General features: G+C 38.1%; 8 protein-coding genes, 1 long non-coding RNA gene and 1 pseudogene across 13 annotated transcripts; 9 read left to right on the top strand and 1 right to left on the bottom strand.

Moving 5' to 3' along the window:
- The first annotated feature begins 7,218 nt into the window (after positions 1-7,218).
- LOC149812675 (uridine kinase-like protein 4) lies at positions 7,219-26,296 on the top strand. Its single transcript, XM_089992509.1, has 15 exons — positions 7,219-7,424; positions 8,612-8,781; positions 9,666-9,757; positions 10,829-10,898; positions 11,343-11,455; positions 12,086-12,182; positions 12,653-12,732; positions 19,163-19,357; positions 19,510-19,593; positions 19,681-19,741; positions 23,069-23,129; positions 23,778-23,871; positions 23,953-24,025; positions 25,663-25,745; positions 25,906-26,296. The coding sequence occupies exons 2-15, from the start codon at positions 8,628-8,630 to the stop codon at positions 26,083-26,085; spliced, it is 1,437 nt and encodes a 478-aa protein (XP_089848635.1). The 5' UTR covers positions 7,219-7,424; positions 8,612-8,627; the 3' UTR covers positions 26,086-26,296.
- Positions 26,297-27,804: 1,508 nt separating this feature from the next.
- LOC149812674 (fructose-bisphosphate aldolase, cytoplasmic isozyme 1-like) lies at positions 27,805-30,135 on the bottom strand. Its single transcript, XM_089991612.1, has 2 exons — positions 30,019-30,135; positions 27,805-29,065 (listed from the first exon to the last, which is right to left on the bottom strand). The coding sequence occupies exons 1-2, from the start codon at positions 30,044-30,046 to the stop codon at positions 28,017-28,019; spliced, it is 1,077 nt and encodes a 358-aa protein (XP_089847738.1). The 5' UTR covers positions 30,047-30,135; the 3' UTR covers positions 27,805-28,016.
- Positions 30,136-45,222: 15,087 nt separating this feature from the next.
- Positions 45,223-47,917, top strand: LOC149812673 (disease resistance protein RPM1-like). The gene is made up of 4 exons (XM_089992273.1): positions 45,223-45,307; positions 45,556-45,970; positions 46,116-47,201; positions 47,377-47,917. Exons 1-4 carry the CDS (start codon positions 45,223-45,225, stop codon positions 47,915-47,917), a joined length of 2,127 nt encoding a protein of 708 aa, XP_089848399.1.
- Positions 47,918-63,619: 15,702 nt separating this feature from the next.
- LOC149812672 (disease resistance protein RPM1-like) lies at positions 63,620-63,967 on the top strand. The gene has a single exon (XM_089992272.1). It carries the CDS (start codon positions 63,620-63,622, stop codon positions 63,965-63,967), a length of 348 nt encoding a protein of 115 aa, XP_089848398.1.
- Positions 63,968-64,223: 256 nt separating this feature from the next.
- On the top strand, positions 64,224-65,282 carry LOC149812671 (disease resistance protein RPM1-like). The gene has a single exon (XM_089992271.1). The coding sequence runs from the start codon at positions 64,224-64,226 to the stop codon at positions 65,280-65,282; it is 1,059 nt and encodes a 352-aa protein (XP_089848397.1).
- A 23,262-nt stretch (positions 65,283-88,544) lies between these two features.
- LOC149812666 (uncharacterized) lies at positions 88,545-282,915 on the top strand. The gene is made up of 2 exons (XR_016428289.1): positions 88,545-88,682; positions 282,710-282,915. It is a non-coding gene; the product is annotated as an uncharacterized LOC149812666 (long non-coding RNA).
- Positions 109,571-113,539, top strand: LOC149812670 (disease resistance protein RPM1-like). Its single transcript, XM_089991643.1, has 2 exons — positions 109,571-110,673; positions 110,720-113,539. The coding sequence occupies exons 1-2, from the start codon at positions 109,609-109,611 to the stop codon at positions 112,388-112,390; spliced, it is 2,736 nt and encodes a 911-aa protein (XP_089847769.1). The 5' UTR covers positions 109,571-109,608; the 3' UTR covers positions 112,391-113,539.
- On the top strand, positions 133,320-136,552 carry LOC149812669 (disease resistance protein RPM1-like; annotated as a pseudogene). Its single transcript, XR_016428288.1, has 2 exons — positions 133,320-136,123; positions 136,240-136,552. The product of XR_016428288.1 is annotated as a disease resistance protein RPM1-like (transcript).
- Positions 213,236-216,560, top strand: LOC149812668 (disease resistance protein RPM1-like). Its single transcript, XM_089991736.1, has 2 exons — positions 213,236-216,134; positions 216,348-216,560. The coding sequence occupies exon 1, from the start codon at positions 213,360-213,362 to the stop codon at positions 216,078-216,080; it is 2,721 nt and encodes a 906-aa protein (XP_089847862.1). The 5' UTR covers positions 213,236-213,359; the 3' UTR covers positions 216,081-216,134; positions 216,348-216,560.
- Positions 257,618-277,886, top strand: LOC149812667 (disease resistance protein RPM1-like). 4 transcript variants are annotated; one of them, XM_089991734.1, is made up of 3 exons: positions 257,618-260,519; positions 261,486-261,679; positions 277,668-277,886. In XM_089991734.1, the coding sequence occupies exon 1, from the start codon at positions 257,698-257,700 to the stop codon at positions 260,461-260,463; it is 2,766 nt and encodes a 921-aa protein (XP_089847860.1). In that variant the 5' UTR covers positions 257,618-257,697; the 3' UTR covers positions 260,464-260,519; positions 261,486-261,679; positions 277,668-277,886. The 4 variants fall into 4 exon arrangements, with proteins under 4 accessions (XP_089847860.1, XP_089847861.1, XP_089847859.1 ...); XM_089991735.1 differs by lacking the exon at positions 277,668-277,886 and adding an exon at positions 261,877-262,654; XM_089991733.1 differs by lacking the exon at positions 277,668-277,886 and adding an exon at positions 261,877-262,654 and having other exon boundaries at positions 261,486-261,683.
- Positions 282,916-288,358: the final 5,443 nt, after the last annotated feature.

Below are 288,358 nucleotides of genomic sequence, written 5' to 3'. Positions count from 1 at the left end.
AGAGAGAGTTTATCCGTTTTAACGGTAGCCTAATTGCTGAGGACTTTCGAGTTTTTGAAAAAAATTACAAATTTCCATGTAAATAACACTTTCTTTTTTTGAAAATCTGTGTACAAATGACCAATCAAATTTATAATGACATTCTCAAAACACATGACAAGAACGTCAATTCAAAAAAGTAAAAAAAACATCTAATTTTTTGCACCCATTACCCTTGCTTCTGCTTTTATAATATTTAGGATTAAAGCCAAATTCTTAGCATTATGCTTAATAAATCTAAGTTCTTAGTGCAATTTATTTATTTGTAATTAAACTTGAACCTCATGCATGATTTCTTCTACTGATTGATTCATTGCAATATTTCCTTGGCACGACGAGTAATAGTTAGAAGGTAAACATGGCAAGTAGTATATACTATATAATTAGCATAGGATTGTCAAATGTTTAAATGCTACTTATATAAAATAAATGTCCTAACAAATTTACCAGCTTGGAACTTTTCTTCCTATATATGATCTTTATGTTCTGGGTTTTGAAAAATATTGCAGGGCAACATGGTGGTCTTGTTCTGGTTTAATATGCAACTGTTTTTCTTGTTTGGCTAAGTAGAGTTGGTAAATAAGCCTAACGAACCAATCAGAGGGTGTTCAAGCTCATCTCATTCTTGTGGTGTGCTGAGCTGAGTGCAAGTTAAATGAGTTGAGATTGAGTTGGCTAATTTACAAAAGAACTATATTTTTCAAAATTGAAAAAATATAATTTTAACTCTAAACCTATTAAATGAAGCTCAAACTAGATCATTTACAAAATAAATACATTGTTTCGTAGCTTTAAGCAATAGGATTTGAACGCTAAACTTATTACTTGTAAGTCAAACACGTCGGACCATCTATATTCTATGATATAAAATATATGTATTATTACTTAACAGCCACACCGAATATTCTGTTAATTTTTGGCTTGTGGAGCCTATTTCATGAGTTTTTTTTTTTAATTTATAATCTGAAGAAACTGCACCTGATACGAAGACCTGGTTGCGCTGGCTCATGAGCCAGCTATACCTACGGTCATCGTGCCAGCAGTATAAAACTCCAAGGGTAGGACCCCTGCCCCCGAGGCCTATGCTTGCGCAGAAGGGCAGCATCCATGAGAATCGAACCTTGACTGCTCATCTAGCAGTCAATGCCCCAACCCCACTACGCCAACCCCCCTTGGGGCTATTTCATGAGTTGAAATAGCTTTTTACAAGTCAAACATAAGTTGAGCCACGAACTGCTCATTCCACCTCCCAGCGCTATTGCTAACTAGACCAAGGGATGCTCTCGACCAATCCACTGGTATAATGGTATTGTTCCTTTATCAGTCCAGCTATATCTCTAGCTATTACTAAAATAACGACTGACATGATTTCTGGTTGACTTCACATTATATGCCGCATCGCTGCACAGTGGCTATGCAGCGACCCGCCTAGCAATCATCCATTTAGGGATAGCAGTGGATAGGGGGAAACGGAGCTCCGCCTCACCCTGTTTGGATCGGGAATGGAGGATATGAAATGGGGAATGAAGGTTAAAATCAAAACCCACGTGAGGATGGAGGAGGGGATGAACTTACTCTTGCCCTTGCCCCACCCCATCCTTGATCTCTGTTAAAGAAATTATTATTATACTCTTATACATATTGAAAAATCATATATATATATATATATATATATATATATATATATATATATTCTTAACCTCAACCTAACATAAAACCCTTTCTCGAATCTCTTCTCTTTTCTTCCTCTCCTTCCTCAAACGAGCCGCGCGAGTTTTCATTTCTCTCCTCTCCTTCCTCTAATGACAGAAGGCAGTAGCGGCGGAAGATCAAAGAAATGGGTTCCCATCCTGCCTCACTCTGTTTGGACTGAGGATGTAGGACATGAACCGAAGATGAAGGTTAAAATCTAAACCCCTGTGGGGATGAAGGTAGGGATAAAGGGCAAAATTTTAAAAATGTGCAGGGGTGGAGACCTTGTCCCTTGGCTCTGCCCCGATCCACTGTCATCCCTACATCCATCTAGGCATTTCTCGAAGATGTGGTGCATTGTCCATCTCGAAAAATGATGAGATGGATGGTTAGCAATAGTGGAGTTGCATCCTAAACATGCATGCCGCTGCATAAAGAATGGCTTCTTCTATTTTTAACAATTTTGGCAAAACATATCGTTTCAGCATCACATGGCTAATTGATATGCATGAATTGTTGGATTTTGAATCCATCAAAAAACTAAATAGAGCGTTAATCTTGTTCAAGCTAAATCATTGAAAAGAACATAAACCAAATCTTGATGTGAAAGCGTACTTGAATCCATTGATGCTTCGGTAAATCTGTGATGGGTATGATTTTCTAAAACATTTATACGTGGCCTTGCCTTTCTCTAAACCTAATGAGAGAGGAATTGTTTTCTCTTGATGTTGATAGTGAGCATAAAGAAAAAGCCACTATATAAGGTTTGGAGATCATCACCTAATTGTAACTACCTTAGGGTCTATTTTCAATTAAGCTCATCATAAAATTAAAAATTGACATATAAGGGCATAAGAGGTCTCTTGGCATAATAAGACTATACCAAATGGGATATCACATGGCTCAACCATATTAGATCACATACTATGGGCCTAAACATTAGACAATACATAACGTGTCATTGTACACATGTAGGCTCACACGATTTTTTCCAACAATATCTCACTTGAGGCATACATGTTACCTTATAATCACATATTATATTCTTATGAGCTCAAAAATATTGTCTTATCAATTGATATATCTACCAATTTGATTCATTGATTATGTCAACATAGAACCAAAGTGGTATTCATTACAAATAACGTAATTGGACCTATCAATGATCATGTATATTAATATAACCAAATGACATGGATCAAGTATGGATGTGAAACATGAAAATTACATGTAATGTGATTCAAACATGCCTATTTCCAATAGGTCCTTTCTAAAACTTTAGTGAGATCACAACATATGAGTATAAAATAAAACTGAAACTTTAACTTTATACTGAAGTGATAAAATAAACTTTATTATATCATAGAATGTCCAAATAGAAACTCCCACTAAACCTATATATCATAAAATAATAAAACACCCATTCGAACAATATGCTCGTAAAAGACCTTGGGTGGCAAACCTTTGGTAAGCAAATCCACAATCATGAAGTTTGGATGATTGTGGATTTGCTTAAGATAAGGTACTAGTGCAGCTTGGATGAGCTCATCTCCAGTCCATAGGCATTAAACTAACAATTATTATCTACAAATTTAATCATATGATCGATGTCATGAGCTCACCCAAAACATACATGGGGACACCAAGTTAGTAAAATCATAATATAATATGAAAAAACTATGGTAACAAATATTATCAATAATAGTTAAATGACTTAGAGAAGTCAGCATCCATACCTCAGCTAAACAGGGAAGCACGTTTAATTACATCAAGCAGAACCAACTTGGCCTGTCATCACTTGCCCTTCAGTTTCATTATTCTAAACTCCAAGAAGTCTAATATCCGGGAATAAAGTGTGCAGTTTGGAATCATGCCAGTTTATAGATCTCAGGTTTGGTTCACAGACAGACGAAAATGACAATGCACCTCACCCAACTCCTACCTAGAATAAGAAAGGTACATTCTGACTCTTAGGGTGCGTTTGATTACATTGGATCTTTGAGAAAAACCAAGCTTTTATGGTTCGAGGCAATGTTGTCAGTATCGTATCAGCCATGTATCGGTTGGCCAACGATTCAGGTGAATTAGGCAATTACCATAAGTGAATCGTTCTGAATTGGCCAAGAAATAATTAAAAAATATTATGTGTCAATCACACATGTCAAAGCTATTAAAATAATATAAAAAATTATTTTTAAGTATTTTTTATATTGATTGAAAATAGCCTATTCAAGGGTAAAGCGTATCAATTTTCTGCTGATATGTAGGACCGATACACACTGATAATGACAACATTGGTTGGAGTCATGGGGTCTACGGCTTGATCCAACTCCCATGCAAACAAAGATCCTCGGATCTCTAGTTAAAAGATCTCAGATATTAAATATGAGGTAATCAAACGCACCCCTAAGGCCAATGTAGCTTCAAATGGGCAATGAGTTCATTGGGAATTGAAGTCGCGTTGAAAAACACATCCAAACACAGACTTTAACTCTGCTACATTTTTTCCAAGCTAAAACTAAGGATACAATTGTACCTTTGCTTGAACAAGTCAGGATCAGGTGCAATATGATTGCACAAAAATTTGTGCATTAAGCACCCGATCACCCTCCATGAGGTCTTGGGTCCCACACCTGACGGGCCCTGTACCCAAGATGGAGGGTGATTAGGTGCTTAATGCACAAATATTTGTGCAATCATTACAATAATGTCGTACTTGTCAGTATTCGAGTCGGCCTGGTTGCTCATGTCACTAGGGACACGGCCAAAATGGCGTCGCCTTGTGACACAGGAACCAAGCTAATAATTATTTGGGTGGGTCTTGGTGAACTCTCATGGATCGAATATCCTACCCGTTGACAGCTCTAGACTGAGCAGACAACTGCAAACAGGGATGCCAATGAATCAGATTTTCTGATATCTGACCTAATCCAGCTCTCGAATTTGGTAAGTTAAAACCATATCTGATTATAATCAGATGCAGATATCGTTTTGAATGGGTATCTGAACCCACTTACATGTTAAAAAAAATGGATTTGGTATGAGCTTTTCACCATCCAAGTTTGAATCCGAATCCAAATCCATTTAGCCAATATGCAATGAGTGGTGTTTGGTCATATTGGATCCTAATCTGAATTCATTTAGCCAGTATGCAATTAATTGTATTGGTCACATCCGATCCGAATCCCAACCGTATACATCCTTAACTGCAAACAAGGCCTACTTTTTTGCTCCAGTCGGGTCCAATGGAGCAGGTTAGACAAACCAACTCTTGGTGGGACCCAGAGTTAATGGGGAAGCATGTCCCACACACAACATAGTTAGTGGGGAACGTTGGTGGGACCCAGAGTTGGTGGGGTTATGTGTGAGCCAGCTAGCGATGACACGGCACGACAAGATGCCTACTGGCAAATTTGGACGGTGATGATCAAGCGGAATCCAAGATCCGAATACCCACAGAGCGTCGTACGGCATTGCATATTTCAGGTGCTAGAAAGGGTCAGATTGGATCCGAATGCGACTCTCTTGGTACTAGGGGTACAAACGAGTCGGATTATGGCCGGATCCTTTCAGATCCAAATCTAAAATGCAAACAGTATATCTGAATCTGAATCCTAATTTGGATCTGAATAAGATCCGAAGATGTTAGATTGAATCCGGATCCAAAATACATGCTGTAATACTGGATTTGGAAAAAAAATTGAACAAAACATGATATTTAAATGTAAAAGATACTTTCGGGTCAGATTTTGATTCGGATCAACTACTCTAGATCCAAATTAAAATGCTGATCTGAATCCGACCTGAAACTGAAAGTGGTCCAATTGAATCTGATCCGAATCCATGTTTAGATTTTACTTAAAGGATCTATATCCAGAAAAACATGTCAGACTCAGATCGGATAACCGGGTTCGGGTTTTGCAGGGTCACGAAAATAGAAACCCAAACTCGGACTTGCATAATTTTAAAAAATTATTTTTATTAAAATACTCAGGTTGGATGAAATCGGGTACCCAACAAAAATTATGACCCAAACCCGGCCCGCATATTGTTAACGCCATGGTGACATGAGATGAATCCGGTTTGAAAGCCACAAGAAGCATCCCTTGCCACGATGTTGAAGTTGATTGTACACCCATTGAGCAGTAGGGTACTTAAAGGTGAAAAGATCAGGTGCAATATGTTTGCACAATTTTTTGTGCATTAAGCACCTGATCACCCTCCATCTTGAAAACAGGGCTGTCAGCTGTGGGGCCCAAGGCCTGATGAAGGGTGATCAGGTGCTTATTGCACAAATTTTGTGCCATGTGATTGCACTGGATCGGACTCTACTTCAATGGCTTTACTAACTAAAGGCCTGCCAATATATAAGAGGTTTTCTGATTAGGGATGGCAGTGCCCCGGGGGACAACGGGGCTTGCCCCGTTTGGATTGAGGATGAAGGGCATGAAACGGGAATCGAGGCAGAGATGAAGGTTAAAATCTATTCCCGTGCGGGTATGGACTTAAGCTTTTCCCTGCCCACCCAGTCTCATCCCGTCCTTATCCCAATCTTCGCCTAGCTCTGCCCTGCCCCGTCCCCAATCCTTTTAAGGGATGACTATAGACTAAGGGGAAACGCGGCCCTGCCCCACCTTGCCCCTGTTTGGACCCGGGATGGAGGACATGAAACAAAGATGGAGGCGGGGGTGGAGGTTGAAATCCATCCCCGTACGGGGATGGATGCAGGGATGAAAGTTTGGACTTTGAAACGAGGCAGGAGTGGAGACCTTGTCCCTGGCCTTGCCCCGGTCCACTGCCATCCCTATTTCTCTGGCCTGGATCCATATAATTTCAGAAGATTATTACTTAAAATACATATAAAACATTAGGCTCGTGTACCAGGCAAAAAAGTTAGGTGTGGGTAGAGTACTTGGCAAAAATCATAACCCAAACCCCGCTCATATAATGCATAATTCAGGTTCGGGATCGACCCGAATATTATTTTGGTCAACACTTTTTATGCCCATACACAAGAATTCAGGTTGGGTCAGGTACCTGATACAAACCCAACCCATTGACAGCCCATATCTGATTAATAATTGGACTCGTACTAGGTATCGAGTTTTTCAACCGAATCTGAGTTTGAGTCTCAATAAGATCTGAATCCGACTAAGATTTGAATCCAAATACACATAAATATCGGGTTTTAAAATGCTCGGGTTCATAATTGGTTTTAGATTATGACCATCCTACTCCAGATCCGATGGGGTCAGACTCGGTAATACCCAGATCCGCCCCGAATCGAACCCGTTTACATCCTACTCGGAAGTTGGAACCGGGATCCAATCTCCGGTGCATACTTGGATCCTAAGACTATTAAGTTGGATCCAGATCCATATTGGCAGTTGCGGAGTGTCTGCAGCCCTAAGGCTGCCATTGTTGTGCGTTTTCCACGGCAAGAGGAGTGGCATTCCCAATAAATTTCCGAAGAACGTGGTCGTTTCTGGATGCCATGGTTGATGCAGAGTCGCTACGCTATAGAGCCCCCGAGAAGCGAGAACAACGGTTGGAGCAGAGCGCCCTTCTTCTTCTTCTTCTTCTTCTTCTCTTCTCTTCCTCTTCTTCGACGGTCGTGAACTATTGAGATCTCGCATATCACGAAAAGAAGGAAATAGATCGAGCGAGAACGGGACGTTAGTCTCGTTTCGGAGGTGCGAGTTCTCGATCACCCGCATTTCCGTTCTTCTGTTATCTAGTTTTTCAGTTTTTCCTTTTTTTTTCGCTCTTCGTTGCGTCGGTTTGAAAATCTCGTTCTGGTTTGCGTTTCCGGCAGATTCAGATTGAACGCATTGGTCTAACTTTTGTGTTCTGAAGAGCGATTTTGTTTCTCGGAGCAAAATCTCTCTCTGTTGTGTGAGCGATGAAGTGTCAGTTTGATCCTTTATGAATTCATTGGGGGCTGTGGGTATTTGAATGCGCCCACTTATCCAGAAATCTGGGACACCCACTTATCCAGAAATCTGGGAGTAGTGGGGATATTTTAGTTTTTGCTCTTTGATGCGTTATTTTTTGTTTTTCCTTTGAACATCTTGTTATAAGTTGTATGTGCAACAGATTCAGATTGGTTCGCATTGATGGATTTTTTTTTTCCGTAATAGAGAAACGTTTCTTTTTTCCTTTCGAAACAGACTCTCTGTCTCTCTCTCCGAAACATGATGCGCCCACTTATCCAGAAATCTGGGAGAAGTTGATATTTTCCGGGTTGTATGTGGAACAGATTCAGACTGAACGCATTGATTGAAATTTTATGTTCTAGAGAGCCTGTTGAATGAATCATGCGGTACTTTTTAGATTCTTTCCGGTTTATTTGGCATTGAATGGGTATTTGAGTGCGCCCACTTGATCAGAAATCTAGGATAATTTGGAATGTTACATTGTGCTCCTTAGCACGAATCATTGCTACATTTCCCTGATATTTTTGAAGGTTGGTGCAATCAAACGTCCTCTAAAAGAATTGGCTTTTCTCTACCATTTTGAAGCATTTTTATCAGTTTGATCATGGCCTTGTTGTGAAACCGGTCTCAGTTTCTTCATTTGATTCCTTGGTCTATTCATCTGGGCAGAGTACTGATTCTCCAAATTCAGTTTGATTGCAACACCCAACTACACAATTGAACGGTTTTGGCAATAGTTGAACTTGAAGTTTACCTGTTGTTTGTGTGTTTGGGTATCATCGAGAAGCTCAGTCTTCTTCAATTTGTTGAGCTTATTGGTGCTGGTATTGGCAAAATTGCTATTCTGTAACCATGGACCTTAGGCTGGCAAAGAGAATTTTATATGTTTTCTGAAAAGCCGATTGCCATCTCACTTTGTTGATTCTATAATATTTTTGTTGTAGTTTTCTGTTGGTTTTCATGGGGCCTAAGGATGCTGTGCACCTTCTTGAGAAATCAGCAGGAGCTCATTACTCAGGGCTCCATTTAGATGGCATGAACGGATCAAATTCAGAGGCAGAGCGACCAACAACTTCCAAAACTGAGAGTGTGCATAAGCAACCATTTATAATTGGTAAGTTCTTGGTGGATATGCTTTTGGCATTAAAGATGGGTTACACTGAGCATAAAAAACAGAAGATGGCATAAGGTAGAATTAACAAAATATATTGATATGTAGACTTGGGGAGGACTCAAATGTTACACTATACTGTAAAATGTAGTTAACATTTAAGCAACCAAAAAGAGGTAAGCTGCAATCTGATTTTGTGAATCTCTGAGATATCTCAATTGTGGTAATTTTGTTCTCTTAACTTTCACTATCAGATGCAAACTAATTGAGTTTGTTTAGGATGTCTTTGACATATGAATGAAAACTCAATGGATGCAAGTGAACCAACAGAATAATAGTAAATAAAGTGCTGGACGTTAGTTAAAACGATATTAAAAAAGAAAATCTAAATATTTGAAACATATGAATGCACCAATACATTCTCGTATTTTTTCACATTTGATAATGTAGAAATATTGGAAATATCACTTATCCTAACAAACATTCAGTTTGAATTCAGGCTATTTCATCATGAGAATATCAAGAAATGCATGAAAATATACACTAGATTGATTCATGGGGCTTCCTGGGGCCTCATAATTCTCTTTGGTGGAAGAATTAAGATCTGTAGAGTGAAACCAAAACTTTTCTCTAGAATCGGTTTGATTATATTTTGATATTATCATTGCCATTATGTTGCTTTTCTTTTATGCTTTCCCATAAAATATGAAACATGCATGCCCCGTAGCTAACTGTAGTCCCTATCATCAAGTTAAACTTCTAGTTTAAGGCCTTTGATATGCCAGCCATTGCTTACTTTTTACATTGCATAGCATGCTATAACATGAGTATTTTTCATATGAGTTTCCTAAACAAATTATATGTAAGGGCTTGTTCACTGAATGCAGGAGTAGCTGGTGGTACAGCATCTGGGAAGACCACTGTGTGTGAAATGATTTTTGAACTGCTTCGAGATCATCGTGTTGTTCTCATCAGCCAAGTAATTTTTCTTTCTCAGTGGTTATATACTGTAACATATTTTAACTAACCTTCCAAAGTGGAAATCTGCTGCAGAAACAAGAAATATTATTACCAGGTTCGTGTCTTTTTTATTTCTTTGTGCCTCGATCATAACCATCTTTAGTAGCACTCTTAGATATTCTTGGCCTTAACTTGCTGATGGATTTTGACCTTCTCATACATTTATTGTTAAAACAAGAGGAAAATGAAGAGAATTACAAGGTTGGGCCTCTTGGCTACCTTTTAAATTGTCCAGAGACAGGGCCTGGATATTGTAGCATCTTAGGAAGAACAAAAATTACATGCGAGTCATAAGTGCAGGGCACTGTTGTTTGTTTCAAGTGTCACATCCTTGTGTCGTTGCTGTTATGTGAATAAGAGACATGCATATGTATGTGTAATTCTGTATATTTATTTATTTGTTTTTATATGTGCATGTCAGATCATGGGCTCCATCTTCAGTTTGGGCAATTAATTGTATGTTAGAATCAATCTGGTATTAACCAGTGCAGGTTTTCTCTTTTTTGATAAAATAGTGAACATTTGGACCAATTAAATAAGTTTGGAAGAAATTCCTTGCTTATCCTAAGCAGCTTCATACATTGAAATGCTTATTCCAAAGTGTGTAATGAATAATTACAGGCATATTTTCTCATAATAGAGCAAGCACAGTTGAAATTGATTCACTACTTCTTTTGCAATGCTGAATGATATATGAATAGTGAAGACTTGCATGAAAGTGCTAGATGTACTAGTGGATCACTAAGGAAGAATGTGTCCACATACCTAGTGTTGAATTCTAGACATGGAGTCTGATGCTGAACTCACGTGTCTAGGACCAGGTAACATAGGGGAATGACACGAATAATGAAGATTTACATGAAGTGCTAGTCATACTAGTGGAGTACTAAAGGAGAATGCTCCTTCTATGAACGTGTTTTGGTTGCCTTCACTTCAAATTTCAAAATTTCAAAAGTTATGCCTACAAATCCGCTTTGTGTTATTTTTATTATTTGATTCCAACTCCTAAATATGAGAACTTTCATTGCAGGATTCTTTTTATCATCCTCTGACAGAAGAGGATCTAGAGCGAGCTCATGAGTATAATTTTGATCACCCTGGTGAATATTTTTTTCTTTTCATGTACCAGTTATAGTTCATTTACTGGACTGTGTCTATACCATCTGTAAGCTTTTACTTTTGGCATTCATAGGTTTATTGTTTCCCATCGGATCCTGTCAAAAATGTGTTCCCTCACCAAAATGACAAATTACGGTTTTGATAGCACTAGTTGAGGAAGATGCTCAACTGGATGCAAAATTTACCAGGTTGGAATTAAATCCATATGTCTAAAAAGAACAATGTACTGTCAAGCAATGTTCAGTTCATGCGGCTTTTTGCGTTGCATTCATTGGGACATTGAGAAAATCAGTTAGAAAGGTGGAAATTGCTTATCATGTGATAAAGTTGACTTAAGAGTGGAAGCAAAGCTTCTTTGGCTTGTGTCAACTTTTTCTTCAATTCAATTCATCATGATCTTTTGTTTTGTTTTGTTTTTTTATCAGATGCCTTTGACACTGAAAAGCTACTTTCTTGCATGGAGAAATTGAAACGTGGACAGTCAGTTGATATTCCGAACTATGATTTTAGGAAAAACTCTGCAGGACCGACTCGCAAGGTACCATTGAACTGCTTATGGAGTGGTCAGATTGGCAAAATGTTGTTTCTTTCTAACCAATAACAAGCGGCATTGTTCATCGCAATCAGGATGTGTTAAAGTTAACTTTTGAGATATACTCTAATGAAGGGCTTGCATGTTCTTAAATCGCTAGGATATCTTTGTGACTGTCAACTTCAAGAACATGCTTCTTGTTTGTTTCTTTTATTGCTCCATATATGGAGCTTGCTATTGCCTGCTTCTGTTCTCCTTCTCAATTATATTGGTGATCATGACGATCAACAAATTCCATAAGCTGCTTGTGCTATGATTGCTTTGTTTTGTCTACTTTATTCTTGTAACTTGTAGCCTATTAGACTCTAAATGTCAGCTACTTTTATGCTAGATAGATAGTATGCATTTTCTAATGCATGCATCACTTCCTTTTTTTCCCTTTTAGATGGCTTATCATTATTTCTTTTAATTTAAATTAGTCTGTTTTATTGGTAAATGTTTTTTATTGGGTCTTAGAAGACTGTTGACATGAGTATCTAAACAGAATGTTGTCAAATTATGATAACTATGAGCTGATGAACTTCATCTAAAATTCTCACCCATGATTATTTGTGAACTTGATGAATTTTGCTACAGGTCAATGTTGCAGATGTGATAATTTTAGAAGGCATACTACTCTTGCATGATCCTCAAGTCCGAGACTTGATGAACATGAAGATCTTTGTTGATACAGGTTTTCCTTCATCTATTCTTCTCTGACTACATGCAATTTTTGTCTATTTTGGATTTCTTAGTTCCTGCTCAAGGATATGTTGTGTAGATTTTTCTGCCAAGTCATTAGGTATTGTTATGTTTAGGTTGTTTTATTGTAGTCAGCTATCTCATTGTGAGTATTGTGACAAATAATTCCTTAGTTGATTATTCATTTGTCTTTCAAATAATAAAACAAATAGCGACCAGTGACTGTTGAAAGTACTTCTTCCTGTATTTTCTCGGCGTCCTTTCATTTATCATGCGCTTCCACAAATCTGAGCCACTAGAAGAAGGCTTAGATTTCTGAATGTGATTCAGTGGAATTCTTTAATTTTTTCCTCCTCTTTTTAGTGAGAGAACTGTAAAAATTTAAAATAGTATGAAGCTTTCAAGCTCTTTTGCTTTTTAGTATAGAACATGTGGGGAAGTTAACAATAATTTCCAGTGCAGATGCTGATATACGGTTGGCAAGAAGAATAAGACGTGACACTGTTGAGAAAGGGAGAGATGTTAGAATGGTGCTTGATCAGGTTAGCAGATTTTTCAAACCTCTTTGAAAATTTTAGTGGCACTTCTCCAGTATTTTCTGTATCGCTTTTTAATATAGATAAGCCAGATGCTTGTGCATAAAAATGTCCAGGTGCTTGGATGTAACTTATACTATGCAAGAAGAAATGGAGCAACTTGCTTGTGTATTTCCTGAATTCATTTTTCATTAAGTTCAAACAATTGTCTGCCGTTAATCTGAAATGATGGTTGACTTTCATTCTATGTATTGCTACTAGAATATGGATCCGCTATATTATACTATTTAAGACCTTGATATCTATTAACAATTCTCAAATAATTCTTCGTGATAGAGGATTTCTGTTAGTTATTTTTTGTATTTCATAAATTCCACTTGTAAGTTGAATGATAATGATGTTCCCATGTGCTTTTCAACAAATTATCTGATTCTAACTAATATTTTGGACACTTGCTAAGCCAGTCTTTAGTTTCCTTGTGGACTTCTCTGTTTCTCTTAAACAAATTTTCTTTTCATGCCACTGTTTCCACTTTTGTTTTCTGGCTGTAAGCTTTTTATATGAATTGATGGATGTGTTTTTCCAACATCCATGGATCTCCCTAGTTCATCTATCATATTTAGCATAAACCCCTGAAGTGGCTTATTCCTTGTGTTTAAATTCTATTTTCTGCTCATTTTCATCCTTTAAGTGTAAATAGTTTGAGTTTTAGTTCAAAAAAGGTTCCTAGCATAGTGGTTGAATGTTATAACTGGACCTGTAGAGTTGAACCATCTTAGACAAGGGGTCTCAGGATCAAAGCCAGTATCATATATCCTTTAACATGATGATTTTTCACGAGTTATCTTTGTAAAAGTATCTCCAACAAGATACTAAGATCAAGACCTTAATATTCTTGATAATAAGCTCAGCACACATGCACAATAAGAACACTTTAGAAACACTTGTGCACAAAAGCACAACTCACAAAATCTCATAAATGCACAACGGCATAAAAAATATTAGAATCACTTTATTGCGCACTTGGGCTTTGACTCAAAGCCATGAGAATACAAGAGGGGAAAGCCCCTATTTATAAGGAAGCAAAGGAGCAACATAGGGGGCTCCCAAGAGAGTCGTTGGGAGCCCCCAACGGTCACATATGTGACCGTTGGAGGCTCCCCAATGACTCTTTGGGGAGCCTCCCTATGTGGCATAAAAAACGAAAATACAAAAAGAAAAAAGAAAAAAGAAAAAATAGAAGGGGAAATAAAAGGTTACAAGCATATTCCAAAATGGAATATGTGCAAAACAGGAATTTACAGAAATACCCTTTTAGGGTGGATAAGAATATATATATATATATATATATATACATAGTATATATGTATATGTATCTCTATATAAATATGAATATATATATATATATATATATATATATATATATATGATATTACAAATATTGATACATAATTTAACATCCCCCCTCAAACTTAGGGCACGATGATCGAGAGTTTGCCAAGAAGAAAGTTGAATCTTGGTGCACATAAGGCTTTGGTGAAAAAATCTGCCAACTGATATTTTGAAGTAACATAAGGTAGATCAATGACTCCTTTCAAGTAGGCTTCACGAACATAGTGACAGTCCATTTCAATGTGCTTAGTCCGCTCATGGAAAGTATGATTTTTGGCAATGTAAATTGCACTCTTGTTATCACAACATAGCTTAGTGGGCCCTTCAATAGTGATCCCCATGTCTTCAAGCAGTTGATGAATCCATACAATTTTCATGGTAGTAGTTGCCATGACACGATATTCAGTTTCAGTCGAAGATAGAGAAACTTTTTGTTGCTTTTTACATCTCCATGAGATTAAAGAGTCACCTAAGAATACACAAAAACCAGTGGTAGAGTGACGGTTATTTGGGTCACCTCCCCAATCAGAGTCAGTATAAGCAATTAATTTTAACTCAGAAGAGGATGACAGAAAAACTCCCTTATTTAGAGTACCCTTTGAATATCTTACGACTCGTAAGATGGCACTCATGTGAATAGAAGTTGGTGCATGCTGAAACTGACTTGCCGTATGCACTTCATGTGAGATATCTGGTCTGGTAATACTCAGGTACATCAACGATCCTACAAGCTGTCTATAGGGAGTAGGACCGGAGAGAAGAAAACCATCATCAATCTTCATTTTAGCTCCTACTATAGCAGAAGTTTCACAAACCTTATCATTCGTAATACCTGACCTGTCAATAATCTCAGATGCAAGCTTAGTTTGGGACAAAAAATACCCTCTATGAAAGTATGCTACTTCAATTCCCAAAAAATAAGTTAAAAATCCCAAGTCAGACATTTCAAACCTATCCTTTAAAATGGATTTTATGTTTTTAATCCCTTTAGAATCGTTTTCGGTTATAAGCATGTCATCCACATATAGAAGTAAAATAACAATCTCTGCATTAGACTTTCTAACAAACAAAGCAGTATCAGTAAAACAGGATGAGAAACCATTTTCTTACATTACGGAGTTAAATCTATCATACCAAGCCTTGGGGGCTTGTTTCAAACCATAAAGTGCTTTGCGAAGGCGAAGCACTTTTCCTTTAGGAGACTCCATTCCAGGAGCAGCATCCATATACACTTCTTCATTTAGATCTCCGTTTAAAAAAGCATTCTTAATATCCATTTGATAAATGTTTCACTTGTTGATTGAGGCAACGGTTATAAGACATCGGACGGTGACCATTCGAGCTACCGGGGCAAAGGTTTCTTCATAATCAATCTCATATTCTTGACTATATCCTTTTGCAACTAAACGAGCCTTGTATCTCTCGAGGGAACCATCACTTTTAGTCTTAACCTTAAACACCCATCTATACCCTATTGTTTTCTTATCTTTAGGAAGATCTTGAAATTCCCATGTCTTGGCTCTCCTTAGAGCTTCAAGTTCATTATCCATAGCGACTATCCATTCAGGACATTTTCGTGCTTCCTCGAAGTTTCTAGGTTCTACGTAAGAGTGAATGACGCTTAGACATGCTCTATATTTAGGTGAAAAAGACTCATATGAGATGAACCTAGAAGGGCTTTTCTATGTCTTTCGGTCCTACGAAGGTTTTCCTAACTTGGAGGGATAGTCCCACTAGCATCATCATATCTTTCGAGGGCACTTTTGAAAGTATTTCTATCTCTATAAGTGTAGGTTATGGGATCTCTATGCGGTTCCTCATTGACATGTTGATGAAACGAAGGGGGCACAAGACTAGTTTCATTATTACTTGAGTCATTCTGATTCAACTCATCATTGCTAGTTTCATCATCTTCAGTTAACAGATCAAACAAAAAAGAATAGTCTACATTCTCGTCATTAGGTTCAAATTTTTGGAAACCACTAAGATTTTCCAAAAAGCTTATATTTATGGAAACATATAGTTTATCATTTTTAATATCATAACAACGAAAACCCTTTTGAGTTTTAGAATAACCAAGAAAGGCACAAGGAATGGCCTTGGGGGAGAGTTTGTCATTTTTATCAGTAAGGACAAAACATTTACATCAAAAAACCCTTAACCTGCTATAATCAGGTTCTTTTTCGTACAGTTTTTCAAATGGTGAAACCTTGTTCAAATTTTTTGATGGGAGTCCATTTATGAGATAGACCGATGTAAGGGCTGCCTCAACCCAGAGTCTTTTCGGAATATTCTGTGAAATGAGCAAGGTTCGTGTGGTTTCAATGATATGCTTATGTTTTCGTTCAGCCAATCCATTTTGTTGTGGGGTTTTAGGACAAGATTTTTGATGGAGAATACCATGATTTTCAAGATAACTTTTGAATTCAATGGAAAGATATTCGCCACCGGAGTCGGTTCTAAGAATTTTTAAACTTCCATTGAATTGATTTAAAATCATCATATGAAATGTTTTAAAAATTGAAAAAACTTCATGTTTATGTTTAAGAAAATATATCCAACTCAATCTAGTGAAATCGTCCACAAAGATAACATAGTATGAGAAACCTTCTTTAGATATCACCGGAGCCGGACCCCACACATCGGAGTGAACAATTTCAAAAGGTTTTGTTGTAAACATAGATCTCTGAGTAAAAGGAAGACTTTTCATTTTTTCAAGAATACATTCATTACAAACAAAATTTTCATTACAAAGATGCTTTACAAAAGGCAAATAAGAGATTTTAACAATGTTGGGATGACCCAATCTCTTATGCCATACATGAATATCTTTGTTTTGAGCAACATTGCAAAATTGGTTCTTGGGAATTTTGAGAAAATCAACATAGTAGAGGTCTCCTATCCTAGAGCCTTCCCCAATCAACTTCCCGGGCTGGAGATCCTGTATCCAACATTTATTAGAAGAGAATTTTATATCTCAACCATAGTCCGAGAGTTGAGAAATCGAGGGTAAATTTAAGTTTATTTTTGGTATAAGACGAATTTTTGGAATAAAGAAGTCTTGTTTTTCAAAACTGCCCATTCCTTTAATTTCAAGTGGTGTTCCATCTGCCGTTGAGACAAAAGATGGAAGAGAATTTTTAGAAAAATCGGAAAGAAAACAGAGTCATGTGAAACGATGCACCAGAATCTAGGAGCCAAGAGGTCTTACCGAGAGATGAGGAGGATGGCATAACGGCTTCGGAAATGCCTCCTTTGAGAAGAGGTTGAAGAGCATCTACAATTTGTTGAAGGGAAAGAGACCCATTTGATGAAGAAGGTCGTTCCTCTTGTTGGGACACCATAGCCGCGGCAAGAATTTTCTTCCATTTGGGGCAAATGGGTTTGATATGCCCGGGTTCTTTACAAAAATGACAAGTTAATTTGCTATAGTTTCTTTTGCCATATCGATCATTTCTTCATTGACCTTGATTTTCGAAATGAGGAGGTTTGTAGGCCTTCATATTATTCTCGGGTCTTGACAATGCATTAACCGCTTCATAATCATTTTTAGGTGTAGCAAGGATGCTAAGATTATTCTTACTAATCTCCATACGGGTTTCCTCACCACTTAGCTTAGTGATTACATCTTCAATAGAGGGAGATGTGAAGGCGGATAGAAGAGATGACCGAATTTGCTCAAATTCGGGTCTAAGTCCATTTAGAAAATTGAAAAAACGATCTTCCTCTAGTTGTTTGTGTCTTAACTCAATTGCTTCTCCTCTCCATTTTGGTTCGAGCATAACAAGCTCGTCCCAAATAGATGAAAGTTCGGCAAAATATTCCCGAATAGACAAATCGTTTTGTTAAAGGGTCAATGTCTTCTTTTGGAGGTAATACTTGTGAGATAAGTCCCTTGAAGTATACATTTTTTCAAGGTACAACCAAGCTTTGGAGGCCTTCTTGAACTTAATGATGTTGGCGTTGATCTTGGTTTCTACGGATGAAAAAATCCAAGACAAGATCTTGAAGTTCTTCATCTCCCATTTATCATGCTTTTTTGAATAATCTTTTAGGGCTTTTTGTCTATATTCACCTTCAAGAATCTTAATATCCCCTTTTTCTATGATTGTAAGTTTGGGTTCGGGTTCCGGTATTGAACCTTGAATGTACCCCCAAAGGCCTTTCCCTTTGATATGGGCTTCCATATTGCCGGCCCAAACATGATAGTTCGAACCACTAAGTTTAAAACCAAGGGAGAAGTGGGAGTCTTTTTCACCCATTAGAGAGGATGGAAGATAGAAAATAATACGTACCTTGAATGATTTTCAAATCTTTCTTGACAAAAGATACTTCTAAAATATTGCTCGAAAGAGATGATCCACTTCAAACTTCAATAGCTTGAAGGCACGATTTTCGAGGCACTTCAAAGATGAGGAGATGCACGATCCTCCTTCTTCAACGAGGCTCTGATACCATGTAAAAGTATCTCCAACAAGATACTAAGATCAAGACCTTAATATTCTTGATAATAAACTCGGCATACATGCACTATAAGAAAACTTTAGAACACTTGTGCACAAAAGCACAACTCACAAAATCTCACAAATGCACAACTGCATAAAAAATATTAGAATCACTTTATTGAGCACTTGGGCTTTGACTCAAAGCCATGAGAATACAAGAGGGGAAAGCCCCTATTTATAAGGAAGCAAAGGAGCAACATAGGGGGCTCCCAAGAGAGTCGTTGGGAGCCCCCAACGGTCACATATGTGACCGTTGGAGGCTCCCCAACGACTCTTTGGGGAGCCTCCCTATGTGGCACAAAAAACGAAAATACAAAAAGAAAAAAAGGAAAAAGAAAAAAGAAAAAATAGAAGGGGAAATAAAAGGTTACAAGCATATTCCAAAATGGAATATGCGCAAAACAGAAATTTACAGAAATACCCTTTTCGGGTGGATAAGAATATATATATATATGAGATTACAAATATCGATACATAATTTAACAATCTTGTTATTTGTCACCGGTATTTTATTCACGACCTTCTTCTAACCATTGCAGTACTCAAAATACGTGAAGCCTGCTTTTGATGACTTCATACTGCCATCAAAGAAGTATGCAGATATTATCATACCTCGTGGAGGTGATAACCATGTTGCAGTCGATCTGATTGTGCAACATATCCATACAAAACTTGGACAGCATGATCTATGCAAAATATATCCAAATCTCTATGTTATCCATTCAACTTTTCAGGTACGTCTTATATGTGCTGGATGTTTAGTTTTTGATCTGCCCAAACCCTATCTTAAGTAAAACACTTGAAAAGAAACCTGATTTATTTGTTGATCTTTTTCTTTCAAGTTCTACAATTTTTATTTCTGGTTGTAACTTAAAATTTCTTCCAGATTCGTGGTATGCATACTCTAATACGTGATGCACAGACAACGAAGCATGACTTTGTATTTTATTCTGACCGTTTAATTCGTTTGGTTAGTATCATTTTGCTCTAAGCAGTAAAAGTGTCTTTCTTTTTGCAAATAATGGTTCAAGATTCTACCTCTGCATGTCATGCACAGGTTGTTGAGCATGGACTGGGCCACCTTCCATTTACTGAAAAACAGGTGATCACTCCAACAGGTAAGGTGCAATGTGATCAATTTGCTTAGAATTAGATTTTTCTTGTTCATGATGAGTTTGTAGAGACTCATTGATGTGTGCATGTCTGCTTGACGTTGGTATCTTCTTCCACATGTTCAATGTCAAGGGGAAGTACAACCAAACAATTTTAGAAAGGGTAGCACTTATTTTCTTTTCTGTTTCTTGTATTTCACAATTCATGAGGTTGCCATAACAAGGTCATCATGGCAACTGTTTAAGATATTTGCTGTTGTTAATGACTTAATTCCATAAGAAAGTACTCATTTAACTAGCATTAGTAATACTGATACATGCTATTTTCCAGGTTCTAAAAGTTTTCCTGTTATGTCAGGTTTAGAGAAAGTATTGGCTTATGTAGATTCTCAACTTCAGAGTACTTTTTCTTAGAAATCTTTCGGGGAATTATATGGGTTAGGTCAAAGAATGAAAAAATCATAAAAGAACCTTGTATAACTGCATCATTAATTTCACTCACCATCTCAAATTTTACATACTGACAAGAAGCTTGGGATGGAGTGGGAGATACTGGTGGATTGACAAATACATTGTGCTTTCCTTGAAGACCCATGGGCAAGTACAAAGATCATCAGGAGCTATTCTCTAGGGCCTCCTAGTTGATCAGATAAACATAAGTACTAAGCAACTGTAGCATTGCCCTCTTTCAGTCCGGTCATTGAGTTTGTCAAAGTACTCCACAACTATGACATTTTCCTCTCTTTCATTGCAAACGTTCTCCTTAGAGTTGCATTTAGCAGGGCATTGAAACTTGACTAAATGGAATTTGTAGATGAAGCTTGAGCCACTTTTGCATTTCACAAGATAATTTGCATAAGTCCATGGCCATCATCTATGTCACATGGGTGCGGGTGCGGCAAAAAAAAAAAAATTATATATATATATATATATATATATAATTTATAAGTTTTAACAGTTAACAACATTAACACTAATGAAATAAAAAACAATTATCATCTTCTGCATAAGACTCATCCAATTTAGAGGACATATATGGAGATTTATCTGTATTAGTTCACTTACTGTTGATCCCAATAATCTATCAATAGCATTTTTTCCTATTCTTTTACTCTCTATAATAGCCATATGTTCTTTTTGAGGTGGAATACAAACTGTGCCTTTGCAGTTCCATGCTTTCGACTTCTGTGCGACCACAAAAAGTGAACCATTTTCACAGCTTCTGCATTGTCTGTATCTCTATCCATTGACTGTGAGTTTGAGCGGGAAAAGGAATTTGTTCATTAGGGTGGAACTAAGAAAGGATGATGTTGATTTTCGTAGGCAGCCACTTGAGGTGATGGAATCTATATGTTTATCTAAAACATAACTTGTCATTAACAGGTTAATCATTTACAGATTACAAGAAACCTATGTTTTACAGAATAATTAACGTTATAATGTTTTAATAACGGCTCACGCTTTCATTGACAGCTTTACAGAATATCAGAAACCTATTCATAATGGCCATTTTCTGGCACACATATAGGGACCAATGTTCACATAACAGTTCCAAAAAATAGCAGAAACCAACAAGAAGATAACCTGGGTACAGGTGCCTTTGCGGGTGTAGGTTTTCAGGTAAGGGTACAGCGATTGAGAGTGAGAGAGAGAGCGACTGAGAGTGAGAGAAGAGAGATTGAGAGTGATGGAGAGCTCGTGAGACTGTGAGAGAGAGCGAGTGAGAGTGGGAGAGAGAGACGTACCTGATAAGTGAGGAGGAGCGGCTGGAAGGAGTCGGAGAACGTCGGCGTTGGCGTCGGAGGCGATGTCGGCGTCAGCTTCAGGAGGGAGGCTGGGGAGGAGGATTAGGGCAAAAGTATTTTGCCCTAATCCTCCTCCTCTCAAGCAATAAAACATCGAGTTTTTTCTTTTTTTTTAGTTTTAAATTTGGACAAAAATGACCCTGGGTGCGTTGACTGCACCCAGGGTCCATTGACCCACACGCGCACCTGCGTCGAAGCGGGTGCGGCACCCAGTTAGCCGAATCCCTGTGACTTAGGCCATCATCCATCCAAGTAGCAGCTAACTGCAGCAGCCCATCATCATGTTCTGCATTTGGAACCAGAATTATCTCTTTGTTCATTGTCACCACTTTTTATTTAAATTGGGGTCATTGCTTGAGTTCAACCAAGGTGAAATCTAACCCATGGATAAGGTGCTCCATTTTGACTCTTTTATAAGGTGGTTTAAAGAGTGAAGCTCCACTGTTCCATGTAAAGTATAGTAAAGAGGAAAATAGGATACAGCTAGGCTCTATGGAATATATATATATATATATATATATATATATATATATATATATATATATTTGGGCACTTCTATGGTGGTACTGTACCACCATAGCTTATGGAGGTACATATTTGATTTACATAGATCTAACCTCCAAAAGCAAAATCTGACTGTTGGATCATGTTTAGCAGATTCTATTTATTATTTTCATGTGTTAAAGTTGACTCAAATATGATGTTTTATACCATTTTTAAACCACCCTTATTTTCATGAATTGTGAGCCATTTATTTTCACCTTCTCAAAAATAAAATCTTATGGTGTATTAAACATGATAAAACCTTCTAACATAGTAAATAAACCATGCTGAACACATCTGTATGGTTAGATTTACCATTTGGTGGCCTGATCTATGCAAACAAGAGTGTAGCACCATATGGTATCATGGTACAGAACCACCATATATATATAAACACATGAGTTTGCACGCGAACCCATGCCCTAACTATGTGACATAGCTAGGGAGAACATAGCTGACGGAAGAAAGGGTAATTATAAGTAAAGAAAGAAAGGTAAATATATAGTAATGCATAAAGAGAAGATGACATGAGGAAGGAAGATGGACTGAATATGCAGAAAGAAATGGGGGAAAAGGAAACAAGTAGTAGGACTACTGGATAATGATTACTACTGTTACTGCTGGGCAGAGATATGGTTTCCTCCTGGCATTCCTGCCACTTGAGTTATGGTTTCTCTAGTCCTAAAAAGAAAAAAAGAGAATTTATTTTCTCGAACCTGTGACTTTGTTCATAACTTGTATATTTCAAGATGGTATCCATGGAATTGCTTGGTTTTGGAATCTTAATATTGAAGCAATACGTGCTGTAGATTCCTAATGCAATCAGATTCAGCGTCGGCATCCAACGGACATTTCTTTTTTCTTGATTTGCTACAGTATTATTTGACTGGATTGCTGTAACATAGAGCTACTGGTCATTTTACACTTATGACTATAAGTTTCAGGAGTGGATTCATAAAAGTATCCATCATTTCACTCAATGCAGGTTCAGTGTACACCGGTGTGGATTTCTGTAAAAGGCTTTGTGGGGTCTCAGTTATTAGAAGGTACTTTTAAATATTTGTGTTAATTTGACTGTTATTTTTCATTGGAGTAAGCATTTATGCTGGCAGTTCTATTTGCAGTCATAAATTCATACCCCCTCTTTTCTGCATCGGTTCAACTTCAAAAACATTTCTAGGTTTAATATAGTTCTTTTAGTGCTTAGTATTTGACCTCAGAAGCAATCGAATATGACCTATGTGATCTATCGGTGACTCGTTCTTAGGCATTGATTAAGTACAAAATCAGTTCATAGCATTCTGTATCACGAAGTTGTCAACCATAATATCAACATTATCTCATGACCAGTTCATAGCATTGTCACGTATATTGGTGATACTTTGAAATATCACGATATTATTACAATATGATGAAAAGTGATTAAATAGGTAAAATACTATGATGCTTTCAAAATAATGAAAATATCATGATATTTTTATTTCTTTTTACTTTTTTAATCAATTTTCATATTTTAAACATGAATTTTCTTCTTTCTTTTTATTTTTGCCAAAGGTTAATTAGCTGAACCTATGTCACATGGACATGACAAAAGGGACATATTACATGCCATTCTTGCTCATAATGTTGGGATATTCCTTTGGGTGAGATCTCTTTAACAAACCTCAATGACATGCTCGTGAAATTTATGTCAGCGGAGAGAGCATGGAGAATGCACTGCGAGCATGCTGCAAGGGAATTAAAATTGGAAAGATACTAATCCACAGGGAAGGAGATAATGGTCAGCAGGTTTGTGTTAGGCACTATGGTTTATCTTGACTGTAGATCTAGTATTCAATCTGTTTTCTGATACTTGGTTTGTTCATGCAGTTAATTTATGAGAAATTACCACAAGACATCTCAAATCGGCATGTTCTGCTGTTAGATCCAATCCTTGGCACAGGTCTCAGTTTTTTTTTCTTTTAGTTTTATATGGCTGTGATGTGTTAACTATTGCTAAAATTTATAAAATATACAAGAAATTGGCAGAAGACATCTCACAAATAGGGCTGGGAAACAAGCTTAGCTGCTTGTGGATCAGCTCATGTTCAGCTTGTTCGAACTTGTAAAACAGGCTCGGCAAGCTGAATATGAACAATAGGTGCTTGGCTCCACTCGACTCGTATAAGCTCGTTAGAAAATATCTTGTAGATATATTTTACATGTATTTTTCTTGTAATCCTATTTCATCCAGCTCTAAAACAATATATTTTTCTACAAACAAGCCAGCTCGAACTCGCCTCTTTTAACTCAGGCTCATTATGAGCTTGAACTTGGCTCATTTAATTCGGGCTCATTATGAGCTCAAACTTGGCTTGGCTTGCCACAAGAATGAGCCAAGCCTGAACACATCAAGCTTGGTTCATTCAGCTTGTTTACGAGCCCTACTCATAACTACATGTTTTATTGCTGAATACAATTCATGGTGTATGTTTGAGTTTTTAGATTGTTCAAAGCATGAATTGCTCTAAATTATACTTTTTGGAGAGAGAGAGAGAGAGAGAGAGAGAGAGAGAGAGAGAGTATGGAACATGACATGGATATGCTTGGTATGTAGGACTTTGTTGATCTTAAAAGTGCAAATCAGTGGTAGTCAGTTCCAAATCATTATGATTGGAACATTAAGGGTTCGTTTGATTACCTCGGAGTAGAGATCTTCAGATCTCTAATTCTAGGTTCTCTAGTCCACCCCCCCACCCCCCTCAGACTTAAAAACCTCGGTTTGGGGGCGGGGGGCGGGGGTTGGCGTAAAACAGGGATCTCAAAACCGAGGTTTGAGATTCTCCATTTATAAATAGTTTGGATCAAGGCATGGGCCCCATGCCTCGATCCACTAAACCTCGGTTCTCAGAGATCCAAGGTAATCAAATGCACCCTAAGGGCCTGTTTGTTTCACTCTCATGAAATGAGAAAAGGCCGAGCTAGCATGAAAGCTCAGTCCTTTCTCACCTTGGAATGAAACAAACAGCAGCATGGAGAGATAGGAATGAGATGAGCTGCCACGCTGAATTGGCAACTTTTCCTTTCCCCTCACACTTTTCATGGCATTTTCAGTCACACCTCGCCTATGAAAACATTCTCATCCCACCATCTATGCAGGCAACTGTGTGGGCCCCAAGCATGGGAAAAGTGCCCTCTCCATTCCCACCTTATGGAAAATGAAATAAACAGGCCCTAAATAATGTGTCCAAATTGAGTGAAGATTGAAGACCATGAAAAATTATATGAAGTTACAGAACATGTCCAACACAAGATTGAATATTCCACAAATGTCCAACACAAGATTGACATCTGATATCGTGTTGTTGTATTGATACATGTGACAGTACCTTAATGAAGTGTCCATGTGAGATAGCTTTTTAATTTAATGTGCATTTTAAAAAAGATACTGTTTAATCATCGAACCTACACATGTTCGATACTGAATTGTAGCATACATCTACTTAATGCACAACTGGAGGAAACAACTATTCTGTTCTAGCAGAAACGTATTCTAAAGTTATTTTTCTCCTGAAGCATCAAACTTCTGTTTTGCTACAGGGAATTCAGCAGTTCAAGCCGTTTCCCTTCTACTACGGAAAGGAGTACCTGAGTCTAACATCATATTTCTAAATCTAATTTCGGTGAGTTTCTCTGTTTTCTCCTAGTCAGTGCTTCTCTCTCATAGTCTATCACAGAGAATCATTTAAATGATTTGAACGCATTCACTCATCCTCGCATTTTGTTTCAATTTCTGAATTCTGATCACATTCCCATGGTTCTGTGTCCCGGAAATTCATGAAGGCCCCCCAAGGAATACATGTGGTATGCCAGAAATTTCCAAGAATCAAGATTGTGACATCAGAGATAGAAACCGGCCTCAACGAAGAATTCCGTGTTGTTCCCGGTATGGGTGAATTTGGTGATCGATATTTTGGCACAGATGATGATGATGGTGATTCTCAGGCCAAGATCCAGGAATAGAGTACAATGCTTATATCTTCGTTTGGTTGCCGTTTTTGGTATAGGCATAAATTCTGGAAGTACCAACCTGCAATTCTGGATTGGTGTTTATTTCTTAATTTTTATAAACAACGAGTTCTGTGGTTCGCCTCTGATGTTATTGCCTGTTCTCTTAGGTCATAATGTTACTGCCCTTTAATGTTAGCAATTTTCTAATAATGGTTTATTTTCATTGGAGTCTGCTTTCTCCCCTTTCTGTGAAGTGGACTCTGATTATGAGATGTAGATATCTATACGCAACATTACATTTTAGCAGTTAGGTCTGGTGTCAGGTAGGGATGGCAATGGACCGGGAAAAAACGGGCCCTGCCCTGCCTTGCCCCGTTTGGACCGGGGGACGAAGGACATGAAACGGAGATGGAGGCAGGGATGAAGGTTAAAATCAAAACCCGTGTGGGGATGGAAACGGAGATGGACTTATGCTTCCCCCCGCCCTGTCCCTCTCTCGATCCCTGCCTTGCCCCGCCCCATCCCATCCCCAATCCTTTTAAGAGATGGCAAAGAACCGAGGGAAAATGGGCCTCCACCCTGCCTCGCCCCCAATCTTTTTGAGGGATGGCAATGAACTGAGGGGAAATAGGGCCTCACCCGGCCTCGCCCCTGTTTGGACCAGGGATGGAGGACATGAAACGGGGAGGCAGGAGTGGAGGTTAAAATCCAAACCCTTGCAGGGATGAAGATTCAGATTTTGAGACGGAGCGGGAGTGGAGACCTTGTCCCCTGTCCATTGCCATCCCTATTGTCAAGTTTAATACTTGGCTGGATCCCCCTGTCCATTGCCATCCCTAGTGTTAAGTTTAATACTTGGCTGGATCAGATGTTGGTATCATTCCAACCAACAGAGGCTCCGCTTGTCTGATAGGAACAGCTAGTACACCTTGTGTTGGAACGTTACAAACCCAATGGTATTTAAAGGAATTTCAAAAAAAAAAAAAAAGATGTTGGTATCATTCCAGCATCGCACAAGGGCTCCGCTCACCCGAATGTCACTAGGTCGATGGGACGTCCCCTGAAGTAAGGCTGAAACTGAGTGTAATCCATGGTGGGCAGGGAGAACCCGAAGGGTTTTACCAACCGAAAGCCACCAAATGTGGGTCGGTGATGGAGTTTTTACCTTGAATAGAAAAAAAAAATCATTCGAGAGGTATCAAGTGATGACTGGCCTAACCAACTGGATCATTATGGTGCACGCCATTTAGGTTACCACGACATGACATGTAAAATCACGGCCTTTAACAATTTTTAAACACTTTTAATGAAATCTTTATATATTAAATATCTGAAACACGATTTTATCAAATTAGATAATAAAAACTGTCTCATCCCCTTCTATTTTTCAAAAGATTGACGCAAATAGTGTCCTCTGTCAATCCGTGTCCGTGTCATTGTGACATGGCCAAAGTAACGGAATAGACTACAGAAGGTACCTGAACCGGTAACTTCACAAAATTTTGTGGCAATTTAGCCATCAAATGCGTTGTGACCAAGAATATTATTTCACCATTAATGGTGATTTTTAATATCACCTGACCTGATCCCTGATCCCACAAACGCACCAAGAGAGAGTAACAACAAAATTAACCATGGGGGCAGAGAGAGACTCCTGTAACAACAAAATTAACCATAGGAGGGAGGGAGGGAGGGAGAGAGAGAGAGAGAGGGCTGTAACAACAAAATTAACCAAAGTAGGCAATTGACATCAAAATTAACCATAGTAGGCAATTGACATCCGCTAGCACTCTTCTAGAGAGAGTAGAGAGAGACTCAACATCCCTTTCGCGAAGAAAAACAGAAAAAAAACACAGGGACTACATACCTAAAGGTTTACCCTCATACAGACCAACCATGCAAAAAAAAACACTCCATATTCCAGACTCCACAGAAAGCCGAACTCAATACTTGTAACCCTTCACGTGCAGGCTTTCAGAGGCCAAAACACCAGCATTGCCACCAGTATACTTGCCCAGAGTGGCCTCAGAGTTGGCCTTGCACCTCACCAAGAAGACCTCCTGCGCTGCCTTCAAGTTCTCCTCCTTCCCCTTCCACGTCTTGAGGGTGCTCTGCTGCAGGGCACGCCCATAAGAGAAGGACAGAGTCCACGGCTTCACCACTTCCAGCTTGTTCATGGCGTTCAGATTCAGCGACGCGTCCTCCTCACTCTGCCCTCCCGAGAGAAACATGATGCCGGGAACAGCAGCCGGAACGGTTCGCAGAAGCGCCCGGACGGTGAACTCGGCTACCTCCGCCGGCGTCGCCTTCTTCGGGCAGTCGGAACCAGGGGTCACCATGTTCGGTTTCAGAAGGGAGCCTTCAAGAAGAACGTGGTGGTCATTGAGGGCTTTGTACACAGCAGCTAAAACTATCTCCGTAGCTGCTGCACATTTGCGGATGTCATGGTTGCCGTCGGTGAGGATTTCCGGCTCGACGATGGGCACGAGGCCGTTTTCTTGGCAAATTATAGCGTAGCGAGCTAGGCCGTGAGCGTTCTGCTGGATCGAAAGCTCGGACGGCTCGGTGGGTCCGATCTTGAGTACAGCACGCCATTTCGCGAAGCGGGCGCCGGCCTTGTAGTACTGCTGGCAGCGGGAGGCGAGGCCGTCGAGCCCCTGAGTGGTGGTCTCGCCGTTGGTGCCGGCAATATCGACGGTGCCCTTGTCGACCTTGATGCCGGGGAGGACGCCGGCCTCGTTCAGGACGTCGACGAAGGGCTTGCCGGAAGAGGTCTTCTGGTAGAGCGTCTCCTCAAAGAGGATGACGCCAGAGAGGTGCTTCAGAGCGCCGGGGGCGGTGAAGAGTAGCTGGCGGAGGGCCTGGCGGTTGGCCTCCACGTTCTCGACGTTGATGCTGGCGAGACGCTTGCCGATGGTGCCCGTGCTCTCGTCGGCGGCGAGGATGCCCTTGCCAGGAGTGGCGATGTGCTTGGCATTCTTGATGAGTTCCTCTGCGTATCAACACAATATTAGAACCAGAATGCAGTGAGAAACGAAGAAATCATACTAACAAAAACGAGAGTGAATAAGAAACGAAGAAATCACACTAACAAAAACAACAGCGCATGAAACGAAATGTAGCCCTTTTCCCCTCTTCTTTCCTCTTTTTCCCCCAGCAATAAACAATGAGGGCTGTTATTGCAGAGACAATATCAGGGGGCGAACAAAAACAAAAAAGAGGAAGAAAAAAACTAATATACCTTAATTTGGGGTTCTTATTCACAATAGTACTAAAAACAGTGTACATTAAAAATATATACACACGTTTATCAACGTTTGGGGAAAAAGATAAAAGAATCGTTCCACTGATTTTCTTTTAGTACACAAACAAAAAAAAGATAGAAAAATGACTTCATCCTTATCCAGAGGAAAAAAAAGTGAAGCCTTTTCTTATCTCCTCCATTCCGATTATCAAAGGAAGCATCTTTCACGGGATCAGAGCAAGCACACTCGAATCTCAACCTAATTAGCGTAAGATGAAGCTCAATACACAACAAATCCAAAAATCTCCTAACAGGAAACACAAAAATGGAGTTCCTGATGAAAAGTTATACATAAACAGAGTTCAGAACAACACAAATAATTTAAGAAGAAAACATACAAGAAATACGATCTAAAAAATGCTGAAAACCAAGAAAAACCACAGAGAAAAAGGAAGGAACACTCAAAATCCGAAACAATTCGAAAGAAAAATACCGACTTTTCACTCAAAGCATCACGGAAGCTCAAATAATAAGAAAGAAAACGAAAAAAAAATGGATATTTCAGCATATCATTAACGAAACCCGTCACAAAGAGAGACGACGTGAGGATCAAGAAAAACCATCAAATCAACGCAAAAAACTTCATTGAGTCCATCGCCCACAGTCTTGTAGAAGAAGCAGAGAAACCCTTATCTTTTTACCTGTGTATTTCCCGTTGTAGGCCGACATCTTCGATCAGGAGAACCCTAGATTCCAGGCGAGTGTTGAGGAAGGAGGCGGCGTGCGAGAGAAGCTTAGAGAGAGAGAGAGAGAGAGAGAGGGCTATGAAGGATTGGACCTCCCGACCCGGTTTTTAAAAGGAGGGCATGGGTTTCTGGAACCCACGTCCTCCACCCGCCACGTTTCCACTCGACCCTTTGTTTTTTCAGTACGTGGATTTCCACCGCTTAGAGTTTTGTCGTCGCCCGCGGGTTTCCGTACGCTTTATCTGACGAGATCACGAGATCATCCACTTTTTTTGTTAAATATTACGAGTTTGCCATCATACAGCTGCGTCCGCACCATGTGATGGAACTAACCAGGTTAGGAGCCCAAAGGAGGTTGGCGCAGTGGGATGAGGCCTAGGCCGCTAGACAGGTGGTCTAGGTTCGAATCTCATTGGCGTAAGGTAAGGCAAGATGAACTTAATCCACTGTCTTGGGTGCAAAAGGTAAGCTCACGCATTTCTATGTTGCCAGAACAGTGGTCGTAAGTACGACTGGCAGAGTCAGCGTTGTTAGGTCTCCAAACCCGGAGGCGGCTTCTCTGTGCAAAAAAAAAAAAAAAATCAGGTAAAATTGCTTTCTAAACTTTATATGAGTATCGGTTTTCTTATACTTTTCTTATGCTTTTGACATGTTTTTTCTTGTTTTCCTACGTGATTCATATGCATTTTTTTCATGTTTTTCGTTTGTTTTCTTTCATGCTTCTCACTCACTACTTATATATATATATATATATATATATATATATATATATATATATATATATATATATATATATATATAGATAGAGAGAGAGAGAGAGAGAGAGAGAGAGAGAGTAAATGAGCAACCATCATTTTTAGATTTTGAGAATAATTTAATTCTTACAATATAAAATCATAACATTTTAAAAATAGCTAATTTACTTTAGTTTTTATTTTTTTTCTCCTTTCATTAGTATTTTACTTGTCACTCGATCCCATATCATTTCTTTTTTTACTCTTATTTTGCTTTTAAATTGTTTTCTCGCTTCTTATAAATTTTAAAATATCTTGCTTCTCACATTTGCTTTTCATTTCATTTCTCGCTTCTGCTTTCTAGTCTGGTAACCTCGGTATGAACTAGTGCTTAACTTGACAAAGAAGAAGGAAAATATTTAATGATAAAAAAAGTAAAAACTTTTATTATTACTAATTTCAGCTCGAACACTCTTTTTTTCTTTTTTTAAAGGCAAGCTGGGGCTAGGCAGATCCCAACTAAAACAACAGCTGCCCCATGTGACAGAGGGATTCGATCCTAGGCCTTCAGCTTGACCCAGGACCCAGCTTATCACATAGGATACCACCTCGGTTTGTTTTTAAGGCCAATACCATCAATTTTTTTTTTTTTTGGAGAAATGTTAAAAGTAGCAAAATTCATCAACTTGGATATTAGTATGTTTGAATGTCACCTGAATCTATAGGGGTTCTAGTTTATACAACTACAGCCAAGAGAACTGAAAGCTCATGAGCTCAACACACGCAACTGAATCAAATTGGGGCAACAAAGAGATATGAAGGCAAAAACCGATGGTTCGGGTTTGGGTCAGGTGTGTCATGTAACAGATGCTAGATCTAGATCTAGATCTGACAAATCTGATGTTCACTAAGCAAAATCAGAAAGCTCATAGTAAATCCTATCTTTTACATGTAACCAGATTAGGAAACAAAAACTTGATCCCATATCTTGCATGATGCATCGGTCTATAATGAATATGATTTTGGCTTACTAAATCCGGCTAAGCGAAATTGGATTTGATTATATCGGATCGGATCCGTTGACACCTTACTATTTTGACTTCTTTGAAATTTGCAAAAGAAATCGGATTCGGTTACAGCTAACCAACTACAGTCCAAATAAAGTGTGCAATGCATGGTTTGATTTTTAATTATAGATAAGGAATGAATAGTACAGTCGTATCTTGTCAAGTAGGGATGTCAACGGTCGGGTTTGGTTCAGACCCAGGACCTGGCCCCAATTTTTGGGCATGGTATCAGGTCTAATCGAACTCTTCAAAAGAAAAACCATACCCAGACCCGATAAGAACTATATGAACCAGACCCGAGTCATACTCGGCAAAACAATATTTTTCATCATTTTCACATTGAAAAATCGCAGGTCTTAATCGGAACTTGGGTCGGGGCCCAGGTCTAGTATGAAAATTCACAAGCAATACCCGAGTCCATGTATTAATCGAATCTTTGGGTCTGAACCCGAATCTTAATCAGGCCTTCTTATTTACCACCATACCCGAACCCTATAAAGTTCGGTTCGAATCAGGTCAGGGTAAACCCGACCCGCTTACATCAAGTGATGTATGTCTAGCCAAAGTCCGAATGGTTGGGTATGTGCATGTAATTTTTCATCTTTAGAGTTGCCCTTCGATTTTGTTTGGAGAAATGAAACTTGTAGCGCCCAACAGTTTTGTTGAAAACAACGGCTATTATTGCACAACGGAAGATACGAAAAGGACGCCAACGGCGTTATGATGCACCCGGTCTGGGGACAGGTTCTTGGGATGCGTGAAATCTGATCTAAACCTCGAGCCATATAAATGTTGGGGGCATCTCGTCCGTACAGTTTTGGATGCCGTTCATCAAGCATAAACCAAAGGATCTCTCTCTGCACACACTGACCTGATCCCATCTCATGATTCAATACCTTACCGTTTAGAAGAGCGGATCGGGTGCAATCAGATGGCACAAAATTTGTGCATTAAGCAGGTGATCACCCTCCATCTTGAAGACGGGCCTGTCAGCTGTGAGGGTCAAGGCCCTGATGGAGGGCAATCAGGTGCTTAATGCACAAATATTCGTACAATCATATTGCATCTGATCTTTTCTCACTGTTTAGGAAATAAAGATTGAGTCTGGATCGGGTGCAAACAAAAATTCTGCATTAAACACCCGATCACCCTCCATCAGGCCCTCTCCCCAAGATGGAGGGTGATCAGGTCCTGATCTTTTCAGATAAAGATTTTCTGGTGTCACCGACAAACCAGTTTTCTTTTTAAAAACAGATCAGGTGATGAGTGATTTAACATCTTGACCGTCCATTGCTTCATCTATATTGAAGACGGTGAGGATGCCATCTGCTCTCTTTTTACTTTTAACCGTGCAAGGAAAAAAAAACTCATCACCGAGCACACATTGACGAGTTCTACTACGGTGAAAACGCACCTACTAGATGAACGGAGCTTGTGGGCATTTGTATCAATACCTACAGTTCTGTCCATCAAGATTTCCCCGCAGCACCAACAAATAAATTTTACGAGTTCTTGACGGAGAGAGTTTACTCAATCCCATGTCACAGTGACACAACATTCATGAGCGTGTCACTGTTGCATAAGTTCGACGTGATAAGACATGATTATGATACATACAAATAGAGGTGTCAACGGGTCAGTTTTGGTTTGGACCCAGGTGGTACCAGACTTGGACCTGGTTTTCGAGTATGGTTTCATGTCTGAACCTAAGTTTAATTAGGTCCACTATAAGAAAAAACATAATAGGATCCGATAAGAGCTACATGAACTAGACCCGGACTATACCTGATAAAATCATATTTTTTAATCACTTTTACATTGAAAAATTGTGGGTGTTAATCAAAACTTGGGTCAGGCCCGGGTCATATTGGGTCCATGTATTAATCACACCTTCGGGTCCAGACTCGGGTCTTAATCAGATCTCATTATTTATCACCATACCCGGACCCTATAGGGTTTGATTCGGGTCAGGTTGGGTCTGGGTAAACCAGGCCCGTTGACACCCTTACATTCAAACATTATTTTAATAATTTAATATTATTTCAATGTTTTAAAAAATATTTCCCTAAAATTTACACATTTTATACTATAACATTTTCATATTTGTTAAAAAAAAAATCCATGTCGCATCATTGTATTTTTAAAAAATATTTGGAACACACGTCTAAGGTGGTACCCGTATCTTTGTGACATAGTTTGGATCCTTCTCTCCAGTTTGAATAAAATACGAACTTAGCGTGGCCAAATCTGGTTTAGTTGGGAGCCTGAATGAAGATTTTGTTCCAATGGGTTGCAAGTAAAGTTGTCAATGGGTCGAGTTTAACCAGACCCAGACCAAATCCTATATGGTCGGGGTATGGGGACAAATAAGAAGGCTCGATTAAGACTTGAGTCCGGACCCAAAGGTCTGATTAATACATGGACTCCAGTATAATTTGTGAAATTTTATACCAGACCTAATCCTGACCCAAGTTTCCATTAATACCCACAAATTTTCAATGTAAAAATGATAAAAAATATTATTTTATCGGGTATAGACCGGTTCTTATTCATGTAGTTCTTATCGGGAATGAGTATGATTTTTCTTATAATAAACCCGATTAAACCTGAATCCAGACCCAATACCATACCCGAAAATCTAGTCCAAGTCTGTTTCTACTTAAGCGGCATGAACAAAAAGGTGGTCCATTGTTTGCACTGTTTTTTTTAACAAAAACAGCATCTACTGGGCATTGAGCAAACAGAAGTGTGAAGTGTGAGGGCTGCCAGTGGTAGTGTCCCTTGCACAATATGAACTGAAAGTGAGGTAGTTTGGGGTAGTGTGAACGAATGGACCCACGCTCATTTAGTAGTGCAACACTTGTCCATGAGACACAATAATCCTCATCTGGATGCTGGATGATCTCCTCTAACCGCACACCCCCGCTCTTCCATATGGTGCACCACTAATGGGGGAATATCTATCGCTCATTCATCTCCATTCAGCACTACCTCCTTCATCGTGAAGTCATCAAGAAACTTAAAAATGGATTTATTTACTAGGTACCCCAAATGATCTATCAAAGGCGTTGTGGAAGCCAGTCCGGATCGCGTGCAATATGATTGCAAAAAAATTATGCATTGTTAAGTTTGTCTTTCCTTTTAGTGCAACCTGAGCTGCTTTCCTTTTCTTCTTTTTGGAAAGATTATCTTTCCTTTTCTCCTTATGCTTATCGCCTCTTGTGGTTGGGCTATATTAAGCCCTTTGTATTATTGTTTTACATATGGAAAAGTATTGCTCTCTGGTTTATGGCTGAACCACGTAAAGTCTTCTCCTTTGCTCCTTTGCTGTGTTCTTTTATTTTACATGCATTAAGCACCCGATCGCCCTCCAACAGGTCTTGGGCCCTACACCTGACAGGCCCTGTCCTCAAGATGGAGGGTAATCAGGTGCTTAATGCACAAATATTTGTGATCTTTTCACTGTGGAAGCCCATGGATCAGTCCAAATCATGTTAGTTCCCCACTACCAATGTGCCACTCTCACAAATATTAGACAATCCATGATAGATACTCCTCCATCTATGAGAGCTCTTGGGGTCTCCCGCTTTTAAAAATAAGATCTGGCTCTCCATTCACTACCACTGTGAGCTTAGGGGCAGACACACATTGCATATCTTCAAACACAAATTGATGAACCCTATCTTCTAGAAACCGCCAGTCTATACTATGGTAGGCTTTAGCGAGATCAGTTTTGAATGTAACAGAAGGAACCTCATTGTTAGCCATAAAAGCCACCAGTTCATGGGCAACAAGGATGCTTTCCTGAATAGTACGTTTGGTTATGGGAAATCATTCACTGATAAACACCATTATCTTGGTAATTATCTTATACAAAAAATTATAAGAAAGAATAGGCCTGAACTTTAATAGAATGTGCTCTTCCTTAGGAATGAGAATGATATGGATGATGTTGATACTTGTAAAAATTTTTCCTTGAAAAAAAATTTGATGCTCAATAGTAGACCAAAAGAAGGGAACTGTCTACATCAAGATTGAAGACCACAAAAGATATCTCCTTTTAAATGGGTGGCAAAACACTCCCATTCTCTACCTGAGAGACAAGCGGTGCCAAATTGCCTTCAAAGGAATTGGGATCTATTGTAGTCTGCATGAACAAATTGAAAAAATATTCTAAAGCTTCCTTAAAAATCTCTTCTTGTCCAACAACTGCAGATCCATCCTCCTTCTGAAGCGAGTGAATTTGCCAGTGGAAATAGTGAGTGTTGTGATCCTCTTTCCTGATCCACCTGCATCTAGATATCCTCCTCTAACTTCAGAATGTCAGCATACTCGTCCCAAAGATGGATTTCTCTATCGATTGTTGTTGGACAATCTTGGGCTAACCGAGGTTGTACAAATTATCAATTTCAGTGGCAATCTGAACTTTCCCAGCTTGGGGGTCGCCTACTGCGTGTGTTTTCCCTTCTTTGAGATGCCAGCAGACGTTCGCCAGTTTAGAAGCAACACTAAACATGAGCCTGGTGTCCCAATTCCTCCTAACCACATCCTGACACTCTGGAAGATGTGCCTAGGAAGACAAAAACTTAAAAGAACCATAGAGTTTTTTATGGTGGTCATTGCATTAAGATCAGAAATAGTTTTTCAGAGCAGGGAAATAGAAGTGGTGGAAAACTGAAACATATCCTTCACAAAACAACGATCCAATTTACTGGCCTGAAAAAGAAGGCCCCACTTGCTTGTTGTGCCAAGTGAAACGAGAAGGAATATCATCCATCCCCATAAGGCTTGATGAGTCCATAAAGTGATTAAAATCCTTGGTACCAATGTGAAATGGTGTTGATCCCCAACGTCCAGACAAACTGCCGGTGACATTCTAGTCACCTATCACTAACCAAGGCACCTCAACTTGATGGTTCCCCTATGACCGAGTTAGTTCTGCATCCATGGCAGATACAGAGACATTAGCAAAAGGCCCTTGTAATGTAGGTCGATTCAGAATTTTGTTGGACTTGTCCTCTCTTTGATCTTGATTAGATAGAACTACAAAGCGATTAGGCCGAGCGTCCTTGGATTTCCCTGTGGCTACTGATTTTGGATGTCGATTGATCTCAACTTGCTGCCATTCGTCTTTTTGCATTGCCGCTGAGATGTCTTCAGTCGATCGTTGCTTATTAGGACAGGTCACCAACGAATGGTTGGTGGAATTGCAGTGCGAACAGTATCAAATTTTATGTTCATATGCGAACTTTTTGGAAAAAGTTCAACGATTCAAAATCGCAATTTCTATACGAGATTCATGAAAAGGAACCTCTTTCCATGGCTTTCGTATATTTATCTCCTTCGATTAATTTCCCTTGAAGGAAATGAGCCATACCCTCGAAGATCTCTCTTGTCCAACACTTCATGGACAGACCGGACAACTGAATCCACAGAGGAACCCGGTTAGATGCCGGTAATTTCTAAGAAGAAAGACACACTGGGAAGTTTTACGTGGTTGGGCCTGTATGTGACTATGTCCACGGGAAATCTTATATTTTCTCTCCCATCATGTTTACTTATGCCAGTTACATCATATACAGCCTTTTCCATGTATCTTGGCTACAATGCTTATCGTTCTCAACAATATTACATGAGTTCAGCTTATCGCCAGCTAAGGAAGATTTGTTTTCACTGAGATTCTGTTTGTTTGTGACAGATGTTATCTTGATCTTGAACCGTGGCATGCATATCTGAATCTGGATCAGCAACTGTTTTACTGTTCCCGTTGTTACCCCCGTCAAGCGAGGCAGTGAAAGAATAGAGAGGCCAAGCTTGATGGGTAAAGGATGAAAGGAAGCCTTTGTGAGGGGCTTGGTGAATATGTCGGCAACCTGATCAGCAGAAGGAATGAAGCGAGTTTTTAGTTGACCTTTAGCAACTTTCTCGCGGACGAAGTGGTAATCAACTTTGATGTGTTTGCTTCGATTGTGAAAAACTGGATTCACGGTCATGTATAGTGCAGATAAATTGTCACAGAAGATGAAAGGAGCTTGAGGAATATATACGCCGAGATCACGAAGCAAGAATGTGACCCATGTAATTTCTGTTGAAGTTGATGCAAGAGCTCGATATTCGGCTTCAAAACTAGATTGGGCCAATGTGGGTTGCCGTTTTGAGCTCCATGAAACGCAATTGCCGCCAAGGTAAAGGCAGTAGCCAATAGTTGATTTCCGTGTGAAAGGGCATCCAACTCAATCAGCAACGGAAAACCCATAGAGGACTGTGGGGTTGTGAGATAAAAGGTGAATCCTACAGTGTAATGTCCCTTTTATATACCAAAGAATTCTTTTAATAAGCTGAAAATGATAGTGTGTGGGAGCATGCATGAACGGGCAAATATAGTTGACATTATAAGATAAATCCGACCAGGTGAAAGTAAGGTATTGTAGACTCCCAGCAATACTTTGATAGTGCCGAACGTCATCATAGGGAGGATCATCAGATGGTAGGTTGGGCTGTGCGACCATTAGTGTGGAGATTGGGCGACAGTCGATCATGTGAGTTCGGTCGAGTATCTCTCTTGCATATGATTAAGAAATAGCCCTCCTGAAAATGATTGAACCTGTACTCCAAGAAAATGATGCAAAGGCCCTAAGTCTTTCATGGTGAACTTTGTGCTTAGTCAAGAGATAAGAATTTGAAGGTATTGGGAGCTACTTTTGGTGATGATTATGTCATCAACATAAAGAAGGAGATAAATAGTCTCGGCATTGGTATGGCATATGAAAAGAGAGAAATCTGCTATACTACATAAAAAACCAAGTTGTAAAAGAAAAGAGCTGAATCTGTCAAACCATTTTCTTGAAGACTGTTTGAGTCTATATAGAGCTCGACTGAGCCGATAGACATGGTCTGGTTTTATGGAATCAGTAAAACCATGAGGTTGTTCCATGTACATAGGTTCTTCTAAACAACCATGTAAGAAGGCATTTTTGATATTCAACTGTCAAAGTTTTCATCCCTGTGAGAGATCAAGAGAGATGAAAATTTGTATAGTGGTAGGCTTTATAACAGGAGAAAAGGCTTCAAGATAATCAACTCCAGGGAGTTCGGTGTATCCTTTTGCAACAAGGCAAGCTTTGAGATGCTCGAGAGTGCCGTTAGCCTTTAACTTGGTTTTAAACACCCATTTACAGCCCACCACATTCATGTGTGGTTTGTAAGGCACACATTTCCTCGTTCATGACAGCATACCATTGGGGACTTTGTAAGGCAACTTTGATATTTTTGAGTTCAGGCGGTATATCCAAAGAGGCCAAGAAGTACTTGGGATTAGGTTTGATGATGCCATCCTTGGCTCTAGTAGTCATGGCATGAATGTTCTCAGGTCGCGGAGGTAAAGGAGCAATGGTGGATGTATTGTTTTCAATGTGGCTACCATGGTCTTCGGTTGGTCCATGATCATATGAGGCTAAGATAGGCACAAGATGTTCTTCGTCAGGGCTACTAATGTTGCGAGTGTCAAGAGTAATTTCCTTATCTGGTTTAGCATCATGATCTTCTTGATATATCCATTCAGTAAAATAGCCAAGTTCTGGTTGAATGCTCACGTGGTTGTTCTCATGTTGATCGGGTTGAAAAGGCAGACTGGATTAATCAAAAATGACATGTCTGCTTATGTAGACTCGTCCAGTAGCCGAGTGTAAACACCTATATCCCTTGTAGATATCACTATAGCCCAAAAAGATGCACGACAATGCTCAAGGGTCAAATTTATTTTTTGCATAATCCCGTAGGTGGGAATAACACCTAGATCCGAAAACCATCATATAAGCATAATCACGTGGTCTAGAAAAAAAAATTCATAAGGAGAAAGCATTCCGAGTACCTTAGTGGGCAACCTGTTAATCAACCATACAACAGTGAGAAAAGCCTCCACCCAAAATTTTGAAGGAACAACAACATAAAACATCATACTTAAACCAAGTTCAACTATATGCCTATGTTTTCTCTCTACCCGAGCATTTTGCTCTGGTGTGTGAGAACATGACATGTTATGATGAATTTCATGGTTCTTTAAAAAATGTTGAAACTCAGTTCCAACAAATTCTCTCCCTCCGTCTGATTAAATTTTTTTAATATTTCCTTGGAATTGTGTGGCAACCATTTTGTAAAATTCTTGAAACTGATTGAAAAAATCAGACTTCACTTTCAATGGATATATCCAAGTGTAACGAGAACAATCATCAATAATAGCCATATAGTATTTAAAACCTTGGATAGATACCACAGGAGTGGGGCCCCATAAATCACAGTGGACCCACTGAAAAAGATCATCACAATGAGAAAAAGAATCCTCAAAAGGAAGTTTGCATGATTTGGCGATAGCACAATTAGAACAAATTCCTGGACTTTTATTTCTAGAGCTGGAAATGAAATTATTCTTATATAAAAATTGGACTATCTCCATGTTGGGATGTTCAAGACGTCGATGCCAAGTGTCAAGATCAGCCACATGTTGCCTATTTGAGAAGAACACCTCTTTATTTTCTTGCTTCAAAACGTAGAGATCTCCATCTCTATGGCCCCACACTAGCATCTTCAGATTTTTCTGTCCTTTACGACGAAATGAGTAGCATAGAATTCAAACATTAAGTCACGATCAGAAGATAACTGACTTACAGAAATAAGATTCTTTTTCATTTGAGGCACAACTAAAACATTATGAAGAGTAAGATCACCTTTGTCGATTTTAAGAGTGGCTGTTCCAACATGAGTAATTTTAAGTTTATTGCTATCTCCAACCATAATTTTTTTGGAACCTTGGTATGAATGAATGTGTGAGAGATTACCTAGATTAGCAATGATATGGGCACTAGCTCCCATATTTGGGAACCAAGATTCATCCTGATGATCTGCAATAGCCAGTGAGATAAGTTTGGATGCATGATCTTGTAGAGGAATTAGTTGCAACCAAGTTAAAGGAGGAGGGTATATGTAGCCTTTTACATGAAGAAGGTGCGAGTGTTGATGAAAAATCTAGACGTTTATCGATTAGCAACATTAATCACAGCAATATTTTGCTAAGCAAGCCAGGTATGAGGCATCTTCACTACCTGTTCTTGTTTGGGATATAGATGATATCCCCCTCCTTTTCTAACATGTTCACAGATTTCAGATTGATAAGAGTTCTGCATCTAAAAGGTGTCTACATTGAGGAACTACCAAGTGCATTGGGAGACCTGTTTCACTTGAGGTACCTCAATTTAGGCCATACCAGGATCAAGAGTCTCCCTAGCTCATTGGGGAACCTCTAAAACCTTCAAACTTTGGATTCCTAAGTGTCAAATCCAAGAGCTACCAAATGAAATATCAGAGATGAAAAGCTTGAGATATCTGTGCACTTATCCTTGCACTACATATCCTTATCTCTTGGACTAAATTGTAGCATGTGAAATGCCTAATGGAATATGTAACTTGCAAGACCTATCAGGCATAAATGCTACCACTGAGATAGTTTGAAGGTACAAGTATCTTGACACAACTCAAAAATCTTGCAATATTCAAGGTAAGAAAGGAACATGGTGAAGGCCTCTGTGCATCCATTTGGGAAAATGAACAAGGTGCTTGCTTTACATATATTCTCTGCTGGTGAGGAAGAACCTCTTCAATTGGAATCCTTATCAGATCCTTCCCCCCATCTAGAAGAGATGGTTTTATCTAGGCCTTTGAGGGAGTTACCACGATGGATTGGCTCCCTCAAGAATCTCATGTGGTTGGTTTTACGCAGCCGTGGGTTAAGCACATATCCATTCTCATCTCTCCAGTGGCTGCCAAATTTGGTATTTTTGAATCGCTCTGAGGCTTACAATTGGAAAGAGCTGAGATGCAGTGCTAGGGGATTTTCCAAGCTAAAGAAGCTCTATATTGTGAGACTTGAGTGGTTAGGAAGCGTGTGGATAGAGGAGAATGCATTGAATTGCCTTGAGAAGTTAGTGATTTGTGAGTGTGGGGAGTTGAGGAGGGTGCCTCATGGGATTGAAAACCTCACTATCCTCCAAGAGTTGCCATTGTCCGAAGTGTCTATGGAGCTGATGGAAAGCATATGGAAGGAGGGAGGTGAAGATTTTAGCAAGGTGCAACACATCCCTGAAGTCTTACTCTATGGGAGAACAGCTGATGGGGAATTGTACATGGAAAGGCTTTGATGGGATGATTAGATGATCCAGATTGATTCATAAAACCAACTTTTTTGTATCATTTTTTTTTCTTCAAAATTTTCGTTGACTCCCTTTTCCCTTACAACCTCCCCTAATTTTGTATATTGATGTGCCTTTGAGTAGGGCTCTTCAATGGGACAAGCTGTTCACGAAAAGAGTGGACTAGGCCTTTGTAATGGACCTGGTTAGCTTATTAATTAAGGAAAGCTTGAGCAGAGTTTGAAGTTCGTTTTGTTAAACCAGCCAAGCTCAAGCTTGGGCAAGCCAACCTTCAACAAACCCCATCATAAGCTTGATTTAGACTCGGCTCAAGCCAAGCTTTTACAAAACAAAGAGCTTTTCAAATGGTTCGTGATGGGAGGGCAGAAAATCTTTATTTTTGGGGCTCTGAGGCAGATCAGTTATGATCATATTGTGTACAACGGATTTTTGGTTATACTCGATCCTCACCACACATCTCTGCTAAATCCATCAGGCTAGGAGTTGTTACCTGGCAGCAACCTTAAAAATTGGTTTTGATCGAATGGACTTAGGCTTTGGTCAAGTAAGAGAACTCTGCTAAATCCATCAGGCTAGGAATGCAAACAGATATGACACAAATAAGATCATGGTGAACTGAGATTTGAGTTTTCAACATAAGGTTAGAATTTGAGTTTGAACCCAAACAAGATATATATGATGTAGGCTAAAAAATGACTATAAATCAATTTCAAGGCCTTAAAATCCGTTAAGGTGTACACTGAAGATTTTTATGGTCTCAAATCACATAATCAGATTTAAGAGATCTAAGTTGAACATATTAATAGGTATATTTTTGGGCTACAATTTCGGATTGATATTAGATTAAACAGTTCCAAAATTACATCTTTGGAACATGTGGCTCAATTGGCATTAAATATTGAAGAGGCTAAAATAATGAGTGGATTTGTGTCCATCTGTATCCACTTTAGTAGCTCCCAAAATTACGTAGACTCAATTAGCTGAAACTTATTCGAAACCCAATTCAAAACCTCTCTCGAAACCTAGCAAATGCTTAGATCCAATTAAAAAAAAATTGGATCTAGAACCATGTAATGAATCAAAATCCATTTTATTGAATCCTCTTGAACCCTTCTTGGATCCTCATATCTCAATGCTAGAAAACCCAAACTTGGGCTTAAACAAAAAACCCATTGGATCTAATAAAAAAAGAAAATTCCAATACCCTACCTCCTATTTAGATCCATACCTCACCCAGACTCGACTTACCTAAACTGAACACGTCCGAGAAATTGAGCTTGTTTTGGAGTGATTCACAAGTAGCATGTGGAGTGTGAAATGATGGTTTAGGAGATCCAAGTCACTTCTTATAAAATTATTCACACTAGATCAAATTGGCATAATATCTATTTAATCAAGGATATATCTGATGACTATGGCTGGTTTGGAAAGTGTGCTTTAGGTTTCAATATGCACTTTAGACCCGATCCTGTTTGGTCTACTCAGCTTTTGGAGCAGCATAGATACCTCGTTCCATATTGTGGGCCCAAATCCCATAAGATGAATGGAATTGGAATAATCTCAAGCGAGATCTATACATGAGGGCAAGTATTCTCCAACCCAAGGAGAATGGTGCAGGAGTGGAGTAGAAGACTCGAATCCAAAAGAGTCCATTTAAATCTTTGGATTCTTTTGTTATTTGGATCTTTTGTATCTTTCTTTTGTATTTGGATATTGGATTGGTGTTTGTGATCCATATCTTTAGGATAAGCTTGGTTTGTTGGAAAAGTTATTTGAATAGGTATTTTGTTTTGTTTAGAATTAGAATTTTGTTATCTATAAGTAGATGATAGATTTAAGAGATTTTATTCAGAGTTGGATATGCGATAAATTTTAGTTAAATTTCAGTTTTTCTTGCATTATTCTTTACTTTTTTGTATTTTCCTAGATATTCTTAGATAACTTAGCTTCTAGCTGCGTTTGGGTATCAAATTCGTAGGTTTCATGATCTTGAATTGCTGCATCAGCCTCTAAGCTAGGTGCAAGCCACATGTTTGACTGGAATGTGTGGAAGGACATTTTAAATTTTTTCCTGAAGGAGCAAGGTGATGCTTGATCCCAATCACTTAGATTGAAAGCTTTCAATCAATTGCATTGTATTGTTTGGTAAGGGTCTGACCAACCCCAACTTGCTAATAAAAAAAATTAAAAGGTTCATTCTTGTTTATTCCTTTCTTCTTGCCAATTTATTTCGGCCAACTTTATTCTTTTTTTTTTTAAAGGAAAAGGTTCACTCTAATGTTATTAAAATTGGTTTGAACCCTACAACGATTCTAAAAGGGCCAATTCAATTTGGTTTCTTAATACTCTTTTGAGGAATTAAAAACATGTTTTTAATATATTTTAATTTTCAATGACACTTGTCATTTGATGTGAACGTTGATAGATTCAACTTCGCTTTGATTTGATTAATTTTTTTTTTCATTTTTTAACAAACCGATCACCTAGTGAACCAATTTTAACATTGGTTCACTCTCATTTATTCCTTCTTGCTAATTCGTTTCTTCTCAAACATTTATTCCCCTATCTTGTTGTAAAAGGTTGGCCATCATTTGTTCTTGTGCTTCCTTGTTCACCCTTCAATTGTTATCTATTATTTATTCCTATTCTTTTCTTGCTAATTCGTTTCCCATAGATATTCAATCTCCGTTCTTGTGAAAAGACCGCCACTATTTATTCTTGTTCTTCTGCTTGTTCTTCTACTATCGTTATTTATTCCTATTCAGTAGTATCCATTGTTATCTATTTCATACTCTCTCTCTCCCTCTCTCTCCACTTTAGAAACTCCACCCTCACCACAAGGCCTTGCATGATTAAAATTTAAATTTTCTAGCCTTAGTTCTGATTCCTAGTCTTTTGACAGTATAGTCCCCGTTGTTATCTATTTTGCATTCTTTCCTTGCTTCTTCATCTTTGGTTGTCATTTAATTTATCCTGCATCTCTCTCTCTCTCTCTCTCTCTCTCTCTCTCTCTCTCTTTATATATATATATATACCCTTTAAAGCCCGACCCCAACCCATTGACAATTGGTGATATTGTTTTCCTAGCTAGCTTTAAATCCTTGTTCCATTGGTAAATAATTACTCGAACAAGAGAAGCGGGAAGCTCCACGAAAAATGGCTGAAATTCCCGTGGAGTACTTGCTCAACAAGTTGGTATCCGTGCTGCTGCAAGAAGCAAATTTACAGAGGATGCGGAACGGTGGAAGGTCGACAATGCATGGGTTGAACAAGTAAGGGAGGTTGCTTATGACATCGAGGATGTTCTAGACGAGTATGCACTTAGGTTCGGTGGGTTGCACCATACTGAGTGCGGGTTTCTCCATGCACTAATGAATTTGAAAGCCCGCCACAATCTCGCTAAACAGCTAGAAGCAATCAACAAAAGAGTGGTGAACATTTTCCAAAGAAAAGAGAGGTATTCTTTGAAGCGATAAGGAGAAAGTTCAGGCCATTCAACTAGTGAATTGAGATTGCAAATTCGTCGAGAAGCTTCCTTAGATAATGAAATTGATGTGGTGGGGATCGACAACGACATTGAAATAATAAAAGGGTGGTTGATGAACGAAGATGCAAAGCTTATACCAATTACTATAGTTGGTATGGGAGGCTCAGGAAAGACAACCCTCGCGAGGAAAGTCTATAATAGCCAAACAGTAAGGTCACACTTTCCTTGTTATGCATGGGCCTTCGTCTCTCTGTCGTTCAATATCGAAAGCCTTTTGGTGTCTTTAACAAAAGCCTTCCACGAGTCGAGGGCTGAGCCTATTCCTGAGGGCATAGAGAAGATGGACAGAATGAGCCTCGCGAAGACACTTCGTGAATATCTGCTGGACAAAAGGTACATTCTTGTGCTAGATGATGTGTGGAGTCATAGAGACATTGACCAAATCAGCTCTGCATTGCCCAAAAATTGTCATGATGTACATTCTTGTGCTAGATGATGTGTGGAGTCATAAAGACATAGACCAAATCAGCTCTGTGTTGCCCAAAAATTGTCATGAAATCAGAGTAGTGATTACAAGCCGTATAGAGAAGATTGCTTTCCCTATAGAAATTCAAGCCGATTCATCAAGCTTTGTCCACCGCTTAGAGCCCTTACCTGATAAAGTAGCAATGAATCTATTCTGCAAGAAGGCATTCCTAAAAGACACTAAGAGATTATGTCCTCCACATCTTACAAAAATCTGTAAGAAATTGGTGGACAAATGTGAAGGCCTGCCACTTGCCATCCTGACTTTAGGGTGTGCTATGTCATACAAGGAGAGGTCAGAGGAGGAATGGACAAGAGTTCATGACAGTCTTGGTTTTGAACTGTCCAGTGATCCTTCTCTTAGTAAATTGACAACCATCCTCTCATTAAGCTACGATGAGTTACCCTTGCACCTCAAATCTTGTTTCTTGTATTGTGGCATATTTCCTAAGGATTACTTTATCAAAGCTGGTCGATTGATCACGTTGTGGATGGCTGAAGAGTTCATAGAACAAGGACCAAGGATGACACTAGAAGAGGTAGGGGAGCAGTATCTTAAGGAGCTTGTGCACAGGAGCTTGCTGCAGGTTGCTAGGAGAGATGTTAGAGGACGAGTAAAGGCCTTCCGCGTGCATGATCTTCTGCGGGAATTGGTAGTCAAGAGGTCAGAGAAGGAGGGCTTTTGTAGCATTATACAAGAAGAAGGTAAGAAGGTTGACGAAAAACCTAGACGCTTATCAATCCAGAAGACGAGTTGCAAAGACATTTTGTTGATCAAGCCAACTGTGCGACACCTTCGCTCCATGGTAGTGTTTGACATAGATGAGATGCCATCCTTATTGTTCATGGGTTTCAAATTGATGAGGGTGTTGGACCTACAAGATGCCTTTGTTGTTAAGCTACCAAGTGCATTGGGGGATCTGTTTCACTTGAGGTACCTCAATTTGAAAGGCACCGACATCACGAATCTCCCAATCTCATTGGGGAAGTTCCAAAACCTGCAAACACTAGAAGTGGGAAGCGGAATCAAGAAGCTACCAAACGGAGTTTTAAATATGAAGAGCTTGCGCTATCTACGCTCAACTTCTGAATGCAGAATGCCTACAAGAATATGTAAGCTACAGTACACAAGAACTAGTGAATGTAAGCACTAGCTCGGAGATAGCGAAAGAAATCGGTAACCTGACCCAGCTCAAAAGGCTCAAAATATTCGTGGCAAAGGAACACGAGGAAGAACTCTATAAGTCCATCAAGAGGATGAATAATCTTCTTGTCCTTCACATTCATTGTGCTTGCAGGGAAGAGTTTGACCCTTTATGGGGGTGGCTGCACCGGCCGGTTGGCTCTCTCTACAACCACATTCTGTCGGATTTACGCACTTTCAAGGTTAAGACAGACCCATTCTCAACCCTACAACAGTTACCAAGTCTGGTAGAACTTGTTCTCGAGGGAGCTTATGATGAGAAAGAATTACGGTGTGGTGAGGGGGGCTTCCCCAAGCTAAAGAAGCTCCGCATTGCAAGCTTTTCGATGCTAGAAAGCTTGTGGATCGAAGAGAATGCACTGCCGTATCTTCAAATGCTAGTGATTGATGACTGCTGGAAGATGATGATGGTGCCTCATGGGATTGAACACCTCACCACCCTCCAACTTCTCCGGTTTGCAGGCATGCCTAGCGAGCTGCTGGATAGGATAGATGAGGGAGGTGAAGATCACTCCAAGGTCAAACACATCCCTATCATCGATGTCAAGAACCTACGGTTAAGACGGATAAGAGCCCATGCACAGGTAATTAAAGCAGCTCTTCGGTTCGAGGAGGCTGGCAGAAGTGCACGTTAGTGTGTGCTTGGGTCTTTAGCCAAAGATCAAAATTGTCTTGTCATTAGGTGCTTTACCTGTTTTAGTGAATGTGTCATGTGTAGAGATTTTAAGAGTAATCTCGGTATTTATAGAATATTGTACGAGTAGCATAGGCATAAGAAAAAAAGCTAATATGTGGTGGTTATGTAAGTTGCCTGTTCACATAGTAGGTCAAAGTGGTGGTACCACTAGGGTCTTTGTAGTGGTTTTGTGATTTATGGCTTCCATGCAGTGGAGTTGTGCTAAGCAATTGGTACGTGAAGAGTCCATGTGAAGGTTACATAAGTTACAGAGCTATGTATGCATGTACTGGTGCATTAGTGGGACAATAGTAGAGTAATTAACATGAAAGACTCATAGTTAGTATTGAGGCCATGAAAAGAAGGCCAAAAATAATTGCAATTACGTTGGAAGTGTGTAGAAAGGGCCCCAGTACCTATGTGTGTGTGTGTGTGTGTGTGTGTGTGTGTGTGTGTGTGTGTGTGTGTGTGTATTGGGGCAATAGTTTTATGTGATTAAGTGAATAACAGTGAAATTTCTGTCTTTCTTCTTTGGCTTTCATTGTTGGGTTGGGTGATTATCTTTTCAAGCAAGGGTTGGTTTTTTCCTTATATAGTGTTGGGATGGTGTGATCAGACATTATGGCATTCTAGAAGTAGGATTAAGGGGCGCATTTGGTTAATTGGGTTCTCCAATCTAAGTAATTATTAGCTATGTAATTTGATGCCACTATATTCTACAAAATAATTACGAGTTTGATGCATAATGAATCTAGCATCTATATAATCTATGTGCAGTCGTAATTTATGGCAGGGGCACAATTCGGGGAACATTGAACTGCTTATAGATGTGGCATATATTTTAATCCGCTACGGTCTTAAGTTTTCACTGTACCCTGTTTTGTACCAGTTTGTGTTCAGACCACTTCGGTTAGGTTTCAATCATCCTTAGTTCAGATTCATCCCAGTTTCATGTAGGACTTGAAAATGGATTTCCGGTCCTGTACGCCTGCAAAGTGTCCATCAGCTACGTCTCTGTTTGGCTCACTCCAGGTCTGTTTCAGTTAAGAATGGGCCACCAGATACATGCAGTGGGTGGCGCCAAACAAGCAGGGGCCAACCACGTTAGGCAAACAATTAAAAGAGTTTGGTGTCGTGTGATTCAATACTTTTCAGAAATACAAACAACAAAAATTGGCATACCTTGAGATAGAGGAAAGGATTAAGAATTGGGCAAGGAAGAAGAAGAACTAAAAGGGCAGATTCCTATATAATTCTTGCTCGAGGAGCAAGAAACGATAATGTTGCATGACATAAAATTACTCAAGGGTGTTGAGGAAGAGGTGGCTGAGATCGAGGGAATTGGAGAGCATGAGATCCTTTCCAAAGGACACGCAAACAAAAGGAAGGACACCCGATGGAGTAGCGACATGGGTCAAACAAGGGTAGGAGTGATGTAGCAATTCGGGAAGATCGTTCTTGAACCCTACAAATTTGATAACCGAACACAGCTAAAAGCTAAGTTATCTCGAAATTTCTAAGAAAATACAAGAAATTGGAAAAACAAAAAATTATAGGAAATAATCCCATATCCAACTCTTTGATTTCACATCTAGATTTCTACTCTTTAAAAAATAAAAGGATCTCGTAGTTACTGATAAAAACAAACTACATACTAAGGTAACCTTCTAAAAAGATAAAACTTATCTTAAAAATATGGATCAGACATAATGATCCCAGACTCAAATGTTAAAAAACAAATATCTAAATAAAAAATATAAAAAGTAAAATAGATTGAGGGCAAGTCTTTTCCTACCTAGGAAAAATGATGCAACAACATAACAGAAAAACTGGGTCCATAAAGGTCCATTTGGATTCATTTTATCTTTTGGACTTCTTTTAAAGTTTGTATTTGAATATTGGGTCCAAATGATGAATCCAAATCTAATTAAGAAGTTAATCAGGATAAGGATATATCTTAATTAGAGTTTCTCAATTAGGTAGTTGGTTATAATTGTGATTAAGATTTCCCATCTATAAAAAATATGAGAAATCTTAGTGTTTAGGCAAAGTTGAGAAGAATTGAACTTAATTAATTTTTTTCTCAGTTATTTAAAATTATAATTATTCTAAAATCATTTTCAGTATTTTCCTTGCTTTTCTAGATAAAACTAGATATTCATAGTTTTGATAGCATAGTTTCACGGTACTTGTAAGCTGAAAGGGGTTAGACTCTAACTTACATATAATACATATATGAGTTGACCATTCATGTGTATGCTGCATTAGAAAGCCGACAAGCTATAGATAGTCTTGATGGTGGCTTCAATTCAAAGGAAAAAAAATCTCTTAAACTGCCTTCTCAAAAGCATGAAGGTACAAAAATCAGTATCCTTGTTCAATCTGGAATACTCAATGAAATTTTTTCCTTTTGTCCCTTTTATTTTTGGAAAGGATGAGAACATTGTTTTTTGATGGCATTGTCATTAGCCGATTAACCGATCTTAGTCAAGGAAAAAAAGTTTCTTGACAAAATATTGATGAGTTGTGGAGCCTAATTTTGAGTTTTTGCCCTTTTAGTAAGGTGGGTTCGGGGGCTCCCCCCCTGGTGAGGAGTCGTAGGGGGGCAGCGCCCCACGGGAGATTTTTTTTTGGGCTTATGTTTGAGACCCGATTTCGTATGGACCAGACCTGATTCGTTTAAAAAGCATCATTCGCCCTTGCCTTGTATAAATTCTTTCTTTTCTTTCTCTCTTGTAACTGTCGAAGAAGAGCAATAAAGTTTTTCCTCTGGGTGGCCATGGTTTTTTACTCTCGCTCGGATTTGAGGAGAGGTTTTCTCACGTAAATCTCCATGTCTTTGTTGTGTTTGGTTTGATCGTTCTTGTTTATTGTTTCCTTTAGTTGTTTCTTACTTGCGGTTTTCTTAACAACTGGTATCAGAGCAAGGATTTCATCGAAGCAAGAATAAAAGAGGAAAAAATAAAGATTGATCGGTTCGACGACAAGGATTTCGGTTTTTGAAATATGCAAATCGAGGATTTGCTGTATTAGAAGAAACTGTATCAGCCCCTATCGGGAAAGAAACCAGAAACGATGAGGGAAGATGAATATGAGTTGTTGGATCGGCAAACCCTAGGTGTGATTCGCCTCACACTGTCTCACAATGTTGCGTTTAACATTGTGAATGAGAAAATGACGCCGGATTTGATAGTAGCCCTATCAAACATGTACGGGAAGCCATCTGCCTCTAACAAAGTGTATCTGATGTAGTGGCTGTTCAATTTGAAGATGGCTGAGGGTGTTTCTGTGACCGATCATATCAATGAGTTTAACATCATCACGAGCCAGTTGAATTCGGTGAGCATCAATTTTGATGATAAGGTAAAAGCCATCATTCTACTCTCATCTTTACCTGAGAGTTGGGGTGCGATGGTAACTACAGTGAGCAGTTCGTTTGGACAGAAGAAGTTGAAACTTTTGAAAATTTGAGATATGATTCTCGATGAGGATATTCGAAGAAAGGAGTTAGGAGAATCCTCAAGCATTGCTTTGAGTTTCGAAGGCAGAAGAGAAACTTTCAATGAGACTAGAGTTCAAATCGTGTCAAGTCAACGTCGAAGAGAAGGAGTAAGTCGAGACCTCATGGTGACCTTGTGTGTTGAAACTGCGATAAAAAGTGTCATCTAAAGCGAGATTGCAAAGCCTCTAAGAAGAAGAGGAACCAGGACAACGATCAGTTCGTGAATGTGATGATTGAAAAAACTACATGTTTTGAGGACGCTCTGATCTGGAGCATGGACAATCCGATTGAGTCATGGATCCTAGACTCAGGCGCCTCTTTCCACTCTACTTCGTGCAAAGAGCTTATGCACAATTTTGTGGTCAAAAAACTTGATAAGGTTTATCTAGTCGATAATGAGCAATTAGATATCATGGGAAGGGGTGACATGCATATTAGGACTGCTAGTGGGTCCAAATAGATGTTGCATAATGTTTGCTATATACCCAGCCTAAAGAGAATTTTGATTTCAATAGGTCAGTTAGATAGTATCAGGTATAAAATGGTATTTGGACATGATTCCTAGAAAGTTGTGAAAGGAATCTTGGTTGTTGCACAGGGAAGAAAATTGGGGACCATGTACATGACTGATAACAACCGAGATATTGTTGCTTCGGTGAGTTTGAAAGCAGATGCTAAGTTATGGCATTGTAGACTTGGGCACATGAGCGAGAAAGGGAAGAAAGTGTTATCATCAAATGGACTATTGGCAGATTTGAAGTCAGTACACACTGGTTTCTGTGAGGATTGCGTGTTAGGCAAACAGAAATGGGTCTATTTTTCAAAGATCGAAAGAGAACCGAGGGTAGAAAAATTAGAGTTGGTGCACACTAATGTTTGGGGACCAACCTCTGTTTGTTCTCTTGGAGGCTCACGATACTATATGACCTTCATTGATGATTTCACCAGAAAAGTATGGGTTTATTTTTGAAGAATAAAATTGATGTTTATGTCACTTTTAAGAAGTGGAAAATAGAGGTGAAAAATGAGACCAGGCTGAAAGTGAAGGACCTACAGTCTGACAATAGAGGGGAGTATGACAATGCAGAGTTTAAATTATTTTGTGCAGAGAACAGAATTAAAACATTGTTTTGAACCGACCACAACGAAATGAAGTTACTGAGAGGATGAATAGAACTCTCAATGAGCGTGCGAGGAGCATGAGACTGCATGCAGGTTTGCCCAAGGCATTCTGGGCAGATGCTATCAATACTGCAGCCTATCTGATCAACCGAGGTCCCTCAGTCTCGTTGGATCTAAAACTGACAGAAGAAGAATGAACGAGAAAGAAGGTAAATCTATCTCATTTAAGAATTTTCGGTTAATATACACATTGATTCTGAGAATAGGGATAAGTTAGATGCTAAAGCCCAAAAATGTTATTTCATTGGATATTGTTCTAATTACTTTGGTTATCATTTTTGGGATGAACAAAACTAAAAAGTAATAAGAACTAATGATGTAATGTTTAATGAGAATATTTTTTACAAAGATAGGTCTAGTATCGAATCAGAGAAGATAGAAAAATGTAGAGATATGATGAGAGAAATTGACTTAGAGGAAATCTCAACAAATATCCCTATTGAGAATTCTGAGACAGTCAAGGTAGACTCTAACACAGAGCCAACCACTCCTGCACTTGAGTTGAGGAGATCTGTTAGAGCACATAAACCTTTGATTCGATATTCTCCATCTTTACACCATTTACTGTTGATTGACTATGGGGAGCCAGAACATTTTTCTGAGGCAATGCAGGTGAAAGATTCGGTTAAGTGGGAGTTAGCAATGCAAGACGAAATCAAGTCTTTGTAAAAGAATGAGACTTGGGTGCTAATCAAATTATTGAAGGGGAAGAAAGCATTGCTTAACAAATGGGTATACAGAGTGAAAGATGAGTCTGATGGCAGCAAGAGGTACAAGGCAAGATTGGTAGTCAAGAGATTCTTGCAAAATGAGAAAATTGACTACACTGAGATATTCTCTCTCATGGTGAAGTTGACTACCATCAGGACAATTCTTGGTATTATGGCTATAGAAAACTTGTACCTAGAGCAGTTGAATGTGAAAACTATTTTTCTTCATGGGGACTTGGAGGGGGAAATCTATATGGTGCAGTCAGAAGGATTCAAGGCTTCGAAGAAAGAAGAATTAGTGTGCAAACTAAAAAAGAGTTTATATGGCCTAAAGCAAGCCCCTAGGCAATGGTATAAGAAGTTTGATACCTTTATGTGTAACTGTGGGTTCACCAGATCCGAGTTGGACCATTGTTGTTACTACAAGAACTTTGGTGAGTCTTACATTATTTTGCTTTTGTATGTAGATGACATGCTTGTCGCAGGTTCTAGCATGCAAGAAATAAACATACTTAAGCGACAATTGTTAAAAGAGTTTGAGATGAAGGGCTTGGGCTCAACAAACCAGATTCTTGGTATGCGGATCACTCGGGATAGAGAGAACGGAACTCTAAACCTATCATAGGAAAAATACATTGAAAAAATGTTGAAAAGGTTTAGAGTTCAAGATGCAAAGCCTAGAGGCACCCCACTGAGAAGTCACTTCAAACTCTCGAAGGAGCAGTCACCAAAGACAGACGAGGAGCGAGAGAAAATGGCTAAGGTCTCATATGCCTCAGTCGTTGGCAGTTTCATGTATGCCATGGTGTGCACCAGACCGGACATTACTCATGCAGTGGGAGTTTTGAGCAGTTATATGGTGGATCTCGGACCAGAGCATTGAGAAGCTGTGAAGTGGCTATTGAGATATCTAAAGGGGACATCAGGTATGACACTCTGTTTTAGTGAAAGAAGTGCAAACTTGCAAGGTTTTATAGATGCAGACCTTGGTGGAGACATGGACGGACAAAAGAGCACTTTCGGATATGTGTTTACACTTAGTAACACCGCGATCAGCTGGATGTCAAGAAAATAACACTTGCACAAAAAAAAAAATAGTTGCTAGTACAATATAGTGTTGATATTCTTGGATTTAAATTATACGAAGAAGACCCCAAAGGGGTTAGCATTGTTGTTGCAGGCCTTGGTTGTCCGACGGGCAGTCGGAGTTTGGCTCCCGCAGGTGCTATTCCCTTGCATAAGTCTATGCCCGGCATAGGCCCAGGGGTGAGGGTCCTAGCCCTAGCGTTTTATGCCACCAGAATGGCAACATTGTTTCCATTCCCGATGTGGTTTCCTCAGGCAAAATATGGAAAATAAATTATACAAAGAAGAGCTATTGGCTATAACCCAACACTCTACTTTTGCCATTTTTTTTTAAATATGTGTTCAGCCAGTATTTCGTGTAAATGTTTTTTCAATCTAAAGAATTAAATGATTTTTCAAGAGATCTTCAAAATGAACGATGGCTTACCCTAAATCTTTATAGAATGGAGTACTTCATGTACCAAAACACATACCTCATGCAACTTTCTCCCTAAAATGAAGACACTTTGCGAAGGTGATACAAGGCAGGGAATAACCGACTTCAATCTTGTTGCTAATGATTTGGTGATGATCTTGAAGCAAGTACCCACCAAGATGGGTCAAAATCTACTAATCTTGTAACGCCCCAAAAATTTAGAGACTTAAATTTTTTTTAAAACACAGTGAAAGTTATTTTCAAAACACAAACCTGCCCCGATATTCAGGCTCGTCACAGGTTAAAAAGTAAACGAACCACAATCATTTAAAAAACATTACATTCTATTGAATGAATATCAGAGTTATTACAGATCAAAACATAAAGACTCAGAGATAGTTTAAATTATCCTAATCTATACTAAAATTTTTATAGAGTCCTTGTGTATTGCAACATTCGTCTGTTCATTTCTGTGAACTTAAATTTTTTTAATAAAACAAGACAACTTAATGTCAAAGTAGGTACTAGTAGACTTTTATTAGGTCTCTAGTATGCAATGCACATAAAGTAAATAAAATATTTTAATTACATCGTAACATGTGATTGAGACAACAATTATGCATATAGAATGACTTACCTGTATAACATGAAATCATTTATATCTTTTCTTTTAAATTACTTTTGAAATTACATGACATGCTTGAAACTATTACAATTTAAATAATCATTCTGATTAAACTTTCAAGACACTACTTCTCAAGCCACTTTGAGTTCTTAGGCCTTATAGGAGTGTTCATTAAAACATTTTATTTTATATTTTAAACCTTTAAAGGAATATTAAGATACTTGCACCAGAGTCCAGGATCCTTCGTCAAGACATCCCTCTTCCTAGGACTAAGAGTCTGGAACATTTCATCAATCTTCCTGTAGTCAACGTAGTGTACCACTAGGCATACGTCCCATGAATATGAAATAATTCTAGAGGTAAATCTTATTTGATTTTGACTTATTTATTTATAGTATGTGAGTAATATGTGACATTGAACTATACTTTGGCTTGTGTGTATGAATTGTATGTTATAAGGTATGTATGATATATGGTTTTGATACATAGCATGAATATAATGTGTGTATGATGAATATATTTTTGTGATATGTATCATGATGTGAATGCATGCTATGTTATGTTGTAAGGCATAGAAGATGCATGTACACTTGAATGCTAGAAAGGGAGCTTGTGGTTATGTGAAACCAAAGTTGTGCCATATGTGAGGAAATGGCTGAGCCTCAGTTGGAGGCTATAGACCTTGTGGGTGGGTTAAATGTATTAAAGACATAAATTGATAAGAAAATTAATGAAATAAATGCAAAATACAAATTAATTCTCATGTACTTACAACGAGATTGATAAGCTGTACTTTTTAGCTTCGGGGGGATACTTTATAGCTCAAAAGGTGACTCTCAATCCCAAATCAATAAGCAGTACTCTTCTTGTGTGTCATTGACAATTGGTGTTATTATTTTTCTAGCTAGCTTTAAATCCTTGTTCCATTGGTAAATAATTACTCGAACAAGAGAAGCAAGAAGCTCCATAAAAATGGCTAAAATTCTTGTGAAGTACTTGCTCAACAAGTTGGAATCCGTGCTTCTGCAAATAACAAATTTACATAAAGGAGTTGGGGATTGTGAACACCCCAAATTTTTCAAAATTTTGTAAAAATTCCCTTTTTGCCCTTGGCCCCCATTTTCTGAATAATTGAGTCAATTTCAATCAAAATTCCAGTTTATTCCTCGGATTTTACTGAAATCAAATCCATTTTCTATATCTGACTCAATTTTGGATCCGGATCCAATATCAAAATCCAAATGTGAGCCTCGTTATCCAATTTTCAAATTAAAATTACAAAAAAATCCAAAATAGTTTCTAAAGGGCTCATACAGTTCATCCAGAATCCATTTGAATCCATTGTTCTATATTTCTCGATTCGAGGTCCAAAAACTCGAATATTTCCTCAAAACCTGGATCCAAACCCGTTTTCTGAAGAAAATTCCAAAGATCAAAACCCGAATTCTCATAAAACCCTTTTGTAAATACTTTTAAATTTCACAGAAATGTTTCAAAATCCTTTGTCTTCTCGTAGTTTTAGAGTTTTATTTTCAAAAATACAAAAAAATACAGAAATTATAAAGAAAAAGAACAAAAAAAGTAAAAAAATAGAAAAGAAAAAACACAAAAGAATAGGTTTTAGAAACCCCTTTTAAAAACACTCTTTTGCTAAAAACCCCTTTTGAGAAAACTTTTGAAAAGAGCCTTTTATTGAAAATTTTGAAAAAAAATCAAGGAACCCCTTTGAAAAGCCAGTAACGAACTTCCGTTGCAAAAACCGTAGAGTCTCTCTCTCTCTCTCTCTCTCGATTTCTCTCGATCATTCTGTTGTTCCCTACATAAACAACATCAGGGGATGGGTTTGGAGCATCGCCTCTTCACCCCACCACGGCTCCCGATCACGCTTCTCCTTCTTCCTCTCTCCAGCATTCTTCTTCTTCTTCCTCTTTTCATTTTATATATTTCCCTGGCGCCTCACCATTATCGATCTCCCTCTCCCTCTTTAAGTTTTGAAGTCCCTGCAAACAAGAGGAACCAACGAGCTTCCCCTCTGGTTCCACCGAAGGAGCATCAGCTCCCTCTTTCAGGACTTCTGCAAATCGCTTCGGTAAGTACCTATCCCCTTTGGTTTTCTCTGAGTTTTTCTTTCTTTTTCTTGTTTTGACCCCCATTAATGCACCTTGGATGACATTGGGTTGCCTGTGCAATACCAATACATCCCTGTGTTATAGTAAAGGAATGAATCATTCCAACATTATCTCTTGTTTTTGTGTTTTCCCGGTTTTAATCTGATTATCTATTTTATATCTGTTCATTTTGGCCTTAATAATGCCCAATTATGTCTGTTTATCTTTTATTCATAATATTTGATCCATTTTAATCAGATTTAAACTTCCTTATATGTCGCATTTCTGTTTATCGTAGTCCATTTTTTTTTTTGAAATCACCCCATCCGGTTCATTTTTATTTTTGTTTGCTTGTTTACCAATGTTTTCTATTATGTTTCCTCTTTTTTTTTATTTCCCCTTGATTTTCCCTGTTTTCAGTCCCATTTATGCACCAGTGGTGGCGTTGAGTTACCAATAGCAACCGCAACCCATCTCTCTGCAACAGCAACGGAAAAGATTAATTTCGACATTTTTTTATTACTTTATTATTTAATTCTGTTATTATCGTCCCTTCTTTTCCATATTGGATTTTGACAGTTTTGTATTTCATGATTCCAGTTTGTATCCTGATTTACTTTTGATCCTCTTTCTTATTACAGTTTTTGCGTTACATCTCATTTTCAATTTCATTTTGATAATTAGTCTGTGTTTTTTTTTATATCCTCTATTGATTTTTGAGTGCCATGTTTTCTTTTGATCATCCACCGATTTGGATTTCCTGTTTTGATAATCTACCACATCATACATAGTGTCTGTATATCACCACCATTCACAAAGCTCTGATTCCCTGTTTCATTCTTTTTATCTTCTTTTTAGTTTTAGTTTTTTCTTATTTTTAATTTACTTTTGATTGCCGTGAGTTCCTGTTTTTCCTTTTGACTGTCTGTTACATTCGATTTCTCGTTTTAATAGCATTAGATCGCATTCTGTTCATTTTTTGCTGTATTTTGTTCATTCTAATTATGTTGAATCTCTTTACGCTTAACCTATTGTGTTGCTAAGTTTTCATCTTCATCTCACAGTCTCTCTTTCACCTTGGTATCCTGTTTTGAGTTACCCACAATGATTCACCTTCCTGGAGGGGGTTATGATAGAGTAGGTTTTAACCATCAGGTGGTGGTGGTCTATGACTTGTGTTCGTTGAGCAACACCTGTATAAGTTACACTTTGTCTGATTCGCACTAGATCAAAACTGATCCGGCTCCTGCTAGGCATCCAGTTCGATACTCAACATACAATAGTCATTGTACCTCACCTATGAATCGTCCATCTACCTGTGTGTGCTTTCCCCATCATCTTTCACCTACCATGGTAGGGGAGCAGAATGGTTTAGGAAATTCAGTGTTGAAGGAATGACTTTCCAGGTCATGGAGAATTCAAAATGAAATTTATAATGTCTTGCTCACCATATGATGCCCTCCCTCTATAATTATGGTGGTCATCAGTGAAAAGGCATCAGATTGTGGAATGCGTTGGAGAGAAGCTTCTTTGGCCAGCGTGTGGTGCCTACTGAATATCATTTTCTTATTCCCTAAAGGGCATGAGTCATGATTCTTCCCATACTTCTGACACTCCAAAGTTGGTTATTATGCACAGTTGTGGCACAGGATTGATTTTAGTTCTAGCTTGCAGCCTCTAGATCAGAAGGTTTCTTGCACATATTCATATAAAATCTGGAACATTAAAACCTGAAGAAGCGTTTCATTTTGGTAAATATGATTTGTTCCAAGGTATTGATGAACTTCTCTCATTTGAATAGAATAGTCCATTCTCTGATTTATTGGTTTTCTAAAAAAAAAGGGAGAAGGAAGTGGTCTCTCTACGTCCTAACTGTAATTGTATTTGTGTTACTTAAATATAATATGATGGAAAGTGCAGATAGGGCTTTTGGATTCTTCACAAATGATTACGACAGACGAACTTCACTTGAAGTATCTTGATGTCATACCTACATCTACTGTTCAATATCCTGAAGACTCATCCAAAGTCTTGGTCACTCATGCTGAGGTTTCATCTCATGTTGTTGATGCTATTAAAGAAGCAAAAAGTTGCGTGGAAAATCCTTAAGACTTCAGTCGAAGAGAGAAGGCTGCTTTATGCTGGAAATGAGAGTATTGGCCAAAAGACAAAGCATAAACGATGACTATGTTCTCTTAGTAAGATGAATACCATGGAATTTGGTGTTCTTGGGTTCAAGTTACCAGATTCCCTGCAACTTGATTTAAGGTTCTTCTGTTGCTATTAGGGATATACTTCTATGGCTTCTAGCAGCCAGCCCCTTTCCATTCATATATGCTCAGCACTCCACCTTTCACCATCTCTTACATCATCTCACTACCACTACATTCCACCTTACATACTATTACATATGTCACCTTATTCACTCTCACCATTTACCGACACAGCCATATGCACGCCCCTTTTCATCTCATAACCCCCCCCCCCCTTCCCCCCCATTTATTTGACACCCACTGCATTTCACCACATTAGCACCTTTTATCCTGTGCATATTCTACCTATTACATTTGTTGCCTTCATAGTAACAATACACATATCACTGCCTCCCTTTCATTCCACTGCTGCCATTTACAACCCCCTTTGCTGCCATTTATAGCATATCATCCTTTCACAGCTGCACCCACCGTGCTATATAAACCGTAGGGAGACCTTCACCTACAATCAATTGTCATCACAGCTGCTACACCAACTCCATCTATGCTCTAACACTTCTCCTCTCAGCAAACACTGCTGAAACATCTACACCTCATACCCATCGTCATTTCCAGCACCATACATATTTCACTAACAGACCAACTACCTTTCTGCACTCTGCTTCACAACACCCTACCTGTCAAATGCACTACTCCACTTCCTTCTCCACCATCATCAGCTCACTCCCTTTTGCTTCACTCTTTCAAGTTTTGACATGTCATAACATAGCATGTTCATAGACATCATGTCTTAAGCCTCATCACCTATTTTGGGTCTTGGATTGCAGTGTAACCCTGTACTCTTTCTGAATTTTGTAAATGGCTTGTTCATGTGCATTGTGACATTTCATCTTTTTCTCATGTAGGCATGATGTATCATATGTATATCTCTACATCCATTGTCTTAGCAATATGATGCATTATATAGAGATTTTCATATAGAGATTTCTCATTAGTCTAGGCATGATTATATGTATATGAGGTCTTTAAATATGACATTTTCATATCCTTCTATATTTTACACTTCTATGCTAACCTTGTTTTTGCAGGGATACATGAGATGTTGGTTCTTTCTTTTAGATTGGGATTTGATTATTTTAATTTCAATTCTTAAATTGTAATAGCTAGATTATAATGAGAATTTTATATTTCCCGTACTAGATTAGAATGTATGAGCATGTTTTTTCATTAAATTACTTGTTTCATATCATTCTCTTTTATTTAAAAAATTCACGAATGGGAACACGAATGGCACATACACCATTCTAATAAGAGGTAATTAATCTTAAGCAAATGACTCACATTGATGGCCATAGTCAAAATGTGAACAATGATTAAGATTTTTATCTTTTATGGAATAACATTGGATCCACACTAGATCTCTTTTAAAAAATCATCATATTTTTCTAAATATTTTCTTCCTTTTTCAGAGTTTAACTTAAATTTAACTCAAAATATATATCAATGGCCATAGTCAGGATATATTGAGAGTTAATTTCATTTTAAACTCTGTAAAGGCACCAAAATATGTTTTATTCTTCATTTGAATTTAAATATGATTATTATATAATACATTTTATGACCATAGTTAGAAATGTATTATATTTTTAATCTTATTTTAATTCACTTAAAGAATGAAATATACTTTTCAAAGCCCAATTTCAAATTTTTTTAAATTCATTCATCATTTAGGATAGAATTACATCATATTTTCAAATTATTTCAAAAATCTGAGTGGTTTTGAGATAAATTTTCAAAATGTCTTTTTCAAATCCTTTTTCAATCTCTATTTCTCAATTCAAATTCATATCTTTCAAATCTTATCTTAAAATTCTCATTTCTTTCATTCAAAATTCTTTATTTTCAAAATTCATTTCCAGTCCTGAAGTCCAAATCAATTTTAAAATTCATTTGGATCTCTCAAATCCAATTTTCATTCTAAATTCAATCTGGATTTCTCAAACCCAAATCCAAATTCAATTCCAGATTTCGAAATCCAATTCTATCTTGAATTCCGGATTTCAAAGTCCAATTCCATTTTGTATTCCAGATTTTTAAATCCAATTCCATTTTGAATTCCAGATTTCCAAATCCAATTTCACTTTAAATTCCAGATTTCAAATGCAACTCCATTTTTCAATTTGATTTCCAAGTCCAAATTCAATTCTATTTTCATTTTCCATCTGGCTTTCTCAACTCCAGCTCCATTCTTATTTTCAAATTCTATTTCAATCTTTCATTTTTTATTGAATATTCCTTCTTCAAATCAAATTTAAATTCATTTTAAATCTCTGATCTCATAAATGAGTTCAAACTTTAGAATTTCAAGTTACCTTTTCAAAATCTCAGATTCATCTCAAGTTCCAAGTTTTGCATTCAGATTTTCAGGATTTCCAAAGTCGATTTCAACTTTGTAAAACCATCTTCTTCCAATGATTTCAAACTTATTTCAAAATCACTTGGGGAAAATCCCAAAAATCTCTGAATTATCCTCCCTAAAGAGCATATATCTTGGCATTTACACAAGCATGATTCTTTGTGCATTCTAGACTTAGAATAAATTCTTAGATAATATTTAGGCAAAGAAAAAAGGCATAAGTTCGATCCTTGGTTCGATTACCCCTGGTAAAGGCGCCAGGAACGGTCGAACCTCATACCGATGAGCGAATCCTGTCTCTCCGTTTTTCCCACAAATATTTTAAAATGGAGGCGAGTAATTTCAAAATATTTTCAAAATTAAGGTCAAGTGAGACCTTTGCAAAATAGCTCCTCTCTCTTCTCTCTTCTTTTCTATCTTTTATTCCCCTTCAAACAGGGAATAGAGGCTGGAAAGGTAAAGAGAAGGAAAAGAGGGAACCAAGAGAAATTTTTTTGCAATGATCACATGGATGAAATGGTAGAAATCAAGAGGGAATTGGAAAGCATGAAATCTTTACTAGAGGATGTGGAACGGTGGAAGGTTGACAATGCATGGGTTGAACAAGAGTGGTTGCTTATGACATCGAGGATGTTCTAGACGAGTATGAGCTTCAGTTCGGTGGGTTGCACCATACTGGGTGCGGGTCTCTCCATGCACTAATGAATTTGAAAGCCCGTTGCGATCTTGCAAAACAGCTAGAAGCAATCAACAAAAGGGTGGTGAACATTTTTCAAAGAAAAGAGAGGTATTCTTTGAAGCGAGAAGGAGAAAGTTCAGGCCATTTGACTAGTGAATTGAGATCATAAATTTGTCGAGAAGATTCCTTCAATAATGAAATTTATGTGGTGGGGATCGACAAAGACATTAAAACAATAAAAGGGTGGTTGACGAACAAAGATGTAAAGCTTATACCAATTGCTATAGTTGGTATGGGAGGCTCAGAGAAGACAACCCTTGCGAGGAGAGTCTATAATAGCCAAATAGTAAAGTCACACTTTCCTTGTTATGCATGGGCCTCCATCTCTCTGTCATTCAATATCGAAAGCCTTTTGGTGTCTTTAATAAAAAGCCTTCCATGAGTCGAGGGCTAAGCCTGCTCCTGAGGCCATAGAGAAGATTAATAGAATGGGCCTTGAGAAGACACTTCGTGAATATCTACTGGACAAAAGGTACGTTCTTGTGCTAGATGATATGTGAAGTCATAGAGACATAGACCAAATCTGCTCTGCATTGCCCAAAAATTGTCATGAAAGCAGAGTAGTGATTACAAGCCATACAGATAAGATTGCTTTCCTGATAGAAATTTGAGTTGGTTCATCAGGCTTTGTCCACTGTGTAGAGCCCTTACTTGGTGAAGTAGCAATGAACCAATTCTGCAAGAAGGCATTCCTAGAAGATGCTAAGAGATTATGTCCTCCACATCTTACAGAAATCTGTGAGAAATTGGTGGACAAATGTGAAGGCCAGCCACTTGCCATCGTGACTTTAGGGTGTGCTATGTCATACAAGGAGTGGTTGAAGGATGAATGGACAAGAGTTCATGACAACCTTGGTTTCGAACTACCCTATGATCTTTCTTTTAGTAAATTGAGTGTCAACCTCTCATTAAGCTACAACGAGTTACCCGTGCACCCCAAATCTTGCTTCTTGTATTGTGGCATATTTCGTGAGAATTACTTGATCAAAGTCGATTGGTTAATCAGGTTGTAGATGGTTGAAGGGTTCATAGAACAAAGACCACAAATAACAGTAGAAGAGGTAGGGGAGCAGTATCTTGAGGAACTTGTGCGCAAGAGCTTGTTGCAGGTTGTTAAGAGAGATGTTAGATGACGAGTAAGGGCCTTTTGCATACATGATCTTCTGCAGGAATTGTTAGTCATGAGGTCCGAGAAGGAGGGCTTTTATAGCATTATACAAGAAGAAGGTGAGGGTTGACGAAAAATATAGACGTTTATTAATCCAGAAGATGAGTTGCAAAAACATTTCGTTGAGCAAGCCAACTGTGTGGTACCCTCACTCCATGGTAGTGTTTGACATAGATGAGATGCCATCCTTATTGTTCACGAGTTTCAAATTGATGAGGCTGTTGGACCTACAAGATGCCTTTGTTGTTAAGCTACCAAGTGCATTGGGGGATCAGTTTAACTTGAGGTACCTCAATTCGAAAGGCACCGACATCATGAATCTCCCAAGCTCACTTGGGAAGCTCCAAAACCTGCAAACGCTGAAAGTGGGAAGTAGAATCAAGAAGCTACCAAACAGAGTTTCAAATATGAAGAGCTTGCACTATCTGCACACAACTTCTGAATGCAGAATGCCTACAAGAATATGTAATTTGCAGTACCTGCAAGAACTAGTGAATGTATGCACTAGCTCGAAGATAGCGAAAGAAATCAGTAACTTGACCCAGCTTAAAAGGCTCAAAATATTCATGGCAAAGGAGCACGAGGAAGAACTCTATGTATCAATCAAGAGGATAAATAAGATTCTTGTCCTTCGCATTCGTTTTGCTTGTGGGGAAGAGTTTGACTCTTTAAGGTCATGGTTGTGCCAGCCGGTTGGCTCCCTCTACAACCACATTTGGTTGGATTTATGCCCTAGCAAGGTTAACACGAACCCATTCTCAACCCTACAACAGTTACCAAGTCTGGTAGAACTTGTTCTTGAGGGAGCTTACGATTGGAAAGAATTACGGTGTGGTGAGGGGGGCTTCCCCAAGCTAAAGAAGCTCTTTATTGCAAGCTTTTCGATCCTAGAAAGCCTGTGGGTCGAAGATAATGCATTGTCTTGTCTTAAAGTGCTAGAGATTGATGAGTGGAATGAGATGAAGAGGGCGCCTCATGGGATTGAACACCTCACCACCCTCCAACAGCTCTGGTTGACTGACATGCCTAACGAGTTGCTGGATAGGATAAAGGAGGGAGGTGATGATCACTTCAAGGTTGAACACATCCCTATCATCTATATCTATGCAAGAAGATTTGTGATTAGTAAACCATGTCTATTCAATTACCTATCCTATTGAGTCTCCTTTGATTAAGGAGAATCTTATTCCTACCTTAAAGTTTTATCAGATGAGATAATTGTTGTAACCGACTATGTTTTTTTTTCCTTTTGTATTTTTTACTTTCCTCTTATTGTGTGTCCTGTAATCCTATATATTCTGATCGTATTTATAATAAAGTAATATACAAGAATTTTTTTTCATTTATGTTCTCTTAAAAGTTCACATAATAGTATCAGTGCCATAATCGACTTCCCCACAACGTAGGAACCTCTTTTGACGTTTCAGACAACCTGCATCCTCTTCTGCATGTATGAAATGCCTAATCATGTGAGCTCGAACAGACCTGGTTTGGCTAGGACTAGTGGAGTGAGATCCCTTCTCTCAATTAATGGGTAGTGGGGAGAGGGAGGAGCCCCACCTCCTATCTCAATTAAAGAGGTAACTTCCTCTCTCCCATGACTGAGTAGTGGGGAGAGAGGGAGGAACTCCTCTTTATGAGTAGTAGTTATGAGAAGGGGGAAACACCCCCCACCCATGACTTATAAAAGCTATGGGTCCCTTCTCTCTCAGCCTCATTTTCAGTGACAAAGAGAGAGAAAGGGATTGAGAGAGAGATTGAGGAGCAAAAGGCATGCACATCAAAGAGAGGTAAGTTTTTTTTTAGGTAGAGGGCATTGGCAACCATGGTGGTTGCCGACACTAGTTGTTGCAAGCCAAATGAATTGGTTGCATAACTGGTGTGGGTTTTCCCTAACCCCAGCTTGCTTAAAAAAAATGGCTCCCTCTGTCTCTTCCCGCATGAAGTGCTAGCAACTAGTGGTTGTCTGTGGCAGTTGGTTCAGTAAGAAGGGCGGGAGGATAGAGAGGTTGCCCCTGTTTCTGCTGGGGGAATCTTGAACCTGCCTTAGTTTCCCTTAAAAAGAGAGAGAGAGAAAAATGAGACCATAGGTCTCAATTTGATACATTTGAACCGACTCAGTCTGGAAGTCACATCAGACTGAGTCGGCCAGCCTACTTGGTCTGTGTGTGACCCAGACTGAGTTAGGTCCGTCTTAACCAAGACCAACTTGGTCTAGGCATGCCCTAGACTAAGTTGGAGTAATACAGGCATACTGACTTAGTCTTAGAGTCAAACCAAACCGAGTCGGCGAGCTGACTCGGTCTGGGTGTGATCCAAACTGAGTCAAGATAGCCTGTACCAGACCGACTCAGTCTGGGAGCACTGCAGACCGAGTCAGGTCTATCTTTGACAAACTGACTCGGTCTAGACCAAGTCAGTCAAGGTTTAAAGGAAATATATATATATATATATATATATATATATATATATATATTAAACATGGTGAAACTCGAGACTGCGACTGTCTCAGTTTTTCATTATGAGTTTTATCTGGGTTTAGATCTAAACTCAGATCGGATCTCATATTCGGTGGATCAAACAATTCTAGTTTGGATCTGATGGACCCAACCATAATAGATTGGATTTGGATCCAATAATAAAGCAAGTTCTAGATTTGGTAGAACCAAAACCTAATTGGATCTGGTTCGAACCAAACCCATTTTTATCCTTGGTACCATATTGTACCAAACCTTGTATGAACAAGGGTTGGATATGTTGTGCCAGGTCCAAGATCCAGCGTGAGAACCAAGGGTTGGATCTCTGTTTTAAATTTTTAAAGATCTATGTCAGAATTTAGATTGGATTTGGATTTGAAACTCAAGCAAGAAGATCCAGTTGGACTAAACCTAGACCAAAATGAGTGTGGGCTAGGGTTGGAGTAAAGGCAAGACTGGACCAAGCCCATAATGAGTTTGGGTTAAGTTCCATGAGTCCAGAGAGGGTAAAAAAGTAAAAAAACTATTTTGCCTTTGTTATACCCGATTAAGTAGATCATATATAACTCTCCACCCTGATACCGAGTTTGGGTGATTTTTTTATCCTTGAATTTTTTTTTTTTGAGAAAGATCCATTAGCAAGGGACATGATGACAAAATCTGAGAATATGAAATCAAAGTTTTGCATAAAATCTTAAGGGTATTTTTGTACTTTTACATAATATGAGACTCTAAATGATATTTCAGGATTTCTACTTATTTCATATCAGAATTTGTAAGAAGACTAAGGTTATTCCTTAGATCTGGAATTTAAGTGTTTCAGGTAAGTGAACATTTGCAAATTTCTCCCTACTTAAATAAGATGCTTGTTTAGTTTAGGCATCTTGTATTATGATTTTAAGTATTATAAGTATGCTAGTGATTTCCTGTTTTGAGTAGAACAACTGAACAACATATTTAAGAATCTATATTTTTGATATTTCAGTAGAATGCATACAAATGATGATACATATTACATGTTTATTTTAGCAACTCATCATATTATAAGATGATATGAATGTACCCTATGTGAAAATAATCATGTCATTGATACATCAAATATGTTGCAAAGAAGGTATGCTTGGCTTCCAGAAAGGAGAGTAGAGTCTCAGAGTTCTCAAAATGTGATTTGTTATAAGAAGGTCACACTTATACCTTTGGTGAGGCATTATAAGTGTCATGACGTAAAGAGTTGATGATTTGACTCTTGATGTGTTGTTATCCTTAGAAATAAAATATGTATTTGTTATTACATATTAAATGCAGTTAGTGAATATACATTGGTTATTGTATATTGCATTAACGCCAAGAAATGAATGTTAAGAAAATAATGCACCTTGGATAATAATACAAAGTATGATAAGAAACTCTAATATGAAAGACATAGTCTATAGCATTGTTTGAGGTATGTGTACCTCATTTGTACCTAAGGATTTGCTCAGGAATTCATAGGTAACCCTTAATGGTTGAAAATATTGCCCAATAAAACACACATAGGATGTAGGATTTAGCATGAACCACAAACCTTATGAGAAAGTATAGCTCATTGGACAACTTGGGGGCAAGTATAACCTCTCGAGCTCTTCAGCTAGCTACCGAAGAGTATTTTTTTGGCTTCGACCTTGCAACAAGCGGACAAAGTTGCAACTATTATAAGTTCATGGTCTGAGCCGGTTTGGACTGTGTTGTTATAAGTGTTGAGAAACTATATTTTGATGACACACAATATGATACACTGTCATATTTGATTTAATATGATATGATAATATGTCTTCATGAAAAATGTTATATTATGACTGAATATGCTTTGTCTTGTATTTAACGAGTATTTGATGCAAGGATATCTCACCCAAAAGGATGGAGACCTCCTGTTCAAGTACAACCTTGGTGCAATCATACTCCTTGAAGAAAAAGCTTGATGGGTCATTCATTCTTAAAGATCATCTAAAGGGATCGGCTACTTCAAGATGAAGATTTTTTTCTTCTTTAGAGTCATATGTAACAGAACCTTCAGAAGCATGCATATTGCATATTACATACTTTATCATACAAGTCACTCATTCACAAAAGCTATATTTCATAAAAGTATACGATATTTTCAAAAAGCACCTTTTTTGAAAACCAATCATTGTACCTTCTTACAAACTTTTATGAGAAAAGTATTTTAGCTCATGATTTCAAAAGCATTAATTGTACCTTCTATCATGTATAAGACAACTTGAAAAGAAATAAAAAGTAATGATTTCAAGTATGTAAGAAAAAGACAAACATAGAAATCGGCTAGTTGAACTAAACAAAGAAAAACAAATATTATTATAATATGTTTAGAAAAGACTTTAGTTATTTTTTACAACTCAAGAATGTCGACTTACTTAAAGTCATCATTCTTTCTGTAAAACATTAAATACCTCCTCAAAAACTTTTTTAGAAATGACTATCTTAATCCCACTCAAGAATGTCGACTTGCTTAAAGTCTTCATTCTCTTTGTAGACATTAAATAACTCATCATAAAGTATTTTGTGATTTGACCATTTACAAAATAAAGAACTCAAAAGTATTTATTATACTTACACACATTTAAGTCAAGAAGTGACGATTTCTAAATAAAATACTAAAGTACTACAAATCATTGATTTGAATAAAGAACAAAACTACATGATGGTTTACAATCCAACATTCAATGTACTATTATGAGAAATAGACTTTTTACATAAAATATATCATATCTAAAATACTACAATGACTAGTGTACCCCAAATACTACTTTTATAGAAAGAAGACTTTTTCGAAAATCCATAAAGTGTTTTTGAAATTACTTGACATCTCACATCCCAAAAAGACCATCATTTCAAAAAGGCAACGACTATTTTTCTAAGGCTATATAAACACAATCAAATAATTTATTCTGTATGGACATGTGAGCTTACAACGAGAAAAATTCCTATTTGATATTTGAAAAAGAGAGCCTAGAAAAAAAAAAAAAAGAGAAAAAGAAAAAGTCAAGAATAGCTCTTTGACAAAGAGCATTATCTGAGTGAAAAGAACAGAACATTCTGAGAATCCTTCATTCGTGCATTCATATCATTCTGAAGGTTCTATAAAAAGTATTGTAACTTTCTATTATTCATTGTATTCCTTCTTTGTTGAAAGAAGAAGACCTCTGTGAAAGAGGGTGTGCCCCTTCTCTGTTGAGAGAAGAAGACCTCTGTGGAAGAGGGTGTTCCCCTTCTCTGTTGAGAGAAGAAGACCTCTTTGGAAGAGGGTGTGCCCCTTCTCTGTTGAGAGAAGAAGACCTCTGAGGAAGAGGGTGTTGTACTATTTATCCGGTAACTCAGATGTTATAGTGGAAAGCTCAAGTGGTTTGCTTGGGGACTGGATGTAGGTCAGGGTCTTGACTGAACCAGTATAAATCCTGTGTTTTATGTGGTGTGCCTTATTGCATTCTATTTTTAATTTATCGATCTATTTCGTATTTCACTATTCACCCCCCCTCTAGTGGAATTTCAATAAGTGGTTCATATGTCTGACCAACATCGTAAACTCTGAAGTTGTCTAGATTGTTAACTACGCCCAAGGTGACTATTTCCAAAATAGCTGACTAGGGTAGAATATAAATGTCTACTTTGAGAATGAAGATAGAAATTCAATAAAAAAAGATAAAATTCATAAATAACATGTGTACTTAGTTAGCAAACTAAATTAAAATTAAGAGCTTAGAGCTCACTATAGTTGTAACAGTCGTGTCTTATTTATAGATGTGAACTTACTAAGTTCTAAACTCACCCCCGCTTGGTTACAATTGTAGGTTTAGAAACTGTTGTTGACGAGAGGACTTGACTTGGACTCGGCTATTGTCAGATCTTGAAGTACTACATATACTTTCATCTCTTCATTCATGTTCATTGGGATGCGCAATTTGAATACTTTTATATTTGGATGGTTATCATTATTATTATTATTATTGATGGATGAATGAACATTGTTATATATATATATATAAAATTATGTCATAATTTTGAGGTTATTTTGGTAATTTTTCTTTGAAAACTAATGTCCAAGAAACCGAGTTCGAGAGGCTTCGGTTTGGGTCGTTACAATTGGTATCAGAGCCAAGTTGTGAAAAAAAATATTATCGATTGAGGATTATCAAGATTACAAGGCCTCATAAGAAAAATAATTTGTACCATATAAGTTTGAATCAGTAGCATCAAGTCATAAGAAAGTTCACGTAACTAGTTAAATTTTGAGCTTATAAGTTGACTCATGTTAGCAAGTATGGATGCAAATAACAACAATATGAATGACCATGGAGATGGCATGAATGCAAAAAAAAAGAGAGCATCCTGAAATCATTCACACAGAGTAGATGATTACTATCTTAACATACTTCACGATGACCCTAATAGATGTGTTCATGGCAATTACACTCATGACACCTCCCACACCTCTACCGACACTAGTTGTTGTAGTAATCAATGATGACGGTTGCGGGAGTCATGGGTTTGGAGCAGAAGTGGTAAGATCACCCCAATCACCCGTTGAGGGAATGCCAGTATCGCAGGGATGCCCTCCTCGTAGTCACATTAGAAGAGGACTAATGAGGAACCATAGATGCAGGGGTACAACAATATGTGGTGTGGGTTGTAGTAGACCCGATTACAACCATTTCGGGGCAAGGTCAAACATCGTTGCACCTGCCCGTAGCAGTGGGAGGAGTCAGAAACAATAAAGAGCACCTTGTCATGAGGATGCTAGGACCCCTTTTACCACATGGGATACCACCTAGGTGGTCACCCAAAAGTTTTTTTTGGGGGTGGAGAAGTGTTAAAAGCAGTGTTGTGAGAGGCGTACACCTCAGTGCTTGAAGCGTACACCTCACAGGCGAGGCGCACGCTCAAGGTACTGAGGCACACACTCAGTACCTGAAGCGCTACCTCCTCAACGGGGATTTTGAGATTTTCTTTTTTTAACAGTCATGGTCAGGTAAAAAATGATGAAGATATCAAGCATTAAATTCAATCCATTAACATCCCTACAAAAATGCCACATATTTTTACGATATTTTAGATATACCACGGATACTTGAGAGTCTCACGTTGTGAGAGGCGTACGCCTCAGTACCTGAGGCGTACGCCTCAGAGGCGAAGCGCAGGTTCAACGCCTCGCTTCGCCTCATCGCATTTAACAACCTTGGTTAAAAGTAGCAAAATTCATCAGCTTGAAAATAAGTATGTTGGAATGTCACCTGAATCTACGGAAGTACTTTCTAATTTTTACAACTACAGCTAAGAGAACTGAGAGCTCATGAGCTTCCTCACTAGCAAAGGAGGTGCAGCAACACACGCAACTGCATCAAATTGAGGCAACAAAGAGATATGAAGGCAAGAAGAAGGCCAATGGTTTGGGTTTGGGTCAGATGTATCATGTAACCGATGATAGATCTAGATCTGACAAATCGGATGTTGACTAAGCAAAATTGGAATCAAAATGGGATTCGGATGATGGAAAGCTCATACTAAATACTATCTTTTACTTGTAACCAGATTAGGAAACAAAAACTTAATCCCGTATCTTGCATCCAATTATAATGAATATGATTTTGGCTTACTAAATCTGGCTAAGCTGAATTGGATTCGATTATTTCGGATGGGATCCATTGACACCTTACTGTTTTGACTTCTTTGAAATTTGCTAAAGAAATCTGATTCGGTTACAGCTAACCAACTACAGTCCAAATAAAGTATGCAATGCATAGTCTGATTTTTAAATATAGATAGGGAATGAATAGTACAATCGTATCTTGACAAGTGTGTCAACGGTTGGGTTTGGTTCAGACCCGGGTATGATATCGGGTCCAGACTCGAGTCTAATTGAACTCCCCATAAGAAAAACCATACCCCAACCCGATAAGAACTACATAAAATAAAACTTGTGGCGCATAGGAGTTTTGTTGAAAAGGACTCCAAGGGCGTTATGATGCACCCCTTCTTGGGATGCGTACGATCTGATCTAAACCTTGAGCCCATCTAAATGTTGAGTTTTGGATGCCGTTCATCATGCAGATCTCTGCACACATGTCCTGATCTCATCTCATGATTCAGTACCCTACGGTTTAGCAGTCCGGATCGGGTGCAATCAGATGACACAAAATTTGTGCATTATGCACCTGATTGCCCTCCATCAGGGCCTTGAGCCCCACAACTGACTGATGTCCCCAAGGGTGATCAGGTGCTTAATGCACAAATATTCGTACAATCATGTTGCACCTGATCTTTTCACACAGTTTAAGCAATAAAGATTGAGTCAGGGTCGGGAGTAAACAAAAATTCTGTATTAAACACCGGATCACCCTCCATCAGGTCCTGTCCCCAAGATGGAGGGTGATCAGGTGCTTAATGCACAAGTATTTAGTCCATCATATTGCACCTGATGTTTTCAGATAAAGATTTTTTAGTGTCACCGACAAATCAGGTTTCTTTTTAAAAGAAGATCAGGTGATGAGTGACTTAACATCTTCACCGTCCATTACTTCATCTACATTGTAGACGGTGACGATGCCATCTGCTCTTTTTTTTTACCGTGCAAGAAAAAAACTCCTCGGTGCCTTCTGCCCATCGAGGAATACACCTAGCTTCTACCTTGCGGAAAGGTTCCCACTCGTGGGTTTCAAACTTCAAGTGGCACCTACTAAATGAACAGAGCTCTTGCGGGTATGATATCGAGTCTAGACCTAAGTTTAATCGGGTACACTATAAGAAAAACCATAAACGGATCCAGACCCAGACCATACCTAATAAAACCATATTTTTTTATCATTTCTACATTGCGAAATTGTGGGTGTTAATTGAAACTCGAGTCAGGCTCAGGTCTGTTATAAAATTTCACAAACTATACCTGGGTCCGGGTCTAGACTCGGATTTTAATCAGGTCTCATTATTTATCACCATACCGGGACACTATAGGGTTTGGTTCGGGTCAGGCTCGGGTCTGGTATAAAATTTCACAAACTATACCTAGGTCCATGTATTAATCACACCTTCAGGTCCATACTCGGATCTTAATCAGGTCTCATTATTTATCACCATACCCGAACCCTATGGGGTTTAGTTCAGGTCAGGTCAGTTTCGATATAAAATTTCACAAACTATACTCGGGTCCATGTATTAATCGCACCTTCAGGTCCAGACTCAGATCTTAATCAGGTTTCATTATTTATCACCATATACCCGGACCTTAGAGGGTTTAGTTCGGGTCAGGTCAGTTTCGGTATAAATTTTCACAAACTATACTCGAGTCCATGTATCAATCGCACATTCAAGTCCTGACACATATCTTAATCAGGTCTCATTATTTATCACCATACTAAGACCCTATAGGGTTTGGTTCAGGCCGGGTCTGGGTAAACCAGCCTGTTGACACCTACATTCAAACATTATTTTGATATTTTAATATTATTTCAATGTTTTAAAAAATATTTCCCTAGAATTTACACATTTTACATATTATAATATATATTTTTATATTTTTTAAAAATAAAAAAATCCATATCTTATCATTGTATTTTTGAAAAATATTTGGAACACACGTCTAAGGTGGTACCTGCGTCTTTGTGTCATAGTTTGGATCCTTCTCCTCAGGTTGAATAAAATATGGACTTAGTGTGGCCAAATCTAGTTTAGTTGGGAGCCTGAATGAAAATTTTGTTCCAATGGGTTGCAAGTAAGGTTGTCAATGGGTCGAGTTTACCTAGACCCAGATCAAACCTTATAGGGTCGGGGTATGGTGACAAATAAGAAGACCCGATTAAGACTTCAGTCCGGACCCAAAGTTCTGATTAATACATAGACTGGGGTATAGTTTGTAAAATTTTATACCAGACCCAAGCCCGGCCCAAATTTTGATTAAGACCCACAAATTTTCAATGTAAAAATGATAAAAATAATATTTTACTGGGTATAGACTGGTTCTGGTTCATGTAGCTCTTATCGGGTCCAAGTATGATTTTTCTTATAATAGACCTGATTAAACCTGAGTCCAAACCCGATACCATACCCAAAAATCTAGTCCAAGTCTGATTCCACCTAAGAGGCATCAACAAAAAAGGTGGTCCACCGTTTGCTCTGTTTTTTTTAACAAAAACAACATCTAATGGGCATTGAGAACCCAAGAGATGATCATGGGTGAGCAAAGAGAAGTGTGAGGGCTGCCAGTGGTAGTGTCCCTTGCGCAATATGACTTTAGGAAATTCAAGGGTAGGGAGATCCTTTAGAATCCCATTTGGCCAGGCAAGCAGCATTGTGATCCCGAAGAAGCTCGACTCCCAACCCCCCATTCCTCTCTAGTTTGCATACCTTAATCCCAAACCACTAAGTGAATGTGACGATTGAAGGGTGTATCGTACCATAGAAAGTTCATGCTCCTTTTCATCTTCGAGATCACCAAAACAGGATTAAAGAAGCAGGACATTAGCTCGGGAAAGATGTAAGCACTGACCTTAATGCTACTACCTTAATGCTACTACAATTTTCAAGCCCGTTTCAAAACTTGTTTTTTAAGAGTGAGTCCTTTAAAAAAGGCAAGCCCAAATACTTGATATGAAGTTGGGCCTTTTGCCAACTACAACTGAAACCAATGTGTTGCATCTGATTTTGGAAAATGTTAAGGGAATCAAAACCATGATTTTAAAACTGGGTGACTCGTAGCTCTCGGCTTGTCCTTGAGTGTCTTGTAACTTGGCTGAGTCAATTCGTTGACTGGGCCGGGTCATGTTAAGTTTATATTTTATATAAAAAATATAAATATATATATATCATGTATATTTTATAGAATGTTATCAATATATTATATATAATATGCATTATATGATATTTTTATAATATTTTGATATATAATATTATTAATGCATGTATAACTATATTTTTATATATAATATATATAATGAGTAATGGATCTGTGCTAAACCCATTTGGTACTAAACCCCATGCTAAATGGGTTTTTTGGACTTTTTTTGTTTTATTTTTAAATTCTGACCTTAGAGATGTGATATATGTACTTGATTTTATTGAGATCAGCTCTTTGAAGAGTTTGATTCCAACACATGGGTTGGTTTTTATAAAGTTAAAAAAAATAAGGGTCCAAAATATTTGTACATTTTTTAGGCTTTAAACAGCAATTTTTTTTTTATCCAAAACACATAATCCAGGTGTGGATTCTTACTGAATTGACCATGCCCAACACATTTATGAGGTCAAAACTGGATAAAAAGCATTGGAGAAGTTCAAAAAACCCATTTAGCATGGGGTTCAGCACCAAATAGGTTTAGCACAGACCTATTTTTCTATACATAATATATGTAATTATATATAAAATATATATGATTGACTCGGCTGAGTCATGGGTAAACTCGGTCAAGTCATGCTAAAACTTGGCTGACTCGACCTAGTTTTGTACATTGGTGAGTTGTACTGATTTTTGACCCAGTAACCGACTCATTGGGTTGACCGGGCAAGTTTTTAAACTATGATGAAAACAAATTTTTCTGAGCTAACAAAAAGACCTGATTTTTCTTTAAAATTCATGGATAATATCTAAAAAATTAGAGATGGTATCCTCTTGTTTCGGAAGAAAAAATAGAACATTATCAACATAAAACGACTGACTCCAACTAAATCCCAGACGAAACAGGAAGTGGCCTGCTTCCTCAGCTTGGAACAAACGATGACCAGAAGAAAAATGAAAGGAGAGAAGGGGTCTCCCCCTTTTAAAAATAAGATACGGCTCTCCATTCAACCTCTTCCTTGGGAATGAAAATGATACGAGAGATGTTGATACTCGTGAGAATTTTCCTTTAAAAAAAATTTGATGGCTTCACACTAGGGATGGCAGTGGGGCAGGACGGGGCGGGGCGGGGGACAAGGTCTCCACCCCCGCCCCGCCTCAAGATTTTATCCTCCACCCCTGCCTCCATCCCGGGCGGGGAATGGATTTTATCCTCCATCCCCGCCTTCATCGCCGTTTCATGTCCTCCATCCCCGGTTCAAACGGGGATGAGGCGGGATGAGGCGGGGATTGTGGCAGGGATGGGGCGGGGCGAGGAAAAGTGCACGTCCATCCTCGGACAGGGATGGATTTTAACCTTCGTCCCCGCCTCCATCCCGGTTTCATACCCTTCATCCCCGGTCCAAACGGGGCGAGGCGGGGCGGGGCCCCGCTTTCTCCCGGTCCACTGCCATCCCTACTTCACACACGTCCTCATTAATAGACCAAAAGAAGGTAAAAAGACAATTGCATAAGCAACCATGGCCTTGAGAGCTGTCTACATCAAGGTGAAAAGACTATTAGAAGAGCAAAAGGTGTGCAAGTCGATGAGCGCCCAACAGGCTTGACCCACATCCTGGTCCAAGTGTGGCCTGAGTCACTTAACTATAATTGGGCTTAATTAGGTTGGGCTCCAGTTGGGCCCTTTAGGCCCAACCAAATTAACAGGCTGGGCTTTAGCCGAGTTCATTCTGTTGCAGCCTGAGCCCGACAAGTTCCGAGCCAGCTACCCAACAACCCATCGGGCACTTAGCCCGATGGCCACGACCAGATCCAAATCTTCTATTTTTTCACCATTCAATGCCATAAAATGCACCATGGTAAAAGGGTTTTTTCTGTGACACACAAAAGGGTACTAAATGCTGTTCATTTAAGTAGGGATGGCAGTGGACCGGGGGAAAGCGGGGCCCTGCCCCGCCTCGCCCAGTTTGGACAGGGGATGAAGGGTATGAAACAGGGATGAAGGCGGGGACGGAGGTTAAAATCCATCCCCGTCCGGGGGTGGAGGCGGGGATGGACGTGCACTTTTCCCCGCCCCGCCCCGACCATTTTTCCCCGCAATATCCCCGCCCCGCCCCGCCTCATCCCCGTTTGAACCAGGGATGGAGGACATGAAACGGGGATGAAGGCGGGGATGGAGGATAAAATCCATTCCCTGCCGGGGATGGAGGATAAAATCTTGAGGCGGGGCGGGGGTGGAGACCTTGTCCCCCGCCCCGCCCCACTGCCATCCCTGCATTTAAGGCATCGACGCCTCTGATAAAAAATGTGGGACCCATGTAAGAATATCATAGTCCGTCCATGGCATTTTTTATGCTCGGTACCCAATCCGAGAAAGATAAAAAGGTTTATGTTTTTAGAATTGATAGCATAAAGGCAAAAAATGCAACTTAAACCTCAAAATAGTGAAAGAGGAGATTGAGACACATCTTTCCAGCTTTTGAAGTGATGGAGGACAAGGAGTTCCTTGTCAAATCATTGGATAGGCTAAAATTTGTAGCATCCAAGAAACTTCCGCATGCTTTCTTGCTTTCTTTGTGATCTTGTAATAAGTTCATGAGAAGTCCTTTCGTAGTTTCTATTCATTTTACAATATGAAAGAAAATGTCCAGTCTAAATGACCCTCCACCAGAACGTATTTGAAGAAACTCCAAGTGGATATATATATATATATATATATATGGCCATTGCTTCAAACCTTCATCCAACAAGGGTCCCATATAGGGGCTGTCAACGGTGGAGTTTGGTTCGGACTTAGGTGGAATCAGATTCAGACCTGATTTTAGATACTGGTATAGGGTCAATCACGTTCAATCAGATCTATCATAAGAGAAACCATTACAAGAATCAAACCCGGACCATACCCAATAAATTAATAGTTTTTATCCATTTTAATTGAAAAATTATGGATCTTATTCAAAACTCGAGTCAGGCACAAACCATACCTAGATCCACATATTAATCGGACCCTTAAGGTTCTACCCGGATTGTAATCTTACTTTATTTAACACCAAACCCTGACCCTATAGGGTCGGGTACCATGTCAAACCCGACCCATTGACACTCCTAGTCCCATATCATGCTTAAGCAAAGTAGTTTTCAACCAATGGGGTAATTTTTTTTTTTTTTGGTAGAGGGCACCAGCAACCAGTTGCAAGCCAAATGAATTGGCTGCATAACTGGTAGGGGTTTTCCCTAACCCCAGCTTGTTTAAAAAAAATGGCTCCCTTTGTCTTTGCCCGCCTGAGTGCTGACAACTGGTGGTTGCCTATGGCAGTTGGTTCAGTAAGAGGCACGGAAGGAGAGAGAGGTCGCCCCTATCCCTGTTGGGGGAATCCTGAGCCCTACCTCAATTTCTCTTAAAAAAAAAAGAGAGAGAAAAATGAGACCACGGGTCTCAATTTGACACATTTGAACCGACTCGGTTTGGGTGTGACCCAGACTGAGTCAAGTCGGTATTAACCAAGACCGACTCGGTTTGGGCATGCCCCAAACTGAATTGGATTTATCTAGGCATACTGACTTGGTCTTAGAGTCAAACCAAATCGAGTCGGCCAACTGACTCGATCTGGGTGTGATCCAGATTGAGTCAAGATAGCTTGTACCAGACTAACTCGATTGGGGAGCACTGCCGACCGACTCGATTTGGGAGCACTATAGACCGAGTCTGGTCTATCTTTGATAGACCGACTCGGTCTAGATCAAGTCAGTCAAGGTTTAAAGGAATATATATATATATATGGTTAAACTCGAGACTCTGACTGTCGCGGTTTTTCAATGTGAGTTTTATCTGGTTTTGGATCCAAACTCAGATCGGATCTCATATCTGATGGATCAAACAACTCTAGTTTGGATCTGGTGGGCCCAATCACAATAGATTGGATTTAGATCCAATAATCAAGCAAGTTCTAGATTTGGTAAAACCAAAACCTAATTGGATCCAATTCGAACCAAACCTATTTTTATCATTGGTACCATATTATACCAAACCTTGTATGAACAAAGGTTGGATATGTTATGCCAGGTCTAAGATCCAGCGTGAGAACCAAGGGTTGGATCTAGACCAAAATGAGTGTGGGCTAGGGTTGGTGTAAAGGCAAGACTGGACCCAACCCATAATGAGTTTGAGTTAAGTTCCACGAGTTCAAGGAGGGTTTAAAAGAAAAAAAAAATTATTTTTCCTTTGTTATATCCGATTAAGTAGACCAGACATAACTTTTCATCTCGATATCGGGTTCAGGTGATTTTTTGATCCTTGGATTTCTTTTTTCGAGAAGGATCTATTGGTAGGGGACACGAAGACAAACTTTGAGAATATGAAATCAGAGTTTTGCATAAAAGCTTAGGGGTATTTTTATACTTTTACATAAGACGAGACTCTAAATGATATTTTGGGATTTCTGCTTATTTCATATCAAAATTTACAAGAAGACTAAGGTTATTCCTTAGATTTAGAATTTAAGTGTTTCAAGTAAGTAAATATTTGCAAATTCCTCCCTAGTTAAATAAGATACATGCTTATTAGTTTAGGCATCTTGTAGTATGATTTTATATATTATAAGTATGCTAGTAATTTCTTGTTTTGAGTAGAACAACATATTTAAGAATTTATATTTCTGATATTTCAGTAAAATGCATACAAATGATGACACATATTATATGCTTGATTTAGCTCATCACTATATTATAAGTTGACATGAATTGTATCATGAATGTACTCTATGTGAAAATAATCATGGCATTGATACATCTAATATGTTACAAAGAAGGTATGCTTGGCTTTCAGAAAGGACAATAGAGTTTTAGAGTTTTCAAAATGTGATTTGTTATGAGAATATCACGCTTATGCCTTGGGAGATGCATTATAAGTGTCATGACGTAAAGCGTTGATGATTTGACTCTTGATGTGTTGTTATCCTTATAAATAAGACATGTATTTGTTATTACATATTAAATGTAGCTATTGAACATACATTGGTTGTTGTATATTGCACTAACGCTAAGAAATGTATGCTAAAAGAATAATGCACCTAAGATAACAATATAGAGTATGATAAGAAATTCTACTAGGAAAGACATGGTCTATATCATTGTTTGAGGTATGTGTACCACATTTGTACTTTAAATTTTATTCAAGAATTTTTAGCTAACCCTTAGGGGTTGAAAATATTGCCCAATAAGACACATGTAGAATGTATCATGAACCACAAACCTTGGAGGCATGTATAGCCTCTCGAGCTCTTCGATTAACTATCAAAAAATATTTTTTTGGCTCTCGACTTATAACGAGTGGGCAAAGCTTCAACTATTGTGAGTCTATAGTCTGAGCCAGTTTGGACTATTTGTTATGAGTGTTTATATGTCTGGCTAATATCGTAGACTCTGAAGTTGTCTACATGGGTAGCTACACCCAAGGTGACTATTTTCGAAATAGTGGATTAGAGTAGAATATGAATGTCTACTTTGAGAATGAAGATAGAAAATTAGTAAAAAAAGATAAAATTCATAAATAACATGTATTTTTAGTTAGAAAATTAAACTAAATTATGAGTTTAGAATTCACTACAGTTGTAACGATCGTGTCTTATTTGTAGATGTGAACTTACTAAGTTGTAGACTCACCCCCTCTTGGTTACAACTATAGGTTCAGAGACTGCTATTGATCAGAGGACTTGACTTGGACTTGTACTCAGCTACTATCAGATCTTGAAGTACTATACATACTTTTATCTTTGTATTCATGTTCATTGGAATGTGTAATTTGAATACTTTTATATTTGGATGGTTATCATTATTATTATTATTATTGATGGATGAATTGACATTGTTATATATATAAAAAATTTTCTCATGATTTTGAGGTTGTTTTGGTAATTTTTCTTTAAAAACTAATGTTCACGAACCTGAGTTCGAAAAGCCCCGGTTTGGGTCATTATAATTAGTATCAGAGTCATGTTATGAAAAAACAAATATTATTGATTACGGATTATCAAGATTATAAGGTCTTATAAGAAAAATGATTTGTACCATCCAAGTTTGAATCAGTTGCATCGAATCATAGGAAAGTCCACGTAATTGGTTAAATTTTGAGCTTATAAATTGACTCATGTTAGCAAGTATTGATGCAAATAACAACAATATGAATGGCCATGGAGATGGCTGAATGTAGAAAGAATAGAGCATCCTGAAATCATTCACACAAATTAGATGCTTACTATCTTAACATACTTTGTGACGACCCTGATGGATGTGTTTTAGGCAATTAGACTCATGGCACCTCCCATACATCTCTCAGCACTACTCGTTGTAGTAATCAATGATGATGGTTATGAGAGTCAGGGGTTTGGACAAATATTTGTCCCCAAGGTGGAGGGTGATCAGGTGCTTAATGCACAAATATTAGTGCAATCACATTTCCCCTATTGCACCTGATCTTTTCACTGTGAAGCACATTCGACAATGAGATGAAGAGGGTGCCTCGTGGGATTCAACACTTCAACACCATCTGACATCTTTGTTTGTCAGAAATGCTGGAGGAGCTGATAGAAAGCATACAAAGATGTGGAGGTAAAGATCACTCCATGGTCAAACACATCCCTGAAATCATCCAGGCTAGCAAACTTGGTGACCGAACGTGGAAACACAGGCTGCTCTAGTGATGTAGGATCATAACCACAAACGATCCCAAGCAATCGTGAGGAAGCATGGCCAGGTGAACTCACATATTTCAGAAAATTTTATTCACAAGTAAGCTTTTTCTATTTCACTTCTTTTCCAACTTTTTCCTTTGCTTCATCATTCCCTTGTGATTTCAAATGATTTTGTACTTCCAATGTAGCTAGGCAGCCTGAGAGAGAGAGAGAGAGAGAGAGAGAGAGAGAGAGAGAGAGAGAGAGAGAGAGAGAGAGAGAGAGAGAGAGAGAGAGAGAGAGAGAGAGAGAGAGATCAACATTACTAAGGCAGGGGATCAACAAAAAGTTGAGCCCGCAAAAACAAAAAAATAGCAACAGACCCAAAACAAAGGGCTAAAAGCACGAAGGCAAAACATAAAAATAGGAGAACATAGAGATCCGCCAGGGTCTTTAGGAAGAGAAGGCAGCTAAAGGGGGTGGATAACATGGGAGGAGAGGCACAGAATTGCGTACACATCAGCCAAGATACAATGGACAAGCTTATTAAAAGCAACTAGAATTTGACGAAAGATCGCACTGTTGCGAGTCATCCACACAACCCACCAAGAAGTAAGAAGCCAAGTTCTCCAGATCAGTCGCCACTGCTTACAACTGCGAACCCACGACGGACCCCACAGAAGGTCGAGCACGAAGGATTCCTGTCTCATGATTACTTCAGGTTGATTTCACGTACTTTTAAAGAGATTCATAAAGATTGGGCAGACCCAAAACAGATGGCAGGTTGATTCTCCAGCCGCTTGGCAAAGGATGCACCTACTCGGATACTGAAAGTCGACCTTCTTAAGGAAGTTGTCTGTCTGTACCCTATCATATAAAATTAACTAGGCTAAGAACTAAGAGCGAGGAGTTGGCCCATTTGTCCATAAAAGATGCTCAGAAAGCCAATCAACCCCAGGAGGAAGAAGAGATCGATACAGAGTTTTGTGCACAAAACACCGCTAGGCGCAATTGCCCATTGCAAAAACTGCACGTCAGGACCGAGATCGCCATCATGCATGAGGACGAAAGATATGGCCTTAAGCCACATGCGACGTAAGTGCGAGATATGAAGCCTGCGGGGATGATGGATATAATGGATCGACTCAAGGGAACCGTACTTAGCATGGAGTAGATAAGCACATAGATTTCCTAGACAGTGCGCCATCTAGTATTGCTTTACGATGAGAGTAATACTCCTTAGTTTGGGAGCGAAGATCCCCAGACCAACCATACACCTTGGTAACACCAACGAGTTTCATCCAACCAGGTGACGCTTAGTTCGAAGGTGGCATCCAGACCAAAGAAAACCCGCCATCAAACTGGAGAACTTCTTCTCCACACCCTTGGGCATCAGAAACATAGATACAAAAAAAACTGAGATAAAAGACAAGACGCGCCTAATAAGGGTAAGCCGACCGGCGATGGAAAGATAGGAAGTCTGTCAAGAAAAAATTTTGGTCTGAACTTTTTGGATAATGACAATCAAAGCGGCTGAAGAGATGCACTTTATTTGTAAAGGAAGACCCAGATAGAAAATAGGTAAATCCGAAGTTGCGCAGCTAAAAATCTGTTGTTCGGTAACCAGCAAGGAAGATGGGGCATTGAACATGGACATACAACATTTACTATCATTAAGGGATAAACTCGAAAGAGAGAAAACAAACTGAAGGATGAGCTTGAATCTCAGCATCTGTTGCACGGAAGCGTGGTCGAAAATGATCATGTCGTCAGCATAAGTGAGAATATGATGGGGAAATTTCTTGATGCCAATGTGATCGATTATGCCTTTATTCGCTGCCCTCTTGAACAACACCACAAGACCCTCAGTGATGACATTAAATAACAAAGGGGAGAGAGGGAAACCTTGCCGAATATTGCGCCCAAGCTTGAACTGCCTACCTCTTGCTCTGTTAAGAGCTAGGTGTTTTCTTTTTCGGTTAATAAGTTCAAATCCAATTTCAAACTTTGTCTGAAATAATGTAGTCTGACCTTGTCATGAATGCACATGTAGGTCTTCTCTTGGTAAAACAAGACCCATGGTCAGTCCAACACCCGATGTCCATGAGGGAAGAGAAGGGGAAATGAGTGGAAAGCGAAAGAAACACGAATGAAAAACGAAAAGGAAGCGATTTGAGAAGCGACTTTGTGTGGCGCTTCCCACTTTGAAAGCGCACTTCCTCCCTAGGAGGCACTTTCAGTAACGGTGAGCTAAACAATTGTCAATTTTAATAGCCAGCTCTCGACAATAGCTCGGATGTAGCTTCCCCCATGCATAGAGGGACGCCCAGGCACTAAAGAGGGAGAGAACCCACTTGACATCCAATAGCATTAGCCATGTTCTCCACTCTCCCGTGCTACAGATTTATGGGAATTAGCTGGGGTTTTCAAAGGTTAACGGCTAATATAAAAAGAATATGATAAATCATCAACCAAGTAGATGTTATCTCACCCAGAGTTACTATGAAGCTAGCCACACTGCACCTACTGAATTACAAAGAACAATTTGCAAAAGTCCCAATTATTTATAATACAACATGACTAATATAAAAAGAATATGATAAATTATCAACCAAGTAGATGTTATCTCACCCAGAGTTACAATGAAGCTTAGCCACTGTGCAACTACTGAATTACAAAGAACAATTTGCAAAAATCCCAAATATTTATAATACAACATGACTAATATAAAAAGAATATGATAAATCATCAACCAAGTAGATGTTCTCACCTGAACGGTACTATGACGCTTAGCCACTGTGCAGCTACTGAACTACAATAGAACCATCTGTGCATCACCATCTAATCTAAACTTGTTTATTTGTGCTGGCCAGCCTGAAGAGTTTTGAGTTGCAAATTGTCAGCTTTTAGGGAGACAGACAAGGCTGGAAGGGCGAGTTGCGTTGAGCATTTGGTAGCTTGTCAGCTAAACAAATGATTCATAACAGTTAGGGATCGTTTGTTTGAATCAATTTACACATGAAAATGAAAATGAAAATGAAAATGGGGCTTTGCATACAGTTTTTTCATAAATCACACATTTTTTCTGCAAAATCTCGGCAATAAAAAATAAATTAAAAAATCTAAAAAATATTTTTATAAGAAAATAATAATAAAATTTATTTAAAAATATAAATACACATTTTTTTTATGATAAATAGCCATTTAAAACTTTAATATTGTGTTTAAATAACATATTTATGTTTTTTCATAAATCTCGTGATATTTTGAAAATCTATTCAGAAATTGCCGTTTCAAACTTTCGGGCAAACTCGTGATATTTGTTATATTAGTAAAATGACTTTATTAACCTTCATTTCTTTTTACAGTTTGATCAAACCCTCGTTCAAAACCTACAACTCCTCTCTTCTCAACTGCCTGAAGATATACCCTCTACAGATCACCGGAGTTCGTCTTTCAACCCACTGGTTGCCAGTTGCCAGAGCTTCGGCGACAACCAGAGCTCTCTCTCTCTCTCTCATAATTGTTTTCGGTTTTGTGGTTTTTGTGCACAATGGTTGAATTTGTATTTGCTTTTTAGTTTAAGATTCAACGAGAGCAAGAGTTGTAGTTGTTTTGTTTGTTGTCTATGATTAGCTGAAATAAATAAGTTGAACGAAGAAAGGACAACAACTGGATGGGAAGAAAAGCTCCTGTGCGTGAAAGTAGGTAGAAGAAACCCTTGTGTTTTTTGAAATGAGGGTTATGCTAAAGTGGTAGAAATAGTCGGCTATATTTCTTATACTAACGATTAATTTATCATTGGCTTTGTTAGTTTCAAAATTAAAAAAAATAAAAATTGGATATAACCAATGACAAAAACATCAACTATATTTTTTATACCAATGATAATTTATCACCAGCTATGTTAGTTTCAAAATTAAAAAGATGAACATAGCCGACGATAAAAAGCATCGATTATGTGCCTTACACCGGCGATAAATTATTGTTTGTTATATTAGTTTAAAATCAATGATAAATATCGTTGGCTATATGATTTTAATCCGGCGATAATTATCCTCAGCTATTGATTAAAATTGATGATAATTATCGTTGTGTGATTATTGGAGACAATTAATTATCATCGTAATTATAAACAATATTTGGCAATGATTAATTATCATCGTAATTTAAACTCGATGATAATATCATCGACAATATCTCTTCTCGACCATCTTTCATGTCTTCCTATTCATATTACCGACGAAATAAGAGCGACGATAAAATATCATTGATAATAGATGTTTTTACTATGACATAAAATATCGTTGGGATTAAATTATTATTGACAACAATAATCTATTGTCGCTATTTTTTTTTGGTCGATAATGACCTGTTTCTTGTAATGTTGGTTGTGGATGAGTGTGATTCTTAAGTTGTTATGAGTTGAACCCATAGCTTAAAAACTCGTCAGGTTGACCCACTGATTTGGCTCGAATCACCCAGGGTCAAAAAACATGTATAGCTCGGTGTTTACAAAACTCGATCGACTCATACATATATATATACATATATAATATATTATATAAAATATAATATAAACATGATGTATATTATATATAAAAATATAGTTATACATATATTAATAAAATTATACATTAAATATATTATAAAAAATATCATGTAATATATATTATATATAATATATCAGTAAAATGATCTTGATTGTTGATTGTGTCGTTCCACCCTCCTTCAATAATTGGTTTGTCCTCAAGGCAAGTGATCTTGATTGTTGTAGGCAGTCTGTCATATATATATATATATATATATATATATATATATATATATATATATATATATATATATAATGTACACGCACTTCATTTACATATATCAGAGTTCCATATTAAAGCAAAATCTACCCTTGATCTTATGTGTATCCAACTCCATTTTTATTACTTTTTTTTTGTTTCAAATGACCTCATTCATGTGGCTACATATTGTTTTTAATGGGAATGGGCTTTTGAATTGCCAGAACACGACCTGTACATAGGTTTGCCCAGCAAGGCAAAAACCAATGGTTGTACCTACACCAATTTTTTACTCATTAAGTGACCCAGTTCTCCTTATCAATGTTGTCAGTATCTGTAAGAAACTGCTGTTCGTATCGTATCGTCTCGCAGAAAATCACACGCTTAAATTTAATTTTTTAATATTATTTTAATCATTTTAACACGTGTCACGTTCTGATTGACACAAAATTTTTAAACTATTTTTTAGCCGATTCAGAACGATTGACTTTGAGAGTATCGGCATTTTCACCTGAATCGTTGGCCAAATGATTCGATAGCCTATACGGTTTTGACCACATTGCTCCGTATAGAAAAAAAAAGTGACCCAGTTTCTCCTCAAGAAAAAAAATAACTGAACAACACTTCAAATTTATGAAAAAATGGCAATAAGTCAAATATCACCTGATTCCATCTATTATATGGCGGTTTTAATGTCATATAGAATTTTATTTTGTCTCTTTTAGTTTATCATATATTTCTTTAGGTTTTTATTTTAAAATTAAATAAATCTAATCTATATTTCCACGAAACCGAGAAGAAAGCTTTTCTTTTGGTTAGTAAATTAGAGAGATGGCTCAGTCCATCTCTGATAATTGGAGGGCTTATCGTAGCTAAGTAAGCTTTCTGATGCAATCAAGAGTTGGCTTTCTATATTCATGTGCATCTTCACCAAGAGAGCACATGATCAAGAGGTGCAGAGCGAGAGAGGTAGAGGAAATCAGGGAATAGGAGGAGCTTGAGCGATGGCTGAAATTCCTGTGGAGTACCTGCTCAATAAGTTGGAAGCCTTGGTGTTGCATGAAGTGCAGCTGCTGAAGGGAGTTGGAGATGAAGTGGACGAATTGAAGAGGGAATTGAGAACCATGAAATCCTTTTTAAAGGACGCTGATAGAAGAAAGGATGGTGATGAAAGTATAAAGGAGTGGGTCGAACAAGTGAGGGAAGTTTCATATGATATCGAGGACACCCTTGATGAGTTTCTGCTTCGATTTGGAGGACAACAATCAAGTGGGGTTAAGGCCTCCTTGGAATGGGTTTCTTCCTCACCGTCGCGTTGGAGAACCCGTCATCAACTTGCAAAAAAAATGCAATCCATCAAGACCAGAGTGGTGAGCCTCAAGGAAAGACAAAATAGATATTCTTTCAATGAATTGCAAGAAGGAATTGCTTTTGGAGGGCTCCAAGATCGCCGAGAAGCACCTCTTGATGAACAACTAGATTTGGTGGGAATCGACCGAGACATCACAAAAGTAATAGGGTGGTTGACAGGGGGAGTCCAACAACTCACACCAATTTCTCTGGTCGGGATGGGAGGTTCAGGAAAGACTACCCTAGCAAGGAAAGTTTTTAATCACCATGCAGTAAAGAGTCACTTTGAATGTTATGCTTGGGTTTCCGTCTCCCAATCTTTCAATGTTGAAAATATTCTAGTATCCTGCATAAGAGATTTTTACATGTCAAGGAGCGAGATTTGTCCAGATGGGATACAGGAGATGGACATTTCAAGTCTCAAGCAAACGCTCCATTCTTACCTTCAAAATAAAAGGTACGTTCTTGTGTTAGATGATGTGTGGAGTCAAAATGTTTTAGAAAAGATCCAATTAGCATTACCAAACACTCTGCGTCGAAGCAGAATCATGATCACAACTCGAAAAAATGAAGTTATTCACCCCATAGAAGATAGAGTAGGTTTGAAGGGCCTTGTCCACCGCCTACAACCCCTACCTAATGAAACAGCAATGGGCCTATTTTGTAAGAAGGCATTCAGAGATGAGCCTCAAAACATTTGTCCTCCTCATCTTAAAGAAGTATGCAACGATTTGGTAAAAAGATGTGACGGTTTACCTCTTGCCATTGTAGTCTTAGGAGGTGTTATGTGGCACAAAAGGAAATCTGAACATGAATGGAGAAGTGTCCATGACAGCCTTAGTTCAAACTTCAATGATGGCGATCATCCTTTGGGTATAGTGGGGTCAATCCTTTCTTTGAGTTTTGACGAGTTACCCTTGCGCCTTAAATCTTGTTATTTGTATTGTGGTGTCTTTCCAGAGGATTATTTAATCAAAACAAATAGGCTGGTCAGACTATGGGTGGCTGAGGGGCTCGTAGAAAACAAAGAGGGTATAACATTAGAGGAGGTAGGGAAGCAGTATTTTGATGAGCTTATACAAAGGAGCTTACTCCAAACTGTGAGCAGGAAGCGAGGAGAACTTGGAGTAAAATCATGCCGAATTCATGACTTTTTGCGTGAATTAGTTATATCCACATCAAAGAATAAGAACTTTTGCACTTTTTTAACAAAAAAAAGTGCAAGGATTAATGAAAGAATTAGGCGTTTGTCACTCCACAATGACAGTCATGAAGGCATTTCATTGAGCAATCAGAGTGCATCACATCTTCGCTCCCTATTCTTCTTTGAGAAAGGTATCATGCCTTCTTCCTTCTTTACCATGATTTCCTGTTTTAGATTGATGAGGGTGTTGGATATAGAAGGCATTCTCATTGAGGAACTGCCCGATGCTCTGGGTGATTTATTTCTTTTGAGGTATCTGAACTTGTGTTGCACTAATATCAGGAGACTCCCAAGCTCCTTTGGAAAGCTCCACAACCTACAAACGTTAGATATCCGAAAAACCCCAATTAAAAGTCTACCAGAGGAAACATCAAAGATGAAGAGCTTGCACTACATATGTGCTTTTCCGCCTCTTAAATTTCCCCCTACCTTCAATCAGTTGGTGGGATGTGAGATGCCGAAGGGAATATTTCAAAAACTCTCGGGCATAAATGCTACTACAGAGATTGTTCAAGGGATCGGTAACTTGACCAAACTGAAAAGTCTTGCGATATTGATGGTGAGAAGGGAACATGGGAGTCACCTTTGTGCCTCCATTGCAAATATGAAAGACCTGCTTAGACTCCGCGTAGCTGGTATTGGTGAAGAAGAACCTCTCCAACTGGAATCTTTGTTGCACCCACCAACACCTCTTGAAGATATCAAAATATATGCACGTCTAAATGAGTTGCCATGTTGGATCGGCTCCCTCATAAACCTCGCTAGGTTGGAACTGAAATTTTCCAGATTAAGCCAAGATCCATTTTCTTCCCTCCAATCGTTGCCAAATTTGGTGTATCTTTACCTATCTGAGGCTTACGATGGAAAAGAATTACGGTGCGGCATATCACGAGGTTTTCCCAAGCTAAGGACGCTCTTTCTTATAAAACTTTCAAGATTAGAAAGTGTGTGGGTAGAGCAGACTGCAATGCCTAAACTTAAAAAGCTATACATCGGAGGGTGCAAGGAGATGAATAGGGTGCCTCATGGGATTCAACACATCAACACCATCCGGCGGCTATTTTTGTCAGAAATGCCGGAGGAGCTGATAAAAAGCATACAAAGGTGTGGAGGGAAAGATTACTCCATGGTCAAACACATCCCTGAAATCATCCAGCCTAGCAAACTTGATGGGACGTGGTACAATAGGCGGCTCCAGTGATGTAGGATCGTAACATCAACAATCCCAATAAGCATGATCAGGTGAACTCACATATTTCAGAAAATTTTATTCACAAGTGCACTTTTTCTATTTCATTTCTTTTCCAACTTTTTCTATTTCATTTGACAATCTTACTTGTTTGATTACAGGAAAGTATACATTGCAAGTCAATAATTGCATAAAGATGCTTTGCGGTAGCCTACTTTAAGCCCTCTTGAAGTTGAAGAGCCACGGTCTTGAGCTTCACTCTCTTTTATTAATTTAGAATTTTATATATGCTTTTACTGTCTTCATATTATGTTCAATAAGACAATGAAGAATGTTTTGATTTGGCATTTTATCGTACTCTTGAGGATTTAAAGTACTGATATTTTGTGTATTTATACTGCCATAAAAAAGCTAATTTGTGGTTTGATATTCTAAGGTATTGGAAAGTTTGATGTATATTATCGTTGAAATAAATGCAGTCCCTGTGTTCTTTCAGTAATTCACAAGCTGTTCAGATGTTATAGTTTTATGAGATGGTCGAATGAGATAGCTAGGTGTTTTCTTTTTCCATGAATAAGTTCAGAACCAGTTTGAAACTTGGTCTGAAATAATACAGCCTGAGCTCGTCATATATGCACGTGTAGGTCTTCTCTTGGTAAAATAAGACCCATGGTCAGTCCAACGCCCAATGTCCATGAGGGAAGAGAGGGGGAAATGAGTGCAAAGCGAAAGAAACACGAATGAAAAACTAAAAGGAAGCGATTTGAGAAGCGACTTTGTGTGGCGCTTCCCGCTTTGGAAGCGCGCTTCCTCCCTTAAGGAGGCACTTTTGGTAACTATGAGCTAAACAATTGTTAATTTTAATAGCCAGCTCTAGACAATAGCTCGAATGTAGCTTCCTCCATGGATAGAGGGACGCCGAGGCACTAAAGAGGGAGAGAACCCACTTGCCATCCGATAGCATTAGCCATGTTATCCACTCTCCCGTGCTCCACATTTATGGGAATTAGCTGGGGTTTTCAAAGGTTAACGACTAACCCAACACTCATAGAGTGTTTGGCCCGAACACAGAACCAAGCCTCCCCTACCCACGATTCAAATGCCGCAATGTTGGAAATGCTACATGAGTTGTTAAAATTTTTGAATGAGAATATACAAGCTGAGCCAAAATAAAAAGCTCCTATTCATGTTCGACTAAGATACCTATAGCAAGTAAACTTGTGCAATCTTGACAAACCAAATATGAACAAGCCTAGGATGAGCGAAACTAACTTGAGCCACCTTCTTAGTTCTTTTTCCAAGGCACGTATATGGGACAAACCAAGCTAGCCCTATGTTTGTGAGCATATATATATATATATATATATATATATATATATATGACATTTTCAATGTTAGCTCTAGCAATCCAATCCACATAGGAATGGTGGTACTCACCTCTAACCGAAGGGGCATGCCAGGCCAAAGGGTTGGTAAGAAGGTGTGACCGGCCAACATAGATTTGCTTTGTATAGTGTAAATTATAGGTGACACCCTCTTTCAACATTAGAGGCAAACACTCAAATTTAACTTGTGAAGATGTTGGTTCTTTCCTTGATACTACCCATGGTCCAAGCTGAGATCACAAAATTGAGGAATAGCATGAGCATGATGATATTACACCTTTCTTTGACAAATTTTGAATTGTCTTGTGGAATATGATCAGTAAAACTTTTTACTTCCTTAAAAGAGGCATGAGGAATTTCAACTTATGAATTCTTCGTGACATAATATGGAATGTTCATTTGAGAATGATTGTTCGATGAAATTCTTAGACACCTCTTCTCCTCTATAATAAGAGCATCGGGAGTTTACTCAAGTACAATAGAATCTTTTTTTTTAGAATATTGGCAAGACTTTCTTCTCTTGAAGCCTTAGCAAGATCTTTCTCTTTTTCCTTTATAATGATAACCTCAATGGATGACTGGAACACAATCGCTTTTTCTAAGACTTGTCTATAATCGTTTTCTTCTTTCTCTTTGAGTTGAATTTACATTGGTGGACATGAGGGCAAGTAGACTCTAGTGGTTTCTGATTAGCAAAGTCAATGTAAACTCTGTGAACAATGACACAATTTTTCAGTATTGATTCAACTTTGCTAATCATGTGGAGTTTCTCATTCTGAATGCATTGGTTCCATCTAAGCTTCTTCATTGTCTATGATCAGTTCACCTTTGTCAGTATGTATGCAACTTGGTTCCTCGTAATGTTTCAAAACCAGCCCAACTTGAGTTGGGTGCAAGTGCCAACTTTTCACTCAATAGCAAAAAAATATATCTATTAAAAAAGGGCAATTTATAATCTAAGAAAAATTATGTCTCTCGAGTAAGGGCTGGTAAACTAACCATGAAACTCAGCGATTGGCTCAGTTCAGCTCATGTAAGACTCGGTCAAAATCGTAAAATGAGCATAAGTACGGGCAGCTCATATAGTCTTCATGAGCTGAATATGAACAATGGGTGTACTTCATCTCAACTTAGCTCATCTAGAATTGTATACATAGTTTGCCTTAGCTAGGTTTATGTATTTCATATGTCTAAAAACATATGGCAGAAGAACTGATTACATAAGTATACAAATAACAATGAGGTCACATGTTTTTTTGCTTAACGAGCCAGCTTGGGTTCGGCTCATATAGCTTAAGCTTGTAAAAAAGCTTGTGATTGCCTCAGCTCATAGGAGCTATGCAAGCCAAGTCCGAGCAAAACTTGGCTGTAAACGAACCAAGCCCAAACAGGCTTGTTTAGTTTGTTTGGCTCGTTTATCTCTACGTCACCCAGCTAAGCCATAAGTGCATGCCACTAAGCCAATGATACTTAAAAACATTATCTCTAATCCAAGAAAAGACTGTTTCTCTAAGTCGCCAACCATTACGTCACTAAATGAATTTCAATATATAATTATTTAGGGCTTTTGCAAATTGGTCCCTGACTTATAGCCAATTTTCAAATCAGTCACTGCCTTATGCCATTTTGCAAATCGGTCCCTGCCTTCTCATTAACCCTTGTAAATCAATCCATGAAGTTAACAGCTGTTGGTTTTCCTGATGGTAACGGTCAATGGGTAGACAAACTGATGGTTCTACCTTTACAGGAGAACCAATTTATAAAATGTAAATAAGGTAACACTACAAAAAACCTGTGGATTAGCGACGACCTAAATCCGACGCTAATCCGTTGCTAAACTGTTTAGCGATGGATTAGTGTCGGATTAGCGACGGATAACTTTCATCGTGAATTTTTCGACGCTAAGTAGTGCCAGAACTTATCCGCCGCTAATTCTGTCGCTAATTTGCGACGGATTAGCGAAGGATATTATCCATCGCGAGTCCTTCGTTATTTTAAATTAGCGATGGATAATATCCGTCGCTAATCCGTCGTTAAATTTAAAAAAAAAATAAAAAAAAATTTGCTCAATGCCGGCGCGTTCTCTGATAGGGAGCAATTTTTTTTGCACAGAACCGACGTATTCCGGCGTCGGGACGCTCTTCCGCAGCAAGCCAGTCACGGCGGGAGAAGGGGTCGTAGTGGAGACGGGATCCGGCGAGGGAGAGGCGGGACGAGCGGTGGAAACTGTCGAGGGGCACCGCCGGGAGGAGCGGTCAAGGCAGGCGGCATAGCCAGGGTTGACGGGGGAGAACTTGCAGGAGGCATCAGGCTGGACAACGACGCGGAGGATGGAGGTGTTGTTGGTGCCCGAGCAGTCTCCACCGAGAGGTGCCTGAGAATGGAGGTGTTGTCGGGTTGGGCGACGAGACGGGGACAGAGGGATCGCTGCAGAGCAACTGCAGAAGCTGCACGTGGTGTGAGAGGTGCCTGAGAAGGTCGACCTCCGTGGTTTGAGAGGTCGCTGCGCGTCATCAGAGGAAGGTGGGGATGGTTTAAATCGAACGGGGGGAGGGAAAAACAAATGGAGGAAAAATTTTGAATGGGGAGAGGGAAAATTTTGCACCTCAGGCGGGATGGTTTAAATAAAAAATTAGCGACAGAATTAACAAGGGAATTTTTCTGTCCCTAATCCGTCGCTAATTAGCGACATATTAGGGACGAAAAAATTTCCTCACTAATTCCGTCGCTAATTCGTATTTTTTGTAGTGTTTTGGCGACAAAACAATTTTGTCGCTAATCTATCGCTAATTAGCGACGGAAATATTTTCGTTGTTAATTTTGCAAATATTTCAAATGTTAGCGACAAATAGTTTTCGCTCGCTGATCCGTCGCAAATTTGCGACGAAAAAAATTCGTTGCAAATTTCCGCCGCTAATTAGCATTTTTCTTGTAGTGTAAGGTCTAATTTGCAAAAAGTTATTATACTACAACAAAAAATTTTAATTTTTTTTTTATGATCAAAACTGGGGTTAGGCATGCAGATCCCACCTACCAGTTATTATTCAAACAACTATTTGATGAAGGTCATTTTGGTGAACAGTTAACCATGGTGAAACTAACTGCTCTTGACAGAAGGATCAGTTTGTAATAACGATGAGAAAGGTGAGTTACAAAATGGCATAAGGCAGGGATTATTTTGTAAATCAGTTATAAGGCCGGGATCAATTTGCAAAAAATCCAATTATTTATAATACAACATGACTAATACAAAAAGAATATGATAAATCATCAACCAAGTTGGTGTTATCTCACCCGAACGGTACTCTGAACTATAATAGAACCATCAGGGTATCACCATCTAATCTAAACTTGTTTATTTCTGCTTGTCAGCCTGCAGAGTTTTGAGTTGTAAATTGTCAGCTTTTAGGGAGACAGACAAGGCTAGAAGGACGAGTTGCGTTCAGCAATTGGTAGCTTGTCAGCTAAACAAATGACTCATAACAGTTAGGAATCGTTTGTTTTGACTCAATTTACACATGAAAATGAAAATGGGGGTTTACATATAAAACCCTTCAATGCAAGTGAAACAAACATGTTAACTCCATTTTTTCATAGAGCCCGCAATCATCACTGGTTTCTTTTAACATTGACCATGGCTTTTTCACGCATGAAATGACCTCATCATAGGATGCCTTTTTCTCATGAAGTCTTTTCTTATTGCTTAAGGGGTTTGGCACAATAGAGGAGGCTTGGTTACCCTGACCGGTGGTCCGGGTTCCATTTCCAAGAGTGTCAAGCCCCTTAAATTAATGAGGACAAGGGATAAGCCTTTGCTCAGTAAAAGCCAGGCGACTCCCTTGCGACAAGGGGTGTGCCACAGTTTTACACCGTCGGGACAACACCCGGCTGAGTCACAACCTGGTTTTAAAACCAGGGTTTTACCACCGAACGGCAAACTCATCGAGAGATTGAATTCCCAATCAGTGTGTATTAAGCAATGATTTTTACAAGTCAAGGAGCGAGATTTGACTGTTATGCTTGGCATGCAGGAGACGGACATTTCAAGTCTCAAGCAAACACTCCATTCTTACCTTCAAAAAAAAAAAAAAAGGTATGTTCTTGTGTTAGATGATGTATGGAGTCAAAATGTTTTAGAAAAGATCTGATTTGCATTACCAAACACTACGAGTGGCAGCAGAATCATGATCACATCTCGTAAAAAGGAAGTTATTCACCCAATACCGCCTAGAACCCCTACCTAATGAAACAGCAATGCGCCTATTTTGTAAGAAGGCATTCAGAGATGAGCCTCAAAGCATTTGTCCTCTGCATCTTACAGAAGTGACGGTTTACCTCTTGCCATTGTAGTCTTAGGAGGTATTATGTGGCGCAAAAGGAAATCTAAACATGAATGGAGAGTTGTTCATGACAGCCTTAGTTCAAACTTCAATGATGGCATTGTCCTTTGGGCAGTAGAGTGGGGTCAATCCTTTCTTTGAGTTTTGACGAGTTACCCTTACGCCTTAAATGTTGCTATTTGTATTGTGGTGTCTTTCCAAAGGATTATTTAATCAAAACAAATAGGCTGGTTAATTAGACTATGGGTGGCTGAGGGGCTCGTAGAAAACAAAGAGGGTATAACATTAGAGGAGGTAGGGAAGCAGTACCTTGATGAGCTTATACAAAGGAGCTTACTCCAAACTGTGAGCAGGAAGACAGGAGAACTTGGAGTAAACTCATGCCGAATTCATGACCTTTTGCGTGAATTAGAATCAGAATTTTGGCACTGTTTTAACAAAAAAAAAAAGTGCAAGGATTAATGAAAGAATTAGGCGTTTGTCACTCCACAATGACAGTCATGAAGGCATTTCATTGAGCAATCAAAGTGCATCGCATCTTCGCTCCCTATTCTTGTTTGAGAAAGGTATCATGCCTTCTTCCGTCTCTACCATGTTTTCCTGTTTTAGATTGATGAGGGTGTTGGATCTAGAAGGCATTCTCATTGAGGAACTACCCGATGCTTTGGGTGATTTTTTTCTTTTGAGGTACCTGAACCTGCGTCGCACTAATATCAGGAGACTCCCAAGCTCCTTCGGGAAGCTCCACAGCCTACAAACGTTAGATATCCGACAAACCCCAATTATAAGTCTACCGGAGGAAACATCAAAGATGAAGAGCGTGTACTACATATGTGCTTTTCCGGTTCTTAAATTTCCCCCTACCTTGAAGCAGTTGGGGGGATGTAAAATGCCAAAGGGAATATGATTGATTACAGACCTTCAAAAACTCTCGGGCATAAATGCTACTCCAGAGATTGTTCATGGGATCCATAACTTGACCAAACAGAAAAATCTTGCGATATTCATGGTGAGAAGGGAACATGGAAGTCACCTTTGTGCCTCCATTGCAAATATGAAAGACCTGCTTACACTCTGTGTAGCTGGTATTGGTCAGGAAGAGCCTCTCCAACCGGCATCTGAGAGAGAGAGAGAGAGAGAGAGAGAGAGAGAGAGAGAGAGAGAGAGCACACCCTTGCCATTTGACAATCTTACATGTTTGATTACAGGAAATAACATATTTGCAAGTCAATAATTGCTTAAAGATGCTTTGCGGTAGCCTACTTTATGCCCTCTTGAAGTTGAAGAGTCAGGGTCTTGAGCTTTACTCTCTTTTGTTAATTTGTAATTTTATATATGCTTTAGTGTCTTCATATTATGTTCTATAAGACAATGAAGAATTTTTTGATTTGGCATTTTATGGTACTCTTGCGGATTTAAAGTACTGATATTTTGTGTATTTATACTGCCATAAAAAGCTAATTTGTGGTTTGATATTCTCCAAGGCATTGGAAAGTTTGATGTATATTATCGTTGAAATAAATGCAGTCCCTGTCTTCTTTCAGTAATTCACAAGCTGTTCAGATGTTATAGTTTTATGAGATGGTCGAATGAGATAGCTAGGTGTTTTCTTTTTTCCATGAATAAGTTCAGATCCAGTTTGAAAGTTGGTCTGAAATAATACAGCCTGGGCTCGTCATATATGCACATGTAGGTCTTCTCTTGGTAAAACAAAGACCCATGGTCAGTCCAACATGACCCGATGTCCACAAGGGAAGAGAGGGGGAAATGAGTGTAAAGCGAAAGAAATAGGAATGGAAAACGATAATACCTTGAACGATATAGGTGACTATGGTTTGAAGTTATCTAACATTTTTAGCTCAAATCAGAGACGTGTTCATATTGTGCCCAAGCGCAAGCTCACTGCTACTAGTAAAACTGATGCTAAAGCCGAGCAGGTTCTCTCAAAACAAGGGGAGTTTGAAATGTTCTAAGGTACGTGGTACTTTCAAACCAACAAGAAGACCCTTGTGAATTATCCTCATGGCGCTTCTCATGGTCATTGTAGCACCAATTTTTTGTGGTTTTTATGCACTTCTTCAATAAAAAAAAATTTAATAACTGTGAAAATTTAAACTCTAATTTCAAGTTATACTAAGAAGCGAGAATTCTTCAAAATACATTGAAACTAAAGCAAACAAATAGCAATGGTGTGATTATGTCACAACTTGATAATAGGGCTGGTAAACAAGCTGAATGAACTGAAAAGAGGGTATTCAAGCACCCCTCATTCTTGTGGTGAGCTTGAGCTCATGGTGAGCCTGAGTTAAACAAGCTGAGCTCGAGTTGGCTCGTTAACCAACACTTTTTAAAATTGAAAAATAATTAAAATTATACTCTAAACCGACTGACCCATGCTCAAACTGGCCCATTTACAAAATAAATACATTTTTAAATATGTAAGCTGTATTAACCATCTGCACTCTACAATGCAAAATACATGCAAGATATATTTATTACTAGCGGTTTCTTCGGGTTATAAATCCAAAAAAACGTTAATGGTGGAAAGATACAGACAGAACTAACAATGTGGTGAAGAATGCCATTGAATATACGGATGTAACGCGTTCCCTAAGTGGTGGATGATGTTAATTGTCATCTTATCCTATATTCCTGAAAATAGTGATTGCATTTATTGAATCCTGATTAAGTTAAATAAATATAATATTGTTGAAAGCAATATTGATTCTTAAAGAAAATCATGATATATTCGGTAACCATTTCCAGTGCTTTGTTTTTATATTTTTAGTTTTATATAAATTGTCATCTTATCCTATATTCCTGAAAATAGTGATTGCATTTATTGAATCCTGATTAAGTTAAATAAATATAATATTGTTGAAAGCAATATTGATTCTTAAAGAAAATCATGATATATTCGGTAACCATTTCCAGTGCTTTGTTTTTATATTTTTAGTTTTATATAAATTATGAAAAAGAAAAGGAAATATTTTTTGTTACCCACTAAGAGAAGGTGATGATTTGACATGTAGGAAGACAAAAGGACATCAAGTTTGTATTAATATGGTTTCAAGTAATAGTGAAGACATAATTAGCAGTACATACGGATCGCATAATGGTGAATCATGTCACGTTCGAATCTGAATCTGAAATTCAAACTGTTGATCTGATCTGAATCAGATCCAACGAGGTAGGGTTGAATTCAGATTTAAAAAACATGTGGTACTACTCGATCACGTAAACAAATGTTAAAAACAAGCTCTTTACATGTAGCTGGATTGCATTTTGATCCGAATCCAACAGTGATCAGAACCCGATCTGGATCCAAAAACAATTTAATTTGACATATATGAATGTGATACAAATGCACATTCAGATCTTACTTTAAGGATCCAAGTCTGACATTAGCATGTTAGGTTCAGGTTGATATTCAGCTCTATCCAACCTGTTCGCTCCCTATCAAGAGTAGAGGTGTCAATGGGTCAGGTTTGGTTCAGACCCAAACTAGATTTGAGATTATGGTACCTGACCGGTGGCTCTGGTATGATTTTTTTTTTTTTGAGAATTGCTCTGGTATGAAATTTCACAAAGCATACCCGGCTTCATATATTAATCGGACCATTCATGTCCAACCTGGGTTCTAATCAGGCCTTCTTATTTATCACTAAACCCTGACCCTATAGGGTTTGGTACGGGTTGGTTCTGGGTCACACCAACCCGTACCCATAAATCAAGAGGTTCCCTGTGTTTTAATTTAGGGCATGGTAAATAACCAAGTTGGTTTTCTATGTCAATCCTATTTTTTAAGGACGAGGAACCCTTAGATATTAAACCCAAGTTGAGTGCCTTAACCCGCAAAGGACACCCACCAATCAAGCCGCGGGTATAATTCCAATAAAAATCTATTTCATGTTTGGGTTTCCACCGTATTACATCAAGTACCACCCTAACTTAGTGCTGTCAACGGGTCAGGTTTGGTTCCGACCAAGGTGGAACCAAACCTGACCCCAAATTTTGGGTATGATATCAGGTCTGGACTTGAGTATAATTGAACCTAATATAAGATAAACCATACTCTGGCCGGTGAAGAAATGCATGAACCAGACCCAGGCCATACAGTAATTTTTTATCATTTTTACATTGAACAATTGCGGGTCTTAATCGGAACTCGGATTAGGGCTGAGTTTGGTATAAAATTTCACAAACTATACCCTGGACCATGTATTAATCGGACCTTCAAATTCGGACCCAGGAATTAATCGGGTCGTCTTATTTATCACCATACTCGGACCCTATAGGGTTTGGTATTGATCGGGTCCTGGTAAACCCGATCCGTTGACACCTCTATAACCACTGCGTGGGTAGGGATGGCAAAATCTGACCCGACCCGCCAACCCGCTTCTTAGCTGGGTTAGGGTTTGGCTTAAACGGGTTTGTGTCGTAAACGGGTAGACCCACCTAACCCATTTATTAAACAGGCTGGTCGTGATTGTGTTAGGGGTATGCCAACCCGCCAACCCGTTTACACGAACCCGTCAACCCGTTTATATATATATATATATATATATATATATATATATATATATATATATATAAAACCCTAACTCGTCTGGATAATATTTTAGAATGTGGTTCAAAAGATAACTCACTTTTTATGGTAATTACTTCTAATACATATATTTTCATTACTATGATAACTCACTTTTTATGGTAATTACTTCTAATACATATATTTTCATTACTATGTTTGTCAATGTTTTTTTTTAATAAAATTTCTTTTTTTGTGTAGGAGTTTACTTTATTTGAGAAGTCTGGGAGTGTGAATAAAGCACAAAAGTTACAATTAAAATTATATCTAGAAGAGCCTCGAATTGATTGCAATTCTAAATTGTCATGTCGACCCAACCCGTTTATTAAACGGGTTAACCGTGTCGGGTCAGGTTACCCGTTTAATAAACCGTTCGTGTTCGTGTTAAGGTATTCTGACCCGCCAGCCCGTTAACCTGACCCACCAACCCGCCCACTGGACCGGATTGCCACCCTTATGCGTGGGTTTTACAGGAAATTATATTTGATAGCATCTGCATCGTAACTTTATCACAGGTTTATTTATAGAAAAAAAATAAGGGTCATTGCAAAGTGAGACCCATCTCATGGGTACAATGACGTCTATCATGGTTGCCATGCCATGGATAAGCATCAAACTGTTTATACCAAGCGTCGACAGTGACTTTTTTTTTTTTTTAATGACGAAGTACCCTCGGCGTGAATTGGGTCACTTAATGGGCCTGGTAAACTTTGGGTGGAGTCACCAACACCCAAGCTCTCACGGAGCCCACCACTTAAAGGCACTCGCAGCACACCCAGTGAGCGACTGAGAGTCCAACGGACAGTGACTTCTATGGAATGTAAAAGAAATAACAGGCAATTTTTTTTTTTACCAGTGGGGGCTCCCCTTGTCTGGTAGGAGCAGCTAGAGAACGTTACCTTGTGTTGGGAGCTTGCAAGTTTGAATCCCAACTGTTAGAATCCTAAAATGAGGATGTATGTTTGGACAGAGGATAAGGATGAGCCCTAGGCATATATGGACATTCAGGGTAACAGCCTGCAAAAGTTTTTGCTGTCTCATAATAGACAGTACAAATTTTGCTGTTCAGATCAAAAGAGAGAAAGACCAAAGGGGATGGCAACCAAAAGAGAGATGGTTGAAGGAGGACGGCAAAAACCTTTGTCGGCCGGTGATCAGATGGCAAAAAGTTTTTATTGTCGGGACGACAAAAACTTTTGTCAGTGATCTATCAAAAAAAAGTTTGTCGTCCAAACCAAAAAGGTTTTGTCGTGAAAAAATTGAGAAAAAATAGAGATTTTTGGTGTTTTGGATATTTTTTAATGTTTTTCTTAGAATTATATGGTTTGTACCCATCTTTAAGGGATTTTTTAAGTTAGGGTGGGAGGAGTGACCTAAGATTTTGAGACTTTTGTTGGAGATGGGACCGTGGTGTATAATCTCCCCCGATGATTCATTGAATCCCACGTTTGTGCTCGGGGGTCTGATTGAGCACCACGTATACAAGCACATGGGGCTCGTATTCCCATGTATGTTGACATCACTTAGCATTGGAGTCTGGTGTGGTTGCAAAGTCCTAAGTACCTTTTTTTGCTATTCTTCTCATAAAATGACGATTTGAGAAAATGACAAAAATGCCCTTCATTCAAAAAAGAAAAAACAAACGGTTCAAAAAAAGGACAAACATGTCCTCTATCCATAAAGTCGAGGATGATGTTGACTCTTCAAAGTCTACACAGTGAAACGAACCTTAATCGTTTCATCGATGGTGATCCGGCGAAACAATGGTGAGCCGACGATCCGATGGTGAGTCGGCGATCCGATGGTCATTCGGCGAAACGATCTGTTTGAACTTTTTATCGTCATCTTCTTCTTCTTCCTTCTCCGTAAAACATTGTAAAACTCTCTCTCTCTCTCTCTCTCTCTCTCTCTCTAGAGAAGAAATCAAGGGAGGCAAAGAGTTCCCCCTCGAGAAGGCCATGAACATCAACCCTCTCACTCTCTCTCCCTTCTCTTTCTACTTCTGTGCACATCCAGCAGATGATCCTACATTGCTCCATCAAACACCGACTGACCTGCACACTGACTGTAGCATCGTTCAACTTGATGAGTTGTAGATCCTGATTCTTAGTTATTGCCCATACAAGAGGGGGGTTTGGGGGCTCCTCCCAGCGTGGGTAGCATCGTTCAACTTGATGAGTTGTGGAGTCTGATTTAGAGTTTTTGCCCTTACAAGAGGGGGTTCTGGGGGCTCCCTCCCAGCGTGGGTCCCGCTCCGCGGTCAATGGGCGGGGGTCCAAGGGGGGCCGCGCCCCTCGGACCAATTTTTTTTTGGGCCTTGTATAATTTTTTTATTTTCTTTCCCTCTTTTAACTATCGAAAAAGAGCAATAAAGCGTTTTGTTTAATGGTGGGGCTCATATTTCTTTCGATTGTTTCTTGCTCGAGGTTTTTGTAATACCCCTTCCCACAATTTTTCTATTTTTCTTTTTCTATTTCTTTCCCATGATTTTTTCAATGACTCCCCTACAACGATTTTTAGTGTTGTCGGGTCTCCAACGAGCCCCACAACGATTTATAGTGTTGTTCGGTCTTTCAACAACGATTTGTAGTATTTTCGGGCCTTCCTACAGTGATTTATAGTGTTTTCGGGTCTTTAACAAGTTCCACAGCGATTTATAGTGTTATCCGATCTTTCAACAGCGATTTATAGTATTGTCGGGCCTTCCTACAGTGATTTATAGTATTTTCGGGTCTTTAACAAGTCCCACAGCGATTTATAGTGTTATCTGATCTTTCAACAGTGATTTGTAGTATTGTCGGGCCTTCCTTCAGTGATTTGTAGTGTTTTCGGGTCTCCAACAAGCCCCACAGCGATTTATAGTGTTATATGATCTTCCAACAGTGATTTGTAGTATTGTTAGGCCTTCCTACAACGATTTCTAGTGTTTTTCGGCCTTCCAACGAGCCCAACATTGATTTATAGTGTTATCCGGCCTTCCAACAGCGATTTGTAGTATTGTCGGGCCTTTCTACAATGATTTGTAGTATTTTCGGGTCTCCAACAAGCTACACAATGATTTATAGTGTTATCGGGTCTTTCAATAGCGATTTGTAGTGTCTTCCGCAAATCACTATAGCGATTTGTAGTGCTTTTTGGGTCTCTATCGAGCCCCACAACGATTTATAGTGTTGGTGGATCTCACTATAGCGATTTGTAGTGTCTTCCTCAAATCATTATAGCGATTTGTAGTGTTATTCAGAAAGCAAATCGCTGTAAATCGTTACCCGAATTAGGACCAACTTGTCAGGGCCATATCTAACTAACCGAAGGTTATATTCCAAATCCGTAAAAAGTGGTGTCTTTGTTATTGAGTTAATTTATTCCTGTAAATTTTCAGCGATTTCTATGGTCATTTCATTCTCCATTTTAACTAAAAATCAGACCCCTATTATTCTGTATTGTGCAACCCAAAAACACTACAAATCACTATAATGATTTACGGAAGACACTACAAATCGTTGTTAGAAGGCCGGATAACACTATAAATTGTTGTTGGGCCCGTTGAAAGGCTGAAAAATACTATAAATCATTGTAGAAAGGCCCGATAATACTACAAATCGTTGTTGGAAGGCTGGATAACACTATAAATCGTTGTTGGGCTTGTTGGAGACTTGAAAACACTACAAATCGTTGTAGGAAGGCCTGACAATACTACAAATCGTTGTTGGAAGGTCAGATAACACTATAAATCATTGTTGGGCTCGTTGGAGACTCGAAAACACTATAAATTGCTGTAGGAAGGCCTGACAATACTACAAATCGTTGTTGGAAGATCGGATAACACTATAAATCGCTGAGGGACTTGTTAAAGACCCGAAAACACTATAAATCACTGTAGGAAGGCCCGACCATACTACAAATCGTTGTTGAAAGATCGGATAACACTATAAATCGTTGTTGGACTTGTTAAAGACCCGAAAATACTATAAATCATTGTAGGAAGGCCCGACAATACTATAAATCGCTGTTGAAAGACCGGACAACACTATAAATCGTTGTGGGGCTCGTTGGAGACTCGACAACACTAAAAATCGTTGTAGGGGAGTCATTGAAAAATCATGGGAAAGAAACAGAAAAAGAAAAATAGAAAAATTGTGGGAAGGGGTGTTACAAAAACCTTGAGAAAGAAATAACCGAAGGAAATATGAGCCCCACGATTAAACAAAACGCTTTATTGCTCTTTTTCGATAGTTAAAGGAGGGAAAGAAAAAAAAATTATACAAGGCCCCAAAAAAATTTGGTCCGGGGGGCGCTGCCCCCCGAGCCCCTCGCCAGGGGTAGCCCCCCTGTACCGCTGACCGCGTAGCGGGACCCGCGCCAGGGGGAGAGCCCCCGGACCCCCCTTTTGTAAGGGCAAAAACTCGAAATCAGGCTCCACAACTCATCAAGTTGAACGATGCTACCCACGCTGGGAGGAGCCTTCAAACCCCCCTTCTATAAAGGCAAAAACTATGAATCAAGCTCTACAACTCATCAAGTTGAATGATGCTATCCACGCTGGGAGGAGTCCCCAAACCCTCCTCCTGTAAGGGCAAAAACTCTGAATCAAGCTCCATAACTCATCAAGTTGAATGATGCTATCCACGCTGGGAGGAGCCCTCAGACCCCCCCTTCTGTAAGGGTAAAAACTCTGAATCAGGCTCCACAACTCTTCAAGTTGAATGATGCTACTCATGCTGAGAGGTGCCCCCAAACCCCTCTCCTGTAAGAGTAAAAACTCTGAATCAGGATCCACAACTCATTTAGTTGAATGATTCTACCCACGCTGAGAGGAGCCCCCAAACCCTCCTCCTGTAAGGGTAAAAACTCTGAATCAGGCTCCACAACAGTTAATGTGCAGCTCAGTCGGTGCTCGATGGAGCAATGTAGGATCTTCTACTGGATGTGCACAGAAGCAGAAAGAGAAGGGAGAGAGTGAGTGAGAGGGTTGATGTTCATGGCGTCCTCGAGGGGAGATTTCTTTCTCGGATAATCCTGCAGTGCAGAGACTGAGTCTTAAATAATCATCTTCGGGGCACTTAAGTCTTTACAACCACTCCTTTTCTAGAATCGTCATTTTTTTTGGCACCAATGGAGGAGAGGGTACTTAAGTCTTTGCAATCACATCAAACTCCAACGTTAATTAATGCTGACAAACATGGGGATACGAGACACACATGCTTAAATATGTGGTGCTTTTTGGGACCTTCGAGCATGAGATGCCCTGTTTAGAGGGGTAACATATAATCTGCTTCGCCCAGACGTGGACCAGGGTCATAGATCCAACCAATTAACAACTCGGAGCTTCAAAAGTAGGTAATGATAATATCTGATAGATGTATTTTACATGTATTTTTTTTTGTCTTGTCTCTTGTAAGCTAATTAGGTAATAATAAATATCTGTTGGATGTACCAACCGTGGGTCTCTGCTCGTCTGGCAGAAGCAGCTAGTGCACGTCACCTTGTATTTTTTTTTCTAGGGGTGATTCATATTATTCTCTGTATAGATAGACTCGCTCCGTCTCTCTCCAGTGGGATTGAGGATGGCCTCCTTGATTGCCTCAAAGTCGGTGAGTTTTTCTCTTTTTTCTTGAATTTCACTCTTTTTTTGGTCCATTTGTTTGTTATGTTGGTTATTTGAGTGTGTTAGTCAAAACCAATTTCTTTTTTTTATGTGTGTTTTTTGGATTCATTGTGTCCATCACCCTGTTTTTCCGTGGCTGTTTACTTTTTTTTTTTTTTGGGGGGGGGGGGGGGGGGGGGCATATTGGTTTTTGTATTTAGGGGGCGTTTGCATGTCAAGAAATAGGGTGCCTTTTCGTGGATCCTTCAGACACATAAATGGAATCGGACCCACAGGGAAACCGTATCTGTAAAAATAGATTCATCTAGTGTGTAGAATAGCATGCCCGTCAAGGGTTTTTTTGTGAAACCGGTGGATTGCACTGTTTACTTTGTCACTGTAGGCCCCATGTTAACGCACACCCATCCATGTGTTTCTGCAAAGACAGCCCACTTGCCGTGACACACAAAACACACCCTTAGGGTACGTTTGATGACTTGTCCAAAGTTGGACGAAATGAACAAAAAGAATGGAACAAAACATTGGTTTTATTCATTCTGAAATAATTGTTTCAAGTCCAATGTTTGTTTGGACGGTAAGAACCACGGTTTTTTTGAGAAAAATATTAGAATTATAATGGAAATTTCAAATTTCATGTACGAGCCTTTGTGTCTACATATGTATATGAATGTGAACGTAAAAATTTATGTATACGTATGTGTTAGCCTAATATATATATATATATATATATATATTTCTTTTAACAATTTATTTAATAAAAGAGTTTTCTTTTGTTTAAAATATTTTAATAATAATAAAAAATTAAGAAAATGGATTTAAAAGCTTAAATTAATTTCATAAAACATAAGTTAGAAATGATGCTTTTAAAAATTTAAAAGCCTAACTTTAAAATGAAAACTAATGAGGTTTTTGAAAAGAGTCAATTGAAATTTTACAAAGAAACAAGAAAGGTGTTCAAAATTTTCAAAAAGAATGTTGTTTTGGGGATTAAAAAAAAGTGGTTAGCATATGGCCCACGTGAGCATGAGCTGAGCCCATGCTACTTCAAAGAAAAAAAAATTGAATTCAATCATGCATTTAATTTTTATTTTTAAAAAGTCAAAAAAGCAAGAGACAAAAAGCCCATGAATTAAGGAGAGTAGTTGGGAGTGGTTGGCCCATACTAAGAAGCTAGAATTCTTCAAAATACTTTGAAAATAAAGCAAACAAACAGCAATGGTGTGATAATAAGGCTGGTAAACAAGCTGAATGTATTGAAAAGAGGGTGTTTCAACCTCCCCTCATTCTTGTGGGGTGCTTGAGCTCATGTTGAGTCTGAGTTAGACAAGCTGAGCTCGAGTTGGCTCATTAACCAGCACTTTTTAAAATTGAAAAATGATAGAAATTGTACTTTAAACAGACTGACCCATGCTCAAACTGGCCCATTTACAAAATAAATACATTTTTAAAATCTGTAAGCAGTGAGATTTATACTCTTGAACTTATTGTTTAACCATCTGCACTCTACAATGCAAAATACATTCTAGATATATTTATTAGTAGCAACCAGGTTTTCGTGTTGGGTGCGGTTTGTTCGGATTATAAATCCGAAAAAAGAGTTAATGGTGGACAGATACAAACAGAACTAACAATGTGGTGAAGAATGCCATTGAATATACGGATGTAACGCGTTCCCTAAGTGGTGGATGATGTTAATTGTCATCTTATCCTCATATTCCTGAAAATAGTGTTTGCATTTATTGAAGCCTGATCAAGTAAAATAAATATAATATTGTTGAAAGCAATATTGATATTTAAAGAAAATCATGATATATTCGGTAACCATTTTGAGTGCTTTGTTTTTATATAAATTATAAAAAAGAAAAGGAAATATTTTTTTGTTACTAAATAAGGGCTTCTATTTACAACAAAGGTGATGATTTGACATCAAAACTTAATTAGTATTACAAACGGATCGCATAATGGTGAATCATGTCACATCTTAATCTGAATCTCAAATTCAAACTGTTGATCTGATCCGAATCCAACGAGGTAGGGTTGAATTCAGATTAAAAAAATATGTGGTACTACTCGATCAGGCAAATAAATGTTAAAAACAAGCTCTTTACATGTAGGATTGCATTTTGATCGAAAAACAATTTAATTTGACATAAGTGAAAGTGATCCAAATGCACATTCAGATCTTATAACTTTAAGGATCCAAGTCTGACATTAGCATGTTGGGTTCAGGTTGATATTCAGCTCTATCCAAATGCACGTTACCTTGTGTTGGGACATTTTTGAATCCAAATGGTTCAAATCTTAAAATGATGGATGTTTGTATGTTGAGATAGAGGATAAGGATGAGCCTTAGTCCTATCCGGACATTCAGATAAAAAGAGAGAAAGACCGGAGGACAGACCAAAAGAGAAATGGTTGAAGTGATTAGATGGCAAAATGTTTTTTCTGTCCAGTGATCAACAGAAAAAAGTTTTTGTTGTGAAAAAAAATTGAGAAAATTAGTGAATTTGGTTGTTTTGGACATTTTCGAAGGTTTTTTTTAGAATTATATGGGTTTTACCTATCGTAGGATTTTTTAAAGTTAGGGTGTGAAAAGGTATATCGGACTCGGATCAGATATCGGACCATATCCAATCCATTTCAAGCCCTAATACGAATCCATCTTTTCATGTATGTACAATTTGGGGAATATTAATATATTCACCCAGACCCTGAACCAGGGTCTTTGATTGCTGATGGAAAGTGAGAAAGACAATCGCAACCATCCACCACCCTTTGGTATTAATGCTGATGGAAAGTGAGGGGACAGCTCTAGCTGTCAGTCATTGCTCTCAACTGCTCAACTGTACTGGTTTTTTTCTCAGTACGGCTGACTCGTCGATAATATCTACAAATGGTATTCTCTTTTCTCGGATGAAAAATAGTACATTATCATCATAAAACGAGTGGCTGTGGCTCTCTCCATTCGAGCTTAGGGTCCGACACACATTGCTTTTAAAAAACAGAGCATGATCAAGAGGTACAGAGTGAGAGAGGTAGGAGGAAAATCTGGGAATTGGACGAGCTGGAGCGATGGCTCAATTTCCCGTGGAGTACCTGCTCAATAAGTTGGAAGCCTTGGTGATGGGCGAAGTGCAGCTGCTGAGAGGAGTTGGAGATGAAGTGGACGAATTGAAGAGGGAATTGAGAAGCATGCAATCCTTTTTAAAGGATGCTGATAGAAGAAAGGATGGTGATGATACTATAAAGGAGTGGGTCGAACAAGTGAGGGATGTTGCATATGATATCGAGGACGCCCTTGATGAGTTTCTGCTTCGATTTGGAGGACAACAATCAAGTGGGGTTAGGGCCTCCATCAAAAAGGTTTCTCACTCACCGTCGCGTTGGAGAACCCGTCGTAAACTTGCAAAAAAAATGCAATCCATCAAGACCAGAGTGGCGAGCCTCAATGAAAGACGAAATAGATATTCTTTCAAGGAATTGCAAGAAGGAATTGCTTTTGAAGGGCTCCAAAATCGCCGAGAAGCGCCTCATGATGAACAACTAAATTTGGTGGGAATCGACGGAGACATCACAAAAGTAATAGGGTGGTTGACAGGGGGAGACCAACAACTTACACCAATTTCTCTGGTCGGGATGGGAGGTTCAGGGAAGACTGCCCTGGCAAGGAAAGTCTTTAATCACCAAGCAGTAAAGAGACACTTTGAATGTTATGCTTGGGTTTCTGTCTCCCAATCTTTCAATGTTCAAAATATTCTAGTATCCTGCATAAGAGATTTTTACAACTCAAGGAGCGAGTTTTACGAGTCAAGGAAAGAGATTTGTCCACGTGGCATAGAGAAGATGGACATTTCAAGACTCCAGCGAACGCTCGGTTCTTACCTTCAAAATAAAAGGTACGTTCTTGTGTTAGATGATGTGTGGAGCAAAACTGATTTAGATGAGATTCAATCTGCATTACCAATCACTATGCGTGGAAGTAGAATCATGATCACAACTCGCAAAAATGATGTTACTCACCCAATAGAAGATAGAGTTGGTTTGATGGGCCATGTCCACAGCCTAAAACCCCTAACTAATAAAACAGCAATGCGCCTATTTTGTAAGAAGGCATTCAGAGATGAGCCTCAAAATATTTGATCTTAAAAAAGTATGCAATGATTTGGGAAAAAGATGTGACGGTTTACCTCTTGCCATTGTAGTCTTAGGAGGTATTATGTGGCGCAAAAGGAAATCTGAACATGAATGGAGAATTGTTCATGATAGCCTTAGTTCAAACTTGAATGATGGCGATCATCCTTTGGGTAGAGTGGGGTCAATCCTTTCTTTGAGTTTTGACGAGTTACCCTTGCACCTTAAATCTTGTTATTTGTATTGTGGTGTCTTTCCAGAGGATTATTTAATTAAAACAAATAAGCTGGTCAGACTATGGGTGGCTGAGGGCCTCGTAGAAAACAAAGTGGGCATAGCATTAGAGGAGTTAGGGAAGCAGTACCTTGACGAGCTTATACAAAGGAGCTTACTCCAAACTGTGAGCTGGAAGGCAGGAGAACTTGGAATAAATTCATGCCGAATTCATGACCTTTTGCGTGAATTAATTATATCCACATCAAAGAATCAGAACTTTTGCACTGTTTTAACAAAGGAAAGTGCAGGGATTAATGAACGAATTAGGCGTTTGTCACTCCACAATGACAGTTATGATATCATTTCGTTGAGCAATAAAAGTGCATCGCATATTCGCTCCCTACTCTTGTTTGAGAAAGGTACCATGCCTTCTTCCTTCTTTACTAGGCTTTCCTGTTTAAGATTAATGAGGGTGTTGGATCTAGAAGGCATTCCCATTAAAGAACTGCCTGCTGCTCTGGGTGATTTATTTCATTTGAGATACCTGAACTTGAGTCGCACTAATATCAGGAGACTCCCAAGCTCCTTCGGGAAGCTCCACAACCTACAAACATTAGATATCCGAGAAACCCCAATTAAAACTCTACCAGAGGAAACATCAAACATGAAGAGCTTGCACTACTTATGTGCTCTTCCGCTTGTTAATTTCCCGCCTACCTTCGAGCAGTTGGTGGGATGTGAAATGCCAAAGGGAATATGCATGGTTACAGACCTTCAAAAACTCTTGGGCATAAATGCTACTATAGAGATTGTTCAAAGGATCGGTAACTTGACCAAACTGAAAAATCTTGCGATATTCATGGTGAGAAGGGAACATGAGAGTCACCTTTGTGCGTCCATTGCAAATATGAAAGACCTGATTACACTCCGTGTAGTTGGTAATGGGGAGGAAGAGCCTCTCCAACTGAAATATTTGTTGCACCCACCAAGTCGTCTTGAAGATATCCAAATAATTGCACCTCTAAATGAGTTGCCATGTTGGATCGGTTCCCTCAGCAACCTCGCTAGGTTGACACTGGCCTTTTCCAGATTAAGCCAAGATCCATTTTCTTCTCTTCAATGGTTGCCAAATTTAGTGGATCTTTACCTCTCCGAGGCTTACGACGGGAAAGAATTACGGTGCGACAGATCAGGAGGTTTTCCCAAGCTAAAGGATCTCAATCTTGTAGGACTTGCAAGATTAGAAAATGTGTGGGTGGAAGAGACAGCGATGCCCAAACTTCAAAAGCTATGGATCAAAGAATGCAAGGAGATGAAGAGGGTGCCTCGTGGAATTCAACACATCAACACCATCCGACAACTTCATTTGGCAAATACGTCGGTGGAGCTGATAGATAGCATACAAAGGCATGGAGGGAAAGATCACTCCATGGTCAAACACATTCCTAAAATCATCCTGGCTAACCAACTTGAAGATGGGACATGGTACGCCAGGCGGCTCGAGTGAAGTAGGATCGTAACAACAAAGGATCCCAAGCAACCGTGAGGAAGCATGATCAGGTGAACTCACATATTTCAGAAAATTTTATTCACAGGTGTGCTTTTTGTATTTCACTTCTTTTCCAACTTTTTACTTTGCTTCATTCCCTTGAGATTTCATATGATTTTGTACTTCCAATGTAGCTAGGCATCCCGTGAGAGAGAGAGAAGTCACACCCTTTCCATTTGACAATCTTATTGCAAGTCAATAATTGCTTAAAGATGCTTTTCGTTAGCCTACTTTAAGCCCTTTTACATGTTGGTCTTGAGCTTCATTCTCTTTTATTAATTTATAATTTTATATATGCTTTACTGTCTTCAAATTATGTTCTATAGGACAATAAAAAATGTTTGATTTGACATTTTATGGTATTCTTGAGGATTTAAGGTACTAATATTTTGTGGATTTATACTGCCATAAAAACCCAATTTGTGGTTTGATATTCTCCAAGTCATTGAAATGTTTGATGTATATTATCGTTGAAATAAAATGCAGTCTGTGTTCTTTCAGTAATTCACAAGCTGTGGAGATGTTATAGTTTTATGAGATGGTGGAATGAGATGGCGGAATGAGATGGCTAGGTCTTTTCTTTTTTTGTTTATAAGTTCAGATCCAGTTCGAAACTTGGTTTGAAATAATATATGCACATGTATGAAATGAAATGAGTGCCTTTTGCAGGTTGATCCAAATTTCTTTTTTTTCTTTTTGTGAGAATTGCTCTGGTATGAAATTTCACAAACCATACCGGGCTTCATATATTAATCTGACTCTTCAGGTTCAACCTGGATTTTAATAGCATCTTCTTATTTATCACTAAACCTTGACCCTATAAGGTCTGGGGCAAACTCGACCCGTACCCATAAATCATGGTGTTCCCTGTGTTTTCTATGTCAATCCTAACCACTTAGGGGTGTCAACGGGCCGTGTTTGGTTCAGACCCATTGTGAACCAGATTTGATCTGACCCCAAATTTTGTGTATGGTATCAGGTCTGGACTTGCACTACAAGAAACCTGTGGATTAGCACTACAAGAAACCTGTGGATTTCGCGCTTCAGGTGGGACGGTTTAAATCGAAAATTAGCGACTAAATTAGCGAAGAAATTTTTTCGTCGCTAATCCGTCGCTATTTAACGACGGATTAGTGATGGAAAAATTTTCTCGTTAATTTCGTCGCTAATTGGTATTTTTTTGTAGTGTTTTGGTTACGAAAAAATTTTGTCGCTAATCCATCGCTAAGTAGTGACGGATTTAGCGAGGGAAATATTTTCGTCGTTACTTTTGCAAATATTTCGAAAGTTAGCTACAAATAGTTTTCTCTCGCTAATCCGTCGCAAATTTACGACGAAAAAAATCCGTCATAAATTTTTGTCGCTAATTAGCATTTTTCTTGTAGTGTTGAGTCTAATTGAACCCAATATAAGAGAAATCATACCCAGACTCATTAAGAACTACATGTACCAGACTCCGGCCATAATATACCCCAGACCAAGTATTAATCAGACATTCGGGTATCGGGTCTTCTTATTTATCACCATACTCAGACCCTATATGGTTTGGTATGGATCGGGTCCTGGTAAATCTGACCCGTTGACACCCCTATAACAACTGCGAGGGTTTTACAGGAAATTATATTTATTGGGGTTATTGTTTGTTTAACGGATTGGCTTGAGATGGGTGATCAGATAAAGTTGCTCGTAGATCTGTCCAGTTTTTCGATCGTGAATTTAATGGATTTTTTCTTCTTCTTTTCCTTTGAGGAAATCCAAAATACAAAGAAGGTTTATGTCCAAAGGTAAAAATCTCAGCTATAGTTATTTTGAAATGCACCAGTTGTGTTTGACATGGTGGCCGTAAGAAGAAGGAATCGCCTAATGTTTCTAAAAGGCACGCTTTAGTGACCAAGCCGGTTTCTAAAAATTGTTGTTCCCAGCAATTTTCTATCTAAAACACAAAAGATCACTGTGTGCAATGGGGAAAGTTACACAATAAATTTACTGGATTACTGAGTATTTTGTAAACCGGGCCGGATTACTGGATTTGCTCTTAATTTCTAGCTAGATTACTCAAAACAATCGACAGTACAAACCTGGTCAATTGGAATTGTCCCTATTGTTACAAGCGTGCAACTCACAAAGAGATAAATAAAAAGATTGAATGCATTGTGGGTGTCAAACATTTGAAGGAATAGGAAAAATTACATACTAGAGATCTAAGGAGCAAATCAAACATCATTTTGGCCTCATTCAAAATGAATGAAGAAATGGCATATTGGGGGTGATGAATAAAGTACTCTATCTGTCACTCCATCAAACTTGATGGCTTATATCTTTGTCAAATAGATTGCCATTAGTAGCAAAACAAAATTATTATGCATACTTATGTCAGTATCTCATCTATTTTTAAGGGCTTGGGTATCCGTGACCCCACCTGTAAGTGCCAAGTTGGCAATATCAAATCATCATGACTGGAAAGTGATAAGAGCAGAAATAGATTCCAGTATTTTCTATAACTTACCACTTTTTATAATAGTCTAACTCATCCCACATAATATGCATTTTACTAAGGTACTCACTAAGAGGAACATCGTCTTTTTTTAAATCATGTATGCCCAGAGACAATTGATACATTCGGGTAATATTATATTTTTTTTCATATTGTTTTCAAACATCTTTGGCAGTATAAAGAAACTTTTTTTGTTTTATAGAGTTAAGTAACCATGAAATAACTAAGTCATTATTAAATTTTCAATCATCATATTTTGGATCTAATGTACCGAGATTAGCAATTTTCTCATTTATAAAGTCAAGTTTAGATTTGTCACTCAAATAGAGTGAAACGGTTTTAGACCAAGCAATGAAGTTTGTCTCATTTAACAATATGAAAGTGATTTTAGAGCTAAGGTTGACCTGTTCGTGCACAAAAATAGTTGTGCTGGATGAAGACTGTTTGGACAAATCTCTATTCTTTGATGTGCAACAGCAAACAACGAAGCAAAGGATACAGTTGTAATATGATAATTTTCGAAACTATAGACACAAACAGGCAACAATTGCAAATCTGGAGAAAAAAATGGCAATATTGATCTCCAATGAGAATGTAGCAGCAACTGCGTCTGAAAAAGCAGCAGCAACTAGAACGTTCTGACATAAAAACAAACACAAACAGGGAAAGTAGTAGCAATTGTGCCTGAAAAAGCAGCAATATTAAATTTGCAATATTGATCTCTGATGGGACAATGTTTTAAATCTGAAGACTGGGAATAGTGGCGTCTGAAATATGCAGACTGAAAATAGCAGAGTCTGAAATCTACAGATTGAGAGCAATTTTGAGCTTTGATACCATGTGAAATAAAGGAACACATCAAAGAAGCAAAGGAGAAGACTTTACGTGGTTCGGTCAGTATGGCCTACATCCACGGTACAACCAAAGTGATCATTTTTCATATATAAAACTATCAATACAAAGGGCATAATATAGCTCAGCCATAAGAGGCGATAAACATAAAGAAAATGAAAAGCAAATCTTTCCAAAAAGGAGAAAAGAAAAGCAGCTCATGTTGCACAAAAAAGGAAAGACAAACTTAACAAAAAATATTCTCTTGTTCATGGGACATGAGAAAATCTGGTTGGAGAAAAGTCATATCTGACTCTCATTGTATAAAGGATATGCTTTGTGGCTCCAAGTTTAGTGGTTGGGAACCTCAAAATCAATATTAGCATTGTTGTAGGAGCATTTTGGGCTCCACTCAAACATCATGAATGTGAAATTCTTTATTTCTTTTATTTTTGGTTATTTGATAAGCAAACTGGGGGTGACCCTCGTGGGATTCGAACTTGTGACCTCTGTTATGCGCAACTTTACCATTTGACCTTTCATTGGATCTCTCGTTATGGGCATATGCCATGTTTAGTAATTACCATTCCCATGAACCTCAGCATTTCATTGAGGGTGCACAGATCAGATGCAATCACATTCAGTGTAGCCATCCTCGGCGATTCATCAACTAAATCATTGTCGATGAATCAACGACTCTCATCCAAAATAATTTCCGACCATGATTTTCATTGAAATCATTGGATCTTCAAGTTGCCAATTAAATTGGGGGACAAAAATTAATTCGATATTGATATTTGAGGAAAAAATTCATATTCAGGGCAAGTATCAAATTTGAGATCCATATTTGGGGCAAAAATCCCATTCAAGATCCATATTTAAGGCAAAAAATCATGATTTTTGATATAATTTCATAATTGAATCCATATTCTGGCAAAAATCACTATAAACTTGTTAAAACATGAAAAATGATGAACGGATCGGGTCATGCGATCCAAAACAAAGTAATTCGACCCATTATCCATGACCGTCCAAGTTGTCCGCACATCGTCATCAAACAACATGGACATTTGAAATATAGCATTTGAGTACGGTCCAAACAAACGTTGGACTTGGAACAATTGTTAAGAACCAATGTTCTGTTCCGTTTTTTTTTTGTTCGTTCTGTTCAACCTTGAACAAGCCATCAAACATAGCCTTAAGGACACCCTTCTTAGATATTAAACCCAAGGTGAGTGCCATAACCCCCAAAGGACACCCACCAAGCAAACGGCGGGTATAATTCAAATAAAAATAGATTTATGGATTTCATGTATGGGTTTCCAACGTATTACATCAAGTACCACCCTAACCACTTAGGGGTGTCAACGGGAGGGGTTTGGTTCGGACCCAAGTGAAACCAAACTTGGCCCCAAATTTTGGGTATGGTATCGGGTCTGAACTTGAGTCTAATTGAACTCAATGTAAGATAAACCATACTCGGACGTGTTAAGAATTACATAAACCAGACCTGGGCCATACAATATTTTTTTATCATTTTTACATTGAAAAATTAGGGGTCTTAATCGGAAGTCCGGTTGGGCCAGAGTCTGGTATAAAATTTCACAAACTATACCCCAGACCATGTATTAATCGGACCTTTGGATCTGGACCCAGGACTTAATCGGGTCTTCTTATTTATCACCATATTCGAACCCTATACCTATAGGGTTTGGTTTGAATCAGGTCCCGGTATACCCGATTCGTTGACACCCCTATAACCACTGCGAGGGTTTTACAGGAAATCATATTTGATATCATCTTAACTTTATCACAGGTTTATCAATAGAAAATAAATAAGGGTCATTGCAAAGTGGGTCCCATGTCATGGTACAATGACGTCCATGCCATGGATATGCATCAAACCGTTTATACTATACGTCGTCCAGGGTTGACAGTGACTTTTTTTCTATTTTTTAATGACGTGGTACTCTCGGCGTGAATCGGGTCACTTAATGGGCCTGTCCTGCAAGATTAACTTTGGGTCGACAAGCAACATTTTTTTTACCAATGGAGGCACTGCTTGTCTGGTTGGAGGAGCTAGCGTACGTTATCTTGTGTTGGGACGTTGTAAGTTCAAATCCAAAAGGTTCGAATCTTAAAATGCGAGATGTATATAGAGATAGAGGATAAGGATGAGCCTTGGGCTTATTTGGATATTCAGGGTCAGATACGCCAAAAAGTTTTTGCAGGTTTTGGGAAAAAAATTTACCTTTCAGATCAAAAGAAAGACCGAAAGATAAATGGTTGAAGGGAGACCGCAAAAACTTTTGTCATCCGGTGATTAGATGGCAAAAAGTTTCTACTGTCTAGAAGCAGGATGACAAAAATTTTTGTTGTTTGATGATCTAATAACAAAAAAGTATTTGCGTCAGACCCAAAGGGAAGCCAACTAAAGGAGGACAGTAAAAACTCTTGCCGTCAACGGGAAAAAGTTTTTGTGGTGAAAAATATTGAAAAATTAGTGAATTTTGGTGTTTTGGACATTTTTAAAGGTTTTTCTTAGAATTATATGGGTTGATGTTTTCAAAATATCATCATAAGATAAAATATCGCCATATTATCATGACAGTTTTTGGAAAAACTCTTTCATATTTGTTTCTTTTATATTTTAAATCCTTTAAAATATGTTTTTTTTATTAATTTTTTGAAAAAAAAAATTATGCAAAACTTATTATTATTTTTTAACTTTTTTTGTTGTTATTTATATTTTTAATTTTTTTTTTAAACTCCCAAAAAATCTCATCACCCAGATAATACTTGAATGGTATAGGTGACTATGGTATGAAGTTATCTAACATTTTTAGCTCAAATCAGAAACGAGTTCATATTGTGCCCAAGTACAAGCACAGTGTTACTAGTAAAACTGACGCTAAAGCCGAGCAGCTTGTCTCAAATCAAGGGGAGTTTGAAATGTTCTAATGTATGCGGTACTTTCTAATCAACAAGAAGATCCTTGTGAATTATTCTCATGGAGCTTCTCATGGTCATTATTGCACCAATTTTTTATGGTTTTTATGCACCTCTTCAATAAAAAAATTCTAACAACTGTGAAAATTTAAACTCTAATTTCAAGTTATACTAAGAAGCCAGAATTCTTCAAAATACATTGAAACTATAGCAAACAAATAGCAATGGTGTGATTATGTCGCAACTTGATAATAGGGCTGGTAGGGTGTTCAACCTCCCCTCATTCTTGTGGTGTGCTTAAGCTCATGCATGGTGAGCCTGAGTTAAACAAGCTGAGCTCGTGTTGGCTCATTAACCAACACTTTTTAAAACTGAAAAATAATAGAAATTGTACTTTAAACAGACTGACTCATGCTCAAACTGGCCAATTTACAAAATAAATACATTTTTAAAATATGTAAGCAGTGGGATTTATACTCTTGAACTTATTGTTTAACCATCTGCACTGTACAATGCAAAATACATTCTGGTTTTCGTGTTGGGTGCGGTTTGTTCGGTTTATAAATCCGAAAAAAGAGTTAATGGTGGTGGACAGATACAAACAGAACTAACAATGTGGTGAAGAATGGCATTGAATATACGGATGTAACGTGTTCCCTATGTGGTGGATGATGTTAATTGTCATCTTATCATCATATTACTGAAAGTAGTGATTGCATTTATTTAATCCCTGATCAAGTAAAATAAATATAATATTGTTGAAAGCAATATATTGATATTTAAAGAAAATCATGATATATTCGGTAACAATTTTTTTTTGCATTGAAATATTTTTTGTTACCAACTAAGAGCATCTATTTACAACAATGATGATGATTTGACATGTAGGAAGACACAAGGACATCAAGTTTGTATTAATATGGTTTCTAATGTAATAGTGAAGCCATAATTAGTATTACAAACGGATAGCATAATGGTGAATCATGTCACATCCTAATCTGATTCTCAAATTCAAACTGTTGATCTGTTCTGAATCCAACGAGGTATGGTTGAATTCAGATTGAAAAAATATGTGGTACTACTCGATCAGGTAAATAAATGTTAAAAACGAGCTCTTTACATGTATGATTGCATTTTGATCCGAATCCAACATTGATCGGAACAATTTAATTTGACATATGTGAATGTGATTTAATTGCACATTCGGATCTTACTTTAAGGATCCAAGTCTGACATTAGCATGTTGGGTTCAGGTTGATATTCAGCTCTATCCAACCTGTTTTTCTCTCTATCAAGGGTAGAAGTGTCATTCTTTGGTTAAAACCTTTTTAGTTTTTTCATTCTTGGTTAAAAAAACTGAGGTATGATCCTTGTGGAGATTAGAACCCCAGACAACTATGTTATGACAGTGCCCCTCACAGTCTAGCTATCTCTTTTGACATTGAACCATCCCAACTTAATTTCTCCACGAGCAACTAAAATACAACTATATTGGTCAAGTATAGTTAGAAAAAAAATCATAATAAGAATTTCAGACAATGTCGTGAATGACCCTAATTTTTATTAGAAATACCATAGCTAACTACAAGTTAGAAAATATAACGAACAAGGCCAAATTATTGTTTACTCGATACATTTTACCTTTGTCACCTAAAAATTTAGGCACTTAATTTTTCTTGCGACGACTTACACGGGGACCAATTTTTTCAGGCAATAATTACATGGCGCCTGATTTTTCAGGCAACAATTACATGACAAAGGTGTCTAATTTGTTGGGTGACAAAAGAGTAAAACTATCAACAACAAAAATCAAGGTCAATTTGAGTAGTAAATTGGAGTGGTGCCAAAAGTGACCATCTACGTCATTTCTGGTAAGATTTTTTAGGGAGTTAACAGAGTTTAAAACCAGACTTTTGATGAGTACATATACTCGTTGGACTCAAATCCGACTCACAATACAAATCAAGGATGTAAACATGTGGGATTGGGTTCATATATAGGCCATACTACATCCTCCATGAGTAACCGGATATGACTTAATAGACTTTGGATCGGAATTCGGATGAGAAAACCGATATACTTCTGAAAAAATGTAGTACTTTTAGAATATCGTCTATGTATAGGATCACGATTCGGTGATGATATTAACATGACATTAAGATTTGTTTGTATTTGTATTATTCGTTTATATGATTATAAAGTTTCTATATTTTCAAATATCATATATGCCTATATTTTCTTGTGTTTATCTTGGGAAAAAATAAATGCATCTAATTTATCGTGAAATTCTCCCTTCCACGATATGAGACTTGTGACATTTGGTAATTCCTGACCGAAATTAATCAAAGATGAGCATTTTTTTTTATTGTTATGTTTTTGTTATTGAAAACCACAACCTGACCGAAGCACGAGATAAAGAGAAGAAGAAACAAGAGAAGATGAAAAAAAAAACATAATACCGAGATACAAAGCTCTCAAAACCCTAATCTCTGATACACTTGAAACACTCTCATACTCAACTTTCAAAGGAGGCTGCTATATATATTTGCTACAGTAGCAAATGGGACGAATCCAATAAAAATCACTAAACCCAGACCCTATAGGGTTTGGTACGGGTCAAACCCGACCCATACATATAAATCAAGGGGTTCCCTGTGTTTTAATTTAGGACATGGTAAATAACAAAGTTGGTTTGCAATGTCAATCCTGAATGCAGAAAATGATATTTAATTTTATTAATGACGAGGAACCTGCCTAGAAAAAGGGGTCACTTAAGGATACCCTACTTGGATATTAAACCCAAGGTGAGTGCCTTAACCGCAAAGGATACCCACCAAGCACACGACGGGTATAATTCCAATAAAAATGGATTTATGGATTTCATGTAACCGTATTATATCAAGTACCACCCTAACCACAGAGGTGTGTCAACGGGAGGGGTTTGGTTCCGACCCAAGGGAAACCAGACCTGGCCCCAAATTTTGGGTATGGTATCGGGTGTGGACTTGAGTCTAATTGAACCCAATATAAGATAAACCATAGTCGGACCTGTTAGAACTACATAAACCAGACCTGGGCCATACAGTATTTTTTTATCATTTTTACATTGAAAAATTGTGGGTCTTAATCGGAACTCCGGTTTGGGCCGAGTCTGGTATAAAATTTCACAAACTATACCCCAGACCATGTATTAATATCGGACCTTTGGATTCAGACCCATGACTTAATCGGGTCTTCTCATTTATCACAATACTCGAACCCTATACCCATAGGGTTTGGTGTGGATCGGGTCCTGCTATACCCGATCCGTTGACACCCTACAGGAAATTATATTTGATACCATCTGCATCGTAACTTCATCACAGGTTTATTTATAGAAAATAAATAAGGGTCATTGTAAAGTGGGTCCCATGTCATGGTACAATGATGTCCATGCCATGGTCGGACAGTGACTTTTTTCGCGAGCGTGAATCGGGTCACTTAATGGCCCTGTCCTGCAAGGTAAACTTTGGGTCGACAACCAGCCTTTTTTTTACCAATCGGGGCTCTGCTTGGTAAGAGGAGCTAGCGTACGTTACCTTCTGTTGGGACGTTGTAAGTTCAAATCCCAATGGTTTGAATCTTAAAATGCAAGATGTATGTAGGGATAGAGGATAAGGATGAGCCTTAGGCCTATTTGGATATTCAGGGTAACATTGTGCAAAAAGTTTTTGCCGTCGTATAGTAGATGGGAAATAATTTTGCCGCTCGGATCAAAAGAGAGAAAAACCAAAGGGCAGACCAAAAGAGAAATGGTTGAAGGACGGCAAAAACTTTTGTCATCCGGTGATTAGATGGCAACAAGGTTTTACTGTCTAGACTAAAAGGAGATCTACAAATTTTTTTGTAATTTGATGATCTAATAACAAAAAAGTATTTGTCGTCCGAACCAAAAGGAAGCCATCTAAAGGAGGACAGTAAAAACTTTTGCTGTCAACGGAAAAAACTTTAGTGAATTTTGGACATTTTTAAAGTTTTTTCTTAAAATTATATGGGTTGTACCCATCTTTAAGGGATTTTTTAAGTGAAGGTGTGCGGAATGAACTAAGATTTTGGGATTTTGAGATCTTGAAAAAACAATAAAAAAACATATAGTACTCAGATCAGATATCCCATCATATATATCCAATTCATTTTCAGCTCTAATACTAATCGATCTTTTCATATATATGTACAGTTTGGCGAGCATTAATATTTTCACCCAGACCTGGAGCAGGGTCTTTGATTGCTGATGGAAAGTGAGAAAGGCAATGGTAACCATCTACCACCCATTAATGCTACTAACCAAATATGTTACTAACTACATTCAGAGGTTTGCAATATATTTGTATTAATGTCAAGAGTCTCGTCCAGATATGTTGCAAATCTTCTTAATAATTTTAACTATATTTAGAGGTTAGTAATATATTTGTACAAATGTGTGAAGGCTTGCTCAAACGTATTATAAATGTCTTTGATGATTTTTACCATATTTTGGAGGTTCTCAACATGTTTGTGCAAATGTCATGAGGTTCACACAAATATGTTGTGAATCTCTTTGATAATTCTAACTATATTTAAAATTTCATAACATGTTTGTGGGAATGTTAAAGCAATTTGTGCAAATATGCTCTGAAGAAAAAAATTCTTAAAAAACCAAGCATCAATGGCTTCGAATATGCTGGAGATTTTGGTATATATTTAGGTTTTGCACAATGTTATTTAGATAGGACAATACAATCATTTTTTATTTTATTGTTTTCATGGATGTTTTGTTTTGTTTTGTTTTTTTGTTGGAAACCATGGTGCTTGATTTTTTCTTGGTAACGATATACATAACATTTGATTTTTTTAGGCAATAATTTAGACAAGCGGTTAATTTTTTAAGCAAAAACATGATGAAATCGTTAGAAAAAAATGGAAGATTATTGTCATATTTCGAGTCTGGGTGGGTTGGGGGTAGAGCTGGTAAATGAACCAAACAGCTTGTGACTCGGCTTGGTTCAACTTGTCATGAACTCATTCATGATTAGCTCATATACCTTGTGAGCCAAGCCACGAGCAACTCGTTTGGCTTAAGTGAGGCAAGCATGAACACAAGGTGTTCGGATCATATAGATAAAAATGTATATATTTTTCATGTGTGATGTATATTTTCAAGTGTAATATATAAAGGGGGATGCGTAAAGTATATATTAAGAGAAAGATGCATGAAAAATATACATATATAATATGAACTATTAAGTTTAATATATAAAATATATATTTTAAGTGCAATATATATTAAAATATATATATTCTATGTATAAATAACACAAGCCATCTCGTTTTCGGCTAGGAGCCGAGCCTGAGCTAGGCTATGCTAAACTCGAACACGAGCACAATCCCCTTTGTAAATAAGCCTAGCCCAAACATGCCCTGTTTAGCTGGTTGGGCTCATTTATCAGCCCTAGTTTTGGGGTGTGGGTGGGGTGAGGGGGAGGTGTTGTGGGGTGAGGCGGAGGTGGTGTGTAGTGCTAAAACATATCCCATTAGTTGTACCTTTTGTATGGTTCTTTTCAAAGAAATCCTCATTCAGAATTAAAATTGAAATAGCTCTTTTAAGATTGTTCATCTTCATCAAAGGAATGAAATGATTTTACTTCAGTTGGATTCCTATTAAAATGTGTTTCTCATGAAAATTGGATATTTACATCTTTGGGTGCTGCACAAAAATTTTTCCTATATCTTTTGCTAGATATCTGGATCATGAAATCAATGTGTCCTGCCCGCATTGGGGTAGCTTCATGTAAAGTTGTTAGTCGAGAAAGCAAGAGGGAGAAGTGACTCGAGAAACAGAAGCAAGAAGTGAGGCACTTTCAAAATTTTATTAAACGGGAAGCATGAATGACTTAGAAGTGATCTAGGAACCGAGGGCGAAGCGAAAAAAAGAAAATAAATAAAAATAAAAATACCAAAAAATAAAAAAAGGGAGAAGTGAAGGAGGAAACATGCTTCTTATTTTTTTTTACGTTTCCTAGCGCATTTCGGAAGCGTGCTTCCCCATTCCCTTACACGCAATGTTGTCGGTATCGGTATTGGTCTTGAATCATTAGGCTGCTGATTCAGCTGTATCGTCCTATACTGATACTCAACTGAATTATTCTCTATTGGCCTAAAAATAATGAAAAAACGATTACGTGTTAATCATAATGTGACATGTGTTAAAACCATTAAAATTATTTAAAAACAAATTACTTTTTGGTTTTTTTACATTTATTAAAAAATAGTGGAATCGGTCCAGCAGCGTATCAAAATTCACCAATACTGATAACAATGCTTTCGTGTTAAGTTCATATCATCCTTCTGAAGATAACTTGTTGATTACACTATTAGGTTTTAAAACATTATGTTTGCTTTTGTTTGCATATGTCTTGCATCTGCACTCATGGTACGTTTTGCAATAATGACTATGTGTCTGTAACTCTATGTGGATGTCCACGTGCATGATAAAATGGGTGAAGGTTTATATGTTTTCTCTGTAACCTTTGGGTAGGATATAAGACCCAAGTCTCACCCAAGTTTCAATTAAGACCCACAAATTTTCTGTGTAAATATGATAAAAAAATAATACTTTACTAGTTTTGGTTCATGTAGTTTTTATCGGGTCCGAGTATGATTATTCTTATAATAGACCCGATTAAACCTGAGTCCAAACCCAATACCATACTCAAAAATCTAGTCCAAGTCTGATTCCACCTAAGAGGCATGAGCAAAAAAGATGGTCCACCGTTTGCTCTGTTTTTTTTAACAAAAACAATATTTACTGGGCATTGACAACCCAAGAGACGATAATGAGTGAACAAACAGTGGTAGTGGCCCTTGAACAACATGACTTTAGGTGGGTGTCATGAATTTTTGCATCAAACAAATTTAAGGGTTAGGGAGATCCTTTACAATCACACATCCCATTTGGCCAGGCAAGCAACATTGCGATCCCGAGGAAGCTTGACTCCCAAGCCCCATTCCTCTCTAGTTCTCCATACCTTATTCTAAACCACTAAGTGAATGTGAGTATTGAAGGGTGTATCGTACCATAGAAAGTTCTTCATGATTCTTTTTATTTTCCATATCACCAAAACAGGAATAAAGAAGCATGACATCCATTAGATAAAGAAAGATGCCAAGATGGATTTAATAAGCACTAACCTTCCTGCTACTCCAATTTTCAAGCCTGTTTCAAAACTTTTTTAAGAGTGGCTCACACAAGGATGCACTAAGCCGCCGTTTAAAGAAAGGCAAGCCCAAATACTTGATAGGAAGTTGAGCCTTTTGCCAACTACAACTGAACCCACTTTGATGCATCTGATTTTGAAAAATGTTAAAGGGAATGAAAACCATGGTTTTAAAACCCGATGACTTGTCACTTGGCTCGTCTTTGAGTGACTCGTCACTCGGTCGGGTCAACTCGGTGATTCGGCCAGGTCATGTTAAGTTTATATTTTATATGATATATATATATATATATATATATATATATATATATATATCATGTATATTTTATAGTATCTTATCAATATATTATATATAATATGCATTATATGATAGTTTTTTTATAATATTTTAATATATAATATTATTAATGCATGTTACAAATCTTCTCATCTTACAGTTACATGATTTCATACTTATATAAATACTTCTATTTTTTTTTACTATGTTAAAAATCTTCTCACACTACAAGAATCTGTGGATTAGCGATGATTGTAATCCATCGCTAATCCGTCACTGTACAGTTTAGCGACGGGTTAACAATGGATAACTTTCATCATAATTTCCTAGTCGCTAATTAGCGACGGAAAATATTTGTTGTTACTTTCATCGCTAATTTACGATGAATTAGCAAATACAATGATTCATCGCAAGGCCGTCGTTAATCCGCAAAGATTTGGTTTTACGACAGATACACATCTGTCACTATTGTAGCGACGGAATTACGATGGATTATAATATGTCGCAAAACATCGACCGATTCAGTTTTGCGACGGATAAATATCTATCCCTAATCCATTGCTAAATTGGAGTGATGGATATTATCCATCGCAAAAAATAAAAAAAATGTTTGAAATATAAATATCAAGAAAATTTTTCTTGTTATACAATATATATATCCTGTGTATAAAAAATAAAGTACACATAAAAAATACATATACAAAGCAGCTGAAACAATTTATCGATCCACCATAATCCTTGCCAAGTTCTAATTTTTTACAAATGAATATTTACAAAGAGTTTCTTTTAAAACAACAAGAAGGTACAACAAATTCAACACATGAATTTAATCATTGCCAAGATTCTGAGCATCATCTTCTTCATTGTCTCGATCTGCCCCTTCATCCATGCCTCCATCAACTCCTCTACGCTGATTATCTTCAGCATCCTACAACAGAAAAGAAAGGTTATTATTGATAAAAAAAATATAATAGAATAAATTATATGCAATGTACCTAATCTAAGGCAATCAAAATAACATGGATGAATTACACATAGACTAGCTAGCAATAAAGTGAAGAACATTAACAGAATTCAGATATGTGTTCTAAGGCTAACAGAAAAAAATTTATAGTGATTCAATCATGCACATATATGTTCTAAGGTTGTCAAAAAAATATCATAGTGATTCAAGGATGCATATATGTGTTATAAGGCTGTCAAATAAATGTTTTTGTATCACACTCATGCTTATATGTGTTCTAATGTTGTCAAAAAACTCTCATAGTGATTCAATTATGCATATATGTGTTCTAAGGTTGTAAAAAAACTTTCATAGTGATTCAAGCATGCATATATGTGTTCTAACGCAGTCAAACAATCTCATAGTGATGAAATCGTGCTTATATATGTGTTCTAAGGTTGCCAAAAAACTTTCATAGTGATTCAATCATGCATATATTTGTGTTCTAAGGTTGTCAAAAAACTTTCATAGTGATTCAATCATGCATATATGTGTTATAAGACAGTAAAAAAACTTTCATAGTGATGAAATCATGCGTATACGTGTTCTAATGTTGTGAAAAACTTTCATAGTGATGGAATCATGCTTATATGTGTTCTAATATTGTCAGAAAACTTTCATAGTGATTCAATCATGCATATATGTGTTATAAGGGAGTCAAAAACTTATATAGTGATAAAATCATGCTTATATGTGTTCTAATGCACTTGCATCACTTACTCACCACGGGTATTTACCCAATTTGCATGCTATTGCCTTTGCATTTTTTTCTTATTTCTTTTTGTAATGCATTTTTAGCTGCATGCGATACTTAGCACTAAACATCGCCCAATTAGCTCAACTACGCACCTGCAAACTACATTTATATACAATCATGGGTCAACTGCAGAGCGAGGCTATCAGAACATGAGGACGACAAGGTCACCGACTTGGGTCAGTTGTCAGGCCAAGCTCGGCCCCAACCTCGACTGAGAGGGAGGTGGGCTCGGCTACCTGGTCGAGCCTGACCCCATCGAAACAGAGAGAGAGAGAGAGAGAGAGAGAGAGAGAGAGAGAGAGAGAGAGAGAGAGAGAGAGAGAGAGAGAGAGAGAGAGCGAGGGGCAGGGAGGGCCCAAAGGAGAGGGGGAGGGGCGGCACAGCGCCACCTGTCATACTCTTTCCGCACACAGAGAGAGGGACGAAGGCACGACAGGGGGGCAATCAACCTCCTATTGGCCGGCTTGGGTCAGTTGTCAAGCTGAGCCCGACCCCAACCTCGACCAAGAGGGAGGTGGGCTCAACTACCTGGTCGAGCCCGACCCCATCAAAACACACACACACACACACACAGAAGAGAGAGAGAGAGAGAGAGAGAGAGAGAGAGAGAGAGAGAGAGAGAGAGAGAGAGAGAGAGAGAGGAGTAGGGAGGGCCCAAAGGACGGGGGGAGGGTGCCGCAGGGGCCACCAGCCCCCTGCTAGCTATCAGGAAAACCACAATAGAGAGAGGGAGACGATAGGAGGGGGGGCATTGGCCACATGTCGGTCCTCCGACAGGCACAGAGGGAGTGAGAGGGTGTGACAGGGGCTGTTGACCTTCTGTTGTCCTCCCAGCGACATAACAGAGGGAGCAGAAGGGCACAGTAGGGGGTCGTCGGCCTTCTGCTGACCTCCCAACGACATAACAAAGGGAGGCAGGGCACAACATGGGGTCGTCGGCCTCCTACTGACCTCCCGATGAGCCCACAGAGATAGGAGAGTGAGGGAGGGTGAGGCAGGGGCCGTGGGCCTCCTCCCGACCTCCCGACAAGCCAACATAAAAAAAGGGGAGAAGAGGGAAGGCACGACAGGGGCCATCGGCCTCCCATCGAGACAATAGAGAGAGGGAAGAGAGGGAGAAGAACCAGAAGACGGGGGAGAGGAGGAGAAGGGAGTGGCACGACAGGGGGGCGACGACATCCAGTCGACCTTCCGACAACAGAAGAAGAAGAGAAGAGGGGAAAGAGCATACCTGGGAGGGGATCAGTGTTGTCACGCACAGGGTACAAAAGAGGTGCGGGCGTACCAGTGAGATGGCCGGCCACTGCCACTTTGTAGGTTGCAAAAAGGGGGTGCCGGTGCGAGAAGAGCGAGCAAAAGGAGGAGAGGAGCGTTGCTGAGAGAGAGATGAGGGGAAAGAAGAAGGGGAGGGAGGAGGTCGCCTGAAGGGAGGCAGTTGCCAGAAGGGGGAGAAGGGAGGGTGAGCAATGGGGCGAGAGAAATGGATGAATGAAACAGAAATGAAAAAGAATGGGGGCTCTGTATTAGGGTTTTATGAGAAATTTAGTGACAGATTAGCGACAGAAAAATTTCATCGCAAACGCCATCGCAAATTTGTGACGGAAAAAATGGTGTCACTCATCCGTTGTGAAGTAGCGACGGAGTGTAAGAGAAAATTCTTCCATTGCTAATCCGTCGTACACATTTCATCTCGTATGTATAGAATGAGTGGCTCTCCGTTCACTACCACTGCGAGCTTACGGGATTGCTTTAAAAAAACAGAGCATGATCAAGAGGTGCAGAGTGAGAGAGGTAGAGGAAACCATGTCACATCCTAATCTGAAGATGAAATTACTGTTGATCTGATCCGAATCAGATCCAATGATAGCATTTTGATCCAAATCCAACAGTTATCAGAACCCGATCAGCATAAAAAACAATTTAATTTTACATATATGAATGTGATCCAATTGCACATTCAGATCTTACGAGATGTATGTAGAGATAGAGGATAAGGATGAGCCTTAGGCTTATTTGAATATTCAGGGTGGGCAAAAAGTTTTTGCCGTCATACAGTAGATGGAAAAAATTTTGCTGTTCAGATCAAAAGAGAGAAAGACCAAAGGGCAGACCAAAAGAAAAAAATAGTTGAAGGAGGACGGCAAAAACTTTTGTCATCCGGTGATTAGATAGCAAAAAGTTTATAGTTTATAGTTTCTAGACTAAAAGGACGACAAAATTTTTTGTTTGATGATCTAATAACAAAAAAGTATTTGTCGTCCGAACCAAAAGGAAGCCAACTAAAGGACAGTAAAAAACTCTGGCTGTCAACGGAAAAAAGTTTTTGTGGTGAAAAAAATTTGAGAAAATTAGTGAATTTTGGTGTTTTGGACATTTTTAAAGGTTTTTCTTAGATTTATATGGGTTGTACCCATCTTTAGGGGGGATTTTTTAAGTGAAGATGTGATGAATGAACTGAGATTTTCGGATTTTGAGATCTTGAAAAAACAAATTTTGAAGTATTCGAACATGAGCGTTTTAAAAAACATATGAGACTCAGATCAGATATCCGAACATCATATCCAACCCATTTGCAGCTCTAATACTAATCGATCTTTTCATAAATTTACAGTTAGCTACACCTGGAAACAGGGTCTTTGATTGCTGGTGAAAAGTGAGAAAGGCAACCCTAATTAATGAAGATCCTACACATTTCTCCCCATTGAAGGGATAGCTCTCGCTGTATCAGTCATTACTGTCAACTACCCAACAATCCTCACTGCTCATGTCTTGTTCATGTTTGACTTGTAAAGACTTGAGTTATGTTAAAACTCAGCTTACTCATCCAAGTTTTGTACATGGGTCAGTTCTACTGGTTTTTTACTCGGTTATTGAACTATTCGGTCAGAATCAACAGAGTCACCAATATAAGCGATAGAAATGTTGATATTTTAAGGTAACCGATATTGAAGGTAATATCATGATATTTTCAAAATATCATCATAAGACAAAATATCACGATATTTTTTGGAAAACTCTTTATATTTTAAATATTTTAAATTATGTTTTTTTTTATATTTTTTGAACAAAAATTAATTGAAAACTAATTATTTTCTTAACTTTTTTTGTTGTTATTTATATTTTTTTAATTTTTTGAACTCCCAAAATTTTTCAACTTTTGAAAAACTCTCCGAGAAATATCCTCACCCAGATAAGACTTGAATGGTATAGGTGACTATGGTTTGAAGTTATCTAACATTTTTAGCTCAAATCAGAGACGAGTTCATATTGTGCCCAAGTACAAGCACACTGCTACTAGTAAAACTGATGCTAAAGCAGAGCAGCTTGTCTCAAATCAAGGGGAGTTTGAAATGTTCTAATGTATGCGGTACTTTCTAATCAACAATAAGATCCTTGTGAATTATCCTCATGGAGCTTCTCATGGTCATTATTGCACCAATTTTTTTTATGGTTTTTATGCACTTCTTCAATAAAAAAATTCTAACAACTGAGAAAATTTAAACTCTAATTTCAAGTTATACTAAGAAGCGAGAATTCTTCAAAATACATTGAAACTAAAGCAAACAAATAGCAATGGTGTGATTATGTCGCAACTTGATAATAGGGCTGGTAAATGAGCTGAATGTATTGAAAAGAGGGTGTTCAACCTCCCCTCATTCTTGTGGTGTGCTTAAGCTCATGGTGAGCCTGAGTTAAACAATCTGAGCTCGAGTTGGCTCATTAACCAGCACTTTTTAAAATTGAAAAGTAATTAAAATTGTACTCTAGACGGACTGGCCGATGCTCAAACTGGCCCATTTACAAAATAAATACATTTTTAAAATATGTAAGCAGTGGGATTTATAGTCTTGAACTTATTGTTTAACCATCTGCACTGTACAATGCAAAATACATTCCAGATATATTTATTAGTAGCGACCTGGTTTTCGTGCTGGGTGCGGTTTGTTCGGGTTATAAATCCAAAAAAACGTTAGTGGTGGAAAGATACAGACAGAACTAACAATGTGGTGAAGAATGCCATTGAATATACGGATGTAACGCGTTCCCTAAGGGGTGGATGATGTTAATTGTCATCTTATCCTCATATTCCTGAAAATAGTGATTGCATTTATTGAATCCTGATCAAGTAAAATAAATATAATATTCAATATTTAAAGAAAATCATGATATATTCGGTAACCATTTTGAGTGCTTTGTTTTTATATAAATTATGAAAAAGAAAAGGAAATATTTTTTTGTTACTAAATAAGGGCTTCTATTTACAACAAATGTGATGATTTGACATGCAGGAAGACACAAGGACATCAAGTTTGTATTAATATGGTTTCATGTTATAGTGAAAACTTAATTAGTATTACAAACGGATTGCATAATGGTGAATCATGTCACATCTTAATCTGGACCTCAAATTCAAACTGTTGATCTGATCCGAATACAACGAGGTAGGGTTGAATTGAGATTAAAAATATATGTGGTACTACTCGATCAGGCAAATAAATGTTAAAAACAAGCTCTTTACATGTAGGAATGCATTTTGATCGAAATCCAACATTGATCAGAACCCGAACTGGATCGAAAAACAATTTAATTTGACATAAGTGAAAGTGATCCAAATGCACATTCAGATCTTACTTTAAGGATCCAAGTCTGACATTAGCATGTTGGGTTCAGGTTGATATTCAGCTCTATCCAAATGCACGTTACCTTGTGTTGGGACATTGCAAGTTGGAATCCAAATGGTTCAAATCTTAAAATGCTGGATGTATGTATGTTGAGATAGAGGATAAGGATGAGCCTTACGCGTATCCGGACATTAAGATAAAAAGAGAGAAAGACCGGAGGACAGACCAAAAGAGAAATGGTTGAAGTGATGCCAAAATGTTTTTTCTGTCCAGTGATCAACAGAAAAAAGTTTTTGTTGTGAAAAAAATTTGAGAAAATTAGTGAATTTGGTTGTTTTGGACATTTTCGAAGGTTTTTTTTAGAATTATATGGGTTTTACCTATCGTAGGATTTTTTAAAGTTAGGGTGTGAAAAGGTATATCGGACTCGGATCAGATATCGGACCATATCCAATCCATTTGAAGCTCTAATACGAAACCATCTTTTCATGTATGTACAATTTGGGGAATATTAATATATTCACCCAGACCTGAACCAGGGTCTTTGATTGCTGATGGAAAGTGAGGGGTCAGCTCTAGCTGTATCAGTCATTGCTCTCAACTGCTCAACTGTACTGGTTTTTTACTCAGTACGGCTGACTCATCGATAATATCTACAAATGGTATTCTCTTTTCTCGGATGAAAAACGAGTGGCTGTGGCTCTCTCCATTCACTACCACTGCGAGCTTAGGGTCCGACACACATTGCTTTTAAAAAAACAGAGCATGATCAAGAGGTACAGAGTGAGAGAGGTAGGAGGAAATCAGGGAATAGGACGAGTTTCAGCGATGGCTGAATTTGCTGTGGAGTACCTGCTCAATAAGTTGGAAGCCTTGGTGGTGGGCGAAGTGAAATTGCTTAAAGGAGTTGAACATGAAGTGCACCAATTGAAGATGGAATTGAGAAGCATGAAATCCTTCTTAAAGGACGCTGATAGAAGAAAGGATGATGATGAAGGTATAAAGGAGTGGGTCAAACAAGTGAGGGAAGTTGCATATGATATCGAGGATGCCCTTGATGAGTTTCTGCTTCAATTTGGAGGACAACAATCAAGTGGATTTAGGGCTTCCTTGAAAAAGGTTTCTTCCTCACCGTCGCGTTGGATAACCCGTCATCAACTTGCAAAAAAAATGCAATCCATCAAGGATAGAGTGGTGAGGCTCAAGGAAAGACAAAATAGACATTCTTTCAAGGAATTGAAAGAAGGAATTGCTTTTGGAGGGCTCCAAGATCGCAGAGAAGCGCCTCTTGATGAACAACTAGATTTGGTGGGAATCGACGGAGACATCACAGAAGTAATAGGGTGGTTGACAGGGGGAGACCAACAACTTACACCAATTTCTCTGGTCGGGATGGGAGGTTCAGGAAAGACTACCCTAGCAAGGAAAGTTTTTAACCACGAAGCGGTAAAGAGTCACTTTGACTGTTATGCTTGGGTTTCTGTCTCCCAATCTTTCAATGTTAAAAATATTCTAGTATCCTGCATAAGTGATTTTTATGAGTCAAGGAAAGAGATTTGTCCAGATGGCATAGAGGAGATGGACATTTCAAGACTCGAGCAAACGCTCCGTTCTTACCTTGAAAATAAAAGGTACGTTCTTGTGTTAGATGATGTGTGGAGTCAAAATGTTTTAGAAAATATCAAATTTGCATTACCAAACACTATGTGTGGAAGCAGAGTCATGATCACAACTCGCATAAACGATGTTACTCGCCCAATAGAAGATAGAGTTGGTTTGAAGGGCCTTGTCCACCTCCTACAACCCCTACCTATTGAAACAGCAATGCACCTATTTTGTAAGAAGGCATTCAGAGATGAGCCTCGAAACATTTGTCCTCGGCATCTTGAAAAAGTATGCAACGAATTGGTAAAAAGATGCGACGGTTTACCTCTTGCCATTGTAGTCCTAGGAGGTATTATGTGGCGCAAAAGTAAATCTGAACATGAATGGAGAATTGTTCATGATAGCCTTAGTTCAATCTTCAATGATGTGAATCATCCTTTGGGTATTACAGTGGGGTCAATCCTTTCTTTGAGTTTTAACGAGTTACCCTTGCACCTTAAATCTTGTTATTTGTATTGTGGTGTCTTTCCAGAGGATTATTTAATCAAAACAAATAGGCTGGTCAGACTATGGGTGGCTGAGGGCCTCGTAGAAAACAAAGAGGGTATAACATTAGAGGAGGTAGGGAAGGAGTACCTTGATGAGCTTATACAAAGGAGCTTACTCCAAACTATGAGCTGGAAGCGAGGAGAACTTGGAGTAAAATCATGCCGAATTCATGACCTTTTGCGTGAATTAGTTATATCCACATCAAAGAATCAGAACTTTTGCACTGTTTTAACAAAGGAAAGTGCAAGGATTAATGAAAGAATTAGGCGTTTGTCACTCCACAATGACAGTCATGAAGGCATTTCATTAAGCAATCAAAGTGCATCGCATCTTCGGTCCCTATTCTTGTTTGAGAAATCTTCCTTCTTTACCATGCTTTCCTGTTTTAGATTGATGAGGGTGATTTATTTCATTTGAGGTACCTGAACCTGCGTCGCACTAATATCAAGAGACTCCCAAGCTCTTTCGAGAAGCTCCACAACCTACAAACGTTAGATATCCGAGAAACCCCAATTAAAAGTCTACCAGATGAAACATCAAAGATGAAGAGCTTGCACTATTTATGTGCTTTTCCGCTTGTTAAATTTCCCCTTACCTTCAAGCAGTTTGTGGGATGTGAAATGCCCAAGGGAATATGCATGATTACAGACCTTCAAAAACTCTCGGGCATAAATGCTACTACAGAGATTGTTCAAGGGATCGGTAAGTTGACCAAATTGAAAAATCTTGCGATATTCATGGTGAGAACGGAACATGAGAGTGAGCTTTGTGCCTCCATTGCAAATATGAAAGACCTGCTTACACTCCGTGTAGCTGGTATTGATGAGGAAAAGTCTCTTCAACTGGAATCTTTGTTGTACCCACCAAGACGTCTTGAAGATATCAAAATACTTGCACGTCTGAATGAGTTGCCACGTTGGATCGGCTCCCTCAGCAACCTCGCTAGGTTGGAACTGTGCTTTTCCAGATTAAGCAAAGATCCATTTTCTTCCCTCCAATCATTGCCAAATTTGGTGTATCTTTACCTCTTTGTGGCTTACGATGGGAAAGAATTAAAGTGCGATGGATCAAGAGGTTTTCCCAAGCTAACGGAGCTCTTTCTTGTAAGCCTTGCAAGATTAGAAAGTGTGTGGGTGGAGGAGACTGCGATGCCCAAACTTCAAAAGCTATACATCGTAGGGTGCAATAAGATGAAGAGGGTGCATCGTGGGACTCAACAAATCGACATCACCCGACAGCTTTGTTTGTCAGAAATGCCGGAGGAGCTGGAACAAATCCCTGAAATCATCCAGGTTAGCAAACTTGAAGACGGGACATGGTATCGGGTCGTAACAACAAACGATCCCAAGCAGCCGTGAGGAAGCATGATCAGGTCAACTCACATGTCAGAAAATTTTGTTCACATGTGCATTTTTTTTTATTTCACTTCAACTTTTTCCTTTGCTTCATTCCCTTGCGATTTCATGTGATTTTGTACTTTCAATGCAGCTAGGCAGCCTGTGTGCGTGAGAGAGAGAGGGACCACACCCTTGCCATTTAACAATCTTGTTTGATTACAGGGATGTATGTATTGCAAGTCAATAAAGGCTTAAAGATGCTTTGCGGTAGCCTACTTTAAGGCCTCTTGAAGTTGAAGAGCCAGGGTCTTGAGCTTCACTCTCTTTTATTAATTTATAATTTTATATATGTTTTACTGTCTTCTTATTATGTTGTATAAGACAATGAAGAATGTTTTGATTTGGCATTTTATTGTACTCTTTAGGATTTAAAGTACTGATATTTTGTGTATTTATACTGCCATAAAAAACGAACCGAATTTGTGGTTTGATATAAGGCATTGGAAAGCCTGATGTATATCATCGTTGAAATAAATGCAGTCCCTGTGTTCTTTCAATAATTTACAAGCTATTCGATGTTATAGTTTTATGAGATGGTCGAATGAGATAGCTAGGTGTTTTCTTTTTCGGTGAATAAGTTCAGATCCAGTTTCAAACTTGGTCTTGAGTAACCCAATCATAAACCTATATTTCATTGGCTTGTGTAAAAGCCCCTTAGAAATCTTGTCAAAACTGTCTTATTCGTAAGCTTCAAAACTTGTTTTTGCATGATCCGAAGTTTAGATTTTGCATGAAAATAATAAATAAAACATGTTAAACATTATCCCAAGGTTAGATTTTGCATTGAGAGCATACATCCACCTACCTAAATTATTGTGCAACACGCACCATCATAAGTTACCGTGGATCAGTACCACAGTAGAAGTACCAGAATAGAAGGAACCTAGATCTATGTCCATATATTTTTAGATACATCAGCAAAGCAGTTATAGACCATGCATGATGTACAAGATACGACCCTGGCAAGGTCATGGTCCAGACAAGATCCGATCTATTCTTGTAGCTGGTTGTCAATTCAGTCCGGTTTGTGTCGGATACACGCAACCCGATTACTTGGGTACGAGCATGAAAATTTTTGACCTGAATATTATTTGGGTCAGCTCAAACCCTACCGAAGCAATATGTGGGTCATGTTTGCGATATGATTTTCCTGGATATTCGACCCGATCCAGCTGAATCCCGGTTGGGTACCCGAACCCATCTGGTTGAAATTTGGGCGAGTTCGGGCAGAAACCTTGATGCGACACAAACCCGACCAGTTGGTAGTCATACGCCATACCTAGGGTTGTCAATGGGTCGCATACTTGATTCATGAGGGCATATCTAAACCCGTCCTTATAACGAATTGCTAGGTTCGGGTTTGGGTTTTGATGGGTCACAAAAATGGACCCCCAAGCCTGGCCCCATAAAGTTTCAAAAAGTTGCATTTATTGAAAATGCATAAAAAATACTCTGGTCGGGAGGGGAGTACCTGGCAAAAGTCATAACCCAAACCCTGCCTGTGTATTGCTAGGGTTGGGTTCAGATCCACTTTTTATACCCATACCCAGGAATTTGGGTTCGGTTGGATTGGGTACCTGGTACAAACCCGACCCATTGATTGCCCTTGCCATACCTTACAGAGTTACCTCACCTGTCCGGGCTGTCCTGTTCAGGATTCTTGACTTGGGTGGACAAACTTGTGTTGGAATTGGAGGAGAGAAACCCGACGATTCTAGCCCTACCAATTTTCCTTCTTCCTCCTTGGGGAGAGAAAAATAGGAGACAAAAAAGGGGGGAAAATCTAAAGAAAAAAAGGCCTCTGCTTTGAGGAAGGGAGCAACGGGGACACAATGGATCAGTGATTTCTCGCATACCCAAGTGGAGAAACGGCCAAGAAAATGACCCAGGCTCCCTCCTTCCCTTTTGGCACCTCTCTTTTCTTCCTCTCCCTTCTTTTTCTTCTATTTTCTTTGATTTTTGGATGATTTATCGTGTTTTCTTTGATCTTAGACTTGTTGGCATTATTTAATTTGGGGATTTGGTTTGTCTTTTGTTCTGAAAACAGATGGGTCTGTATGTTGAGCAATTCTGAGCGATTAGGTAAATAACCAAGTTGGTTTTCTATGTCAATCCTAAATGCAGAAAATGATATTTCTGTTTTTTAATGACAAAGAAAGAAACGGGGGTCTTTTATGGGCCCCTCTTCTTAGAAATTAAACCCAATGTATAATTCCATTAAAAATCGATTTCGTCTATGGGTTTCCACCGTATTACATCAAGTACCACCCTAACCAATTAGGGGTGTCAATGGGTCGGGTTTGGTTCAGACCAAAGTGCAACCAGACCTGGCCCCAAATTTTGGGTATGGTATCGGGTCTGGACTTGAGTTTAATTGAACCCAATATAAGAGAAGCCATACTCCGACCTGTTAAGACCTACATAAACCACACCAGAGTCATACAGTTTTTTTTTTTATCATTTTTACATTGGAAAATTGTGTCTTAATCGGAACTCGGGTCGGGGCCGAGTTTGGTATAAAATTTCACAAACTATACCCCGGACCATGTATTAATTGGACCTTCAGACCCGGACCCAGAACTTAATCAGGTCTTCGCATACGCAGACCCTATAGGGTTTGGTGTGGATTGGATCCTGGTAAACCCGATCCGTTGACACCCCTATATAACCATTGCGCGAGGGCTTTACAGGAAATTATATTTGATACCATCTGCATCGTAACTTTATCACAGGTTCATTTGGGTTCAAGGAGCTCATTGTCGACTTAAGGCCTGGGTGTCGATCGGTTGAAGAAAATGCCGAGCACCCGTACTCGCACTCTATGACGTCTTCAGATACACTTTTATATTTGATATTGTCTATCGTCATCATTGGGTTATAGGTCTTTTGGATTTTTTCTCATATATGATAATATATTATGTGATCACATTTGAGAATTGATTTCTCTATGGTTTTGTACATTGTTGATTTTGCATACATCTCTTGTCTTGTTAGAGAAAATACAAGAATAACAATACTAAACGATCAATTAGAATAGACAAGATACCAACCTATTCATAAAGGTAATCTTAACATGCTAAAGCACTAAAAATGAATTGTATTGTAGTACATGAAATTATGACATTTCATACAGAAGTGTTTATCTGCATGACTCGTTCTTGTGATAAAGGATGGCATATGATCTGACCCGGGGGCAGACCCGATCCTATGTAATTTGGCTGGATCGGGTCTATCCGAAACCATTGTGATGCCTGGATCCAGATTCGATGTGTGAGTTCAGACCAGACCCAGACCCATTTGGGATCCAAATTTGGGTCTGATCTGAACATGTGGTTGGATCATGACCCGGTTGGATCGGTACTAGACCCATTTAAGTTTTGGGTCTGGTCTGATTCGGTTATACCGGGTTATGATCTAGACCCATTAAGGATCTAGGTCTGGATTTGATCAAGACGACCCAAATCCTATTTGGATCGGGTCAGATTCAGATTCATATGGATCATGACTTATCTATATACTGTTTGACTGGATACTGAATCCAGATTGGATCAGATTAGATCCATAACAGGGTCAAAATACTGTTTACATCTGAACTGGATCAGGGAATAATTCAGCTTTTTTGAGGACCCGTTAAGAACCATTTTTAACCGATTTCTACTTGTTTTTCACCGATTTTGAGATGCTAAGACCTTGTTTTTCATAAATCTATGAAGATACAAGGATATTTTGGCATTCAGTTATAGGGTTTTATGAACTTTTGTTCATGCAAATATCAGTTCATTAGGTTTTGAACCGGTTCAGACCCTTGGATGCCCGGTTTGAGGCCATTTTAGACCGATTCAGAGTGTTTTTGGAATGGTTTCTATATGAAAACCCTAGTTTTTACCCATATGAGTATGTTTTTGTTATTTTTCATGCTTTATAAGTATTCATTATTGAGCAATCAAAGTGCATCACATCTTCGCTCCCTATTCTTGTGTGAGAAAGGTGTCATGCCTTCTTCTTTCTTTACCATGCTTTCCTGTTTTAGATTGATGAGGGTGTTGGATCTAGAAGGCATTCTAGGAACTGCTCGATGCTCTGGGTGATTTATTTCATTTGAGGTACCTGAACCTGCCTCGCACTACTAATATCAGGAGACTCCCAAGCTCTTTCGGGAAGCTCCACAACCTGCAAACGTCAGATATCCGAGAAACCCCAATTAAAAGTCTACCAGAGAAAACATCAAAGATAAAGAGCTTGCATAATGTATGTGCTTTTCTGCTTGTTATATTTCCCGGTACCTTGAAGCAGATGGTGGGATGTGAAATGCCGAAGGGAATATGCATGGTTACAGACCTTCAAAAACTCTCGGGCATAAATGCTACTACAGAGATTGTTCAAGGGATCAATAACTTGACCAAACTAGAAAATCTTGCAATATTCATGGTGAGAAGGGAACATGGGAGTCACCTTTGTGCCTCCATTGCAAATATGAAAGACATGCTTGCACTCCGTGTAGCTGGTATTGATGAGGAAGAGCCTCTTCAACTCGAATCTTTGTTGCACCCACCAAGACGTCTTGAAGATATTCAAATAGATGCACGTCTAAATGAGTTGCTCTGTTGGATCGACTCCCTCAACAGCCTTGCTATGTTGGATCTGGCCTTTTCCAGATTAAGCCAAGATCCATTTTCTTTAGTCCAATCATTGCCAAATTTGGTGCATCTTTACTACGAGGCTTACGATGGAAAAGAATTACGGTGCGACATATCAAGAGGTTTTCCCAAGCTAAAGAAGCTCTTTCTTATAAGACTTGCAAGATTAGAAAGTGTGTGGGTGAAGGAGACAACGATGCCCAAACTTCAAACCCTACACATCGAAGGGTGCAAGGAGATGAAGAGGGTGCCTCATGGGATTCAACACATCAACACCATCCAACATCTTTATTTGTTAGGAATGTCAAAGGAGCTGATAGAAAGCATACAAAGTTGTGGAGGGAAAGATCACTCCATGGTCAAACACATTCTTGAAATCATCCAGCGTGAAGAACTTGTTCTATGATCGTAACCGCAAACGATCCCAAGCAACCGTGAGGAAGCATGATCAGGTGAACTCACATATTTCGGAAAATTTTATTCACAAGTGTGATTTTTCTATTTCACTTCTTTTCCAAATTTTTTCTTTGCTTCATTCCCTTGCGATTTCACATGATTTTGTATTTCCAATGTAGCTAGGCAGCCTAAGAGAGAGAGAGAGAGAGAGAGAGAGAGAGAGAGAGAGAGAGAGAGAGAGAGAGAGAGAGAGAGCACCCTTGCCATTTGACAATCCTACATGTTTGATTATAGGGAAGTATATATTGCAAGTCAATAAATGTTTAAAGATACTTTGCGGTAGCCTACTTAAGCCCTCTTGAAGTTGAAGAGCCAGGGTCTTGAGCTTCACTCTTTTTTATTAATTTATAATTTTATATATGCTTTACTGTCTTCATATTATGTTTTATAAGACAATGAAGAATGTTTTGATTTGGCATTTTATTGTACTCTTGAGGATTTAAAGTAGTGATATTTTATGTATTTATACTGCCATAAAAACCGAATTTGTGGTTTGATATTCTCTAAGGCATTCGAAAGCTTGATTATGTTATCGTTGAAATAAATGCAGCTCGTGTTCTTTCACTCATTCACAAGCTGTTCAGATGTTGTAGCTTTACACTACAAGAAAACTATGGATTAGAGATGGACGCTATCCGACGATAATCCATCGCAAATCTGTTGCTAATTCGTTTAGCGATGGATTGGTGATAACTTAGCGATGGATAGTGTCTGTCGCAATTTCATGGTCGCTAATTAGCGACAGAACTGATCTGTTGTTACTTCTGTCACTAATTTTCGATGGAATAACAAATGTCATGATCCATCGCTAAATAAGGATTAATTTGGTTTTGCGACAGATATATATCCATCGATAATCCATCGCTAAAATTTCATGATGGATACGTTTTCGTCGCTAAATTCCGTCGGCTATTTAACGATGGCTTAGCGACGGATTACATTCCATCGCAAAACATCAAGTGATTCAGTTTTTGAGACAAATTAATATCTGTTGCTACATTCACGATGGATATTATCCATCGCTAATCCATCATAAAATTTAAAAAAAAAAAAAATTATTTGAAATATAAATATCGAGAAAAAATTTCTCGTTATACAATTTATAACCTGTGTATAAAAAACAAAGTACACATAAAAAAGACATATACAAAGCAGGTGAACCAAATTTAGCACAAGCTATAAGTGAAACAAATTTAACAACCCACTATAATCTTCACCAAGTTCTAATTAGTTACAAGTGAACATATACAAAAAGTTTCGTTTGAAACAACAAGTACGTGAAACAAATTCAACACATGAATCTAATCATCGCCAAGATTTGAAACATCATTCTCTTTATTGTCTCGATCTGCCCCTTCATCCATGCCTCCATCAGCTCCTCTACGTTGATCATCTTTAGCATCCTACAAGATAACCAAAATGTCAGTATTGATAAACAAAATATAATAAAATAAATTATATGCAATGCACCTAATCTAAGGAAATCAAAATAACGTAGCTGAATGATACATAGACTGGCAATAAAGTGAAAAACATTAACAGAATTCAGATATGTGTTCTAAGGCTGACAAAAAAAATTCATAGTGATTCAATCATGCAGATATGTGTTCTAAGGTTGTCAAAAAAATGTCATAGTGATTCAAGCATGCATATATGGTTTGTAAGGTTGTCAAATAAATGTGATATGTATCACAATCATGGATATATGTATTATAAGGCAATCAAAAACCTTTCATAGTGATTCAATCATGCATATATATGTTATAAGGCAGTCAAAAAACTTTCATAGTGATGAAATCATGCTTATATGTGTTCTAAGGTTGTCAAAAAACTTTCATAGTAATTCAATCATGCATATATGTGTTATAAGGTTGTCAAAAATTTTGTAGTGATTCAATCACACATACATGTGTTCTAATGCTAGCAATAAAAATTCATAGTGATTCAATCATTCATACCTGACGAGCACCAGAGCTCATGTTGAATGCAGATGAAGTTCTCTTATCCCGAAAAAGTTGCATAACTCATTATGGATAAGGTAGGGAATGGATTCATGTATAAAGTTATGCATTGTATCCTGAAGAAGCTGGCAGACACCATCCTAAGAAACAACAGGGTCAATCAGACGGTGGGAGTTGATGCTGGCGGGAGAATTCTGAGAGCTCTGACTACAGGAGGCAACGACTAGTATGATGTTCATGTTACTCCCAAACCCGAACACATGACCCTTTTTGGGTTCACCGGTTGCAGTCACCCATGCTATAGGATTAAAAGACAGATGCTGAGTGGAGTCATCGTCATATCGCTCTACCATCTGTTGTTCATATGACTCCTATAAAATAATAATTATAGTAGGAATTAATAATTAAGAATTACAATGTTTATAATAATGCAATTCATGGTAACTTATATATTATAATGTTTATTAATACAATAAATACATACTATTGTCGCTCTCGCTTTCTCTGATACGGACTCTCCTATGCTCTTACGTTTATGTGTTTCAACAAACACATCCTTGTAAGGCATAATGCCTCCTTTTTCGGCTTCCAGTAAGCTTAAATGATAAAAAAAATCAATTAAAAAGTATGCAGAAATACCTATAAATTTGACAATATATATATATATATATACATATATATATATATATATACATATATATATATATATATTGATATATATATTGATGAGTTACCATTTTCTTCTAGTGGCTCACAAAAGTCCTAGAACCACCTGTGTGTAGATGGACATCGAACATCTTCGCTCAGTTTTGTGCAGCCTTTGCTGAGCGGTTTTGAAATTCATGGCTTGCCCACTTATCGCATATTGCATCCCAATAATCCATCATGATAGTAGAAGGGTCATGGCCCTTCCACTGCAGTGGATTATCTATTTCACCAGCTACTTTTATTATTACAGTCTTCATATTGTGCATCATGTTGGTAAATCGATTGACAGCTACCTTCTGCCACATTATCCTCGCGTCATGCACCTCCTTTGCAGTCGTGAAGCGATTCGAAGCCTACAAATAATTTCAAAAAGTTAGTGCATATGACTATAGCAAAAAATTATATATGAAACACATTAGCTATGATAAACGATTGTATACCATGAATGATGACCATAATCTTTCCAACACCTCCTTCGGGTACTCTTACCATTGAGCGATCGGTCCTAATAGATACTGAAGTAGTGACTTCTTAATTTCTTGTATTACTTCTTATAGTTTGAACCTCGCACTACACGTGAATTGATACATATTAATAATCGACTATCGATATATACTATTTATAAGATAAGTATTGGATAAGTGATAATGTAATACTTACGATCGACTATCAATATACACTATTTGAATGAGTCATTGTGTGTCAGACTGAGAAGACCCTGTATCCAGCGTTGTCTCGTGATGTGTATGAGTAGCTGGTGAAGGTAGGTCATGTGTAGACGAAACATCATCTATAGAACAATGAGTTAGAAATTCATACAATGCATATATAAAGTAATCAACTGTATATTTATTTAAATGATATACCTATTAAAGGATTATGTGAAGATGAAGGATAAGACTAGCTATCACTGAGTTGGGATCCTATAAAGACGATTAACAAGTAACAATTTTTATATCAACATATAAGCAAAAACATAATGAATTCCTATATTTAAATATAACACAAAGACATCTACCTAATGATGACCCACGACCTCCACTTGATCCTCGATCATTGTGTGCTCGACCACTGTGACCTCCATGAACCATATTCTAACAAATAAAAATATTATTTGAATCAGTTATATAACTCTTGATCTTAGCATGGACATGACATATGCATGAAATATAAAGATTTAAAGGTTCTATATGAATTTGTTTTATAATTGTACATGTACATGCTAAGTATGCATGAAATGTAACATGATATGCAATTCTATGAACATGAATACATAATCAAATAAAAAATAACTTAATGCAAGCATAGATACAGTCACGTCAAACATTATAATATATTTAAATCATTCATATCACAATAATGTCAAACGTGTACCTGCAGCAAACACACTCCAATATCCTGCTAACTACAAGCATGACTAGCATGGACACCGAACTACAAAAATAAGAGCATATGAGAAATGATGTGGTATGTATTACAAAATATATTTCACTAGCTCGAGTATGCTTTCTCATCACTTGTTTGACTTTCATATTCTTCTTCTTTCTCCTCCTCCTCTTCGTCTTCTACTTCATTGGGTGCCCATCCACTTGGTATATCATTTGGATCACATTCTTTCATATGTGTATCATCGGATAATAGAGATGTGACATGCAAACCATCTTTGATATCGTGACTATAAGAGAAGTCATACATATCATCTGATTGATAGTAATCACCCTCTTCAGCAGTCTTGTCTTCCTATAACTGATCATACTCATGGTATAGTTTAAACTTCACCTTGCAAACCGCCCACCATTCATTTCTATCTGACTTTCTTATATTCAGATATGAAGTATAGTAAACTTGTTGAGATTGCGAGACTAATATGAATGGTTCATATGTTTAAAACCTTGATTTATGATTCACCTCCACAATGTCTGAGGCTTTGTTGACTCTTGTTGCTGTGAGATCAAACCAATGACACTTGAATAAAGTTACCATGTTATTTATGCCTAAGTAAGTCAACTCCATTATTTCTTCAATAACACTGTAGTAGTCAAGTTTATTTTCACCATAACTGTTACCCTTGACACACACGCCACTATTCATTGTTGACTTGTTCACACTGTTGTCTTTTGTATGGAATCAATAACCATTTACGATATACCTGTTGTAACATTGCACAACTTTGGTCAGACTATTTTATAAATTACATATTCCTTTATCATTAACATCACCATGGCGGACCTACAAACATAAATAATGATTGTAATCACAACCAATTAAGTAACATATTGTTATTTACATGAAAAGAATGCATGTCATCGTCCTTACCAACTCTTTGAACCATGCCCCAAACTTATTTTTGCATTCTTTCTGTACTTTTGAATTAGTGAGATGTGGAAGTTCGCTTTGCAACTCCAGATCAAATCTTTTGCACTTAACAAATATTTATATTACTGAACCATGTATGCACGTATAAAACTTAGTATTACATATTAAGTATAATTACTCGATGTAGGGGTCGATCGCTGAGTAATTAGAAAGGATATAGATTTGTGCTACGTCTTACTCTCGATCTTTCAAGAGTCTTGACCAGCAACTGCCAAAGGCATGCCCAAGTGGTTTAAATATCGATAGTTTGTCAGCCACAATAAAGTATTCTTCATCATCATTATGAGGTGGTCAAGTGTAACGTGTTGGAATGTGAGGTTCAAAGTATATCAATGAGAAATTTGAAATCTCTTCTAAAGTGTACGCCTCTTAAATTGAACCCTCCACTCTTGCTTTATTTTGAAACTTTTTTTTTAGGTCAAACATGCATCTGTCAATAATATACATCTCGTAATACAATAAATTTAAAATAGCATTAGAGAGAAAAGTATAAATAAAAATATACATTTCAAATGGGTATATCCACCGATATTACACATGACCACCAACCCTAAGTTCATATGGCAAATGTATGATCACATGTTCTATAACATCAAAAAATGCTGTCAGAAATATCTTCTCTAACTAACAAATAATAGTAACAACAGGATCCTTGAGATTCTTTACCTCAGTTACTACAACTTTTGATGCACACAATGTTCTAAAAAATCTACTCAACTCGGATAATACCCCATATAGGTTTGTCTAACATATCATAGAATGCTACGGGCATCAACTGTTGCATAATGACAGGATAATCATGGCTTTTTAACCCATATAATTGTCCCAAATGGGTTGATCTACCCCCAAATGGATTAAATTCATCTGTACATAAACCTAGCCTAACATTTCTCACTTCCATTGTGAAGGTCTGATGAGTACGATCAAAGTGCTTTCAAACTTTCACGTCAACAGGATGCGTGATCTTGCCTTCATCATGTCGAACTTTATTTGCATGTCATCTCATGTGTTTAGCTGTCCTAGAAAACATATACAATCGTTGCAATCTAGGGGTGAGAAGGAAGTAGCAGAGTGACTTGTATGACACTTCTTTTGACCTCGTGCTAGCATTGCCTCTTGTCTTTGGCTTGAACCAAGGATGACCACATGATGGACATGATCTGTTATTTTCTTGATCTTTGAAATACAACATGCAGTGATTTGGACAAGTATCTATCTTTTGATACCTCATACCTAGAGCATTGACCATAACCTTCACACGATAGAAATTTTGTGACAATTTCTCATCTTTGGGCAACATAGTCCACTACAACAAAGCAGTAAATTAGCGACGACCACATTCCGTCGTTAATCCGTCGCTAATCCGTCGCTAACATGGTTAGCGACGGATTAGCGACAACGAGGCGACAGTATGCTTACGTCGCGAATATTTCGACGCTAACTGGCGACGGAATAATTCCGTCGCCAGGTCCGTCGCTAATTGCGACAGAATAACGAGCGCTATATTCCGTCGCCAATCCGCCGGTACTAAACGGCGACCACGTCTTGGCGACGGATTTAATTCCGTCGCTAAGCCGTCGCTAGATTAATATGAATAGCGACGGAATCATCCGTCGCTAATCCGTCGCAAACACGAAAAAAAATCAAAAAAAATTTATTTAAAAATTAATTACCGAGAACTGTACAATTTCTATTTCCTGTACAATTTATATTTCCTGTAAATAAAAAACAAACCACACAAAAAAATTCATATAACAAGTATCTATAATAATTAATCGTTCCACCTTAAAATTAAGAAGTTTAATTATTTACAATTCAACAATTACAATCAGGAAAAATAAAAAAATTAGAACTTCTTCAACACAGTCCTCTAATCATCACCAAGATTTTGTGCGTCTTCTTGTTCATTGTCTTTATCTGTCCCTTCAGCTCCACTACCCTGATTATCGCTAGCAGCCTACACAAGAAAAGAACAGTCAGTATTGATAAACAAAATATAATGAAATAAATTACACACTACATGTGATTCTATCATGTGCTCATGTGTGATCTAAGGCAATAAAAAAACTCTATATGTGATTCTATCATGCTCATATGTGTGCTAAGGCAGTCAAAAAATTGAATATGTGATTATAGCATGTTCATATGTGTTCTAAGGCATCTAAAAAAACTCTATATGTGATTCTACCATGCTCAGATGTGCTTTAAGGCAGGCAAAAAACTATATATGTGATTCGATCATGCTCGTATGTGTGTTAAGGCAGTAAAAAAATTGAATATGTGAATATAGCATGCTCATATGTGCTCTAAGGCAGGCAAAGCCAAAAATTTTATATGTGATTCTATCATAAATGATATATAACATGTTCATATGTGTTCTAAGGCAGTTAAAAAACTCTATATGTTATTATAGCATGCTCATATGTGTGCTAAGGCAGTCAAAAAACAGAATATGTGATTATAATATGCTCATATGTGTTCTTAGGCAGTCAAAAAACTGAATATGTGATTATAGCATGCTCATATGTGTTCTAATGCAATCAAAAAAACTTTATATGTGATTCTATCATGCTCATATGTGCTCTAAGGCAGACAAAAAGTTAAATATATATATATATATATATGTGATTCTATCATGCTCATATGTGTGCTAAGGCAGTCAAAAAATTGAATATGTGATTATAGCATGTTCATATGTGTTCTAAGGCATATAAAAAAACTCTATATGTGATTCTACCATGCTCAGATGTGCTTTAAGGCAGGCAAAAAACTATATATGTGATTCGATCATGCTCGTATGTGTGCTAAGGCAGTAAAAAAATTGAATATGTGAATATAGCATGCTCATATGTGCTCTAAGGCAGGCAAAGCAACTTTATATGTGATTCTATCATGCTCATATGTGTGCTAAGGCAGTAAAAAAATTGAATATGTGATTATAGCATGTTCATATGTGTTCTAAGGCATCTAGAAAAACTCTATATGTGATTCTACCATGCTCAGATGTCCTTTAAGACAGTCAAAAAAACTATATATGTGATTATACCTGAGAGGGACCTGGAATCGAAGATCCCCTATCCTGAACAGCGGCCTTGATCTCATTTCGGAGAAAGGGGGCGACGGTGTATTGGAAGTAGTTATTCAGTGATTCATTAATGATCTCGCGTACATCATCACCGGAAAGAATAGTCGGCTGCTTGGAGCTTATGTCGGCGCAAGAAGTCGGTGAGCCGTAACTGGAAGAACTAATAACTGGTGAAGTGTTCATATTACTCCCAAACCCGAACACGCGACCTTTTTTGGGTTCACCTGCTGCAGTCACCCATGCTGTAGGATCAAATGATGGATGCTGAGTAGCGTCTTCGCCATATCGCTCTACCATCTGTTGCTCATATGCCTCCTACAAAATAATGTTTAAAGTATTCATTAATAATTAATGATAACATTATGATAACTTGCATATATATTGCAATGATTATTAATAGAATTAATACATACCGTTGTTGTTCTCGCCTTCTCTGATACGAAGACTCCTGTGGTCTTCCGTTTATGTGTTTCTACAAACACATCCTTATATGGTACACTGCCTCCTTTTTCTGCTTCCTGCGAAGTTAAATGACAAAAGATTTAGTACACAAGTTTGCAACAATACTTATAAAATTAATATTATATATTGATGAGTTACCATTTTCTTTAGGTGGCTCCCAAATGTCTTAGATCCACCTGTGTGTAGATGGGCTTCGGGCATCTTCGATCGATTTTGTGAAGCCTTCGCAGAGCGATTTTTAAATGCATCTCCCGCCCACTTATCGCACATTTCATCCCAGTAATCTCTCCTGATAGTAATAGGACCATGGCCCTTCCACAATAATGGATCATCTACTACGCCAGATGCTTTTTTTGCTGCAGTCTTCATAGTGTGCAGCATGTCTGCAAATCGATTGGCAACCACCTTCTGCCACACCTTCCATGCATCATTTTCTTCCACCGTAGTTGCGAAGCGATTCGAAGCCTACAAATATTTTCAGAAAGTTAGTAGACATTGCTTAAATAAATTAAATATGAAACACATTAACTATGAGGAACAACTGTATACCATGAATGAGGACCACAATCTGTCTAACACCTCCTTTGGGTACTCTTTCCATTGAGCAACTGGTCCTGGTAGATGTTGAAGAAGTGAATTCCTAATCTCCCGTACTACTTCTTGTGGCTCAAACCTCGTGCTGCACATGAATTGTTACACAGTAAATATCAATATAAAATATTTAAAAGATATGCAATATATGCAATGAAGCTATGCTGCCTATGTGACTTGTCAAAAAAAAATCTGTAATGAAGTTATGCTGCCTAAGTGACTTGTCAAAAAAAAAAAAAGTTTTCTGTTTTTGAATGCCTATGCTGCCTATATGAATCGTTTGAAAAATAAAATCCGTAGTAGGAATAACATGCTGTCGATGTGTATTGCTTTTGAAAAAAACAATCTGTTATGAGATATATTATGCTGTCTATGTGAATTGGTTTCAAAAAAAATCTGTTTTTTAATGCATATGCTGCCTATGTAAATCAGTTTGAAAAAAAAAATCTTTAGTAGGAATACTATGTTGCCTATGTGTTTGTTTGAAGAAAAAAAATTTGTTATGAGATACCTACGTTGCCTATGTGATCTGTTTTGAAAAGAATTTTTGTTATGGATACCTATGCTGCCCATGTGATCTCTTTTTTAAAAAAAAAAAAGTTATTATGTGATCCCTATGTTGTCCATGTGATTAGCTTGAAAAAAAATTTGTAATATGTGTATATAAGATGTCCATATGGTTTTAAGTGTAGTTTGCATATATGTTGTCCATATGGATTTTAAGTTGAAATTTTTTTTGTAATGTTTTTGATGCACGGGTGAATGTGGTGCACGATAATCCATATACGAATTTGATATTTGATGCTGCAGGAACAGAACTGGGTTCTGCTATGAGTTCTAGTGATGTAAGAACTGTCGTAGATGAAGAATCACCAAACGATGCAGCTAGTAGATTTTATGATTTACTTAAAGATGCAGATGAGCCACTTTGGAACGGTTGTGAGAGTCACACTATCTTGTCTGCAGTTCTTCAACTTATGAATTTGAAGTCCGAGTATAATTTGAGTCAATCATGTTTTGACCGTTTGTGCATGATTGTGAAGAGTAAGTTGCCTAAAGATGAGAAATTGCCACAAAATTTCTATCGTGCGAAAGTTATGGTCAACGCTCTAGGTATGGGTTACAAAAAGATTGATGCTTGTCCAAATCACTGCATATTGTATTTCAAGGAGCAGGAAAATGACATATCATGCCCGTCATGTGGGCATCCTCGGTTCAAGCCAAAGACAAGAGGCAATGGTAGCACGAGATCAAAGGAAGTTTCATACAAGTCGCTCCGCTACTTTCCTATCACTCCTAGATTGCCGCGATTGTATATGTCTTCAAAGACAGCTAAACACATGAGATGGCATGCAAATAAAGTTCGACACGATGAAAACAAGATCACGCATCCTGTTGACGCTGAAGCTTGGAAGCACTTTGATCGTACTCATCAGAACTTCGCAATGGAAGTGCGAAATGTTAGACTCGGTCTATGTACAGATGGATTTAATCCATTTGGGGGTAGATCAACTCCATACTCATGCTGGCCAGTATTTGTAACTCCATACAACCTTCCACCAAGCTTGTGTATGAAACGTCCAAATCTTTTCTTGTCTCTGTTGATCCCTGGTTCGACCTCACCTGGCCAAAATCTTGATGTATATCTAAGGCCATTGATTGATGAATTAAAAGTATTGTGGGTTGACGGTGTTACCACGTATGATGCCCACAAAAAACAAAATTTCAACATGAAGGCCGCTGTTCTATGGACAATCAGTGACTTCCCTGCATATGGTATGTTATCTGGTTGGAGCACACTTATAAAATTTCACATGGAAGTCAAAATCAAATTGAAAGTAACTACATGCAAGCATGGATACAATTACATCAAACATTGCAATACATCATAATCATTCATATCAAATAAATGGCAAACATGTACCTGCAGCAAACACACTTCAATATCTCACTAACTACTACCATGCTTAGCATGGACTCCGTACTCCAAAAATAAGAACACTTCCATATTCCTACATTAAAATCATGCTCAGCATGATCTCCGAACTCCAACAAAGCAGTCCTAGATATCAACAACTAAGTGAGTATGTGAACAATAAAGTGTTGCATTCAATAAATTAAATAACATGTGATACGTTTGCATCACTTACTCACCACGGGTATTTACCCGATTTGCATTGTTTTTGTCATTTACTTACCACAGGTGGCCGAGCACGAGTTGGTTCCGTTGAAAAATCTGCACAAAAACAAAACAAATTAAGTAACAAACTAACTAATCATGAAACAAGATGAAACACTAACTAAAAAAATTAAAACAAATTAAAACAACTCTAACTAATTGAAAGAAGAGAAAAGAAAAATAGTATATATGTTAAGCCAAATCTAACTAGACAAAATACTTACGGTCGATTATCGATATACACTATTCGAATGAGTCTTCTTGTGCCAGCCTGAGAAGACCCTGTTTCCTGTGTTGGCTGTTGACTTGTGTGATCAACTGGTGTAGGTGGGTCGTGTACAGGCGCAACATCATCTGTAAAAAAATACATTAGAAATTCTCAGAATGTGCATTTGAACTAATCAAGCATCTAATTAGTTATATGATATACCTATCACAGGAGCCCGTGAAAATGAAGGTTGAGTCTGGCTACTACTGGATGAGCGACCACTATAACCTCCACGAACCATATTCTAACAAATAACATATGTCATACAATACATTCAAATAATTCACATCAAGTATTACAATGCATTCAAGTCATTCACATCAAGCATTGCAATGCATTCAAATAATTCAAATCATTGACATCAACTATTGCACTAATTCAAATCATTCGTTAATTGCATAAATTATAATACATTCAGATAATTGAAATCATTCACATCAAGTATTACAATGCATTCGAATCATTCGTATCAAGTATTACAATACATTCAAATAAAATTTTTAATCATTCACACCAAGTATTGCAATACAACTCACATCAAGTATTACAATGCATTTAAATAGAGGTTTGTAGTATAAGATTTTGCTCACTAGCTTGAGAATTCTTCCTCGTCACTAGTTTGACTTTCTTCTTCTTCTTCTTCTTCTTCTTCTTCTTCTACTTCTTCTTCTTCTTCATTGTTTGCCCATCCACTTGGTACATCATTTGGATCACATTCCTCTATGAATGTTTCATCAGCCAATGGAGATATGACATGCATATCATGCGCAACATCGTGACCATAAGCGAAGTCATAGACATCATCTGATTGATAGTAATCACACATAGGCAGCATAGCTTCATTACAGTTTTTTTTGTTGACAAGTCACATAGGCCGCATAGCCTGAATTACAGAAAACTTTTTTTTTTGACAAGCCACATAGGCAGCTAAACGCAGGGGGTCGACCCCCCCTGCCGGAAACGCAGGGGGTCGACCCCCCCTGCCGGAAAGCACGGCAGGGGGTTAAACCCCCTGCCTTTCCGGCAGGGAAGGGGGTTAAACCCCTTGCCGGAAAGGCAGTTCCGGCATGGGGGGTTGACCCCCATGCCTTTCCGGCAGGGGGTCGACCCCCCCTGCCGGAAACGCAGGGGGTCGACCCCCCCTGCCGGAAACGCAGGGGGTCGACCCCCCCTGCCGGAAAGCACGGCAGGGGGTTAAACCCCCTGCGTTTCCGGCAGGGAAGGGGCGTACCCCCTGCGTTTAGAAGAAGAAGAAGAAGAAGAAGAAGAAGAAGAAGAAGAAGAAGAAGAAGATTACCTGCGCGTCGCCGGACGGTGGCGGGAGGTTGACGGAGAGCGGCAGCTGGCGAGCGCCGGCTGGCGAGCGGTGGACGGGGAGCGGCGGCTGGCGAGCGACGGCGGCCGGACGGTGGCGAGAGCCGACGGGCGGCGGGAGGGAGCAATACAGCGAAACAGGAAAAAGAGAAAGAGGGATGGGATTAGGGATTTACGCGATATTTCGCGACGGCTTAGCGACGGAAACATTCCGTCGCTAAGCCGTCGCTAAATCAAAATACAAAACAGCGACGGAATATATTCTGTCGCTACGCCGTCGCTAATTAGCGACGGATTAGCGACGACAGAGTTCCCTCTCTAAAGCCATCGCTAAAATGGTGTTCTTGTAATAAAAAGTAGCGACAAAAACATGCAGTCGCTAATCTGTCGCTAAGTAGCGACAGATTAGCCATAAAAGTCGTTTCCTCGCTAATCCGTCGCGAATTAGCGATAGATTCTATCTCTAGCTAATCTGTCGCTAAGTAGCGACGGAAAAAATCCGTCGCTAATTTCCGTCGCTAATTAACAATTTTCTTGTAGTGGTCTTCACAAAAGAGCACAGACAGACAAAAAATGATTGACTCAAATTATACTTTGATTTCAAATTCAGTAGTTGAAGAACTGCAAATAAGACAGTGTAACTCTCGCAACCATTCCACAGTGGCTCATCAGCGTCTCTAAGTAAGTCATAAAATCTACTAGCTGCATCATTTGCTGCTGCTTCCTCTATCCTAGTTGGTACATCACTAGGACCCATAGCAGAACCCAGTTCTGGTCCTGCGACATCAAATATCAATTCCATATATGGATTATCGTGCACTACATCCACCCGTACGACAAAATTGTTTCAAAATTCTTTACCATGAAGCATCTAATTCTGATAACCACTCACAAAACCCTTTTTGTATATGTGATGTGTAATGCTATGAGGTTCCAGCAAAGTAGTCCTAGATATCCACAATTAAGTGAGTGTGTGAACAGAAAAGTGTTGCATCCAAGAAAGTAAATAACATGTGATGCACTTGCATCATTACTCACCATGGGTATTTACCCAATTTGCATGTTTTTGCCTTTGTATTTGTTTCTTATTTATTTTTGCATTGCATTTTTAGTCGTATGCGATGCTTAACACTAAGCATCTTGCAATTAGCTCAGCTATGTACCTGCAAAGCACAAATATACAAAACAATACAATATATACAAAATGATCTACTCGTCCCTCTCATAAGGAGAGAACGTTACAACTGCACACACACAACAATCAACTTATCGTCACCCGAACAAACCTTCATGATTGGCAGATACATGTCAGAGACCCAACGAGATGGATGGACCCGACTGGTACATGATTGCTCACCGTTATTTCTGCACAAACAAGGGCAAAAAAGAAAAAGAAGAAAAAATAAAACACAAAGAAGGGCCAATGGAGAATTTGGTACCGACCGATGAGAACCGCGATAGTGGAGGGCCTTCGGGTCGGCACTCGTTAGGGAGACGAAGTGCGTCCCAATGCCAACGGTGGTGCAGGGTGGAGAAAAGAAAAGAGGGGAAGAAAAGAGGGGATGGGAGGTCGGCGATGTCGACGGCGATGGTTGGCCTGCGATGGATTGGGTGGGACTCGGGGAGGGGAAGAAGAAGAGGATGTCGACGATGGCATCACTCCGGCAGCCTACAGATGGGGAAGGAAGGAGGTGAGAAGAGGACTCGGGGAGGGGGAGGAAGAAGAGGTCGGCGATGGCACTGCTCCGGCGGCCTGCGAATGGGAAAGAAAGCAGGTGAGGAGAGGACTCGGGGAAGGGAAGGAAGAAGAGGAGGTTGGCACACGGCGGTGGTCAGTGGTGGCACACTGCGGCGAGAGAGATGGAGTGGGGGAAGAAGGAGGAGGTGATGGAGAAAAATGGAGCGACGGGTGGCGGGCGGTGGGCGGCGATGGCACACGGCGGTGGCACATGGCAGCGAGAGAGATGGAGTGAGGGAAGAAGGAGGAGGTGATGGAGAGAAATCGGGCGACGGGCAACGAGCGACGTGCGAGGAATGAAACAGAAAGGAAAAGAAAGGGGCTCACATTAGGGTTTTACGGGGTAAATTAGCGATGGATTAGCGACAAAAAATTCTGTCTCAAAATTCATCACCAATTATCGACGAAGTAGCAATAGAAAAATTATGTCGCGAAGTTGCGACGGAGTTTGAGACGGAATTTTTTCGTCCCTAATTAGCGACGGATTTTGAGACATGATTTTTTCGTTGCTAATTCTGCAACTAATTCCAACTGTATGGGGTGACTCATTTTCTCTAGCTAATCCATCGTAAATTTGCGACGGATTATTTTTTTCATAAACTTTTATCGCCAATTAACGTTTTTCTTGTAATGTTATGAGATGGTCGAATGAGATAGCTAGTGTTTTCTTTTTCAATGAATAAGTTCAGATCCAGTTTCAAACTTGGTCTGAAATAATACAGCCTGGGCTCATCATATATGCATACGTAGGTCTTCTCTTGGTAAAACAAGACCCAAGGTCAGTCCGAACACCCGATGTCCATGAGGAAAGAGAGGGAGGAATGAGTGGAAAACTAAAGAAATACTAATGGAAAATGAAAATTTAGCGATTTGAGAAGTGAATTTGTGTGGTGCTTTCGATAACTTTGAGCTAAACAATTGTCAATTTTAATAGCCAACTCTGGACAATAGCTCGGATGTAGCTTCCCCATGGATAGAGGGACGCCAAAGCACTAAAGAGGGAGAGAACCCACTTGCCATCCGATAGCATTAGCCATGTTCTCCACTCTCCCATGCTCCAGAGAGAAACTCGTATTGGAATTGGAAGAGAGAAACCCGACGATTCTCACCCTACCAATTTCCCTTCTTCCAGCTTGGGGAGAGGAAAATAGGAGACAAAAAAGAGTGAATCTCAAGAAAAAAAGGCCCTTGTTTGAGGAACAGAGCAATGGGGACCCAATGGATCAGTGATTTCCCGCATACCTTGGAAACTCCACATCTCCCAAACAGCAACCTCTGATTCAAGGCTCCCAAACAGAACCTTAAGTATCCCTTTGGTTTTCTGTTTGAGAAGAAGAGAAAAACCAAGCTGTTTTATGTGATTTCACCCTTCCTGCTATGTTGCTCTTAATACTTGAGTGATTATCAGAAAAGAAAATTACAAACGGCCGCCTGACTTATCTCCTATTTACGGATGACCACCAACTTTAATAGACCATTTAACTGCCTAACAGCTTCTTGGGGCACAAAATTACATATTGTCCTTCATTTATGAAATGGCTCATGCAATGTTTCTCTGAAAATAAAATAAATGTTAGGGACAGATTAGCTGTGGATTCCATTAATTACAGGACCATGTATGCCCTTGTTTTGAAAATAGTAAAAAACTTGATGGTTAATAATAGTTAAAATGTGGGCAATTATTTGTAAATAGGTGATTGCTTGTGTGACTTTTTGTGAATCTCTTTATGAGAAAGATTCAGATCACTCTCTCAATTTATTGGTTTTCTTTTTTTGAAATATGTGTCAATTGAATTTGGGATGGCAATGGACTGGGGCAAGGGCTGGGGACAAGGTCTCCACCCCCGCCCCGTCTCAAAATCCAAACCTCCATTTCCGCCTCCATCCCTGCACGGGGATGGATTTTAACCTACACCCCTGCCTCCATCCCTGTTTCATGTCCTCCATCCCCGGTCCAAACAGGGGCAAGGCCCCCATTCACCTCAGTCTATTGTCATCCCTTAAAAGGATTGGGGATGGAGTGTGGTGGGGCGGGTACGGGGCGAGAAAAAGCGTAAGTCCATCCCTGCCTCCATCCCCGTACGGGGATGGATTTTAACCTTCATCCCCACCTCCATCCTCGTTTCATGCCCTTCATCCCCGGTCCAAATCGGGGGGGGGGGGGGGGCTCTGCTTTCCCCCGGTCCCCTGTCATCCCTAATTAAATCATGACAAACTCATTCAGAGGCTTCAAACTATTTTCCTATTACAATATCACATACATGCACGCACAGATGTCTCAAATCAAAGGGAGTTTGAAATGTTCTAAGGTACGTGCGGTACTTTCAAACCAGCAAGAAGATCCTTGTGAATTATCCTTATGGTCATTGTAGCACCAATTTTTTGTGGTTTCCATGCACTTCTTCAATAAAAAACAAAGTAATACCTGTGAAAATTTAAACTCTAATTTCAAGTTATACTAAGAAGCGAGAATTCTTCAAAATACATTGAAACTATAGCAAACAAATAGCAATGGTGTGATTATGTCACAAGTTGATAATAGGGTTGGTAAACAAGCTGAGCTGGAGTTGACTCGTTAACCAACACTTTTTAAATTGTACTCTAAATCGACTGACCCATGCTCAAACTAGCCCATTTACAAAATAAATACATTTTTAAATCTGTAAGCAGTGGGATTTGTACTCTTCATGAACTTATTGTTTAACCATCTGCATTCTACGTTGCAAAATACATGCAAGATATTTTTATTACTAGTGACCAGGTCTTCCTGCCGGGTGCGGTGTCTTCTGATTATAAATCCAAAAAAAAAGTTACTGGTGGAAAGATACATACATAGCTAACAATGTAGTGAAGAATGTCCCCTGAATATACGGATGTAACGCATTCCTTAAGCGGTGGATGATGTTAATTGCCATCTTATCCTCATATTCATGAAAATGGTGTTGCATTTATTTAATCTTGTTCAAGTAAAATAAATATAATATTGTTGAAAGCAATATTGATATTTAAAGAAAATCATGATATATTCGGTAACCATTTTGTGTCACGGGCCTATTTCCTTCAATGGGCCAGTGCGGCGCGACGGTCCTTCCTCACCGCCGCAAGCCTACTCGTCAGCTCGCTTGCCGATCGCGGAAGCTTGTAATCAGAGTGCAAGAGAGCAAGAGAGAATAGAGGGAGAGAAATTGCAATCACAAGAAGCAATCACAACGAGGGTGAACAAAAGAAAGCTCAACGCATTTACTTCATCCACAATTTTGCCCAGAGGCCATTATAGTTCAAGTATACGGGCTGCCCCTTCATGGTATTGATTCACCTGAACCGGGCAGCTTACATCAGACTCAAAAAAAGCAAAACAGACTCTAGCGCAACTGTACACTGTAAGTCGCAAGGGAACATGCTCCCCCCTTCAAATCATGCGCCGTCCTCGGCGCCATCTGTTTCGTGGTAAGCCCTGACTTCAGCTGGGTAGCGGTTGTTCATTCGAAATGCAGGCTCCCACGTTGGCTCCGCGGTTTCCTCCCACTGCACCAAGTATTTCTTCGCTTGCCCCAAGTAGTTGACCGTGTGGCGAAGGATCTGACTGAGGTGCTTCTCGGCCCGTTGTGCTGCCGGGGCCCTCTGCATGATGGGAGCGCGTTGTGGCACACTGCATTCTGGGTCTCCATCATCTGGATGAAACTGCTTGAGGTTGCACACGTGGAACACCGGGTGCACCTTGAAGTCTGGGGGCAACTCCAGCTTGTATGCCAGTTTGCCCACCTTCTTTGTGATGGTGAAGGGTCCCTCATACTTTCTGAGTAGTCTGCGGTGCCGCCCGCGGAAGATGCCTGTGCGACCAGGATATAGCTTCACCAACACTTGGTCCCCAACTTAGAACCCTGTGGGCCGACGGTGTTTGTCTGCCCACTTCTTCATCCTCTTCGCCGCTTTGTGTAAGAATGCCTTCGCCAACTCATTCTGCTCATGCCAATCACGAACAAACTGATAGGCGAAAGATGGCCTTCCCTTTTCTTGTGCGGCAAGAGTGTGCGGGGTCAGTGGCTGCTGCCCCGTGGCTATCTCAAACGGGCTGTGGCCTGAAGACTCGCTCTTCTGCAGCTTATAACAAAACGGTGCCACATCAAGAAGCTTCACCCAATTTTTCTGATTGGCACTAACAAAGTTCCTAAGGTACTGCTCCAATATCCTGTTGATGCGCTCTGTCTGCCCATCTGTCTGCGGATGGAAGCTTGTTGAAAACAACAAATCAGAGCCAAGTAGCCGAAATACTTCACGCCAGAACTTGCCCGTGAAGCGAGCATCGCGATCACTCACAATGCTCTTTGGTATGCCCCAGTACTTCACCACATGCTTTACGAACAACTCTGCAGTCTTCTCTGCAGGGCACTCCTTGGAAGCTGGGATGAAGGTGGCATACTTTGAGAAACGATCCACCACGACCAAAATAGAACTGAGGCCCTCTACCTTTGGCAGACTAACGATAAAGTCCATAGAGATGCTTTCCCAAGGACGTTCTAGAATTGGTAGAGGCTCAAGGAGACCGGCAGCCTTCTGGTTTGTCCCCTTATCTTGCTGGCAGATGAGGCATGTTCGCACATACCCCTCAACGTCGTCTCTCATCTGCGGCCAATAGTAGCCGCGCTCAAGGAGTGCTAAGGTCCACTCCTGACCAGGATGGCCAGCCCATAGTGTATCATGGCACTCCTTGAGTAGCTCTCGGCGAAGGCTACCCCACTGTGGCACAAAGATGCATCCCCCTTTTGTTACGAGGAGGTCATCCTGTAGCCAAAATCGCCGAGTCTTCCCTGCCTGCGCCATAGAAATAAGGTGTTGTGCGGTCGGATCCTATTGTGTACCCTCGCGGATGCGGCTCAGCAATGCACCCTCCAAATGCACTTTAGAAGGCTCCGCGCGCGCAGCTGCCAGTTCAGCCCTACGGCTCAGGGCATCTGCCACAACATTGGTCTTTCCAACCTTGTACTCCAAGGCAAAGTCGAACTCAGCTAAAAACATCTGCCATCGAGCTTGTTTAGGCGTCAACTTCTTCTGCATTTGAAAATAGCTCGTGGCCACATTGTCCGTCTTGACGACGAACTCGGCACCCAAAAAGTAGTGCCGCCAAGTCCTGAGGCAATACACAATGGCGGTCATCTCACGTTCATGCACTGTGTAATGCCTCTCTGCATCTTTCAACTTGCGACTCTCATATGCGATCGGATGACCATCTTGCGTAATAACTCCGCCAATGGCAAAGTCTGAGGCATCCGTGTGGACTTAAAGGGTCTCGAATGATCAGGCAGTCGCAGCACTGACTCCCTCACTAAGGCTTTCTTCAAGTCATCGAAGGCATCTTGGCACGCTCCTGTCCAGAGCCATACCTGATTCTTCTTTAACAAATCTGTGAGGGGCGCAGCAATGATGGAATAACCTTCGATGAAACGCCGATAATAGTTTGCCAAACCGAGGAATGACCGCAATTCTGGCACTTTGCTTGGCGGAACCCATTCCTGGATGACCCTTATCTTCTGCCCATCCATACGTAGCACACCACGCCCCACAACGTGGCCAAGGAAGCCGATCTTCTCCTGCCCGAAGAGACACTTCTCTCGTTTGACACAGAGGTCATTCTCCTTCAGCTCCTGAAACACTGTTCGCAAGTGCCCGACATGTTCTACCATGTTGCTGTTGTAGATCACGATATCATCCAGGTAGACTACCACAAACTTGTCTAAGTAAGGGTAGAAGATCTGGTTCATTAAAGTCGTGAACGTGGCTGGAGCATTTGTCAACCCGAATGGCATTACTAGAAATTCGTAAGCACCATAGAGGGTGACGCAAGTTGTTTTCGGCTCATCACCTTCGGCAATCCTCACCTGCCAGTAACCCGATCGCAGATCTACCTTGGAAAAGATACGGGCACTGCCTAGCTGATCGAACAAGTCCGCTATCAATGGCAATGGGTACTTGTTCTTCACCGTGACTTTGTTCAGAGCACGGTAATCCACACATAACCGTTTAGAGCCATCATGTTTCATCTGGAAAAGGACTGGGGCACCAAATGGGGCTTTTGATGGACGAACAATGCCTGCGTCCAACATCTCGTCTAGCTGCCTGCGCAGTTCCTTCAGTTCAGCTGGCCCTATACGGTATGGAACCATTGTGGGAGGCTTCGCTCCCGGGGTCAACTCAATCTTGTGGTCGACCTCACGTCTTGGCGGAAGACGCTTTGGCAATTCCGGAGGCATCACCCCCCGAAACTCCTCCAATAGTGGGGCTAGGGTCGGCGGCACTGCTGCTTCTACCTTCCTTTCATCTGCTCGCACAGCAACTAAGAATGTCTGCTCCTCATGCTTGACACCCTTCTTCAGTTGCATTGCCGATAACACTGAAGACTTGCCTTTCTGCGTAAGGCACTGCACTGTGTGGGACAGGTCTGACCCCATGATCGTCAACGTGTTAAACTTTGGCAGCATCATCACATTCTGGCTTCGCAGAAACTCCATACCTAGAATCACCTTGAAATCGTCCAGGGGCACCACAGAGAAGTTGGCTTTGCCGACCCAACTCCCCACTTGAGTAGCCACATCTCTTGCTTCACCAAGGATGGGCTTGGCCTTAGAGTTTACGGTTTTGATAGTCCTCTGTTTTGGCCCAGTTTTCAAGCCCAACCGCTCTGCCTCTTCCCGCGAGACAAAGTTGTGTGTGGCCCCGGAGTCTATCATTGCTGAGGTAGACTTTCCATTCATAATGACTTCTACGTACATAAGTTTCTTACTGACCTGCATGTTCTTAGCTGCGCAACTTCTAGCTGCGTTAATCGATCGCATGGCCCCCATCCTTGGTTGCATGGTCTCAGTGTCACTGCATTCAGTATCGCTGCATTCTTCCTGTGCAGCATTGGCTTGCCCGTTGTCCTTTATAAGGCGCTTTGGGCACTGCATGGCGATATGTCTATCGCCGCAGAACCAACATGTCACAACCGCACCCTTGTTGCTATTGTTATGCTTTGTGAAGTTCTGTTTCTTTTCGGATTGATGGCGTGTCGACGCCTCACCTTTATCATTGCGCTACTCATCCTTCTTGCCTCCGTGGTCAGGCTTCTTCCCAACTTTGGTTGATGGGGTGAAAGGCTTGCGCTGAGTGTCAACTAAGCGCTCTGCCGCCACATATGCATCTTCCAAAATACGGGGGTTGCTCCTTTCCACTTCAGACTGTGCCCATGGCTGAAGTCCCACAATGAACCAGTTGAGCATGTCGTCTTCTGGCATGTTAGGTATCTCCAGCATAAGCTTCTGGAACGTTCTGACATAGTCTTGCAACGAACCAGTGTGTTTGAGTTCACGAACCATCCGGTAAGCCTGCCTCTGCGCATTTTTTGGCATGAAGTAGTTGCGCAACTCTACTTTGAAGTCATCAAAGGTGTCTATCACACATTGACCCGTCTCCATGTCATTGCGCTTCCGCCTCCACCAAGCGATAGCATCACCATCAAGTAAGGCCGCTGCAGCCTTAATCCTCAGATCTTCAAGGGTCACATTCTGGATATCCAAGTAATCTTCTACTTGGAACAAGAAGTTCTCAATGGCCTTGCTGTCACGAGAACCATTGAATTTTGCGGGTCTTGGCACATCAATCCTTGATGGCCTCTCACCATTTCCACCATTTAGGGTCACCGTCCGCTGCAACGTACGGTTCTTCAGCTGAAACTCCCCTACTTCAGTCTGCAAGTCAGCCACTGTAGTCGTCAACGAAGTGACCTGCCCCATTAATAAGGTTACCTGCTCTTGCAGGCTCGCCACCACATCATTCAGTCCATTGAATGATTCACATGCGCGTGTCGCTTCATCATGCGAAGTCACCTCTTCCACCAGCTTGTTAACAGTTGCAGCCAACTCTTCTTGGCCCCGAGGTGAACCCATCTCCTCAGCTTCAGCAACTGCCTTGTCTTTGGTGTTGCGCAAGTTTTGATAAGGCGCCACGATGTCTTGCTCACAAATCGCAGCCTGTCGGCGTGTCTGTCGACACCGACTCCGGAGTCCCTTCCCCAGCACGAGAACGGGCTCTGGTACCACTTGTCACGGGCCTATTTCCTTCAATGGGCCAGCGCGGCGCGACGGTCCTTCCTCACCGCCGCAAGCCTACTCGTCAGCTCGCTTGCCGATCGCGGAAGCTTGTAATAAGAGTGCAAGAGAGCAAGAGAGAATAGAGGGAGAGAAATTGCAATCACAAGAAGCAATCACAACGAGGGTGAACAAAAGAAAGCTCAACGCATTTACTTCATTCACAATGTTGCTCGCAGGCCATTACAGTTCAAGTATACGGGCTGCCCCTTCGGGGTATTGATTCACCTGAACCGGGCAGCTTACATCAGACTCAACAAAAGCAAAACAGACTCTAGCGCAACTGTACACTGTAAGTCGCAAGGGAACATTTTGAGTGCTTTGTTTTTACACTTTTAGTTTTATATAAATTATGAAAAAGAAAAGGAAATGATTTTTGTTACCAACGAAGAGAAGGTGATGATTTGACACGCATGTAGAAAGGCACAAGGATTTCAAGTTTGTATTAATATGGTTTCAGGTAATAGTGAAGCCATAATTAGTAGTACAAACGGATGTCATAATGGTGAATCATGTCACATCCGAATCTGAATCTGAAATTCAAACTGTTGATCTGATCTGAATCGCGGTAGGGTTGAATTCAGATTGAAAAAATATGTGGTACTACTCGATCAGGTAAACAAATGTTAAAAACAAGCTTCTTCTTACATGTAGTTGGATTGCATTTTGATCAGAATCCAACAGTGATCAGAACCCCATTTGGATCCAAAAACAATTTAATTTGACATATATGAATGTGATCCAAATGCACATTCAGATCTTACTTTAAGGATCCAAGTCTGACATTAGCATGTTGGGTTCAGGTTGATATTCAGCTCTATCCAACCTGTTCGCTCCCTATCAAGAGTAGAGGTGTCAATGGATCAGGTTTGGTTCAGACTCAAGTGGAACCAGACCCAAACTTGATTTGAGATTATGGTAGGGGACCTGGGTCTAATGGGAGCCACCATAAGAGAAACCATACCCAGGATCCTATAAGGATTACACGAACCATACTTGATAAAATAATATTTTTTATCATTTTTACGTTGAAATTGAGGATATTAATTGGAACTCAGGTCAGGCTCGCCTCTGGTATAAAATTTCTTTCTTTTTTTTTTAGAATTGCTCTGGTGTGAAATTTCACAAACCATACCTGGCTTCATATATTAATCGGACCCTTCAGGTCCAACCCAGATTCTAATTGGGCCTTCTTATTTATCACTAAACCCTGACCTTATAGGGTTTGGACCCAAACCCATAAATCAAGAGGTTCCTGTGTTTTAATTTAGGACATGCTAAATAACCAAGTTGGTTTTCTATGTCAATCCTAAATGCAGAAAATGATATTTCTGTTTTTTAATGACGAGCAACCTGCCTAGAAATGGGGGTCTCTTATGGACCCCCTTCTTAGTTATTAAACCCAAGTTGAGTGCCTTAACCCGCAAAGGACACCCACTAAGCAAGCCACAGGTATAATTCCATTAAAAATCGATTTCATGTATGGGTTTCCACCGTAACCACTTAGGGGTGTCAACGGGTCAGGTTTGGTTTGGACCCAGGTAGAACCAGATCTGACCCAAATTTTGGGTATGGTATCGGGTCTGGACTTGAGTCTAATTGAACCCAATATAAGAGAAATCATACCCAGACCCGTTAAGAACTACATGAACCAGACCCGAGCCATACCTAATTTTTTTTATGATTTTCACATTAAAAAATCACAGGTCTTAATCGGAAGTAAAAAAATTCACAAACTATACCCCAGACCATGTATTAATCAGACATTTGGGTATCGGGTCTTCTTATTTATCACCATACTCAGACCCTATAGGGTTTGGTATGGATCGGGTCCTCATAAATCCGACCCGTTGACACCCCTGTAACCACTGCGAGGGTTTTACAGGAAATTGGGTGTGCCTGTCCTGCAAGCTAAACTTTGGGTGGAGTCACCAACACCCAAGCTCTCACTGAGCCCACCACTTAAAGGCAGTGAGAGACCCAGAGTCCAACGGACAGTGAGAGATCGAGAGTGTCGAACATAGAGTGGGGGTCGCCGGCATTGGGTGGTCGGAATACGGCAAGCAAGAGAGAAGACTCGTCGAGAGAAAGGGCTGACAAGGGGGAACGATCGAGGGAGGAGAGCGGGCAGTGGCGGACGAGGTTCTCGGAGGGAGTTGTCAGTGGGTCACCGAAGAGCAGGGCTGGAGATGGCGAGCAACGCAGGGGCAATCGACAGAAGAGGGGGTGAGAGAGAGAGAGAGAGTCGGTTCGTAGATTTAATTCCGTGCCCTAGATGAGTCGTTTACATCAAAAATTTAAGGCAAAAAAAATCTGTCTTAAAATCAATTGCTAAATAGCGACAGAAAAAATTTGTCTCAAAATCCATCAATTTTGAATGTAAAAAATGATATTTAATTTGTTTAAAAAAATGGGTCACTTAAGGCAATAATTTAGACAAGCGGTTAATTTTTTATGCAAAAGCAATGATGAAATCATTGGAAAAAATTGATAGATTTGTCATATTTCGAGTCTGGGTAGATTACTTTTGTGAGAAGTTTTTTTGACTTGTTCAACTCACAAAATGGGAATGAAATGATGCCAACAGTGTCATATCATTTTTGTCATGTACGTGTGGTCAAGGCTGTCATTGATAAAGATATGAACCGAATTATTGATGTGCATGATCCAGCTTGACTTGAAGGATGGACCAATTGCAATAATGTCTCCTGGTTACACCTTGATTTGGATGCCAGGAAAGCTGGCCTTTTTGTCTAGTGGGCGAAAAAAACATACATGTGAATTTGTTGCATATGAACACTGAGATTTTTTCAAAGTTTCGAAAGTCACCATGCCTTTATAAAAAAATGTCCCGATGACATTTGGTGAACCTTCTCATGTTCGTACAAATATGTTGTGAAACTGGTTAAAATCATCTAAAAGATTTACAACATATTTGTAAGAACGTTATCCTGCATAAATATCATGTGATTTTTTTTAGTTTGATTTTAACAATATTTGGAGGTTTGCAACAAATTTGTGTGATCATGAAAAAAATCTCATAAATGTGGTCTTAGGTATTTTAAGCATAGTCGGAGGTTCACAACATATTTTTGCAAACGTGAAGATGTTTGCACAAATATATTGTTTTTTTCAATGATTTTAACAATATTTGAAAGTTCACAACATATTTGTGTTAACAGGACAAGTATATTGTGAATCTCGTCGTTGATTTTTAACCACATTCAGAAGGGTCAAACACGACCCATACATATAAATCAAGAGGTTCCCTGTGTTTTTAATTTAGGACATGGTAAATAACAAAGTTGGTTTTCAATGTCGATCCTGAATGCAGAAAATGATATTTAATTTTTTTAATGGCGAGGAACCTGCCTAGAAAAAGTTTGCAAGCTAAACTTCGGGTCGACAAGCAACTTTTTTTTTTTTACCAATGGGGGCTCTGCTTGTCTGGTAGGAGGAGCTAGCGTACGTTACCTTGTGTTGGGACGTTGTAAGTTCGAATCCCAACGGTTCGAATCTTAAAATGCGAGATGTATGTAGAAATAGACGATAAGGATGAGCCTTAGGCCTATTTGAATATTGAGGGACAAATTGGACAAAAAGTTTTTGCCGTCATATAGTAAATGGTAAAAAATTTTGCCGTTCAGAGCAAAAGAGAGAAAGATCAAAAGCCAGACCAAAAGAAAAATGGTCAAAGGGGACAGCAAAAACTTTTGTCATCCAGATCCCAAAAAGTTTCTAGTGTCTAAGACTAAAGGAGGATGACGAAATTTTTTGTTGTTTGATGATCTAATGACAAAAAAGTATTTGTCGTCCGAACCAAAAGGAGGACAGTAAAAACTCTTGCCGTCAATGAAAAAAAGTTTATTTGGTGAAAAAAATAGTAAATTTTAGTGTTTTGGATATTTTTAAAGGTTTTTCTTAGAATTATATGGGTTGTACCCATCTTTAAGGGATTTTTTTAAGTTAGGTTGGGGGAATGAACTAAGATTTTGGGACTTTCGAAAGAGATATTGAAAAAACAAATTTTGAATTATTAACACTTGAGCATTATAAAAAATTGGGTGTAAAAGAACATATGGGACTAGGATCAGATATCCGATCATATCCAATCCATTTGCAGCTATAATACTAATCGATCTTTTTGGCGAGCATTAATGTACTAACCCAGACATGGACCAGGGTCTTTGATTGCGGATGGAAAGTGCGAAAGGCAATAGCAACTATCAACGACCCTCATTAATGCAAATCATACACATTTCTCTCTCATTGAAGGGACAGCTCTCGCTGTATCAGTCATTACTGTCAACTACCCAACAATCAATCAAAAGAAAAGATGGGTGAAGTTGGAAGCAGATCATGGTCATTGTAGCACCAATTTTTTGTGGTTTCTATGCACTTCTTCAACAAAAAAAAATTAATAACTGTGAAAATTTAAACTCTAATTTCAAGTTAAACTAAGAAGCGAGAATTCTTCAAAATACATTGAAACTATAGCAAACAAATAGCAATGGTGTGATTATGTCACAACTTGATAATAGGGCTGGTAAACGAGCTGAATGTACTGAAAAGAGGGTGTTCAAGCTCCCCTCATTCTTGTGGTATGCTTAAGCTCATGGTGAGCCTGAGTTAAACAAGCTGAGCTCGAGTTGGCTCATTAACCAACACATTTTAAAAATGAAAAATAATTAAAATTGTACTCTAAACCGACTGGCCGATGCTCAAACTGGCCCATTTACAAAATGAATACATTTTTAAAATCTGTAAGCAGTGGGATTTGTACTCTTGAACTTATTGTTTAACCATCTGCACTGTACAATGCAAAATAAATTCCAGCTATATTTATTAGTAGCGATCAGATTTTCGTGTTGGGTGAGGTTTGTTGGGGTTATAAATCCGAAAAAATAGTTAATGGTGGACGGATACAAACAGAACTAACAATGTGGTGAAGAATGGCATTGAATATACGGATGTAACGTGTTCCCTAAGTGGTGGATGATGTTAATTGTCATCTTATCCTCATATTCCTGAAAATAGTGATTGCATTTATTGAATCCTGATCAAGTAAAATAAATATAATATTTTTGAAAGCTATATTGATATTTAAAGATAATCATGATATATTCGGTAACCATTTTGAGTGCTTTGTTTTTATATTTTATATTTTATATAAATTATGAAAAAGAAAAGGAAATATTTTTTTGTTACTAACTAAGGGCTTCTATTTAGAACAAAGGTGATGATTTGAAATGCAGGAAGACACAAGGACATCAAGTTTGTATTAATATGGTTTCTCATGTAACAGTGAAGCCATAATTAGTATTACAAACGGATCGCATAATGGTGAATTGAAAAAATATGTGGTACTACTCGATCAGGTAAATAAATGTTAAAAACGAGCTCTTTACATGTAGGATTGCATTTTGATCCGAATCCAACATTAATGATCAGAACCCGATCTGGATCCAAAAACAATTTAGCATGTTGGGTTCAGGCTGATATTCAGCTCTATCCAACCTGTTTTTCTCTCTATCAAGGGTAGAGGTGTCATTCTTGGTTAAAACCTTTTTAGTGTTTTCATTCTTGGTTAAAAAAAAACTGAGGTATGATCCTTGTGGAGATTAGAACCCCAGACAACTATGTTATGATAGTGCCCACCTCACAGTCTAGCTATCTCTTTTGACATTGAACCATCCCAACTTAATTTCTCCACGAGCTAGTGGTGATGGATAAACAATACAAATCTTCAATAAAAAATCTTAAAAAAAACAAAAATCGATGGTTTCAGACATGATGGATATTTCGGTATATATTTAGGTTTTGCACGGTGTTATTTATATAGGGCAATATGATCATTTTTTATTTTATTATTTTCATGAAAGTTTTTGTGTTTTTTTTTTGCTAGAAACCATGATGCTCGATTTTTTTTGAGACAATATACATGACATTTTGATTTTTTTAGGCAATAATTTAGACAAGTGGCTAATTTTTTAAGCAAAAGAAATGATGAAATCATTGAAAAAAATTGTTGATTTGTCATTTTTTGAGTCTGAGTAGGCTACTTTTGTGAGAAGTTTTTTTGACTTGTTCAACTCACAAAATTGGAACGAAATGATGCCAATAGTGTCATGTCCTTTTTGTCATGTACGTGTGGACAAGTCTGTCTTGCTTGACTTGAATGATGGACCAATTGCAATAAAGTCTTCTGGGGACACCTTGATTTCGATGCCAGTAAAGCTGACCTTTTTGTCTAGTGGGCGAAAAAAACATAAATATGAATTCAGATTGAAAAAATATGTGGTACTACTCGATCAGACAATGTCGTGAATGACCCTCACTTTTATTAGAAATACCATTGCTAACTACAAGTTAGAAAATATAACGAAAACAAGGCTAATTTATTGTTTACTCGATACATTTTTCCTTTGTCACCTAAAAATTTAGGCACTAAGTTTTTCTTGCGACAACTTACACGGGGACCAATTTTTTCAGGCAATAATTACATGGCGCCTGATTTTTTCAGGAGACAATTACATGACAACGGTGTCTAATTTGTTGGGTGACAAAAGAGTAAAACTATCAACAACAAAAATCAAGTTCAATTTGAGTAGTAAATTGGAATGGTGCCAAAAGTGACCATCTACATCATTTCTGGTAAGATTTTTTAGGGAGTCAACAGAGTTTAAAACCAGACTTTTAATGAGTACATGTACTCCTCGTTGGACTCAAATCCGACTCACAATACAAATCAAGGATGTAAACATGTGGGATTGGGTTCATATATAAGTCATACTACATCCTCCATGAGTAACCGGATATGACTTAATAGACTTTGGATCGGAATTCGGATGAGAAAACCGATATACTTCTGAAAAAATGTAGTACTTTTAGAATATCGTCTATGTATAGGATCACGATTCGGTGATGATATTAACATGACATTAAGATTTGTTTGTATTTGTATTATTCGTTTATATGATTATAAAGTTTCTATATTTTCAAATATCATACATGCCTACATATTTTCTTGTGTTTATCTTGGAAAAAAAATAAATTCATCTAATTTATCGTGAAATTCTCCCTTCCACGATATGAGACATGTGACATTTGGTAATTCCTGACCGAAACTAATCAAAGATGAGCATTTTTTTGTTATTGTTATGTTTTTGTTATTGAAAACCGCAACCTGGCCGAAGCACGAGATAAAGAGAAGAAGAAATAAGAGAAGATGAAAAAAAAAACATAATACCGAGATACAAAGCTCTCAAAACCCTAATCTCTGATACACTTGAAAAACTCTCATACTCAACTTTCAAAGGAGGATGCTATATATATATTTGCTACAGTAGCAAATGGGACGAATCCAATAAAAATCACTAAACCCAGACCCTATAGGGTTTGGTACGGGTCAAACCCGACCCATACATATAAATCAAGGGGTTCCCTGTGTTTTAATTTAGGACATGGTAAATAACAAAGTTGGTTTGCAATGTCAATCCTGAATGCAGAAAATGATATTTAATTTTTTCAATGACGAGGAACCTACCTAGAAAAAGGGGTCACTTACGGACACCCTACTTAGATATTAAACCCAAGGTGGGTGCCTTAACCGCACAGGACACCCACCAAGCACACGACGGGTATAATTCCAATAAAAATGGATTTATGGATTTCATGTAACCGTATTATATCAAGTACCACCCTAACCACTTAGGGGTGTCAACGGGAGGGGTTTGGTTCCGACCCAAGTGAAACCAGACCTGGCCCCAAATTTTGGGTATGGTATCGGGTCTGGACTTGAGTCTAATTGAACCCAATATAAGATAAATCATACTCGGACCTGTTAAGAACTACATAAACCAGACCTGGGCCATACAGTATTTTTTTTATCACTTTTTCATTGAAAAATTGTGGGTCTTAATCGGAACTCCTGTTTGGGCCTGGTATAAAATTTCACAAACTATACCCCGGACCATGTATTAATCGGACCTTTGGATTCGGACCCAGGACTTAATCAGGTCTTCTTATTTATCACCATATATACTCGAACCCTATACCCATAGGGTTTTGTATTTATCGGGTGCTGCTATACCCGATCCGTTGACACCCTACAGGAAATTATATTTGATACCATCTGCATCGTAACTTCATCACAGGTTTATTTATAGAAAATAAATAAGGGTCATTGTAAAGTGGGTCCCATGTCATGGTACAATGACGTCCATGCCATGGATATGCATCAAACTGTGTATACTATACGTCGCCCAAGGGTCGGACAGTGACTTTTTTCGCGAGCGTGAATCGGGTCACTTAATGGCCCTGTCCTGCAAGGTAAACTTTGGGTCGACAACCAGCCTTTTTTTTTACCAATCGGGGCTCTGCTTGGTAAGAGGAGCTAGCGTACGTTACCTTCTGTTGGGACGTTGTAAGTTCAAATCCCAATGGTTTGAATCTTAAAATGCAAGATGTATGTAGGGATAGAGGATAAGGATGAGCCTTAGGCCTATTTGGATATTCAGGGTAACATTGTGCAAAAAGTTTTTGCCGTCGTATAGTAGATGGGAAATAATTTTGCCGCTCGGATCAAAAGAGAGAAAAACCAAAGGGCAGACCAAAAGAGAAATGGTTGAAAGAGGACGGCAAAAACTTTTGTCATCCGGTGATTAGATGGCAACAAGGTTTTACTGTCTTGCTAGTGTGTGTGTGATTTCACTATTAGGTTTTAAAACATTATGTTTGCTTTTGTTTGCATATGTCTTGCATCTGCACTCATGGTATGTTTTGCAATAATGACTATGTGTCTGTAACTCTATGTGGATGTCCACGTGCATGATAAAATGGGTGAAGGTTTATATGTTTTCTCTGTAACCTTTGGGTAGGATATAAGACCCAAGTCTCACAAGTTTCAATTAAGACCCACAAATTTTCTGTGTAAATATGATAAAAAAATAATACTTTACTAGTTTTGGTTCATGTAGTTTTTATCGGGTCCGAGTATGATTATTCTTATAATAGACCCGATTAAACCTGAGTCCAAACCCAATACCATACTCAAAAATCTAGTCCAAGTCTGATTCCACCTAAGAGGCATGAGCAAAAAAGGTGGTCCACCGTTTGCTCTGTTTTTTTTTAACAAAAACAATATTTACTGGGCATTGACAACCCAAGAGACGATAATGAGTGAGCAAACAGTGGTAGTGGCCCTTGAACAACATGACTTTAGGTGGGTGTCATGAATTTTTGCATCAAACAAATTTAAGGGTTAGGGAGATCCTTTACAATCACACATCCCATTTGGCCAGGCAAGCAACATTGCGATCCCGAGGAAGCTTGACTCCCAAGCCCCATTCCTCTCTAGTTCTCAAATCAAGCTCTCCCATCTTAGTTATATGTTGCCATCAAAATTGAACACAAGTTTCCTCATTAGTGGTCACATTGTCATGCCCATCTCCATTGCTTTTGGTAGATGAAGGGGTTAGTTTTGAGGCATTTAGTTGACCAAGATGTTATTTTTTCACTTTACATGTCAAGACACCAACTGGTGCAATCCTCATCCAACATTGAGAAAAATTATTGGTGAAATCTTGTTCCTCTCTCTCTCTCTTTCCACCATTTGGTGCAATCTTAAACCAAAATTGAGGGTTAGGCAGACCCCCACCGGTTATTATTCAACTTAGGGTTTGAACCTGCAACGTCCCACCACAAGGTACCAACCACGAGGAGCCCTCGTTGAAAAAAAAATTTGTTATTATTATTATTTTTTTTAGGGAGAAAGCTGGGGTTAGACCGACCCTTATCAGTTATACAGCCATACCATTTGGGATCGAACTTGCAACGTCCCAACAAAAGGTGACGTGCACTAACTGCTCCTGCCAGACAAGTGGAGCCCCTGTTGGTAAAAAAAAAAAAAAACTTCCAACCAAGGGTGTCAATGAATGAGTAGGATGTAACCCAAATCTAAATCTAGATCTGATTGAAAATTGGATACGGGTTTAGTATTGAGTTTTGTATAGAAACCTGAATCTGAATCCGACTAAAACCCGAACCTGATTAAGTGTAAATATCAGTTTTAAGTTAGTCAGATTTGGATTCAGATTCAGTTGATCTTTTTTTTTCATCCGACTCCAAATTCCAACAGGTCAGATCCAATTAAGTCGAATTTGGCAATGACCGGATCCAACCCGAGATCCACCCGTTGATATCCCTCCTTCAATCTAGGAGTGGCAATCAGGTCAGGTTGGCGGGTCGTGTCGGCGGGTTGGCGGGTCAGCATACCTCAACACAAACCCGACCCGTTTATTAAACGGATCGGCTGTGGCAAACAATCTTACTTGTTTTATTACAGGGATTATGTATTGCAAGTTAATAAATGCTTAAAGATGCATTGCGGTAGCCTACTTTAAGCCCGCTTGAAGTTGAAGAGCCAGGGTCTTGTGCTTCACTCTCTTTTATTAATTTATAATTTTATATATGTTTTACTGTCTTCATATTATCTTCTATAAGACAATGAATAATGTTTTGATTTGGCATTTTATGGTACTCTTTAAGATTTAAAGTACTGATATTTTGTGTATGTATACTGCCATAAAAACCAAACAGAATTTGTGGTTTGATATAAGGCATTGGAAAGCTTGATGTATATTATCGTTGAAATAAATGCAATCCCTGTGTTCTTTCAATAATTTACAAGCTATTCAGATGTCATAGTTTTATGAGATAGCTAGGTGTTTTCTTTTTCGGTGAATAAGTTCAGATCCAGTTTCAAACTTGGTCTTGAGTAACCCAATCATAAACCTATATTTCATTAGCTTGTGTAAAAGCCCCTTAGAAATCCTGTCAAAACTGTCTTCTTCGTAAGCTTCAAAACTTGTTTTTGCATGATCTGAAGGTTAGATTTTGCATGAAAATAATAAATAAAACATGTTAAACATTATCCGAAGGTTAGATTTTGCATTGAGAGCATACATCCACCTACCTAAATTATTGTGCAACACGCACCATCATAAGTTACCGTGGATCAGTACCACAGTAGAAGTACCAGAATAGAAGGAACCTGGATCTAAGTCCATATATTTTTAGATACATCAGCAAAGCAGTTATAGACCATGCATGATGTACAAGATACGACCCTGGCAAGATCATGGTCCAGACAAGATCCGATCTATTCTTGTAGCTGGTTGTCAATTCAGTCCGGTTTGTGTCGGATACACGCAACCCGATTACTTGGGTACGAGCATGAAATTTTTTGACCTGAATATTATTTGGGTCAGCTCAAACCCTACCGAAGCAATATGTGGGTCATGTTTGCGATATGATTTTCCCGGATATTCGACCCGATCCATCTGAATCCGGGTTGGGTACCCGAACCCATCTGGTTGAAATTTGGGCGAGTTCGGGCAGAAACCTTGATGCGACACAAACCCGACCAGTTGGTAGCCATACGCCATACCTAGGGTTGTCAATGGGTGGCATACTTGATTCATGAGGGCATATCTAAACCCGTCCTTATAACGAATTGCTAGGTTCGGGTTTGGGTTTTGATGGGTCACAAAAATGGACCCCCAAGCCTGGCCCCATAAAGTTTCAAAAAGTTGCATTTATTGAAAATGCATAAAAAATACTCTGGTCGGGAGGGGAGTACCTGGCAAAAGTCATAACCCAAACCCTGCCTGTGTATTGCTAGGGTTGGGTTCAGATCCACTTTTTATACCCATACCCAGGAATTTGGGTTCGGTTGGATTGGGTACCTGGTACAAACCCGACCCATTGATTGCCCTTGCCATACCTAACAGAGTTACCTCACCTGTCCGGGCTGTCCTGTTCAGGATTCTTGACTTGGGTGGACAAACTTGTGTTGGAATTGGAGGAGAGAAACCCGACGATTCTAGCCCTACCAATTTTCCTTCTTCCTCCTTGGGGAGAGAAAAATAGGAGACAAAAAAGGGGGGAAAATCTCAAGAAAAAAAGGCCTCTGCTTTGAGGAAGGGAGCAACGGGGACACAATGGATCAGTGATTTCTCGCATACCCAAGTGGAGAAACGGCCAAGAAAATGACCCAGGCTCCCTCCTTCCCTTTTGGCACCTCTCTTTTCTTCCTCTCCCTTCTTTTTCTTCTATTTTCTTTGATTTTTGGACGAAGTACCCTCGGTGAGAATTGGGTGACTTAATGGGCATGGTAAACTTTGTGTGGAGTCACCAACACCCAAGCTTTCATGACGCCCACCACTTACAGGCACTCGCACACCCAGTGAGTGACTGAGAGTCCAACGGACAATGACTTATAAATGTGTTCTTCTAAACGTACGGAATGTTCAAGAAATGGCAGGCAACTTTTTGTTTTTTTACCAATGCGGTCTCTGTTGAACGTATGGATCGGGGTCTAACCCCCGGTTTGACACTAATGACTTAGTGGGCTGAGTAGTGGAGGCTAATAATGACTTAGTGGGAGGAGGTTAACACCTCTCTTTCCTCCACTGTATAAAGGGGGGTCTGGCTCGGCAACGTATGATGAGAGAACATTGCCTTAGCCTAGCATAGATTCGGTTCATTTGGGTTCAAGGAGCTCATTGTCGACTTAAGGCCTGGGTGTCGATCGGTTGAAGAAAATGCCGAGCACCCGTACTCGCACTCTATGACGTCTTCATATACACTTTTATATTTGATATTGTCTATCGTCATCATTGGGTTATAGGTCTTTTGGATTTTTCTCATATATGATAATATATTATGTGATCACATTTGAGAATTGATTTCTCTATGGTTTTGTACATTGTTGATTTTGCATACATCTCTTGTCTTGTTAGAGAAAATACAAGAATAACAATACTAAACGATCAATTAGAATAGACAAGATACCAACCTATTCATAAAGGTAATCTTAACATGCTAAAACACTAAAAATGAATTGTATTGTAGTACATGAAATTATGACATTTCATACATAAGTGTTTATCTCCATGACTCTTTCTTGTGATAAAGGATGGCATATGATCTGACCCGGGGGCAGACCCGATCCTATGTAATTTGGCTGGATCAGGTCTATCCGAAACCATTGTGATGCCTGGATCCAGATTCGATGTGTGAGTTCAGACCAGACCCAGACCCATTTGGGATCCAAATTTGGGTCTGATATGAACATGTGGTTGGATCATGACCCGGTTGGATCGGTACTAGACACATTTAAGTTTTGGGTCTGGTCTGATCCGGTTATACCGGGTTATGATCTAGACCCATTAAGGATCTAGGTCTGGATTTGATCAAGACGACCCAAATCCTATTTGGATCGGGTCACATTCATATGGATCATGACTTATCTATATATTGTTTGACTGGATACTGAATCTAGATTGGATCAAATTAGATCCTATAACAGGGTCCAAATACTGTTTACATCTTAACTGGATCAGGGAATAATTCAGCTTTTTTGGGGACCCGTTAAGAACTATTTTTAACCGATTTCTATTAGTTTTTCACAGATTTTGATATGCTAAGACCTTGTTTTTCATAAATCTATGAAGATACAAGGATATTTTGGCATTCAGTTATAGGGTTTTATGAACTTTTGGTCATGCAAATACAGTTCATTAGGTTTTTAACCGGTTCAGACCATGTCCAATCCATTTGCAGCCCTAATACCAATCAGTCTTTTCATAATGTACAGTTTGGCGAGTATTAATATATTCACCCAGACCTGGACCAGGGTCATAGATCCAACCAATTAACATCTCGGAGCCTCAACATGTAATCAATTTAGCTTGACTCCGATAATCTAGTTAGGTAGTAATAAATATCTGTTACATGTATTATTTTTTTTATCTTGACTCTTGTAAGCTAGTTACGTAATAATACATATCTGTTGGATGTACCAACGGGTCTACGCTTGTCTGGTAGGAGCAGCTACTGCACGTCACCTTGTATTTTTTTAAAAGGCGTGATTAGTATTATTCTCTGTTTATATACAGACTCTCTCTCTCTCCAGTGGAACTGAGGATGGCCTCTTTGCTTGCCTCGAAGTCCGTGAGTTTCACTCTTTTTTCTTAAATTTCACTCTTTTTTCTGTCCATTTGTTTGTTATGTTGGTTATTTGAGTGCATTAATCAATACCCATTTCTTTTTTTTTCCATTTTTTATGTGCTTTTTGGAGTCATTACGTTTCTCTGTTCTTCCGTGTCTGTTTGCTTCTTTTTTTTATTTATTTAAAGAGCGATTACATGTCACGGAATAGGGGTGCCCCCGTCCGTGGATTCTTCTGCCGCCAAAATGAAATCAGACCCTCACTTTAACAGTTTCTGCGAAAATAAAATTGTTTAGCGTGTAAAATGGCACACCCGTCGAGGGTTTTTCGCAAAACCGGTGGATTGCCCTGTTTATTTTGTCATTGTCGGCCCCATGTTAATGCACGCCCATCAATGAAACGCGGAAACATCCCACTTTCTGTAACACACAAACGCATCCTTAGAGCATGTTTGATGCACCGTTCCCAGCGGGATTTAGACGAAAATCTCGCTGAGAACAACAATTTCCATCAAACATTGGACATTGCAGACGGCATTCTGCGCGTCCACCGCATCCATAATAATATGTGATTTTCGATCCACCCCCTATTACAGAATGAACAGGAACGGAAGGGACGAAAACAAAAATGCATTGACGGGTGTGCCACCCATCGATGTGTCTCTCTCTCCCTCTATCACTCCTCTCCCTTTCGCTCTCGCTCTCCTTCCCTTCTTCAAACTCACCATCGCCGAGCTCCTTTTCCACCCGTGTCTTGATGCATCTAAGATCCTTCCCCATCATAGTTGTGTTCCTTTCCCACTGCACCAGGTGCGTCCTTTCCCCTCTCTCTCGCCTTAAACTCTAACCGGTAAGGGTCCGCTCTTTCTCTTTCCTCCATTGTATAAGAGGCACCCACAAGAGGAAAACCACGGTAAGGGTCTCCCCCTCTCTTTCCTCCATTGTTTCTCCTCGAGCTCGCCTTCAAGATCACCGTTCAAGGACCCGTATGAGGGGCAGACCTACGAGTTTATCAAGAGGTTGATAGAGAGCAATGATTTTTATTCCAAGGATTGCAATGCCCATAGAAAAGACTGATGTGATTGAGATTGTTTGTAGATGGGAATCAATGGTGTTCGATTTTTTCTGGATTTATGATGTTGGGTGTTGGTTGATGGTTTTACAAGATGAGTAGTGGAGAAACAATTGTTTTTTAAGGAAAAATGGAGATTGAGATGTTAATTAGTGTTAATTGATTGATTTGGTAAGTGTTGGTTCCCAAAAATTTGATGGGGTTGAAGATCCAGAGACTTCCCCGAAGAATGTTGATATTCATGATCAGAGAGGAGCAAGGTTCATTCTCCATCTCAAGGAGGGAGATTTTGCAACATATAGAATGAGATTGCTTCTGCTCTTACTGAATTGGCAAGAATTAAATTGAGGGTTAAAAAAAAAATGGTTGGTGTAAAATAAGAAGCAATTGATCACTCTGAAACAGGGGAATAGAAGAGGATCAATGATTTTTTGTGTTTATTAGATGTGAGAAAATAAAAAATTGTGAAATTTTGGATGGATCATCTATCTTGCATTATATGATCGAAGTAGTAGAAAAAAAAAACCGTGGTTCTGACATTAGTGGCGAATTTCCAAAACTTCTGTCTAAATAGTTTTTTGTTTATTAGAGCTTGTTTCTTTTTCTAATGCTGCTCATTTCATTTGGCGCAATATGAGACTGTAACCAAGCAAAACAAAAATTATATATTTTATTAGATAATTCAATGCAGTTGAACTGGAAGCAGATCAGGTCATGGTGAACATGAGCGTTTTTGCTCATGCCGACCTCGTGGCCATCCGATTAGCATTTTAAAAAGCTCAAAAGTCAACAAAACCACGTGACATTCATCCAAAATGCAGACATGTCGACATGAGCAAAAATGCTCATGTTCAGCATGACTTGATCTGCTTTCAATTGAACTAGGAAACACCATGAATTGGTGATGAGCAGACATACAAAATGCAATATTACAGTCAAATGATGAAATTGTAAGATGACCAATGCTAAGCTTATCATATAAAGAATATGCATTGAGGGCACAAACTTAAGGTGGAGTCGCAAGTTATTTTTTGATGACCAATGTTAAACCATGTTATTTTTTATCAACCTATACAATGATTGCAACAAGTTATAACAATATTAAGTTGCACCTGAAAACCTCTTCTTCTCACCAAATGAAACAGCACACACTAAGTGTTTCATTGATCGGGTCATCATATTTGCATATAATATTGGTTTTTAGCATAAAACATTGAATTCCTTTGTTTGCCTTGGTTGGTCCTTTTCTTTCATTATCTACACTTACTAATGACATCAGTTATGACTTGAATGGCCAGTTTGTGAGAAGAGTATTTACATTTTTCTATGTAGAATGTATATTGAATCCTTATTAGCTCTTTCTTGTGAAGGTATCAACATTTCAAGTTTCATACAGGTGTTTTTTTATCCCATCTATGATCTTATTGTTTTTCAACCATCTAATATTGAATCTTTCAACCTTCTTTAGATTAGTTGAGATTGTTAAATTCAATTAAATGCTAGATTCAACTTCAAGACATGCAAAAAACAATTTATTTCTGACCCACCTCTTAAAGCTATGGACAAACTCGTGCATCAACAAAGTTTGATAAGGTGTCTTCAACTCAACACCTTCACAAATCACAACCACACAGCTGGTCATGCGACGAACCCCAACACGGTGGCGTACAATGACGTTAAGCCACAACTTTTTCCTTTCACTCTTTTCACGTTATCCAATTCTAGATTCATATTCGAGGCAAAAATCTATACTTGTCAAAAATCCAATTTGAGATTCATATTCAGGGCAAATATCCAATTTGAGATCCTTATTTAGAGCAAAATCCATATTCGCGGGAAAATGGCATTCAAGGTCTATATTTGGGGCAGAAATTCATATTTGGGGCAAAAATCCAATTCCAAATCCATATTCATGGCAAAAAATCATGATTTTAGATATAATTTAATAATTAGATCCATATTTAAAAAAAACATAATAAATTTGTTAAAACATGTCAAATGGTGAACAAATCGGGTCATACAATCCAAAATGAAATAATTCGACCCATTATCCATGATTGTCCAAGTTGTCCGCACATCGTCATCAAACAACGGATATTTGGAACATAGCATTTGAGTATGGTCCAAACAAACATTGGACTTAGAACAATTGTTACGGAATGAACAAAACCAATGCTCTATTCTGTTCTTTTTGTTCATTTCGCCCAACCCTGAACAAGCCATCAAACATACCCTTAGTGCCACAGTTTTTTGTTGGGCAAATACCTGTTATTTTGTTCATCAGAAAGAGAGAAAAACTGTTGTGTTATTCCATTATTGGATTATGCCATCTCCATCCTTTTTATTCTCTATAAATTTATCGGGGTTATTGTTTGTTTAACAGTTTGGCTTGAGATCGGTGATGAGATAAAGTTGCTCCAGTTTTAGGACGGCTAATTTAATGGATTTTTTCTTTTTTTCTTCTTCTTCTTCTTTTTCCTTCTTAAAGGATTTGAGGAAATCCAAAATACAAAGAAGGTTTTTGTCCAAAGGTAAAAACCTCAGCTATAGTTATTTTGAAATGGGCCAATTGTGTTCGACACGCTCTAGTGATCAAGCCGGTTACTTTATTACAAAGTACTCAGGCCACACAAACCACAAAAAATTGCTGTTGGCAGCAATTTTCTATCTAAAACGCAGAAAATCACTGTGTGCAATGGAGAAGGTTACACAAAAAAAATACTGGATTACTGAGTATTTTGTAAACCTGGTCAATTGGAATTGTCTTAATTTCTAGCTAGATTAGTGGATTTGCTCTTAATTTCTAGCTAGAATACTCAGAAGAATCGGCAGTATAAACCTGGTCAATTGGAATTGTCCCTACTGTTACAAGCGTGCAATTCACAAAAAGATAAATAAAAAGATTCAATGCATTGTGGGTGTCAAACATTTGAAGGAATAGGAAAAATTACATACAAAGAGATCTAGGAGCAAATCAAACAACATTTTTGGCTGATTGAAAATGAATGAAGAAATGGCATTTTGGGGATGAGGAATAAAACATGGATAAGTTCAAATAAACCTTTAGTAAATCCAAACGAAGGTGGTTGGCCCTCCAATTTTTACCGTGAAATGGAGTTTTGCTTGAGATCATTTTTTATTTTTATTTTTATTTTTAAAGGTGGGTTAGGCAGCCCCCCACCAGTTATTATTCAATGTACCAATGGGGTTTTGAACCTGCAATGTCTCACCACAAGGAGACCTACACTGACCGCTCCTACCAACCACGCAAAGCCACGGTTGGTACTTAAGATCAAATGTTGCTGATGACATTCTTGTTCATTTATAAATGATGTGCAAGGGGTGGAGGGCAGATATGTGATTCTTATGGAATGCTATTTCCTTAGATGATTTTTCTTTTATTTGCTGAACCAAAGTATAATAGATTTACAAGAAAGTGCTCACAGGGGTTCTGCTCATTTGGTAAAAGCGACTTGTGATTGTCACGTTGACGAAATCTCACAAGTTCAAAACCCACGGGTGACGTCCCTTGCCACAAGGCCAAAATTGAGTGTACTCCCTGGTGGGCAGGGGGGACCTCAAGGTTTTTATCAATGAGAGGTCAGCTAATGTATGGTCCATCATGATGGGTTTTTTCCTTGAATTATCCAAAAAAAAAAGTGTAAAAAAGATAGTGGCCAAGTCATGACACTGTTTGGATGTTAGTATGTTTTATCACACTAATTTGATGCGAAATTCCCTTTGCAAAATTTTACACTTAAAATCAATGTTTGCTTAACAGTGTAAGCTTGATGATATGTTTTCTATGTTCTCATATTCTTCTCTTGGAAACTTGGGATTGGTATGCCTTGCTTATAACACTTGGTGTCACAGTGGTAATATTTCAGGAAGAGCATGAAGAGGTTGTTAGAAGTGAGAGGATTGCCATTCTTTTTGCTGCAAAAGTGTATGCTTCAATAAGGAGCTATAATTGCCAATGAATCACTCCTTATTTTTATTTATTAAAAATAAAGAGTGATTAATTGGCAATCAATTATCATGTTGGTTTCTGCATTCTCAATGCCCTATCAATGTCCTACTGGGAAAAAAGGTATTCAGCCACTGGTCAGTACCTCCTCTTACCGACTTTTTTATATATATATATATATATATATTTACATGGAGAAAACGCCCGCAGGATCAGAGACCTTGCCGGAAGTGGCTCTGCCTGCCGTACTTATGGTTGTTGTCCTGACAGCGTAAAACTTCTCTTATTGTAGAGTATCTGGTCGCATTCTCATAATGTGTTTACATGCATAGTGACGGCCATAATCAGATTTCTTTTTATTGTTTCATTTAAACTTCTTAAAAAAATGCTGCATGCAATTAGAATCGCTAATCACATTTTATGTTCATTATGTTAATAATAAATGTAGTGAATAAAAAAGTGAAAAAATAAATCAGTTCTTGAGAATTCATGAAAGTGTTGAAATAAAGTAAATGATGACTTGTAGGGTCCAATAGAAATTCTAAAATATGCATTTAAATATTATAATTATTATAAAACTAAAAATTAATTTTCTGTAAAACAAGTAAAGAATCAATTCAATTTGAATCCGCTGACTCAGGCTGATTCAATTCGATCTGATTCTTATAACAGTATTGCATAAGGACATCAACTTCACACTTATATTGTTTCGGGAAATAGTGAAGCCATACTTAGTAGCGCTAACAGATCATGTCTGATCCGAATCTGAATGTGAAATCCAAACAATATATCTGGATCAGAATTAGATCCAATGAAGTAGGGTTTGATCCATATTCGAAGCATATGTGGTATAATATTAGGTGCAGTAGAAAAAATATTAAAACAAGCTCTTTACATGTAAAAAAAGTGTAACCGTATTGGATTTTGACCGGAAACCAATTAGATCCGGCCTAAAATAATGATCCAATAATGTGAATCCATAATAGTCCGATTTGGAAAATCTGAATGCATACTTTAAGGATCCCAGAACAGAAATAGCATTGTCACAATTGGATCAGATATTCAGCTTTATCCCATCTGTTTGCCCCTTATTAGGATGCCATTCTGTTTTAGGCTAGGGCATAGTAAATGAACAAATTGGTTTTCTATGCTAAACCTAAATGCTAAAAATTGTAGTTGATAGCATCCGCAACATGACTTTATGATTTATAGGTTATTTATAGAAAGGTAGAAGGCTGATTGAGTTGTGGGTCCAAAGTCACTTTCATGGTATAATGACATCTATAATGATCGCTATGGATAAGCATAGAATTGATCTATATTATGATATACATCAGGCATCGATAACGACTTCCAAAATGGAATAATTTTTGGATAATGGAGAGTCTGGAACAAGGAATTGGATCGAGTGAGGCTCAAAACGAATGTTCATGGCTTGGCTCGGCTCATTTAGTGGCTTACTCTTGCTCGTAAAACATGCTTGTGGTGCCAAATAAAAGGAGGAAGGATCAGGTGCAACACTCGTTTTAGGATACAGCATGTTAGCTGTGGGGCTCAATAAATGATGAAGGGTAATAACTAAAAGCTTGCAATTAATAGAAGGCTGGTTTATAACACCATCATGGGCAAGGGAACGTTTGATTGCTTGTTCAAGATTGGAACATAATAGACATAACACACGTTTTGTCTGTTTTTAACAAATGTATTTATTTGGATTGGACAATACATTAGCTTGAACATTGGGTTAGATAACTTCATTTTGGATCTTAGCTGCCTACCACTTTTTTGGCCTACCTCCAACTTATTTTGAGTGAATGAGTGTTTTTGAGTTCTTTTTCATAAATCTGACCCGATATATGTGTTGAGTATAGTTGATTTGCTAGGAAATGACACTTAGATCATGTTTTTAAATAAAAATAAATTTTAAGCCTTGAATATTTATGAAAAAATTAGACTGCAGATTTTTAAAGCTTATAAAACTTAGAATTGGAAGAGCTTGTTGCGGGGTTTGTCTCAAAACTATTAGGTTAAAACTTTAAGGACATATTTTTTTTTTATGCAACTTTCTCGAGAAAATGCTTAGCTGGCATTTCTTTTCTTTGCTTTCCCACGATGACGGAAACAAACATCCAACTGTGATCACAGTGAGAGTGTCATGCTCGCACAAGTGAACTCTCGTTACCTATCATTTTTCATGTGCAAATCCTTTCATACCTACCCTCGTATGATTTGAGCTGGCAGGATTTTTTATATTTTTTATAAATCGATGGAATATCATCTTAAGGCCTTTTCCTTTCATGGGAATGAAACAACAAACGTATATATGGATTTAGAAGGGATTCAGTCTCATGTGATAGGGCTTCTCCATTTAATCAACATTAATTTTGAACAAACCCAATCTATTTTGGGTCGAGACTCAGATTTGGTTTTGGAATTTATCATGATCCAACTCGTATCTGACCATGCCTCAGCAGGTCAAGGACCAAATAATCCCGGTCCGAGACAGAGTTTGTCTGGAAGACATTCGGGTCAGCTCCAAGTCCGACCCGTTCATAGCCCCAGGTTCCTAAACAGATCCAGTTGACGCGACAGCTGCGTACGAGCGACCACAAGCCATACACACGAGCCAACGTGAGGGGCACGTGCAAAGGACATTTTGGTAATCTCGGGACAAAGCTGACTCACACTTCACACATTCCTTCCTCGTTCTCGGGTCCGTGGGGCCCACCTCCTTTCATTCGCTGGAACCACCTCACGATTCCACCAATGAACATCTCCGACTGAAATTAAAAGGATTTTTACTGTAGCAATCTCAGCCGTCCACGTGTCTCCTCTAATCGTACAACACTTCTGGATATACACATCACCAGTGAGTGGGGACGCCATCGCCGTACACGTGATTGCCCTAAACGACCCAAACCTTTTTTTATTTTTTTCGATATTTATTATGAAAGATGGAAAATTTTCCCTGAAAATAAAAGATCTCTGTATAAAATATAATATTTTTGACCTAGATTTTTCTTCTTTTGAGAATTAAGTTTTTCCTCAAAAAAAAAAAAATTAAGTAGGGTGTCAGTAGCTCACGATTGACTGGAACCCGTCTGAGTCCATACCCTATAGGGTCAGGGTTTGATGATAAACAAAAAGGTGCGACTGGAATGACGGAGACGGGGGAAAAGGGTGGAGATTCCGGCGGGTTGGAGATCCTGCTGCCGGAAAACGGAGACCGGCGGGAGGAATCGTGGCGGCTCAACTTCGATGGGTACCATCGGGCGGAGCCTCCAGAGAAGCTTTCTCGTGGGCTCCATGATTGCCTCGGAGTCCTTGGTGAGATTTTTCTGTCCCTCTTTTTCTTTCTTGAGTTTCCCATTTTTTTCTTGCTATTTGTTTGTTATTTTGTACCCATTTCATTTTCCATTTTTTTGTCTCGTTACGTCCCCTTTTCTTCCATTTTTATTTACTTTTTTTTTCATATTGGGCAGTTTTTATTTAGTATTACTGTTTTCTTTATCTTTTCTTTTTTGTTAGGTAGATACCTCTTATTTTGGAGCATATGAATCATAAGATTGTGGTCTTGAAAGTATCATATTGCTGATTTTCCATTTCTTATGCCATATTATTTTCTAGAAATTTCCTGCGGTTTCAGTTTGTATAACCACTGGTCTCTTTATCGGTTTGGCGTGTTTTGATTGCTGAAGCTTGGTGGTCGGATACAGTTGCTTACAGACAGCCATTAAACTGTTGTTAGTATTTTTCTCTGATAGTCGGTTTACTACATCGAATTATTCATTTTCCACCATTTTCGTGATTATTGTGTTGTACACGGATGCTTTGCACGTTCCTTTGGTCATGACAGTCAAGTTTTGAGCTGTTAGTTTGATCGCTGTTTCGGTTATTTGATTTTTAGGTTTGCTTGGGAAGAGGATTGGACTGATATGAACTGAGTTTTATGAATTTGTCGAGTTTTGTGATGGTTATGTTAATGTAAAGTATGCATCAGACATGTCGATGATCACGGTTTAAACTTTCTGCCGTGATGTTGATTTATGTGGTTCGTTGTGGAAGAAAGTCATAATGCAATAATTGGCACAGGCACCACTACATGTATATTTTATAGAAAAAGAGAAAAAACATGAACTCCTGAAGGTGTTTTTGCTTGAATACTTCCTGGGCTAACTTCTTGCTAAGATTATTTTTAAAATCAATGTATATCTAATTGTCTGCAAGTAAGCATTTGAATCTTATTTAGTTGCACATTGTGGACATTCTCTGATTGGTTTTTCATTCCTGCTCCAGGTAGTGGGAATGTTGTGGCCAGTGTTGTGAAAAGCGTTGAGGCTTAGGGAGGCGCTCCACCAAAATCTGAGGCGAGGAGTGTGCCTCGAGGCGTAATGCATAAGCCTCAAAGTTTTTTTTTAAAAAACTTAAAAAAACTATAAAAAATATCTAAAATTATAAATAAATAAAAAAATCTTTATTGATGAAGCAACAACCAACATGAAGTAAAAAATCTTAAATAAATACTGAAAAAATATGAGATTAACATGTAAAAATAACATTAATGCAACAACTTGATATATGTAAGTATATAAGAAATAAAACATGAGCATTCATTAAATAAAAAATTAACATTAACAACGAAATGCATATTAGCATTAACAATATCATGTCATAATTAGAAAATGCATTTTAGCATTAACAACCAAATGTTAATATATATATTAGAAAATACATGTTTTCATTTCCATATATATATATATATATATATATGGTTGTGAGTGCACGTAATTGCATGACTTGATTTTGCCACTAAAAGGGTTTAACGTCACATTCTAGAAGAGATTATTGCTCCTACGAAATTGAATACATTGAACAAGTTGACACAATGATATTAATTTTCTGTGAAACAAAGCAACTAATCTCAATGACTTCATTAACGTGGTTGCTTTGAGTGTCTATTACACTGCAAATTGGTGAACCTAAGGGTGTCAATGGATTGGGTATGACCCGATCCGGACACATATTGGATCTTATAGGGCTAGGGTTTGGTTGCAAAGAAGGGATTCTAATTAATTATTCAGGTTGGAGTCTGGACCCATGAGGTCCGATTATTATATGGGTTGGGTATGGTTTATAAAATTTTATACCAAACCAGGTCTGACCGGAGTTTCGGTTAAGATTCTCAAATTTTCAATGTAAAATAATTAAAAATATTATTTTGCCAGGTATGGACTGGGTCTAGTTTATGTAATTTTTATCGGATCTGCTTGATAGTTTTTCTTATAAAAATTGATTAAAACCCGAATCTTGATCTGATACCTACATTACTTAGTCGGATTCAGGTTTGGACCCACTCATTTTAACATAGATCCAACTGATGAGTTGTGGAGCCTGATTCAGTGTTTTTGCCCTTACAGTAAAGAGGGTCCGGGGGCTCCCCCGGTGCGGGTCTCGCTGCGCGTTCAACGGGTGGGGGTCCAGGGGGGGCTGCCCCTGGCGGGGGTCTTGGGGGGGGGGGGGGGAGCGCCCCCCAAAAGAATTTTTTTTTTCTTGGGCTTATGTTAGAGACCCGGTGTCTTATGGATCAGAGACCTAGCCGTGTTAGCTTTGTTGGATGTATTTACGGTTAGCGGGCTTGAACAGGGTAGTAAATGCCCTTTTTACTAGCAACTTAGTTAAAACTGCATAAAAAAAACCCTTGATTTTTGGTCAAATGAGGGCTTTGACCCTCATTTGACTAAAAAAATTAAGGCGTGTACGCCTCGGCTTGAGGCGTGCCTCGCCTCGAGGCGTGTGCCTCAAGGCATATGAGGCGCACGCCTCGGGGCTTTTGCACTTTGTACATGCGCCTCAAGGCATAAAGCCTTTCGCCTTGAGGCGAGACACACTTTTTGTGCCTTGAGGCACATTTTTAATAACACTGGTTGTGGCTGAGTACTACCAACAAGAGGTGGAGATGTTTGAGGGCTTTACGGAAATGGATACATTGGCAAAGCGCAGTTTTCTTCCTGGAATGTCGAAGGTTTTCTATGTTCTTTCTATACTTTGCTTGAAATCTTGGGATCAGTATGCCTTGTTATAACATGGTGTCACTGTGGTAATATTCCAAGAAGAGCGTGAAAGGGTTGCTAGAAGCGAAGCAGGTTATATGTTCCCCCCCTCCCGAAGATGCAGGTGCGTGTTTGCGAGTTTGAATGAGCGACATGTATGTATGCACTTGGGGCTCGCTTCCCTGTGTGTGTCGGCATTGTTGAGAAACTATATTTTGATGACACAAATATGATACACTGTCATATTTGATTTAATATGATATGATAATATGTCTTCATGAAAAATGTTATATTATGACTGGATATGCTTTGTCTTGTATTTAACGAGTATTTGATGCAAGGATATCTCACCCAAAAGGATGGAGACCTCCTGTTGAAGTACAACCTTGGTGCAATCATACTCCTTGAAGAAAAAGCTTGATGGGCCATTCATTCTTAAAGATCATCTAAAGGGATCGGCTACTTCAAGATGAAGATTTTTTTCTTCTTTAGAGTCATATGTAACAGAACCTTCAGAAGAATGCATATTGCATATTACATACTTTATCATACAAGTCACTCAAGCTATGTTTCATAAAAGTATACGATATTTTCAAAGAGCACCTTTTTTGAAAACCAATCATTGTACCTTCTTATAAACTTTTATGAGAAAAGTATTTTAGCTCATGATTTCAAAAGCATTAATTGTACCTTCTATCATGTATAAGACAACTTGAAAAGAAATAAAAAGTAATGATTTCAAGTATGTAAGAAAAAGACAAACATAGAAATCGGCTAGTTGAACTAAACAAAGAAAAACAAATATTATTATAATATGTTTAAAAAAAAAATTTAGTTACTTTTTACAACTCAAGAATGTCGACTTACTTAAAGTCATCATTCTTTCTGTAAAACATTAAATACCTCCTCAAAAACTTTTTTAGAAATGACTATCTTAATCCCACTCAAGAATGTCGACTTGCTTAAAGTCTTCATTCTCTTTGTAGACATTAAATAACTCATCATAAAGTATTTTGAGATTTGACCATTTACAAAATAAAGAACTCAAAAGTATTTATTGTACTTACACACATTTAAGTCAAGAAGTGACGATTTCTAAATAAAATACTAAAGTACTACAAATCATTAATTTGAATAAAGACAAAACTACATGATGATTTACAATCCAACGTTCAATGTACTATTATGAGAAATAGACTTTTTACATAAAATATATCATACCTAAAATACTACAACGACTAGTGTACCCCAAATACTACTTTTATAGAAAGAAGACTTTTTCGAAAATCCATAAAGTGTTTTTGAAATGACTTGACATCTCACATCCCAAAAAGACCATCATTTCAAAAAAAAGGAACGACTATTTTTCTAAGGCTATATAAACACAATCAAAATAAATTATTCACAATGGACATGTGAGCTTACAACGAGAAAAATTCCTATTTGTTATTTGAGAAAGAGAGCCTAGAAAAAGAAAAAGAAAGGAAAGAGAAAAAGTCAAGAATAGTTCTTTGACAAAGAGCATTATCTGAGTGAAAAGAACAGAACATTCTGAGAATCCTTCATTCGTGCATTCATATCATTCTGAAGGTTCTATAGGAAGTATTGTAACTTTCTGTTATTCACTGTATTCCTTCTTTGTTGAAAGAAGTAGACCTTTGTGAAAGAGGGTGTGCCCCTTCTCTGTTGAGAGAAGAAGACCTCTGTGAAAGAGGGTGTGCCCCTTCTCTGTTGAGAGAAGAAGACCTCTGTGAAAGAGGGTGTTCCCCTTCTCTGTTGAGAGAAGAAGACCTCTTTGGAAGAGGGTGTGCCCCTTCTCTGTTGAGAGAAGAAGACCTCTGAGGAAGAGGGTGTTGTACTATTTATCCGGTAACTCGGATGTTATAGTGGAAAGCTCAAGTGGTTTGCTTGGGGACTGGATGTAGGTCAGGGTTTTGACCGAACCAGTATAAATCCTGTGTTTTATGTGTTGTGCCTTATTGCATTCTATTTTTAATTTATCGATCTATTTCGTATTTCACTATTCACCCCCCTCTAGTGGAATTTCATTTGGTATCAGAGCAGGTTTGCTGGTTTCGACATAACAAGTCTTCCAGCACAAATGACATTTACCTCTTATGCTCATGATATTGAAGGTCAACACGCATCTCGTCCTCCTTTCTTCAACGGCTCCAACTATGGATACTGGAAATGCAGAATGGCTATATTTCTCAAATCTATAGATTTTGCTGTATGGAAAATTGTTGAACATCCATACACATCTCCATCCTTAGACTATAGCTTATGGTCTGATGAAGAAAAGAAGATGGTCAATCTAAATGCAAAGGCTACAAATGCTTTGTATTGTGCCATTGATCAAAATGAATTCAATAGAATATCTATTTGTGAATCTGCATATGATATTTGGCATTCTCTGGAGGTCATTCATGAAGGAACCAACAAAGTGAAAGAAGCCGAAATCTCATCTCTAGTCCGAAAATATGAGTTGTTCAAAATGAACAAAGATGAACCCATCACAGAGATGTTTACAAGATTCACCAACATCACCAACGACCTGAAATCTCTGGGAGAAACCTATTCCCAGACGGAAAAGGTGAAGAAAATCTTGAGATCTCTCACAACTGATTGGGAGAAAAAGACTACAGCAATTGAAGAAGCTCAAGATTTATACAAGCTTACCCTGGATGACTTAATAGGCAATCTTATGGCCTATGAAGTCCATATGAAGGAAAGAAGGGAAGAGGAACAACCTACAAAGAAAACTCTAGCCTTCCCAGTTCTTTCTGAGAATGAGGACTCAGAAAAAGAATCTGAAATTGCGCTACTCACCAGAAAATTCCAACGCTTCATGAGAAAGAACCGGCTTCAAAATAAGCACAAGGAAAGAAAAGACTCTAAGGAAGATTCCATGTGCTATCAGTGTAACAAGCCAGGTCACATGAGACGTGACTGTCCTCTTCTAAAAAGAAAATCCAAAACCGAGGAACCAAAGAAAAGGTTCTTCAAGAAAAAAGGCTCTGCATGCTCAATGAGATGATTCAGAACCATCCACAAGTGAAGAGTCAAGTGATGATGAAGCTGAAACCGCCAACATGTGCTTCATGGCAGAAAACTCTGTAAGTGAATCCCTTGATTTTTCTTTTGAAGTACTTCAAAATGCTTTTCAAGAACTTTTTGAAGAATCAAGAAAAACTATTCTCAAAAATAAAAATTTGAAATTTGAAAATCTAGAGCTTATACAGAAAAATGAACAACTCAGTATTGAAAATTCTGAGTTGAAAAAGAAAAATTGTATGATTACTTCTGAAATCTCTTCTACTAGCTTCAAAACTATAAATCTTCAAGTAGAAATTTCAGAACTAAAAAGTAAAACTGAAAACCTTATGAAAACGGTTTTCAAGTTTACCAAAGGGAAAGAGAACCTGGATAAACTCCTATCCTCTCAAAAATTCTCTTTTTACAAGAATGGTATTGGTTATTCTCATATGAATAAACCTTCTTGTATAAATAAAAAGATTGTTTTCATCAAAGGTTCTGCTGAACCTAAGCAGGAGCATTACAACTTTCATACTTTATACTCCTCTAAAGTTATAGACAAACCCAAATCAAAATGGATATGGGTTCCCAAGTCTAACAAAAAGGGACCTGATTGGGTACCACAAAGAATTTTTACTTAATATTTTGCAAGCTTCAAAGAAGAAGAACATATGGATACTAGACAGTGGATGTTCAAAACATATGACAGGACATCCAGATCTTTTTGCTGTTCTTCATTATAAAGAAGGAGGAACTGTCACCTTTGGAGATAACAACAAAGGTTTGATAATTGGTATTGGTAATATTGGTAATATCGATAAACCTCTTATCAAAGATGTTCTCCTTGTTAAAGGTTTAAAACATAACCTCTTAAGTATAAGTCAAATGTGTGACACAGGTTACAATGTTAGCTTTAAACATGATGCATGCCTTATAGCAGACACAAACGAAAATATCATTTTAAAAGGTATAAGAAAAAATAATATATATGAATTATACTTAGAAAACATTACTGAACATTGCCTTATAGCTAATAATGACACTCAACATTTATGGCACATGAGAATGGGTCATGTCAACTCATAATACATGTCTAAATTAGCTAAAAATAATTTAGTACATGGGTTACCTAAAATGCCTTTTAAAAAGGACTATTTTTGTGATGCATGTCAACTAGGAAAATTGTCAAAATCATCTTTCAAATCAAAAAATATTGTTTCAAGTAAAAGACCTTTAGAGCTTCTCCACCTGGATCTTTTTGGTCCTTCTAGAGTAGCTAGTCTTAATCATAATAAATATGCTTTTGTCATTGTAGATGATTACTCAAGATTTACTTGGGTAATATTTTTGAAAAACAAAAGTGATACGTTTTGTGAATTTGAAATTTTATGTAAAAAGTTACAAAATGAAAAGTCTTGTTCTATTATAAAAATTCGTAGTGACCATGGAGGAGAATTTGATAATGATCTTTTTGTGAATTTTTGTAACTTGCATGGGATTTCTCATAACTTTGCCTTCCCTAGAGCTGCACCTCAAAATGGTGTAGTAGAAAGAAAGAATAGAACCCTTCAGGAATCTGCTAGAACTATGCTCCAACATAATAACCTTGCTAAATATTTTTGGGCAGAAGTTGTTATATCAAATAGAGTTCTTATTAGGCCCTTATTAAATAAAACTCTGTATGAATTATTCTATGACAGAACTCCAAGGATAGACTACTTTAAAGTCTTTGGGTGTAAATGCTTTATCCTTAACACAAAAGATAGGCTGGATAAATTTAATGCTAAATCTATTGAAGGCTTATTCTTAGGATATTCAAGTCATACTAAAGCTTACAGAGTTTTTAATAAGAGTTCAGATACTATTGAAGAATCTATGCATGTCAGTTTTTGTGAAACTATGTTCTTCTTGTCATTCATGCTAATATAATATACTATCTTCCAAAAGTTGATTTGATCTATCATTCACAAGAGCCTTAAGCTACAACTCACGATTTTCTCCATTCAACTAAAATCTAAAAATCATTCACTTCAAATGTCACTTACTTCTCATCAAAATTATTTTCTTCTCTCTATTTAATGAATTGATTCATCCCTTACCATTCCATTCAAATTTCTCTATCTTCATACAAGCTATCACTCTCTCCAAGTTCTTCTTTCTAAGTCTCTATTCGATCAAAAGTACTTGAAATGGCATCCTCTTCAACATCCGACATTAACATGCTTGAAGCTTCGGAGTTGAGATTTCCAGATCTCATTCACACATATCATTCCATTAACTCCATGCCCATCCAACCAGGCAAGTTAGTTCATCTTGAAGCCTTTCCATCATTCGATTTACAAACTTCACTCTCAGAATTTATTCATATCCTAGCCTCTCCTCAATTAATGATCATTTATCCACATCTCATCAAAGTGTTCTACACAAACCTGTCTGTCGACCACGACCACTCCACTATCATTTCCATGGTTCATGAAAAAGTCTTCTCTTTCAACTTGCTTCGGTTAGGCCGCATTCTGAACATCTCTTCCTACGGCATTGAGCTCCCTAACATAGTTCCTATCGACCGAACTGTGTTTAAGAAAATCCTCCTCTCCACTCGCTCAACCCACTTTCCGTGGCATGAAAGCAACTTGAAGCCTCATGCTCTGTTGTTGTCCAAAATCCTTTCCTCCAACGTAGTCCCTAAGTCACCTTCTAAGGGATTTATTGCCAATGAAATCTCACTTCTTCTTTATGCAATCTTCTGTGCTTTTCCCATCAACTGGTCCAGTGTCATCTTCAATAACATGATTAACTTTCGGTCTTTTCGCTCTCTTCCTTTCGGGTACTTCATCACCCTTATTCTTCAATATTTCAAAATTCCGCTTGAAACCGATGTCGTCTACTACTCCAACCGCACGTTTGATGACTCCTCTCTCCATGAGGAAGAGTCCTCTCACCTCAACTCTGACGACGAAGGCAATCAAAAAGCAGATCCAGCAGCAACTTCTGACCTTGACATCTTCTCAGCAATTGTCGATGTGCAGAACACCCAGGATCTCCTTCTCAAGAATCAAGCTTCACTGCATCAAGCCTTCGAATCACTGAAAATCGGCCAAGATGCATTACTTCGGAAGTTTCACCCCTCATCCGGCTCAGACTAAACTTTTTTTTCATTTGGTCTATAATAACTTTATCTACTTTGATCCCCTCCTTTTTGTCTATGACAAAGGGGGAGAAAAACCTGTCTCCAATATTGGAGAAAAACACTCTGACATTTCTCTATATTTTTATGCGTCAAAAGCTATTTTCAGTCTCAGCAATGAGACGCCCAAGAACAACCCCTTTTCAAGCTTTAGGGACCCCCATTTTCATCCTTTTGCAAACCCCTCGGACTTGTTGTGCGAAGTCTAGAGGTCCCATCACAGTTTCCCCGCTCTTCGAGGATTCTGTATCCATTCAGGCTAAGGAGCAAACCTGTTACCTCGCCCCTCGAGGTATCACCCAAACTTTCTGTGAGAGGTCGTCTGTTTTTAGAAAGCTGATTTAGTCTCAGCAATGAGATGCCCCAGATCATCCCCTTTCGAAGCTTTAGGGAATTCCTTATTTTTCTCTTCTCGCAAACCCCTTCTGGATTTTTTCGTCTAAATTCCGAAGGTCCCATCATGGTTTCTTCATTTGAGGATTCCGTATGGTCGCCCCTTCCAGGTTAAGGGTTAAGCCTGAACCTCGCTATGCAAGGTATCTTTCCATTCAGGTTAGGGTTAAACCTGAATCCCGTTCGACTAGACATCCTTTCTAGTCCCACCACGGTTTCTTCATTTGAGGACTTCGTGCGATTTCCCCCCACTCAGGTCAAGGGTTAAACCTGAATCTCGATTCGGCGATGCATTTGTTGTCCCATCACGGTTTCTTCACTCGAGGATTCTGTATGGTCGTCCCTTTCAGGATAAGGGTGAAGCCTGAGCCTCGTTCTGCGAGGTACCTTCCGTTCAGGTTTGGTTAAACCTGAACCTCGTTTCGAAGAGGTAATCCTTCCAGTCCCATCATGGTTTTCCCCACAAAGGAATCCATGTTCTGTATATCCATCCATGAAAGGATCATGCTTGAAGTTTCATCTCACGAGGCATTTTCGCAAAAATGCCCCATCGAAGTCCACTTATATTCCTTTCCCCATCCAAATTATCTTGATCTATCTTCGTTTCATCCAGGTTAAGGGCTAAACCTGAGTCATTCCAAAAGGCTGATCTTGTCTCACCCATGAGACTTGATCAAAATGCTTATCTTTCATCATTTCGGGATCTTCATCCAAAGTCCCGTCACGATTTCCTCATTTCTATTATCCAGTCATATCATTGTCGAGGATTTCGTCCCCCTAGAACCATTAAGGATAAGGTTTTAAGCCTGAAAAGCCATGCTTTCAAAATAAATTCTTCCATACCCAGTTCAGATCTGCTGAATGAAACATTTTTTTCAAAATTTGGAGTGTTTCTTTGCCACTAAGCTCGGCTTTCAAACCGGCTTAGTAGCAAAGAGGGGCATCTGTGAACACTCCAAATTTTTCAAAATCTTATAAATATTCCTCTTTTGCCCCTGACCCCATTTTCTGAGCAATCGAGTCAGTTTTAAATCTAAATTCCAGTTATTTCTCAAATTTTATTGAAATTAAATTCATTTTATATATCTGACTCAGTTTTGGATCCGGATCCATTACTAAAATCCAAGCCTGAGCCTCGTTGTACAGTTTTCAAATCGAAATTACAAAAATACCAAAAATAATTTTTGAATGGCTCGGACAGTCCATCCGGCATCCGTTTGGATTCATTGCTCGATATTCCTCAATTCGAGGTTTAAAACTCAAATATTTTCTCAAAACTTGGGTCCAAACCCATTTTTTTAAAGAAATTTCTTCCAAATAGCCTTGAATTCTCAGAAAAACCCTCTTTTGTAAATATTTCTCAAAAATACAAAAAATTAGTTTTAATCTTTGTTTTCTCATGAATTTTAGGGTTTTATTCCAAAAACATCAAAAAAAATATAGAAAATGAAGAAAAGAAAAATAAAAAAAAATAAAAATAAAAATAATATAGAAAAGAAAAAAATAGTTTTGAAAACCTCCTTTTTGAAAAACATCTTTTAAACTAAAACCATTTTTTTGAAAATACTTTTGAAAAGGACCTCCTTTTTTAAAAGGGTTTTAACAAAACTTCCTTTAGGGTGTCTTCGGATTCTCGCTCCTCTCTTTCTATCGCACCCTCAAAGGCCCTTCCAGAACCCTCTTCCCCATCTTCGACCCTTCATGGTCATCTCGCTCAATCCATCCCCATGGATCAACCATCCGCCCTCCATCACCAACGGCTTCAACCCCTTGTTCTCAACCCTTCATCGCCTACTCTCTCCCTCCTCCGTTCATCTTCAACCATTTCCCCTCTCGAATCTTCCTTCTGATCTTTAAAGAGAGCATTCGGATGCCCCTGGGGATCAGGCATTTTTTTTGGTTTCTCGCATTCATCTTCCTTAAGGGAAAACACTATCGATTACATCCGCTTCAGAACTTCTGCAAAATCAGTCTCATTCCCCTTTGTCATCTTTGATGGAGTGAAGAAGATTCGGTGGCAAGGAGAAACAAGCTAGTTCTCTCCTTCTTCATTCTGTCTGAAAGGAGTTCGGTAGCCAAGCCCCCATCTCGTCCAGATTTCCGCAAGTCGCTTCTGTAAGTCCCAACTCCCTCTTTTCATTTCCTCTAAAGCTTTCTGTTACTTTTTTTTTTTCTTCTTTTCTTTTCTTTTCCTTTTCCTTTTTTTTTTTATATTCTCCGCCAACGCACCACCGAGCATATCGGGTTGCTCATAGCAACGCTGACCCCTCTCGGGTGCCATATTAAACGGAATTCTCATATTCCAACATCTTATTTCTGCGGTTACTAGGCTTATTTCATTTCTCATCTTCCATTGGGTATTTATCTGTTATTTTATAATAAGCGATTTACTTCAGAGATTTATTTCTGCAATTCAGGATGTCTGAAAGCATATCCATCTCATTTATGAATTAGGATTGTCAAGCATTTCTCTTGTTTTGCAATCCGTGGGAATGCGTTTATTCAAACAATAATCTGAGCATGCCATCCATTTGAAACAATCTGGCTTCTCTGGGTTGGTACCCCTGTAGCCTTGTCATCGGCCGTGTGTTCATTACAGCATATACCCTTGTTTCCTGGTGGTTGCTACCCAAAGCCTATAACGACATGGTTGGGAGTCATGCTCCCTGAGTTTTTCCCACTTTTGTCTGATTAACAAGTTCTTTTAATTTTCCATTCTACCTTTCATCTAGCGCTAAATTTGTTTGGGGTATGTTTCTTTTCATCCTTTGTTTTATTACATCTCGTTAATATCTTACTGTACTTTTTTTTTTCTTTTCTCTTCTCCTTTTCACCTTTCTCATTACATTTTAATGTCTTGTCCTGTTTATATTGCCTAACGATCTCACAAATATCGTTTCATGCTTTTATTGTTTCTTTCTTTTCTTTTCTTTTTTTTTAAAAAAAATAGTTAGTTCATCAAGTTACTTCTTTAAGATTGATCTTCTGCTCGGCTTTGACTATGTTCAATATTATTCAAATGCATCTGTTCATTATGCTTTTCTTATTCTGTGAATTTCCTCTCTCAGTTCAACATCGTCATGTCCGCTTCATTTTGATATTTTCTGCAATCAGTCATAAGGTTATCCATGGCATTCCATTTTGCACTTTCTACAGTTCATAAGAGCTCATTATCGCTGCATGATTGAGATCATATTAATATATTGATTGCAATTCCTTGCTAAACTGATCTGCTAAAGTTGCTCTGCTGGGTCATAATGGTAAAGGATTAAATCACTTCGCTAAGATCGGCTTATGATTTAAAAACCCCAACTCCGAAGTACCAGCTGAGCGTGTAAATCCGAGATGCATATCAGTGCTTATTGTGTGGTTGATTCACAGCAGAATCCATTCATTCAGATGGGTAAGATCGAGTCACCAGCATTTTTTTTTACAGAGTATCTACAAAGGTAGAACTCGGTTCTTCAGCAAGAGGGGTATTTCACCTCATTCATTTCACGCCAGTTCAGTCATTGCAATATGACTCCATTGGCACCTTCTGCATCTTCATCATCTCACTGGTTATACCCATCACATTTAATTTACTGTTCTGAACTTACTCTTGGAAGCCATAATCATGGTTTCATTCAATCCCATTGATGATCATTCTCTGGAATTTCGTGAAGTGAAAAGTTTTGCAATGAAACTGGTTTCCCATCTTGCACATACTCAATCGTCTGCCATGCAGTTTCAATGAGTTTTGATGTAGATGCCAGTAACTCAAAATCAGCAGCTACAGACCAAGCTGACCATAATAGTGGAAGAGTTGCGGAAATCAATACAGTGATCTGTGCTTGGGCAAGTCCCATTGCTCATTTTTTTCTTGCATTATATTAAAAGATTCTACATGGGGGAAAACAAGAAGGAATCACCAAAGCCATACCCCGAGAAGCTCTCTTTCTGCCTAGAGGAATCTGTGGTGCTTGTCAGACTAATTCATGGAATTCAGTATCTTCATCCAAGTGATGACTTTTTTTTTTTTCTCCATTTATCAATACTGCATCAAATGCATATAAAGCTCCATTGCTGACTATGATGTAAAAGTTCAGGCCATCCACTCTTGTTATATGTGCCAGTTTGTTGCCCTTCAGCCCAGAACAGTATGTATGGTAATAAAAAAAAAAGGAAGGGGTCGCAGGATGCTATTGACAAATAGCAATAAGTAATTTATATATTTCTGGACTGTGTTACTAACTTATTGTTTCATTCTATGCCAGATTTGCATTCTTCTGCAAGGATTGTTGCATGTTCTGAATAGGAAAAGACGGTGAGTGAATGTTTCTTCATTTCACAAGGATGATTTTGACTCAAGATTGGACCTGTTTGTCGCTTCCGTTTCATTTTTCTGGTTTCATGGTGATCTGTTTCTTTTTTTTATTCTCTCTCCTGTATAGACAGTGCTGCCTATGTCTTCTTTGTGTTTGAATTATGTCATTTGGTTCCATTGCCAATGTTCTGTTACTCGCATTAGTAACAAATTTTTTTTTCCGAAGCTCTGTTTGCATTACTGGATATGTATATATCACTCCTCTTTTCCGATGCTCTCTAGATACCATTGACTCTTTTAATTACATCTCATTTAGCCTGGCTAATAGGAGATCTCGCCAGGGGGTTAGGATGTTCTCTATACGCAACAACTTAGAAGATACAAGCCTCCCTCCGCATCAAAAAAAAATTTTTTTTTCATGGAGAAGTGAAGGATACTATATTAAGCTCTCTGTAGGCTGATTAAAAGTGTAGCTCCATACCCGACCCCTGTCAACTATCTTCATGCAGCCGTCTCTTCATTCTGATATCTACTTAGGTATGTAATAACAACTTACTGCTGCCTCACAATCACCACTGCGTGTTGGTAAGGCTGCCCAAGTGAGTTGTATCAGATTTTCTGCCTGTTGCTCAATGCATATGAAGTTGTTTTGAGACTAGATGTTTGTTTCGCTTTACATAGCATCTTCATACTAGGAGCTGTGTGTGTTTTGTCAGAATACCCTGCATAGTCATTTGCACCTCTCTACTATATGCTGTCACTCGTATTAAGCACCTGCTAAACACACTGTTCTGCCACCTGTGTCTATTTCTTATACTTGGTTCATTAAACCGCTCAGCATCAATTTGCATCATCCCCATCCATGCCTCATGTTATTCTTTATTTTATAAAGCATTCAACGTCATATGGCATCAATTCCAGCATATCATTCATGCCATTTCCGCATGATTTACTATTTTGTACATTAAATCTAATTTATGTAACTCTGTAAAGCATCACTTCATACTTTGCATTTGCTTGATGTTGCTTAAATCAAAATATTCATAAGGGTCTCTGCCAAATTTTATTTTATTTTTCTTTTTCTTCTGCCATACTTGCAATTTACATGTTGGAATTTATATCCTGCTATGAATCCCTGTGTGCATAAGTTCACATACATCTGGTAATGTTAGCTGGTTAGTATACAAAACCCAAGAATTCTGACTACAATCTTGAAAATCATATCAGAATTCACAAACTGTTATCAGTAAATGGTTGGAAGGCCAGAATTAAGTCCAAGATGAGTAGTTGTGTTGATCCTTTACTATATGTTAAACCAGATCTGAGTAGGGGTATCCTGTCTGAAAGTGAGACCATCTCATATGGCTTTACCAGGTATCGATGTTTACTTGGCTGCATCTTCTTCTTTTGGCGTATGCATCTACGTATGCATGTCACAGATGTATACACGGTTTGTCTGTTGTAGTATAGCTAGGTCATGTGTATTATACCCACAGGGATGTTTGCATTCTCTCCCTCAGCAGCCCAAGCATTTCTCACTTTAGCATTCCACCCAATTCTGGTTAAAGCATGGAAAATTGAACCACATCTAGGTAGCTCACTAGCTAGCATATGTGCTCATCCAGCTGCACCCTACAGCAGCACGAGCTTCACATCCACAACAATGTCTTGTCGCAGCCTATTACACAGCAGCATATGTATGTCTAATAGCCTACTTACCATACGGTTGAACACTCAATCTTCACACTCACATCTCTCATATTGCCTTATGCCCACCATTTCCTACAAGCCATTTTCACTCATATATGACAACTTGTAATATACATATCTTTCATCTAGTCTAGGTGTCATCTATAGCTAAAGGTTCACGCATGTAGACATTCTGTGTGTATTTAGAAAGTGGCATAAAAATGGTAATTTGTATATCCTCCAATAAAGCAGGTATAGACATCTGCACTCGTGTCTTGATATAATATCTTTTCATTCACCTTATATTGACTCTTGTTCTTCTTCCTTTTTCCCAAGAATTAGGTAGAAGATGATGTCTTCCCTTCATAACTTAGAAGTTGCAATTTTATCTCGAATTCAAATATTGTAATAGCTAGAATATAATGAGAAATTTATATTTTTGCAATAGAATAGAATGTATGAGCATCCAAATATTTTGAATTGTATGTTTCATATCATCTTTGCTTTCATTAGTCCACTAATGGTGAAAACACGAATGGCACGTGCACCATTCTAATAGGAGGTGATTAAATCCTAAGTTGATGATTTGCATCAATGGCCATAGTCAGGGTGTGAACAAAACTTAGGATTTTCATCTTTTATGGAATAACCCTGATCCACACTAGGATCCTCTTCAAAATCATTATATTTTCAAATATTTTCTTCTTTTATTAGAGTTTAAATTAAAATTAATTCAATATATATACCAATGGCCATAGTCAGGGTATATTGAGAGTTAATTTCATTTTAAACTCTATAAAAGCACCAAAATATATTTTATTTTTTATTTGAATTGAAATATGATTATTATATAATACATTCAATGACCATAGTCAGGGATGTATTATATTTTCCATCTTATTTTAATTCATTTAAAGAATGAGATATGCTTTTCAAAATCCAATTTTAAATTCTTTAAATGCATTCATCATTTAGGATAGAATGGCATCATATTTTCAAAATTCTTTTTCAGAAATCCAAGTGATTTCCTTCAGATATCTTCTTCACTTCTCAAATCAATTTTCAACTCTTGTAAATTCAAATATCATTTTCAGATTCTAACTTTAAATTCGAAGTCCTATTTGACTTTGAAAGTCATTTGTATATCCAAAATTCAAAATTTTAATTCAAATCAAAATTCAAAGTTCAATTTAAACTTTGAAATTTCTGATTCATCTTCTGATTCTAAATTCAAGCTTCAAAATTCAAAGTCCAATTTGACTTTGAAATTCATTTGTATATTCAAAATCCAATTCTCAAATCAATTTTGAAAATTCCAAATCCAAAGTTAGATCTTAATCCCAACTTGGATCCAGATTTCCAAGTACAGTTCCACTTTGGATCTCAGACTTCAGATCCAAATCCATTCTAGGATCCAGAATCCAACTTCTACTTTAGATTTCAGACTTCAGATCCAAAATCCATTTTAGGATCCAGAACCCAGTTCCACTTTTGGATCTCAGACTTCAGATCCAAAATTCATCTTAGGGTCCAGAGTCCAACTCTATTTTTGGATCTCAGATTTCAGATCCTAAATCCATTTTAAGATCCAGAACCTATTTCAGGATCCAGAATCCAATTCCATTTCCAATTCCAACTTTCAAATCCAGTTCCATTTCATTTCCAGATTTCAAATCTAAATCCATTTACAGGTCACATCTGGATTTCTTAAATTCATTTCTATTTTGGATTTCTCAGATCCATCCTGATTTCAAACTTCGAAATTTGAAGTTCAATTCCATTTCAAGTATTCATTTCCTTTCCTAAATCCAAGTTTAAAACTCAAATTCTACCTCAAAGTCCATTTTCTGACTTTGAAGCCTCATTTCTTTATCCCTCATCTTCAAATCTTTCTTTTCAAAATCAAGATTTATTTTCCCCAACTCTGATTATTTCAAAGACTTAGAACTTCTCTGATCTATCTCAAGTTTTAAGTTAGATTCAACCATTTCTTCACTCCATTATCAAGTTCATCTCAGAACACTTGGAAATCTTCAAAATATCTTTCAAAAAGAGCATACATCCTTGCATTGCACAAGCATGATTCTTTGTGCATTTAGACTTAGGATAAATTCTTAGATGATATTTAGGCAAAGCAAAAGGCATAGATTCGATCCTTGGTTCGATTACCCTTGGTAAAGGCGCCAGGAACGGTCGAACCTCGTACCGACGAGCGAATCCCGTCTCTTCATTTTTCCCGCAATATATTTCAAAACGGAGGCGAGTAATTTTCTAAATATTTTCAAATCAAGGTCAAATGAGACCCCGCAAAAGGGTTCTTCTTCTCTCTTCTTTTCTTTCTTTTATTTTCTCCCTTTCAAAAAGGAGAAAATAGAGGTTAGAAAGGAAAAGAGAAGGAAGAGAGAGAAACTACCAAAGAGGAAAAATTTTGCGATGATCACAGCTCTGCTAAACAAGAACACGAGCACAGTCCCCCTAGTAAATAAGCCAACCCCAAACTTGCTTTGTTTAGTTGGTTCAGCTCACTTATCAGCCCTAGTTTTGGGGTGTGGGTGGGGTGAGGGGGAGGTGCTGTGGGGTGAGGCGGAGGTAGTGTGTAGTGCTAAAACATATCTCATTAGTTGTACCTTTTGTATGGTTCTTTTCAAAGAAATCCTCATTCAAAATTAAAATTGAAGTCACCTTGGTGGCTCTTTTAAGATTGTTCATCTTCATCAAAGGAATGAAATGGTTTTACTTGAGTTGGATTCCTATTAAAATGTGTTTCTCGTGAAAAATTGATCTTTACATCTTTGGGTGCTGCACAAATTTTTCCTCATTCACTCATGGTACATTTTGCAATAATACTGTCTGTGTGTGCATGTCCAAGTGCATGATAAAATGGGTGAAGGTTTGTATGTTTCTTCCTTGTAACCTTTGGACAGGATATCACACCCAAGCCCCCACCCAAGTTTCTATTAAGACCCACAAATTTTTAATGTAAAAATGATAAAAAATAATATTTTACCTGGTAAAGACCGGTTCTGGTTCACGTAGTTTTTATCGGGTCTGAGTATGATTTTTCTCATAATAGACTCGATTAATCCTGAGTCTAGACCCTATACTATACTCAAAAGTTTTATTCCACCTAAGAGGAATGAACAAAAAGGTGGTCCACCGTTTGCTCTGTTTTATTTTTTTAACAAAAACAGCATACTGGGCATTGAGAACCCAAGAGACGATAATTGGTGAGCAAACAGTGGTAGTGGCCCTTGCACAACATGACTTTAGGAGGGTGTATCATGAATTTTTGCATCAAACAAATTCAAGGGTGACTTGTCACTTGGCTCGTCTTTGAGTGACTTGTGACTCGGTCGGGTCATGTTAAGTTTATATATATATATATTATGTATATTTTATAGTATCTTATCAATATATTATATAATTTGCATTATATGATATTTTTTATAATATTTTCATATATAATATTATTAATGCAAGTTACAAATCTTCTCATCTTACATTTACGTGATTTCATACTCATATAAATACTTCTATTTTTTTTTTACTATGTTAAAAATCTTCTCAATTTTTTACTATGTTAAGTTTGCGATCATGAAATGGTCAACCCAAATATGTTGCAAATCTCCTTGGTGATTTCAATGATATTTGAAAGTTTGCAACATATTTATGTGAATGTGAATCTTATTAGTTTGATTTTAATCATATTTGGAGGTTCTTAACGTATTTGTGTGAATGTGAGGACGTTCACAACATGTTTGTGAAAATGTCAGATAATTCTAACTATATTTAAAATTTCATAACATATTTGTGAGAATGTTAAGAAATTTGCACAAATATGCTCTGAAGGGAAAAATTATCTTAAAAAAACAAGAATCAATGGTTTCGGACATGCTGGAGATTTTGGTATATATTTAGGTTTTGCATGGTGTTATTTATATAGGATAATATGATCATTTTTTATTTTATTATTTTCATGAAAGTTTTTGTTTTTATTTTTTTTGGTAGAAAACATGGTGCTTGATTTTTTCTTGGAGACAACATACATGACATTTTGATTTTTTTAGGCAATAATTTAGACAAGCGACTAATTTTTTATGCAAAAGAAATGATGAAATCATTAGAAAAAAATTGGCAGATTTGTCATTTTTTGAGTTTGAGTAGGCTACTTTTGTCAAAACTTTTTTTTGACTCATTCAACTCACAAAAATGGGAACGAAATGATGCCAATAGTGTCATATCATTTTTGTCATGTACGTGTTGACAAGTCTTTCATTGATAAAGACATGAACTGAATTATTGATGTATCTGGCTTGACTTGGAGGATGGACCAATTGCAATAAAGTCTCTTGGGGACACCTTGATTTGGATGCAAGGAAAGCTGCCCTTTGTGTCTAGTGGGTGAAAAAAACATAAATATGAATTGGTTGCTTATGAACATAGAAATTTCTTTAAAGTTTCACGAGTCACCATCTCGACATAAAAAAATGTCTCGTCTCGTACAAGAAACCTATGGATTAACGACGACCTAAATCTATCGGTAATCCGATGCTAACCCGTCGCTAAACAATTTAGCGATGGATTAGCGATGGATAGCTTTCATCACAAAATTTTCGTTGCTAAATAGCGACGGAATCTATGTAGTCAGTTCCGTCGCTAAGTAGCGACGAAATCTATCTATCGTCCGTTCCGTCGCTAAGTAGTGACGAAATCTATCTATTGTCCATTCTGTCGCTAATTTGCGATGGGATAATGAATGCCAACATCCATCGTTACTATACGGAGATTATTTATAGCCGTTGTTAATCCGTTGTTAATAGTAATTAGCGACAGATATATCCGTCGCTAATCCGTTGCAAAATTAAAAAATAAAATAAAATAAGAGAGCCCTGAGGTGTGCGCCTCAAGCTGATACTCCATAACAATGCATAAATTTTAATGACAATATATAACACTGGTGCGATAATTTGAAGTTCATAACAATGCATAAATTTTATTTATGACAAAATAAATCAAAATACAAAAGTACCAACCAAAATGGACCCTGACGGTTACCCGCAGCATAAAATTCATCTATAAGAAAATCTATAACTAAAGTCATAGCATATTCCGCTGGCGTCGTTGGCTGCTGCAAGCAAGGAGCGAGAGATGGGGAAGAAAGGGAATACGTAACGAAGGGAAAGGTTGCGCTTGAAGAGGAAGAGATCGGGCCGTGATTTAAAACCCTACCAGGTTTAGGATCCGGTTCGACACAACCCCCGCCCCCCGCCCCCCCCCCCCCCCCCCCCGCAAAGCTCCGCCTTTGACTATAAATCAAGAGGTTCCCTGTGGTACAATTTAGGACATGGTAAATAACAAAGTTGGTTTTCTATGTCAATCCTTAATGCAGAAAATGATATCTAATATTTTTAATGATGAGGAACCCGCAAAGGATACCCACCAAGCAAACGATGGGTATGATTCCAATAAAAATGGATTTCATGTACCACCCTAACCCACTTAGGGGTGTTAACAGGAGGGGTCTGGTTCGGACCCAAATGAAACCAGACCTGGCCCCAAATTTTGGGTATGGTATCGGGCCTGGACTTGACTCTAATTGAACCCAATATTAGATAAACCATACTTGGACCTGTTAAGAACTACGTACATAAACCACACCTGGGCCATACAATATTTTTTTTGTCATTTTTACATTGAAAAATTGCGGGTCTTAATCAGAACTCAGGTCGGGGTCGGGTCTGGCATAAAATTTCACAAACTATACACCAGACCATGTATTAATCGGTCCTTTGGATCCGGACCCAAGACTTAATCGGGTCTTCTTATTTATCACCATACTCGAACCCTATACCTATAGGGTTTGGTATGGATCGGGTCCTAGTATACCCGATCCGTTGACACCCCTATAACAACTGCGAGGGTTTTACAGGAAATTATATTTGGTAACATCTGCATCGTAACTTTATCACAGGTTTATTTATAGAATAAATAAGGGTCATTGCAAAGTGGGTCCCATGTCATGATACAATGACGTCCATTCCATGGATATGCATCAAACTGTTTATACTATACGTCGCCCAGGGTCGACAGTGACTTTTTTTCTTTTTTTTTTTAAACATCGAGTTACCCTCGGCGTGAATCGGGTCACTTAATGGGCCTGTCCTGCAAGCTAAACTTTGGGTCGACAAGCAACTTTTTTTTTACCAATGGGGTCTCTGCTTGTCTGGTAGGAGGAGCTAGCGTACTTTACTTTTTTCTGGGACGTTGTAAGATCGAATCCCAACGGTTCAAATCTTAAAATGCGAGGTGTAAGTAAAGATAGAGGATACGGATGAGCCTTAGGCTTATTTGGATATTCAGGGTCACATAGGGCAAAAAGTATTTGCCGTCGTATACGAGATGGGAAAAAAGTTATTGTGGTGCAAAAAATTGAGAAATTAGTGAATTTTAGTGTTTTGGACATTTTCAAAGGTTTTTCATAGAATTATATGGGTTGTTTCCATCTTTAAAGGATTTTTTAAGTTAGGGCGTGCAGAATGAACTAAGATTTTGGGACTTTCGAAAGAGATCTTGAAAAAAACAAATTTTGAATTATTAGCATTTGAGCATAGTAAAAATGGAAGGAAAAAAACGTACGGAACTTAAATCAGATATCCTATTATATCCAATCCATTTGCAGCTCTAATAATAATCGAAACATTAATATATTCAGCCAGACCTGGACCAGGGTCTTTGATTGCTGATGGAAAGTAAGAAAGGCAATCGCAACCATTAATTGATTAATTAATGGGGACCTGGACTATGATTGCAGCTCTAAATATTTTTTATTCTCCCAATTGAAGGGACAGCTCTCGCTGTATCAGTCATTACTGTCAACTACCCAATAATCAATCAAAAGAAAAGATTAGTGAAGTTGGGAAACAAGGTCAACTGCTCACTGCTCACGTTTGACTTGTAAAGTTTTGAACATTGGCGAATTGTAATGGTTTTGACTCGGTTATTGAACGATCCGGTGCCGAGTCAACCGAGTCATCAATATAGGCGATATATAATATCATGAGAAATATTGATATTTAAAGGTAACCGATATTAAAGAAAATATCATGATATTTTCAAAATATCATCAGAAGAAAAAATATCGTGATATTATCAGGATATTTTTTTGAAAACTCTTTTATATTTGTTTTTTTTTAATATTTTATAAATCCTTTAAAAATGTTTTTTATATATATTTTTTAAAAATAATGCAAAACTTATTATTTTTTTAACTTTTTTTGTTGTTATTTATATTTTTTTTTATTTTATAAACTCCCGAAAAATTTCAACTTTTGAAAATCTCTCCCAGAAATAACCTCACCCAGATAATACTTGAATGATATAGGTGACTATGGTTTGAAGTTATCTAACATTTTCAGAGACAAGTTCATATTGTGCCCAAGTACAAGCACACTGCTATTAGTAAAACTGATGATAAAGCCGAGCAGTTTGTCTCAATTCAAGGGGAGTTTGAAATGTTCTAAGGTATGCCGTACTTTCTAATCAACATGAAGATCCTTGTGAATTATCCTCATGGAGCTTCTCATGGTCATTGTAGCACCAATTTTTTATGGTTTTTATGCACTTCTTCAATAAAAAATTCTAATAACTGTGAAAATTTAAACTCTAATTTCAAGTTATACTAAGAAGCGAGAATTCTTCAAAATACATTGAAACTAAAGCAAACAAATAGCAATGGTGTCATAACTTGATAATAGGGCTGGTAAACGAGCTGAATGTACTGAAAATAGGGTGTTCAAGCTGCCCTCAATCTTGTGGTGTGCTTAAGCTCATGGTGGGCCTGAGTTAAACAAGCTGAGCTTGAGTTGGCTCATTAACCAACACTTTTTAAAATTGGAAAATAATTAAAATTGGACTCTAAACCGACTGGCCGATGCTCAAAGTGGGATTTATACTCTTGAACTTCTTGTTTAACAATATGCACTCTACAATGCAAAATACATTCTAGATATACTTATTAGTACCGACCAGGTTTTCGTGCTGGGTGCGGTTTGTTCGGGTTATAAATCCGAAAAAAGAGTTAATGGTGGACAGATACAGACAGAACTAACAATGTGCTGAAGAATGCCATTGAATATACCGATGTAACGCGTTCCCTAAGTGGTGGATGATGTTAATTGTCATCTTATCCTCATATTCCTGAAAATAGTTATTGCATTTATTGAATCCTGATCAAGTAAAATAAATATAATATTGTTGAAAGCAATATTGATATTTAAAGAAAATCATGATATATTCGGTAACCATTTTGAGTGCTATGTTTTTATATTTTTAGTTTTATATAAATTATGAAAAAGAAAAGGAAATATTTTTTTGTTACTAACTAAGGGCTTCTATTTAGAACAAAGGTGATGATTTGAAATGCAGGACGACACAAGGACATCAAGTTTGTATTAATATGGTTTCATGTAATAGTGAAGCCACAATTAGTATTATAAACGGATCGCATAATGGTGAATCATGTCACATCCTAATCTGAATCTCAAATTCAAACTGTTGATCTGATCTGAATCCAACGAGGTAGGGTTGAATTCAGATTGAAAAAATATTGTGGTGAAAAAATTTGAGAAAATTAGTGAATTTTGGTGTTTTGGACATTTTTAAAGTTTTTTCTTAGAATTATATGGGTTGTACGCATCTTTAAGGGACTTTGGGATTTTGAGATCTTGAAAAAACAATAAGAAAACATATAGGACCCAGATCAGATATCCCATCATGTGCAATCCCAGCTCTAATACTAATCGAACTTTTCATATATATGTACAGTTTGGCGAGCATTAATATATTCACCCAGACCTGGACCAGGGTCTTTGATTGCTGATGGAAAGTGAGAAAGGCAATGGCAACCATCTACCACCCTAATTAATGCAGATCATACACATTTCTCTCCCATTGAAGGGACAGCTCTCGCTGTATCAGTCATTACTGTCAACTACCCAATAATCAATCAAAAGAAAAGATGAGTGAAGTTGGGAAACAAGCTCAACGGTAATGTTAAATCTGCGGCTTCCTCATCTAAGTTTTGTACATTGGCGAGTTGTACAGGTTTTTGACTCTGTTATTGAACGATCCTAAACCAAGTTAACTGAGTCATCAATATAAGCGATATAAAATATCATGAGAAATATTGATATTTTAAGGTAATCGATATTAAAGGTAATATCATGATATTTTCAAAATATCATCAGAAGACAAAATATCGCGATATTATCAAGATATTTTTTGAAACTCTTTTATTTTTGTTTTTTTATATTTTAAATCCTTTAAAACATGTTTTTTTTATAATATGAATTGGTTGCATGTGAACACCGAAATTTCTTCTAAGTTTCAAAAGTCGACATCTTGGCAAAAAAAATGTCCCTTCGGTGAATGTGCAAAAAATTTTGTCGTTCAGATCAAAAGAGAGAAAGATCGTAGGGCAGAACAAAAGAGAAATGATTCAAGGAGGACGGCAAAAATTTTTGTCATCCAGTTATTAGATGGCAAAATGTTTTTACTATCTAGACTAAAAGGAGAACGACAAAAACTTTTGTCGTTTGATGATCTAACAACAAAAAAGTTTTTATCTTATGAATAAAAAGGAAGCCAACTAAAGGAGGATAGTAAAAACTCTTGCCATCCACCGCTCTTTGGTATTAATGCAGATCGTTCACATTTCTGCTCGTAAGTATAAAATGAGTGGCTCTGCATTCACTACCACTGCGAGCTTAGGGGCAGACACACATTGCTTTTAAAAAAAAAACAGAGCATGATCAAGAGGTGCAGAGTGAGAGAGGTAGAGGAAACCATGTCACATCCTAATCTGAATATGAAATTCAAACTGTTGATCTGATCCGAATCAGATCCAACGAGGTAGGGCTGAATTCAGATTTAATCGATCAGGTAAACAAATGTTAAAAACAAGCTCTTTACATGTGAAAAACGTAGTTGGATTGCATTTTGATCAGAATCCAAAGTTATCAGAACCCGATCAGGATCCAAAAACAATTTAATTTGACATATATGAATGTGATCCAAATGCACATTCAGATCTTAATTTAAGGATCCTAGTTTGACATTAGCATGTTGGGTTTAGGTTGATATTCCGCTCTATCCAACCTGTTCGCTCCCTATAAAGAGTAGATGTGTCAATGGATCTTGTGGATCATGTTTGGTCCAGACCCAAGTAGAACCAGACCCAAACGTCATTTGAGATTATGGTACCAGAACTGGGTCTAATCGGAACCACCATAAGAGAAACCATACCCAGGATCTTATAAGGATTACATGAACCATACCCGATAAAATAATATTTTTATCATTTTTACATTGAAATTGAGGATACTAATTGGAACTCGGTCAGGGCCTCTCTGGTACGAAATTTATTTATTTTAAATTGTTCTTGTATGAAATTTCACAAACCATACTTGGCTTCATATATTTATCGGACCCTTCAGGTCTGACATGTATGAAATTCGTATTTGTCACTAGACCCTGACCCTATAAGGTTTGGTACAGGTCGGGTCTGGGTCAAACCTGACCCAAACCCATAAATCAAGAGGTTCCCTATGTTTTAATTTAGGACATGGTAAATAACCAAGTTGGTTTTCTATGTCAATCCTGAATGCAGAAAATGATATTTTTTTTACCAATCAAGGCTCCGCTTGTCCGGTTGGAGCAGATAGTGCACGTTACCTTGTGTTGGGACGTTGCAAGTTTGAATCCAAATGGTTCAAATGTTGAGATAAAGGATAAGGATGAGCCTTAGGCCTATCAGGGACATTCAGATAAAAAGAGATAAAGACCGGAGGGCAGACCAAAAGAGAAATGGTTGGAGGACGGCAAAAACTTTTTGTCCTTTGACGATCTAACAACAAAAAAAAAAGTTGTCATCCGAACCAAAAGTACGCCAACTAAATGACAGTAAAAACACTGGCCGCCCAGTGATCAACAGAAAAAAAGTTTTTATTGTGAATAAAAATTGAGAAAATTAGGGCATTTTGGTGTTTTGGACATTTTTTTAGAATTATATGGGTTGTACCTATCGTGGGATTTTTTAAGCTAGGTTGTGAAAAAGTATATCGGACTCGAATCAGATATCAGACAATATTCAATCCATTTGCAGCCCTAATACGAATCGATCTTTTCATATATGTACAGTTTGGCGAGTTTTAATATATTCACCCAGACCTGGACCAGGGTCTTTGATTGCTGATGGAAAGTGAGAGAGGCAATCGCAATCATCCACCACCCTTTGGTATTAATGCAGATCGTACACATTTCTTCCATTGAAGGGACAGCTCTAGCTGTATCAGTCATTGCTCACAACTGTAATGGTTTTTGACTTAGTACGGCTGACTCATGGATAATATCTAAAAATCTAGAAATGGTATTCTCTTGTCTGGAATGAAAAATAGAACATTATCAACATAAAATGAGTGGCTCTCCATCCACTACCACTGCGAGCTTAGGAGCAGACACATTGCTTTTAAAAAAGAGAGCATGATCAAGAGGTGCAGAGTGAGAGAGGTAGAGGAAATTAGGGAATAGGACGAGCTTGAGCGATGGCTGAATTTGCTGTGGAGTACCTGCTCAATAAGTTGGAAGCCTTGGTGGCGGGCGAAGTGAAATTGCTGAAAGGAGTTCGACATGAAGTGGACGAATTGAAGAGGGAATTGAGAAGCATGAAATCCTTCTTAAAGGACACTGATAGAAGAAAGGATGGTGATGAAGGTATAAAGGAGTGGGTCGAACAAGTGAGGGAAGTTGCATATGATATCGAGGACGCCCTTGATGAGTTTCTGCTTCGATTTGGAGGACAACAATCAAGTGGATTTAGGGCCTCCATGAAAAAGGTTTATCACTCACCGTCGCGTTGGAGAACCTATCATAAACTTGCAAAAAAAATGCAATCCTTCAAGACCAGATTGGAGAGCCTCAAGGAAAGACAAAGAAGATATTCTTTCAAGGAATTGCAAGAAGGAATTGCTTTTGGAGGGCTCCAAGATCGCAGAGAAGCGCCTCTTGATGAACAACTAGATTTGGTGGGAATCGACCAAGACATCACAGAAGTAATAGGGTGGTTGACAGGGGGAGACCAACAACTTACACCAATTTCTCTGGTCGGGATGGGAGGTTCAGGAAAGACTACCCTAGCAAGGAAAGTCTTTAATCACCAAGCAGTAAAGAATCACTTTGACTGTTATGCTTGGGTTTCTGTCTCCCAATCTTTCAATGTTCAAAATATTCTAGTATCCTGCATAAGAGATTTTTACGAGTCAAGGAAAGAGATTTGTCCAGATAGCATACAAGAGATGGACATTTCAAGACTCGAGCCAACGCTCCATTCTTATCTTCAAAATAAAAGGTACGTTCTTGTGTTAGATGATGTGTGGAGTCCAACTGTTTTAGAAAAGATCCAAATTGCATTACCAAAGACTCTGCGTGGAAGCAGAATCATGATCACAACTCGCAAAAATGATGTTACTCACCCAATAGAAAATAGAGTTGGTTTGAAGGGCCTTGTCCACCGCCTACAACCCTTACCTAATGAAACAGCAATGAGGCTATTTTGTAAGAAAGCATTCAGAGATGAGCCTCAAAACAATTGTCCTTCGCATCTTAAAAAAGTATGCAATGATTTGGTAAAAAGATGTGACGGTTTACCTCTTGCCATTGTAGTCTTAGGAGGTATTATGTGGCGCAAAAGGAAATCTGAAGATGAATGGAGAATTGTTCATGATAGCCTTAGTTCAAACTTCAATGACGTCGATCATCCTTTGGGTAGAGTGGGGTCAATCCTTTCTTTGAGTTTTGACGAGTTACCCTTGCGCCTTAAGTCTTGTTATTTGTATTTTGGTGTCTTTCCAGAGGATTATTTAATCAAAACAAATAAGCTGGTCAGACTATGGGTGGCTGAGGGGCTCGTAGAAAACAAAGTGGGTATAACATTAGAGGAGGTAGGGAAGCAGTACCTTGAGGAGCTTATACAAAGGAGCTTACTCCAAACTGTGAGCTGGAAGCGAGGAGAACTTGGAGTAAAATCATGCCGAATTCATGACCTTTTGCGTGAATTAGTTATAACCATATCAAAGAATCAGAACTTTTGCACTGTTTTAACAAAGGAAGGTGCATGGATTAATGAAAGAATTAGGCGTTTGTCACTCCAAAATGACAGTCATAAAGGCATTTCGTTGAGCAATGAAAGGGCATCGCATCTTCGCTCCCTATTCTTGTTTGAGAAAGGTATCACGCCTTCTTCCTTCTTTACCATGGTTTCCTGTTTCAAATTGACGAGGGTGTTGGATCTAGAAGGCATTCTTATTGAGGAACTGCCCGATGGTCTGGGTGATTTATTTCATTTGAGGTATCTGAACCTGCGTCGCACTAATATCAAGAGACTCCCAAGCTCTTTCGAGAAGCTCCACAACCTACAAACGTTAGATATCCGAGAAACCCCAATTAAAAGTCTACCAGATGAAACATCAAAGATGAAGAGCTTGCACTATTTATGTGCTTTTCCGCTTGTTAAATTTCCCCTTACCTTCAAGCAGTTTGTGGGATGTGAAATGCCCAAGGGAATATGCATGATTACAGACCTTCAAAAACTCTCGGGCATAAATGCTACTACAGAGATTGTTCAAGGGATCGGTAAGTTGACCAAATTGAAAAATCTTGCGATATTCATGGTGGGAACGGAACATGAGAGTGAGCTTTGTGCCTCCATTGCAAATATGAAAGACCTGCTTACACTCCGTGTAGCTGGTATTAGGGAGGAAGAGCCTCTCCAACTGGAATCTATGTTGGACCCACCAAGACGTCTTGAAGATATCAAAATACTTGCACGTCTGGATGAGTTGCCATCTTGGATCGGCTCCCTCAGCAACCTCGCTAGGTTGGAACTGTGCTTTTCCAGATTAAGCAAAGATCCATTTTCTTCCCTCCAATCATTGCCAAATTTGGTGTATCTTTACCTCTTTGTGGCTTACGATGGGAAAGAATTAAAGTGCGATGGATCAAGAGGTTTTCCCAAGCTAATGGAGCTCTTTCTTGTAAGCCTTGCAAGATTAGAAAGTATGTGGGTGGAGGAGACTGCGATGCCCAAACTTCAAAAGCTATACATCGTAGGGTGCAATAACATGAAGACGGTGCATCGTGGGACTCAACACATCGACATCACCCGACTTTGTTTGTCAGAAATGCCGGAGGAGCTGAAACAAATCCCTGAAATCATCCAGGTTAGAAAACTTGAAGACGGGACATGGTACATCAGTCCGCTCCAGTGATGTAGGATCGTAACAACAAACGATCCCAAGCAACCGTGAGGAAGGCATGATCAGGTGAACTCACATATTTCAGAAAATTTTGTTCACGTGCGTTTTTTCTATTTCACTTCTCCAACTTTTTCCTTTTCTTCATTCCCTTGCGATTTCATGTGGTTTTGTAGTTCCAATGTAGCTAGGCAGCCTCTGGGAGAGAGAGAGAGAGAGAGAGAGAGAGAGAGAGAGAGACCACACCCTTGCCATTTAACAATCTTACTTGTTTTATTACAGGGATTATGTATTGCAAGTTAATAAATGCTTAAAGATGCATTGCGGTAGCCTACTTTAAGCCCGCTTGAAGTTGAAGAGCCAGGGTCTTGTGCTTCACTCTCTTTTATTAATTTATAATTTTATATATGTTTTACTGTCTTCATATTATCTTCTATAAGACAATGAATAATGTTTTGATTTGGCATTTTATGGTACTCTTTAAGATTTAAAGTACTGATATTTTGTGTATGTATACTGCCATAAAAACCAAACAGAATTTGTGGTTTGATATAAGGCATTGGAAAGCTTGATGTATATTATCGTTGAAATAAATGCAATCCCTGTGTTCTTTCAATAATTTACAAGCTATTCAGATGTCATAGTTTTATGAGATAGCTAGGTGTTTTCTTTTTCGGTGAATAAGTTCAGATCCAGTTTCAAACTTGGTCTTGAGTAACCCAATCATAAACCTATATTTCATTAGCTTGTGTAAAAGCCCCTTAGAAATCCTGTCAAAACTGTCTTCTTCGTAAGCTTCAAAACTTGTTTTTGCATGATCTGAAGGTTAGATTTTGCATGAAAATAATAAATAAAACATGTTAAACATTATCCGAAGGTTAGATTTTGCATTGAGAGCATACATCCACCTACCTAAATTATTGTGCAACACGCACCATCATAAGTTACCGTGGATCAGTACCACAGTAGAAGTACCAGAATAGAAGGAACCTGGATCTAAGTCCATATATTTTTAGATACATCAGCAAAGCAGTTATAGACCATGCATGATGTACAAGATACGACCCTGGCAAGATCATGGTCCAGACAAGATCCGATCTATTCTTGTAGCTGGTTGTCAATTCAGTCCGGTTTGTGTCGGATACACGCAACCCGATTACTTGGGTACGAGCATGAAATTTTTTGACCTGAATATTATTTGGGTCAGCTCAAACCCTACCGAAGCAATATGTGGGTCATGTTTGCGATATGATTTTCCCGGATATTCGACCCGATCCATCTGAATCCGGGTTGGGTACCCGAACCCATCTGGTTGAAATTTGGGCGAGTTCGGGCAGAAACCTTGATGCGACACAAACCCGACCAGTTGGTAGCCATACGCCATACCTAGGGTTGTCAATGGGTGGCATACTTGATTCATGAGGGCATATCTAAACCCGTCCTTATAACGAATTGCTAGGTTCGGGTTTGGGTTTTGATGGGTCACAAAAATGGACCCCCAAGCCTGGCCCCATAAAGTTTCAAAAAGTTGCATTTATTGAAAATGCATAAAAAATACTCTGGTCGGGAGGGGAGTACCTGGCAAAAGTCATAACCCAAACCCTGCCTGTGTATTGCTAGGGTTGGGTTCAGATCCACTTTTTATACCCATACCCAGGAATTTGGGTTCGGTTGGATTGGGTACCTGGTACAAACCCGACCCATTGATTGCCCTTGCCATACCTAACAGAGTTACCTCACCTGTCCGGGCTGTCCTGTTCAGGATTCTTGACTTGGGTGGACAAACTTGTGTTGGAATTGGAGGAGAGAAACCCGACGATTCTAGCCCTACCAATTTTCCTTCTTCCTCCTTGGGGAGAGAAAAATAGGAGACAAAAAAGGGGGGAAAATCTCAAGAAAAAAAGGCCTCTGCTTTGAGGAAGGGAGCAACGGGGACACAATGGATCAGTGATTTCTCGCATACCCAAGTGGAGAAACGGCCAAGAAAATGACCCAGGCTCCCTCCTTCCCTTTTGGCACCTCTCTTTTCTTCCTCTCCCTTCTTTTTCTTCTATTTTCTTTGATTTTTGGACGAAGTACCCTCGGTGAGAATTGGGTGACTTAATGGGCATGGTAAACTTTGTGTGGAGTCACCAACACCCAAGCTTTCATGACGCCCACCACTTACAGGCACTCGCACACCCAGTGAGTGACTGAGAGTCCAACGGACAATGACTTATAAATGTGTTCTTCTAAACGTACGGAATGTTCAAGAAATGGCAGGCAACTTTTTGTTTTTTTACCAATGCGGTCTCTGTTGAACGTATGGATCGGGGTCTAACCCCCGGTTTGACACTAATGACTTAGTGGGCTGAGTAGTGGAGGCTAATAATGACTTAGTGGGAGGAGGTTAACACCTCTCTTTCCTCCACTGTATAAAGGGGGGTCTGGCTCGGCAACGTATGATGAGAGAACATTGCCTTAGCCTAGCATAGATTCGGTTCATTTGGGTTCAAGGAGCTCATTGTCGACTTAAGGCCTGGGTGTCGATCGGTTGAAGAAAATGCCGAGCACCCGTACTCGCACTCTATGACGTCTTCATATACACTTTTATATTTGATATTGTCTATCGTCATCATTGGGTTATAGGTCTTTTGGACATTTTTAAAGGTTTTTCTTAGAATTATATGGGTTGTACCCATCTTTAAGGGATTTTTTAAGTGAAGGTGTGCTGAATGAACTATTCGGCTTAGTCATCCAAGTTTTGTACATTGGCGAGTTGTACTGGTTTTTGACTCGGTTATTGAACTATTGGGTCGGAGTCAACCGCAGTCACCAATATAAGCGATATTTTGAAAATATCATGAGAAATGTTGATATTTTAAGGTAACCGATACTAAAGGTAATATGATGATACTTTCAAAATATCGCGATATTATGATGATATTTTTGGGAAAACTCTTTTATATGTTGAATCCTTTAAAATATGTTTTTTTTTTATATTTAAAAAAAAAAACAATGCAAAACTTATTATTTTTTAACTTTTTTTGTATTTATTTATATTTTTTAATTTTTTAAACTCCCAACATTTTTTAACTTTTGAAAATCTTCGAGAAATATCCTCACCCGGATAATACTTGAATGGTATAAGTGACTATGGTTTGAAGTTATCTAACATTTTTAGCTCAAATCAGAGACGAGTTCATAATTGGCCCAAGCACAAGCACACTGCTACTAGTAAAACTGATGCTAAAGCAGAGCAGCTTATCTCAAATGAAGGGGAGTTTGAAATGTTCTAATGTATGCGGTACTTTCTAATAAACAAGAAGATCCTTGTGAATTATCCTCATGGCGCTTCTCATGGTCATTATATTGCACCAATTTTTTATGGTTTTTATGCACTTCTTCAATAAAAAAATTCTAACTGTGAAAATTTACTAAGAAGCGAGGATTCTTCAAAATACTTTGAAAATAAAGCAAACAAACAGCAATGGTGTGATAATAAGGCTGGTAAACAAGCTGAATGTATTGAAAAGAGGGTGTTTCAAGCTCCCCTCATTCTTGTGGTGTGCTTGAGCTCATGTTGAGTCTGAGTTAAACAAGCTGAGCTCGAGTTGGCTCATTAACCAACACTTTTTAAAATTGAAAAATAATAGAAATTGTACTTTAAACAGACTGACCCATGCTCAAACTGACCCATTTACAAAATAAATACATTTTTAAAATCTGTAAGCAGTGGGATTTGTACTCTTGAACTTATTGTTTAACCATCTGCACTGTACAATGCAAAATACATTCAAAATAAGAAGGCTGATAAAATTGGAGCATAGGGGCTAGGTACGTTTGCAGCTAGGGATGTAAAGCTTTCAGATTCGGGTTGGATGTAGCCAATATCAGATCTGACAAATCAGATATTGGCGGATCTGATATTGGCTATTCGGACTCAGATTCAGATTCAAATTTGGATGGAAAGTTAAAAGCTGACACCATGAATCAGAAAAAAAACACATGTAATCAGATTCAGATATCCATCAGATTCAGTCATGAAATCCTAAACTGAATGGGAATCCGATTACTAATCAGATTCAGAATCAGTCGGATATCTGATATATCTGATCCGTTGACATCCCTGGTTGGAACACGATAGGGGTGAAGTTTCCTTGTGGGGGAGGTGGTGGGCTGCATAGATTGAACTGGTAAAGGTGCTACCGTGCTAGAATGGAGTCAACACTGAGGAAGTGGTCTTAAGGAGGCTATGTTGAAGTGGTACAAAACCAGCTAAGCTAGGTAGGTCCGACTCCTAGGGCCGGTCGGCTATAGTGCACCAGGGTCACGATCTTTGTGATCCAAACTAAGGGTCCTTCATATAGTTTTGACCAGCTTTTAGCCTCAGTAATTAGGTCAGTGATTAATATGTTTTATTGAAATAACATTGAAAATATTAAGATAATGACTACACGTGTCAATATCAGTGCCAGTGTCAGCGTGTCCATTAGTGTCCCTGTGACATGGAAACTGTCGTATGAGATGGGTTAAGAGTCCAGACTTGCAAAGAAGAAGTAATTTATTGTAGGCTGATATGCTTCATCATGTACCTTTTTTTTTCCCTAGGATCAGAGATCACTGATGTACTTGTGATGGATGTATTGGCAACATAAAACTCCGTGGGCTTTACCCTTGCCCCAGTGAGTCGCCACGCTGTGAGGCCCATGAGATATGAACCTAGACTACCTGCCCAGCGGCCTAGGTCCCATCCCACTAAGCCAAACCCCTTTGGGGTATCATGTACCTTTTTTCGTATGCGAGTGAAAGTAGCATCAGTAAAGGCCAAATTATTTTCATTATCGCAGCATCCATGGAAGTTGCTAAATTTGATAGAGCGCCAATCAGTCCATTTCTAGTTTGGAGATGTTTTAGCATGTGAACTAGGAAGCTTACATGAATGCAAAAGATATCAAAATGGTTGTCCTATAATATAGGTGCAACCAACCCTACATGAGGCATTTATGACATGATCTATAACATTGCGTTACATTTACTTCAATGGTGCAAAGTCGATTTTGAATTCAAAATCTCATAAACGGTACTTCATAAGTGAAGATATATAAAATTACTTAATTAAATTTTGAAATTAAATACCTTTACCTTTGGATTGAGCTTAAACCAAAACTATACCTCCAAATGATGAAGGCGCCAGCGAGGTGGTTGTGACGGCGATGAGATGAAGGCACCGGATCAAATCCCGCTGGTGCATGAGTGTATACGTAGCTTTCAGAGGTGGGCCACGTAAGGTAAGGTGGTCTTGGGGCCCAACTTGGGGTCTGCCTAGCTTCGAAGAGGGTTCCTCATCAACAAAGAAAAAAAAAGTCAATGCTTTCTTTAAGCAATCTCCTTGCTTGGAATAAGAGTTCCCTGGCTTGATCCTAACATGCAATGCCGCCATTATTGGTTTTATCTTCCTGATGCTAGTCACAATTAAGCTTGAAAAAGGAGGAGATTGGCACGCCAACGAGGGCTTTGAACAAGTGCTTAGCTAAGTGGACTGGATTGAGGGAATGTCATAAGTCCAATATGTCTTGGAGTGTGGAGCTTGTTTCTTACTTGAATATAAATTCTTAATTTTCGTGAATCCAACTTCCCTGTAAGTTGATGGAGGTTGCAGGGGGTTGTATTCTCTTTCCCGTAAGGTGAGGGTTCGGGGGCATTAATTAGCCCTAAAGCAAATTTTTTTGAAGATATTTTTTGTAATTTTATCTTAGACTTTTTGTTATCCAACAACACTATTAAAACTCTTCTATTTAAAGGAAGCAATCTGACTCTTGTATTGTATCTCAATCAATAAAGAGGAAGACTCAGTGTGATCGTGGATGTAAGCAATTATTGCCAAACCGCGTAAAATCTTTGTTCATGTGTGATTATTTTCTCTTTTTGCTTTTTTTTGTGTTTATTTTTTTTATTCATCGGTAGTTCGAAGCATTGTTCCCTAACATATTGGAAAAATTATTCAATAGACAATCGATAGGTCAAAGAAACAAAACACGACAAGAAAAAAAATAAATCAATCACACAAACAACAAAGATTTTACATGATTCCAAAAGTTTCCTACGGCCAGGTTTTCGTGTTGGGTGCGGTTTGTTCGGATTATAAATCCGAAAAAAGAGTTAATGGTGGACAGAAACAAACAGAACTAACAATGTGGTGAAGAATGCCATTGAATATACGGATGTAACGCGTTCCCTAAGTGGTGGATGATGTTAATTGTCATCTTATCCTCATATTCCTGAAAATAACGATTGCATTTATTGAAGCCTGATCAAGTAAAATAAATATAATATTGTTGAAAGCAATATTGATATTTAAAGAAAATCATGATATATTCGGTAACCATTTTGAGTGCTTTGTTTTTATATAAATTATAAAAAAGAAAAGGAAATATTTTTTTGTTACTAAATAAGGGCTTCTATTTACAACAAAGGTGATGATTTGACATGTAGGAAGACACAAGGACCTCAAAACTTAATTAGTATTACAAACGGATTGCATAATGGTGAATCATGTCACATCTTAATCTGGACCTCAAATTCAAACTGTTGATCTCATCCGAATACAACGAGGTAGGGTTGAATTCAGATTAAAAATATATGTGGTACTACTCGATCAGGCAAATAAATGTTAAAAACAAGCTCTTTACATGTAGGATTGCATTTTGATCAAAATCCAACATTGATCAGAACCCGATCTGGATCGAAAAACAATTTAATTTGACATAAGTGAAAGTGATCTAAATGCACATTCAGATCTTATAACTTTAAGGATCCAAGTCTGACATTAGCATGTTGGGTTCAGGTTGATATTTAGCTCTATCCAAATGCACGTTACCTTGTGTTGGGACATTGCAAGTTTGAATCCAAATGGTTCAAATCTTAAAATGGTGGATGTATGTATGTTGAGATAGAGGATAAGGATGAGCCTTAGTCCTATCCGGACATTCAGATAAAAAGAGATCAGAAGGACCGGAGGGCAGACCAAAAGAGAAATGGTTGAAGTGATTAGATGGCAAAATGTTTTTTCTGTCCAGTGATCAACAGAAAAAAGTTTTTGTTGTGAAAAAATTTTGAGAAAATTATTGAATTTTGGTGTTTTGGACATTTTTTGAAGGTTTTGTTTAGAATTATATGGGTTGTACCTATCGTGGGATTTTTTAAGTTAGGGTGTGAAAAAATTATATCGGACTCGGATCAGATATCGGACCATATCCAATCCACACATCCCCCATTGAGGGGACAACTCTTGCTGTATCTGACATTGCTCATCAATAATATCTACAAAATATACTTTTAGAATATCGTCTATGTATAGGACCACGATTTGGTGATGATATTAACATGACATTAAGATTTGTTTGTATTTGTATTATTCGTTTATATGATTATAAAGTTTCTATATTTTCAAATATCATATATGCCTATATTTTCTTGTGTTTATCTTGGGAAAAAAATAAATGCTTCAAATTTATCGTGAAATTCTCCCTTCCACGATACGAGACTTGTGACATTTGGTAATTCCTGACCGAAACTAATCAAAGATGAGCATTTTTTTCGATTGGTATGTTTTTGTTATACACAACCACAACCTGAACGAAGCACGAGATAAAGAGAAGACCAAGAAATTAGAGTAGACACAAGATTTATGTGGTTCGACAGTACTTAGGCCTACGTCCATGGATGAAAGACGAACAAAAATCTACAAGCAAGGTGGAAAAAAAATATAAGCTCTCAAAACCCTAATCTCTGATACACTTCAAAAACTCTCATACCCAACTTTCAAAGGAGGATGCTATATATATTTGCTACAGTAGCCAATGGGAAGAATCTAATAAAAATCACTAAACCCTGACCATGTAGGGTTTGGTACGGGTCGGGTCAGGGTCAAACCCGACCCATACCTATAAATCAAGAGGTTCCCTGTGTTTTAATTTAGGACATGGCAAATAACAAAGTTGGTTTTCTATGCCAATCCTGTGAATGCAGAAAATGATATTTAATTTTTTTAATGACGAGGAACCTGCCTAGAAAAAAGGGGTCACTTAAGGACACCCTTCTTAGATATTAAACCCAAGGTGCGTGCCTTAACCCGAAAAGGACACCCAACAGGCAAACGACGGGTATAATTCCAATAAAAAAGGATTTATGGATTTCATGTATGGGTTTCCACCGTATTACATCAAGTACCACCCTAACCACTTAGGGGTCTCAACGGGAGGAGTTTGGTTAGAACCCAAGTGAAATCAGAGGTGGTATGGTATCGGGTCTGGACTTGAGTTTAATTGAACTCAATATAAGATAAACCATACTCGGACCTGTTACCAACTACATAAACCAGACCTGGGCCATACAGTATTTTTTTTATCATTTTTACATTGAAAAATTGTGGGGCTTAATCGGAATCGGTCTTCTTATTTATCACCATACTCGAACCCTATACTTATAGGGTTTGGTATGGATCGGGTCCTGGTATACCCGATCCGTTGACACCCCTCTAACCACTGCGCGAGGGTTTTACAGGAAATTATATTTCATACCATCTGCATCGTAACTTTATCACAGGTTTATTTGTAGAAAATAAATAAGGGTCATTGCAAAGTGGGTCCCATGTCACTTTCATGGTACAATGACGTCCATACCATGGATATGCATCAAACTGTTTATACTATATGTCGTCGAAAAGAAACTTTTTTTTACCAATGGGGGCTCTGCTTGTCTGGTAGGAGGAGCTAGCGTACGTTACGTTGTGTTGGGACGTTGTAAGTTGGAATCCCAAAGGTTCGAATCTAAAAATGGGAGACGTATGTAGAAACAGTGGATAAGGATAGGGATGGCAGTGGACCGGGGGAAAGCGGGGCCTCGCCCCGTTTGGACTGGGGATGGAGGCGGGGATGAAGGTTAAAATTCATCCCCGTGCGGGGATGGACTGGCACGTTCCCCGCTCCATCCCCGCCCCCAACCCTTTATATTTTTCTCTTACTGTTTAATAACCCTAACTCCCTAAGTTCCTAACCCTGGAGCCGCCGAGCCGGGCCGTCGCCTCTTCCCCTTCCCCATCTCATCTGCATTATCGTTGGAACCGGGTCGTCGTCGACCACCGTTTGCCGACACCGATCACCGTTGGCCGACACCATCTCTCCCTCCTTCCATCTCTGCCGCTGCCTTGTGCCACTGCCGTGAGCCTCCTCTGTGGTGCCATCTCCTCCCTCTTTTCTTTTTCCTTTCCAGCTTTGATGATTTAAACGCTCTGCGCGTTCGCCCTCTTTGCCCTATTGCAACTGTTTCATTGAGCCCTTTTGAGAAGAAGTCAGACGAGGTTGGTAATCTTTCAGAGCTTTCCAATCCTGTTGGTGCTGGGTTTCATGCTTATGAAGAATCCATTCTACAGAAGCTTAAGAAGGTTTGCACTTTGAATTGATTTCTTTTTTTACTTTTGTTTATTGTGCTTTAGGATATCTTCTTTACTCAGCATCGAACTTTTGTCTCTTGCATCCATGGGCATTGTCTTGGTCAAATTGAAAATTGTTCTTTAATAGATTGGATTATTATCTCTTGGGATATTTGGTCAGTGCAATTTTCACTGTTCCTTGGCATGCTATTTGATGGAGCAGTTTCCATATTTACTTTTAATGCCTTTGATGCAACTTTTCTCATGAAACCTTTTTTGAATGTTGAATGCATCATTTCTGAAATGTTTGGGAAATTCTAAGAAATTTTGGAGAAAAATGTTTCCCCCATATAAAGGGAAATGTATTGTCCATGCAACGGAAAAGCAAGTTTCCCATGTAAAGGGAACACATTTCTTGTGACTGTGTAAAGTGTTTTAGCTATGAAACATATTTCCAATTTTCCATGTGTAGGCATTCAGACATATATGTTATTAGAATTTTTTAACAGCATGGACTTGAAATAAAAAATATACTTTTCAATGATATTATGCTAAAATGAATGCAATATTTTATGTATGAGTTAAATTATATACAAGTCATGGTATTGGTGAACAAATAAATATGTCAAATTCGTACCTTTGTACTATTTCTAGAATATAATATATTACACAAGTGTATTTACTTATGAGTTAAATGATATACACGTCATCAGAGTATTATTGAACAAATAAATGTTGTGTAATCAAATATTACCAGTTTACCATAGAAGAGACAGTTCACTGTTACAGAGCTTTCAGCTATTGATTCTGATGAAGCCATTGCAAGGTTGTATCTTTTTCATCTAGAAATACTTTTAGGATTTAGTTAAAATGAAAGGGAGGACCAGCTAGCAAAAGAATGAAAAAGGTTTCAAGCATGACGCCTAAAGATGTCTTGAGGAGGTTTAATTTTCTAGTTCAATTAATTTTTGGATATCCAAAGTGTAGAGTTTTTATATTGTGCTGAAATGTCATTACTAGGCATTGTAGATCTGATTCTCATTTGTTTAGTGTCTTATGTTTCCAACACCACTGGATTTCAGAGTTATTGGTAGACTTTTAAGCACATATAACCTATCGGGCGACAAGATATTTCTTCAAAAAGCCAAAGACATTGCCGATAAGTTGCTTCCTGCTTGGAATACTCTTTCAGGAATTCCTTATAATCGGATTAATTTTGCAAGTATACATGCATATAATTCAATGCCATATTGATGTCTAACAGTGCCATATTGGTTTATCAAATTAGTATTTTCTTTTCCATATTGGTCATATTTGTTCAAGTTGTTACTGTTTCTGTTTGTTTCTTGCATTTCAATTTTGGTTGGTTTCGGTTGGTTCAAGTTGTTTCTGTTTCTGTATGAAATTTTAATTGTGGAGAAATCAATTAAAGTTCATATCTGATAAGCAGTCTGGAAATTTGTTGATAGTCTCTTTTTTGTAAATGTTTTGTAGATCTATATGTTGGTGGCCAGTAATTTGATATGGAAGAGAAAGAACCAATAACCAATAAATTAAGTTTTCAACCTTCCAGTTCACATAGTATGTCTCAAGCTCTGGTTACACCAGTTGATAGCAACCATGTTTCAATGAAAGATAATGAAGATCAATCAACTGATTCAGGTAGATTTGCACTTGAACAGACAAGTAGGCATAAATCAGTTGTATGGAAACATTTCACTAGAAAAAAGATTGGTGGAAAGGATAAGTCAGAGTGCAATCATTGTCATAAATGTCTTGTTGGTGGTGCCAAGGCTGGAACTACTCATTTGCATGATCATATTAAGATCTGTCCTAGGCTTAAGCATAATAATATGAAGCAATATATTTTGGCTACAAACAAAGCTACAGTGAATGCCGAAAAAATAATAGAGAATTGTCAATTTGTTCAAGATGTTGGAAGAAGGGATCTTGCTATGATGATTATTCTACATGAATATCCTCTTAGTATGGTTGATCATTATGGGTTTAGAAAATATTCTAATACTTTTCAACCCTTATTCAAAATGATTACTCGAAACACTGTAAAGAAAGATATTCACAAAATTTATAATGTGGAACGAGACAAGACAATAAAGTTGTTGGAAAAAACTAAGAGTAGAATTGCCATCACTACAGACATGTGGACATCTTCCAATCAAAAGAAGGGATACATGGCTATCACTGCACACTTCATTGATAATTCTTGGAGATTGCAAAGTCGAATCATAAGGTAATTGTCAAATGTCAATCATTTTTTTTTCAATTCTTACTAACATGTTTTTGCAATATCAATATTTAATCACCTTATTAAATTATGTTCAGGTTTTTATATGTACCTTATCGACATACCAAAGAAGTTCTTGCTGAGTGTTTGATGGATTGTTTGTTTGAGTGGAACCTTGATAGAAAGTTGATAAGTTTGACGATGGATAATTCCACCACTAATGATGCAGTTGTAGATATTTTATTTGATAAACTTCCATTTGGTTCATTAATATTACATGGACGGTTGTTTCATATGCGTTGTTGTGCCCATATTCTCAACTTGATTGTCCAAGATGGTTTGACTGTGATTGGGGAAAGAATTGAAAGAATTCGTGACAGTGTTGCTTATTGAACATCATCTCTCATGAGAATACAAAGATTTGAAGAGTCTGCTCATCAAATGCATATTTCAATTACCAAAACACTTGCTCTTGATGTTAAAACTCGATGAAACTCAACTTTTATCATGCTTCAAACTGCTTTGCTTTATAAAGACGTTTTTACTCATTTGACATATCGAGATCCTCACTACAAGCGTTGTCCGACGGAAGAGGATTGAGAGGTGGCACAAGACAATTGTGAGAAATTAGAGTTATTTCATCGTGCAACAGAATTATTTTCAGGTACAAAGTATCCTACAACAAATGCCTACTTTCTAACTATTTGTGGGATTAGAGTTGAGATGACTAAGTGGCTAATTGATCCAAAAGATGTGGTGAAAAACATGGCGCTTAAAATGCTAGAAAAATTTAATAAGTATTGGAGTGTGATCCGTGGTATTATGGGAGTGGCCACTGTTTTAGATCCAAGATACAAGTTGAGCATGTTGGAATATTATTACAAGAAAATTTATGGAGACATGAGGTTTTAAATGAAATTATGAGGATTAAGAATCTTTGTGTGGAGTTGATTAGTGAATATGAAAAACAAGAAAACAACTCCAATGAACCTGAACTTTTTCCTCCTCCTCCTCAATCAAGTATTGGATCCAAATGTTCACTAATTGATGATCTTTCCGACTTTGACAAGTTTATACAATCTAAAGATATTGAAAAAGCATGTGGGAGATCAGAATTGGAACATTACTTAGAAGATGGGATGATGCCAAGAACTCCAGATTTTGATATACTATCATTTTGGAAGTCAAGTGGTCCCAAGTATTCTCTTCTACAAATGATTGCAAAGGATATATTTGCCATTCCTGTCTCCTCAGTTGCTTCAGAGTCTGCTTTTAGTACAGGCGGAAGGGTGATCAGTCCACATCGTAGTAAACTTCTTCCAACTACAGTAGAGGCTTTGATGTGCTCTCAAAATTGGTTGTGGGCTGAAGCACGAGGTAATGAAAGTTCATTTTTTTTATAATTAGTGAATGCTTATATTATAATGTATAACTAATGCATTATTTTTTTATTTATAGGTTCATCATCATCGAAGGATCCACAATGTTACACATTCTTAGAAGATATGGATGTGGTAAATTTTATTCTTTTACTCACTTCTTTTATCTGCTACTATTACTTGTTAACAAAATCTATTTTGTTTGGTTCATAGGAAAGTGAAGTAGAAGATACAAATGCTATCAATGCTGATGATATTTAGAGTTTAATGAGCTAATGGTAATTCTTTGATGTTCAACAAAATCACTTAATGTTGTATTGCAGCTAATGATATAGTGCATTTGACTATTCCACAAGTCTTGGTTGTAAGAAATGACTTGAAGAGGGGGAAAGGGAAGATTGCTGCTCAATGCAGGTAATGTAATACTTGATCACACTCGTTCATGTAATTCTGTTGCAACATTCTAATAAATTGAAAATATATTTATTACAAGAATCATTCTATCTACTGTTATATTCAAGAATCACATTTATATTCATCAAACTTTCTCACTTATATTCATAAATATGGGAACATTTTCAAACATTCATAAAATTATTTTTGACATAGCTTTCCAAGATTGTTTGGATATCTTCTAAGAACTCTGAAAATATCCACATCACAAGCTTTGCTACCATTATTCAAACCCTGACTGACTAGGCATAATTGCACATGATCACAATAGGCTACCTCCAACATATCATGCTCACATGACATTGGCATTATCAAGCACAAAACCTCTCTGCAGTCTCTGCTAAAGCCTCTTGGGCATGAAATTCTCAAATAACTTCAAAAGTTACATCAATCATGTTTTACAGTAGATAATGAAGATTAAGATATATATTAAGTCTCAGATACTAACTTAGAATATATGGTTTTTGTTTTTTCTTTCTTTCTTTCAGTTTGAATGAGAGGAACACACTATGTTTGGAACAAATACATTGCTAGTGCAATTTATTTGGTCTATTTTCTTTCTTGTTGACTTTATTAGTCTGCTTTCATTTAAACAAGTTACAAAATGGCTATATTTTTAATGGCTACATATGAAATTAGTGGAAAGGCCAGGATGAAAGATGAAATCACAACGAGATTTGCTTGCATCTCATGTGATCTCATCTCAAGTGATTCATAAAGTTAACAGGGTGAATAAAGTTTTAGGGGCTAAAGTTCAGTTTTTGTTATTCTTTTGGCTTTAAGTAAAACTTTCCTTTTAATATTTTTGGTTAATTAGGACTTCTGTTGTTTCAGGTCAAATAAGAATATTGGTTTTTGATTGAATAGAAGAGCTGCCATAAATTACTGGAACCCAATGTTTTAAATTCACTGGTTGTTAATAAAGTTTAAATATTTTGCTTTCTTCTATAGTTTCTTATGGACTCAAGGTTGGCTTGTAGATGCAAGGCAAGAGTTGAATGTGTTTGTCTTTTCCTTAGCAAAAAAAAAAACAATTTTGATTTGGATATCTTGGTTCAAAAGGGTTCCTACTAACACATCCAAGTTAGGAATTCAAAGTCCTGGATTCTATTTCCTAATGCAACTCTTTTTTTTAGATTTAACCATGGACAACTGGAAATCATTTTTTTGAAAGGCAAGCTGGGGTTAGGCAGACCCCTACCAGTTATACAACTATACCATTGGGTTTTGAACCTGCAACATCCCAATACAAAGTGACGTGCACTAGGGGATCCTACCAGACAGGTGGAGCCACGTTGGTAGACAACTGGAAATAATTGTGTAGACGGAACCGTAGAATTGGAAAATAATTATAACTTAATCAATTATAGATGCAAATCATGGTAATAATCACCATCATGTCTTGCCATTCTTCCTTCGCAGTCATTATCTTCTGTCGTGTCAATCATCTTTCTTTTTTCTTTTTCTTTTTGATCTTTTATCATTTATTAATCGCATGTGACGAACATTCATAGACTTGAATATGAACTAAATCCATTAAACATATTGTTTATGCCTTTATTGAATGTGTACTCAGAGGGACCACGTTTGAGCCAGGTTAACTGAACCAAACATAGCAAAGATCGAGTCGAGTCATTTCTGAAACAGGAGTTAGGTTCTCATTTATGAAAAGAATTTATCATCCTCTCCTGTCTATTGACTTTGGATTTTACATACCACAATGTTTGGTACTTTATCAATTGCATAAAAACATGAAGAAGCAAAATTTTTATCTAGTAATGTTGTATACATCAGTAATCATATCCACAAAGAATGAATAAATGTTCTACAAAAATAGCCCTTAAAAAGAATGAACTAAAAAAATAATACAGAAAAATATAACCATCTATCCCTGCTTGCCCCCACTAATTTCATATGTAACCATTTTGTAATGGCTACATATGAAAAAGAATGAACAGAAAAATAGCCCATAAATGTTTTAAACTTTGTTGTCATGGAACTTTTCCTCCCATAAACGGTTAAATGTTTTAAACTTTTCAACTCCCATAAAGGTTGTCTTTGTTGTCATGGAACTGATCATTCTAATACCTGTAATCACTGACTGTAATTACTGATTTTGTTCTGCATTGCAGGAGGTGTCAAACTTGCATTGATAGCCCAATACTCTTGGCAGGCTGGGCCTTACCGGTAGGTTAGGCCTGTGCTTTGTGTTGAAAGCTTAGAGCTCAACAACTTGCTTTGTGTAACTTTTGTAATGTGTTTGGACACATATATTATCACACCAAACCTTTTGGTTGTGGAATGATATTGGCTTAGCTCCGACTAAGTGATATCCTATTCATTCCTGTATGTTGAAAATTATGAATGACACTGGTCAGATTTCCAATTAATGTTGAATAGTTGTGATAACAGAGCTTTGCTTGATGAATTGTTGGGGGAAAGAAATCCTCATATGGATTTTTCGCAGGGTGCATTTGGATTTTGAGATGAGCATTCTTGTAAATGAGAATTCTCACTGGCCCCCACAATTTTATTTTGTTTGGGAACTCACGAGAATCCCAATTTCATCGTTTTCTCATGAATTCCCCAAATCAAGGACAGAAGTATACCTTCACCATTATAATTTAATTTACCATCTAAAGGTGACAATTGTATTGTTTGAAGCTTCAGGTGTCATTAATTTTATCTTTTCTTAAAAATTATAAGCATACTTTGTTTTGGAGAATTGGTTTTCTTATACAAGGACGGGGATGGGGCGGGGACGGGGACGGGGCGGGGACAGGGATTAGAATGTTGAGACGGGGCGGGGGTGGAGGTCCAAAGTCTCCCCCGTCACGGGGGTGGACCGGGGATGAAGGTTACATTTTAGAGACGGGGCGGGGGTGGAGACCTTGTCCCCCGCCCTGCCCCGGTCCACTGCCATCCCTAGATAAGGATGAGCCTTAGGCCTATTTGAATATTCAGGGTCACATTGGTCCAAAAGTTTTTGCCATCATATAGTAGATGGGAAAAATTTTTGCCGTTCAGAGCAAAAGTGAGAAAGACCAAAAGAAAAATGGTTGAAGGGGACAGCAAAATTTTTTGTCATCCGGTGATTAGATCGCAAAAAGTTTCTAGTGTCTAGACTAAAAGGAGGATGACAAAATTTTTTTGTTGTTTGATGATCCGATGACGAAAAAGTATTTGTCGTCCGAACCAAAAGGAAGCCAACTAAAGGAGGACAGTAAAAAAAGTTTTTGTGGTGAAAAAAAATTGAGAAAATTAGTAAATTTTAGTGTTTTGGACATTTTTAAAAGTTTTTTCTTAAAATTATATGGGTTGTACCCATCTTTAAGGGATTTTTTAAGTTATGTTGTGTGGAATGAAACTAAGATTTGGGGACACTCGAAAGAGATCTTGAAAAAACAAATTTTGAATTATTAACACTTGAGCATCATAAAAAAAATGGGTGTAAAAAGAACATATGAGACTCAGATCAGATATCCGATCATATCAAATCCATTTGCAGCTCTAATACTAATCGATTACAGTTTGGCGAGCATTAATATATTCACCCAGACCAGGACCAGGGTCTTTGATTGCGGATGGAACGTGAGAAAGGCAATCGCAATCGCAATCGCAACCATCAACCACCCTAATTAATGCAGATCATACACATTGGAGGGACAGCTCTCGCTGTATCAGTCATTATTCAGCTCTATCCAACCTGTTCGCTCCCTATCTAGGGTAGAGGTGTCAATGGGTCAGGTTTCGATCAGACCCAGGTGGAACCAGACCCAAACTGTATTTGAGATTATATGGTACCGAAACTTGGTCTAATCGGATCCACCATAAGAGAAGCCCAGCCCAGGATCCTATAATGATTACATGAACCATATCTTATAAAATAATATTTTATTATTATTTTTACATTGAAATTGGAGGTATTAATTAGAACTCGGGTCAGGTTTATGAAATTTGTTTTTTTTTTTTTTGAGAAGTGCTCTGGTATAAAAATAATATTTTATTATTATTTTTATATTTAAAATTTCCTAACATATTTGTGAGAATGTTAAGAAATTTATGCAAACATGCTCTGAAGAGAAAAATTGTCTTAAAGAAACAAAAATCAATGGTTTCGGACATGCTGGAGATTTTGGTATATATTTAGGTTTTGCACGATGTTATTTATATAGGACAATATGATCATTTTTTATTTTATTGTTTTCATGAAAGTTTTGTTTTGTATTTTTGGTTGAAACCATGGCGCTTGATTTTTTCTTGGCAACAATATACACAACATTTGATTTTTTTCAGGCAATAATTTAGACAAGCGGTTAATTTTTCAAGAAAAAAATTATGAAATCGTTGAAAAAAATTGGCAAATTTGTCATATTTTGAGTTTGAGTAGGCTACTTTTGTTTGGAGTTTTTTGGACTTCAACTCACAAAATGAGAACAAAATGGTGCCAATAGTGTCATATTATTTTTGTCTGGTACGTGTGGACAAGCCTCTTATTGATAAAGACATGAACTGAATTATTGATGTGCATGATCCGGCTTGACTTGACGGATGCACCGATTGCAATAAAGTCTCGTGAGGACACCTTGCTTTGGACGCCAGGAAAGCTGGGCTTTTTGTCTAGTGGGTAGAAAAAACATAAATATGAATTGGTTGCACATGTACACCAAAATTTCTTCTAAGTCTCGGCAAGAAAAATGTCCCGATGACGTTCGGTGAATTTTTCCGTCCAGATCAGAAGAGAGAAAGACCCAAAACAAAAGAGAAATGATCCAAGGAGGACGGCAAAAAATTTTTGTCGTCCAATGATTAGATGGCAAAGTGTTTTTACTGTCTAGACTAAAAGGAGAACGACAAAAACTTTTGTCGTTTGATGATCTAACAGCAAAAAAGTTTTTGTCTTATGAACCAAAAGGAAGCCAACTAAAGGAGGACGGTAAAAACTCTTGCCAACGGAAAACAGTTTTTGTGGTGAAAAAAATTTGAGAAAATTAGTGAAATTTGATATTTTTAGACAATTTTGAACGTTTTTCTTTGAATCATATGGGTTGTACCCATCTTTAAGGGATTTTTTTTTAGCAAATTGAGTGTGTATGTACAGTGAGAAAGGCAAATTGAGTGTGTATATTCACCGAGAACTGTCTTTGATTGGGGATGGAAAGTGAGAAAGGCAATCAGAACCGATCAGGATCCAAAAACAATTTAATTTGACATATATGAATGTGATCCAAATGCACATTCAGATCTTAATTTAAGGATTCTAGTTTGACATTAGCATGTTGGGTTTAGGTTGATATTCAGCTCTATCCAACCTCTTCGCTTCCCTATCAAGAGTAGAGGTGTCAATGGATCAGGTTTGGTTCAGACCCAGGTAGAACCATACCCAAACTTGATTTGAGATTATGGTACCCGAACTGGGTCTAATCGGATCTACCATAAGAGAAACCATACCCGGGATCTTATTAGGATTACGTGAACCATACCTGATAAAATAATATTTTTATCATTTTTACATTGAAATTGAGGAGAGGGTGGTGTATGTTCGCCCCTGATGATTCACTGAATCCCATGTCTGTGTTCGGGGCTTTGAATGAGCACCACGTATACAAGCACATGGGGCTCGTATTCCCGTGTATGTTGACATAACTTTGCATAGGACTCTGGTGTTGTTGCAAAGACTTAAGTACCCTTTCTTGCTATTCTTCTCCATAAAGTGATGGTTTGAGAAAATGACAAAAATGCCTTTCATTCAAAAAAGGAAAAACAAACAGTTCAAAAAAAGGACAAACATGTCCTCCATCCAGAAAGTCGAGGATGATGTTGACTCTTCAAAGTCTTCTTCTTTTTCTGTTCAAAAAAAGGACAAACATGTCTTCTTCTTCTTTCTCCGTAAAACACTGTAAAACCCTCTCTCTCTCTAGAGAAGAAATCAAGGGAAACAAAGAGTTCTTCCTGGAGAAGGCCATGAACATCAACCCTCTCACTCTCTCTCCCTTCTCTCTCTACTTCTGTGCACATCCAACAGACGATCCTACATTGCTCCATCGTCATCTTCTTCTTCTTTCTTCTTCGTAAAACACTGTAAAACCCTCTCTCTCTCTAGAGAAGAAATCAAGGGAGGTAAAGGGTTCCTCCTGGAGAAGGCATGAACACCAACCCTCTCACTCTCTCTCCCTTCTCTCTCTACTTATGTGCCTGATTTAGAGTTTTTGCCCTTACGGGAGGGGGGTCCGGGGGTTCATCCCAGCGTGGGTAGCATCATTCAACTAAATGAGTTGTAGATCCTGATTCAAAGTTTTTACCCCTATAGGAGAGCGCTCTGGGGGCTCCTCCCAACGTGGGTAGCATCATTCAACTTGAAGAGTTGTGGAGTCTGATTCAAAGTTTTTACCCTTACAGAAAAGGGGGGTCTGAGGGCTCCTCCCAGCGTGGGTAGCATCATTCAACTTGATGAGTTGTGGAGTCTGATTCAAAGTTTTTACCCATTCATATTTTAAGGCATTAGATCTCATGTTTGAACATCCACGCATGTGCAGTTTGCTTTCATCATGTTTAGTTGCTTTCTAGATTATACTTTGAATTCTGGTGCATTTTAGATCTATCGATTTGTATGTAACCAGAGCTCATTTTAATCTGAATTTTTTACTAAAACTTCATGCATATGTCTTCATGCTCTCCACCAAAAATCAGATCATTCTGAGTTTGTTTGACTTACTTTAAAAATCGAGATTCAAAACCTGTTATTTTGCACCGTCAGGATTTTAGCAAAATCAGGACCAACTTGCGGAAGTGATTTCTCCCTAACCAGAGATGATCTTTCCGATCTGTAAAAAGGGTTGTTTTCTAAATTGAATCTAGTTTGTTCATACTAAATTTTAGTGATTTCTATGGTGTTTTCATACCAGTTTCGGGTAAAAAACCATAACCCTGTCACCCTGTGTCATTTTAACAGCTCAGGTTTTGATCCATTTTGTTTGAATTTTATTTTCCTAATGGGAGATCATTATTCAATTCTGTAAAACGGGTTCTCTTCGTTTATGTGTGTAGTTTATCCCTATAAATTCTCAGAATTTTTCATGGTCAATTACTATTTTATTTTGATTAAATACCAGAATCTTGTATCCAGATTTTATGAATGTTCTGATTTTGGCCCCCATATCATGACTGTTGTAGCACTTCTTCAACAAATCGTTAATTGATTGACAATATTCTTCAGCAAATTGTTGTTATGATTTTTTTGAGTCTCTAATGAGTCCCTACTATGATTTGTAGTATTTGTGGGTCTCCAACGAGTCTCACAATGATTTATAGTGTTGTCCGATCTTTTAACTATGATTTATAGTGCTTTGGGGTCTCCAACGAGCCCCACAACGATTTGTAGTATTTTTTGGTCTTTTAACTATGATTTATAGTATTTTCTGGTCTCTAACGAGATCCACAGCGATTTATAGTGTTGCTGGACCTCGCTATAGCGATTTGTAGTGTTTCTCGCTAAACACTACAGCGATTTGTGATACAAATCGCTATCCGAATCAGGACCAACTTGTCAGGGTCATATCTCCCTAACCAGAGATCGGATTTCAAATCCGTAAAAAATGGTGTCTTTGTTATGAAGTCTAGTTTATTTCTGTACATTTTCAACAATTTTTATGGTCATTTGATACCCCATTTGGATCTAAAACCAGACCCCTATCAGTCTGCCTTATTTGAGTGACAGGTTTTTATTTTATTTTGTAAGAGTCATATCTCCCCAACCGAAGATAATTTTTCAAATCCGTAAAAAGGGTTTTCTTCCTCTATGTGTCTAGTTTATATCTAGAAAGTTTTATAACTTTTTATGCTCATTTGATATTTCATACCTGTTAAAAACCGAGACATGTTATAAAATGTTATAAAACTTAAAAAGTTTGAAACTTCCTCTATGTTTCTCGATTTTTAACAGGTTTGAAATATCAAATGAGCATAAAAAGTTATAAAACTTTTCAGATATAAACTAGACACATAGAGGAAGAAAACCCTTTTTACGGATTTCGAAAATGATCTTCTGTTAAGGAGATATGACTCTTACAAAATGAAATAAAAACCTATGTCACTCAAATAAGATAGACTGATAGGGGTCTGGTTTTGGATCCAAATGGGGTATCAAATGACCATAGAAATCGCTGAAAATTTACTGGAATAAACTAGACTTCATAACGAAGACACCACTTTTTACGGATTTGAAATTCGATCTCTGGTTAGGGAGATATGGCTTTGACAAGTTGGTCCTGATTCGGATAGCGATTTGTATCACAAATCGCTGTAGTGTTTAGCGAGAAACACTACAAATCGCTATAGCGAGGTCTAGCAACACTATAAATCGCTGTGGGTCTCGTTAGAGACCAGAAAACACTATAAATCATAGTTAAAAGACCGAAAAATACTACAAATCGTTGTGGGGCTCGTTGGAGACACCAAAGCACTACAAATTATTGTTAAAAGATCGGACAACACTATAAATCATTGTGAAGTTCGTTGGAGACTCAAAAATACTACAAATTATAGTAGGGACTCATTAAAGACTCAAAAAAATCATAACAACAATTTGCTGAAGAATATTGTCAATCAAATAACGATTTGTAGTGTTTTTCGGTCTTTTAACTATGATTTATAGTGTTTTCGGGTCTCTAACGAGACCCATAGCGATTTATAGTGTTGCTGGACCTTGCTATAGCGATTTGTAGTGTTTCTCGCTAAACACTACACCGATTTGTGATACAAATCGCTATCCGAATCATGACCAACTTGTCAGGGTCATATCTCCCTAACCAGAGATCGGATTTCAAATCCGTAAAAAGTGGTATCTTCGTTATGAAGTCTAGTTTCTTCCTGTAAATTTTCAGCGATTTTTATGGTCATTTGATACCTCATTTGGATCTAAAACCAGACCCCTATCAGTCTGCCTTATTTGAGTGACATAGGTTTTTATTTCATTTTGTAAGAGTCATATCTCTCCAACGGAAGATAATTTTTCAAATCCGTAAAAAGAGTTTTCTTCCTCTATGTGTCTAGTTTATATCTGGAAAGTTTTTTAACTTTTTATGCTCATTTGATATTTCAAACCTGTTAAAAATCGAGACATGTTATAAAATATTATAAAACTTAAAAAGTTTGAAACTTCCTCTATGTGTCTCGATTTTTAACAGGTTTGAAATATCAAATGAGCATAAAAAGTTATAAAACTTTTCAGATATAAACTAGACACATAGAGAAAGAAAACCTTTTTTACGGATTTGGAAAATGATCTTCTGTTGGGGAGATATGACTCTTACAAAATGAAATAAAAACCTATGTCACTCAAATAAGACAGACTGATAGGGGTCTGGTTTTGGATCCAAATGGGGTATCAAATGAGTATAGAAATCGCTGAAAATTTACAGGCATAAACTAGACTTCATAACGAAGACACCACTTTTTACGGATTTGAAATCCGATCTCTGGTTAGGGAGATATGGCTCTAACAAGTTGGTCCTGATTTGGATAGCGATTTGTATCACAAATCGCTGTAGTGTTTAGCGAGAAACACTACAAATCGCTATAGCGAGGTCCAGCAACACTATAAATCGCTGTGGGTCTCGTTAGAGACCCAAAAACACTATAAATCATAGTTAAAAGACCGAAAAACACTACAAATCGTTGTGGGGCTCGTTGGAGACCCCAAAGCACTATAAATCATAGTTAAAAGATCGGACAACACTATAAATCATTGTGAGGTTCGTTGGAGACTCAAAAATACTACAAATCATAGTAGGGACTCATTAGAGACTCAAAAAAATCATAACAACAATTTGCTGAAGAATATTGCCAATCAAATAACGATTTGTAGTGTTTTTCGGTCTTTTAACTATGATTTATAGTGTTTTCGGGTCTCTTACGAGACCCACAGCGATTTATAGTGTTGCTGGACCTCGCTATAGCGATTTGTAGTGTTTCTCGCTAAACACTACAGCGATTTGTGATACAAATTGCTATCCGAATCATGACCAACTTGTCAGGGTCATATCTCCCTAACCAGAGATCGGATTTCAAATCCGTAAAAAGTGGTGTCTTCGTTATGAAGTCTAGTTTATGCCTGTAAATTTTCAATAATTTTTATGGTCATTTGTTACCCCATTTAGATCTAAAACCAGACCCCTATCAGTCTGCCTTATTTGAGTGACATAGGTTTTTATTTTATTTTGTAAGAGTCATATCTCCCCAACCGAAGATCATTTTTCAAATCCGTAAAAAGGGTTTTCTTCCTCTATGTATCTAGTTTATATCTGGAAAGTTTTATAACTTTTTATGCTAATTTGATATTTCAAACCTGTTAAAAACCGAGGCATGTTATAAAATGTTATAAAACTTAAAAAGTTTGAAACTTCCTCTATGTGTCTCGATTTTTAACAGGTTTGAAATATCAAATGAGCATAAAAAGTTATAAAACATTCCAGATATAAACTAGGCACATAGAGGAAGAAAACCTTTTTTACGAATTTGGAAAATGATCTTCCGTTGGGGAGATATGACTTTTACAAAATGAAATAAAAACCTATGTCACTCAAATAAGATAGACTGATAGGGTATGGTTTTAGATCCAAATGGGGTATCAAATGACCATAAAAATTATTTAAAATTTACATAAATAAACTAAACTTCATAACAAAGACACCACTTTTTACGGATTTAAAATTCGATCTCTGGTTAGGGAGATATGACCCTGACAAGTTGGTCCTGATTCGGATAGCGATTTGTATCACAAATCGCTGTAGTGTTTAGCGAGAAACACTACAAATCGCTATAGCTAGGTCCAGCAACACTATAAATCGCTGTGGGTCTCGTTAGAGACCAGAAAACACTATAAATCATAGTTAAAAGACCAAAAAACACTACAAATCGTTGTGGGGCTCGTTGGAGACCCCAAAGCACTATAAATCATAGTTAAAAGATCGGACAACACTATAAATCATTGTGAGGCTCATTGGAGACCCACAAATACTACAAATCATAGTAGGGACTCATTAGAGACTCAAACAAATCATAACAACAATTTGCTGAAGAATATTGTCAATCAAATAACGATTTGTTGAAGAAGTGCTACAACAGTCATGATATGGGGGCCAAAATCAGAACATTTATAAAATCTGGATACAAGGTTCTGGTATTTAATCAAAATAAAATAGTAATTGACCATGAAAAATTCTGAAAATTTGCAGGGATAAACTAGACACATAAAAGAAGAGAACCCGTTTTACAAAATTGAAAAATGATCTTCCATTAGGAAAATAAAATTCAAACAAAATGGATCAAAATCTGAGCCGTTAAAATGACACAGGGTGACAGGGTTATGGTTTTTGACCCGAAACTGGTATGAAAACACCATAGAAATCGCTGAAATTTGGTATGAACAAACTAGATTTAATTTAGAAAACAACCCTTTTTACGGATCGTAAAGATCATCTCTGGTTAGGGAGAAATTACTTCCGCAAGTTGGTCCTGATTCTGCTAAAATCCTGACGGTGCAAAATAACAGGTTTTGAATCTCGATTTTTAAAGTGGGTCAAACAAACTCAGAATGATCTGATTTTTGGTGGAGAGCATGAAGATATATGCATGAAGTTGCAGTAAAAAATTCAGATTAAAATGAGCTCTGGTTACATACAAATCGATAGATCTAAAATGCACAAGAATTCAAAGTATAATCTAGAAAGCAACTGAACATGATGAAAGCAAACTGCACATGCGTGGATGTTCAAAAATGAGATCTAATGCCTTAAAATATGAATGGATAAAAACTTTGAATCAGACTCCACAACTCTTCAAGTTGAATGATGCTACACACGCTGGGAGGAGCCCCCAAACCCCCATCCTGTAAGGGCAAAAACTCTAAATCAGGCTCCACAACTCATGAAGTTGAACGATGCTACAGTTAGTGTGCAGGTCAGTCGGTGTTTGATGGAGAAATGTTGGATCGTTTGTTGGATGTGCACAGAAGTAGAGAGAGAAGGGAGAGAGAGTGAGATGAGTTTTTACCCCTCTGTTGTAAGGGTAAAAACTCTGAATCAGGATCTACAACTCATTTAGTTGAATGATGATACCCACGCTGGGAGGAGCCCCCAAACCCTCCTCCTATAAGGGTAAAAACTCTGAATCAGGCTTCACAAGAGTCAATGTACAGGTCAGTCGGTGCTTGATGGAGCAATGTATGATCTTCTAATGGATGTGCACAGAAGCAGAAATAGAAGGGAGAGAGAGTGAGAGGGTTGATGTTCATGGGCCTCCTCCAGGGGAGATTTCTTTCTCGGATAATCCTGCAGTGCAGAGACTGGGTCTTAAATAATCATCTTCGGGGCACTTAAGTCTTTACAACCACTCCTTTTCAAGAACCGTCATTTTTTTTTGCACCAATGGAGGAGAGGATACTTAAGTCTTTGCAATCTTATCAAACTCCAACGCTAATTAATGCTGACAAACATGGGGATACGAGACGCACATGCTTACATACGTGGTGCTCTTTGGGACCCCCGATCATGAGATGTAGCTAACTGCCCTGTTCGGGGGGGAACATATAACCTGTTTTGGAAATTGAGGATACTAATTGGAACTCGGTCAGGCCCACTCTGGTACGAAAAAATATTTTTTTTATTTTAAATTGCTTTTGTATGAAATTTCACAAACCATACTTGGCTTCATATATTAATCTGACCCTTCAGGTCTAACATGGATTCTAATCGGGCCTTCTTATTTGTCACTAAACCCTGACCCTATAGGGTTTGGCACAGGTCGGGTCTGAGTCAAACCCAACCCATACCCATAAATCAAGAGGTTGCCTATGTTTTTAATTTAGGACATGCATGGAAAATAACCAAGTTGGTTTTGTATGTCAATCCTGAATGCAGAAAATGATATTAAACGTTACCTTGTGATGGGACGTTGCAAGTTAATTTGAAACCAAATGGTTCAAATCTTAAAATGCTGGATGCATGTTGGATGTACATTGAGATAAAGGATAAGGATGAGCCTTAGGCCTATCAGGACATTCGGATAAAAAAGAGAGAAAGACAGGAGGGCAGACCAAAAAGAGAAATGGTTGAAGGAGGACGGCAAAAACTTTTGTCCTTTGACAATCTAACAACAAAAAGAAGTTTTTGTCATCCGAACCAAAAGGAAGCCAACTAAATGACAGTAAAAACTCTTGCCGTCCAGTGATCAACAGAAAAAAAAGTTTTTGTTGTGAAAAAAATTGAGAAAATTAGTGAATTTTGGTGTTTTGGACATTTTTAAAGGTTTTTTTTAGAATTATATGGGTTGTACCTATCGTGGGATTTTTTTAAGTTAGGTTGTGAAAAAGTATATCGGACTCGGATCAGATATCGGCCCCATAAAGTTTCAAAAAGTTACATTTATTGAAAATGCATAGAAAATACTCGGGTCGCGACGAGTACCTGGAAAAAGTCATAACCCAAGCCCAGCCCATGTATTGCTAGGGTTGGGTTCAGATCCACTTTTTATGCCCATACCCAGGAATTTGGGTTCGGCTGGGTTGGGTACCTGGTACAAACCTGACCAATTGATTGCCCTTGCCATACCTAACAGAGTTACCTCACCTGTCCGGGTTGTCCCGTTCAGGATTCTTGATTCGGGTGGACAAGCTTGGGTTGGAATTGGAGGAGAGAAACCCGACGATTCTCGCCCTACCAATTTTCCTTCTTCTTCCTTGGGGAGAAAAAAAATAGGAGACAAAAAGAGGGAAAATCTCAAGAAAAAAAGGCCCCTGCTTGGAGGAAGAGAGCAATGGGGACACAATGGACCTGTGATTTCCCGCATACCCAAGTGGAGAAACGGCCTAGAAAATGACCCAGGCTAACGTGGGACGTCCCTCCTTCCCTTTTGGGACCTCTCTTTTCCTCCGCTCCCTTCTTTTTTCTTCTATTTTCTTTGATTTTTGGATGATTTATCGCGTTTTCTTTGATCTTAGACTTGTTGGCATTATTTAATTTGGGGATACGGTTTGTCTTTTGTTCTGAAAACAGATGGATCTGTATGTTGAGCAATTCTGAGCGATTATGTTGAATTTTATCATAATCGTGCTTTGTTTTCCGAACTACCTATTGGGTGTTTTGATGCATTGTTGTTGTTGTTATAGACAAAACAATTTCTTTTCTTTCAGTTTTTGGTTTTGGAATATCTTCTATTGTTCAACTATACAAGAATTTGAATCTTTAAAGGGAAATTAAGGAGAATTTTGTTACCAAGTTGAAGCATAATAAGAGGCCTCTCTTAGATTCTGAATTTCTTCCTTTTTCCTTTTTGGCTTTCGAAACCATTTTCTCCTGATTTTCGGTGATGAGATTCCCATGGCATTGCCATTTTCGAGATTTTAAATTATCTTCAAGTTTCCAGTGATGCATTGTCACGAGAAAAAACAAATTAGCTTTTCGCAGAAAAATTCAGTTGCTTGCAATATCTCACTAGTGGGATCCTGTTTCTTCTACATCCTAGTTATGAGGAGATTGTGATTACAAGTTTGGTTAGATCCTATTCATTTCGATTTTGAGAAGAGAAGAAACTGTGTGGACATAATACATAGTTTGAGTCATTCTTCGATCCAAGAAGCAATTCTTGATCCCCCTTTATTGCTTTCAAGCTCTTCCCATTCAACTTCAGTAGCTTATTTTAGCACTTGGTTGAAACTAATGTTTTTACTGGCAAATCTTTAGAGAACTATATGGTTTTCAGTAAGAATGTTGAGAAATTCCTTTGTTTGTTCTCAAAACAAATTTGCAGTTTGTAGAATAATGATATCAAGAATGTAAATGATTGCATTTATTATTTTGGTTCTTAAGAAGGAATTGAATCGATGGCTATGTGTAGGCCCAACCAACACTCTACTGTGGGCAAGAAGTTGGGAATGACACAATCACGAACAATCTTTGTTCTTCCATATATTTCAACAATGCATCTCGTAATACTTCGCCCCCTTGGCGAAAGGATGACAAAGTTGGCCATTACACTTTTGCAATTGGAGAGAATTTGACTCATCGCTGTAATTATGCCTGCTTTTTTAATCTTTCTTGCTGATTTTATGTTTTTAACTTGTACCTTGGTGTAATTATGCAAGTTAATGCAACTAGTTTACATAAACCCCATCTATGTATTTATTTTTGTTTGTATTTTGGGTGGGTTGGAGGTAGAGCTGGTAAATGAACCCAACAGCTCGTGACTCGGCTTGGTTCAGCTTGTCATGAACTCGTTCATTATCGGCTCATATACCTTGTGAGCCAAGCCATGAGCAAATCGTTTAGCTTAAGTGAGGCAAGCATGAACACAGGGTGTTCGGATCAGGTGAGCTCATATAGATAAAAATGTATATATTTTTTCATGTGTGATATATAAAGAGGAGGATGCAGAAAGTAGATATTAAGAGAAGGATGCATGAAAAATATACATATAAAATATGAACTATTTAGTTTAATATATAAAATATATATTTTAAGTGCAATATATATTAAAATATATATTCTATGTATGAATAACACAAGCCAGCTCATTTTCGGCTAGGAGCCAAGCTTGTGCTAGGCTCTGCTAAACAAGAACACGAGCACAGTCCCCCTGGTAAATAAGCCTACCCCAAACATGCTTTGTTTAGTTGGTTCAGCTCATTTATCAGCCCTAGTTTTGGGGTGTGGGTGGGGTGAGGTGGAGGTGGTGTGGGGTGAGGCGGAGGTGGTGTGTAGTGCTAAAACATATCCCATTAGTTGTACCTTTTGTATGGTTCTTTTCAAAGAAATCCTCATTCAGAATTAAAATTGAAGTCACCTTGGTGGCTCTTTTAAGATTGTTCATCTTCATCAAAGGAATGAAATTGTTTTACTTGAGTTGGATTCCTATTAAAATGTGTTTCTCGTGAAAATTTGATATTTACATCTTTGGGTGCTGCACAAATTTTTCCTCATTCACTCATGGTACGTTTTGCAATAATGACTCTGTCTGTGTGTGCATGTCCAAGTGCATGATAAAATGGGTGAAGGTTTCTTCCCTGTAACCTTTGGACATGATATCACACCCAAGCCCCACCCAAGTTTCTATTTAGACCCACAAATTTTTAATGTAAAAATGATAAAAAATAATATTTTACCTGGTATAGACCGGTTCTGGTTCACGTAGTTTTTATCGGGTCTGAGTATGATTTTTCTCATAATAGACTCGATTAAACTTAAGTCTAGACCGTATACTATACTCAAAAGTTTGATTCCACCTAAGAGGAATGAACAAAAAGGTGGTCCACTGTTTGCTCTGTTTTATTTTTTTAACAAAAACAGCATACTGGGCATTGAGAACCCAAGAGACGATAATGGGTGAGCAAACAGTGGTAGTGGCCCTTGCACAACATGACTTTAGGAGGGTGTATCATGAATTTTTGCATCAAACAAATTCAAGGGTGACTTGTCACTTGGCTCGTCTTTGAGTGACTTGTGACTCCGTCGGCTCAACCCGGTGATTCGGTAGGGTCATGTTAAGTTTATATATATATATATATATAGTGTATATTTTATAGTATCTTATCAATATATTATATATAATATGCATTATATGATATTTTTATAATATTATTAATGCAAGTTACAAATCTTCTCATCTTACAATTACATGATTTCATACTCATATAAATACTTCTATTTTTTTTTACTATGTTAAAAATCTTCTCAATTATTTTAATCATATTCGAAGGTTCGTAGTTTGCGATCATGAAAGGGTCAACCCTGTTGCAAATCTCCTTGGTGATTTCAATGATATTTGAATGTTTGGAACATATTTATGTGAATGTTGTGAATCTTATTAGTTTGATTTTAACCATATTTGGAGGTTCTCAACGTATTTGTGTGAATGTGAGGACGTTCACAACATGTTTGTGAAAATGTCATGAGGTTCACACAAATATGTTGTGAATTTCTTTGATAATTCTAACTATTTCTAAAATTTCGTAACATATTTGTGGGAATGTTAAGAAATTTGCACAAATATGCTCTGAAGAGAAAAATTGTCTTAAAAAAACAAGAATCAATGGTTTCGGACATGCGGGAGATTTCGATATATATTTAGGTTTTGCATGGTGTTATTTATATAGGATAATATGATCATTTTTTATTTTATTATTTTCATGAAAGTTTTTGTTTTTTTTTTTGGTAGAAAACATGGTGCTTGATTTTTTTCTTGGAGACAACATACATGACATTTTGATTTTTTTAGGCAATAATTTAGACAAGCGACTAATTTTTTATGCAAAAGAAATGATGGACCAATTGCAATAAAGTATGTTGGGGACACCTTGATTTGGACGCACGGAAAGCTGCCCTTTTTGTCTAGTCGGTGAAAAAAACATAAATATGAATTGGTTGCGTATGAACACAGAAATTTCTTTTGAAGTTTCACAAGTCACCATCTCGACATAAAAAAAATGTCTCGATGACATCCAATGTACCTTCTCATGTTCCTACAAATATGTTGTGAACTTCCAAATATGGTTAAAATCACCGAAGAGATTTACAACATGTTTGTGTGAACGTTATCTCGCGTAAATATCATGTGTTTTTTTTTAGTTTGATTTTAACCATATGCAGAGTTTTGCTACAAATTTGTACGATCATGAAAAAAATCACATAAATGTGGTGTGAATCTCCATAGGGATTTTAAACATAGTTGGTGGTTCACAACATATTTGTGCAAACATGAAGATGTTTGCATAAATATATTGATTTCTTCATTGATTTTGATAATATTTGGAAGTTCATAACATATTTGTGTTAATGCAAGGACATTCATGCAATTCAGTATATTGCGAATCTCTTCATTGATTTTAACTACATAAAGAAGTTTGCTACATATTTGTGTAAATGTGAGAAAGTTTGCACAAATATATTGTGAATCTATTAAGTGATTTTAACTACATTCAGAGGTTTGCAATATATTTGTGTGAATGTCAACAGTTTCACCCAGATATGTTGCAAATGTTTATAGTAATTTTAATTACAGTTAGAGATTCGTAATATATTTGTACAAATGTGTGGACACTACAAGAAACTATGGAATTAGCGATGGAATTATTCCGTCGCTAAATAGCAACGAATTAACTAGAGAAACAAATCCGTCGCTAAAATGAATACTATTTACGAAAATAGAGACGACATAGGTTCCGTCGCTATTTTCGTATTTTATCGTAATTGTCGCGCCATTCAGCGACGGATTTGGCGACGAAATATATTCCGTCGCTATTTTCGTATTTTTGATTTACGATGGAATAATTCCGTTGCTAAATGTCGCGTAAATCCCTAATCCCAACCCTCTTTTTCTTTTCCTGTTTCGCTGCCTCTTCCACTGCTCCCGCCCTCTCCCTCCCACTGCCCGTTGGCCTCTCTCCGGCCCCCACCATCCACTGCTCGCCGGCCGCCACTCTCCGTCAGCCTCCCACCTCCGCTCGGTGACACGCAGGTAAACCTTTCCGTCGGCAGGCGGGGCGACCCCCTTGCATTTCCATCGGCAGGGGGTCGACCCCCCTGCATTTCCGTCGACAGGGGGTCGACCCCTCTGCGTTTTCGGCAGGGGTCGACCCCCTGCGTTTACGGCTGGGGGTCGACCCCCTGCGTTTTCGGCAGGGGGTCGACCCCCTGCATTTTCGGCAGGGGGTCGCCCCCCTACGTTTCCGGCAGCAGGGGGTCGACCCCCTACGTTTCCGGCAGCAGGGGGTCGACCCCCCTGCGTTTTCGGTAGCAGGGGGTCAACCCCCCTGCGTTTCTGGCAGGGGGGTCGACCCCCTGCATTTCCGGCAGGAGGGGGGTCAACCCCTCTGCATTTCCGGCAGGGGGTCGACCGGAAATGCTGGGGGGTCGACCCCCTGCGTTTCCGGCAGCAGGGCGCAGGGGGTCGCCCCCCCTGTGTTTCCGGCAGGCAGGGAGTCGACCCCCCTGCGTTTTCGGCAGGCAGTGGGTCGACCCCCCTGCATTTCTTGCAAGGGGTTGACCCCCTGCATTTTCGGCAGGGGGTCGCCCCCTGCGTTTCTGGCAGGCAGGGGGTCGCCCCCTGCCAGTCCCCCTGCATTTTCGGCAGGGGGTCGCCCTCTACATTTCTGGCAGGCAGGGGGTCGCCCCCCCTACGTTTCCAGCAAGCATGGGGTCGCCCCCCTGCATTCTGTGAAACTGCGAATGACTCATTAAATCAGTTATGGTTTGTTTGATGGTTCCTGCTACTCGGATAACTCTAGTAAAGCTAGAGTTAATACGTGCACCAAAGCTCGGCTTCTGGAAGGGCCGTATTTTTTAGATAAAATGCCTATGCAAGATTTTTTCATTTGCCTCGGTTTTTTTTTCCAGCAGGTGGTGACTTCATTTTAACACAGTGTTTTTTGCAAATTTTTCAACGAAACTCGCTTGTGCTTCGCCACCCGTGGTAAGTAAGTGACAAAAACAATGCAAATCGGGTAAATACTCGTGGTGAGTAAGTGATGCAAGCGCATCACATGTTATTTAATTTATTGAATATAACACTTTATTGTTCACACACTCACTTAGTTGTTGATATCTAGGACTGCTTTGTTGGAGTTCGGAGATCATGCTGAGCATGATTTTAATGTATGAGAATAGAAGTGTTCATATTTTTGGAGTACAGATTCCATGCTAGGCATGGTAGTAGTTTGCGGGATATTGAAGTGTGTTTACTGCAGGTACATGTTTGATATTTGTTTGATATAAATGATTTCGATGTATTGCAATGTTTGATGTGATTGTATCCATGCTTGCATGTAGTTACTTTCAATTTGATTATGGCTTCCATGTGAAATTGTATAATGAAAGCATGCTTCAAATGAATGTATTGTGTCATGAATAATTTGCACATGAAAATATTAAGTTATCAATGCATGCATCATAATTCTTGTGATTGTATGACATTATATATTGCATGATAAATTTGATATTTTCTTCATCATAGCATTCTGATGGTTCTCTTTTAACTGGTTAGGATACTATTTGTAACATCATACGACAAAATGGCTGCAAACCGTGAATGGATGTACCATAGGATAGTGGATAATGAGTTATCGCATGAATATATGGATGGTGTTGAAAGTTTTATTGAATTTGCAATGGCAAGTGTCAGTACAGTGGATCACACAGGTCAGATTAGGTGTTCCTGCAAGATTTGTAAGAATAATCGATTTGTAGAACCTCATGGCGTTAGACATCACCTATACAGGAAGGGTTTTGTGAGTGATTATCAGAATTGGACGTTTTATGGAGAAGAATTTATAAACAATTTTGATGCACGGGTGAATATGGTGCACGATAATCCATATATGAATTTGATATTTGATGCTGCAGGAACAGAACTGGGTTCTGCTATGAGTCCTAGTGATGTAAGAACTGCAGTAGATGAAGAATCACCAAACGATGCAGCTAATAGATTTTATGATTTACTTAGAGATGCTGATGAGCCACTTTGGAACGGTTACGAGAGTCACACTATCTTGTCTACAGTTCTTCAACTAATGAATTTGAAGTCCGAGTATAATTTGAGTCAATCATGTTTTGACCGTTTGTGCATGATTATGAAGAATATGTTGCCCAAAGATGATAAATTGCCACAAAATTTCTATCGTGCGAAAGTTATGGTCAACGCTCTAGGTATGGGGTACAAAAAGATTGATGCTTGTCCAAATCACTGCATGTTGTATTTCAAGGATCAGGAAAAGAACATATCATGCCTGTCATGTGGGCATCTTCGGTTCAAGTCAAAGACAAGAGGCAATGGTAGCACGAGATCAAACGAAGTTTCATATAAGTCGCTCTGCTATTTTCCTATCACTCCTAGATTGCAACAATTGTATATGTCTTCAAGGACAGCTAAACACATGAGATGGCATGCAAATAAAGTTTGACACGATGAATAAAAGATCACGCATCCTGTTGGCGCTGAAGCTTGGAAGCACTTTGATCGTACTCATCAGAACTTCGCAATGGAAGTGAGAAATGTTAGACTCAGTCTATGTACAGATGGATTTAATCCATTTGGGGGTAGATCAACTCCATACTCATGCTGGCCAGTATTTATAACTCCATACAACCTTCCACCAAGCTTGTGTATGAAGCGTTCAAATCTTTTCTTGTCTCTGTTGATCCCTGGTCCGATCTCACCTGGCTAAAATCTTGATGTATATTTAAGGCCATTGATTGATGAACTAAAAGTACTGTGGGATGACGGTGTTACCACGTATGATGCCCACAAAAAATAAAGTTTCAATATAAAGGTCGTTGTTCTATGGACAATCAGTGACTTCCCTGCATATGGTATGTTAGCTGTTGGAGCACAGATGGGAGGTTGGCATGTCCGTACTGCATGGAGGATACCAAAGCTTTTAGATTGATGCATGGAAGGAAGCCTTGCTGGTTTGAGTGCCATCGTCGATTTCTACCCATCGACCATCCGTTCCGACGACAAAGGAATGCGTTTAGAGCAGGCACAACTGAAATGAAAGGTTCATCCACAAGATTGTCTGGCATAGAGATTCTAAGAAGATTGTGATACTTTCCAGATGTATTAACAGATGCCCGCAGTCCTACACCCTTCTGTGAATTTGGGAAGGATCGCAATTGGACAAAGAAATCTATTTTTTGGGAACTACCATATTGTTCGACCCTATTGATACGATATCATTTGGATGTGATGCATGTGAAGAAAAATGTGTTTGATAATGTGTTGAATACAGTAATGAATGTTAAAGAGAAAACGAAGGATAATCCGAAGGCCCGTATGAATTTAAAAGTAATATATAAAAGACCAGAATTGGAACTCAAAGAGTATAATGGCAAAGTACTGAAACCAAAGGCAAAGTACGTGCTTGAACTTGATCAAATAAAGCATGTATGTCAATGGTTGAAACAATTGAGATTTTCAGATGGATATGTCTCTAACATTGCTCGGGCTATGAAGATTGACGATGGACAGTTATATGGGTTGAAGAGCCAAGATTGTCATATCTTTATGCAACGATTGATACCCCTAGCATTCTATGATATGTTAGACAAACCTATATGGGGGGTATTGTCTGAGTTGAGCGAATTTTTTAGAACATTGTGCGCATCGGAAGTCGTAGTATCTGATGTAAAGAATCTTGAGGACTCTGTCATCACCACTGTTTGTCTGTTAGAAAAGATTTTTTCGCCAGCATTTTTCGATGTTATGGAACATTTGATCATACATTTGCCTTATGAACTAAGGGTTGGTGGCCCTGTGCAATATCGATGGATGTACCCATTTGAAAGGTATATGTTTTCTTATATTTGTCTCTTCAATGACAGATATTTCAAATCTGAAATATATATTTTTGACAGATACATGTTTGACCTAAAAAAAAAAGGTTCGTAATAAAGTAAGAGTAGAAGGCTCTATTTGTGAGGCGTACACTTTAGAAGAGATTTCAAATTTTTCATCTATGTACTTTGAACCTCAAATTCCAACATGTTATACATGCCCGCCTCGTAACGATGATGGAGAACAAGTAACTGTAGCTCACAAGCTGTCGATATTTCAACCACTTGGGCATGCATTTGGTAGTTGCCGATCAAGGCTCTTGCCAGATCGAGAGCAAGATGCAGCACACATCTATATTCTTTTTAATTGTTTAGCGATCGACCTATACATTGAGTAAGTATATGTAAACGCAACACAATTATAAATCCTTTTATGTTCTATACGTGCATACATGGTTCGGTAATATAAGTATTTGTGGTTTGCAGACGATTTGATCTGGAGTTGCGAAGAGAAGTTTCACATCTCACTGATGCAGAAGTACAAAAAGAACGTAAAACTAAGTTTGTGAAGTGGTTGAAACAGTTGGTAAGGACGCTAACATAAATTGTGTACTTGTAAACAACACTAAGTTACTTAATTGGTCGTGATCACAATCATTGTTTATGTTTGTGCGTAGGTCTGCCATGGTGATGTTAAAGATCAAGGAATATGTGATTTACAAAATGGTCCGACCAAAGTTGTGCAATATTACAACGGGTACATCGTAAATGGTTATTGATTCCATACAAAAGATTACGGTATAAACAAATCAATGATGAATAGTAGCGTGTGTGTCAAGGGTAGCAGTTACGGTGACAATGAACATGATTACTACAGTGTTATAGAGGAAATAATGGAGTTGACTTACTTAGGCATAAATAATATGGTAATTTTATTCAAGTGTCATTGGTTTGATCCAACTGCAACAAGACTCGACAAATCCTCAGGCATTGTGGAGGTGAATCATAAATCAAGGTTTGCAGCATATGAACCATTCATATTAGCCTCGCAAGCTCAACAAGTTTATTATACTTCATATCCGAGTACAAAAAAGTCAGATAGAAATGAATGGTGGGCAGTTTGCAAGGTGAAGTCCAAACTATACCCTGAGTATGATAAGTTACAAGAATACAAGTTAGCTGAAGACAGTGATTACTATCAATCAGATAATATCTATGACTTCTCTTATGGTCACGATGTTGCGCATGATATGCATGTCATATCTCCATTGGCCGATGAAACATTCATAGAAGAATGTGATCCAAATGATATACCAAGTGGATGGGCAAACAATAAAGAAGAAGAAGATGAAGATGAAGAAGAAGAAGAAGAAGAATATGAAAGTCAAACAAGTGATGAGGAAGAATTCTCAAGCTAGTGAGCAAAATCTTGTAATACAAACCTCTATTTGAATGTATTGCAATACTTGTTGTGAATGATTTGAATTATTTGAATGTATTCTAATACTTGATGCGAATGATTTGAATGTATTGCAATACTTGTTGTGAATGATTTGAATGATTTGAATGTATTATAAAACTTGATGCGAATTATTTGAATGTATTGCAATACTTGATGTGAATGATTTGAATTATTTGAATGTATTGTAATACTTGATGCGAATCATTTGAATGTATTGCAATACTTGATGCGAATGATTTAAATGTATTGTAATACTTGATGCGAATGATTTGAATGTATTGCAATACTTGATGTGAATGATTTGAATTATTTGAATGTATTGTAATACTTGATGCAAATCATTTGAATGTATTGCAATACTTGATGCGAATGATTTGAATGTATTGTAATACTTGATGCGAATGATTTGAATTATTTTAATATATTATAATACTTGATGCGAATTCTTTGAATGTATTGTATGTCATTTTTTATTTGTTAGAATATAGTTCGTGGAGCTTACAGTGGTCGTTCATCCAGTAGTAGTGAGGCCCAGCCTTCATCTTCACGGGCTCCTATGATAGGTATATCATTTAACTAATTAGATGCTTGATTAGTTGAAATGCGCATTCTGAGAATTTCTAACGTATTTTTTTACAGATGATGTTTCGCCTGTACATGACCCATCTACACCAGTTGATCATACAAGTCAGGAGCCAACACAAGATACAGGGTCTTCTCAGTCTGGCACAAGAAGACTCATTCGAATAGTGTATATCGATAATCGACCATAAGTATTTCGTTTTCACTTATTGCATATCTTATAAATATTTTATATTGATATTTACTGTGTACCATTTCATGTGCAACACGAGGTTTGAGCCACAAGAAGTAGTACACGAGATTAGGAATTCACTTCTTCAACATCTACTAAGACCGGTCGCTCAATGGAAAGAGTATTCAAAAGAGGTGATAGACAGATTGTGGTCCTCATTCACGGTATACACTTGTTTGTCATAGTTAATGTGTTTCATATTTAATTTTTTTTTATAGTCATGTCTACTAACTTTTTGAAAATATATATAGGCTTTGAATTGCTTCGCGACTACGGTGGATGAACATGATGCAAGGAAGGTGTGGCAGAAGATGGCTGCCAATCGATTTGCAGACATGCTGCACAATATGAAGACAGCATCAAAAAAAGCATCTGGCGGAATAGATGATCCACTACAGTGGAAGGGCCATGGCCCTATTACTATCAGGAGAGATTATTGGGAGGGAATGTGCGACAAGTGGGCGGGGGATGCATTTCGAAATCGCTCTGCGAAGGCTGCACAAAATCGAGCGAAAATGCCCGAAGCCTATTTACACACAGGTGGATCTAAGACTTTTGGGAGCCACCTGAAGAAAATGGTAACTCATCAATATATAATATCAATTTTATAATTATTGTTGCAAACCTGTTAACTAAATCTTTTATCATTTAACTTCGCAAGAAGCAGAAAAAGGAGGCATTGTACCATATAAGGATGTGTTTGTTGAAACACATAAACGAAAGACCACAGGAGACTTCGTATTAGAGAAGGCGAGAACGACAACGATATGTATTTATTCTATTAATAATCATTGAAATATACAAGTTACCATTTTCTTTGTAATTCTTAATTATTAATGCATACTGTAAACATTATTTTGTAGGAGGCATATGAGCAACAGATGGTAGAGCGATATGACGATGACTCTACTCAGCATCCATCATTTGATCCTGTAGCATGGGTGACTGCAGCAGGTGAACCCAAAAAGGGTTGTGTGTTCGGGTTTGGGAGTAATATGAACACCTCATCTGTCATTGCTTTCTCTAGTCACGACTCACAGACTTCAAGCAATCGACATAAGCTCCAAGCAGCATCCTATTTTTTTCGGTGATGATGTACGCCAGATCGTTAAGGACACAATGCGTGACTACTTCCATGAAACTATCACCGACGTTCTCCGATCTGAGTTCAACAATTTTTTGCTGAACAGGGGAACTTCGATTGCAGGTGCCTCTCAGGTATGAAAGTTTCATGCAATATATTGCATGTCGTTAGATTTCATGTAACTTTGATTGCCTTAACTTATGTGCATTGGATATAATTTATTTCAGTATATTTTTTTTATCAGTACTGACCTTTTATATAATATTTCAGTATAATATTTTTACTGCCTTAGAACACATATGAGCATGATAGAATCACATATACAGCTTTTTGCCTGCCTTAGAGCACATATGAGCATGATAGAATCACATATAGAGTTTTTCTGACTGCCTTAGAACACATATGAGCATGATATAATCACATATAGAGTTTTTTTACTGCCTTAGAACACATATCATTCATAATAGAATCACATATAGAGTTTCTTGCCTGCCTTAGAGCACATATCATTCATGATAGAATCACATATAGAGTTTTTTGCCTGCCTTAGAGCACATATGAGCATGATAGAATCACATATACATTTTTTTTGACTGCCTTAGAACACATATGAGCATGCTATAATCACATATTCAGTTTTTTGACTGCCTTAGAACACATATGAGCATGATAGAATCACATATAGAGTTTTTCTGACTGGCTTAGAACACATATGAGCATGATAGAATCACATATAGAGTTTTTCTGACTGCCTTAGAACACATATGAGCATGATAGAATCACATATAAAGTTTTTTGCCTGCCTTAGAGCACATATGAGCATGGTAGAATCACATATAGAGTTTTTCTGACTGCCTTAGAACACATATTAGCATGATAGAATCACATATAAAGTTTTTTGCCTGCTTTAGAGCATATATGAGCATGATAGAATCACATATAGAGTTTTTTTTACTGCTTTAGAACACATATGAGCATTCTATAATCACATATTCAGTTACAAACAGAACTAACAATGTGGTGAAGAATGCCATTGAATATACAGATGTAACGCGTTACCTAAGTGGTGGATGATGTTAATTGTCATCTTATCCTTATATTCCTGAAAATAGTGATTGCATTTATTGAAGCCTGATCAAGTAAAATAAATATAATATTGTTGAAAGCAATATTGATATTTAAAGAAAATCATGATATATTCGGTAACCATTTTGAGTGCTTTGTTTTTATATAAATTATAAAAAATAAAAGGAAATATTTTTTTGTTACTAAATAAGGGCTTCTATTTACAACAAAGGTGATGATTTGACATGTAGGAAGACACAAGGACATCAAAACTTAATTAGTATTACAAACGGATCGCATAATGGTGAATCATGTCACATCCTAATGTGAATCTCAAATTCAAACCGTTGATCTGATCCGAATCCAACGAGGTAGGGTTGAATTCAGATTAAAAAAATATGTGGTACTACTCGATCAGGCAAATAAATGTTAAAAACAAGCTTTTTACATGTAGGATTGCATTTTGATCGAAATCCAACATTGATCAGAACCCCATCTGGATCGAAAAACAATGTAATTTGACATAAGTGAAAGTGATTCAAATGCACATTCAGATCTTACTTTAAGGATCCAAGTCTACATTAGCATGTTGGGTTCAGGTTGATATTCAGCTCTATCCAAATGCACGTTACCTTGTGTTGTGACATTGCGAGTTTGAATCCAAATGGTTCAATCTTAAAATGGTGGATGTATGTATGTTGAGATAGAGGATAAGGATGAGCCTTAGGCCTATCCGGACATTCAGATAAAAAGAGAGAAAGACCGGAGGACAGACCAAAAGAGAAATGGTTGAAGTGATTAGATGGCAAAATGTTTTTTCTGTCCAGTGATCAACAGAAAAAAGTTTTTGTTGTGAAAAAAATTTGATAAAATTAGTGAATTTGGTTGTTTTGGACATTTTCGAAGGTTTTTTTTTAGAATTATATGGGTTTTACCTATCGTGGGATTTTTTAAGTTAGTGTGTGAAAAGGTATATCGGACTCGGATCAGATATCGGACCATATCCAATCCATTTGAAGCCCTAATACGAATCCATCTTTTCATGTAAGTTAGGGTCTTTGATTGCCGATGGAAAGTGAGAAAGGCAATCGCAACCATCCACCACCCTTTGGTATTAATGCTGATGGAAAGTGAGGGGACAGCTCTAGCTGTATCAGTCATTGCTCTCAACTGCTCAACTGTACTGGTTTTTTTACTCAGTACGGCTGACTCATCGATAATATCTACAAATGGTATTCTCTTGTCTCGGATGAAAAATACAACATTATCAGCATAAAACAGAGCATGATCACTGCGAGCTTAGGGTCCGACACACATTGCTTTTAAAAAACAGAGCATGATCAAGAGGTACAGAGTGAGAGAGGTAGGAGGAAATCAGGGAAGAGGACGAGTTTGAGCGATGGCTCAATTTCCCGTGGAGTACCTGCTCAATAAGTTGGAAGCCTTGGTGGAGGGCGAAGTGAAATTGCTGAAAGGAGTTGAACATGAAGTGGACAAATTGAAGATGGAATTGAGAAGCATGAAAGCCTTCTTAAAGGACGCTGATAGAAGAAAGGATGATGATCATACTATAAAGGAGTGGGTCGAACAAGTGAGGGATGTTGCATATGATATCGAGGATGCCCTTGATGAGTTTCTGCTTCGATTTGGAGGACAACAATCAAGTGGATTTAGGGCTTCCTTGAAAAAGGTTTGTTCCTCACCGTCGCGTTGGATAACCCGTCATCAACTTGCAAAAAAAATGCAATCCATCAAGACCAGAGTGGTGAGCCTCAATGAAAGACGAAATAAATATTCTTTCAAGGAATTGCAAGAAGGAATTGCTTTTGGAGGACCCCAACATCGCCGAGAAGCGCCTCTTGATGAACAACCAGATTTGGTGGGATTCGATCAAGATATCAGAGAAGTAATAGGGTGGTTGAAAGGTGGGAACCCACAACTTACATCAATTTCTCTGGTCGGGATGGGAGGTTCAGGAAAGACTACGCTAGCAAGGAAAGTCTTTAATGACAAAGCAGTAAAGAGACACTTTGAGTGTTATGCTTGGGTTTCTGTCTCCCAATCCTTCAATGTTGAAAATATTCTAGTATCCTGCATAAGAGATTTTTACAAGTCAAGGAGGGATAATTGTCCAGATGGCATAGAGAAGATGGACATTTCAAGTCTCAAGCAAACGCTCCATTCTTACCTTCAACATAAAAGGTACGTTCTTGTGTTAGATGATGTGTGGAGTCAAAATGTTTTAGAAAATATCCAAATTGCATTACCAAAGACTCTGCGTGGAAGTAGAATCATGATCACAACTCGCAAAAATGATGTTATTCACCCAATAGAAGATGGAGTTGGTTTGAAGGGCCTTGTCCACAGCCTAAAACCCTTACCTAATAAAGCAGCAATGAGCCTATTTTGTAAGAGGGCATTCAGAGATGAGCCTCAAAACATTTGTCCGTCGAATCTTAAAAAAGTATGCAATGATTTGGTAAAAAGATGCGACGGTTTACCTCTTGCCATTGTAGTCTTAGGAGGTATTATGTGGCGCAAAAGGAAATATGAAGATGATTGGAGAATTGTTCATGATAGCCTTAGTTCAAACTTCAATGATGTGAATCATCCTTTGGGAAGTAGAGTGGGGTCAATCCTTTCTTTGAGTTTTGAGGAGTTACCCTTGTGCCTTAAATCTTGTTATTTGTATTGTGGCGTCTTTCCAGAGGATTATTTAATTAAAACAAATAAGCTGGTCAGACTATGGGTGGCTGAGGGGCTCGTAGAAAACAAAGAGGGTATAACATTAGAGGAGGTAGGGAATGAGTACCTTGACGAGCTTATACAAAGGAGCTTACTCCAAACTGTGAGATGGAAGGCAGGAGAACTTGGGGTAAAATCATGCCGAATTCATGACCTTTTGCGTGAATTAATTATATCTACATCAAAGAATCAGAACTTTTGCAGTGTTTTAACAAAAAAAAGTTCAAGGATCAATGAAAGAATTAGGCGTTTGTCACTCCACAATGACAGTCATGAAGGCATTTGGTTGAGCAATCAAAGTGCATCGCATCTTCGTTCCCTATTCTTGTTTGAGAAATTAGCTATCATGCCTTCTTCCTTCTTTACCATGATTTCCTCTTTTAGATTGATGAGGGTGTTGGATCTAGAAGGCATTCCCATTGAGCAACTGCCCGATGCTCTGGGTGATTTATTTCATTTGAGGTACCTGAACCTGCGTCGCACTAATATCAGGAGACTCCCAAGCTCCTTCGGGAAGCTCCACAACCTACAAACGTTAGATATCACAAAAACCCCAATTAAAACTCTACCGGAGGAAATATCAAACATGAAGAGCTTGCACTACTTAGGTGCTCTTCCGCCTTATAATTTTCCCTTTACCTTCAAGCAGTTGGTGGGATGTGAAATGCCAAGGGGAATATGCATGGTTACAGACCTTCAAAAACTCATGGGCATAAATGCTACTATAGAGATTGTTCAAAGGATCGGTAACTTGACTAAACTGAAAAGACTTTCGATATATATGGTGAGAAGGGAACATGAAAGTCACCTTTGTGCCTCCATTGCAAAGATGAAAGACCTGCTTAGACTCAGTGTAGCTGGTATTGGGGTTGAAGAGCCTCTCCAACTGAAATTGGACCCACCAACACGTCTTGAAGTTATCGTAATAAGTGCACGTCTGAATGAGTTTCCATGTTGGATCCGCTCTCTCAAAAACCTCGCTATCTTGAAACTGGCCTTTTCCGGATTAAGCCAAGATCCATTTCCTTCCCTCCAATCGTTGCGAAATTTGGTGAAACTTTACCTCTATGAGGCTTACGATGGGAAAGAATTATGGTGCAGCGGATCAGGAGGTTTTCCCAAGTTAAAGGAGCTCCATCTTTCAAGACTTGCAAGATTAGAAAATGTGTGGGTGGAAGAGACAGCGATGCCCAAACTTCAAATGCTAGCCATCATTGGGTGCAAGGAGATGAAGAGGGTGCCTCGTGGAATTCAACACATCAACACCATCCGACAACTTTTTTTGGCAAATATGCCGAAGGAGCTGATAGATAGCATACAAAGGCATGGAGGGAAAGATCACTCCATGGTCAAACACATCCCTCAAATCTTCGTGGGTGGCCAACGTGAAGATGGGACGTGGTACGGCGAGTATCTCTAGTGACGTAGGATCGTAACAGCGAACGATCCCTAGCAACCGTGAGGAAGCATGATCAGGTGAATTCACATATTTCAGAAAATTTTATTCACATGTGCGCTTTTTCTATTTCACTTCTTTTCCAACTTTTGCCTTTGCTTCATTTAACAATCTTACATGTTTGATTGCTTAAATATTCTTTGCGTTAGCCTACTTTAAGTCCTTTTAAAGTTGAAGAGCCAGGGTCTTGAGCTTCATTCTCTTTTATTATTTTATAATTTTATATATGCTTTACTGTCTTCATGTTATGTTCTATAAGTCAATGAAGAATGTTTTGCTTTGGCATTTTATGGTACTCTTGAGGATTTAAGGTACTGATATTTTGTGGATTTATACTGCCATAAAAACCCAAATTGTGGTTTGATATTCTCCAAGGCATTGAAAAGTTTGATGTATATTATCGTTGAAATAAATGCAGTCCTTGTGTTCTTTCAGTAATTCACAAGCTGTTGAAATTTGTTTTCTTTTTGGGTTAATAAGTTTAGATCCAGTTGGAAACTTGGTCTGAAATAATATATGCACATGTATGAAATGAAGTGGGTGCCTTTTGCAGGTTGATCCAAATAATATATGCACATATAAGAGAAATCATACCCAGACACGTTAAGAACTACATGAACCAGACCCGGCCCATACCGATTGAAAAATCGCAGGTCTTAGGGTCCGGCCCAAGTCTAATATAAAAGATCACAAAATATACCCCAGACCATGTATTAATCAGACGTTCGGGTATCGAGTCTTCTTATTTATCACCATATTCAGACCCTATAGGGTTTGGTATGGATCGGGTCCTTGTAAATCCGACCCGTTGACACCCCTATAACAACTGGGAGGGTTTTACAGGAAATTATATTTGATACCATTTGCATCGTAACTTTATCACAGTTTTATTTTTATGGGTCCTCATGTCCCTTTCATGGTACAATGACGTCTATATATCATGATCGTCATGGATAAGCTTCAAGTTTTTTTTTGTTTTTATATAGGAAAGCTGGGCAGACCCCTACCGGATATCTCTTAAGCCATATGTGTCAGAGGGATTCGAACTTGGGCCTTCTGCTTCGCACAGGACTTACCGGATATCTCTTAAGCTTTGGTTGGAGTCACCAACACCCAATGACAGACTCTCTCTCCCTCTCTCTCGAGTGAGACTGAGGATGGCCTCTTTGATTGCTTCTAAGTCAGTGAGTTTCCCTCTTTTTTTTTCTTGAATTTCACTTTTTTTTCTGTCCATTTGTTTGTTATTTGAGCGCATTAATAAATACTCATTTCTTTCTTTTTCATTTTTTTTATGTGTACTTTTTGGAGTCATTATGTTTCCCTGTTCTTCCTTGTCTGTTTGATTCTTTTTTGGGCATGTTGGTTTTTTTATTCAAGGAGCGTTTACATGTCACGGAATTGGGGGTGCCCCCCATCAGTGGATTCTTCTGCCGCAGAAATGGAATCCAACCCTCACGGAAACAGTTTCTGCGAAAATAAAATCGTTTAGCGTGTAAAATGACCCACCCGGTGGATTGCACTGTTTCTTTTGTCACTATAGGCCTCAAGTTAACGCACGGCCGTCGATGTGTTTCTGCAGAAACAGCCCACTTTCTGTAACACATAAACGCGCCCTTAGTGCTACAGTTTTTGGTTGGGCAAATACCTGTTATTTTGTCCATCAGAAAGAGAGAAAAAAATGTTGTGTTATTCCGCTATTGGATTATGCCATCTCCATCCTTTTTATTCTCTACAAATTTATGGGGGTTATTGTTTCTTTAACAGATTGGCTTGAGATGAGTGATCAGATAAAGTTGCTCATAGATCTGTCCAGTTTTTCGACGGTTAATTTAATGGATTTTTTCTTCTTCTTTTCCTCTGAGGAAATCCAAAATACAAAGGAGGTTTATGTCCAAAGGTAAAAATCTCAGCTATAGTTATTTTGAAATGCACCAGTTGTGTTCGACATGGTGGCCGTAAGAAGAAGGAATCGCCTAATGTTTTCTAAAAGGCACGCTCTAGTGATCAAGCCGGTTACTTTATTACAAAGTGCTTAGGCCACACAAACCACAAAAAATTGCTGTTCCCAGCAATTTTCTATCTAAAACACAGAAAATCACTGTGTGCAATGGAGAAAGTTACACAAAAAAATTACTGGATTACTGAGTATTTTGTAAACCGGGCCAGACTACTGGATTTGCTCTTCATTTCTAGCAAGATTACTCAAAAGAATTGGTACTATAAACCTGGTCAATTGTAATTGTCCCTATTGTTACAAGCGTGCAACTCACAAAGAGATAAATAAAAAGATTGAATCCATTGTGGGTGTCAAACATTTGAAGGCAGAGGCGTAGCTAGGGGGGGGGGCTAGCCCAGTCCTGCCTCCCGAAACAGTTAATTTTTTTTTAAAAGCCCAGTCCTAGCCCAGCCCTGATTCCATATGAAATAGATTTTTATCCATTTTTTAGCCCAACCCTGACTGCAACAAATAGTTTGATTTGTCCATATGAAATAGATTTTTATTAATAATTGTAGCCATTTTTTATTTTATCTCAAAAAAAAAAATTTTGGGGGGCGCTGCCCCCGAACCCCCGACTATCACACAAACTTTTTTTTTTCTACACCCCTGTTTGCCCCCCCCCCCCCGCATGAATCCTAGCTATGCCCCTGTTTGAAGGAATAGGAAAAATTACATACAAGAGATCTAGGAGCAAATCAAACATCATTTTGGCCTGATTCAAAATGAATGAAGAAATGGCATTTTGAGGATGAGGAATAAAGCATGGATAAGTTCAATTAAACCTTTAATAAATCCAAACGAACGTACTTGGCCCCCCAATTTTTACAGTGAAATGGAGTTTTGCTTAAGATCAAATGTTGTTGTTTTTTGATAGGCGAGCTGAGGTTAGGTAGACCCCCACCAGTCATTATTCAACGTACCAATGGGGTTTTTAACCAGCAATGTCCCAGACGTGCACTGACAACACCTACCAACCACACTGAGCCACCATTGTTTCTTAAGATCAAATGTTGCTGATGACAATCTTGTGCTTCTATAAATGATATGTATGCAAGGACTGAAGGGCAGATATCTGATTCTTATGGAATGCTATTTGGTTATAGATTTACAAGAACGGGCTCACAGGGGCTCTGCTCATTTGGTAAAAGCGACTTGTGAATATCAGGTTGATGAGATCTCACAAGTTCAAAACCCATGGGTGACGTCGCCAAAATTGAGTGTACTCCCTAGTGGGGGCACAGGGGACCTCATGGTTTTTATCAATGAGAGTTCTGTTGGTGTATTTGTCCAATCAAACACAAATGCATACTTTTAGACGCCATAGTGTACGAGTGTGGGTGCTCAATGTTCTCTTCAGCTGGTCAATGCCCACGATGAGCCTAGGCCTTAGGTCAACGGTGAGGAGAACCCTGAACCATGTATACTGAATATAGAGTATTTGGGTAGGCCAATGGTGAGTCTCTCATCATTCTCACACAACCTAACCTCTTTATATAATTGGGAGAATATGCAATTACATGAATGTGGTCTCTCTACATTCACGTAACTCCCACCCACTAACTGGCTCACTAATGGTGTCAAAGCGGGTCACTTAATGGGTTGGACCCACTAACCGTTATGTCTAACATTCTTTCACTTGATCCATTGACATCAAAAGTGCACAAAATTAAGGTTTATATCGTCATCTCGATTTAATTCTTCGTGTGGGTTCACATGCTACTCTTTATTACAAGAATGAATCATATGAGTCATGGTGATGAACACTCCTTTATGAAATATCATATTTTTATGTAGTATGCTAAAATTCACCTTCAATGCTAGCTTTATGAATAGGTTGGTCTCTTACCTATTTTATTGGTCATTTAATATTGTTATTCTGCTATTCTCTCTAACCATATGAGAGATCTTATACGCAAAATCAGCAATACAATTCATATTCACAAATGTGATCACATAATGTATTGTCATACGTAAGAATGAATAAAAAAGACCCATCCTCTTTACATGTTGGGAATACAATCCCGGTGCTAGCCCTTTAGTAATCTTTTTCTTCATCCCAATTGTATCAATACAAACCAGATGATTCTCAATCATTTCTTTAACAATAAAGTATTTTAATTTCATGTGTTGACATGCTCTTGTTGTTATTTGAAAAGAACTCTTGCTGTTATTTGAAAAGAACACGATTGCTTCATTATTACAAAAGATCTTTAGTGGTCTCTCAATAAAATCCACTATACCAAGACCATAATGAAGTTCTTTATCCAAATGGCCTAAGACGATGTCTCGTATAAAGCAATAAATTATGCCTCCATGGTATGAATTGCAGTAGTGAACTATTTTACACTTCTCTATGAGAAAAATACTTACACTAGTGGATTTTTTACTGACTAAACATCATCTTAAGTCCGCATTAGAGTATCCAATGACCTCTAGGTGGTCAACTTTTTTGTAGGTCAACATGTAATCCTTCGTTCCTTGTAAATTGTGCATGACCTTCTTCGTTGCTTTTTATTGTGCAATGTCAAGATTTGACTGATATCTATAAAGCATTCTCACAACAAATGCTATATCAGGTCGAGTGCAGATCTTCGCATAATGCAAACTCCCAACCACCGAAGAATATGTGGAAGTTGTCATCTAAGCCTTTGCAATACCATCCCAAGGACAGTCTTTTAAGCTCAATTTATCCTCTTTCACTATGGATGTCGAACCAGGAGAACAATTCTACATCTCATATCTTTTAAGAACATTAAGGATATAGGATTTCTGAGATAGACTAAGGACACTCTTAGTTCTATAATGACGGATCTTGATTTCAAGGACATATGTGGTTTCACCTATGTCCATCATATCAAAAGGAGAAGAAAAAAAAATGGTTTCATGTAATAGACTCAAACATTAGTTGCAAGAAGAACATGGTCAACATATAAAACCAAAATTATAGACTTATTCTGACTAATCTTTATGTAAATGCATTGATCAACTATGTTTTCAGTTAATCTAAAGTTCATTATTACCTGATTGGACTTTTTATACCACTAGCGGAAAACCTGTTGCAAACTAAATTATTCGAGTCATCTATACTGAAATCAGAAGATTGTTGCATATATACCTCTTCATTCAGATCCCTATTCAGAAAGACAGTTTTTGCATTCATCTGATGTAGCTCTAAATCAAAATGATCTTTATCTATGTGAAACCTTTTGCAATAAGCTTAGCCTTGTATCTCTCCACATAACCTTTAGAGTCTATTTTGGTCCTATAGACACATTTACAACCAATAGATCTGACTCCATGGTGTGTGTTTTGAAAAATACTTTTTAAAACAATATTTTTAATTAAAATCAAGTGAAAGCTAGCCACCAAAAATATAAAAGTCGGCTCGCACGAGTAGTGGAGTCTAGGTCGATCTCAGGGAATGAGATATACTTCATATTCAAGTACACAATCTAACGACACTTTATTGCAAAAAAAAATTTAATTAATTGAATTAATACGGGAGAGAGTGCAGCCCTTTGCAGAGGACTTTAAATAATAATTAGTGGCGTTATTACAAACCCAATTAATGAAATAAAATAAACTTAAGCTAAAAGAAAGAGAAAATGGTCTTCAATGCTTCGAGTCTTTAGGGCTCCTTTATTGATGTTTATTCATTTGATGAAACATTCCTTGCACTTCTGAGGATTCTTTGAGGGGCTTGAAGGGCCTTTTAAAGAGCCTTTTTAGGACTTTAGAGGGCTCTTTGAGAGCACAGAAATGGACCTCTCGCACATCTGATCGCTCATTTGCAAAAATAAAAAACACATGTGCAACACAAACGGACAAAACTACACTAAATCTAAACTTAAAATTAAGCAAAAACAAAAATCTAAACTAACTCTAACAAACCACTACACGACGAAATAGCATAACAAATTCCTAACCAACTAGCAAATTTAGCACTTAACTATGCTACTTAGAACATGTTATGAAACTAAAATAAAAACATCTAACTAAATAAAATATGAACTCATGAATTCAACTACTATACAGAATATCTACTAAAAAAAATCAACAATTAACATATAAAATAGCAAATGCTTAATAACTAATGAATTGAATGACTAGTGAAATAAAATAAACCTAGTATATGCTTTAAACATTCAAGGCTTTAAACACTTAAAGAATTAAACGAATATAGACTAAGCACTATATACAATATAACCTGTTAATTGTCAACCAACAAAAAAGAACGTCAAACACTTGTGAATTAGTTAATTGTAAAAGAAAACTATTCAACTGCAAAGACGTAAGGTAAACGTATTTATCTAATTAATGTGCCTAATAAGCATATAAAGTCAATGCACATCATACGTTTAGCTGAACACACGTTGTATTTCAATAACGTCAATCACGCTGAACAGTGTGATTGACGCTGTTTGAGGTTTAGGCTGAAAATAAAACACAGTATTTGCACGCCTGCTGGAGCTGCAAACTTTATTCTCAGTTCAACTACTGTGTGGGTTCCAGCATCTTGGACGGTGCTATTTCAGACTCAAACGCGATAGATTGCTGTCAAACGACACGCTGGACAGCGTGTCCTTTAGTGGGCGTTAATCACTGGAGCAACGTCAGATACACACGGTTGTGATTGATGTTAACTATGAAAATAAATAAAAGAAGCAGCAACAACAACTAAAAAAGATTTAGTTATTTTTTTTTAATCAACTATCAAGAACGATCACACCAATATTAAACCAAACAGAAAACTAAATTGAAATATGCTACTACGATCCACATGAACAATTCTAAATATGCAAAGCATGAAACACATAAAAAAAATTTAGATTACAATGTATGCGATGAAGATAAAAAAAAAATGCATGTGATGATTCTAAAACTATCGAGAAGGGGGACAAGAGTGTGTGGTTCAGCAAAAAAAACATTTTTGCCTTCTTGAAAATTCTATTTATAATCCTTAATTGGGTTAAAATTCAAAATTTTGAAAAGTGATCGATAAATTTTTTTAATTTCCAAAACTGGTCTCTTCTTAAAAACATGTTTTTTAAAGGGATATTTTTTTTAAAAACTAATTGTAAATAATTAAATAAGCCCTAATCTAACTAACACTACAAGAAAAATGCATAATGGCGACGGATGCTATCCATCGCTATACATGTTTATGACGGACTAGCGACAAATATCATCCATCGCATAACCCTAGTCGCTAAATTTTGACGGAATTTATCTGTCTCCAATCCGTCGCTATGTTGCGACGGCTTAACGACGGATCATGTACGTCGTGAATTCATCGTTAAACGATGACCGATTTGGTTAAGCGACAGAATTTAATCTGTCGCTACCATTTATCGACGGATGAATATCCGCCGCTAATTGGCGACGACTTAAATTCCGCTGCAAACCGACGACGATTTCTTCGTCGCTAATTTGTACTAAAAATTTTAAATTTTTTTTTAAATATTTTGAAAATCAAGAAAAAATTCTCGTACAATTCATATATCTTACTTATAAAAAAATAGTACAAATAAAAAATACATACAAATTAAACAGAAATGCTAAGTTAAGCTGTAACACCCAATTTTTTATAGTAAAAAATTTGGATTTTTTTTTTTTAAATAGCAAAAGTGTGAAGACAAAAGTTGGGGTACCTTACAGGGTAAAACAGAGAAGTACTAAAAGCATACCATTCTTTAATTAAAGCATTAATGTCATTAATTACATCTCATAACAGAAATACAAATCTACTAATCAGAGTTCAAACATAAAATACTGAAATAAATGAGATCTCTTGGCCACATCCAGATCGACACCCCGATTCTCCGATTTAGTTGCTAACTGAAAAACATTTAAAGCAGAAAGGTCAGACTCCCCTGTCTGCGTAAGAAGCATTATATTTATATATGGTGCTCAGTGTTCTGTGTACAAATATGTGCAAACATCTAAAGTTATAACTAGTAGGTAATTTGCATTATTCTAAAAAAAATAAGCATGCTTTCTACTTTGCTATGAAAACAGAAAAAATACCAGATGTGTATTCATTCTTACACGCACTGTGTTTCTAACATTTATAATATCCACTGCAAGGAATTCAACATTTACTCAGAATTAATTTGGAGAAAAATGTAAACTTTTTATGTTTATCTTTCAATTATCCTATGGGTACGCACAGGCATTCAACATCGTATCGGACTGAGACCATACAGGGGTCTATTATTTAATAATCCGTATGACTAGCCGTACGGATATCCAAAGGGGACGGTCCGTGACCGAGAGAGTACTCTCCAGTGGCTAGAGCAAGAATTAGGATGCACCCTGTGACACTTCTGTAGAAGACTTGGATCTACCACCTAGGATGCAGTGGTAGTCCTGGCCCCCTAACTTTGTGGACTGGAGACCGGGTGAGACGCCTAACTCTCACGAAACTCGAATGTTCACGAAGCTTATACCAGCTACCCTCTCCAAGGTACACTACAAGAAAAACCCTTATTAGCGACAGATTTTTGCGACGGATTTTTTCCGTCTTAAATTAGCGACGGACTTAGCGAGAGAACATTATCCGTCGCCAATCTTTGAAATATTTTTGAAATTAGCGACGGTATAAATTCTGTCTCAAATCCGTCGCTAATTATCGACAGATCGACGACAAAAAAATTTCACTGCAAAACCGTAGGAAATTAGCGACGGATTTAGCGAGGGAATTTTTTCGTCGCTAATCCGTGGCTAATTAGCGACGGAAAAATTCCCTCGCTAAATCCATCGCTAATTTTCGATTTAAACCGTCCCACCTAAGGCGCGAAATTTTCCCTCTCTCCCCCGTTCGAAATTTAAATTGATGTTCGATTTAAACTGAGCCTCGTGCTCCCGCTGGTCGATGAAGCCGAGCCTCATGCTCGCCGCAGTAAGGCTCACCGGACGATCCTGCTGGACGATGTCGACCGCCGCGACTGTCGTCGCCCAACTCTGACGCAGCAGAGGAGGGCGGAGGAATCTCGATGAAGGGCGTGCAGATGGCGGGGCGGCCGTTGTACCTGGACATGCAGGCGATGTCGTCGGTGGACCCGCGGGTGCTGGACGCGATGCTGCACTTCTTCACTGGCCGCTTCGGCAACCCCCATTCCCGCACTCACCTCTACGGTTGGGAGTCGGACGAGGCGGTCGAGCGCGCCAGGGAGCAGGTCACTTCCACGCCACCTACCTCCCTGTCGGCTTTGACGACCTCCTCGACCTCGATCGCCTCCGCGACGCCATCAGCCCCGACACCGGCTTCGTCTCCGTCATGGCCGTCAACAACGAGATCGGTCCATTCCGACCTCTGCGAGACCCAATCGGAGATCTTGGGGTCGAGGGAGTACGGCTTGCTGGGATCCGGTGGTGGGTCGTCCTCCTCCTCCGTCGCCGCCGACGAATCGCTCCAAGTCCGGCCTATTGCTGTCGAAATACCTCCCGACAGCGAGCAAAATTTTTTTTTAAATTTTTTTTTAAAATTTAGCGACGGATTAGTGACAGATATTATTCGTCGCTAATTTAAAATAGCGAAGGACTCGCGACGGATATTATCCATTACTAATTTAAAATAGTGACAGACTCACGACGGATCATTTCCGTCGCTAATCCATCTCAAATTAGCGACGGATTAGCGACGGATAAGTTTTGTTGCTACTTAGCGTCGAAAAATTCGCAATGAAAGCTATCCGTCTCTAATCCGACGCTAATCCGTCGCTAAACTGTTTAATGACGAATTAGCGATGGATTAGCGACGGATTTAGGTCGTCGCTAATCCACATGTTTCTTGTAGTGGTAGACCATGGGTCTGGTAACATACAAAGTCTTTCCGGTGTACCTAGAATCTTGATGGTTTTATATTTATGTTTTTATTTAACCTTTTCTTTATAACCATGTGCGAGCTATCGCACCACGAGGGGTCTGGTAACATATACCCTCTTTCAGGTATACCCAGAGCTTCACAAACCTCATGTTTATGAATCTATTTTCATTTTCCAATTATTTTCCTGTGCGAGTTGTTGCACCACAGGGGATTCTCAAAATCCCGAACCCGACTTGGGGTTCACACACATAGTATGCATTTTTGAGCCAGGGTGCCATAAGCACCATCAAGGTAGCATCTCTCAGAACATTGCTCGACTCAGAGCCCATATTTGAACATTCGTTGTTGTTTTTTTATCCATGGCGTACGCATTCGTACCCAAAAACTATGCCATCCACATGGCATGGTTTGCTCGATCTCTCTACATATATATTTTTAGAATGCTCCGACCATGGTCTGGTGGAACTTCTATGATGCACTCGGCTTAATGAGCCTTTGACTTGACATGGCTTTGTGGTTACCACCATGGGGGTAACGTGACCCCGGGACATGTGACCTTCCTATCGCCCTCGGTTGGGGAGGAGTTAAACCCATCAGTCCAACGTACCAAACATCTGTGTGTGTGTGGTCCCAACAATCACTCGAAATGGGAATTTTCGCTAGTTACAACCATTCCAGTTGTTCCTCGTCACACACACAATATATATATATATATATATATATATATATATATATATATATATATATATATATATATATATATATATATATATATATATATATATATATATATTTTCTTTTGTATTGGTTGCACTTCCACCATCGTTTCAGATGTGAAGATCATTCTGAGCTTGCAATACCCACAGCCCCTGCCGTGGAGGCTAAGCCAGAATTTGGCAGCCTTCATTGAGTCCGGATTCACTCACCAGGCCGGAAGTAAGTCGACCAATAGGGTCGGCCAGATCCATGGTCATGGGTGTAAAAGGAACGAGACTGGGTCAAGTCGATTCTAGAACATTCATGTGTTTTTTTTTTGTTTATATATATATACAATTTTGCAGGCTACTGCAAAGCCCTTGTAGATCTACAGCTTGTAAATACCAGCATCCTGGCTCACCCTAGATCAAACTGGATCGGGCTTGACAGATCGACCACAATGGTTTGCGCTATCCATGCTTGAGAATGCACTAAGAAATGAAACTGAACCCTCTATTCTATGGCGGTTAACAGAGGAAAGCCTAAATACAAGAAGTCCAAACATGAGCCATTGTTACAGGCCATGTATCCATGCATACACAGTTTAAATAAATCGTTTCAATCCTTAACTATCAATGGATTACTGTATCACTTTGTATTTTACAACTCAAGAGTAAAACAAATCTAAAAAGATACTTAAACAAACCAGCATGTTACATAGAAAGGTATACCCACGAATGATGAAAATATTTTTGATATTTCTAAGAACTTATCATGTAGGTCAATCCATATGTTATTAAAATCTTTCCTTTGTAAAACATGATGTATAGAGAGTCTATTTCATCTATTTGGGAAATCAACGTTTGTTGTTCTCAATTAACCCATGTTTGCCAATGAAAGTTTCAACCATGTACTACAACCAAAAAGAATCAACAACTATCATTTACTTGTTTTGAATCCAGTAATAACATGGTCGCTTAATAAAAAAAAATCAGAGATTTACCATAGGGTGAACAACCAATAAGCACAATGCATAATCAAAACAGTGTTTAATAAAATTTTAGGGCTTATAAAGGAAGACTCAAATCAAAACCATGTATGTCCTAGTATCCTATCATGCATACATGCTGCATGCGTACAATTAATCTACCTCAAATTTTAACATGCGTCTGGAACCATGTTATTTTTTTTTTTTTGTTTTAAAAGATCTAACCTAAGGACTAAACTTTCTATCAATGCATGCTGGGTACAACATACTTGCTTAGAATTGAATTTCCATAGTCACCCTACAGTCTCATACATGTTATATTTATCAACATACCCAGATATACAACCTTACTGTTAACCCTATTGTGGTCACGCACACACATAATTTTTTTTTTTTTTATAAACAGAACTTACATGGTTTAATGAGCTAGAGTGATGCCTAAAATTTTCATATTAAGGCTGAACTATATCATCCGACATGGGATTCGACCATCGCAAGTACCAATCTATTATTCATGATACTGCTAGTCGACTTAATCTGCCTTTTTGCCATGGAAATTTTTAATTGTTGTATGCAGTTGCATACGATCATAGGGTGTTGCGGCATACTTGTGCCATAGGGCACCGAGCTCACGCACACAAACATAATATTCCTTACCTCATTGGAGTCTCACGACGGCACGGCTGCACCTCTTCCTTTCTTCGTTGGAGCCGCACACCACTTTTGCGATGGAGTCCACACGATCAGCAGGGGAGGTCGACACGTCCAACAATGATGGTCGACCACCACGGTGGAAGAGAAGGATGGATGGGCCAAAAATGTTGAGAGAGAGAGAGAGAGAGATTCCAATTGTGGCGCACGATTTCTCTCAATCTCCTTATCTTATCTCTCCCACCAAAGTGGGTTTTTTTCAAAACTCAAACCCCAAAGAATCGCCCTCAACCCACGATTCTTTTTGGTGGGTGTTCTCATTTCCAAAAACACCTCCATTACCTTTTAGCAAAAATCTCTCTAACTTCCTATAATTCATTGCTTTAATGGTACCCTTCTCCCTTTTTGGTGGGATTCTCCTATCTTTTTGGAAAAAGGAAACAAAATAGCCAACTCCCACACGTTTTTTTGTGGGAGATGGGCTATAAAGTAGGGATTTTAAAAGCTCTACTATTTTACCTTTTTACCAAATTAAAAGTCGTGGTCTTTTTGTGCAAAAAGATATCCGTTTTGTTTCATTCCAGATTTCATGAAAAAAAACAATGCTTTTCAATTCTACATAGGCACTCCGTGGGTTTTGAACTTGGGTTGTGGCTCCACACAATCGTGCGTCCTACCACTACACCACAACATCACTTGGTGTTTACTTTTGCAGTAAAATTTTTTTTATGTCATATTGGGACGTTTTTTCTTGTTGATGGATTTCTCCCATTTTCATGTGAATTTTTCTTCTGTTTGTTCTAAACTTGCACTCTCTTACCTTAAATGTGTTTTGGATCTCACGCTATCATCCCGAAACCATCGAGTTTCCCATTGGACCCCGTGAGTCAGGTCAGATCATCGAATCTTGCTAAAATCTGGATCCAAATACCACTTTCGAGGGTTTGTTACCAGTTTCGTTCTAGAAACCTCAAGTCATCAAAATTGTATTGCATAGCATAAAATCTTACTATTTCACATAAATGCTTCATTTTTATTCATTTAGAATTCTACAAATTTCACGGGTTTTACATCCTTCCCCTCTAAAAGAAATTTCGTCCGTGAAATTTGTAATACATATCAGTCAAACAATTGAGGGTACTTATCCTTCATCGCTGCTTCTGGTTCCCATGTGCATTCTTCTAAGTCATGATGTCTCCATCTTACTTTGACTAATGGGCTGGTCTTGTTTCGCATCACCCACTCACTACGATTTCGATCGGTCTCTCTTCTACGGTCAGATCTTCTTGCACACTGATGTCCTCAAACTGAATCACGTGTGATGAATCTTGAATGTATTTTCTCAATATCGATACGTGAAATACATTATGGATCTTGGCAAGTTGAGATGGTAACTCAACTCGATAAACAGTTTCGCTGATCCACTCTAATATCGAGAAAGGTCTGATGTATCTAGGACTCAACTTCTCATTTTTTTCGAATCTGAAAACGCTCTTGGTCGGCGATACCTTGACAAACACTGCATCTCCCACTTCGAAACTAAGCTCTCTGCGTCGCTGATTTGCATAGCTTTTCTATCGACTCTGTGCTGCTCTAAGTCGATCTCGTATCTTCTGTATCTGTTCAGTGTAATGTTGAAGTACCATTGGTGACTCAACTGCTCTTTCACCAACTTTGTCCCAATGTATCGGAGATCTGCAAGGTCGCCCATATAATGCTTCAAAAGGCGCCATACTGATACTCACGTGGTAGCTATTGTTATAAGCGAACTCTGCTAGTACCATGTGAGCATCCCATTCTCCTTTCCAATCCAGCATACATGCACGTAACATGTCTTCCAGTGTCTGTATGGTCCTTTTTTACTATCCGTCGGTTTGTGGATGGAAGACAGTGATGAACTTCAACTTAATTCCCAATGCCTTTTGTAACTTCCCCCACAGTCCTGAGGTAAATTGAGGGTCTCTCTCAGATATGATCGAGATTGGCACCTCATATAGTTGTACTATCTCCTGGATATACAGGTCGGTCAAGCTCTCAAGTGACTGACTCTTCCTCATCGGTAGGAAATGTGCTGACTTAGTGAGTCTGTCAACTACTACCCAAATAGTGTCATGGTTCTTTCGGATTCGTGGTAACCTCATCACGAAATCCATAGTGATATGTTCTCATTTTCATTGAGGAATTTCCATCAACTGCATTGTTCCTCCCAGCCTTTGATGCTCAATCTTGATTTGTTGACACGTCAAGTACTTCGCAACGTATCTGGAATTATAGCAAGATTAGCATAATGCCAATCTTAAATCGATAGTAAAAACAACTTAATTAGAGCACATAAAATTTACTTGTGAATTTGTTACCTTGCAACATCACGCTTCATTCCATTTCACTAGTACCTGAGTTGTAGATCTTTAAACATCTTGGTACTGCCCAGGTGAATGGTATACTTGCTCTTATGTGCCTCTGCCAATAACTCTTCTCTGGTCTCTAGATCGCTCGACACCCATAGTCGATCCTTAAACCATATACTTCCATTCTCTTTGCATTGGAAAGCGATGTCTTCTTGCAATGCCAATGCCTCCATCTTCCCGTACTGCGAGTCTTTTTTTTGCTTAATCATGATCCGCTCTCGCAGTTCTGATCGTACCGTCAGGCTAGACAACCTAAGTATGCCTTGATCGTCGGAGAAAGGTCTCCATTCTATGAACTCAGAAATCATCTTTCATCTAAGACTTATCAGGCTAAAAAGATTTCCCCCAACCTTGCGACTAAGGGCATCAACAACAACATTTGCTTTTCCGGGATGGTACGAGATTGTAAACTCATAGTCCTTGATGAACTCGAGCCACCATCTTTATCGCATATTAAGTTTCTTCTAGGAAAACAGGTATTTCAAGCTCTTGTGATCAGTGAAGACTTCGAACTTTTCCCCATATAGAGAATGTCTCCAAACCTTCAAAGCAAAAACCACGGCCGCCAACTCTAGATCGTGAGTGGGGTAATTTCTTTCATGAGTCTTTAGTTGTCGGGATGCATAGGCAATAACATTGTCGTGTTGCATCAGCACACACCCCAGTCCGGCATGATTTTAACTACATTCAGAGGTTTGCAATATATTTGTATGAACGTCAAGATATTTGCCTGGATATGTTGCAAATCTTCGTAGTAATTTCAATTATATTTAAAGGTTCATAATATATTTGTAAGAATGTGTGGAGGCCTGCACAAACATATTATAAATCTCTTTGATGATTTTAACCATATTTTGGAGGTTTGCTACATGTTTGTGCAAATGTCACGAGGTTCACAAAAATATGTTGTGAATCTCTTTGATAATTCTAACTATATTTTAAATTTCATAACATATTTGTGAGAATGTTAAGAAATTTGCACAAATATAATATTTTTTATCATTTTTACATTGAAATTGGGGATATTTATTGGAACTCGGGTCAGGCCCGCCTTTGGTATGAAATTTGTTTTTCTTTCTTTTTTTTAGAATTACTCTGGTATGAAATTTCACAAACCATACCTGGCATCATATATTAATCGGACCCTTCAAGTCCAACCCAGATTCTAATCGGGCCTTCTAATTTATCACTAAACACTGACTCTATAGGGTTTGGTACGGGTCAGGTCATGGTCAAACCAAACCCATACCCATAAATCAAGAGGTTCCCTGTGTTTCAAGTTGGTTTTCTATGTCAATCCTGAATGCAGAAAATGATATTTATTTTTTTTAATGACGAGGAACCTCCCTAGAAATGGTGGTCACCTAAGGACACCCTTCTTCGATATTAAATCCAAGTTGAGTGCCATAACCCGCAAAAGGACACCCACCAAGCAAACGATGGGTATAATTCCAATAAAAATGGATTTATGGATTTCATGTATGGGTATCTACCATATTACATCAAGTACCACCCTAACCACTTAGGGGTGTCAACGGGACGGGTTTGGTTCGGACCCAAGTGGAACAAGACCTGGCACAAATTTTGGGTATGGTATCCGGTTTGGACTTGAGTCTAATTGAACCCAATATAAGATAAACCATACTCAGACCTGTTAAGAACTGCATAAACCAGACCCGGTCCATACAATATGTTTTTTTATCATTTTTACATTGAAAGATTGCGAGTCTTAATCGATACTCGTGTAGGGTCTGAGTCAGGTATAAAATTTCACAAACTATACCCCAAACCATGTATTAATCGGACCTTTGGATCTGGACCCAGGACTTAATTGGGTCTTCTTATTTATCACTATACTCGGACCCTATATGTATAGGGTTTGGTATGGATCAGGTCCTGCTAAACCCGACCCGTTGGCACCACTGTAACCACTGCGTGGGTTTTAGAGGAAATTGAATTTTGGTGTTTTGGACATTTTTGAAGGTTTTTCTTAAAATTATATGGGTTGTACCTATCGAGGGATTTTTTAAAGTTAAGATGTATCTGACCATATCCAATCCATTTGCAGCCTTAATACTAATCGATATTTTCGTATATCTGCAGTTTGGCGAGTATTATTATATTCACCCAGACCTGGACCAGGGTCATTGACTGCTGATGGAAAGTGAGAAAATTAGTGTCTAGACTAAAAGGACGATAATTTTTTTTTTGTTGTTTGATGATCTAGTAACAAAAAAGTATTTGTCGTCCGAACCAAAAAGGAAACCAACTAAAGGAGGACAGTAAAAACTCTTGCAGTCAACGGAAAAAAGTTTTTGTGGTGAAAAAAATTTGAGAAAATTAGTGAATTTTGGTGTTTTGGACATTTTTAAAGGTTTTTCTTAGAATTATATGGGTTGTACCCATCTTTAGGGGATTTTTTAAGTGAAGGTGTGATGAATGAACTAAGATTTTAGGATTTTGAGATGTTGAAAAAACAATTTTTGAATTATTAGAACCTGAGCGTGTAAAAAGACATATGAGACTCAGATCAGATATCCGATCATATACAATCCATTTGCAGCTCTAATACTAATCGATCTTTTCATAAATTTACAGTTTGCCTCACCGGGTGAAAAGTGAGAAAGGCAAGCCTAATTAATGAAGATCGTACACATTTCTCTCCATTGAAGGGACAGCTCTCGCTCTATCAGTCAACTACCCAACAATGCTCACTGCTCATGTCTTGTTCATGTTTGACTTGTAAAGACTTCAGTTACGTTAAAACTCGGCTTACTCATCCAAGTTTTGTACATTGGTGAGTTCTACTGGTTTTTGACTCGGTTATTGAACTATTGGGTCGGAATCAACCGAGTCACCAATATAAGCGATATTTTGAAAATATCATGAGAAATGTTGATATTTTAAGGTAACCGATATTAAAGGTAATATCATGATATTTTCAAAATATCATCATAAGAAGAAATATCAGTATATTATCTGGATATTTTTCGGAAAACTCTTTTTTTATTTTAAATCCTTTAAATTATGTTTTTTTTATATTTTTTGAAAAAAAAAATAATGCAAAACTTATTATTTTCTTAACTTTTTTTGTTGTTATTTATATTTTTTTAATTTTTTAAACTCCCAAAAAATTTCAACTTTTAAAAATCTCACCGAGAAATATCTGCTCGCCTAACCCGTTTATTAAAGGGGTTGGCGGGTTGGCCTACCCCTAACGCGAACACGACCCGTTTAATAAACGGGTAGGCAGGTCAACCCGTTTACGACACGAACCCATTTAAGACAAACCCTACCCCGGCTAAGAAGCAGGTCGGGTCAGATTTTGCCACCCCTAGGTATAGGTGACTATGGTTTGAAGTTATCTAACATTTTTAGCTCAAATCAGAGAAGAGTTCATATTGTGCCCAAGTACAAGCACACTGCTACTAGTAAAACTGATGCTAAAGCAGAGCAGCTTGTCTCAAATCAAGGGGAGTTTGAAATGTTCTAATGTATGCGGTACTTTCTAATCAACAATAAGATCCTTGTGAATTATCCTCATGGAGCTTCTCATGGTCATTATTGCACCATTTTTTTATGGTTTTTATGCACTTCTTCAATAAAAAAATTCTAACTGTGAAAATATAAACTCTAATTTCAAGTTATACTAAGAAGCGAGAATTCTTCAAAATACTTTGAAAATAAAGCAAACAAACAGCAATGGTGTGATTATGTCGCAACTTGATAATAGGGCTGGTAAACGAGTTGAATGTATTGAAAACGGGGTGTTCAACCTCCCCTCATTCTTGTGGTGTGCTTAAGCTCATGGTGAGCCTGAGTTAAACAAGCTGAGCTCGAGTTGGCTCATTAACCAACAATTTTTAAAATTGAAAAATAATTAAAATTGTACTCTAAACCCACTGGCCAATGCTCAAACTGGCCCATTTACAAAATTAATACATTTTTAAAATATGTAAGCAGTGGGATTTATACTCTTGAACTTATTGTTTAACCATCTGCACTCTAAAATGCAAAATACATTCCAGATATATTTATTAGTAGCGACCAGGTTTTCGTGCTGGGTGCAGTTTGTTTGGGTTATAAATCCTAAAAAAGAGTAAATGGTGGACAGATACAGACAGAACTAACAATGTGCTGAAGAATGCCATTGAATATACGGATGTAACGCGTTCCCTAAGTGGTGGATGATGTTAATTGTCATCTTATCCTCATATTCCTGAAAATTGTAATTGCATTTATTGAATCCTGATCAAGTAAAATAAATATAATATTGTTGAAAGCAATATTGATATTTAAATAAAATCATGATATATTCGGTAACCATTTTGAGTGCTTTGTTTTTATATGTTTAGTTTTATATAAATTATGAAAGAGAAAAGGAAATAATTTTTTTGTTACTAACTAAGGGCTTCTATTTAGAACAAAGGTGATGATTTGAAATGTAGGAAGACACAAGGACATCAAGTTTGTATTAATATGGTTTCATGTAATAGTGAAGACATAATTAGTATAACAAACGGATCGCATAATGGTGAATCATGCCACATCTTAATCTGAATCTCAAATTCAAAGTGTTGATCTGATCCGAATCCAGCGAGGTAGGGTTGAATTCAGATTGAAAAAAATATGTGGTACTACTCGATCAGGTAAATAAATGTTAAAAACAAGCTCTTTACATGTAGGATTGCATTTTGATCCGAAACCAACATTAATGATCAGAACCCGATCTGGATCCAAAAACAATTTAATTTGACATATGTGATCCAATTGCACATTCAGATCTTACTTTAAGGATCCAAGTCTGACATTAGCATGTTGGGTTCAGGTTGATATTCAGCTCTATCCAACCTGTTTTTCTCTCTATCAAGGGTAGAGGTGTCATTCTTTGGTTAAAACCTTTTTAGTGTTTTCATTCTTGGTTAAAAAAACTGAGGTATGATCCTTGTGGAGATTAGAACCCCAGACAACTATGTTATGATAGTGCCCCTCACAGTCTAGCTATCTCTTTTGACATTGAACCATCCCAACTTAATTTCTCCACGTTCTAGTGGTGAACTAAAATACAACTATATTGGTCATGTATAGTTAGAAAAAAAAATCATAATAAGAATTTCATACAATGTCGTGAATGACCCTCACTTTTATTAGAAATACCATAGCTAACTACAAGTTAGAAAATATAACGAACAAGGCTAATTTATTGTTTACTCGATACATTTTTCCTTTGTCACCTACAAATTTAGGCACTTAATTTTTCTTGCGATAACTTACACGAGGACCAATTTTTTTCAGGCAATAATTACATGGCGCCTGATTTTTCAGGCGACAATTACATGACAACGGTGTCTAATTTGTTGGGTGACAAAAGAGACAACAAAAATCAAGGTCAATTTGAGTAGTAAATTGGAATGGTGCCAAAAGTGACCATCTACGTAATTTCTGGTAAGATTTTTTAGGGAGTTAACAGAGTTTAAAACCAGACTTTTGATGAGTACATGTACGACTCACAATATAAATCATCAAGGATGTAAACATGTGGGATTGGGTTCATATATAGGCCATACTACATCCTCCATGAGTAACCGGATATGACTTAATAGACTTTGGATCGGAATTCGGATGAGAAAACCGATATACTTCTGAAAAAATGTAGTACTTTTAGAATATCGTCTATGTATAGGATCACGATTTGGTGATGATATTAACATGACATTAAGATTTGTTTGTATTTGTATTATTCGTTTATATGATTATAAAGTTTCTATATTCTCAAATATCATATATGCCTATATTTTCTTGTGTTTATCTTGGGAAAAATAAAATGCATCTAATTTATCGTGAAATTCTCCCTTCCACGATATGAGACTTGTGACATTTGGTAATTCCTGACCAAAACTAATCAAAGATGAGCATTTTTTTTATTGTTATGTTTTTGTTATTGAAAACCACAACCTCAACGAAGCACGTGATAAAGAGTGGAAGAAATAAGAGAAGATGAAAAAAAACTATAATACTGAGATACAAAGCTCTCAAAACCCTAATCTCTGATACACTAGAAAAACTCTCATACTCAACTTTGAAAGGAGGATGCTATATATATTTGCTACAGTAGCAAATGGGACGAATCAATAAAAATCACTAAACCCAGACCCTATAGTAATGAGAGCATGCACTGATGTGTATAGGCTAACTTATTGAGATCATATAATTGACATGAACAAGTACACTTGATGGGGATATGCATATTCATGGATATGTACACTCAAAGCAAACATGCATTGATTTGAATAAGCCTACAATGAAAATATGCAATTGACATATTTATGCATAGTGAATGAAAGCATACAATGGATTGAATAGGTGCATTACATGAAAGCATGCATGTGTCCCTATCATGTGAATTGAGTAGAAAAATGCTTATAAATATTCTTGTTTCACACGCATAGTTGAAATATGCAAATATGAATGTGTACTTAGAAAGCATGTAATTTATTTTTATACGTGGCATGTTGTTATGGTTTTTGCGTATGGTACATCGATGATCGAAATAAATCATCGTGAGTTTGGTGAGCCTCAAGCTTTAGTTTGCTCTTTCTTTAATCATTTTAAATGCATCGTAAAAATCATATTTATTTTTATTGCAATGTAATGCACTGTTCTATGTGTTTTCCACGGGCAGGAGTCTCGTGATTACTCTTGTAGGGGTAAATGCGAGTTTTTGCGTTTGCTTTTGCATGTTGAATTGTAAAACTTAATAATTCGTATTTAATAAAAAGATAATGAATAAGAGCAGTGTAATATACATTCTGAGATCTCTCATCAAAAGAATGAGCATCTTGGAGATTCGGTTTTGGAAAACCACAAGGATACAAAAACTTTGTATGCATTATTGTTTACCCCTCAACTCGATATTGAGGTTCTTTTTTTTTACCACGGTTTTAGGAAGAGTCTGCCACTTGACCTGGGGGTGGTGTGTTAGACACATGTGTTATTTTAATATACCAAGAAAGTAATACTATTAGATGTGGAGGTCCTTAGTGCTTCGAAATTAGATGTAGAGGTCTAATATTTCAAAGGTGATTCAGTCGAGGGCTAAGTTTGGAACTCAGTAATAAAATACAACTTGTGTGTTAAGTTACCCTGAAAACCTTACTTGACCTCGAAAAATTATACTTGTTTGGTGTATCCGCGGGCAATAGTAGTTAAAAAGAGAAACTTAAATTGTGTGCATTTAATAGGGACATGCATATGAAAGAAAAACTATAAAGAAAGATAATAATTTACTCATACATTGTACTGAAATCATGCATATTCCTGCTATGCATTAGATCATACATGTTTGCTTGTTTCTTTAACTGTTAAATGTTGGTAAATGTATAATATTGTTCTCTAAAGCTTGTTAAATTATTGTATTGCTTAAATTGCGACCCTTGTTACTTATTAAATATTTTATCATGCTTAATAATTGTCTTGATTGCATGAATACTTAATTAAATTATGTATTTGTCATAGTTGCATTTCTCTAAGTTATTGCATGAATTTCTTTTTGTATTCTTTATGCTTATTTATTTCATTAGAGGGATTCGTACGTAAAATTTTTTGAATTTCTAACACTCTTTTTTTGTGGTTTTTCACAGTTGCAGGAGATCAGTGAAGCGATTGACTTCTGAAAGAGCTACGAGTGTCACATTTTTGCTAGACAATTCACAGATGAAAAGCGTGACTCTGCTTTCTTTGCATTTTATTTACTTTAAATTGTTATTGCATTCTAAAAATTTTTTATGTGATTATCTCGAGACTATCATTAATTATTAAATAAAAGTTTGTTTTGGTTTGACACGGATGATAAAGGTAAAGATTCTTGTGGTTGGTTTTTTTATCCAATTGAAAATTGAACTATAAAGGCCCCGTGTCTCTGAGTCTCTAGGATGATTTTCGCAAATTGATTTAAAACAAAAATCTACATTTTCAAGGGGTGTGAGTTAGGGTCATTACATGTAACCTGTCAAGTTCATCCTCGACTATGTACTCTTGCTTGAACCTCAATTTGGTCACCTTGTGTTTGATGCACTGTCACCAATATTGGTAATATTTTGAAAATATCATGAGAAATATGAATATTTTAAGGTAGCCGATATCATAAAGGTAATATCATGATATCTTCATAATATCATCAGAAGACAAAATATTGCGATATTATCATGATATTTTTGAGAAAATTCTTTTTCTTTTAGTTTGCATTTCTTATTTTTGTTTCTTTTATATTTTAAATCCTTTAAAACATGTTTTTGTATATTTTTTGGAGAAAAATAATGCAAGACTTATTATTTTTTAGCTTTTTTGTTGTTATTATATATATATATATATATATATATATATATATATATATATATATACTCTCTTAAAATTTTCAACTTTTGAAAATCTCTCTTGAGAAATATTCTCACCGAGATAATACGTTGAACGATACAGGTGACTATGGTTTGAAGTTGTTTAACATTTTTAGCTCAAATCAGAGTTCATATTTGAGCCCAAGTGCAAGCACACTGCTACAAGTAAAACGGATGCTAAAGCCGAGCAGGTTGTCTCAAATCAAGGGGAGTTTGAAATGTTCTAAGGTACCCGGTACTTTCAAACCAACAAGAAGATCCTTGTGAATTATCCTCATGGTCATTATTGTAGCACCAATTTTTTGTGGTTTCTATGCACTTCAACAAAAAAAAATAACTGTGAAAATTTAAACACTAATTTCAAACAAATAACAATGGTGTGATTATGTCACAAGTTCATGAAAGGACTGGTAAACAAGCTGAATGAACTGAAAAGAGGGCGTTCAAGCTCCGGTCATTCTTGTGGTGAGCTTGAGCTCATGGTGAGCCTGAGTTAAACAAGCTGAGCTGGAGTTGGCTCGTTAACCAACACTTTTTAAATTGTACTCTAAACCGACTGACCCATGCTCAAACTAGCCCATTTACAAAATAAATACATTTTTAAATCTGTAAGCAGTGGGATTTGTACTCTTCATGAACTTATTGTTTAACCATCTGCACTCTACGTTGCAAAATACATGCAAAATATTTTTATTACTAGCGACCATGTCTTCCTGCCGGGTGCGGTGTCTTCTGATTATAAATCCAAAAAAAAAAAAAAGTTAATGGTGGAAAGATACATACATATTCATGAAAATAGTGATTGCCCCTGAATATACGGATGTAACGCGTTCCTTAAGCGGTGGATGATGTTAATTGCCATCTTATCCTCATATTCATGAAAATAGTGATTGCATTTATTTAATCCTGTTCAAGTAAAATAAATATAATATTGTTGAAAGCAATATTGATATTTAAAGAAAATCATGATATATTCGGTAACCATTTTGAGTGCTTTGTTTTTATACTTTTAGTTTTATATAAATTATGAAAAAGAAAAGGAAATAATTTTTGTTATCAAGTAAGAGAAGGTGATGATTTGACACACACGTAGAAAGGCACAAGGACATCAAGTTTGTATTAATATGGTTTCTCATGTAATAGTGAAGCCATAATTAGTATTACAAACGGATCGCATAATGGTGAATCATGTCACATCCTAATCTGAATCTGAAATTCAAACTGTTGATCTGATCTGAATCCAACGAGGTAGGGTTGAATTCAGATTGAAAAAAATATGTGGTACTACTCGATCAGGTAAACAAATGTTAAAAACAAGTTTCTTACATGTAGATGGATTGAATTTTGAACAGAATCCAACAGTGATCAGAACCCGATTTGGATCCAAAAACAATTTAATTTGACATATATGAATGTGATCCAAATGCACATTCAGATCTTACTTTAAGGATCCAAATATGACATTAGCATGTTGGTTTCAGGTTGATATTCAGCTCTATCCAACTTGTTCGCTCCTTATCAAGTGTAGAGGTGTCAATGGATCAGGTTTGGTTTGGACCCAGGTGGAACCAGACCCAAACTCGATTTGAGATTATGGTATGGGACCTGGGTCTAATCGGATCCACCATAAGAGAAACCATACCCAAGATCCTATAAGGATTACACGAACCATACCTGATAAAATAATATTTTTTATCATTTTTACATTGAAATTGAGGATATTAATTGGAACTCAGGTCAAGCCCGCCTCTGGTATAAAATTTCTTGTTTTTTTTTTTTTGAGAATTGCTCTGGTATGAAATTTCACAAACCATACCCGGCTTCATATATTAATCGGACCCTTCAGGTCCAACCCAGATACTAATTGGGCCTTCTTATTTATCACTAAACCCTGACCTTATAAGGTTTGGACCCAAACCCATAAATCAAGAGGTTCCTGTGTTTTAATTTAGGACATGCTAAATAACCAAGTTGGTTTTCTATGTCAATCCTAAATGCAGAAAATGATATTTATGTTTTTTAATGACGAGCAACCTGCCTAGAAATGGGGGTCTCTTATGGACCCCCTTCGTAGTTATTAAACCCAAGCTGAGTGCCTTAACCCGCAAAGGACAACCACTAAGCAAGCCACAGGTATAATTCCATTAAAAATCGATTTCATGTATGGGTTTCCACCGTAACCACTTAGGGGTGTCAACGGGTCAGGTTTGGTTCGGACCCAGGTAGAACCAGATCTGACCCCAAATTTCGGGTATGATATCGGGTCTGGACTTGAGTCTAATTGAACCCAATATAAGAGAAATCATACCTAGACCCGTTAAGAACTACATGAACCAGACCCGAGCCATACCTAATTTTTTTATGATTTTCACATTAAAAAATCACAGGTCTTAATCGGAAGTAAAAAAATTCACAAACTATACCCCAGACCATGTATTAATCGGACATTTGGGTATCGGGTCTTCTTATTTATCACCATACTCAGACCCTATAGGGTTTGGTATGGATCGGGTCCTCATAAATCCGACCCGTTGACACCCCTATAACCACTGTGAGGGTTTTACAGAAAATTGGGTGTGCCTGTCCTGCAAGGTAAACTTTGGGTGGAGTCACCAACACCCAAGCTCTCACTAAGCCCACCACTTAAAGGCAGTGAGAGACCGAGAGTCCAACGGACTGTGAGAGATCGAGAGGACCGAACATGGAGTGGGGGTCGCCGACGTTGGGTGGTCGGAATACGGCAAGCAGGAGAGAAGACTCACCCGAGAGAAAGGGCTGACAAGGGGGAACGACCGAGGGAGGAGAACGGGAGGTGGCCGATGAGGTTTTTCGAGGGAGTTGTCGGTGGGTCACCAAAGAGCAGGGCTGGAGATGGCGAGCAACGCGGCGACAATCGACAGAAGCGGGGGGAGAGAGAGAGAGAGCCGGTTCGCAGATTTAATTCTGTGCCCTTGATGAGTCGTTTACATCAAAAATTTGAGACAAAAAATTTTTATCTTAAAATCAATTGCTAAATAGCGATAGAAAAATTTTGTCTCAAAATCCATCAATTATGAATGTAAAAAATAATATTTAATTTGTTTAAAAAAAAAGGTCACTTAAGGCAATAATTTAGACAAGCAGTTAATTTTTTATGCAAAAGCAATGATGAAATCATTGGAAAAAATTGATAGATTTGTCATATTTCCAGTCTGGGTAGATTACTTTTGTGAGAAGTTTTTTTGAGTTGTTCAACTCACAAAATGGGAATGAAATGATGCCAACAGTGTCATATCATTTTTGTCATGTACGTGTGGTCAAGGCTGTCATTGATAAAGATATGAACCGAATTATTGATGTGCATGATCCGGCTTGTCTTGAAGGATGGGATATGAACCAATTGCAATAATGTCTCCTGGGAACACCTTGATTTGGATGCCAGGAAAGCTGGCCTTTTGGTCTAGTGGGCGAAAAAAACATAAATGTGAATTGGTTGCATATGAACACTGAGATTTTTTCAAAGTTTCGAAAGTCACCATGCCTTTATAAAAAAAATGTCCCGATGACATTCGGTGAACCTTCTCATGTTCGTACAAATATGTTGTGAACCGCTTAAAAATCATCGAAAAGATTTACAACATAATTGTAAGAACGTTATCCTGCATAAATATCATGTGATTTTTTTTAGTTTGATTTTAACAATATTTAGAGGTTTGCAACAAATTTGTGTGATCATGAAAAAAATCTCATAAATGTGGTCTTAGGTATTTTAAGCATAGTCGGAGGTTCACAACATATTTTTGCAAACGTGAAGATGTTTGCACAAATATATTGTTTTTTTCAATGATTTTAACAATATTTGAAAGTTAACAACATATTTGTGTTAACAGGACGCTCATACAAGTACATTGTGAATCTCTTCATTGATTTTTAACCACATTCAGAAGGGTCAAACACGACCCATACATATAAATCAAGAGGTTCCCTGTGTTTTTAATTTAGGACATGGTAAATAACAAAGTTGGTTTTCAATGTCGATCCTGAATGCAGAAAATGATATTTAATTTTATTAATGACGAGGAACCTGCCTAGAAAAAGGGGTCACTTAAGGATACCCTACTTAGATATTAAACCCAAGGTGAGTGCCTTAACCGCAAAGGACACCCACCAGGCACACGACGGGTATAATTCCAATAAAAATGGATTTATGGATTTCATGTATGGGTTTCCACCCTATTACATCAAGTACCACCCTAACCCACTTAGGGGTGTCAACGGGAGGGGTTTGGTTCGGACCCAAGTGAAACCAGACTTGGCTCCAAATTTTGGGTATGGTATCGGGTCTGGACTTGAGTCTAATTGAACCCAATATAAGATAAACCATACTCGGACCTGTTAAGAACTACATAAACCAGACCTGGGCCATACAGTATTTTTTTTATCATTTTTACATTGAAAAATTGTGGGTCTTAAACGGAACTCTGGTTTGGGCCGAATCTGGTATAAAATTTCACAAACTATACCCCAGACCATGTATTAATATCGGACCTTTGGATTCAGACCCATGACTTAATCGGGTCTTCTTATTTATCACCATACTCGAACCCTATACCCATAGGGTTTGGTATGGATCGGGTCCTGCTATATCCGATCCGTTGACACCCTACAGGAAATTATATTTGATACCATCTGCATCGTAACTTCATCACAGGTTTATTTATAGAAAATAAATAAGGGTCATTGTAAAGTGGGTCCCATGTCATGGTACAATGACGTCCATGCCATGGATATGCATCAAACTGTTTATACTATACGTCGCCCAAGGGTCGGACAGTGACTTTTTTCGCGAGCGTGAATCGGGTCACTTAATGGCCCTGTCCTGCAAGGTAAACTTTAGGTCGACAACCAGCCTTTTTT

This window comes from Nuphar pumila, chromosome 16 (genome assembly GCF_984573655.1).
Source record: "Nuphar pumila chromosome 16, dmNupPumi1.hap1.1, whole genome shotgun sequence".
Lineage (NCBI taxonomy): Eukaryota > Viridiplantae > Streptophyta > Magnoliopsida > Nymphaeales > Nymphaeaceae > Nuphar > Nuphar pumila.
Note: the sequence above shows the minus strand (reverse complement) of the source record. Positions and strands in the feature narration are given on the sequence as shown.

What these genes read in the sequence shown, in the direction of transcription:
- LOC149812675 (XM_089992509.1), top strand. Translation starts at nt 8,628, where the DNA reads ATGGGGCCTAAGGATGCTGTGCACCTTCTTGAGAAATCAGCAGGAGCT. An exon ending in GTATAATTTTGATCACCCTG is followed by an intron (nt 10,899 to 11,342) that starts GTGAATATTTTT and finishes TTTTTTTATCAG; the next exon opens with ATGCCTTTGACACTGAAAAG. An exon ending in CTGACCGTTTAATTCGTTTG is followed by an intron (nt 19,594 to 19,680) that starts GTTAGTATCATT and finishes TGTCATGCACAG; the next exon opens with GTTGTTGAGCATGGACTGGG.
- LOC149812674 (XM_089991612.1), bottom strand. Translation starts at nt 30,046, where the DNA reads ATGTCGGCCTACAACGGGAAATACACAG. An exon ending in CTACAACGGGAAATACACAG is followed by an intron (nt 29,066 to 30,018) that starts GTAAAAAGATAA and finishes GTTGATACGCAG; the next exon opens with AGGAACTCATCAAGAATGCC.
- LOC149812673 (XM_089992273.1), top strand. Translation starts at nt 45,223, where the DNA reads ATGGCTGAAATTCCCGTGGAGTACTTGCTCAACAAGTTGGTATCCGTG. An exon ending in ATTCTTGTGCTAGATGATGT is followed by an intron (nt 45,971 to 46,115) that starts GTGGAGTCATAG and finishes TCATGAAATCAG; the next exon opens with AGTAGTGATTACAAGCCGTA. An exon ending in ACAAGAATATGTAAGCTACA is followed by an intron (nt 47,202 to 47,376) that starts GTACACAAGAAC and finishes TTGTGCTTGCAG; the next exon opens with GGAAGAGTTTGACCCTTTAT.
- LOC149812672 (XM_089992272.1), top strand. Translation starts at nt 63,620, where the DNA reads ATGAACCAATTCTGCAAGAAGGCATTCCTAGAAGATGCTAAGAGATTA.
- LOC149812671 (XM_089992271.1), top strand. Translation starts at nt 64,224, where the DNA reads ATGAGTTGCAAAAACATTTCGTTGAGCAAGCCAACTGTGTGGTACCCT.
- LOC149812670 (XM_089991643.1), top strand. Translation starts at nt 109,609, where the DNA reads ATGGCTCAATTTCCCGTGGAGTACCTGCTCAATAAGTTGGAAGCCTTG. An exon ending in GAGATGAGCCTCAAAATATT is followed by an intron (nt 110,674 to 110,719) that starts TGATCTTAAAAA and finishes AGATGTGACGGT; the next exon opens with TTACCTCTTGCCATTGTAGT.
- LOC149812668 (XM_089991736.1), top strand. Translation starts at nt 213,360, where the DNA reads ATGGCTGAATTTGCTGTGGAGTACCTGCTCAATAAGTTGGAAGCCTTG.
- LOC149812667 (XM_089991734.1), top strand. Translation starts at nt 257,698, where the DNA reads ATGGCTCAATTTCCCGTGGAGTACCTGCTCAATAAGTTGGAAGCCTTG.